The sequence below is a fragment of the Myxine glutinosa genome, chromosome 10 (assembly GCF_964187855.1).
Source record: "Myxine glutinosa chromosome 10, kmMyxGlut1.1, whole genome shotgun sequence".
NCBI classification, from domain to species: domain Eukaryota; kingdom Metazoa; phylum Chordata; class Myxini; order Myxiniformes; family Myxinidae; genus Myxine; species Myxine glutinosa.
In genome coordinates, this window is record NC_136270.1 from 36,752,249 (window position 1) to 37,040,606 (window position 288,358).

Below are 288,358 nucleotides of genomic sequence, written 5' to 3' on the forward strand. Positions count from 1 at the left end.
CTTTATGGACCGCTGTTCTGCGGCCAAGTACCACTTGATGGACCCCAGGTTCTGGGGCAGGGCACCTCTGTTGGAGACCGGCCATAGTGGCCAGGGAATCTTGCTTGCGGACCTCGGTAAGGTGGCACCTATGCCAAACAGGTGGACCACCCTTAGTTGGCCCCTGAGGCCCTAAATAAAAATGAACACAAGTTGTGCTTTTTATTATTTCCAAGTAGGCCGCATGAAGCCAGAAGACGTCGGGAAGAACATCGGCCCAGCAGAAAAAGAGAAGACCACCACCAGTTGTTTTGTTGTGTTTATTATGAACAGTGGTGACTGTGCACCGAGTGGTGCTTTTGGTGCTTTGTGGTGCTTTTGGTGCTTTTGGGTGCTTTGGTGGTATTGGTACTGGTGCATCGATGCAATGCGTGCTGTCTCCTCCCTCCCAACAGGAATTTCTTTTTCTTGTTCCCTAAAAAGGAAAAAAACACAGGTCCTGGGTTGCGTTGTAAATAAGAAATAACGTCACTGTAAATAATGCTCCCCACCGTAAATGTATAGTTTGAGAACAATTCCGTAATTCGGTTAGCTGTGGGCTTGAGTCTGTTAGACAGGGTGCAATGCAATAGGGGGACATACTTATTTGTGTTTTAAAATCGTCACACTCAGGGTCAGGTTAAAAGTAGAGGGAACTACACCTACGTGTCACACTAAATTAAAGTTGTAGGCCCGGGGACGGGCCCGAAGAAAGGAGGGTGCAGTGTAACGAATTTGGAAAGTGTAAAGAATGTGAGAACTGGTTTGCTGTGTTTTAACTGGCCCTCGTAGAGTAAATAAGATCGAAAGACGTCCCCCTAGTTAATTCCATGAACCTACAGACAGGCCACGATATATCTTTTTAAATAGCTTATTTCCTTATTCTATGTAGGCTAAATATGTGTTTCCCACTAGATTGACTCTGCATTGCATCAAACGAAATAAGCGTAGGCCCCTCCGATGATCCATGGCAGCTCAAGTGCCAGGGATTCCCCCACTTGAGCTTTGACAGCAACCGTTTATTGCAGTACTGAACTGCTGTGCAACGTGACGGCGCATTACCTGCAGCTGCTGACCAGTTTTTGACATTTGCGGCCATTACGAACAAGGGGAGTGGCTAGAGAAGACGGGTCGCCCCCCTCGTCATAGGGGGGAGGAGTAAGTCGGCCCCGCTCATCCAACCCAGAACAAGGGGTTTGGCTAAGAGAGGGCGGAGCGGGAACCCCCGAGAAAGTGCGCGAAGGTTCGGTGAGAAACCAATATAAACCGCCGCGGGACGCACTCCGTCCTCTTGCTCTGACCCCGTCCTCTTGCTCTTACCCCGTCCTCTTGCTTGCTGTCGCTCGTTGTTGTTGGGGAGAAGGAAGACGCCCGAACGAGCAGGTGTGACCGAGCCTGCGAGCCATCGTGCGACCAGCTGCGCTGCAGCTAAGGGGACGCAGGCACGAAAAGGGCGCGCCAGGCAGCAATCCACGCTGGACCCTCCATTGCCTCCCAAAACCATCCATCCTCAAGCCATACCTGCCTGCAATTTCCCCCGTGTAAGTGTGAACGTCGTCTGTCTTGAATGTTGTCCTGGGGTTTATAAGTAAGCTGCATAGTATAAGCTAATGATTTCCCTGTGTCACCTGCTTCTTCCATCCATTGCTTGTAAATAACTTGATTGCACCTTTTTGCTTGTGTGTGTATAATAAATCTGTTCTTCCTCTGTATGCTGTCTTCCTCCTCTCTTCGTTCTCTTTCGCTCGCTTTGGAGGTTTCCAAATTGAATACCTGTGGCGCGATTTGGTCAACGTTTGGGGGAGTCGGGCTAATCGGGGATCCTGTAACGGTCACGGTTGACCATCCGCTCGGCCCAAAGTAACATCTTGTCCGCGACCCGTAACAATATATATATTATGACTCCCTATCCCTGGAGTCCTAAAACCATCCACTCTATCTTCAAGTGGATAGACCAGATGAGTAGTTGCCAGAACAAAGAGCAAGGGAGACAAGGGACAACCTTGTCTAACCCCTCTTTCAATATTAACTCTAGCTCCCAACCAATTATTCAATACAACCTTGGACATGGCATGTTCGTAAAGCTTCCCATTAGCTCCAATTGCAGCCAGACCATGTAACAGTGCATGCAACATCTCCCATAAATACTCCTGCGAGATGCTATCGAAAGCCTTCACCAAATACAAGGTCAGGAGTGAAAGATCCACCTTTCTGCTATTTGCCAAAAATAAAGCATCTCCAACGCAAATCAAGACATCCGAGGCACCTCTGCCCTTGATGCCACACCTGTGATGCTCGTGTAAAATGACAATCTTGTAATCTGAATTCAAGATAATTTTCTTTTCTTTTTTATTCCATTTTCCCATTTTCCTGAATTCCATTTTAAAACTCCATTTGAAATCTTTTTTAAAATATCCTTCAAATCCCCTTCCTTTCAATTTAAAAGCATCACTAACAATGATTCAGACCTTAATGGTGGCTCCCTACCAGAGCTCGAGATTGCATTACAAACTTTCAAAAGGGCGCTCTTCATTTCCAGTAAAACACCTTGTAAAATTTGTTTGGAATGCCATCTTTTCCTGGTGCTTCGCCCTTTAACTTTAAGGGCGTTAAAGGGGAACACAAACGCAATTTTTTCTTTTCCAAAAACCATTGAAAATCATTAATCACGGAATATTTGAAGGGAAAAAAAATTGAATTTTTTTGCCAATCACAAGTGTCGAAAAAGCGCTGATGTGTCGATTTTCGATTTCGCCAGTGACGTCACACTCATAACCTCCCTTGATCCGAATGGCAGTTTTACGTCTCTTATTATAATAGAGCAAACGTATATGGTTCGCTATGTATGTTTATATGCGACGAAAACGTCTTCTTCTTCTTCAAATAAAATTACCACCCTCTTAATTAACCCTCTTGCCTGTCATCCTTCCGAGGTCGGCAAATTGAGTACCAGCTTGCTGGGATGAATGATCACGGTGTGTACCCTGGTTTAGAATAGGTACACCGTATCCCTGCGCATCGACAGAGCGTGACCAAGGGTTGGCGTCAGGAAGGGCATCCGGCTATAAAAAAAACATTGCCTCAAAAAGGGAACCATGATTGTCATGGGGCCCGCAAGGCTAACCCCCGCTCTAGCGGGGAAAAATTGACTTAAAACGTTCATTCATTCATTCATTAATTAACCCTCTTAATTGCGTTAAGACTGCTGAAACCCCTCAAACCTTTGACGACCCTTTAATTCCCCCAAGACCCTTCAGACCACCAAGACCCCTGAAGACCCAAATCCCTGAAGACCCCCAAAGATCCAAAACACCCCGAAGACCCAAAACACCCCGAAGACCCAAAACACCCCGAAGACCCAAAACACCCCGAAGACCCAAAACACCCCGAAGACCCAAAACACCCGGAAGACCCAAAACACCCCGAAGACCAAAAACACCCCAAAGACCCAAAACACCCCGAAGACCCAAAACACCCCGAAGACCAAAAACACCCCGAAGACCCAAAACACCCCGAAGACCCAAAACACCCCGAACATCCAAAACAACCAGAAGACCCAAAACACCCCGAAGACCCAAAACACCCCGAAGACCCAAAACACCCCGAAGACCCAAAACACCCCAAAGACCCAAAACACCCCGAAGACCCAAAACACCCCGAAGACCCAAAACACCCCGAAGACCCAAAACACCCCGAAGACCCAAAAGACCCCAAAGACCCAAAACACCCCGAAGACCCAAAACACCCCAAAAACCCAAAACACCCCGAAAACCCAAAACACCCCAAAGACCCAAAAGACCCAAAAGATCCCGAAGACCCAAAAAGCCCCTGAAGACCCCACAGATCCAAAAGACACCGAAGACCCTTAAGACCCAAAAGCCTCTGAAGACACCAAAGACCCAAACGACCCTGAAGACCCAAAAACACCTCAAAGACCCAAAATACCCTTAAAGGCCCAGAGGATCCAAAATACCCTGAAGACCCAAAAGACACCGAAATGGTCAAAGATGCCTACCCCTCTGAAATGACGTGTGGTAAGGCGCGCGGAGTGCGCCACGTCACGCTAGTTTATGTAATTGAGAAACAGTGCATGTTGAGCTCGGATTCCGATACTGATTTCACCGTCATGAGCAACTCTGAAGGCTCTCAGTATGTTGAAACTGATCAGGGGGATTTTGAAGAAACTATTGGAGACAAAATAAGTGATGGAAAAGCATTCTGGGGATTTGTGGAGCCATATTATGGGAGCGTCTGTGCTGTGTCCATCGATGTCCCATCCCAGTGAAGGGGTGGTGGAGGGGGTGGTGTGGTGTGGAGGTGAAATTGATCACTGGCAGGCCAACACAGGTGTTCGATTAATCACTCAAATCGCCCATGTACATGTGCTGGTAGCTCAGTAAAGATGGTGTTACAGTTTCGAGTGACGGCTGTTTCTTCCGATTAATTGTGGGGATGGCATCCTCTCTCAATCATGGCAGATAACCACAAGATGTAGCGATCTCTGTTGTTTCATAACAGTGCTCTGTAAAATGTTCCAAGCACAAAAGCGAACATTTTGTAGGCCTGATCCACACTCGGGTATTTCGGACAAACCTCGTCCAATTTCTGGCAAACCCAGGGTCTTTCGGCCATTGGTGTAGCATGAAACCATCTCGGTTTGTACTACTAGAACCACCAAGGATGCATGGATAAGGTATATTTGTGGAAAGTCAAAAATTATTTGCCGTTTGAGTTAAATCATACTGCCATGTAACCTGTAGACAGTACGGATATGATGGTCGACTGTTAAGAGTGCAGAAGAAGAAGAAGAAGAATGCGAAGAAGAAGAAGATTTCGACCTTTAATCACAAAATTATTCGCATTTAATAGACGTTGACCGTTGAAAATAGACCCATTTGAAAATAGACCGTTGGAAAATATTATACCCATTGGCAAATACACACTTATCAGAGAAACCTTAGATCAAAACAGGTCAACATCAACCATTCATATTGAACTTCGTAATGGCTCAAAGGTGTGTTTAATTATAATCCATGGCACCTTATTGGAAAAGAGAATGCCAGTACTACCAAAAAAAATGGGAAGGTGCCAGTACTACCAGTACTACCTAACCACACTTTAGTAAGAGATGGATAACTTGTCCAAACTGGTAAAACTGCTCCTGTAAAAGGCTACATCAAAACAGGATTCGTTGACTTTCGTGAAAATCGCATCCGTCCTGTCCAGACGAATAATGATCTGGACATCAACTGACAACATCTTCAAGTATGTCATCCGGAGCACTGTTCAAGGGTGAGCGATCCCTGTCTCTGGATTTCTTATTGTCCCATTGTTTTTCGGATCCTTTCACTTTCCTCTTTGTCCTCCGCTTTGCATATGGAAAGGCACCAACCTCTTTGGACCTTCCAGCCAACTCCAAATCCAACCCCATATTCCTTTCGCATGGAGCACCCATGCCCTCTATACTACTCCAGTCCATGACCCCCTCATCAGCCTTTGAAATTTCCCTCTCTTTCATATCTGTAACACTTGCCATCAGTCCTGAAGCGTGAGCTTTACAACTTTCCTCTCCACCGATACTCATGGTGATAGACCCTCACCCCCCTCCTACAAAAGACCCTTAAAGACTCAATAAACTACATATACATATTTTTTGAGAGAGGGGTGGCTTTGACAGGCCCCATCCATTTTGGGGAGGGGGGGGGGGGGGGGAAGGAGGAAAAATTTTCCCATGCAAAGAGTGCTTCATAACCTCAGTGTTTCCCAGGTAAAAAAGGAAATTTCAATACCCTCCGTTACCATCACCAGGTGGCGCTACACGGTACACATTTACATAGAGAATTTACGCCCCTCTCCCTGTCCCCCACACCCTTGAATGAGGCCGTGGCCACATAGCCGATGCTACCCCACAGACAAAGTTGTATTTGTATTTGTATTTGTACCCCGAGTAAAGTATAAAAGTGTATACAGCTGGAGAACCCGGCGTTGCTCAAGCGAAAAAGAAGCATTAACATATTTGAAATGAGGGCAAATATAATGGAAAAGCAATTACATCCAAATCAGAATCCATCACAAATGTCAAATCATCATTTTACCTTTTCGTTGAATATTGGCTGGTGAATGTGCCATTGATCACGTTTCTGAGTTAAGTATGATGACGTTCAGGAGGCAGAAGAAGAAACCTTACCTCAACTTTGACCGCTTCCGGAATTGTTTTATTATTTGTGTTCAAATGGCTGTTGATTGTTTTGTATTTATTTATGCGAATGTGTACTTGTATATAACTGTCATTAATCAAAAAGGCTTCAGCACGAGAGAGCGATTTTTTTTAAATCTCCAAAAACGAACTTTGTTTTTTCAAAAAAATAATTAAATAATTTTTTTGCCAAAAACACTTCCAGACACTCATTGATGAACCTCTGAAAGTTTGACGAAGATCCGTTCAGCCATCTTTGAGAAAAATGACGACACACACACACAGACAGACACACAGACAGACAGACCAACAGCTCTCTTATATAATAGATAGATATAATAATAAAAGATCTTTATTGCCCCATATTCAGGGAAATGATCCTTTGTTGACACCGTAAGTTAACCATCATAAAAACATAAAACACAAAGGGAATATGAAAACAAAATAAAAAGATATAAAACATAAAATAACTAAACAGCAAAATGGCTACGAATGTGAATTTAGCATTTGAATTGCACATGGTATAAATGAATTTTTGAAAATGTTCTTCTTCATTCTCCTTACACGAAGGCGTCTGGCTTTTTTTCAAAATGGCAGATTTTCAAAAGGTACGTTCAAGAAATGACTTTCATCGGTACACACCTGCACCGCCTTCCTTTTCAATGCTCGCAAGTATAGAGACTCCAGACTGGTTGAAGGCCCACCTACAGCTTGAAATGCCAGTGTAATGACCTTTCTCCCATCGTGACTTATTCCGCACATTGAGATATCTGTACCAGGAAATCAAATGAAATGACAAAACACTGATCACTAAGGAATTGGTTAACATCCACATGACAGTGAGCTAACACCAAATGAATCCAACTTCCTGAGAAGATACAATCTTTGCATTGATTTCTTGAACACAGCATCAGTATTTCCACCAAAAGTTAGCTTGTTATCAATAATTGTGCCCAGGTATTTAAATGTGTTAACAATTTCCACCTTATCACCATTTATGGTTTCAGGCTCATGATTGTGACCTTTCCGAAAGTCCAAATTAATCTCTTTAGTTTTGCACCCATTCGACCCTTTAGAATGCTGAGATCCCTTAGGCCTTTGAAGACCCTTTCAGTCCACCAAGACCCTTAAGACCACCAAGACCCTGAAAGACCACAAATATCCAAACGACCCTGAAAATTTCGAAAGACCCAGACTCAAAAGTCCCAGAGGACCCAAAATAACCGGATGAGCCCCAAATATCCAAAACACCTCAAAGCCTCAAAAGACCCCTAGACCTAAAATACCTTCACGACCCTAAAGACAAGGATGACACAAAAGACCACGAAGACTTCAAAGACCCAAAATATCCTGAAGACCCAAAATACGCTGAAGACCCTTAAAGACCCAGAAGTCCCAAAATGAAACCAATACACAAAATATCCTGAAGACTCATAAATACCCAAAATACCATGAAGGCCCAAAAGACCCAAAAGATGCAAAAGATCCAAAAGACCCTGAAGACATGTAAGACCCATTAAACCACAAGATCCTGAAGACCCTCAAGATCCTTAAGAACACTTTTACCTTTAAGACCCTTTCAATACTTTAGACACCTTGAGATCCCTTCGCCCTTCTAAACTTTTATACCCTTTAAGCCTCTACACCCCTCAAGTCCCTTAAGTCCCTCGACCCCTTAGGCTTAGACTGTAACACCATTTATACCCCTTACACCCTTCAGACCGATTAGATAGCTTGGACCGTTGACAATTTAGAGCTTTAAACCACTTGGACCTTTTTAGATTACAAATAAATTACAAATAAATAATATCCCCAATACTCCAAATTAATTTGAACAAAAGAAATGTTTGTATTATGATTGGTGTAAATCATGACACAACAGCAACTCAAGTTCAGTCAGGTCATTATACTCAGTTTAAACAAGCCCATGCCTCTGCGGCGACGTGGGGTGAGGCGAGCGGAGCGAGCCGAGCCACATTAGTATATGTATATATACACCTTGCTGGTATATGTATATATACACCTTGCTGGCAGCTGTATGGGACACCTTGCTGGCGGTTCTCCACTGATGATATGAAGGTCGCATAGTGACTGATATATATATATATATATATTATATATATATATATATATATATATATATATATATATATATATATATATATATATATATATATATATATATATATATATATAATCACAAAATGGGCAGATGTTAATTTTGCTTGGAAGATGCTTCAAACCACCAGGTGACGTCTGATGAGCTTCTAATTGCACCTTCATGGTGGTTCTTGCTCCGGTCTTGATGCCGTCAGTGTCCAGCGTATCCATCACTGGGCCTTGCACCTTCCAAAATCGACTCAAACATTTGAGAATATCTTCATTTTTCACAATCTCACAGTAGTTAAATATTAATCTTTTGATTTCAAATCCAAATTTACTGGGTATATAGCAATAATAACAAATTTGACTTCTCCATAAGTACTGGAACAGTGGTCACTGTATAGATTCACACCAGATCTGCCCTTACATATGAATTTATTCACTCTGCACTTGCCTCTGCCTGCAGATCCACAATGAGGCTGTTTCTCCTGTTTCCTGTAGTTGTGTCACTGTATTCTTGACTTGGTTAGATGATGCTTCAATCATCTTGAGGTACTTCAGCATTGACCTTGCCACAAAATCTCGACAACCCACTTCCACTGGTAGCACATCATACTTGCACCCACGGTCATCACACACCTCTCCAACCTCTTCATCCCAACAAAACTTTCTTTCAAAAGCCCACTCCATATTTCCCTCTCACGGTAGGGTATTGTCAGCTCAACGATGATACCATTTTCACCACATCAGAACAAATAATTAAATCAGGTGTTTGTTGGATGACTGCAATAGAAGAAGGAAATCTCAGTGCTCTGTCCAAATCTGCATCCCATACCTGGTTTCAAAATGCATCCTGCCCCCGTGACATTGCTCGACTTCATTTTCTCACCCTCCTTTATGAAATTGATAAAGATCTTCTCTTTTATGCCCAATCTGTTTGCCTCATCGCATAGCCACTTAGTAACCTCGCCAATCACTCGCAAAATCTGGCTGGGCACCAAGTATAGAGATTTCGGGCAACCAGCCAGCAAGTAGGTGCTCTAATATCTCTCTTCTTCCACACACCTGGCACATTCGGCCGAGTCAACCACTTTCATTTTTCCAGGTTCACCGCATTTGGCATCTGCTCACACATTGATTTAAGTGCAAAGATTAGTCGTTGTGGCTCCATCTTCCACAGAGATGCCCACTAATATTCTTCTGCACAGCCATCTCCCATGTCACCCATGCTCCTTGCAGAGGTTGACTTACAGCTTGAACCATTCTTGTCTCCTCTTCCATGCATTTAATCTCTTCGATAACCATCTCTCATCTCCCACCTGCACTCACTCATGGCTACAGTTTCTATTCTTTCCAACCAAATCCTTCCCTACTTTTCTGCACTCCCATGATGATTTCCTTCATTTGAAATCTACTCTCCACAGTCCACATCTTCAACTATCCTCTGCATGTCCCAATTAGTTTCCATTTTTATATTTGCTTCCAGTTCACTGATCATATATATACAAGGGCTAGTAAATAAGTAACCTCAAAATGGCGATATAAATTCGAGAATGTAATGTGTGTAGTTGTAGACAACATTTATGTTATAATTATGGGTAAGAGTCATGTTTTGCCTGTTTTAGATCTGGCAACATTGAGCGTATGACGTCAGTAGGGCAGTTCCAAGATGGCGGCTCCCTTTGAAGCATGCACCAAGGAGGAGCAACGTTCTGTCATCCGTTTCTTGGGAAGTTCGGTTGTGAATCCCAGTGAAATCCATCACAGAATGAAGATGCAATATGGTGACGCATGTTTATCACTGCAGCAGGGGTACGAAAGGGACAGGAAGTTTAAAAGTGGAGTGTCCAGTGTGGCAGACGCTGCTCGCTTGGGCGTGCCTCACACAGCTGACACACCAGAAATGGCTGCAGGACTTGAGCGCATGCTAAGGGTAAATCGTCACATTACGCTGGATGTATTGGTCTCTGAATTGAACATCAGCCATGGTTCAGCACATCATATCATTCACAAGGTGCTGGGGTTCCGCAAAGTGTCTGCAAGGTGGGTGCGTAGAGAACTCACACCTGAACTGAAAGAACGGTGAGTGCACGCATGTGAAGAACTTCTGCGACTTTACGAAACAGAAGGCAACGCTTTCTTACATCACGTAGTGACTGGAGATGAGAACTGGGTCCACTACTTTCAGCCAGAAACGAAGAGGGCAAGCAAAGAGTGGCGCCATCAACTTCACCGGAGCCCAAAAAATTCCACACACAGTCGTCCGCTGGAAAAGTGATTCAGACGCTCTTCTGGGATAGCCGAGGCGCACTTGTATAGCATTACATACCCAGAGGGACCACAGTCACCAGTGCATCATACTGCGACCTCCTTAAAAATCATCTGAAACCAGCAATCAGATCAAAACTTCGTGGACTACTCACGACCGGTGTTTTGCTGCAGCATGACAATGCTCGGCTCCATACTGCCCGCGCTACACCTGCAACAATCGAGAAACTGCGTTTTGAGTGTCTTCCTCATCCACCCTACTCGCCAGACCTCGCTCCTTCGGATTACCACATCTTTGGGCCACTTAAAGAGGCGCTTGGTGGAACCACTTTCCGATCCGACGAAGAAGTCCAGGAGGTGGTGCACGAATGGCTGCATAAGCAGCCAAAATTTTTTTTTCTCTGGAGAAATCCAGGCCTTAGTAAAGGTCTGGAAACAATGTATTGAACCAATAGAGATTATATTGAAAAATAACAGTTGTTACTGTTACGTGGTCCCCTCGGTGAATACCTGGTCTCAGTGACCCCCGGACCGTGAGAGGAACTTCGCCAGAAAGCTGTATTATATATGCGCTTTCGCCACGCAAGCCATATGAATTTCACCCAAGAGACAACTGCCGTTCAAGGATATATTTCAAGGGTAATGATACCAAACAATTTCAATGACACAACCATCAACAATACCTAATCCTCACCAATTCCCAATTCACAATCAATTCCCTATGATCAAGATGGCCATCTTATACATGTGTGTCCCGGGGAGTACTCACGAAACCCTTTTGGTCTCGGTCCCGCACAATGTCTCTGGGCCCCTCTTGACCAAGAGGATAGTCACCGTCACCGCACTCGGGCGGTTGAACGAACCCCGGGCGGACGTGCTCCAACGTGCCGTCTCGTACCGGGGACAGCTGTTGCAGCGCACCTCCTTGCCAAGCAACGGGGCAAAACCAAAACGCGGTTTGCAACGCGAGCGAGGCTCAACGTGCGACCCGTACGCGTCCTTGTAGACGGGGCGAAACCCAAACGCGATTTGCAACGCCTGCGATGCTCCAAAGTGCGACCCGTACGCGTCCTTGTAGACGGGCAAAACCGAGCGCGGTTTGTAACGCGTGCGAGGCTCCAAAGTGCGACCCGTACGTTCCGTGCACGAACTCACGGGGACTTCACGTGTCCAAAGGTAATTACGCGGCCAGGTAACTCCTCTCGCCAAACGGGTTTCGGAACGCCCCGGTTTTCCGCGCAGCACAAGGTCGATTCCACCTTCTCGTCGTCGCGGGGCGAGGAAGAAGAATCCCCGTCCTTTTTCTCCTCGTGTCTTTTCTTCTTCCGTTTCCGGCCACTTCCGTTTCCGGCCACTGGTTCCGAAGGGCTCCTGACCCTCCCATCACAACAAACCTTAATATAATACACACGGATAAGCAACCTGAATGGTAATTCCCATACATTCACATAAATATGTAACATTACACACGTACATGCAATAAACAAGTTGTGAAAAATATTTTAAGGTTACTTTTTGACTGGCCCTCATATTTCTATACACACACACAAAAATGTGAATATATATACAGTATATATATATATATATATATATATATATATATAATCCATGGTGTTGGGCTAGCGGCTAGGGTGCCGGCTTAGGATCCTAGGATCCTGGGTTCGAATCCCGGTCGATCGCTGAATTAACGCCAGGGGGGTTGACTCAGCCTGTCATCCTTCCGAGGTCGACTAATTGAGTACCAGTTCACTTGTAATTCCCTGTTTGTCGTTAAAGGCGGCAAAAAGGGTTGGCGTCAGGACGGGCATCCGGCCGTAAAACATTGCTTCAAAAAGGGGACCGAAAAACAACAACCACGGTTCCCGAAAAAGGCCAACCCCCGCTTTGCGGGGAAAAATGGCCTCTAAAGGTGGTATATATATATATATATATATATATATATATATATGTATATATATATATATATATATATATATATATATATGTATATATATATATATATATATATATGAAAATATATACACACACACACACACAATATACACTACCGGTCAAAAGTTTTAGAACCCCTCAATTTTTCCAGTTTTTATTGAAATTTACGCAGTTTAATGTCTCAATGTACTCTTAAATTAAGCATAGAACAAATAAACAATTGGAGATAAAAAAATAAATCATAGAATCATTTTGTTTAACAAAATTTAATTTAAATTTTTGACTCGGCAAAGTAGCCACCTTTTGCAGATATAACTGCCGAACACACTTGTGGCATTCTTTCTACAATGGAAATCAAATATTGTTCGGGAAGTTCTTCCCAACATTGTTGCAGAGGTTCCCACAAATGTGTTGCACTTGTAGGTTGCTTTGCTTTCACCCTTCTGTCCAGTTCATCCCAAACCAGCTCGATGGGGTTTAAGTCTAGAGACTGTGCTGGCTGTCGTGAAAATCAAGCTCAGACACGACTTGACCTCTGTGTAGGTTTAATATCATTTAGATCTGTAGTACATCCTGTAAGAATACATGCATGCAACAGGCATTAAAATCAGAGTATTTCATGAGCAATGGTCGATTCAATATAGCAATGGTCCAACAGAGAGGACAGTCAGCGCAGCATTTAGGGGCGTACATACCATTCAAACTACAGGACTATGTCACAGTGAGTTCCGCTGGAGTGTCCGCGCGCCCCGGTTGTCCCGGGTCTTATAGACGCCCCTTCTGTAGCGAGCACACCCTGGGTTCACCTTGGTATAATTTCACTACATTCTCCCCGCCGTTAGAACTATACTGCCACTCGGCAGGTTGCAAGCAAGCATCAGCAATAAACGAATGGGTCACGTCAATCCACGTCAGTCGGTCCACCCGTAGCGGTCGGGGCGGCGAACTTCCCTGCCAGTTCGTGTTCGGAATCTACCGGGCACGGCGTCCCCAAGCCCGTAGTCCCCCGCGTCGGAATAGCCGCCGGAGGTGGGAGTCGGAGGGGGCGCCCCTGCGCCTTCAGGCACGGGAGTGGGGGACGACGGGAGTAACGGTGGTAGTTCCATAGGGGAAGCTTCGATAGAGTCCATAGACTCGTAGACGGGTTCGTCTATATCCCGGTCGTCGTCCCCACATGGGGCGAGATGGCGTACGGAGACAGTAGACTCGTGGCCATCCGCCGTTAACACGCGAGCATGCTCGGGATTAGCCTGGAGGACCTACACCTTGTCAACAAGGGGGTCGTACTTGCTAGCGCGAACCGCTCGTTTGAGATAGGCGGGCCCCGGTTCAGCGAGCCAGCTGGGTAAAGATTGGATACTGCCGGAGCTTCTAGGGTGGTGGAACAGTCGTTCGTGAGGAGTCTGGTTGGTGGCAGTACATAGGAGAGCCCGGATCGAGTTTAGAGCGGCAGGTAGTGACCACGCCCATTTATCGAGGCCTCGGCCGAGGGTCCGAAGGCTTAGCATGACGGCCCTCCATATAATCCCATTAAAGCGTTCGATCTGCCCATTCGCTTGGGGCCGGTACGGGGTGGTGTAGCTCGAAGCGACATTATGCTGGAGCAAGTAGCCCCTCACCTCCTGTGACAGGAACACCGCACCCCAATCGGTATGCACGTAGGCCGGATACCCGAACATAGAAAACAAATTCTGCAGGCACCGAATAACCGTGGCAGCCGACATATCCCCGCACGTGTAAGCAAAGGGGAATCGGGAATCCTCATCGACGATAGTGAGCAGATAGCGAGAGTTGCTCGACATTGGCAGCGGCCCTTTGAAGTCCATCGCCAAGCGCTCCCACGGTCTAGTAGCCCTAACGAGTGTCCCCATAGGAGGGTTATAAAAACGCGGTTTGAGTTCTGCACAGATCGCGCAATCATGGCAGATGCGGCGGATGTCCTCAATCGAGTACGGCAGATTGCCCTCGCGCACAAAATGCGCGAAGCGCGTTACCCCGGGATGACACATAGTGCCGTGCAAAGTGCGCAGCCCCTCCAAAGTTACAACCCCCGCGCAAGTGGCCGGCCTCGATAAGGCGTCAGCGACCAGGTTATCCTTCCCCGGGCGGTATTTGATGGTGTAGCAGAAGTCGGCGAGTTCGATACGCCAACGGGTGATTTTCTCATTCTTAATGCGCTGAGCATGTAAGGTGTCGTACATAAACGCAACACTCTGTTGGTCCGTGACGATTTTGAAACTCCGCCCAAGCAGATACGGCCGCCATCGCCGAATTGATTCGACGATCGCGTACGCTTCCTTTTTGACAGACGAATGCCTCCGCTCGGCGGAGGTGAGAGTCCGCGAGAAGAAAGCCACAGGGCGGCCTCCTTGGGAGAGAGTCGCCGCTATCGCATGATCCGAGGCATCACTCTCCAAAACGAAAGAGGCACTCTCGTCAATCGTCGCGACAGCGGCGCCAGCGATGTCGACTTTAAGGCCCTCGAAGGCCGCCAGGGCGGCCGGGCCCATGGGGAAAGTGTTGCAGGCCACGAGGGGGCGGAGCTTCGCAGAGAAATTTTGCACCCACTTTGAGTAGTGGGCGAACAGCCCTAGAGCGCGTTTCAGCGAAGCCCGATCGCTAGGCGGAGCCATATCGAGCAAAGGGCACAGACGCTCCTTATCCGGAGAGACGGAGCCATGGGTCACGGTGTACCCCAAAAGGTCTACCGTGCGTAGAGAGTATCGACACTTAGCCGCATTCATGGTTAGGCGATATTTCCACGCGACCTCGAGGAAGCGTTTCAGATTAGCGTCGTGATGCTCCTGGTCATACCCACAAACCGTAAGATTGTCCAGATAGACAAAGACATCGGTCAAATTCTCCTTCGCAACGAGGTCATCCATAGCCCTCTGAAAACAAGCGACTCCGTTAGTTACCCCAAAGGGAAGTCTCGTGAACTGGTACAACCGCTGACCCGATTCAAAGGCTGTAAAGACGCGATCAGCCCTAGAGATGGGGACTTGATGATACGCACTACGCAGATCGAGAGTGCTATAAACGGAATACAGGGCCACCTGGCGTACCAGGGCGTCCATCCCCGGTAAGGGGTAGGCATCCAGCTGTGTAAAACGATTAATCGTCTGCGAATAGTCGATTACCATGCGCCGGCGGTGGGCCTCACTCCGCACCACTAAGACTTGGGCCCGCCACGGTGACCTACTGTGTTCTATAATACCGTCCTTTAAGAGCAGGGCCGTTTCTTCCGCAATGAATTGCGCGTCCGCGCGAGAGTAGCGCCGCGATTTGACGGCTACAGGGGTACAATCAGTGGTCAGGTTGGGGAACAGTGAGAGTGGCTCCATGTCCATTTGAGCGAGGGCGCACACAGCGAGCGTGTCCGGCCCTCCGAAGTCTATTTCCAAACGTCCATGCCGCTTAAGGAAATCAAGTCCTAACAGAACGTCAGCGCATAAAGCAGGTAATACCATGAGATACACGTCCAGGAACGTGTGTCCCTTTATCACAAGTTTCAATCGACACGCCCCTTTTGTGCTCAACCGAAGTCCCTGAGAGGCCATGAAGATCCGGCGGGTTGTCCCGAGAACCGGCCACCCATGTTGATGCACGAGTCGCTGATCGATAAAACTATCCGTGGACCCCGTGTCAATCAAAGCTTGCGCAAAAACGCCCGCGACCGTGAGCGGAATGATGGCCTGCGCAAGGCCGGCAGACCCGGCAGGTATTGTACCGGCCGGGCGAGAAGATCGCGCCTCGCGGGTGGATCCCACGCCGGCTGCAATCCTTCGGGCAGCGTCGGCAGGTTGGGCCTCAGCAGGAGCATTGAAGTCAGTTGGCTCATCAGCAGTTTCATTTGCCAGAGTGGGTGTGTGTTGGTCGTAAGAGCAGCCGCCAGATGGCGCTCGAGTCACGTGAGAAAGATCTCTGCCGTCTGCAGATTCATATGCCAAAGTGGGTGCATGTAATTCGTAAGAGCCGCGGCCAGATGGCGCTCGCGTCACGTGAGAAAGATCTCTGCCGTCTGCAGATTCATATGCCAAAGTGGGTGCATGTAATTCGTAAAAGCCGCCGTCAGATGGGGCTCGAGTCACGTGCTGCGTTTGCCGCACTTCGAGAGGAGTTTCCAAAGCAGGAGCATGTCGCTTGTTTGAAGTAGGCGTTCGAACGCCAGTCAAGGTCGGTCGCGCTGTGGCCGGTCGCGTTCGCGCCATTTGTTTCGGCGGCCCGATGTATCTCACCAAGGTCGGGCGTGTAGCCAGAGGCCCGCGAGAAGGAGAGCGGCTCCTCAAAGCCGAGTGAGGCACCCCGTCCGGCGCTCGATCCGTTGGCTCCGCGATGAGCCCATTCAAGGTCGCGCGGGGACGCGTGCCCCGAGCGGCCTTCCTGCAGACCTTTGCAAAATGGCCCTTGGTGGAGCACAGGTGGCATGTAGCCTCCCGGGCCGGGCATTCAGAGCGAGGGTGCTGCCGATTCCCGCAAAAATAACATTTTGCATACCGGTCAGGCCGTGGCCGGGCAGCGGCGGCAGCAGTGAGGCCGGAAGCGGAGTCCGCTTCAGGAGCTCCCAGAGACTCGGCCGTAGTGGTCGGGTCCTCCTCCGTATCCTCGGCGGTAGCCCTCTCCGGTCACGCGAGTTGCGAGGTCCCCGCCACGACTCGTGGGTGATCATATGCGGTGGATTGTTCTCGGGCATCTGTGTATACGCGTGCCAGCCGTAGTGCCTCTGTAAATGTCAGATCCGCGACCTCCAGGAGCCGGAGCCGCAAGACTCCAGAATTAATTCCGGAGATGAATGAATCTCGGAGCAAGTCGTCCTGCACTTGCTCGTGGGTCCGGACGTCCTGCACGCAGTCTGCCAACAGGTAGCGCAACTCCTGCGCGAAGCGATCGATCGATTCAGATGGTTGCTGTCGCCGCTGAGAGAGTTGATGCCGGCCGTGCACAGCGCTCCGTGTCTTTATGTAGAGGCGCTTCAGCTCGGCTAGAGCCGTAGCGTACGTCCCAAATCGAGAAATGTTCCGGAAAACGGTGTGATAGACCTTCGACTGTAACACGGACAGCTTTATCGCTGCGGTGGGCTCTGTTTCGTGAGCAGCAAAGTAATTCTCCAGCGTTTTGAGCCAGTGAGTGAACTCCGATGCTGATCCCTCAGCTTGAGGGTCGGCTCCGAGAATCGGTACCACGATCATCTTGTGGTCAGCCATTCCGGCGATCTAAATGATATTAAATGTCGTGAAAATCAAGCTCAGACACGACTTGACCTCTGGGTAGGTTTAATATCATTTAGATCTGTAGTACATCCTGTAAGAATACATGCATGCAACAGGCATTAAAATCAGAGTATTTCATGAGCAATGGTCGATTCAATATAGCAATGGTCCAACAGAGAGGACAGTCAGCGCAGCATTTAGGGGCGTACATACCATTCAAACTACAGGACTATGTCACAGTGAGTTCCGCTGGAGTGTCCGCGCGCCCCGGTTGTCCCGGGTCTTATAGACGCCCCTTCTGTAGCGAGCACACCCTGGGTTCACCTTGGTATAATTTCACTACACTGGCCATTCCAAGATTTGAAGCCTACCGTCTTGTTATTTTCCTCGAAGGTAGTTTTGACATAGCCTGGAGGTGTTTAGGGTCATTATCTTGCTGTAGGATGAACCCCTGACCAACTAGGCGTATACCAGAGGGTATTGCATGGTGCTGCAAAATTCTGTGGTAGTCATTTTGGTTCAGGGTGCCAGTCACTCTGTGCAAGTCGCCGACTCTGGATCCAGCAAAAGATCCCCAGACCATCACGTTTCCTCCTCCATCTTTGACAGTTGGTGTCACACACTGAGGAACCATCCTTTCGCCTACTCGACGGCATACAAAAACCCTGCGTGATGAACCAAAAATTTCAAATTTTGATAAATTGGTCCATAAGACCTTCTTCCAGTCTTCAGTAGTCCAATGGCGGTGCTTCATGGCCCAGGCAAGCCTCTTTTTCTTATTTTGCCATCTTAGCAATGGCTTTCTTACTGCCACTCGACCTGTCAAATCTGCAGCTCGAGGACTTCTCTTCACAGTTGAAACTGAGACTTACTTACTTCGACCAGTGTTAAGCTGTGCTTGAAGCTGTTGTCCTGTGAGCCGCCTATCACTCAAGCTATTGACTCTCAGAAACTTGTCTTCTGATTCTGTGTGGCTTTCGGTCTGCCAGACCTCTTCCTGTCAGAGTTTCCTCAAGTTTCCAAGTGCCTTTTGATGGTGTAGGAAACTGTACTCACTGACACCTTGGCTTTCTTTGCAATTTCTCTAAAGGAAAGAGCTACACTTTTAAGGGATATAATAGTCTGCCTGTCTTCCTTTGTTAATTGCCTTTTTCTCGCCATTATGATAGCAATATACTACTTCCTGCAGTGCAATATTGTCCAAATAATGCTTCAGAGGGTGTAATAACAGTCTGTTCCAATACTGCTTTGATACAGACAGGGGGTTTGTAATCAAGTAATCAGCAGAGGTTGGGACACCTGTAGGAATTGTTTGCATCAACTTTCAAGGCTTAATTTACTTACATTGCTGCAGAACAGCTGTAAGTTGTTAACCCGATTCCTTGTTCCCTGAAGAAGGCCTTTTTTTACAATATAACTGTGCAATTTACATTATTTTCCTGTTTTTGCTAACCTAAACTTTTTTAAAACCTCGAGCAGTTTACTGCTTACCTTTGTACCATTTCAAGTTATTCACTGGACTTGAATTGCTTAAATTTCAATAAAAAATGGAAAAATTGAGGTGTTATAAAACTTTTGACCGGTCGTGTATACAGGGCGAGTCAAAAGTAGCGCCCGATTTCTGTTAATATATTATATATATATATTTCTGTCAGTTGATTGTTTGTTTGCCATTTGTATTACAGTGTACAAGAAGGTAGAAATAAATGAATGACATGTTTATCTAACCATTTATTCGGGGGAAAATTATTACGGAGCTGTACCAAGCTGTTTTACTTGCAATTTTCAAAGTGCCTTCCGTCGTGATCGATGCACAAATGCAGCCGAGCAGGCACAGAGTGGCACACATGCTTTTAGAGTTCGATATCAATTTCCTCAAACTTTGCAGTGATTTGAGCCTTCAATTCCTGAATGGTACGAGGCTTTTCGCGATAAACAAGGTCTTTCATGAGCCCCCAAAGAAAGAAATCTGGAGGTGTAAGGTCTGTTTCCATTTTTTATGGTGTTTCCATTCTGTTTTTCGTAAGGTTTCCATTTTTTCTGGTGAAGGATACATATAACACTTTATTGGCTCACTTCCAACTCTGCAGATATATGGCGAGTTGACTTTTGCGGACTTTGCTCCAGTCTCCTGATGGCTACTTCAGCCTTAGCTACATTTGTTGCCATTTTCGGACAACCGGACTTCTTTGCAGTGGCTACCGACCTTGTTGCTTCAAATTTCTCGACAATCAATCGTAAGTTTCTTCCCTGGGGTGGGTTAATATCGAATTCCTGTGCCAAACGGTGTGCTGCCATCGTTGGTTGTTCATTACATTTGTAATAATGTTTCACGGCCGCAATGCGTTGATTCATTGAAAGGTAATTCATGGTTCAATTTGGTGCAAATTCAGTAACTTTCCAAACTCTCAGCAATAACCTGCAAAAAAAATAAAATAAATAAACTAAGAAAATTAATAATCTGCAAGACAATTATTAACAACATGACATCCCAGAAAGAATCTGACAGCCGAAAAAACAGAAATCGGGTGCGGGAGCTACTTTTGATTCGCCATATATATATATATATATATATATATATATATATATATATATATATATATATATATATATATATATATATATATATTCATTCAACTGTCACTCTTGGGTGAATATAATATATATAAATAATATAATATATTCATATATATTCATTCAACTGTCACTCTTGGGTTCTCCGCAGCCTAGTAGACACAATTGTGTCTGTTAATTGTGCCGTTAAGCTTAAAACATGCCTCATCTGACCACCAGATGTTGTCTAGCATTGTGTCCTCTTCGTCAAGTTTAGCTAAGAACTCTTCGCAAAATTGAAGACGGCGGTTGTCATCTCCATCATGAAGGGCATGCAGTAAGCGTGGAATGTAAGGTTTCCATTTTTTATGGTGAAGGATACGGATAACACTTGATTGGCTCACTTCCAAATCTGCAGATAAACGGCGAGTTCACTCACTCACCAAGAGTGACAGTTGAGAAGGAGGTAAATTTACCTGGCGTGACAGTTTGGGCAGCCATATCTCCATTAGGGATAATTGGAATTGGAAGCTTTTTCTTTGAGCAATCTGTCACTGCAGAAATTTACCTGGATATGCTGCAAACCTTCTTTTGGCCCAGGGTACAAGATCAGGACTGTTATTTCCAGCAAGATGGAGCTCCACCTCATTATGGACGTCATGTTCATCAGTGGCTTGATGAAAACTTTCCCGGAAAGTGGATCAGCAGCCGCGGTCGGATCGAGTGGCAGGCACGCTCGCCAGACCTTACACCTCCAGATTTCTTTCTTTGGGGGCTCATGAAAGACCTTGTTTACCATGAAAGGCCTCGTACCATTCAGGAATTGAAGGCTCAAATCACTGCAAAGTTTGAGGAAATTGATATCGAACTCTGCAAGTGTGTGTGCCACTCTGTGCCTGCTCGGCTGCAATTGTACATCGATCACGAGGGAGGGCACTTTGAAAATTGCAAGTAAAACAGCTTGGTACACTTCCGTAATAATTTTCCAAAGAATAAATGGTTAGATAAACATGTCATTCATTTATTTCTACCGTCTTGTACACTGTAATACAAATGGCAAACAAACAATCAACTGACAGAAATATATATATAAACTAGCTTGACTCGGCTCGCTGCGCTCGCCACACCAAGCGTCGTTACTGAGGAACGGGCTTATTTTAGCTGAGGCTAATGACTGTACCTGAGTTGCTGTGTTGTCATGATTTATACCAATCATAATACAAACAATTACTTTGCACAAATGCTTGTGATATTACATTTTTATAGGCAATTTAGGTTGAAGACTTAGGTTGAATGTTTTTTTTTTCAAGAAAGAACCCCTCAGCACATACAATGGGAAGGGGTAGGTGCAGACTGGAAGTTTGGGACGATTACACCTCACCACCACGTAATAAAAACACCTCACCACCACGTAATTCAAAACACCTCACCACCAAGTAATTTAAAACACCTCACCATCACGTAATTCAAAACACCTCACCACCACAAAATTAAAAACACCTCACCACCACGAAATTGAAAACACATCACAGCCATCAAACACGTAATAAAAACACCTCACAGCCATAAAACACGTAATAAAAACACCTCACAGCCATAAAACACGTAATAAAAACACCTCACCACGAAATTAAAAACACCCCACAGCCATAAAACACGTAATAAAAACACCTCACAGCCATAAAACACGTAATAAAAACACCTCACAGCCATAAAACACGTAATAAAAACACCTCACAGCCATAAAACACGTAATAAAAACACCTCAGCCATAAAACACGTAATAAAAACACCTCACCACCACAAAATTAAAAACACCTCACAGCCATAAAATCGTAATAAAAACACCTCACAGCCATAAAACATGTAATAAAAACACCTCACCACCACAAAATTAAAAACACCTCACAGCCATAAAACACGTAATAAAAACACCTCACAGCCATAAAACATGTAATAAAAACACCTCACAGCCATAAAACACGTAATAAAAATACCTCACCACCACAAAATTAAAAACACCTCACAGCCATAAAACATGTAATAAAAACACCTCACAGCCATAAAACACGTAATAATAACACCTCACCACCACAAAATTAAAAACACCTCACAGCCATCAAACACGTAATAAAAACACCTCACAGCCATAAAACACGTAATAAAAACACCTCACAGCCACGAAATTAAAAACACCTCACCACCACGTCATTTAAAAACACCTCACCACCAAGTAATTCAAAACACCTCACCACCACGTAATTCAAAACACATCACCAACTAATTCAAAACACCTCACCACCACATAATTAAAAACACCTCACCACCACATAATTATAAATACCTCACCACCACATAATTAAAAACACCTCACCACCACATAATTAAAAACACCTCACCACCACATAATTATAAATACCTCACCACCACGTAATTAAAAACACCTCACCACCATGTGATTTAAAAACACCTCACCACCACATAATTAAAAACACCTCACCACCACATAATTAAAAACACCTCACCACCACATAATTATAAATACCTCACCACCATGTAATTAAAAACACCTCACCACCATGTGATTTAAAAACACCTCACCACCATGTGATTTAAAAACACCTCACCACCACGTCATTTAAAAACACCTCACCACCACATAATTAAAAACACCTCACCACCACATAATTAAAAACACCTCACCACCACATAATTATAAATACCTCACCACCACGTAATTAAAAACACCTCACCACCATGTGATTTAAAAACACCTCACCACCATGTGATTTAAAAACACCTCACCACCACGTCATTTAAAAACACCTCACCACCACATAATTAAAAACACCTCACCACCACATAATTATAAATACCTCACCACCACGTAATTAAAAACACCTCACCACCATGTGATTTAAAAACACCTCACCACCATGTGATTTAAAAACACCTCACCACCATGTCATTTAAAAACACCTCACCACCACGTCATTTAAAAACACCTCACCACCACATAATTAAAAACACCTCACCACCACATAATTATAAATACCTCACCACCACGTAATTAAAAACACCTCACCACCATGTGATTTAAAAACACCTCACCACCACGTCATTTAAAAACACTTCACCACCACATAATTCAAAATACCTCACCACCACGTGATTCAAAACCACCACACCGTTATTAAAAACACTTCACAACCACGGAAACAAAAGTTTGAGGGAGTCGTTAAGTGAGAACACAGACACTGCCCAGATGTGTAGATATATAGATAAATGACTGTACCCGAGTTGCCGTTTTGTCATGGTTTAAACCAATTATAATTCAAACAATTATTTTGCACAAATGTATTTGTAATATACGTGATATCACATTTTATAAACAATTGAAGTTGAAAAAAAAAATCCCCCCCCCAAAAAATAATAATTGGAAAAATGTTCAAAAAAAATACCCTTGTAGTCTACTTGCCAGCAATGTGAACCCGGAAATGTTGAGTACCCCAAAGTTTTAAGTTAGAAATGTACAGTATGGGTCCCCAGCACTTAGAAACTGCCGGATGCTAACTTGCATATGTTGGGCAATTAGCAACATTAGCATTAATAGCATTAACCCCATCAAACATAGGCCTGGGACACTGAAATTTCTGTTTCGCTCTATTGCTCCACTTTTATTCACAGGTATTAGAGGTAACAAAGGCAAGTACCATACCAAACTAGAATAATATGACTATGGGTAAATAATATCCTCAAAATTAAAACACAAGTATACCCAAAATTATCAGAGCTGAAAAATATGTGCACTAGTTACACAACATAAAACTTCCATCAAGAAAGAGCGTCTTGCACTTCTACTACTCTGCACTGTTATAAAGCATATCCTCATCATAAAACTCATCCTCATCGTCTTCATCTTCTTCTCCTGACTCTACATTCTTGTCATATTGCTCTTCTTGCTGTGAGTGTGTTGCAACATGTACTATCAGAGCCTTTGCAGAAGCAGTAGCTGGTACAGGCCAGGCCTGCAGCTACGCAGCTGCACTTTGCTGTTAAACAGGGCTTTCACCCAGCTTTGCAGCTACAGCTGATCATTTCCAACACGGCAGGAGGAGCAACGGGGCTTGCATCCAGGATGGGCATGATGACTTCCTCTCCCTTCTCGCCTTCCTTCTTATTCCATCCAAACTCTGTTATGTCCACAGCTGGTGGGTCAGGGCAGTCTGCTGCTTTCCAAAGCAGCACCTGTAGATGGGCACGCCGTCCATGGAGGAGAGCGTTGCGCTCTGTAGGAGGCAGTGTCTTCAGTGCTGGGGGGGTTTTGCGCTTTCGGTAGAGGTCATATCTGGCGACGTTCAGAGATGCCGACTCCCTCTCGTTGTACAGAGCCAGGAAGAAACCACTCACTGCCTCTGTAATCTGTAAATCAGTAGCTCCCTCCTCTCCGATGAAGTGAAGCAGGTCACCAGGTACTACTCTCATGGCCTTGAGTGCGGACACCTTCCCTTTCCCCGCGGGATAGGAGGTGGTGTCACATCCGGAGAGAGCGACACTGCTCACCGAGATTCTCTACTGTCGAATTGATGTTGAGAATAGTGCCATCCCATCTCTCCATCTGCAGGTTACATGTGATACCCACCATCCAGCACCAATAGACCATGAGTACGAAAACATCAGTGTCGTCGCTGAGAATGCAGACAGTTTCAACTCCGCGACTGGCTGCATCCAACATGTATGAGATGAGGGAGACGTCAGCCTCGTCATGAGTGACAATACTGTCTGCTTTGCTGACCATCTTGATGTGATCTCCTATGCTGTGTGTGCACAGGAGCTCACCCAGTCTCCGTGTGTTTGTCTTGTTCTTCATCACTTTGTCGCGGCTAGGTAGAGGGGTTGTCAGTGAGAGTCGGTACTCTGTTGAGCTCTCCCCAGCTCTTCTCTGCCTCTCGTGGTCTTTGGCAGAGACTTGCTCATACCGGTCAAAGATGACAAATGTTTCGGTGATGTAGCGATTAAGCCGGCGCCCCATGCTGGCTGCGAGGTCAGCCACAGTGCCTGACGATGGCCACACCACGTGGTAGATGAGCTGCGATGCATCAACAAGTACAACATGTGGTGGGTGGGGATTGGGGGCAAGGATTCCAAGACGCTGGACGATCACAGACTTGTTACCCTTCCTGAGGCATCCATACTCATCGATGATGGATGCAGGGACCGGGCCGAGCTCGTAGTCAAAGAGGGCAGAGAGCTCCATTCTTCTCTTGCTCCCCACCACCAGCAGCCGAGCAAACAACGCCTCAAGGTCACATATGATCTTCGCATTGACCTTCACTCTTTTTTTGGTGAATGTCATTGTCACCACCTTATTTGAGATGGGCGCATGAAATCTCTCAGGAAGTGATGAAGAGAACAGTGTGCTCATGTCCTGTCCGATCTTCAATGCATCTTGCACATTCACCTTTTCATCTGCCACCTGGCCATTTATGATATGGTGGAGGGTCGTGGTCTCTATGGTGAGTGGATGGGTGTTTTCCTGTAGCACTCTCAGGATTTTAGCCCGGTCCTCCACGTCCAATTCCCGCCGTCCTTTACCCTCTTCTTTGTGTCTGTTGGGCTTCATTGTCTTATCCGGTGCTTCAGCATCGTCGTAAATCTCATCCAATGACTTGGAGAGATAAGAGCAGATGCCGAAAGAGTAGGGGCACTAACCACGCAAAAAAATGTTGGGTGAAAAAAAATCCACGGCTTTTACATCCCTTTTTTCACATGAAATTTTGATCGCAGGAAATTTTTATAAGAACACTCACGGAAAGCATATCTGTCTAAGTGTATTATGTCCAAATTTCATACAGATCCTTCAAACAGTTTGCTCACACGAAGCATTCAAACGGAGCAATAGAGCGAAACAGAAATTTCAGAAATTTCAGAAGTTTGGTACGATTTCACAAAAGTTTGAGAAAGTAGTTCAGTGACAACACAACACAACACAAGACAGGACAGGACAGGACAGACGCTGCACAGATATATATATATTAAACAGAAATCGGGCGCTACTTTTGACTCACCCTGTATATATAGATATATGTATGTATGTATATATATATATATATATATATATATATATATATATATATATATATATATATATATATATATATATATATATAGATAGATATATATATATATATATATATATATATATATATATATATACAGTATATATATATAGATATATATTGTTACGGACACGGCTAGGATGTTGTTTGCTGTTTGCCGAGCGGATGGCCGCCACGCCCGAACAGTTACCCCGACTAACCCGATTCCTGAACGTTGGCCAAAATCGCACCACAGATATTCAATGGGGAAAAGACTAAAGCGAAGGATGTGAAGAAGAAGAACACCAAAGCAAAAAGGTTGGAAATGCTACTAAATTTATTCCTACTATTTACACAATCAAAGAAACCAAGGAGAAGGAAGGATAATAAAATAAAATACAGAAGAGGAAAGGTGACACAGTGAAAATCGCTAACTTATCTAAACAGGCTTAATTAACCCAGGACAGAACAAACAGAACAAACTCACGTACACGAATGAGGAAATTGCAGGCAGGAATGACAGGAGGTGGGTGTCTGGAGGGGGAGGAAGGCACGGAGCTGGCTGGAGCTTGATCCCGCACGGGACGTCGGGCTGGACCTCGACGGCCGCCGATGCCACCAATCCTGTCGTGTGCGCGGGGTAACGGGTCGGAGCTGCTTGGTGGAGCCAACGCCGCTGGTGGGGGGTCTGGTGTGACGGGTTCTCTCTCCCTCTCTCTCTCTCACAAACTCCAGGACTCTTTCTCTCTTTGCTTCGCTTCGCCCCTTCTCTTCTCTCTCTTTCTTAGTCCAACCCAGTCTAACAACTTCCTCTCTTGCTTGGTCCAACTCTTAGTCCCACTCAGTCCAACTCTTAGTCCAACAACCACTTTTAGTCCAACAACAACTTCCTCTCTTTAATCCAACTCTTCCTCTCTTGCTTAGTCCAACAACAACTTTTAGTCCAACAACAACTTCCTCTCTTTAATCCAACTCTTCCTCTCTTGCTTAGTCCAACAACAACTTCTTAGTCCAACAACAACTTCCTCTCTTGCTTTCACGCGCGCTCTATATAGCGCCTCAGGCGATCAAGCCGCTGGTGTCCAGGACACGCCCATCGGTCAGCTCGCCTCGGCCTGATTGGTCGGCACGGCCCTCTGGCTCCGCCCTTGATGACGATGGGCGGGCACGCCCAGGAGTCGGCAGCTCCTCCCCCTTCTTCTCCAAGCCGACCTCGTGGCGAATGGAGTCGCGGAGGGAACAGTTGGCAATTGTTGGAAGGGGAATGTGAATGAAAGGGGATCTACTCTTATTTCACTTGGTGCAATGGAGTATTTAAATTAATGGAAGACAAATCCTTAGCCTAATACACATAATAAGGATATAACTACTGAACAGGGATATATGGTGTCCTTCGTGTATGCTTTATGGAATTAACTACGGGAACGCCCTTTGACCTTTATACAACAGACTGGAGGCAGGAGGGTCCAGAATAAAGCAATAATAATTAAAAAAAACACAATAAAAAACACAATCCTCATATCCACAACAATATATATATATATATATATATATATATATATATATACATACATATATATATATACATACATATATACATATATTCATATATATGTATATATCTGCACACCCATGTCATGCTACCCCTCACCATGCGGACAAAATTTTGTGAAAGAGTACATTCGTACAGACACAATGATGCACACCCCGAAGTGCAGAGGCAATAGAGCAGCAAAATAGAAATGTCTTGCTAATGATATACACTGAATAGGCAGCCATGGTTCTGCATCCAAACAGAGATAGCTCAATACCAGTATAAATTGTACATATAGGATCAGTGTGACGGCATTGAAAGCAATCGAAAACAAAAAAAATCCACAAACGCATATCACAACTAATCGGTGATTTACGACGAGTACTTACCTGGAAACCTGCGTGTAGCCATACAAGCACACAAACGCCCTTAGACTTTATTATTGTAAACAAATCATGAGGTCTTTAATACAAACAAATTTTCCCCAATCATGTCTTTCATCTGTGGTGGCAGGTGCATTATTTTAAGAGCTCTCACCATATGAATTATCCTTATCCTGCAGTCAAGTATAATGCAACAAAAATAAATCTTACTGGGATGTCCCATTTGAGATGGCTCGATAGCATTGATGTTTCAAGGATGAACTCAATCTGTCATGCCATCTTCAAGGATTTTTTTCATGGCTCGTCTTCGAATGAACAGACATTTATTCATTCATTTTTTCATTTATCGAGTCCATGTAAACCTGAGAAGGTGATAAGAGCTTATTTGCATCAATCATGTGGCACAGGTGCTTCATTGTTCCTTATATTATATTGGAGTGGGCATTCACTCAACAGATTATTGTATTGCGTCGAAATCAAAAAAAAATTTTATATGCTCACTGAATCTTCCTCATTATATTTAATTTGATATTTGCAACTTTTCTGACTTTCATTGACACACAATTTACGAGTTAAATGAGATATCGAACTGACAGCTCAACGAGACAAAAATGGTAATCCAAAAATGACAAAAATGACAATCCAACTTTTCCTCACCTTTCTAAAAAAGGAACATTTATTTAATGAAGCATCCAACATTAAAATGCCAACACGGTGTGTTCATTAACTAATAAAATCCATTATGACATGCAATGTGGAAAAGACATTACGGTATTCGAAAAAGGAAAATTCGAACAAGAAGTTAATTGAAGAGATACTGTGCAATCACATTGAATAAATTGCATTCAGACCAAATTGCAAAATTCGAATCAGAATTGTTGCCTCGGTGGACTTTTGGAAAGATGGTGAGTTCACTGGTTGGAGGACACCATCCTCAAGATGCAACGAATGTCAAATCACTAGATGACTATCAAAAACAGAAGTGTACAATTATTCTGAGATGGATTATTTACCCAACATTCACCCAACATATTGTACGCAATAAATTATTGTGCCATGCGTGACAGATTCTTGAGAAAATGAGACAAAATATTTTTACTTGCAAAATCGAAGATTTTTCAAGTATATTAGTTGGTCTTGTGCTTTATTCTGTCTGTTTGTTACTTGGCAAAAAAAAAAAAAAAAACATTTTGCAAGTATGTTGCTCACTCCGGTTTGTGTGTTTGTTTGTTACTTGCAAAATCGAAGATTTTTCAAGTACATTGGTCGGTTCTGTTTGTGGTTCTGTCTGTTTGTTTGTCTGTTTGTCACCGGCCTACAGGTCACAATTCTAAACCGATCGTCACGAAACTTCACCAAGTTGTATAAGTCGTCCCAATTGAGAAGCCTATTGATTTTGAGGTCAAAGATCAAAGGTCATCTGGAGGTCAAATTTCTAAAATCGCCATTTTGAATCCGATTGATTTGAAAATTGAATACCATTTGTATATCAAGTCACTAAATTGGGAAATGAACTATGTTTGAGGCCAAAAGGTCAAAGGTCAACTTAAGGTCAAAGTTTTAAAAATCATCAATTTTCATCTAGAAAGCCGTCAATTCTCAACCGATTGACTTGAACATTGAACAGCATTTGCATATCAAGTCATTAAATTGGGAAATGAACTATTTTTGAGGTCAAAAGGTCAAAGGTCAACTTAAGGTCAAATTTTAAAAATCATCAGTTTTCATCTAGAAAGCCGTCAATTCTCAACCGATTGACTTGAACATTGAACAGCATTTGCATATCAAGTCACTAAATTGGGAAATGAACTATTTTTGAGGTCAAAACGTCAAAGGTCAACCTAAGGTCAAATTTTAAAAATCATCCATTTTCATCTAAAAAGCCGTCAATTCTCAACCGATTGACTTGAAAATTGAACAGCATTTGCATATCGAGTCACTAAATTGGGAAACATACTATTTTTGAGGTCAAAAGGTCAAAGGTCAACTCAATGTCAAATTTTAAAAATCATCAATTTTCATCTAAAAAGCCGTCAATTCTCAACCGATTGACTTGAAAATTGAACAGCATTTGCACATTGTCACTAAATAGGGAAACCAACTATTTTTAGGTCAAAAGGTCAAAGGTCAACTCAAGGTCAACCTTCCAAAATCATCATTTTCTTCTGAAAAATCATCAATTTTAATCTGATTGACCTGAGCTTTGATTAAGATCGTCAATTTTAATCTTCAGGAAATAGACAATTTGATGTATCTATGGCAACTTTGGGGGGGGGTGGATTTTGCAAGTATCCTGCTCTGCGCGTCATCTTTCTTGTAACATTGGTTGTCAGGATGGCCTAGACTTAGAGGTATGCACACTCGCCTCTAACCTTTCTAGCCTGGTTTTGAATCCCGGCTCTGCTACAAACTGTCAACCTGGTATTTCACACCCAAGGTGATTCATCAATGTGTTTGCCTTCCCTCTGATGGACATTAAACTTGCTATTGCTTTTGGTCTGTTGCATCCTGATCCATTCATTATTCTTCTTGCTTTTACACAAGCCTTAACTTTGTATCAAAAAACCCCCATCAAAAACAACTGGGTGGCCCATTTGCTGGCATTAGTTGGTAGACATTAAAGATCCCACGGTTTTCTTCGTGAAGAGTAGGCGAGCTATCACCGGCACCATGGCCATATTCCAAATTCCTGCACTAACTTGTTGTGCACCAAGCAGGTAGCGTTGGTGTCTGGCATAATACTTCAATCATAAAGGCTGTTTCTGGTCTTATTATTGTTCCTGACCACAAAACCCACATCTGGGTTAGTGCGCAGAAAGGCAGAGACAATGTGTTTGAGTGGCAGGCGACACTTATTGCTGGCAGGTCGTGCAGCAAATGCTGTGGTGGGACTCGATCTGTGCGGTGCTGCCTCAACAAGTTAGGGGGTTCGATCTGTGTTTCTTATGGGCTTAGTATGGTCACGAATAAGAGCAGATGAAAAAACCCTCGAAGCAGCATATTTGCTCGCAACACAGGGGTAGCAATATTGCTGCTTAATTGATTGTTCAATCTAAAAACAAAAATCAACGTTTTTGCCAAAGGACATGCTCGCTGTTGTGCCTAACTCTCAGCTTCCTAGCTCATAGGATGGCTGAGATATGCCCGGAAAAATAAACAAACAAGAAAGCAAGAAGACGTCATGCAGAGCAGGACACTTGCGAAATCGACACCCCCCCCCCCCCCCCCCCCACAAGAAGGTTGCCATGGATACATCAAATTGTCCATTTCATTAACATTAAAATTGACGATCTAAATCAAGGCTCGGGTCAATCGGATATTAAAATTGATATTAGAAGTTTTACCTTGAGTTGACCTTCGACCTTATGACCTCAAAAATAGCTGTTTTCCCAATGTAGTGACTCAATATTCAAATGCTGTTCAATTTTCAAATAAATCGGATCAAAAAATGTCAATTTTAGAAAGTTGACCTCAAGATGACCTTTGACCTCAAAATGAATAGGCTTCTTCCTTTTGACCAACTCTACCATCTGGTGAAGTTTCGTGAAGATGGGTTTAAAATTGTGACCTGTAGGTGACTGACAAAAAGACAAACAGACAGAATAATGCACAAGACCAACCAACAATATACAGTACTTGAAAATTCTTCGATTTTGCAAGTAACAAACACGGAGTGAAAACTGAGTACTCTCTTTCGGTGTGCGTCAAAAGGGAGTACTCAGTACTCAGTACTCTGATTACGTCATGCAGCGCTTGGAGATGGAATAGGAAAGGAGCGGCGTACAATACATGACTTTCCAGTGCAACATAAAAATCAACAAATTGCTTAAACACAAAAAAGCAAAATCAGTGGAGTGACCTTTTCGAAAACCAAACTGGTTATCACAAATACTTACATTGGTACACCTGACCAGAAAGACACACTAAAGTACTTTTGATAACACGGTAGCACGAATCTCGCCACCTAGCCTAAAACCTTCCCGGGGCCCGTCCCGACATTTTTTGTATTAGAGGTTTCCTCCTATCTTTCACCGTTCAAGAGATTAGCGCGTGCAGACAAACAAACAAAAACCTTCTTTTATAATATAGAGAGATGATGCCGACAGACACACAGGGCATACTTGAACTTTCCTCTAGATTTGGTCATCAAATCACCAAGTAGTCCTTACTGGGGTTTACCTCAGAGGAGTTGGATACATCATGCAGATCTTGCACATGCTCTAATGGGGTCACACCCTGGTATTGTATAATCAGATCTTCTTGATTTACAGGTGAAAAAATAACTAGCTTTGACTAAGACAGACACTATATCATCATACAGTTTATCACTGGCTAGAATATGCTCAGGTAAGCAGCAGCTAGCACTACAACCTACAACAGGTATGCATATAGCTTGGTACTATAATATAATCAAGTCCAGACTTGGATTTCATTGCATAAAGGCTAATATCGTTATAACTCAAGGACGACCATTTTACGTTTTTGATGCCATCGCAGCTTTCAGATACATCAGCCATATATTCAGGCAGAACATCGAGGTTAACAGTCCATGGTCAGAACCAACAAAATCAGTTAATACGCTGAGAATGCTAATAGCTCCATGGGCACCGGATGTTGTTGTGACCTGGGCCGGATTTAGGAATGGGCAAGCTGGGCAGTTGCCCAGGGGCCTCCACATATGGACGATCAGAAGAAGCTGCACTCTCACTGTCTGAAAATTTCGAGTTCAGAATTTTCTTCCAGTAATTGATCAGTTTCTGAGTTCATTGGAGCAACGATTGGAAGCCTATGAGAACACCTGTTCTCTTTTCGGTTTCTTGCGTAAACTGGAATCACTGGACTGCGATGAAATCGAAGCAGCTGCAGAAAAATTGGTTGCTGAGTACAAGGATGATCTAGATTCTAGATCAAACACTTGGTGTTGAACTTGTGCAGTTTGCAGCCTTCCTCACTCATTTACTGGAATATGAAGATGATAAGATAGGGAGAGAACATTTCCTTAACAAACTGTTGATGGACAAGAAAGTTGCGGATACATTTCCAAATGTCGAGATAATGCTTCGGATGTACTTGGTGCTCATGGTCACAAACTGTTCTGGAGAACGTTCATTCAGTAAAATGAAGTTCATCAAGAACAGACTCCATACTACAATATGTCATGATAGGCTCAGTCACCTGGCCTTGATGAGTATCGAATGTGACATTCTCAGAGAGATTGACTTCGACAAATTGATCCAAGACGTTGCAAGGGTCAAGTCTCGTAAAGTGCCTAGTCTGTAAATATAGGTATCAGGTACTTTACTAGATTCTTATGATTGATCATGATTGACCTGCTTGCTTATTCACTATTCAGATTCTTTATACTTGAAACAGGAACTTCCTCGATTCTTATAGATTGATCATGATGTTTAAAGATGTGCCTGCTTGCTTATTCAAATTCTTTATGCTTGAAACATAGGAACTAGATTCTTATATAGATTGATCGTGATGTTTATAGATGTACATTTTTATTCAGATTATTTGTACTTGAAAATATATACTTTATGGATGACTAACTATGTCTTGTCACATTTTTAGTATTCTAAGGTAGGGTGGGCCTCCACATGTCTAAATCCGGCCCTGGTTGTGACACAGCAGTTGAGCCAGAGTCCAATGTGATGAACACAGCTGTCACATGTATATGTGTCCACATCAAGTTTTACATAATCAGACACAGCATTATGTCGCAGAAATTAAGCATTTCTTTTCCAAACAAGGATGAACACCTGAGGTTAGCAACAAGTATAAAGACATTCGCTGTATCAATCACATTCCTCAACAATTACCTGCAGTTTTCCTGGGATAGTTTGCAAACAGTTCAATATTCTCTCTGAGTTATCAACGAGCATGTATACATTAATAACAAGACTAGGAAGGGCAGATGTATTCTTCACCTTGTCGGAGAATGTGTTAAGACTCAGGAGACTCCAATATGACCGAAACAGCTTTATAAAGTAAGGATTTATTATAATTACTAAGTCACTTGTTTCAATTCAATAAAGACTACAATAGCTAAACGGATTGTTAATTCAAGTCGTTGGTTCTTCTTCTTCGGCCGGTCCTCTCTCAGCGCTGTTCACAGGGTTCCGTTCTGTTCCGTAGGTCAGAGCTTCTGGTGACAAGTCCCTTGACTCATAGTTTGCTCTGGTTTATATGGGCCTTGTCGCGCTAATCCTTTCTCCGCAAATGCCCCGAGGTCATGCATGCTCGCCCCACTGGCACCAGCTCGCTCCCCTCCTGCTGCGAGTTCCATTTACCAAACAATAGGGGGGTGCTCCAGCCTGGGGCTGTGACCAGGTGGACAAGAGATTACCATGTTCGTGCACATTCTTGGCATTCATTTACGAAATCGTCTATCTGCTTCGTTACCAGTCTTAATCAATGAGTTACCAGTGCCAATCAATAAGTTACACTGAGTTACACTTCCACAATTCCCTCATCTTTTTGTTTTTGTTTATATTAACCATTAATCTAAACATCAATATAAGTAAACAATCAATCACTACAAGTAAACATCAACACAAGTATAAGTAAAGAATCAATCACTGCAAGTAAACATCATTACAAGTATAAGTAAATATATAATCAATAACTTTGGTAATCAAATTCCCTTAGGCATACACCGTCATCCTGCAAGAATCACAAAACATTTCGTTGGTCATTGACTCCTTCCATATTGTTCAATCTATTGCATTTGCATCACAAATATCTTTTCAAAACAACACTTCACCATCACCAAGATACAACAATTTCACTTCATTTTCAAGTTTTGTAAAGCATCTGCACCATCTGGCAAAAACGTTTGCCTCCACACGAATGTTGACTTTGTTTGAAAGGAAGGGCTGATCACTTGTGTTTGAATCCAGGTATGAAACATTTTCTCCTAATGTCTTCATAGCACCTGCACTACTTCGTGTAGGATTTCGCTGTTGTGGTAACATTGCGGTGTCATAGACTGACCCTGCTCTCCTTGTAGCATTCTTGCCACTCTTGCTGTGAACCATAATGATTCCTTGAACAAGGCCTTCGCCCAGTTGTAGTCGACTTGCCTCCTCCCTCATTATGAGTGGGCAGCAAGTGTTGGTGTAATGTTGATTGGCCAGCAAGATGTGGAACAGGGATGCCGGATGCATCCACAATGATGTTGGGACCATGGTGTTCAGGTCATTCATGGTCCTTACCAGGAGCAACCAGCAGAATCGTGCACAGCTGTTGTGACAAGGGCACAGCCGTTTTTTGCAGCTCCATGCTGGTTCCCCGGACGTTGGTGAAGTAATAACATATGTCCCCGCATTTCACAGAGGTTGCAGGTAAAATGTCGTTGTCCTGCAACTTCTGATGTGATGAATGTTCGAAGCCTTCGAACAAGAGTAAGTGATCGCCTTTCTTTCATATGTTGCAGTGTGATCCAGGCAAATGGTCACATAAATTTCCTTGGTGAAGGTAAGCATTCATCTCCAAGTTACACGGGAGAATGTCTTCATCATTCTTTGAGAAAGAGGGTGTATGCCACGATTAACTTCATTTTTTAGCCACAAATTTTCTTTCTCGAACTTCTTCCCAATTCCGTTAGCACTCCCTTCAAAATGTGATCTCGTCTTATCCTTATGCTCAGTCACATCTGAATCTGCTTTCCACACACACTGAATCAGATAGGGTACATCTTACCATGAAATCAGCATAATCATGTGTTACGTGGTCCTCCCGGTAACTACCTGGTCTTGGTGACCCCCGGACCGTGGGAGGGACCCCGCCAGAAAGATATATGGTTTATACGCTTTCGTAACGCAATCAATATGAATTCCGGTCAAGAAGAAACCCCACACCAAGGATCCGGAATAATCAATAATATATTCACTGAGCAATCAACAACCATCAACAATGCACAATCAATATTACAACCATGTGAACTCATCTACACAAACTCTAAGATGGCCATCTTAATCTTATACATTCCTCACGTGAGCCCCACTCCTGACTCCCTCCGTGGTCAATGTCTCTCCTCTCCGCACACGGGCGGTTGAACGAGCCCCGGGCGGACGTGCTCTAAACGTGCCGTCTCGGACTGGGGCCGCGGCTGCAGCGCACCTCCTTGCCAAGCCACGGGGCAAACCCAGCGCGGCGTCCAACGTGCGCGAGGCCCCAAGTGCGATCCTTACGCGTCCTTGTAGATGGGCAAAAACCCAGCGCGGCTTCCGACGCGAGCGAGGCCCAACGTGCGGACCCGTACGCGTCTTTGTAGACGGGGCAAAACCCAGCGCGGCTTCCGACGCGAGCGAGGCCCAACGTGCGGACCCGTACGCGTCTTTGTAGACGGGGCAAACTGTCCCGGACGCTTGGTTTCGTGCACGAACTCACGGTGACTGGACGTGTCAAAAGGTATTTACCGCCCAGGTAACTCCTCTCGCCAGACGTTTCGCAACGGCGCGTTTTCCGCGCAGCGTAAGGTCGATTCCACCTTCTCGTCGTCGCGGGGCGAGGAAGAAGAAGCACCGTCCTTTTCTCTCCTCGTGTCTTTTCTTCTTCCGTTTTCGGCCACTTCCGTTTCCGGCCACTGGTTCCGAAGGGCTCCTGACCCTCCCATCACAACAACCCTTAATATAATACACACGGATAAGCAACCTGAATGGTAATTTACATACATTCACCTAAATATGTAACACTCCCCCCCTTCAAGAAAGAAAGTTTGAACCCAGCGAAAACTTTCTTTGCCGGCCAATTTGGAGAAACAAACCAGATCACTCAACCCCCCCACATTATCAGTTCCCCCCGGGCACAGTTATCACTTAAAAATAAAGCCAGTTAAGCCACTCGATAGCACTTTTCCGGGAGGCCAAGCCGAGTATTCACTACATGGATGCCTTTAGGAACGCGGAGTTCACGGTTAGTCCGTGCAGGAAAGTTCTCTACATGGGCGCCTTGAGGAACGTGGAGTTCACGGTTAGTCCGTGCAGGAAAGTTCTCTACATGGGCGCCTTGAGGAACGTGGAGTTCACGGTTAGTCCGTGCAGGAAAGTTCACTACATGGACGCCTTTAGGAACGGCGTTCACGGTTAATTCGTGTAGGAATCTTGGCTCGGCGGCTCCGCCGCCTTCAGTGCTTCAACTTCTCAGAACGTCCCTAATAATTAGGGTGGGACCACTGGTCCCTGTAGTCCCCTGAATACCGGTCTTCTTCTCGGCCACTACTTTGCCAATTCTTCCTTCGGGAGCGGCCGTAACTCAGGGAGCCTCCATAATAATATTGACTGCGGCCACCACCAAAACTACCGCCCAGTTGTCCTCTCCTGTAGACCTCTCGACGCCTACGAAATGCCTTCCCTACTGTTATGGTCCGACCCTCCAAATCCTTGCCATTCCAATTCTTCTCTGCCTCTCTGGCGTCTTTTGTGCTGGCAAACGTGACAAAGCCGAACCCTCTTGACTGTTGCGTTTCCCAGTCTCTTACCAACCGCACTTCCACCAGCGGCCCATATCTGTTGAAGACAGAGGTCAGAACTTCTTCCTCTGTTTTGAAGTTCAGTCCCCCTACAAATAACTTGGCACTTTTGTCCCCATCCCGAGCTGGTGTGGTGTTATTTTCCCTGCTGGGCTCTTTATCAACCCTCAGGTTACCATAAACTTGACCCCCGGCCAAATCATTCCCGAGAACCACAGATACACCCTCTACAGGAAACGTGGCTTGTAAACCGACGGTGACCGGTCCTGACACCAAATCGGACTCCAACTGGATGACCTGAAGGGGAGCACTAACACCGCCCCCGATCCCCTGTAAACGAACACTATCCCTCGTTGCCGTCTCCTCGGACCATGGCAAAATGCCTTCAAGCATTAAAGATTGATGGGCCCCTGTGTCTCTCAATATCCTAACCGGTCTCCGGTTAGTCGAGGCTCCATCCAGTGACACAAACCCCTCGGAAATAAATGGTTGGTAACCCTCTTGATGGCGATTTCTTACGCTAGCCATCGCATTCGGAGTTGTAATAGTCGGACTCCGCTCTGGGTTGTCCCTTTTCATGAGGTAACAACTGGACATCAAGTGTCCAGGTTTTTTGCAAAACGCGCAAGTAGGCCCGGAGGAAAAACTCGGGGTCTGCCTCGGGCCCCCCGAACTATAAGTTTGTCTTGGGCCCGCATCCCTCTGATTTCGAACCGGTGGGGTATCATAGTTGTCCCCATAATCATCTCGAGGCCGCCGCCATGTATGGTCGTTCTCCGCACCTGCTGTTCCCCACCTCCCCTGCGGAGATCTAGGCGAGGAGTTAGGTTCGTGGACCCCTATTCGGTGGGTTAAGGCATAATCATCTGCCATGGTGGCTGCGTCCCACAACTTTGGTACCTTCTTTTCCTGCAGGTACACTTTGATGTCCTCGTGGACACACTGCTGGAATTCCTCCACCAGGATCAAGTCCCGCAATGTCTCGAAGTCTTTCCCGACTCCTTTTGACTCACACCACCGATCAAACATGTTTTCTTTCACTCTGGCAAACTCCACATGGGTCTCACTCTCCCTCTTCCTGGCATTCCTGAATTTTTGCCTGTAAGCTTCCGGAACCAACTCATAGGCCTTGAGGATGTGCTTCTTCAGTACCTCATAATCTGCACATTGGTCCATTGGTAGCGCCGAATAAATTTCCTGAGCTTTCCCCACCAGCACACTTTGTACGAGTATGGTCCAGGCCTCCTCCGGCCAGTTTAATTGTCGAGCCACTTTCTCAAAGTGTGGGAAGAATTTCGCGACTTCCTTTTCACTGAACGGTGGAACCAGCCTCACATGTCTGCCCACATCCCAGGTTTTCTGGTGAGGTGTCGACCCCGTCAGCAAGGGTGGTGCCTCTCCCCGTTCTCTCATTAACTCCAGCTCCTTGAACTTGATTTCCCGCTGAAGCTCCATGTCACGTTCCTTTAATTCCCTTTCCGCTTTTCTCTCCTCTGCTTCGAGGTCCCTTGCAGCTCTCCTTTCCTCTGCTTGTTCCTTTTCTCTTCTTTCCTGGAGTTCTCTTTCCACTCTCCTTTCCTCTGCTTGTTTCTCTTCTCTCCTCTCCTCTGCTTTCCTTTCTTCTTCTGCTCTTTCCTTTTCTGCTTTCCTTTCTTCTTCTGCTCTTTCCTTTTCTGCTTTCCTTTCTTCTTCTGCTCTTTCCTTTTCTGCTTTCCTTTCTTCTTCTGCTCTTTCCTTTTCTGCTTTCCTTTCTTCTTCTGCTCTTTCCTTTTCTGCTTTCCTTTCTTCTTCTTTGATCCGTTCCTGGCTCCGTAATTGCAACTCCAGTTTCCGGAGCTCCACGTCTTCTGGCTCTTCGGGTAGCCACTCCCAGGCTAACTCGTCCCATGTTCCTAATCCCACCATAGATTGTATCACCGTGGCCTGCAACTCTGCCTTCCTCAAATTAGTTCGGACCTCCAAGTTAAAATGTTTGGCCAATTTCAAGAGATCCGACTTTAGCAATGCTCGGAACTGTGCCTCACTCGGGGTTACCCCAAAGTTCTGTGCCACAAACGCCATGGTGCCTATCGTTAACACCTGTTAACCTTCACCCCAAGACTTTCCCCAATTTCTCAAAAAAAAATATTACCAATTAATAATTAATTAATAAATTTTAATTACCAAAAATATTATTATTTTATTATTTTATACACTTTTAGATCCCGGACGTAGACCCAATTGCGAAACCGCAAATCGTAATTTGGACGAGCCCCCAATTCTGTTACGTGGTCCTCCCGGTAACTACCTGGTCTTGGTGACCCCCGGACCGTGGGAGGGACCCCGCCAGAAAGATATATGGTTTATACGCTTTCGTAACGCAATCAATATGAATTCCGGTCAAGAAGAAACCCCACACCAAGGATCCGGAATAATCAATAATATATTCACTGAGCAATCAACAACCATCAACAATGCACAATCAATATTACAACCATGTGAACTCATCTACACAAACTCTAAGATGGCCATCTTAATCTTATACATTCCTCACGTGAGCCCCACTCCTGACTCCCTCCGTGGTCAATGTCTCTCCTCTCCGCACACGGGCGGTTGAACGAGCCCCGGGCGGACGTGCTCTAAACGTGCCGTCTCGGACTGGGGCCGCGGCTGCAGCGCACCTCCTTGCCAAGCCACGGGGCAAACCCAGCGCGGCGTCCAACGTGCGCGAGGCCCCAAGTGCGATCCTTACGCGTCCTTGTAGATGGGCAAAAACCCAGCGCGGCTTCCGACGCGAGCGAGGCCCAACGTGCGGACCCGTACGCGTCTTTGTAGACGGGGCAAAACCCAGCGCGGCTTCCGACGCGAGCGAGGCCCAACGTGCGGACCCGTACGCGTCTTTGTAGACGGGGCAAACTGTCCCGGACGCTTGGTTTCGTGCACGAACTCACGGTGACTGGACGTGTCAAAAGGTATTTACCGCCCAGGTAACTCCTCTCGCCAGACGTTTCGCAACGGCGCGTTTTCCGCGCAGCGTAAGGTCGATTCCACCTTCTCGTCGTCGCGGGGCGAGGAAGAAGAAGCACCGTCCTTTTCTCTCCTCGTGTCTTTTCTTCTTCCGTTTTCGGCCACTTCCGTTTCCGGCCACTGGTTCCGAAGGGCTCCTGACCCTCCCATCACAACAACCCTTAATATAATACACACGGATAAGCAACCTGAATGGTAATTTACATACATTCACCTAAATATGTAACACATGTATATCTTCCGACAGTTTCACATTCAACAATTTGTTGTTTTCCCTTACAACATTCAAAAAGTTATATTCATTTATATGCGTCACACAAATAATATTCAATTAGGTATGTATTTTGCTACTAAACTAAGAATAGCATCCACAATTGCTTTCAGGTTAATATAGTTCAAAAATTAACTTGTGCAGGTATTTTAGCACTACTCTAAGAAAATAAATTGTATATGATTACAATCACAAACAGGAATATCTAATTCCAAACAAAAATTTTCCCAAACCAACAAATTAAGCATAATGTATTATTACCATAATTCCTCTCCACTTTTTCTTTTCCCCTTTTTTTTTCTAACAGTGTGTCACTCGTGGTGATATGAGTTCACTGATATTGTAATTGACACAACTCATAACATTGTCGTTATGCCATTATCTTAATTCTACTGTATTCATTTGCAACATCACTTGATTTAATCTTTTAATCTCAGTATTTATGTCGCCATAAAAGTCTTCCTTTTCTGGTTCCACATTTCTTTCCCCATTTGTCACTTCATGCGTTATCATCGTGTTGTTGGTTACCTTATTCAAACACACCGTCACTAAGGCTTTCAAGCAAGCCACCACTAAAACAATTGCCAATATAACTACTAAACCACCAAACAAGTCTGCTACTCCTTGTATATATTCATACCTATGACATAATTATATGTCGATGACATTCAACATTATATACCAAACTAACAAGCTTCCTAAAAGGTAAATAAAGAAAATCCCTTAATATGTAACATAAATCAGATTATTTGTCTTACCCTGATCCCCCTATCTCCCGGGGTTGAACTCAATCCCCTGATCATGAGTGTAGTTGTGATACATTTTTCACTCATGTTGTATTAATATCAGCAGGTAATTGTATGTCATGTAGGGAAATAAATGTCACGATCCCAAGTAGGAATATCACATGTTGAAAATGTAATGTTTATCAACGCAAGGGGTGTTAAAATGTAATTCAAATGACTGTAAATCACGACTATCATTTATCTGCCACTGAATGTTCTGCTGGGCTGCTAGGTGCAGCCTCATTTTCTGTGGGATCGTCCACCTTAGCCCCATGTGCTTGCTTGCAATGAGAGGCATGAATCCAACTTTCTGTTTTGGGTCCATATTTTTTTCTATTCTTATCAATCTCCTATGGTTTATCATTTCGTTCCAAGATACCGCAACCAAAGGTTTTAACCAAAGCTCTACCAAACTATTTCCAATTTGAACAAAAAATGCCAGTGAAACAATGATTCGAAGAATTAACTTCAAGGGGTCAATAAATTTATTCTATAGCCAGATCTAATTTTCCCATCCAATAGTTTGCCTTGCCACATGTCATATTATAACACTTTAATAAACCTTCGAAAAATGTTTCCCATCTCAACAAATTTCCTTTTTACAAATAGCCATGTGTAACTTACGTATTTAACTACAATTTCCTCTCAATTTGTTTGGCCTAGCTGGCCGCAAAAGTGGCTGCCAGCATGCAGTACCGTTCTTTATCTACCAAGGAAGTGCTCGTCCACACAAGACCTCTACCAAAATGTTGTTTGTAAAAACAAATCTGGGATTTCTGATTACATGGATGCACACTCTCAGGGCATTTTCAGGCTGCTGTTAACAATCCACTACGATAAATTAATTCCTTTACCCACAATCAAATAATTAGTACAAATTGAGGATATTATCCCTATCACATTCTTTTATAGATTCATTATGTTGGATCTAATTTTTTCCAATAATTTTCCACTGCTGTAAGGAAGAACAATAGCTCTCATAAGTCTTAGTAATATCGTACTTAATTTGCCCAGCATCGAATAATTTATTTACTATCCTTTCTCATCTGTTAACCAGTGACTTTGTTTGAACTCCAGAACTGAAAACCCACAATAGTTCAAACCAGCAAAATTTTCTTTACTATTTTCCCATATCATCTATGCCTAAACCACATCCATACATACAGCACAATTTATATGCTGATAAAATTCAAGTTTATATATATAAAAATCCATGAGCAGAGTACTCTGGGAAGTCAGTGTAAGACCTCTCCAAAATTTGGCTAATTTTGTACTCCCACATTTTTATGAAGCTCATATCCATAAATAGCTTTGATTCTCATATAAATTCGATCACAATGGAATCCCAAGATTACTTCCAATTTTTTTTATTTTTTTTGAATAGCTGCTCATAACTCAGCAAATCAAATCTTTATTCTCCATCTCCCTTGACAAAAGTGATAATTTTCATAATCAAATTATATTTCTATTTTTATTTTTTATTTTTATGAATTCTCTCGATATGCGATCCCATCCCCATGGAACTATCTATTTTTCAGACAAGGCACACTGTCGGTGTCAACAATCTTGTAAGATTGATACACAAAAACAAAAACAACAAACACAAACATTGATACACAAAACACACACACACGCATGCATTATGCATATTTGTTTGCGTTGGAACCATTATTTACAGATCAGGTTGGGTGTCAGTTTTATTTCATTTTCATAAAATTTGTCCTTCAATTTTATAAATGCTAATACGCAAATGGACCAAAAAGTTTATTTTTAGAAAACCCCTATGATGTCACATTGAAATTACCCTTTCAGTTCCCACCATAATTTATCCAAATTTGACTACACACCCATTTGCATGTCAGTCGACCACTGACCTATCAATCATGCGGAACACTAGTCCGAAATTCCCACCTGATCATCATGTGACTCTTGTCACTTGGTTTCAAAAATTTGCAAAGCAATTGTTCCAACTTTGTAAATTTAAAATTTTGTGCCCAACATAAAAGATCCAATTTCGGCATTTGATCAATTAATTACTAATTTGCTTACAAGCAAAAGAAAAAATGAATAATTCTTGCTCCGAAAACCTTTTCAGACACAAGAATCATCGACAGTTATTCATGTTTGTCCAGTAATCTAATCTGTTGAGGCCAATCGTCATTTGGGACCTGCCGCAATGAAGGCCTAATCATTGTCTGAGGTATCGGTCAGCACTGGTACCCTTGATCTTAGTTTACCCTATGAACTTGTCTTCCTTTTGGTATACGGACATCCTCTTTTCCAATGTCCCATCCGTCCACACTTGAAACACCGGTTTCTGTCGTTGCCTGGTCTGTGCACCTATGCACTTGAATTGCTGGGCTGCATCTCTACATCCCTGAGTTGCCACTGCAATCTCTCGTTATCTCCTGAAACACGAAAAAATTCTCTGTACCGTCCTTTTTGGGGAGACAACTGGAAATCAGATGGGACAACTGTCACTTTCATTCCTAATTTCGAGGGCAGTTGTGCATTTGTCTCCTCCACTGTATCCTGTATCCTTTTTATTTTAAGTTCTAGATCCGTTATCCGTTCTTGCTGTTCCCGTTGTCTGGATTCACCATCCCAAAGATGGAATGCAAGCCAGTCTACCGTTAGATTCTGTCTCTTCCTGGCTTTCAATCTTTGTTCCAATCTTTCCAATCGACTTCGCTCAAATGTACCATCTCTTGGAAACTCCTCATCATGTCCCTTTGTCCACAAATACCAATTCTCGACCTGCCTTATAGCTTCGGCACCATAACGGTCGTACATATGATGTGTACAAGTACCTTTTTGTGGAATCTCTGGTTGTCCTTGTGTATTCTTGCAGGCTCCATTTCCCATTCTGCCTTTTATCAAAGTAGCGTTGGATGTGTTGTAGTTTGTTCCTCTAAAGCTTCACTCGTACCTCCAGGAAGGATCTCTCCACCTGTTCAAACGGTGATTTCCAGAGAATCTCCCTCACCTGTGGCTTTTGCACAATCAAATCTCACAGATCAGTATTTGCAGATGAGCCAGAGGGTCAGTATGAAATGGGTGAATCCTCAGGTGTCCGCTCTGTTGAAGGGGAAATCACACAATGGTAACCGCACATATATATCTATATATAAACTCACCACCTTGCTCAATTTTCCAAGGTTGTCTTCACATTGATAATATCTCACAAAGATATCAAAGCTTCTTTCTTGAGACCGCATTTTCATCAATCAAACAATCAATATATTCAATTCAATTTATTCAGTTCAATTTATTCAGTTAAATTTATTCAACTAAATTCAATCAATTAGATTCAATCAATCAACAATTCAATCAATTATTCAATTTCAATTAATTCATCAATATTCATCAATAAATCAAATTAATCATTTTGGATGACTCCTTGCATAAGCCCTTTCCCCAATGATGTCAGGACAGGTCCATCCATTGACTGAGATCGAATCTCATCGGTCGTCACCTCTGGTTCATACCTCATGTCAATTGATGAATCACCGTCCTGTCCTAGGGTCATATCTGACATATTTCCCCATTTTGCCTGGTCTCCACAAATTTTCTTTGCAACCACTAAAGGCAACTCATCCTTCATTCGTGAGACAGCCAAAATGGATGGCAGATATTAAAGTTCATTGGGAAAAATATCTCATCATTTTTTCTTTTAATAGTACCCAAAATCACTTGGCAATATAAATTTCGTAAAACTCCTGAAATAAGACTGTAAAATTTCTTCAATCATGCTAAATTTTGAAACTCCATCGCTTGTAACACCCAATTTATCCCATAGGGCTTGAAAGTTCTTTCCCAAGTTCATGCAATCATTCTGCATTTGAACCCTATGATATCATTCATAATAATCATCATGCTTTTATAGTCATGGTCCTATCATAATCATCTATTTAAAACGAACATTTCCTTTATCACCACAGCTATGTGGTATAATCAACAATAGAATAAAACTGTACATAGCAACAGGCTACCTCATGGCCATTTAGTATACCTATTGACAATAAGTCATAACAATATCGAATAATCATTGAACAATTCAAAAAATCGCTTCCACTGCTCCAGCCGCAGCATTCGTCATTTTGTCTGCTCATCCGCGTGACCAAAACGAAATAAAGGGAGCTCAACCATTACACAGCGCTTTTAATGGCGCATGCCATAGGAACTCAACGCAATTTCGACTCGGCCAGCAAACGAGCAAATTTGCAGGATGTTAACTGGAATTAGTCGTGAAAATATATCCAAAATACACAAAAAATACACACCCACAAAAATAAACAACAAAACCCAAACAAACCCAAGGTCGACCCTCTTACACAGTAAATTACATCATTTCAGCATCGTATTGATTGCTGAAATATTCCAGGGTTTATACACACCTTAAAAGAGGTATGCGTGGTGTTGCCCCCTCCCACGTTTATTCCAGGGTTTATACACACCTTAAAAGAGGTATGCGTGGTGTTGCCCCCTCCCACTTTTAATTCCTCATTAAATTCCTCATTAAATTACTCATTAAATTACTCATTAAATTACTCATTAAATTACTTATTAAATTACTCATTAAATTACTCATTAAATTACTCATTAAAATTACTCATTAAATTACTCATTAAATTACTCATTAAATTACTCATTAAATTACTTATTAAATTACTCATTAAATTACTCATTAAATTACTCATTAAATTACTTATTAAATTACTCATTAAATTACTCATTAAATTACTCATTAAATTACTTATTAAATTACTCATTAAATTACTTATTAAATTACTCATTAAATTACTCATTAAATTACTCATTAACATTACTCATTAAATTACTCATTAAATTACTCATTAAATTACTCATTAAATTACTTATTAAATTACTCATTAAATTACTCATTAAATTACTCATTAAATTACTTATTAAATTACTCATTAAATTACTCATTAAATTACTCATTAAAATACTTATTAAATTACTCATTAAATTACTCATTAAGTTACTCATTAAATTACTCATTAAATTACTCATTAAATTACTCATTAAATTACTTATTAAATTACTCATTAAATTACTCATTAAGTTACTCATTAAATTACTCATTAACTTAACTTACATAGTTTCAGCATTGTATTGATTGCTGAAATATTCCAGGGTTTATACACACCTTAAAAGAGGTATGCGTGGTGTTGCCCCCTCCCACGTTTATTCCAGGGTTTATACACACCTTAAAAGAGGTATGCGTGGTGTTGCCCCCTCCCACTTTTAATTACTCATTACATCGTTTCAATTAAAAACATCGCTTCTACTGCTCCAGCCGCAGCATTCGTCACTTTGTCTGCTCATCCGCATGACCAAAACGAAATAAAGGGAGCTCAACCATTACACAGCGCTTTTAATGGCGCATGCCATAGGAACTCAACGCAATTTCGACTCGGCCAGAAAACGAGCAAATTTTGCAGGATGTTAACTGGAATTAGTCGTGAAAATATATCCAAAATACACAAAAATACACACCCACACAAATAAACAACATTTATTCCGTTCAACAGAACAAACATTTCCTATATCATGCCATGCATGTCTTCAAAATTATATGACCAAGAGAAAAAGTAAAACTAATTAAAACTGCGGGCAGTGATAATCCGGGGACCATACCGCTCCATCCTGATTGGACGGGTGCGTGCTAGAGTCGTTAACAACGACAGTCCAGATCCGATTGTTCAAAATTTCAACTCAATCGATCGAAAAATGAACGCAGGGATGCATTTTAAAGGTGCAGTGGCACTAACTGAGTTGCCACGAATATGGCCACGAAATTGCCAATATGGCCATCACAAAATATTTTCCTTAATCAATTGGGTCATAGCATAACCAATCTGCAAGTATCTCATCCGAAGATGTATCTCTGAGGAATTTTAATTAAATAAGTCATTTATAAATCAACGAGTTAATTTATTAAATGATTAATCAATAAATCAAAATTTTCCTTGACAGCCACATCACTTGGTCAGTGTCATGTCCAAATATCAGCTTCCTTACTCAAAAGGTGCCTGAGTTAATGTAATGTAATTACTGTAATAAGATTACTGCAATTACTGTAATGATTACTGTAATTACTGTAATTACCGGAACTGTAATTACTGTAATTACCTCAGGTAATTACTGTAATGTAATTACTGTAATGTAATAAAAAATGTAATTAATTAAATAAGTACTTCATTAATCGCTAATAATTAAATAACTCGTGAATTCTTATCCGATTTACTTAACATTTGAGTGTCCCCAAAACGTTGGAGCAAAACGTTGCAACAATGAAAGTGAAACGTTGTAGCGACGTTGTGGAAACGTCAGCAAAACCCAACATTTGAATGTTCCCAAAACGTTGGAGCAAAACGTTGCAACAACGAAAGTGAAACGTTGTGGCGACGTTGTGGAAACGTTAGCAAAACCCAACATTTGAATGTTCCCAAAACGTTGGAGCAAAACGTTGCAACAACGAAAGTGAAACGTTGTGGCGACGTTGTGGAAACGTTAGCAAAACCCAACATTTGAATGTTCCCAAAACGTTGGAGCAAAACGTTGCAACAACGAAAGTGAAACGTTGTGGCGACGTTGTGGAAACGTTAGCAAAACCCAACATTTGAATGTTCCCAAAACGTTGGAGCAAAACGTTGCAACAACGAAAGTGAAACGTTGTGGCGATGTTGTGGAAACGTTAGCAAAACCCAACATTTGAATGTTCCCAAAACGTTGGAGCAAAACGTTGCAACAACGAAAGTGAAACGTTGTGGCGACGTTGTGGAAACGTTAGCAAAACCCAACATTTGAATGTTCCCAAAACGTTGGAGCAAAACGTTGCAACAACGAAAGTGAAACGTTGTGGCGACGTTGTGGAAACGTTAGCAAAACCCAACATTTGAATGTTCCCAAAACGTTGTTTTCAAAAATCCTTAATTTTCATTCGATTTACTTGAAATTTGAAAATGGATTTACATATCAGTCGATTGGTTCAATTGAATTCCCAATGATCATGTCCGGCCTTGTACATTCCACGAATCCCGCACCAAATTTTCTCATACTCACTCAAATTACATCCATTTCACATATCTGTTCATGAAATTTCACAAATGATCACAAGTAATTATCACATTGCAATGACCTCTAAACATTCCTAAACCAATAAGCTAGTCTGGCGATGCCAAATACCCCACACCCCTGTCATCCCAGAAGTCACTGTTTGCCACAACCATTATTTGGAAGTCTTTTGCTGTCAAAACACAATTTCTCTGCTGTCAAAGGCCCAAAACCCGGCCTCTGTGACTTCTCAGCCAATTGTCACTTTCTCTTGACAAAAACAAACATCTTCTATATTTATCCCATTAAAATCCCATTAAAATCCCATATCTTGTCGCCCTTTGCATTGTTGAAAGCAATTAATTCCATAACTCAATATTACCTCACATCGTTACATCCTTACATCCTTACATCCTTACATCCTTACACCCACTTGTGTCCACAAATCTTTTTAGAAGTGAAACAAAATTTGTCTGTACTTTGTCTCATAGAATCCACAGTACCAGCATCGCAACCTCCCATCTGTCTATACCTTGTCACAACTCCAATTCATTCTTCAAGGCACAACCCAGAGTGATTTGAGAACTATACCCAGAGTTCTATACAATACCCAGTTTCAGAGAGTAAACAATTATATACTTTTTCATTATTTTTCCATTTAACTTGTTCAAAGAACGTTCATTTCGCAAAATCGAACCAACCACAACCTTCGCCATTAATATCTATTGTAAGCGTGCCGAATCAATAAGTATCACTTTTCCTATGAGCCTCGACCAGAGGGTGGTTGTTACTCACAAACACTCCTCGCTAGCTGTTCCATTGTCTGTTGATTTTCATTCTGCTGCCGATTTCCATTGAGCCATCAGAGTGGAATTTGGAATTATTATTTCTCTGAGCTCATGAAAGTGGTGACATTGGGTGGTTTGCCATTGCTTTTCCACAAAAGCACTTAATTATTGTCTTTCATTCAACCGTGAAGCATGTCTCAAAGGCTTAGTGATGGACCTGGACAAAATTTGATGCAATTTTCATCCAATCGCCATCTTTCATAATAATTCTGGACCGGTATGAGATGGGGTTGTCTGTCATGAATTTATTTGTTGATCGAACGAGTTTTAGGTGTTTTAGAAAATGGCGGGAAACCTTGTACCCACGGCTTTGGTCCGACACAATTTCGTTTAATTTATCTAAAAAACGTTCTGTGGACCTGTCGTCTTAATCGCACACCTTGAGCGGACAGCTCAGGGGTACGTTTTCAAGTGCTAAACAAATGTACCGGCCTTACAAGACTTGGGAGCAAATGGTCGCATGATGCACTCATGCCCCGTTTGCTCCCAGGTCACAGTAAGGCCCTTAATGACCAGCGTCGACCTGGCGCATTTTATTTAGACAGCGCAAAAAATAAGTATTTACAGAAATCATTTAGAAAAACACGAATAATAGCTACAATCGTTTAAAACGTTCCATCCATGACTTTGTCCGCTTATTCACTATTCCTGATTTGCCATCAAGGACCTCGATCATTCCCCGGCGTACTAACTTCCGCTTTTGTAAATGAGATTTCAACAGGATTACGACTCAAAGGAAAAAGAACGAGCAGACATTTTGTAGGACGTTACCTCGGACGATCGTTAAGATCGTTACATCTTAATCATAAAAAAATGGTTCTTTGGGTAGTAGCCACAGCACCCGGGAGTACCAGCTCAGCAATGGTTCTTTGTGATCCACTACCCAGCACCCTAGACCAACTCAAATGGGTCTCTGTGTCGCGAGCACATCACCGGAGCCAAAAGGTCTCATCTATATCTTCCTTCTGAGGGCTCTCCTGCACCAATAGTGCGTGGAGAAGCCCAAACACCACTTTCTCCATATACATACAAAATAACTATACAGAGGTTCGTATATCATAATGGACAATCCACAAGAAGCCATGCAATACCTTGGCGATGTCCACTTGATCCACGTACGGTAGCCACCAAGTTGTCGGAGAATGTGTTAAGACTCAGGAGACTCCAATATGACCGAAACAGCTTTATAAAGTAAGGATTTATTATAATTACTAAGTCACTTGTTTCAATTCAATAAAGACTACAATAGCTAAACGGATTGTTAATTCAAGTCGTTGGTTCTTCTTCTTCGGCCGGTCCTCTCTCAGCGCTGTTCACAGGGTTCCGTTCCGTTCCGTAGGTCAGAGCTTCTGGTGACAAGTCCCTTGACTCATAGTTTGCTCTGGTTTATATGGGCCTTGTCGCGCTAATCCTTTCTCCGCAAATGCCCCGAGGTCATGCATGCTCGCCCCACTGGCACCAGCTCGCTCCCCTCCTGCTGCGAGTTCCATTTACCAAACAATAGGGGGGTGCTCCAGCCTGGGGCTGTGACCAGGTGGACAAGAGATTACCATGTTCGTGCACATTCTTGGCATTCATTTACGAAATCGTCTATCTGCTTCGTTACCAGTCTTAATCAATGAGTTACCAGTGCCAATCAATAAGTTACACTGAGTTACACTTCCACAACCTCCAGACCCATAAGTTGAGGCTCACCATAATCAACAAACTTAACAGCATGGTTTTGGGATTTACTCCACAACACTCCAACACCACCATAAGGTCTGCCTCCAATAATACATTCAGCAGTATTCAATATTCATAGCTGATAGACCTCTTGCATAGTCACAATTAGCATCACTCGAGGATTGAAGATCATCGTTAACAAGCCAGTACTCCTGAATAAAACAAATATCAGATTTGTCACACAGATCTCAGATTTTGCAAACTTGATTTCACTCCTTGCCAGTTAAGTTATATGATGATACTCAAATGAAGTCCATCACAAACTGACTGCCTCACATAATATTTCTGAAGAGGACCTTATTGACACATATATATATATATATATATATATATATATATATATATATATATATATATATATATATATATATATATATATATATATATATAATATATATATATATAATATATATATATATTATAATTATATATATATATATATATATATATATATATATATATATATATATATATATATATATAGTTACGGACACGGCTAGGATGTTGTTTGCCGAGCGGATGGCCGCCGCGCCCGAACAGTTACCCCGACTAACCCGATTCCTGAACGTTGGCCAAAATCGCGCCACAGATATTCAATATGGAAAAGACAAAAGCGACACGGATGTGAAGGAGAAGAAGAAGACAAAAAGGTTTTGCAATACGAATATAATTTATTACTATGTACAGGACCAAAGAAACCAAGGAAGAAGGAAAGATAATAAAATAAAGACAGAAGGAATCAAGGAGACACAGTGCAAATCGCTAGCTTATCTAAACAGGCTTAATTAATACCCAGGGACAAGACACACAGAACAAACTCACGTACGCGAATGGGGAAATTGCAGGCAGGAATGACAGGAGGTGGGTGGCTGGAGGGGGAGGAAGGCACGGAGCTGGCTGGAGCTTGATCCCGCACGGGATGTCGGGCTGGACCTCGACGGCCGCCGATGCCACCGATCCTGTCGTGTGCGCGGGGTAACGGTCAGAGCTGCTTGGTGGAGCCAACGCTGCTGGTGGGGGGTCTGGCGTGACGGGTTCTCTCTCCCTCTCTCACAAACTCCAGGACTCTTTCCCTCTTTATTAGTCCAACCCAGTCCAACAACTTCCTCTCTTGCTTAGTCCAACTCTTAGTCCCACTCAGTCCAACTCTTAGTCCAACAACAACTTCCAGGCTTTCGCGCGCGCTCTATATAGCGCCTCAGGCGATCAAGCCGCTGGTGTCCAGGACACGCCCATCGGTGGGCTCGCCTCGGCCCTGATTGGTCGGCACGGCCCTCTGGCTCCGCCCTTGATGACGATGGGCGGGCACGCCCAGGAGTCGGCAGCTCCTCCCCCTTCTTCTCCAAGCCGACCTCGTGGCGAATGGAGTCGCGGAGGGAACAGTTGGCAATTGTTGGAAGGGGAATGTGAATGAAAGGGGATCTACTCTTATTTCACTTGGTGCAATGGAGTATTTAAATTAATGGAAGACAAATCCTTAGCCTAATACACATAATAAGGATATAACTGTCAACAAGGGGGAAATCTATGATTGGCTGACGTGATTGTTTATGACCTAATTACGGGACGCCCTTTGACCTTTATACATAACTGGAGTAAGGAGGGCGATATTTTTACAACAATTTACACAACAACAACAAAAAAAAACCATTCTCATATCCACAACACTGCACCCTCCTCCTCTTAGACACGTCCCGGGCCTATGAACTTTTACCTTAGTGTGGCACGTAGGTGTAGTTCCCTCTACATTTAACCTGACCCTGAGTGCGACAGTTTTAAAACATAAATAAATATGTCCCGCTGCTCCATTGCACCCTGCCTAACAGATTCACGCCCACAACTAACCGAATTGCGGAATGGTCTTCAAACTAGACATTTACGGTGGGGGCGCATTATTTACAATGACTCTACTTTATTTACAAAACGTAACCCAGGACCTGTGATTGTTCTTTCTGGGGGGGGGGGGGGAGGGAAGAGACAGTCTGCCCTGCATCGATGCACCATGAAAGCACCCACAACGCACAAATACACCCTCAAGCACCAATCGGTGCACAGTCACCACAGTTCTCAATAGAAAATAACCAAACAAACCCTGCTGGTGGTCTCTTGCTCTTCGGCTCCCTCTGCTGGCTATTGCTATCTTCCTGTTGTTGTCATCTTCTTTGCTGGCAGCCTATTTGCAATAAAATTTGCACCCAACGTGTCCATTTCTTTTATTTATGGCCCACAGGGGGGCCAACTATGTATGGTTCACCTGTAGGGCATCGGTGCCCTGTGACCAAGGTCCGCCAGCAAGATCTCTGGCTTTCATGGCCGGTTCCAGCAGAGGGGCCATGCCCCAACCCATGGGGTCCATCAGTGGTGCTCAGCCACAGACATGTGGTCCATAAGGTGGTGCATCGATGCAGACAGCTGGTTCTGGGAGTTCCGGGCGCACATTGGCGGACTCCCGCACGCTCCCCTCGGCGCCCAGTGGCGCACAGTCCTCATGTGGGAGACAAGGGGGGAAAAGACAGATGAGTGAGGGGTAAGGTCACAAGGGTACACATCAAACAAGGCAATGCAAGGTGAAGTGCGTACGGAGAGTGAAGTGAGAAAGCTCGTCCCTACCGTACGTCACCCCCCCTGTCACCTACTCTACCCTTGCCCTTACCCCATATTTACAACAATCTACACCTTTACAAATTCGTCACTACTGTCATGTCTTCCCCATATTTCCCCTATACCAAATTCGTCTCCACAATCCCTCTAACCAAAATTTGCCATCACCCAATTCATCATCAATCCTCATAAGGAGGGAGAGATGGAACAACAAAGCACAATGTCACACCCACGTCATGATGCGTCTCACATTCCAAACATCTGCACAATAAAAATAATAAAACATGGCATGGTGTGGAGTTACGTCACCTCAGGTGAGTGGATGTAGATGGTACAAGGAGATCTTAATCCTAACTACCTTCTAATTGACTTTAACACACTTTACACTACCCGGGGTCTTTCCCTGCCAATCCATTGGCCAACTTACACTATGGGTTCTAAAAACCAATTCCCATTGACCAAACTGTGGTGCTTCTCAATTTTGGGTCTCACTCCCCCGATGCAACTCCCTGTGCCCTTGCACAATTTCCGGGCTGGGTCGTGCAGCTCTCCCAGCAGGTCTACCCACCTGCACACCTCCACCACTGTAGTTGCCACCCGAGCTTACCTAGCTCCTCCCCCTAACCTATCTAATTGGGAAGGCCCCTCCTGGCTCTGTCACCCCTTGGTGCCCTCTGGCACAGGGCTACCCGGGTTAGTCCTCCGGATCCTCGGGCCCCATCCACAACAACTCTACCGGCTCCCAGAGCCCACCTGCGGCCTCACCTGGCCGACATCCTCACAGTGGTGGTGGTGGAGTGCCCAAACCAACTACACACACTAACAGGCTACACGCCCAGCCATTTCCACGTCACTAATGCACCCATCCACAATACCATTCTTCCACCCGCACCACAGATGCCAATATCCAACCACAATTTACCTATACCCTCTACCTAACACTTCCACTACCCGCCCCGGGTATCCGTGATGGGGGTCCACTCTTCCCCCATTCACACCTTCGCACCATGCACACCACTCCGTACCACTTACTCCAACTCTCTCCACACCACTCATTCTCTGCTCCATATATTCCACACACTTGTACTTGCACACCTGTGCTCTCATACTTGGTGCCGCCTGCACCCTTCTCTCCCCCAAGCGCATTCGCGCTGATCCACAACACTCACTACTCATCCACTGCTCCACACACCTGTCCAGTTCTCACACAGCATCATCTCATCTAACTACTCCCCTCTGAAACTTGCGCTTCCCAGTCGTCCCTTTAAACTATTGCGCTCCCTCGTCATTATCATCCACTCTAATCTACCTGCGTCCCCTCTACAGGTATCAGTCACTATCTAAACTTAACGTTACCTAATGTCATCTTCTAGGGCCCTACACACAATATCCTAACCCACCCGGGCTAGTTTTCACTGCCATAAACCCCATAATCTATAGCGCATTTGCCCCACATGGGAAGGGTGGCAGGGATGCCACCCTTACCCACCGGGCCCATCGCTCATCAATCCCCCAGTCCTCTGGCACTAATAATCCCCCCTTATTCAGAGGTACTGGGTCCCGCCTCGGCATCTAAAGCCGAGGCAATCCACGGGGGCGCCTGCTCGCCGGTGTAAGGCCTTATCCGGTCGGCGTGGACGATCCGAGGGAGGGCTCGTGGCCCCATTTTGATTTTTACTACCACATCACAGACTTGCGACAGGACGACCCCCGGGCCTTGCCAGGGAGAGGTGAGTTTCGGGCACCTACCCTTCGTCCTCCGGGGATTGAAGAACCAAATCTTCATCCCCGGAGTGTACTGACTCCCCTGGCTCCGGTGGTCGTACCTGCGCTTCATCTTTTCCCCCGCCAGATGGAGTTGGCGGCGGGCGAAGGCATGGACTAGCTCCATGCCTTCCTCTAGGTGACGTGCGTACCCCTCCCTCGGCGGGTTAACCACTGTGTCTGGCACGGGACCGCATAGCAAGTCGGCGGGAGCCCGTAACTCCCGCCCATACATAAGCAACGCTGGACTGCATGCGGTGGCCCCGTGCTGGCTGGTTCGGTAGGCCATGAGCAAATAAGGGAGATGTTCGTCCCAGTCATCCTGACGGGTGGCGGTGAACAGTGCCAGTTGTTGGATTAAAGTTCGGTTGAATCTTTCCACCATCCCGTCAGATTGAGGTCTTAAAGGCGTTGTTCTTGTTTTCCGAATTGACAGGAGACTGCACACATCTTTTAGCAATTTGCTCTCAAAATTTCGTCCCTGGTCGGTGTGCAACTCCTGTGGAATCCCATGCCGGCACACAAATCCTTCCACGAAGGCCTGCGCTACCACCCCTGCTTCTTGGTTGGGGAGGGCGTAGGCCTCCGGCCACTTGGTGAAGTAGTCCATCACAACGAGGATGTATTTATTACCTAGGCGGGTGCGGGGTAGTGGGCCTAGGATATCCATGGCCACCCGCTCTAGGGGGGCCCCACCTGGTGTAATTGAAGGGGGGCCCTCATCCTCCGTGCTGGTCCCTTTTTCGCAGTACAGGCGTCGCATCTCCGACACCAGTCCTGTATGTCGCGCCCCATATTCACCCAATAAAACCTCCGGCGTACCTGCGATGTCGTCTTTGTCCTGCCCAAATGGCCGCCGGGGCGGGTACCATGCACCTGTTGCAATATATCGGTCTTAAATTTATTTGGGACTACCACCAGCCAGGAAGTTTTATCAGAGGGAACCTCCACCCACTTGCGATACAAGATGTTATCCTTCAATTCCAGGGTTTTCCACTGAGCCCAATATGCCTTGGTCTGTGCCCTGAGGGGGGTGACCTCTTCCCCATTAGGTCTTTGCCCCAATCTCACCCATTCGTGCACCGGCCCCAGTACGGGGTCCTCCCGCTGGGCCGCGCTCCAAGCCAAAGTTCCGAATTCCTCATCTGCGGTTAGTGGCAAAATTGGCCCTCTCACCCGGGTTGCCCGGACGACGAGAATCGGGGCGGAATCGCCCAATTGCTCCCTCTCCTCGTGTCTCGCACAAAATTTACAGTTTTCCCCCAGACAAGGACGCCGAGAGAGTGCGTCCGCATTACCATGGGCCTTCCCGGCCCTATGGGCCACATCAAAATCGTACTGCTGCAACTTTTCCAACCACCTTGCAATTTGGCCCTCCGGTTCCTTGAACCGAAGGAGCCATTGCAAGGAGGAATGGTCAGTTCTAACCAAAAATTTCCGCCCGTACAGGTACGGGTGAAAATGGTTCATGGCAGCCAGCATAGCCAATAACTCTTTGCGAGTGACACAATAATTTCGCTCGGGCCTACTTAAGGCCCGACTATAGTAACCAATCACTCTCTCCACGCCCTCCTGTGTCTGAGACAAAACTGCGCCCAATCCTTCCTGGCTCGCATCAGTGTCCAGGGTAAATGCCCCGTTGCTAGTGGGGTAAGCTAGAAGGGGTGCGGATGTTAGACACCCCTTCAATTTTTGGAAAGCCTCGTGGCACTCCCGTGTCCAATTAAATCGCGTCCCCTTCTCCGTAAGCCGGTGGAGGGGACGGGCCAACTCCGCAAATTTCGCCACAAAGCGCCGGTAGTAGGAGCAGAGTCCCAAAAATCCCCGCACCTCCTTGATGGTACGTGGTGCGGGCCACTCCTCTACCGCTTTAATTTTGTCTGGGTCCGTTTTTACCCCCTCGCGGCCGATCACGTGACCTAGATAGGCCACCTCTCTTGCAAACAAAGTGCACTTACTTTGGTTCAGCTTCAACCCTGCCTGTCTGAGGCACCCGAACACCTGGTCCAAATTAGCTACTGCCTGGGGGAACGTTTTGGCATGTACTAGGACGTCATCCAGGTACACCAGGCATGATTGCCATGGCATGCCGCCTAATACATGCTCCATCAATCTTTCAAAGGTGGCGGGGGCGTTACACAAACCAAACGGCATCACAGTAAACTGATACAGTCCCTTACCTGTGGAAAATGCCGTTTTCTCCTTCACTGCCCTATCCATCTCCACCTGCCAATACCCACTCTTGAGGTCCAAAGTTGAGAACCAATTTGAGCCCGCAACGGCATCGAGGGTGTCATCAATCCTTGGCAGGGGATATGAGTCCTTGAGTGTCACGTTGTTTAGCTGGCGATAGTCCACGCAGAACCGCGTGGTCCCATCCTTCTTTTTGACCAGCACAACAGGTGACATCCAAGGACTTCCCGAGGGCTCGATCACACCTGCGTCGAGCATTTTTTCAACCTGCTCGTCAGCTTCCGCCCTCTTGCTCCAAGGGAGCCGTCGGGCGGCCTGACGAATAGGCCGGGCCTCACCGGTGTGGATCTGATGTTTCACCAGGCCCGTACGTCCAATATCCTCGGTGGACAGGGAGAAGAGGTCCAAATGGGACCCAACCAGTTCGTGTAAGGCCTCCCTCTGGGTACCTCCCAACTCTACACTACTACGATTTACCATCTCGCAAATGGGATCGGGCCAATTCCTACTTCTTATTGAAGGCTCCCCCCGGGGCCGGCTCGGCTGGACGTTCTCGCCCCTCACTGTCGCGACTTCCTCAACTGGGGTGCAGCCAGCTACCCTCGTGCCCCTTACTATAGTGCGTGGTTCTGTACTTATATTTATTACTCGGACGGCCACTACCGGTCCGTCCGTTTTTACAAGGGTGCGGCCCACGATTAAACCCGGTATGGACTGCACTGCCACCGGTTCGACCAGGCCGCAGGACTCCTGCCATGTTGGGCGAGCTGCCCACCGGGCCGGCACTATCGCCTCGGCCCTTGGGGGAATGGTCACGGCCTCGGAAGCCTCCAGCTCCGCTCTCTCGGCCGTGCTCACTCCCCCTAACGGCAGCTCTTCTACTCCCACCTGCAGGATCCCCCGGCACAAGTCGATTTTACAACCGCTGGCAGTCAACAAATCCAACCCTATTAAACATGGGTCGCACACCTCCGCCACCCAAACATCTATCTCCCTCCTTACCGACCCTAACTTGAGGGTCACAGAACCACGCCCTATGATCGGGGCCGTTACCCCGGTAGCAAGTTGCAAACTATAATTTTGCAGGCGCTGGATCTTATCCCAGCCACCTGCGCTCGAATCAAGGACCACAGGGCTGATGATCGTGGCGCTAGCTCCTGTGTCCACTACGGCGTCTACCCCCACGCCGGCAATTTTGCATCTGATTGTCAGGCTACCGGTTCCAATTTGGCCACAATAAATGACCTGTCGCGTCAATGAGGGCTCTCCTCCATCCTCTTCTGCCGAACACCGCCCTACGTGCCCGACACCTTCTAGTTTCCCGGGGTCTGGCGGGGGGGTGTCTGGGGTCGGCTAACCCGCTCCCCCCTGGGCGGAGTTGAGGACCTCAACCGCCGGGGATCATCCCGGCACGTGGCTCGACAGTGCCGCGCCAGGTGACCCAGACGGTTGCAAGTATAGCACCTCACCTGATAAGGTGCTTGTCTCCGGAATTCCAAATTTCCCCCCCTGAAGGTCCGAATTGGATTACCCGCTCGTGGTCCACCGCGGGCCACCTCCGGGGCCGCCTGCCATGGTCCAGGTCCCGCCAGGCGCTGGTCCACCAGCCTCCGGACCATGCCCGCCAGGTCAGGACTCACGTCGGGGGCGGGCCCCCTAAGGGGTCCGCCCTCCATCGGGGGTCCCACCTGGCGGACCGCCATTGCGTGACGCTCGCTCCCCCGGGCCAGGGGCCTCGCTGCTTCCCAACGGGCCGCAGCGTCAGCCGCCTGGCTCAGAGTCTGCGGGCGCCACATGGCGAGCTGTTGCCGGAGCTCAATATCCGGGAGGGCCTGGATAAAATGGTCCAGCGCCAGGCTTTCCCGGGAATCCGCTGCCATGCTAGCATGTGCGATCCCCACTGCGCGGCGAATGTCGTGGGCAAGTTCCCCGATGGCTTCCTGGGGCTTGCGTTTTCGCAGCGCGAGCTGAGCTTTAACAAGCTCGCTCTGCTGTTCAATGCCGAATCGATTAATTAGGGCGTCGCGGAGGGCTGGCAGGGTGAGAGCACCCGGTGGTAATGCCGTCAGCACCTCCGCCGCCGCGCCGCGCAATGCGGCCACCAGGTGTACTCCACCTTCGTCCTCACCCCAACCGTTGCCCTTACACACACAGTCAAACTGCGCCAGGTACGCGCGTAGATCACTCTTGCCGTCATACGGCGCGAGTGGGACCTTGTGGGACCACCTCGTATGCGAGTCGTTGCCCGCCTGCTGGACCCCGTGCGTCGCCCCTTGCGGGGTCAGCGCGGGGCCGAACCGGCCGGGCCCCCACAGTACATTACCCCCAAGGGGCTCTCGTGCCTCCCCTGTCCCTCTAAAAACTACCCCTGTTGGTGTCGATGCATGGGTCACACTTCCGCAACCCGCTACCCATTCCATACCACCACAACCTTGCTCACCCACACCTCGCACCTCTCCCATCACCGGACCCTCTCGCTCGCACCCTCGTTCCATACCCTCCGGACCAGCCATACACCTCACTCTTGGCCTCTCACGAACATCCGGGTCTATCTCGACCCCCAAGCTTATTAAATCACCTGGCGCATCATACGCACGACCATATTGGTCACCACTTACACCGGGTCCTCTTTCTCTTCGCTTCTCCTCCATCACCTGCGAATCCCTCATCCGGTTAATGAGCACATCATCACGATCCGAACACAGACTTTGGACCAATTCTTTTACTTCCTCCTTTATCTCTTTCTTATCCTCTCTCCGTCGCTTCTTAATTTCGCTCACCCCTTCTTCCACTTCTTCTAATTTCTGCTTCACCTCCTTCATCTCCTCGTGCGCCCCTTTAAGTTCTTCCTCTAACTCCACTTTATTTTTTTCTATGTGCTCCCGCACCTCCCGCTCTTTAACCTCCATCACCTCTACCACCTTGTTCATTTTCCTCGTCAGGTCCTCATGTACCGTCTGACACTCTTTTTTAATTACCCCTACGTCCTTTTTCATCTCCTTCTGTGTCGATTTTAAACCCTCTATTACCGCTGTGTTCTTCTTTACCTGTCCCCCAACTCCTTTTGTCCCACTGTCAGTTGTTCTACTCCCAGCGTCAACTCCTCTATACCACCTTGCAATTTTACAGTCCCCTTTCTCACCTCCTTCTCCATGCGCTCCTTACAGTGCCTCACCTCCTCGTGCACGCCTCCGACCTCATCACTCACACCTCTTCTGATCTCCTCTCCCATCACTTGCATCTCCTGCCCAGATGCCACCCTCATCTGCTCCATTTCCTCCCTGTGAGCATCCAATTTAGTTTCTACCCCCATTCTGACCCCCTCTATCTGCTGCCCCATTTGTTTAACTTCCCTTTCCGCTTGGTCCCTCATGTCCCTCAATTTGCCTTCCATACTGTTTTCTAACCCCTCTAACCCCTTTTTCATCCCTTCCATTTGATTCTCCTGAACGGCCATTCTGTTTTCTACCCCCATTAACCCCTCCTGTATTTCCCCTAATCTATTGTCTAATCCCTCTATTCTACTCCCTAACCCTCCGATCTGGGCCCCCATCCTTTGTTCTAACCGTTGGCTATTGGCCCCCATGTCCTCCCTCAATTTCTCGCTATTGGACCCCATGTCCTCCCTCAATTTCTCGCTATTGGACCCCATGTCCTCCCTCAATTTCTCGCTATTGGACCCCATGTCCTCCCTCAATTTCTCGCTATTGGACCCCATTACCCCCATTTGGCCCTCCAATCGCTCACCCTGAGCATCCATCCGGTTCCCCATTACCCCCAATTGCTCACTCTGCAGTTTGAGGGACGCCTGCATTTGCACCATAAATTGCTCCATGAGGGCCTGCATTTGGGCCATCCCTCCCACTTGTGCAGCGGGTGCGGCCGCCGTAGCTATGTGCGAGGCGCCATTTTGCGCGCCCGCAACCTCGTGCGCGAGGACGCCATTTTGCGAACCTGCCGCCCTCACTGCTTCGCTCTCCTCATGTCCCTCAATTTGGTCCTGGATCGACCCTGCCTCACTCTCCTCTACCGGAACCCAGCCGTCTTGATCTGCCATAGCGTGACTTTCAAAATTCGGGTTTTTATTTTTGTAAAACAAAATCAAATTTCGCCGTTAATAATTTCGAGCGCATGAAGCGCGCTTCGGGTCCAATCCCACTTCCCGACACCAATTGTTATGGACACGCGGATTAAGATGTTATGATGGGCCGAGCGGAATGGCCGCCGTGTTCGCACAGTTTACCCGATTCCACCCGACGTTGACCAAATCGCGCTATGCTAAATCAATGAAGGAAAGGACACAACGGCTGGGATAAATGAAACGACACAAGGGGTACAGTTCTCAAGACCTCCGGAGGAGGATATAATTGGTGGTGGAGAAAAGGGGTAGATTACAAGGTAAGAGGTAAAGCACAGAAGAGATAGGCACTTAGACACAATCTTATCTATCCCAGACAGACCACAGACAAACGGAACAAGACTGACTTACACAGGGATTGATGGCAGGGAAGGACAGGCAGTCGATAGCACAAGGTGCACCTTGGCTCAGGGGCAGAATCAAGCACGGTCCAGTCCAGAGATGCGGGGAGGTATTGCAGCGCTCGGAGGTGGCGTCTCTCTTCCTTCAAGTCCAGCGCGCATCTGACGTCACCTCCCTCTTCCTGCGCATGCTCAGCGGGGAGTGACACGCCCTTGGCTCGTTGGCTCCGCCCCAGATGGGATCGGTCCGCCGCTTCTATTGGGTGCGGGGGGTTACCGGGCTCCGCCCTTGACGAGGAGCTGACAGCGAGCCCCTACGTGGTAACCCCATCGAGCACATGTTCGATGGCGGCTAACCAAGCTGGAGTGAGGACGCGCACTCCCCGCGCCGCCGCCGTTGTTGTTGCTGTTGTTGTTGTTGTTGCTGAACCGTGAGGAAGAGCTGCGGGGAGGTATTGGGAGGTCCTAAACTTCCTAACGGTGCCATACAATCACATTCTGGTGCAACGAAGAGTCAGAATTAATGGAAACGAGTCCTTAACTGACATAGACTAAGAATAACTAGCAAGATGTCCTATAGTTGTCTACGTGAGATGCGGTGGACCTGGATGCGACATTTAATGGGGGAAATAGGGGAAGGTCGGGTCTACAGAGTGTTGTTTACAGAAAATGGGACTAGGGAATGGGGGATTGGGGATAGTTGGGAAGTATGGAGGAAATAGGGGAATATTTACAAGCGGATATGGATGGAGGCCAATCTCATATCCGCAACAATATATATATATATATATATATATATTATATATATATATATATATATATATATATATATATATATATATATATATATATATATATATATATTGTCGTGCGGACCCTCTTGGTTAACACCAGGGCTCGCGGATGGACCAGGACGGCTTTAACTGAGGCGACGACCAAATCGGCTTCGGCTAGAAAAAGCGGGAGGAAGAAGGGAAATGGAAGGCTGCAGCAAAAGCGCGTACCTGTGGAAGGCGAACAAACTCAAACGGCAAACAAGATTTTAAGGGAATGGAAAATAATACAAGGGTTTATTGAAATAAGAATTGGGACAGGGAAACGCGACGATAATCAAAGTCCTAAATTGGGATCCCACACACCAGACTCAACAACAGACACAGGAATGGATTTACGAAAATAACACGTTCGTTATGTAATTGTGAAATGTAATGTAGTGTGCAGTCTTATCTGTCTGTAGTCTTGTAGTGTAACACGGCCCCACTCGGCCCCGCTCGCGTGCCACCAGGCCCCGCTCCAAGCCTCTCGCCGCTACCACAAGGTCCGTGCACCAAGCACCACGTGTCCAACGCACCAAAAAGCACCACGCGGCCCAAAACACCGCCAGCGATCTCCACACAAGGTCGATCTCCACTCACGATCGGTCTACCAAGACGAAGAGAGCGTGCTGCGCAAGACGAAGCGCCGGATGTCCAAGAGGAAGGGCTGCACAAACAAGAACCGGATGTGCTCTCTCAAAATGTCGTTCGGTGTGCGCTGATATAACCTTGCCAGTGACGTCAGCCTTGGCGCGCTACCAACCAGCGACTTCCACCGAACCTTCCAGCTACGCCTCTCGCACTCGTTGGCTGGAGGTTCACGCCTAGCGCGCTGACCAATCACAGGACCGTAGCGTGGTGATGGCTCGTATCGTGTTGCGTGGTCATAGCACGTGCTACTCGAGGTGGATAGGGCTGCCGGAGGTGTAGGTGGCGGCGGCCATCATCGGCGGTGCCCCAAACTGGTTTCCTTGCCTGTTCTCTTCCGAAGTCCTTGTCAGGGAAGGGAATTATTTAATGTTGCGCTAAGGGCCTGTCTAAATGTCTATGTTGGTGTGCATTGCCATAAGGGACAAAGGTTTGGCTACCAGGTTTTGACACACAGGGGCTGTTATCGTTAATTCCTAACGACTTAACAAACGAACATCCTGGTATGTTCACAGGTATACTCTTACCCGACAAATCAGACGAACAGAAATTACAAGGTAGATTCCCTATCGCGACAGTCGAATACCTACCTACACAGATCTATCTGGCTCTAGATAGTGCTACCCCACCCGACATAACACAGCCCCCCCCCCACCCCCCCTGGAACCGTAGCTCCTGCAAGGTTCACTGCAGGCGCTACCATTCTAGTCTTAACACTTACTGTCTCACACCTACCTAGGCTATGAAATAAATCAGGAGGGCTGTGGGAAGTGAGTCGGACTCCCTACCTATACTCCTTAACATGCTAATCCCCTGAACAATCATGCAATCATGTACATTTCAAATATTTACAGTGATCCTGGTCGTTTCTGTGGTGAAAGGCAACAAACAACAACGCTCAAAAATCCTATCTTAGCCACAAACTTATCCTTACTTACAAAAATTCACAACTCTAAACATTTGTACAACCACAGTCTACAGACAGCGTCCCCCGGTGGATGCCACAAGACGCAACCTTACCTGCGGGCCATCCCCAATGCGCCCCTAAATTTCCACGGGCCCTGTCCAGATGTTACAGGTGAGTGACATGGCTCGGTGGATTTCGCCCTCATTCATCCAACACAAACCCCTTATCCACTCATACACATTCCATAAGTCATTACACACAAAATCATTACAAGCACATACATAATACACCCCCCTGCAGGACCATGGCATTGATGTCGTATACATGTGTGCATTCCTCAACTAGGCAGCTGGGAGGCACCGCACAACTAAGATGGTGGGGGCGCTTCAGGCTGTGGTGCCGCAGTCCCAAAACAAGTCAACCGACTTACAAGTTCATTGCCCCCCCCCCCTTTACCTCTTGGCCCCGTGACAGCCCAACAGCCCTTTCCACCATTACCCCGCCGGTGAGGGTCTCCACACCCCAGGCTCCGTTGCCTCCTGCTGCCGCGCAGCTCCACGGGTCGCCAGGGGTCTTCTTTACCCCAGGGCGCCCAACCAGACCCTCCACCGACGAGCTCCAATTTCCAGATACCACTGGCTGCCAGGGGGTAATTGCCACAGAGGTGGGGTGGGACAGGGTGTTTAATATTAATAATGGGTAGCTATGTCTGACTTCCAAAATTACCGTTTGTTAGTGTAGTTACAGTGTTTGTGAAATCATAAATACAGTTTACATTCATTATTTAACCACCCTTGTTTTTAGTGTTTTTAGTGTAATTATTTAGCATGTTTACCATCTCCCACCAATATTAGCATAACTACAAATTCTTGAATAAAATTTTAAAAAATCGAGCACTTTTTGAATCATGACTCCAGGTGTTACACAACATTTGGCTTCGACAATCCTTAAGAGATCCTTAATATCCTCAAGACCCCGAGGACCCTTAAAGACCAAGAGGACCCAAAAGACCCCGAATACCCAAGAGACAAAGATGACCCAAAAGTCCCCGATGACCCAAAAGACCCAGAGAACCCAAAAGACCCCCCCCCCCCCCCCCCGAGTCCAGAAGGCAGGTTTGGTGCAATGGACCAACGGGCCCCTATGCTTCAGCAATTTCCATCGATTATTTTGAGAATCGTCTCTCTAACTCTAAAGTTACGACATCCAAAACAGGATGTACAACGGCTGATTACCTCCGCCACCAAAGGTGGATGAAGGTTATGTTTTCTCCCCTGTCTGTCTGTCTGTTTGTGATCAAGATATCTCAAAATGTTGTGGACGGATTCAGACGAAACTTGTCGGACCGGTTGTGTGTGTGACAAGGAAGAATTAATTCAATTTTGGTGAAGATCCGGATCCGGATCCAGCTAGTAGAAGTTTTTAAGTGATTCTTCACCATTGAGTGATATGGCCAAAAAGGAGGGGCAGATCAGGGAATGAAAGACTGGACCTATGGTGATTCCTGTGATTGATTTTGATTAAATGTGATTCTGTCTTGTGATTTTCTGGTCTACTCTGAGATACAAAACGTAAACTGTTCACCAGGTGGAGGTGTGCTGTCGACTGAGTGCCGTTCTAGTTCCACCTGTTTTTTTGAGGTTGGCTTACGGTCGCGGGTGTTTCATGTGTATTTGTTGTCTCGTCTACATGCTCTCTTTGACCCAAAGTTGTTAATCTGATTTTGAAAAAGGATGCAGCCAATCACATCACTCTATGCAAATACTGCGATATCTGCCGTGGTTGGAGGAAGATAAATCCATTCGCTTTGTCACTCACGTTTAAATACGGGATGTTTTTTTATCCTAATTGTAAACTATTGAAAAACAAATAAAGGAGGGCGCATTGCCCCCACCCCTCCATGACCCACCCAAAATCCGCCGGTGGCATGGTGAACCTTTTACTGCGATGACACCTGAATTCAGTGGTAGGATTAATGTGTGCGTGCTGCATTACTCTTCCATATAACTTTGCTGTATGATTATTCTTCGTGTAAGCAAAAGGGTAAAATGCTGAATACCTCACATTCAATTAAATTGCATTTTCAGGAGAAGGCCCAATTGGAAATGTTAGCTGTCTCGAGCGAAATAGAATTTTTTTTCTGTATCACATTTCTGCTGTGCTTATTATAATATTATTGATGCATTTCCGGATTTAAATCTACAATTTCGTTGCCAAAAACGAATGTGGTGGAGACGTAGGCAGAGAGAGATGGTGTGGGTGGGGGTAGAAATGTGTTGGATTGGAGAGACCGAGTAGAATCTCGCATCGGGAATGAGTTATCGATGGTGGGAGAAGATGGGGAAGTGGGATTGGGCAGGAATTGACAGAGGGACCATAAAGGAGTAAGTACAGTGTGCGAGTATGGATCAGAATTCACAAGTTGAACCAGCAGAAAGGTTCGTCTGAATCTGTTGAAAATTATTGATTGTGGGTGAGCTTTGCATTTAAAGCATTGCAAGGGTCTTTGCTATTAATGTGTGTATGTATGTGTATGTGTGTGGTTGTATGTATGTATATATACACTACCGGTCAAAAGTTTTAGAACACCTCAATTTTTACTGAAATTCACGCAGTTTAATGTCTCAATGTACTCTGAAATTAAGCATAGAACAAATAAACAATTGGAGATAAAAAAGAAACCGTAGAATCATTTTAACAAAATTTATTTTAAATTTTTGACTCTGCAAAGTAGCCACCTTTTTGCAGATATAACCGCCGAACACACTCGTGGCATTCTTTCTACAATGGAAACCAAATATTGATCGGGAAGTTCTTCCCAACACTGTTGCGGAAGTTCCCACAAATGTGTTGCACTTGTAGGTTGCTTTGCTTTCACCCTTCTGTCCAGTTCATCCCAAACCAGCTCGATGGGGTTTAAGTCTGGAGACTGTGCTGGCCATTCCATGATTTGAAGCCTACCATCTTGTTCTTTTCCTCGAAGAATGAAAAACCTTTCGGTTATACTCCCGGCCGCATTCAGGCGACTCCATATAATGAGTGGATACCAGAGATAATGTACCATGTGGCAGGCGGTGCTTATCGCTCCCATTAAGGTACAGCATAGCTGGTTGGGATGCCTTAATGGTGGTTCACCACTCATGGTATGAAGTCACATGATGACTGGAATATAACCGACAGGTTTTCAGAGTCATAAGTGTATGCAGGTCTCACTACGTTGCCCTGATGAAGCCCCAACAAGGGCGAAACCAGGTCGGTAACTGTGTGTTTTTGTATGCACTTATGACAGCATCTGAACTAAGACCTAAATGACGCATTGTCGGATGGCTCTTCCGGAGCTTGGCAGGCAAAGCGCACGTACATGACGGTGACGTCACAGTGTGCGCTCATTAGGCTGGAGAACTTCAATTATAATCCGATTATATATATATATATATATATATATATATATATATATATATATATATATATATATATATATATATAAATATAAATATATATATACATACTTTTTTGCGGAACCCGCATTCGTCGACGTACTAAGGTGGTTTATGACCCCGTTAACTCTCAAACTCCGGGTCCACAGGCCGCTGACCACGACGAAACTCGTGATCGATGGGTTGCTAAGCAACTCCAATTGCCAATCTCCCAGATACGCGCCGAAGAGTTTGCTGGTCAAGGAATCCCAAATACCTTCAAGACACACGGCCAAAGAAACTGGGGATCGAACCCTCACTTTCACACACACTTATTGCGTGCCGAGCGGTGTGCGCGGTGTGGAAAGTGGCGTTACCTGACGTAATTTTATGGGCCTGATTCAACCCAAATTCAGTCTCGGCTGGTGCTAGGCCAATGGAGAAAAGACGATGCGACCAAGTTTGAAAGAAACAACCAAATATACAGCCTTTTATTTACAAGGCAATAGAAAGAGACGAAGATGCAGCCTTATCAATTCTTACCTAATTCATCCCCAACAGGCACCTACACAAACACACACAGGGAATGACACACCGGTTATTCTCGTACCGAAGGAAACGTACAGGGACTGACTCAGGTGGCCGTTCCCTAGCGCAGCACGCTGTTCGATCCTTGATCCGGACATGCAGCCTGGATGAGGTAAGGTCCGACGGATGAACCGCCGCCTCGAAGTCAGCACGAATGACGAATTTCAGCGCAGGAACGACGACCCAGCTCGGATGAATTGCTGCGCAGGCAAGATGAACCAGCATGTCAAACAGCCAGCTTCGAGCAGAATCGTGGGGGAGATGAACACTTGCAGATCAGCCGGATCAGAGAGAGCACAGGTCAGAGAGGGGGAAATGCGATGGGCGGGGGTTTTTTATCAGACCCGAAAAGCTTCTTGAATGTGTCACAGCGCCCCATTGGCCGAGGCAATGATGGTAGATTGCCGGGGCAAAGTCCAGACCTGATTGGCTGTTCTGCCCATCTGTCTTGATCTCTCATTGGTTCCTGCGTGCCCCCGACCTGTCATTGGCTGCTTGCTGGTGATGTGAGCGGCTTCTTTAGCCACACCTACCTCAGCCGTGGTTGATCACGTGGACTGTAGTTTTAGCCATGCCTCCCTGCACATTTTTGAATTCCTGTCTACCTCAACACATATTGGTCTGGATAATGACACAATGGGAAGGGGGCTAATCTTTACATTCAATAAGAAATAACTAAGTACTGCAGGCTACATGCTGTCATGCAAATAACTATAAGGGGTTTGCCTTTATGGCAAAACCACAACAATATATATCTATATATATATCTATATATATATCTATCTATATATATCTATATATATATCTATCTATATATATCTATATATATGTGAAGAAGCAGCTCTTCGTTTGCAAAAGAAGTCCACAATAGCCTGAAATGACGCAGCTTTATTAAAAACCAACTTATACAGATCCGGAAGAAGCCAAGACATCTACAGCAAGAGCCAGTCTCATGCCAAGTCAAGCCTTCCTGGAAACGCATTGATTCTCATTCACTTATATATGAATACGATTATCAGAAAATCTCCGAGAGAACAAAGCGACTGGCGAGAGTCCCTCCCACCGTTATCCGCTGTTCGGGGGAGTCAGCCCTTCCTTATCATTCGGACCAAATGTTTCTCTGGGCTCCGAGAAAACAGAAATGTAACTCACAAAGAGAAGAGTGCATGCTTGGCCAAACAAACCCATATATTTTATGGGTTTGTTTACATGAGTAATTCAAAGCATGTTTATACAGAGTCATGCGTCGCTGTGATTAATACAAAATATATATGGTTAACGATAGGTTTATGTCTGCACTCTAAACATTCTACTAGCGTTACGCAAAATCACGCGCATGTGGGCGTGGTTTTACGACCGGCCTTATCTAGCCTCGAAAAAAGCACACGTATACAATTGTCCAGCATGACCTCAGCGAGCCTTTCCTCATCCAAAACTAAAACGAAGCAAAAACCCTTTATTAACTTTATGAAAATAGCATTTTTAAACAACATTTAAATCATAACACATTAGCAACCAACGTCTATAACTGAACTTTAGGCAATAACAAATCTACTACTTGACATTCCTTCCTCTTGTCTCGTCGAGACAAAGTATCTTAAGAGACAACGTGCCACATCGGGCTTTATTGAAAAATAATTGTGTAATGCGGGTATCTCCCAAGGGCATATCGTGCGCCCAAAGCGCCTCGCCCGTGCATTTGGCGAACGTGTCGTGTGGTGCGTGCTCGGAGCCTGAGGGCTCAGAACATGAAAGTCCATTAACGTTTCGGATCCACAACGAAGGTGTCTGGTCCAGATGAGGTTCTGCTCCGCCAGAGGGCCACCACCTCCCCTGCGGAACTTGCTCCCCCCACCCTTTGCAGACCCAGTCCTTGCAGATCTTCGAAGTTAATCAACGATCATGCCCATGAGGTCCCTCACGTGCTGCTGTTCTGGGGAATACATAATATTGTCAGTATCTTGTGTCTCAATTTCCTGGTCAGGGTACAGAGCGTAAAAATCCGATTCACTTGAAGCATTTGAACTTAATACATATGAAGCAAAGAGAGGAACTTCCTTTATGTCAAAGTCTCCCTTGGGCGCCTGGTCGGCTTGCGGGTCTAGGATATCCACGTCGGGTCCCTCGACCGCCAGACCCAGTGTCGCAATCAGATCCATAGTTGGGTCGGAAGGGGGCGTGCAGCTGTCAGCTTGTAATACATAAGCAGCGTTAGCCAGTACACGCAAGGGGTTTATAGCACAAGTATCACAGTCATCACATACACCGTTACAGGCAGCAGCCAGTTCCCACATGGGATCCACACAAGTATCACAGTCATTACAAAATTCAATGCAATTTTCTGGAGCGCCGGTCGCAACTGCCTTGTTGAAGGACCCGTTCAGGTCGACGGCCTCTGTGGTCAGAGCCATAGTCGTTGTCGGCGGCTTCTTCACTTTCCATCCTGTAAAATACTTTCTCATACAGAGGAGGACTAGAGATTTCATTAGTGCCCCCCAAATTACTACCCCGATTATCACAGCCAGTGCGGTCAATAACCACTTCACTATGGTGCCCGTCCATCCCTGGAACCAGTCAGTGAGCCAGCTAAATGTATAAGAATTTTCGCGCGCGATCCGATCGATCGTCAGGGCGTGGCTAGTTTCCCTTAGTCTCACTTCTGCATCACCATTGTACGCATGTGAATTACCGTGTCCAATAGTATGTCATGAGCCGTAGCGGTGTCGTTTGCCACCTTTTCTAGGGTCAAAGCCAATTTGTCTATCCGGAAACTATCCATGACTGTGCCCGCTCCTGGGAAGAAGAAACCAAACACCTTTTCCCATAGACTCCCGTGTAGTTTAGTGGTTCCATCTTCGTTCATGACTGACCTCTTATAACGCCTGTCCAAGGACTTTGGGTCTAGCTCATCCAGTATCTCAACGTCAGGAAGGACTGAACCCAGATAACATGTGCCCCCCCAATTATTTGGTAAATAGGGGTAAGCCTTGTCGCCGCATATAAACATTGTCCCATGGGGTGGGACCAGGTGGGTGGATAGGCACTGGAGTCCCTTTACCACCCCATTAATCCTACTAACCCCCCTAGAGAATGTTATAGCCGTTATGTTGTGGTTGTGTTTATCTTGCAGTACTATTCGTAATGTAATCCCCGAGCTCCCTTGTCCCAGCTTCCCGGGGAGAGTGTAGGCGCATTCTGATTCTCCCATACGCAAGTGGCCGGAACCCTGGAGGCAGACCCTCCCTTTCTGTGGTTTGACCCAGACGGGGGCAGGCCTCTCGGCCACATGGGCAATCATTGGCGGGCGATAATTAAATTGTCGATTGCAACTCTTGCCGTTGTCAACCCCTTCTCTTTCCAGCGTGGTGACTAAACATGGGGAATCGATAGGTTGTGAGCAGAGGTCATTGAGGGACAAGGGTAGCACTATCATGTGTATTCCTGTGGTGCCTGCTTGGGGAAAGCGCATGCACGACCAGCAGTGTGTCCTATTTTGAATTGTTGCCACTTCCCTGGCCACTTTCCAATATGTGTTTTCACCCTTCTTTGGGGCCTTATTCTGGGGTTGTGGCGTGAGTATGTATTCGTTGCATCGTATGTAGTTCTTTTCGCCACCGGCCGCGCCAGGGGTCCAGACGCTGCACCGGACCTGCATAGTCATGCCTTTCTCTAGGCGCGTGCGTGTTTGTAGCTTAAAATCAGGGGTTCCCCATTGGTATCCTGGTTGGGCCAAGGTCTTAATGCTAGCTTGCCCGTCTTCCCGGAACTCTCGTTGCTTTTGTAGTACCATGCCAACGCGTCCAGGCCCTGCCGACAGTGCTAGCCAATTTATGTTCACCCAATTTGTGTGCAGGGCTTTCTGTTCGAAACATGGTAGTGATACTCTTTGTCCCCATGTTACGGTGAGGTGTCGGGTTTCGTTTTCGCATCTATTGGAATCGGAGTTTCCCCTAGCTGCTGTCGCTATCAATAGTATTGTACCTATGATTAGGCCCATCCTTACTGTGGTTGCTGTGGTGTAGTGTCTGGTGCTTGTATGGCCAACTTACAGTGCGTGGCGTGGATCCACGAAGTCTTGCCCTCGCAAAAGACTGCCGTTGGTGTAGTCAGCAACACCTGGACTGGTCCCTTCCACCTTGGTTCCAAGGCGTTCTTGCAGGTGAAGTGCTCCACGAACACCTGGTCTTTTTCCTCTGGTGGAACACCTGGTCCACAAGTCTCCTGGGAGCGCCTGGTCTACAGGTCTCCAATTCATAGATTCAATTCATTCAATTCATAGTTTCATAGAACACCTTTTCTCCAATTTCCTAATCCACTTTTTTTCAAGTGGATCCAATTTTATCCAATATTCAATTTTTAAATTCAATCCCATTTAATCCAGTCCAATTCAAATTAAATTCAATCCTTCTCTCAGCATCCCATTACCTGTTTCCAACATCAATAAAAATAAAATTATAAAATTAATAAAAAATCAATCATCTCAACTCTCAAATCAAATAAAAAAATCAATCAAAATCATAAAAAAATCAATAAAATAATAAAAATAAACGAAAATTACTTCAGCTAGAGTTTCAACTAGAATTAACACAAACAAACCACCGTTAACCTCCATTAACACAAGCAAACCACCATTAACCTCCATTAACACAAACAAACCACCATTAACCTCCCCCTATTATTTATTTATTTTCACGAATAAACAAATAATAGAAATAACCTGGTCTACTTCCAATTTCAATTCTGGTCAGTTCTGGTGTCTGGTCACACACAATGTTTTCCTCACCCACTGTGATTCGCTCAAAATAGATTCTCACTGTTATGTCTGAAATTCGTCTCATGAAAACCCATTCAAGAGTCCGGTGTGACAGACAGCCAAACACATAGACACGCCGAAGACCCCAGGGTACCCATCAAACTAGCTTGTCCCCAGATCCACAACACAGCGAAACATGTAACTTTACTAAAATAATCACTTACTCATAACTAATACTCATAATAACTCATAATTACTTATGTAATTACTCATACCAATACTTACTTAAAATAATGTAATAACCCAATCTTCACCCCCTATGCAAATCGAAGCACCCCGGACGATCCACAACCAATATCAACCACTGTAGCCGTCTTCCCGACTCCAGGCAGCCACACGCAGCCACATACATCTCCATCCACGTCACACAAGACAACAGCCAACGAGTGTGTCCACCACACAGAAACCTTTGGCAATGCAACAACCGAACTCCCAGACAACCAACAACAAAACCCAATCCATCTCCATGGCTCATCAAGCAGTTCCAACTTAATCCAGCTTCACATACCGATTTCCCCAAAAACTCGTGAAACTTCACCCCCATTTTGGAAAAACCCTGGACTAAACCCTGACACCCTAAATAACTTCAGACTCATCTCCAACCTACCCTTTCTGTCAAAAGTTTTGGAACGTGCTGTGGCCACTCAACTCAAACATCACCACTCTGCCAATAACCTGTATGAAACATCCCAATCCGGATTCTGCTCCAGCCACAGTACTGAAACTGTTCTCCTCAAAATCACCAGCGACCTTTTCTCTCCTCTGATGCCGGCAACCTCAACATTTTCATCCTCCTCACCTCAACGCCTCCTTTGACATCATCAATCACACCATCCTCCTCACCCTGTTTAGACCAGCTTGTGCCTATTAAACCCAAATCAGTTCACTCCCAAGCCCACAAGGACCACCTACAGCACTGCAAAGATGTCCTCTACTCCACCTACTACCCTCAAATTATCCACTCTGGCTCCGGAATCCCAAAAGCACTCTTCTCTACAATAAACAAACTAAATAAACAAATAAATAAACAAACTTTACAACGTGAACAAACTCCTCAGCGCCCTGGATACCGCCACCTGTCATTCAGAGTAGACAACAGCATCTCCTTTCTGGCTTTCAGCATCTCCTTTCTCCTTTCTGGCATCCAAATGAAATTCTGGCTTCAAATCAACTTCCTCGAACTTAACTATGATAAATCTAAATTAATCTTCGTTTGCCCACAACCACTCACCAAATTCACCCATAACTTTGCCCCCAACATCGATGGTCATTTGAACACAAATTGAACAAAATTAATCGAACAAAACACTTCCATTAACTCGACATTCTTTTCACAGCACAAAGTTCACTTGAACATCTTTTTCCTGGATACTCCCTCTTTATTTTTATACCATACCATGCTTCTCCACTTGCAACCCAAATATTTTCCATGAAATAAATAAAATGAATTTTATGAATCTTCTCATTATTCGAAAGTTTACAAAATGTCCCAAATCTGTATATTATTTTCTACTGTGGTTATATTAAACCATTATTTTACAAAATCCAACTTTCAATAAACTGGAAAATGCTTCGCCATGGAATAGTCCACCACTCATATAAATAATCATAAGAGTTCTGCGAAACATCTCCATCTTTAAAACTTAGCCAACCAAATTTAAACCACATGTTTTCCCCCCAAAAAACAAGTCACGTTCTTTGTATATTGCCAACATTGTTCATCGTTTAAGTATCATCCAGAACTAAATTTTTATAAACCATCAACTTGTAGATGCATTTATTTATATCCCATTAACCCAAGAACTCTCAATTGCTTGGTTATATTTTAGTAATGTCATATATCCATATTTCTTTTCCAAAATGTTCCTGATATACACATTAATCCCATCTGTCTTTGTTTCCAGATGAACTCAAATCAGGAAATCAACACAAATCCTTATTACCTCCAATCAATCACACTGCACATCATTCCCCGTCCTTGATGGATAATTTTACATCCAGATGGGCACAGCATCCCGTTTTTGGCGACCCAGCCCTGAAACAAGCCCCTGGACTCCTTGCAGGCTGGACCAAAACCCCTGGACGAGGTTGCATCCCAGTACTGACTCTGCTGCCTTCTTGCAAACCACTTCAACTCCATGAATTTTACATGTTTCGTGAACAGAACAAAGCACTCTGTAATCGTCAGATTGAACCTGCCCCAAACCCGTCCATATAAACTCCATTGTTGTCCTGTCCATCTCTCTGTTTGTGGATCCGGTGCAAAGTTACACAAAGTTCCCGTTTACATTTTGTGACTCACAGCTCCTGCCTCCATGGAACAATGACGCCTAAGCACTCAATTAGCCCTCCCAGTACCAAAGACTTACAATCAGACCGACAGACAGACAAATAACAGAGGCATGTCGCCAGCCCCAGCACAGGACATCACCTTTCCGGGCAGGCACAATATAATCCACAGTATCGAAATGCCAATTTCTATCCGGAGCCTCGCGAAGCCAAAATCGGACATGTTCACTGCATTTCAACCTCCATTTCACTGACCCTGACTATCCCCATTGCTCGATCACGCACGTCACTGTGCTCGGCCCGGTTAAATTAAACTCAAGCGTACTGTACCTGACGCTTCCGGTCGGCACCGGAAGTCTGTTTATTTCTTGAGACCCCTGAATCGGGACCTCAACGACAATTACAACGACAAACAGAACTCGATATTCTCTGTTCATTAATTACATACATGATTTCAGTTTTACCCACAATATAATGTCCCGATATTCTCTCCAGATTTAAGTTCTATATCCTGTCGTTAAAGCAACACCCTGTAGACTGACTCCGCCTGTCGTTCTTCCAAGGTTAGTGAATTGCCTCTGACCTCTTTCCCTTACAAATCTCGAACAAAGGTCAACTAAACTTTAAAAGGTCAAACTTCGAATTGGGGTAACCAGCGCTTTATTATTCCGCAACTAATACAATTACAAGTCCGGCGACATTCCCTGCAAGAACTCCACATCCAGACAGACAGATGACCATTATTGTGGCTCCACATTGCAAAATGCTAACTTCTACGAATCCAACAACCGTCACAATCCGCCCAGGAACTTCCAGGCGTGCTCTACAATGCAGCACCTCTCTACCTGGTGCACACCTTTCGCACATCCCTCCTCGTTCGCACAACGCTTCATCAACAAACCTCCTCGCGCCCACACAACTGCAACCCCCGTGTCCACCCAGAGTGCCCAATCTGCGACCCACAATCTTCTCGGGGCACACACTTCCTCTGAGAGTGGGCGAGTTATCGCCGGCACTCTGAGCAAGTCTCATACAGCACACCCGTGACTCGCGGCTCGCTCGGCTCCTGCCCGAACGCACAATATCCCTCTACCCAAACTTCCACGGAGCCGCACGGCGGAAACACAGGTTTGTACCACACTTTAATTAAACGAACATTGCCAGGATTCTCGGATAGACGTTTAATTTCACAACACACATGACAAAAATCCGATTTAAATTCAGAGATCGCCGATCGACCTGGCACAACCATCTCAACGCGACGACGCCACGCCGCCCCCCGTCTTGGCGCGCACCCTCGTGCCTCCACACGAATCCCAACACTCCCTGCACGCCGCTCTATTCGCGTTCACGGCGGGGTTTACCTCACGTTGGGACATGCAGTCGGCTGTCATAACATAGAGCTGTCATAACAAATCTACGACCTGACATGTAGTGAGCTGTCAGAACATTGAGCTGTCAGAACTCATCCCTAGCTCGTAAACATCGCAAAAAAACAGGATCTCCGACGCTTGACCTCTCTGACCCAAAATGCACTATATGACACCAATTCCAAAGGTGAGCTGCCTCAGCGATACATCCCACACATACAATCCACAATATCTGCCATTGAATGAACTCTTCGATTCAAGTAAAACACACATATTGATTCGAATTCTGAACCTCCAGTTCCACAAACTCCAAACCTCCGTCCGGCTGCCGCTCGAAAGACAAAGCAGCCCATCCTGCAACCATCTCCAAGAAACCGCTTCATATCAACAGTAGGTCGACAAGGGCACTCCGAGTGCTTTCCTGACCCGATTTATATCAATTCGCTTCCCAAACAACTCCCAAACAGATGACAGACAAATACATTGGCCAGATACACACGTCAATTAACATCCCAATATACATTCATTCCTCATTCATATACTCATAGAAGTCTCCCAGACTTCGCGCGAAACTCAGATCGACTCAAATCATGCCTTTCTCCAGCCACTCCCAAACAATCTTTGCTCATTCATGTTACGTCTCTCATTCAAGGAAAAGGATTTTTGGGACGGGTTGGGCGGGGGTGGGTTGAGGTGAAAAAAGGGAAGGCAGGGCGGGGTGTTGGGGTGTTGCCTAGAGCCCCGGGACTGAGCTCAGGTCTTGGGGGGGTGGGGGGTGTTGCCTAGAGCCCCGGGACTGAGCTCAGGTCTTGGGGGGTTGGGGGGTCTTGGTCTGGTATCTGGTCCAGCGGCATCACTCGCTGTTTTACTTGTTTAACTGCTTACTTACTTGTCCTCTGGCCAGGGATTATTTAAATCTTTAGTTAACACAGCCCAGTCCTTTAATGGTCTTACCGCGGCAAAATGATGCCTCTTAAACATGAAAGATGCCGGGGTTCCCTTAAGGGGTTCCCCTTCTTTCATTAGCTTGCTTCCCATCTTATTGCTCTGGGCTGATCCTTCCTGGAAAGTTCTCGGCCTGGCTCAACCTTTACGGCTGTCCGACCTCACTTTTCCCCCTTCCCTTGTACCGAACGTTATCTTCACCGATATCCTGCGCAAATCCTTTTACTGGCCATGTTCCTATGGCCTTCTATGTTCCTATGGCCTTCTATCTAAGTTAGCCACAGCCCTTCGTTCCCTGGCATGCAATGGCATACCCCATCTTGTCTCTGGGCTGTTCCTTCCTGGAAAAATCTTGGCCACCTGGTTTCAACCTATATGGCTGTCCGACCTCATTTTCCCCTCCTGGTGCTAACTGTAACTTTAAGCTTACTGTTAAGTCCTTACTGGTATCCTTACTTGTTTATCCTGGCTTTAACAAAGCCACGTCATTCTGAGGCCTAAAATGAGCCTTTACTTACAATTTCTGTTCGAGTGCAGGCAGCGCGGAAGACAAGGAGACTGAACCCGCTCGAGGGAGGAAGGTACGAATTTGGAATAATAGCCCTCTGATATAAAACAACTCCCACCTTTAATCAAATCCGCGTGCCGGCGCCGGCCTCAGGCAGCCTTCCTCCTGTCCCTCGGGCTCCGTTTCCCGTCGTCCGGTGCTGACCCCACTCCTGGTACCATCTGGGGAGAAGCAGCTCTTCGTTTGCAAAAGAAGTCCACAATAGCCTGAAATGACGCAGCTTTATTAAAAACCAACTTATACAGATCCGGAAGAAGCCAAGACATCTACAGCAAGAGCCAGTCTCATGCCAAGTCAAGCCTTCCTGGAAACGCATTGATTCTCATTCACTTATATATGAATACGATTATCAGAAAATCTCCGAGAGAACAAAGCGACTGGCGAGAGTCCCTCCCACCGTTATCCGCTGTTCGGGGGAGTCAGCCCTTCCTTATCATTCGGACCAAATGTTTCTCTGGGCTCCGAGAAAACAGAAATGTAACTCACAAAGAGAAGAGTGCATGCTTGGCCAAACAAACCCATATATTTTATGGGTTTGTTTACATGAGTAATTCAAAGCATGTTTATACAGAGTCATGCGTCGCTGTGATTAATACAAAATATATATGGTTAACGATAGGTTTATGTCTGCACTCTAAACATTCTACTAGCGTTACGCAAAATCACGCGCATGTGGGCGTGGTTTTACGACCGGCCTTATCTAGCCTCGAAAAAAGCACACGTATACAATTGTCCAGCATGACCTCAGCGAGCCTTTCCTCATCCAAAACTAAAACGAAGCAAAAACCCTTTATTAACTTTATGAAAATAGCATACATATATTCCTATATATATATATATATATACAGTAACGTGAAAAAGTAAGTACACCCCATGTAAAGTTTTGACTTTTTCAACATATTTCAACGTACAGCTATTTGATCTTCATTTCAACAATATTGAGAGATAAAGGTGATATAATATAACAAATATCATGAAACATTTACATTTTGTAGTCCATTGTATAATTTAAATAAACATAAATGCTAATTTCGCATGTGGAAAAAGTAAGTACACCCTTGGATCTAACAGGTGGTGTTGCCCCCTTTGGCAGAAACAACCTCAAGTAGGCGTTTCTTATAACTGTCGACCAGTCTCTGACATCGACTGGGATAAATTTTTGCCCACGCCTCCATGCAGAATTCTTTCAGCTGTGCGATGTTTGAGAGGTTTCTTGCATGCACAGCTCGTTTCAAATCCCCCCACAACATCTCGATAGGATTTAGATCCGGGCTTTGACTTGGCCATTCCAGAACCCTCCATTTTTTTTTTTTTTTGTATACTGAATCGAGGCTCGTGAAAGAGCTAACATTAACTTCACAAACAAATCGACCAGACAAACAAAATACACAAAAAGAGGGAGCGGAAGACAAGATGGGGAGAGAAGGGGAAGCACACACACACAACATCCGAGAGCAGGGAGATGTGTGGAAGGGAGAGGGCCCAGGGGGAGGAGGCGTGGGATGGGGGGGGGGTGAGGGAGAAGTATAAAGCACAAGGACACCAAGGACTTCCAGGACAAAAGTTGGTATTTCAAAAAGTGGATCTGGGGTGAATTAGTGGGGGTAGAAAAGATCAAGGTTTTGGATGGGGGAAGATAAGAGATGGTGGTGAACAGCTGTTTTAAAGACTTGGAGGGTGGAGTGGGATTTAAGAGAGTGAGGGAGTTTGTTCCAGAGGCGGGAGAAAAGAGGAATGAAGGAGTGAAGGTGAGCAGAGAGTCTTGATTTTGGCAGTTTAACCAAAAGAGGGTTGCAGGCAGATCTTGTGCGACCTGTAGGAATATTTGCGGGACAGAGCCCAGAGAGAGCTGGGGGGGCAAGGCCAGAGAGGAGTCGGTAGAAGACGGAAAGACCACCAACCTGCCTGCAGTGAGTGAGTGAGAGGCCCTCGGAGTTAGCTTCATCGCGGGAGATTCCAATGATTCTGAATGCTTTGGTTTCAACAGCGTGAAGGTGAGCTAGGTGTGAGGCAGGAGCACCAGCCCATAGGGGAGAACAGTATTCCATTGAGCTGCGGATGAAAGCCTTGTATGTGGTGAGGAGCTCAGGTGTGTCAAGGAAGGACTTCGCACGACGGAGGATGCCCAGTCGGCGACTGGCTTTGACTGGCTTTGGAGGCCAGCTTGGAAATGTCGTTTTCCCAGGAAAGATCATGGCAGAAATTAGATGGGAGGGTTTTCCATACGATCTTTTCGGAGAGCCATATTATACAAATTTAATTATAAAACTTACCAAAACAGCATTCCTACATCTTTTTTTTTCCTTCCTGATTAATTCTTTCGTGCAAAGAAAATTATTTTTAATAAAGGAATTGCTTGCTCAGCCTCCATTGCTTTGTGTCCACCGAGCGGCGAGCGCAAGCGTGCATCTCCGCAGTGAGTTGTCAAGGTAAGCCTTCGACTGGGCCATTACTGTCGGGGTGACCCTTTGCTGGCACGTCGTTGGAAGATATATTGGGCGTGTCCTCCAGCCAAGATTTGTGTCTGGCGAAAGCTCATTTTCCAACGCTCCAGAACCTGGTTTTTCAGATTGCTCGGAAACATCAACCTGAAGCATGAAACGGCCTTCTCTCCAGGTCATCTTACAATCGCCTTCAGCGAAGTGAAGAAAATCGAAACAACCTTAGAGAATACTAATATCCCTTTTTGAGGAAGCTTGTTGGGTTGCGTGAGGATGGCCGCGAGGTTCTCGCCTATAAGCTGCACGATGCAATGCAGCCTTAACCCGAATCATACTAACATCATCTTGGCAACTGGGGTCTTTTTGGACCCCCAAAAAGGATTTGCTGGTAGCTCCGTGCAGCAAGGTGGGATGTTGAAACATCATAGGTGTATATTTATTACCACCACATAGAGGTAAACAGACTGATAAAAGATGAAATACATTGTTAAACTAGTCTAGAAATAACTCATCAAAATGTAGGACTGGGGTCCAAAAAGACCCATAGCTGTTGTTAGGATTGGGGTTAAGCATGTGAAGTTGATTTTTTTTTTTCTGTTTTAATTTACACCTGTACTTAATTACACCTGTACTTAATTACACCTGTACTTACCTCATATTTTTGTTTCGGCTTGAATTGACCTGTTTTCACTTGAAATGCGAGGCCGAAGCATGAGGGCGGAAACCATCACAACCTTTTATCTCATGGGGCTGCTTGTACATGAGGAGACGATGAAATAAATTTTATTCCAACAGGGTTGTGCAGGTGTAGCACACTTACCTTTGAACAGTCTCATTGGGTTCAATTCCCGACCAGACTGTAAACTCCTATCCTGGTGGCTCACAGGCAGGGCCATTGATGTATCAATGAGTGCACAACCCTTCAGAGGAGACCTGAAGCTGGGAACCCACCTGCCAGAATTGAATGCTGATGGACGCAAGATCCCACGGTGTCTTTAGACAAAGAGTAAAGTGGACAAGAGGATACAAAGGTAGAACTTTTGCCTTTGAGCTCTCTAATCTCGGTTTGATTCACAATTTGACTATTGTCTGATTTGTGCTTCACAGCACGGAGTTGCCTCAAAAAGTGCACTGTCCTTTGGATGGATGTTAAGCTGGATGTCCCATCTGCTAGCATTAGTTGGTGGATGTTAAATATCACATTGGGTCTTTTACGAAGAGTAGGTGAGCTATCTCCAGTGCCTGTACAAATTCGAAATTCCTGCCACCTCCAGTGAACCATCAAGCCTGGCCAGCCGGTTTGTGAAAGACTTGGACCAAAAACATTCACGGGGGTAACACAAGAGGGTGGGAGTGATTGTGGTTGTTAAAAAAAGTAGTACTAGTAGTAGTAAGAGTAATAGATCCTGTCCAAATTCTTGCCCGTACCTACAAGGGGCAATGCCACGCTCCAAAATGCTGTGGAGGAGCGGTCACGTGATGCACACCAATGAAGAATTTAATGAGTTTTTAATTATTTTATTTTTTTGTATCCAAGATCGAGGCTCGTGTAGGAACCAACATCGATCACAAAAAGACAAACTGACACATAAAACATATGATAGAGGGAGCAGGAGACAAGATGGAGAGCAGGGACATCGGGAGATTTGTGGGAGGGAGAGGGCTTGGGGGGAGGAGGCGTGGGAAGAGGGGGGGGGGGGGGGGGGAGAGATTAAAAAAAAAACACATGGACACTGTTAGGACTTTCAGGAAAAAAGTTTGTATTTCAGAAAAGTGGATCTGGGGTGAATTAACGGGGGTAGAAAAGATCAAGGTTTTGGATAGGGGAAGATAAGAGATGGTGGTGAACAGCTGTTTTAAAGACCTGGAGGGAGGAGTGGGATTGAAGAGTGCATCTTTGTGTCTTTGATTTCATGTGTCTTTCACTGAGGAGAGGCTTCCGTCTGGCCACTGGGCCATGAAGCCCAGATCGGTGGAGTGTTGCAGTGATGGTTGTCCTTCTGGAAGTTTCTCCCATCTCCACACAGGATCTCTGGAGATCAGCCAGGAGTGACCATCGGGTTCTTGGTCACCTCTCTTACCAAGGCCCTTCTTCCCCGATTGCTCAGTTTGGCCGGGCGGCAGCTCTAGGAAGAGTCCTGGTTGTTCCAAACTTCTTCCATTTAAGAATTATGGAGGCTGCTGTGCTCTTGGGAACCTTCAATGCAGCAGAATTTTTTTTGTAGGCTTCCCCAGATCTGTGCCTCGACACAATCCTGTCTCTGAGCTCTGCAGGCAGTTCCTTCGACCCCATGGCTTGGTTTTTGCTCTGATATGCATTGTCAGCTGTGAGACCTTATATAGACAGGTGTGTGCCTTTCCAAGTCATGTCCAATCAATTGATTCCACTTTAAATTCCACTTTAAAACTGCTGGCAGTGATGACCGGTTTACTCGCACCCACTTTTGATACAACCCCACTTTTGATACAACCCCACTTTCATTGGACATGCTTTGACACAACCCCCTTGGATACAACCCCGACACACACACACACACACACACACACACACACACACACATACATACACACACACACACACACATCCCCCCTACCCCTACCACACCCCTCCCCCCAAATGCACACCCCTCTAAACACACACACACACACACACACACACACACCAACCCCCCCCCCCCCCGCCTACACACACACACACACACACACACACACACACACACACACACACACACACACACACACACACACACACACACACACACACACACACACATTTTCCCCCTACCCCTCACCCACATACACACACAAACATGCACACATCCCCCACCCCCAACACACACACACACATATCCCCCCACCCCTAACACACACACACAAACACCCCCACACCCCTCCCCCCACATGCACACCCCTCCACACATACACACACACACACACACACACACACCCACCCCCAACCTCGACACATACACACACCCCAACCCCCCCCCCCCCCCCACACTCACACATCCACACACACACATATTCCCACTCCCCCCCACACGCACACCCCTCCACACATACACCTCCCCCCCCCACATACACGCATATCCACCCCCCCCCCCCCCACACACACACGCCCACACACACACACATCCACACACACACACACCCTCCCCCCCACCACACCCACACAAACATACCCCCACCCCTAACACACATACACACGCACACACCAACCCCCCCCCCCCCACACACACACACACATCCCTCCCCCCCCCCACACCCACACACACACACACATCCCTCCCTCCCGCCCCCCCACACCCACACACACATGTCAATCCATGCACTGATTGCAGAAAAAGCCATTTAAAAAAGAAAATTAACCTGAAATTGCAGACAGAATTATTTATTTTATCTGAGAAGCTAAACGATTCTTCTTCTTCTTTCGTACCTCAAACTTTATGTGAAATGCGATCGATTTTTCAAAAATCAGAATTTCAGCAAATCTGTTTCATTCCTTTGTTAATATGTCTCCCCTATTGAAAAATCTGCAATTTGAATTTCATTTGAGGTTGAAATGACCGCGGGAGATCGTGTGATAATAATGATCACGTCCTGGAAGGGAATCTTCTTCTTCAGTCCGCATTACTTTGAGTGAAATACGATCGAGTTAAAAATAGTCAGAATTTGAGCAAATCTGTTTCATTCGTTTGTTAATATGCCTCATCTATTGACAAATCTGCAATTATAATTTTTTTTGAGGTTGAAATGACCGCGGGAGATCGCGTTATAGTGATGACGTCCTGGATGGACATCTTCTTCTTCAGTCCCTCATTACTTTGAGTGAAATACGATCGAGTTAAAAATAATCAGAATTTGAGAAAATCTGTTTCATTCGTTTGTTAATATGCCTCATCTATTGACAAATCTGCAATTATAATTTTTTTTGAGGTTCAAATGACCGCGGGAGATCGCGTTATCGTGAGCACGTTCTGGAAAGACAATCGGTGTGTTTCTTCTTCTTTCAACAATAAAGACTTATAGCTTTGAGACCGTACATCCAATCATCTTGAAATTTTGCACACTTGTTCCGCATGATGAGAGCTACATTGCATTAAAAACTCAAGTCGATCCATGCAGTGGTTCAAGAGTTACAAGCTTTTTAAAATTTAACTTCCATTATTTATCGCGGCCAAACCATGTGACTTATCAAAACGTCTCAAGTAACGTTGAAACATCCCCCCATGAGGAACATTTGTGTAAAGTTTCCACTCGATATCTCCACAAATTATGGAGGTGATTCCATTTCTAGTTTGAGCTTTAAAACGTCATAACTCTGAAACCATGTGTCGGATGACGTCGTGCTCGTTGATTTTTTTGTTCGTCATGGGTATGCGAATACGCATGCCAAGTTTGGGCTCGATCCGTTCAGCCGTTGGAGAAAAATGGGTTTTTGTGTTTTTTCACGAAAAACAAGATGGCGGCCGAACCATATAACGTATGACTTCGAAAATTTTTGCATTCTGAGTTTTTTTTAACTAAGCATCTGGGGAAAATTCCCATTTTCGGGGGAGAAAATTTTTTGTTTGACGAATTCTAACCTCTTAACGTTAGCATTTTTAATATACTCCATACACATGTCTTTTGTTCCAATTGGAGAGTTCTTTAGAATGAGCCATTCCTCAAATTTTTCCATTGAGCGGTTTCGGAGATACAGTGTCATGTTGGGCGGTGTATGATACATCGCGCCGCGATTTTTTTTTTATATCTCGGCATTTTCCCGTGTGTGCATTTATTTTTTCAATTATTGCTGAAACCGAGTCTAAAACCATGGATAAAAATGAAATAAGATGGTGAATTCGAGATAAAATCATGAGGGTGACTCAATGAATGGGCTTTATTTTACAGGCCTTCGAAAATGCATTTCGTTCTATAAACGGAAACTTTCATCGGATTTTCTTCCCGTTTTTTTTTCAACCGAGTCTAAAACTATGTTAGCGACTGTGAAAAATGAAACGATATATCGAATTAGAGTTGAAATAAAACTGAGAGAGCAAGACACGGTGGGCCTAACAAAAGGGCCTCAAAGCTATGCGAGTAAATAAAATGGTGGATATTTGATTATGAAGCCTCTCCCAGAATGGGTGGAGCTACTCTCTAAACGGAGCAAGCCACACCCCCGGACAGACAGACAGAATCACCTACGGCTATTATTATTTTTTTATTGACAAATAAAGGCTCTCTTCATATATGTGGACCCACACATACACATTTGTGTAAAATATGCATAAATATTTTGTCTAAACAAAGGCAGGGTGAAGATGAGATGCATATTTTCTTCATGATTTCATACTCACATATCAATTTAACATCACATTTATTCTTTTTAATTTAAAATCAAATGAAGCATCAAATTTATTTTATTTTAACATCAAATTTAACACATCAAATTTTTTTATTTTAACATCAAATTTAACACATCAAATTTTTTTTCTTTTTAATTTTAAGTCAAATCAAACGTCAAATTTATTCTATTCATCAAATGTATTCAAATGTAATATTAAATGTATTCAGGATATGCAACAGAATGATAAAAGAAGTCCTTAGTTAAAGAGCAATCACAGGAAACGTATATTAAAGTTGTAAAAAAATGTTCAAAATAACAAAAAAAAATCCATGTATGCATAGATATACAGATTTTGATCGAGGTCTGGATTTAGATAATGTCTCATTTTACAAAAAAATGTAGGCATAAATAATATTTCACTCTTATTTTGTGACATGTAATTAATATTGCTAACATTCATTTGAAAGAGTGAAACTAGAATGATTGACGACCTCAATTTAGGCTCTACTTCACAAATTTGACCTTCAATATGGTCAAACAAAGTAAGAAGACACAAATAAGCTGAATTCTGATTTATTTATTTATTTATTTATTTCTTCAAATATAAGAACATCGACAGACACAAGTGGGAAAAATAGAAATGATGGAAAGAGGAGGCAAGGAGAGAAACAGAAAGAGACAGATCGAGATAATTTGTTGGGGGAACGATTCAAGGTCTTACGTAACTGTATTCCTGTTTCTGACATGAACGAAGACCTCATTGTCAGCCTTGACATCAAAACAGTTTCACTGGTTTTGTAAACAAGGACACCACTTCATTCTGAGCAAATTCATTTCCCTGTTGATAATGATGTAGTGTGTTTGTTATTCCTAGTTCTTGCTGCTTTTACTGTCCTGGCACATACCTGTGATGCACCAAGAGCTGATTTTCCTGTATTGTTGTAAGTATTTTTCATGTAAATTTTCACTTGCTGAAAACTTATTTGTGCACGAAGTGTTGAAATCATGACTCGATGGATCTAATAAGATGATGTGAACCTATAATATAAGAACATTTCCCTAACAGCCAAAGCTAAGTTCATCTTATTATAATAGAGCAAACGTATATGGTTCGGTATGTATGTATGTATGTATGTATGTATGTATGTATGTATGTATGTATGTATGTATGTATGTATGTATGTATGTATGTATGTATGTATGTATGTATGTATGTTTATATGCGACGAAAACGTCGTCTTCTTCTACAAATACAATTACCACCCTCTTAATTAACCCTCTTAATTGCGTTAAGACTGCTGAGACCCCTCAGACCTTTGATGACCCTTTAATTCCCCCAAGACCCTTCAGCCCACCAAGACCCCTGAAGACCCAAAATACCCTGAAGACCCCAAAGACCCTTCAAGGCCCTGAGGCTCAATAAGACCCTCAATACCCAAAGACCCAAAACACCCCGAAGACCCAAAACACCCCGAAGACCCAAAACACCCCAAAGACCCAAAACACCCCAAATACCCAAAAGACCCCAAAGACCCAAAATACCCAAAAGCCTCTGAAGACCCAAAAGCCTCTGAAGACACCAAAGACCCAAAATACCCTTAAAGGCCCAGAGGATCCAAAAGACCCTGAAGACCCAAAACACCATGAAACCCAAAAGACACCGAAATGGTCAAAGATGCCTACCCCTCTGAAACGACGTGTGGTGAGGCGCGCGGAGTGCACCAAGTCACACTAGTATTATTAATTTGGAAGTTCCCAGAACTTTGCAATGTAGGTTAATAAGTGTATTAATGGGGATTTTGGTGAGATACATGGATAACAACTGTACATACTTGCCCAATTGCTGGATTTTGTTACAACTGCATTATGCAGATAGATCCACATGTACAGTGCCTTCAAAAAGTATTCACACCCCTTGTCTTTTACACATTTTATTATTTTACTGCCTGAATTTAAAATGGATTGAATTTAATTTTTTTGCCATTGATCTACACATAATACCCCATAATGTCAAAGTGGATTTTTTTCCATAAATTAAAAATATATACAGTATTATTAAAAATGAAATACAGAAATATCTCATTTACATAAGTATTCAATCCCCTGAGTCAAAACTTCTTGGAAATGCCTTTGGCAGTGATTACAGCTTTGAGTCTTTTTGGGTATGCCCAAAAAGTCTGGGCTTTGGCTGGGCCACTCAAGGACTTTCACAATCTTGTTTTGAAACCATTCCAGTGTTGCTTTGGCTGTATGTTTGGGGTCATTGTTCTGTTGGAACATAAATCTTCGCTGCAGTCTATGATATTTTGCACTCTGAAGCAGGTTCTCCTCAAGGATTTGCCTGTATTTGGCTCCACTCGTTGTTCCCTCTAATCTTACAAGTCTCCCAGACCCTACCGCTGAAAAGCATCCCCATAGCATGATGCTGCCAGATTGCATGGCTGTGTGCTTGATTATATATACCTGTCAGCAATGGGTGTGGCTGAAATAGCCGAATCCACTAATTATAATAAGTGTCCGCCACTAATTATAAGAAGTGTCCGCATACTTTTGGTCATGTAGTGTATCATTCTGAAAGGAAGTTCAGCCCAAGCAAATGATTTTAAGCATTACACGCTGTATTGATGAGCTCTAATAAGGGTGAAACATGTCCACGATGCCATTTTCTCTGCTTGTGGCATTTTGTACCATTGCCAATTCGGCTTGATTCAAACTATGAAATGCCCCATAGGGATCGTAGACATCCTGAACGCAACATAATGTGATGGTGACATCACGGTGACGTCACGATTGGAGAGAGAGTGTGTGTGTGTGTGTGTGTGTGTGTGTGTGTGTGTGTGTGTGTGTGTGTGTGTGTGTGTGTGTGTGTGTGTGTGTGTGTGTGTGTGTGTGTGTGTGTGTGTGTGTCGAGGCTCATGGGATAGCAGCAAATGGTGATTTCATTGACTAACCTCATGTATTCAACATTTTGTACCAGTTTTATTGACCATTTTAGTTATGTTAGACAGACGAGCGCAAACATCTCACCAAGTTAATGTTACCAACTTACTTTGCAATGCTATAATTTCCTGCTTGACATGAACCTGCAATTTCTTTCATTAAAAACAATCGATTTCTTGCCCAAATTACAACCTTTCCTCACACTTGGCACAGATACCTGGATATTCACAAAATGATACCTGGATAATTAGAGTTTTGCATATTACAGTTTAATTACTCACAAAAAATAGGACCGCCGGTCCTGAAGCTCACCTGGATCAAGAGCAAGTCACTCAACCCTCTCCCCGCCCCCACAGACCCTCTGAGATCCTTGTATTTTAATGCTGTGCACAAACTTTGGTATTTGTATGATTATATTAAACAATGTAGTTATAATTGTAGCTCGGGCATGATTAAAAGGTGAATGATTCAAACGGATCAAGATGTTATTGTAAATAATGGAAAATGAAAGTATAATTATGAACCAAATAATTACATTATTTGTCATTGAAACTTCAAGGTGGTTTGCCAGAGGAGAATGACGTCACAGAATAAATGCAAAATTGTGACCTTTAACCTAGAGGTGGTATCACGTTTACATCTCAAAAAGATGTACAGTGTGGACTAGTTGCCATGATCAGGTTGGTTTTTATTTAATTATTTGCTTATCTAATAAGTCCGCCCCTCATGCAAACGGGGTTTTGCAATCACTTCTCCGTGTCCTTCTGTCTGTCGTGTCTGTCTGTCCAGGTTGTACCTTTTTTTTACCATTTGAGCTTTTGTCATAAAATTTTCGAAAAAGCTCTTATGAGAATATGGAGAAGGAAAATTAATAATGTGGTCAAGATCAAAGGTCAACGTCACTTAAAATCGTCAATTTTTATCCAATTGACCTTTGACCTGAAATTTAAAAAATTTGCATATTGGGTCACTGAATTGGTTCAGTAATCAAAAGCTAAAAGCCGATTGCGTTTTTATTTAGATTAAAAGGCCAAAGGTCAAAGTTGCATAAAATATCAATGTCAGTGACCCAATTCAGTGTAACCTGTTTGTCAATAAGGTCAAAAGGTCAAATGTCAAGGTCCCAAAATCATCAATTTTCATCTGATTGACATGAAACTTGAGCAGGGTTTGCATATTGCATCACTCAAGCTAATTGCTTTTGAGGTCAAAAGGTCAAGATCGCCTAAAATCGTCAATAGTTTTGCATTTTTTGAGCCGTTTTCATCATGTTTAGCATACGGAAAAAGAAGTGTGAATACAAAGCGGATGTGGACGGGCATTACATTTTCAGATGTTTTCTAGTCTAAGCATGTATTTACTAATTGTACACCGCTCCTTTCCTATGCCATCCCCAGGTGCTGCATAACGTCATTGCCGGGCACTGAAGGGGGCTCGGCAATGACGCATGCTGAAAGGGAGTACTCAGTTTTCACTCCGGTTTCTTGTTTGTTTGTTTTCTTGTTTGTTTGTTTGTTTGTTTGTTTTCTTGATTGTTGGTCCGGGCGATATCTCAGCCATCCTTTGAGATAGGAAGCTGAAATTTCGGCACAATAGTGAGCAAGTGCTTTGGCAAAAACTCTTTTTTTCTTTTTCTTTTTTTGATTAATCAATTAATTGATTAGTTCGTTAATTATTATCGATTAATTAAATACTGATTTATTTCCTTTCTCAACTGGGCATTATCTCAGGCACCTTTTGAGCTGGGAAGCTGATATTTGGACATGACAATGGCCAAGTGATTTGGTTGTAAATGATATTTTTGATTTATTGATTAATCAATTAATCGATTAATTATTTATTGATTAATCAACTAATTATTTGATTTTTTTCGATTAAAGACTTATTTAATTAATTTTCTAAAAGTTACAGCTTCGGATGAAGCACTGGTTGTTTAGGTGAAGCACTGGTTCATTTAGGTCTGGGGTTCTTAACCTGGGGTATCCATACCCCTTGGGGGTATGGGGACCAAAATCTGGGGGTATGGGACTCGTAATCAATTATAATAATAAATTGTAATAAACTCCTAATGATTTTCTTTCCTGTTCTGTTCCTAATTATCCATATGTAAAACTATGCTATTGAGATATTTTGAAGTCACACTGGAACCGAATGGGACTGGTAATCAGGCGCGGATCCCCGAACTTGGCCCATTTTCTGGGTAATAAGTTACCAATTTTCATCCAAAAAAATAGGCAATTAAAGTAAAAACATCCCTCAGAATGCACCACAGCGCACCTAGAAATCAAAAAAATTCTAGGGTGACATGTCCCCAGGCCCTTCTAGCTATGCGCACCTTCGGTGCACCTTGGTCAGTCAACAGTCTGGCGAAGGGGGTATGGGGACATCGTGGGCAATCCGTTGGGGGTCTTGACAGGGAAAAAGGTTAAGAACCCCTGATTTAGGTGAAGCACTATTAGCCAATTGATAAAGAAAACATTTTATGATCATTGTTTATTGATTTTAATAATGCAATTAATCAATCAATTATTGTACACCTCTCCCACCCCATACAGTCTATATGAGCTGCCGGCGGTATTGCCCAAAGGCGCCCCGGCAATGCCACGCTGGAGGATATTTTAAGTATTTATTTGGCTGGGGGCGGTGTACTTTGAATGTATCTGTATTTGTTTACTGATATATTTATGTTGTTATTTACTTAATATCTTTTATATTAATTTACTGAGAAATTTGTGTGGCGAGATTGACTTGTTTATTTGTTACTTATTTATTTACTTAGATTTGCCATTGAGAATCCTTGGGTAGAGGGCATTAGAGGAAAATGTTTATCTGGGCAGCAATCTGTGGTCAAGTAAGATGATGTTTTTTAAGACAAACAATCATTGGAGATTCCAAAGGTTTATTTTGCCTCATCTGATCACGTCGAGGTAAAAACAAAACAATATGGATTCGGTGAAAGTGATATTGCAAAGCGAGTGTTAATATTAATGAAGACCACCAACCGCCAATGTTAATATTAATGACCACCAACCTGCCTGCATTTGAAAAAAAAAAAAAAAAAAAGTCGACAAACTTTTCATCAAACCATCGTTGATTACCGATTAGGTAAAAAATATGGTCGAATTTCTGATCCTACACCCCTATGCACACAGCATGCAGGCAATGGTGAAAACAAACCCTCCATACATGCGTAATAAACAAAAAATGGCGTCCAATACATCTGCCCCTTTACCCAATATATTTCTCTTATTGTAATTCTACACGAACATCTCCTTCCTTTCCCTGACTTTCTGCAGCAGTAAACAAACAATACACTGTAAACAGGAAACGACCTTGAAAGCCTTAAGTGAAATGTACCCGTTGCATTAAGCAACAAAGATATAACATTCTTCCATCATTGGTATTTTACCATTACAGCTGCATCACTTCACAGGTGCACGGAATAATGACTGAGTCAGAATATAATAACACCTTGTTTCCATTTGGCAAAATCTCTCCAGGTATGGATGGAAAGGAAAAGCAATTTACAAATAAAAAATGGTGGAAATGTTGACACCATACACCCCCTCCACCTCCCATTGATGTTTCATGCACAACTCCCTACCTTGAAATCTCCTACATATCCCTTTTATTTTCCCCGAATCTTTCTGACTTGGCCATCTTTCTTTTTCTCCTCCAATTACTTATTTTCCCATCAAAGAGAAACGAAATTCCAATATAAGAAAATCTGACAATCGATTGATCCGACGTTGCTGTCGGAATACTCAAGAGGTACTCTGAGATGTCCAGTCTCGGTTCGAATCCCGACACAGCAATCAAGTTGGGTGACACGTCTGCCAGCAATGAGTTGGTGGACCGCCTTAATCACTGCACGGTACCTTAAGTAAAGAGGGGAAAGCTATCAGTAGCTCCCTGAACAATTTCGAAATTCCTGATCGAACACAGATAAGGAATGATAGCTTTACATATGCACATCATTTTCTTTTGAGATCAGATCCAAGATGGCTGACTGGAGGCCATTTTGTTACTTAAAAGTGTCCCCAACCATTTCTCGGACTTGCATTTACTGATCTTGTTCAAACCTGGCACGCAGGTAATTAATTATGGCTTACACATGCACATCATTTTCTTTTGAGATGAGATCAAAGATGGCCGACTGGCGGCCATTTTGTGACTTAAACATGTCCCCAACCATTTATTGGACATGCATGGACCGATTTTGTTCAAATTTGGCACAAAGACAATAGATGAGAGTAAACATTTGCAGAACAATTTGTTTTTTTAATCCAACCAAAGATGGCCAACTAGCAGCCTTTAACTCCGTACAGCAAAATTACTAAAATCCACGGGGGCTATGACATTTTATTTATTTTTCTCCTTGTTTGCTCGTCGTGTATTTGTGAATGCGAGCTTATCTGTTTCTGGCAGTGTAGCGTCGGGTCGATGCTCGAGCGCGTCGTCCGACGTAGCTCCAGTTGGCGCGAACTGCCTGGTCTTTGGCACGGAGCGGCCCTCGGTGCTTAAAAAATGGCTGGATCAATACCGGGGGTTTATTGATGAAGCTTGCTGACTGTCAATTTAATGCAAAGCCAAAATCCTTTCTGATAATAAAGTTTTTATTGATAAACGTGAAATGGCAGAAAGCAATCAGAATTCACTAGCTATCCAGAGTCCAGACCTATAGTAGAGAGCATTTAGACCCTTTACCTATTCATATTAATCACTCTGGGGGTGATAAGGCCCACCTCCAGCATTTGTAGTCGAGACATGCATAATATTCAGCTGGAAGTATTATACTTTCTTAAACGTATAAACATCTTAAAAAGTGATCCCATTAACTCCAGACCCACACCTTACTTCCAATCATCAGCTTGGTCATGGAATCAATCATTGCAGGTGACATCAAATCCTTCCATTTCTCCAACAACCGGATCTCAGATCACCAGTTCAGATTCAGACCAGGTCATTCTGCACTGGAAATGCTAATTCTGGGTTTTCTTTTTCTTGGTTTGTTTAAAAAAAACAAAAAAAGGAACTAAGGTTCGAAGTGAAGCTGCCACACACACATATATCACACACATGGACATGCAGACAAATACATGAGACACAACACAGGAACTGTTAGACAAGACAAACAGAGCCACTGAGCTTGGGGGGAGTGCTGTTGCTTCCTGGAGCACATGGTACCAGAGACGTCACAACAATGGCACCATCTTTCTCACCACAGTCAGAGGAGCATTTTCTAAGGAGGGATTTTCTCCTTCCCATGAATGCCAACATATGGGATTGTTAATACTCTGATCTTTTTAAATGCTGAATGTCAAGCAAGGAAGCAGCACGTACCAGTTTTAAAGTCCTTGGTAAGACTTGCCCGAGGTTTGAACCGCTGACCTTTCAGACTCATAGCGGACGCTTTAACCATTACACCATCGTGTCTGTTCTCCCAATGGTGGATGGAGAGGCCCCGGATTTAATATATGAGATCTCTCTGGACATATCTCAAGCATTCAATACAGACTGGCACCCCACCTTGCTCTCCAAACTCTCTGCCTATGGCATCCCAGGTCACCTCCACACATGGACCACTGACTTCCTCCCCTCTCATAGCCAACGCATGGTTGTCATCAGGATTCTTTCATCTCCTCTTCCTCTCAAGGCTGGAGAGCTCCAAGGCAATAGTGTCCTGGGCTACGTCCTTTTTCTAATCTTCATCAACGAAGTCTCTGACTCTCTGCAAAAACAACAACAATTTATCTCTCCTTGCTGATGACTCCACCGTCTGCCATCCATCATCCTTCAGATAGGTAAGGCTGCAGCCCTTTCCCTCTCTTCAGACCTTGATAGAATCACGGGCTGGTCAAACACTATAGAAATATTGTTACGGCCTGAAGCACACCAAGCCAAGCCTTCAATCACACTGTCTTTATTTATGGATTATCACACGAAAAATCTCTTCCTACACATAAAACAAAGAAGGGAGAAAAAGAGGGAAAAACCAGAGTAGGCCAGTCCAAGCGTAGGCCGGTCCAAGAGAAGGCAGGTCCAAGAGTAGGCAGGTCCAAGAGTAGGCAGGTCCAAGAGTAGGCAGGTCCAAGAGTAGGCAGGTCCAAGAGTAGGCAGGTCCAAGAGTAGGCAGGTCCAAGAGTAGGCAGGTCCAAGAGTAGGCAGGTCCAAGAGTAGGCAGATCCACGAGTAGGCCCCAAGGCAGGCCCAACAGTAGGCCACCAAGGCAGGCCCAGCAGTAGGCCCCAGTGCAGGCCCAGCCCGAGAGGGAAGGAGTAGGCAGGTCCACGAGTAGGCCCCAAGGCAGGCCCAGCAGTAGGCCCCAGGGCAGGCCCAGTGGTAGGCCCCAGTACAGGCCCAGCACGAGAGGGTAGGAGTAGGCAAATCCATGAGTAGGCCCCAGGGCAGGCCCAGTGGTAGGCCCCAGTACAGGCCCAGCACAAGAGGGTAGGAGTAAGCAAGTCCATGAGTAGGCCCCAGGGCAGGCCCCAGTGCAGGCCCAGCACGAGAGGGTAGGAGTGGGCAAGTCCACGAATAGGCCCCAAGGCAGTAGAGGTACGGCAGCAAGAGTTCAATCAAAGTCACCCTTCAGGTAGAGACGGCTGCAGGGGGGTTGATGCGGCATACCCTTCAGGTGGAGAGATTGCAGCTGGAAACTCTACAATACCCGAAAAGGCACTCCGATCATAGGCTTTATACACATGGACCAAACCACTTGGTCTAACTCACAGGGGGGTGGGGGGGGGGGGAAGGAATAAGAAAAAGCTCACAGACCGTAACAATATGTCTTCATGAAATCTAGATAAATCTCAAACTCACTCTGTTTCTCAAAAGAAGTCTGTCAAACCCCCCCCCCCCCCCCCCCCCCATGTACTTTCTTAACAATCCTCTTGAAGAAGATCAGTCACTCAAACTTTTGGGCCTCATCATCAGTCATGATCTGTCTTGCACAAACCATATCCCAAGCTTGGCCTTCAAAGACAGTCACCAACTCAGCATCCTTCATCGTGCAGTCTTCCTTGGCACACCTGAACTTGTGTCTCCATACAAGGCCTTCATCCTCTCATCTGGGCAAAAAACCCTGCCTCACACCTTGATGACATGGAAATCAAGGCCTTCAAATAATTGAGATTTCCACAATTAAGCTGCGTGTCTCAGCCTATCACTTTCACATAGCAGATGGGTCAGTGGTCTCTCTGTCTTCTACGCCTCCTTTCTGGTATTCACCCTCTACCCTTTCTGTGCTCTAACCCTCCAGGTTTCTGCAAGGCACACCTGATCTGTCAGTAACCTTCTTCTCATGAAACTCCCAAAATCCACAGTCACTTCTCACCTGCACTCTTGGTTACTTTTTGTCCCACTTGTGGAATCAACTTAAACATTCTTTTCATTCTCATTCTTCCATCCAAGACTTCAAGACAGATGTTCACCGCGATCTCAGGTGTGACCTTTTCGCCCATCCACAACCATAACCTTTTATACCTCCATTAACCCTCGCCAAACTCACATTTTTCCCCAGTTTCCAGGTTTTCCTTCTACTTCTCTGACAGACCTTGTGAGTCTATGCATTTTGTACACCCCCTGTATGCCCTCAGTATTCTCCACATCCTTTATTTCTCTTCGTCTATCTCGAATTTGTCCCTCAACCCTGAAGTTGGTGTGTTCTCCCCCACCCCACCTCTTTGAACTGTCCTTTTGTTCTGTTACATCCTTATCTCCTCCATGAACCTCGGCACTGAATACAAAAAACATTGTATAAAGTATCATTAAGCATACCTAGCTGCCATTCGTTGTCCTACATTGAGCAATACTCGGCCTACCCTTAATCCTAACACTTTGGACAACCAAAGAGTAGGCAAGGGTCATCTTTATCTGGTTCCCACTCATTCTCCTCCAATTCCTTTTTGTACCATTTCAACGAGTACTTACACCCTCTGGGATTGAGTGTTTGTGCCTATATCCAGGTTGTTTACCCCCTGTGTCTACGCCCCAACCCCTTGCTCTCCTTCTTTCCCATGTCCTTTCTTTTCTCTAGGTGTCCTATTTTGTAATCTGCTGTTGTTGTGTTCTCCCTGTTCTCACACCCTTCCCTCCCCCCTTTCCCCGCCTTTTTCTACTGTTCTTTACCTCCGTCACCAAAGGTGGGCAGAGGTTATATTTTCACCCCTGTCTGTTTGTCTGTTTGTTTGTCTGTTTGTCACTTGCAAAATCTTCTATTGGTCGGTCATGTGCATTATTCTGTCTGTTTATTACTTGCAAAATCGAAGATTTTTCAAGTATATTGGTCAGTTGCGTTTGTGGTTCTGTCTGTCTGTTTGTTTGTCTGTTTGTCACCGGCCTACAGGTCACAATTCTAAACCGATCGTCACGAAACTTCACGAAGTTGTCTAGGTCGTCCCAATTGAGAAGCCTATTGATTTTGAGGTGAAAGGTCAAAGGTCATCGGGATGTCAAATTTCTAAAATCGCCATTTTATATCCTATTAACTTGAAAATTAAACAGCAATTACATAGTGCATCACTGAATTGTGAAAGCAATTTTTGAGGTCAAAAGGTCAAAGGTCAACTCCAGGTCAAACTTCTAAAATCATCTTTTTAATCTGAAAAAATCGTCACTTTTAATCCTATTAACTTGAAAATTAAACAGCAATTACATCATGCATCACTGAATTGTGAAAGCCACTATTTTGAGGTCAAAAGGTCAAAGGTCAACTCAAGGTCAAACTTCTAAAATCACCATTTTTAATCTGAAAAAATAGTCACTTTTAATCCTATTAACTTGAAAATTAAACAGCAATTACATCACGCATCACTGAATTGTGAGCAACTATTTCGAGGTCAAAAGGTCAAAGGTCAACTCAAGGTCAACCTTCTAAAATCATCATTTTTAATCTGAAAAATCGTCACTTTTAATCCTATTAACTTGAAAATTAAACAGCAATTACATTGTGCGTCACTGAATTGTGAAAGAAACTTTTGAGGTCAAAGGTCAAAGGTCAACTCCAGGTCAAACTTCTAAAATCATCTTTTTCATCTGAAAAAATCATCACTTTTAATCCTATTAACTTGAAAATTAAACAGCAATTACATCATGCATCACTGAATTGTGAAAGCCACTATTTTGAGGTCAAAAGGTCAAAGGTCAACTCAAGGTCAACCTTCTAAAATCATCATTTTTAATCTGAAAAAAGAATCAATTTTAATCCCATTGACCCAAACTTTGATTAAGATTGTCACTTTTAAATTTAATGAAATGGAAAATTTGATGTATGGGGGGGGGGGGGGGGGCGGGAGGATGAATTTTGCAAGTATCATAACCTCTGTATTACATCTTTCATGTTTGTGTGTTTGCCTGTCTCAAAAGGTTGTGGACAGATTCGCACTAAACCTGATGGATGAGTTGGTTAGACGACAAGACCAAGCCGGTTAGATTCTGCTTCAGAATCGGATCCGGCCTATCAGTGGATACAAAACGGAAACTGTTCAGCCTGGCGGAGGTGTGCTCTCTACCTAGTGCCATTCTAGTTTTAGTATCTGAAAATACCATAAATGCACAATCTTACAGTGAATTATTATACAATATAGTGGGACTATAAGGATGCAGATAGCAGGTGAGCCTGGCGGAGGTATGCTCTCTACCGAGTACCTTTCTGGTTTTGTTCTGTTAGGCCTATGTCCTGGTCCGTTGTTTGTTCCAGCTTCTCCACAAGCTTCGACTCTGTATACAATAATGGTGGAGACTTCATCGGTGAAGGCATGAGAAAATCCACATGAAGTGTATATAACTACATCTTATTTACAAACATCTCACGTCCCAAATGCTGGGCCGGTCGCCATTATTACCAGCACCCGAGCGCTATTCATGAAATCAGTGGTCTCTTGTGGAACAACGATGAATTACAAACATGATTACATATTTTTATATATTTCATTCATAAAAGTAACAAATAACCTGGAGTTTCACCATTATCAGATTATTTATTTGAATGTATGAACAGATTTTCCATCCACTTCGACAACAACAAAATAAGTCGCCAAGTGTTGCCGGTTCGCTCACAACAGGAAATTCAATTCTGCACCAGGCCACCCATTGGCTAACGATCAATGCTTCAATCTGCTAGCGACATCTATCTTCTCAATTATGAACTAGTACGAGTGTTCCCGCTGGGCCCTATCTCTTGCTGGGCTCGTCTGCGGGAACCTTATGACAGATGAAGGTGTCACTGCCGCCTCCTTCGACCAATAATTATTCCTCAAATTGACACCGGCAAAGGCAAAGGCAAAGGCCATGTGGGAATGGATGAGTTTAACTTGACTTTTTTTGGTGGAAACATTCATTTTGGGACCATTTGGCCTGCCAAGTGAACAATCTCAGATCGCCGAACAATGTCACCGTAGGTTTGATTTGGTGATGAGTTTCCGAACTGCTCGACGAGGTCTGCATTAATTTGCAAATATTCCCACTGTCATTGATCACACGCCAAACCAAATGCCTCTCATCCTGATGTGTAGGGATCACGATGTCTATCCTGATGTGTAGGGATCACGATGTCTATCCTGATGTGTAGGGATCATTATGTCTATCCTGGTGTGTAGGGATCATTATGTCTATCCTGGTGTGTAGGGATCATTATGTCTATCCTGATGTGTAGGGATCACGATGTCTATCCTGATGTGTAGGGATCATTATGTCTATCCTGATGTGTAGGGATCATTATGTCTATCCTGATGTGTAGGGATCATTATGTCTATCCTGATGTGTAGGGATCATTATGTCTATCCTGGTGTGTAGGGATCATTATGTCTATCCTGATGTGTTGGGATCATTATGTTTATCCTGATGTGTAGGGATCATTATGTTTATCCTGATGTGTAGGGATCATTATGTTTATCCTGGTGTGTCGGGATCATTATGTTTATCCTGGTGTGTAGGGATCATAATGTTTATCCTGAGGTGTCGGGATAATTATGTTTATCCTGATGTGTCAGGATCATTATGTTTATCCTAATGTGTAGGGATCATTATGTTTATCCTGGTGTGTAGGGATTATTATGTCTATCCTGATGTGTAGGGATCATGATGTCTATCCTGATGTGTCGGGATCATTATGTCTATCCTGATGTGAAGGGATCATTATGTCTATCCTGATGTGCAGGGATCATTATGTTTATCCTGATGTGTAGGGATCATTATGTCTATCCTGATGTGTAGGGATCATTATGTTTATGCTGATGTGTAGGGATCATTATGTTTATCCTGATGTGTGGGGATCATTATGTTTATCCTGATGTGTTGGGATCTTTATGTTTATCCTGATGTGTCAGGATCATTATGTCTATCCTGATGTGTTGGGATCATTATGTTTATCCTGATGTGTCGGGATCATTATGTTTATCCTGATGTGTAGGGATCATTATGTTTATCCTGAGGTGTCAGGATCATTATGTCTATCCTGATGTGTAGGAATCATTATGTTTGTCCTGATGTGCAGGGATCATTATGTTTATCCTGATGTGTAGGGATCATTATGTCTATCCTGATGTGTAGGGATCATTATGTTTATCCTGAGGTGTCAGGATAATTATGTCTATCCTGATGTGTAGGAATCATTATGTTTGTCCTGATGTGTATGGATCATTATATTTATCCTGATGTGTAGGGATCATTATGTCTATCCTGATGTGTAGGGATCCTGGGACTTCCGTTTGCGACTTCTGTTTCCGGTTCCCCGGGTGAGGTTGTGTGTCGTCTGAGCTCGTCCATGGCGATCAAAGTTAAGTATTTTGTTTTGCTGTGTATGTGTCTACTGTGTTTCTGTTTCGATCGTGTTTTGTATTTCGTGTGCAATTGTATATTAGTCAATCAGTTTGGTCGTACGTGTTTTGGGCCTGGTTAGCCTCGAGGCCTACCCTGTCGCTTCTTATGGTCTTTTGTTATTCAAGTTCAATCCCTCTCTGAATTTTTTTTTTCACCCCCTCCTTTCCCCCTAACCTCTTAACCTTTGTTTGACGTCTTAAATACAAAAAAATAATAATAATAATAATAATAATAATAACCTTCTCCTCTCGCGGTCTTCCATCCCTCGCCCGTCTCCACGTGTTGAACCGACGGTTTTGCTTTAGAATGTTTAAATTCCCCCTGCCATGTTGTATTCATTTGTATACTACAACTCGCTTTTTTACTTCCTATTCAAAAGGCTGCAATCAATTTGCTCATTAAATCTTTCTATCACAAAAAAAAATTAAATCTCAAACAGGTCTTCCTTTCTTCATTCTCTACACACACTGAACACTCATTCCACTCCTCCTCAAACGTTCTCAAATGGATCTCTAATTTGAATATCTCAAGTGACCCAGTCTGTAATAAATGTTCAATTTTCTTTAATCATTCAAAACTTTCAAATCTCCCCCCTCCCCCATACAATGTAACCCCTCTCCTTCAAAACTCCCAACCCACTGCTCCCCTTCAAAACTCCAAATTCACCCCCACCCCCCTCTAATCTCCCCCCTCACCACTCCTCCTCGCCCCTGCCCCTCAAATCTCCCCCCCCCCAACCACTACTCCTCAAATTTCCCCTCTCACCCCTCCCCCTCAAATCTCCCCCATCACCCCTCCCCTTCAAATCACACCTCCTCCTCAAATCTCCCCCCTCACCCCTCCCTCTCAAATATCCCCCCTTCAAAACTCCCCCCTCATCATTTTTCTTCAATTCTCCCCTCTCACCCCTCCTCCACAAAGCTGCCTCCTCCCCACTTCCTCTCCCTTCCAGCTCATACATCCACATCCTCCAACCTTCCACTTCACTCTGCCACCCCACAAACAACTCCTCACTGTGCCTCAACCCATCACCATCAAACCATTTGTCCTCCTCATCCTCCCCCTTCTCATAGCTCTCCTGCAATCTCTGACACAGTGTCTACACCTCTCCCTACCTCCCCCTCTCCTCCCTCATCTTTCCATACCCCTCCCTCCCTTGTCCTGTATCTGATGCTCCCACTCCCTCTTCCTTAATGGCATGGACCTCAAACATCCGGGGCCTTCGCTCAAACCTGACTGATCTCTCCATCCAGGTTGCTTCAGACAAACCAGACTTGATCTGCCGAACAGAAACTTTCCTCCTTCAAGATGTCTCCGATTCCTTAATATATCTCCCTGGTTACTCCCTCCTCCGGGTATGATAGACCTGAGCCTCGTCCCGGTGGTGGGGTTGCTATCTTTATCAAAAACTCTCTTCCTCACGCTCTGTGCACTGCCCTCTCTCCACCTCACCCCCAGGAGTACCTCTGGCTATGGCTTCCCCTTGGCTCCAACCTTTTGTTCATATGTGTTCTGTTCCGTACATCAAACAGTGATGACTCCATTTACATCTCACTGTCTGACAACATGGACCAACTTCTATCAACTCATCCAAACTCTCTCTTCCTCATATGTGGCGACTTCAACTGTCACCATGCCAGCTGGCTGGGTGTGGGTGCCTCTCTCACCAGCCATGGCACCTCAGCAAAGGACTTCTGTGACTCATTGGGACTGACACAATCTGTCAATTTCCCGACCCGGAACTCAGTCAACGTAGCATCATCTTTTCTAGACATAGTTATGACTAACTTTCCTGAAAATGTCTGCTGTTCTTCTTCTGCTCCAATCGGTTCATCTGATAATTTGCTTGTTAAAGTGAACATCTCTCTGGCCATTCTCAGAGAGCCTACTCAGCGTCGACGAGTCTGGCATTTCACGCAGGCCAACTGGCACGGGCTGCAAGCAGCCATCAATCATCTGGACTGGTCTCCCATCTCTACTGCCTCCGACGTCAACTCATCCTGTGAATTCTTCCAAAGAAAATTGCTCTCTCTCTCATGAACAGATTTATCCCATCTCGTCTTCAGTTGTCATCCCCTTCCTCCTGTCCATGGTACACGGAATCTTGTGGTGAGGCAGTTGCCCTGAAACAACTTGCCTTCGCCTCCTGGAAGGCAAATCCAATGGAAGGCAATCTCATTTCCTTTCACAAAGCCTGGAACAAGTGTGTGTCCACATTCAGAAGAGCCAGGAAACAATATCTCTCGACTCTCATAACTGAACTCTCAAACCTGTCTCCTTCCTCCAAATCCTGGTGGCGTCTGGTCAAATCCGTTTCTGATGTTTGTTCCCCCTCTACCCCCTTCCTTACCTCAAATGGCTGCACAGCTGACTCCGCACGTGAAAAAGCTTAATGCCTCAAAATCTTGTGTCCCAAACCCATCTCTCTCTGTTCCCACCTTACCCACTCGAACCCAACTGCTACTGGACTCTGTGTCCTTCTTTCCTGACAAGGTGGAGCAGTTTTTGTCAAATCTCGACTCTGATTCTGCAACTGGACCAGACGGCATCAGCCCACAGGTCCTAAAATCCTGCTGTGCCGCTCTGTCTCACCCTCTCTATGTTCTTTTCACCCTCTCTTTTGCTCAAGGTCATCTGCCAGCATCTTGGAAATCAGAAAACATTACCACTTTACAGAAAAAAGGTGCAAAAACAGCTCCTTGCAACTGCAGACCAATCAGCCTGCTCCCAATTATCAGCAAAGTCATGGATTCCATCATTGCTTCGGATATCAAATGCTTCCTCTTCTCCAATGGCTTGATCTCCGATCATCAATTTGGATTCAGACCAGGTCATTCTAATCTGGACATGCTGCTTCTGCTGTCTCAACAATGGATGGAGGTCCTCAATGCCAAACAGGAAATCAGAGCTGTCTCCCTTGACATATCACGTGCCTTCGATACGGTCTGGCACCCAGCTCTGCTCACCAAACTCTCCTCCTATGGTATCCATGGAAATCTCCATGCTTGGCTTGCGGACTTCCTCTCTGGTCGTAGTCAACGTGTGGCACTGAATGGGTTTCTCTCATCTCCCCTTCCTGTTCAGGCTGGAGATCCCAAAGGCAGTGTTCTGGGCTCTGTGCTTTTTCTGGTCTTCATCAATGATCTCTCCGACTCTCTGAAAAATCCTCTCTATCTCTTTGCTGATGACTCCACTCTCTGCCGCTCCATTCCTCATCCCTCAGATCGGCAGTCTGCAGCCTCCTCGCTCTCTGCAGACATGGACAAAATCAGAGACTGGTCAAACAGGTGGAACATGTCTTTCAATCCTGACAAATCTCACACTCTTACTATGTCTCTCCATGAAGTCTGACTGGAAAACCCTCCCATCTACTTTCTCAACAATCCTCTTCAAGAAGTTGTCGCTCAAGCTTTTGGGTCTCACTATCTGCCATGATCTTTCTTGGGAAAACCACATTTCCAAGCTGGCCTCAAAAGCCAGTCGCCGACTGGGCATCCTCCGTCGTGCGAAGTCCTTCCTTGGCACACCTGAGCTCCTCACCACATATAAGGCTTTCATCCGCAGCTCAATGGAATACTGTTCCCCCCTCTGGGCCAGTGCTCCTGCCTCACACCCAGCTCGGCTTCACGCTGTTGAAACCAAAGCATTCAGAATCATTGGAATCTCCTGTGATGAAGCTAACACCGAGGGCTTTTCACTCACTCACCGGAGGCAGGTTGGTGGTCTTTCTGTCTTCTACCGACTCCTCTCCGGCCTTGCTCCCCCAGCTCTCTCTGTGATCTGTCCCCCAAATATTCCTACAGGTCACACAAGATCTGCCAGCAACCCTCTTCTGGTTAAACTGCCAAAATCTAGGCTCTCTGCTCGCCTTCACTCTTTCATTCCCCTTTCCTCCTGCCTCTGGAACAAACTCCCCCACTCCCTTCAATCCTACTCCTCCCTCCAGGTCTTTAAAACAGCTGTTCAACACCATCTCTTATCTTCCCCATCCAAAACACTGATCTTTTCTACCCCTGCTAATTCACCCCAGATCCACTTTTTTGAAATTCTAACTTCTTTCCTGGAAGTCCTTGCAGTGTCCATATGTTTTATACCTCTCCCACCTCCCCCCAAGCCCTCCCCCTCCCACATTTCTCCCGATGTCCCTTCTCTCAAATGTTGTGTTTATGTCCTTCCTGCTCTCTCCCCATCTTGTCTACCGCTCCCCTTATTTTGTGTTTTCTGTGTCTGTTTGACTTTTTGTGTGATTAATGTTTGGTCTTTCAAGAGCCTCGATCTTGTATACAAAAAAAACCCAAAAAAAAAAAAGTCTTTCAATCCTGACAAATCTCACACTCTTACTATGTCTCTCTGAAAAGACCGTTTGGAAAACCCTCGAATCTACTTTCTCAACAATCCTCTTGAAGAAGTTCTGTCACTCAAACTTTTGGTCCTCACTATCAGCCATGATCTTTCCTGGGAAAACAACATTTCCAAGCTTCCTTGGCTCTTAAAAGGGATAATTAAAAGGGATAATTTAAACCAAAGCTTTCAGAATCATTGGAATCTCCTGCGATGAAGTTAACTCCGAGGGCCTTTCACTCACTCACCGCAAGCAGGTTGGTGGTCTTTCTGTCTTCCACTGACTCCTCACCGGCCTTGCTCCCCCAGCTCTCTCTGTGCTCTGTCCCCCAAATATTCCTACAGGTCGCACAAGATCTGCTAGTAACCCTCTTCTGGTGAAATAAGTATCAATGGATTCTTATATTACTTGAACGTCACTCGGTAGAGCGCATATCTCTGCCAAGCTGAACAGTTTACGGTTTGTATCCTACTGACACTAATAGGCCGGATATGGATCCAGACCTGATCCAAAATATACTGAAACGCAAAAGAAACTTACCACCTTTGAAACCTTTAAATATCAACAATAACACTGCGTGTAGTAAATGTGTGAACCTATTTGTGGACAATGGTGTCCTCACTGACAGACAAAACGGTCATGGATGGTCACTTGAACCTTCAATGGTCACTTCATAGCACAGCTGTTGAACAGCCGTTTTGACTGTCAGTGATTAGCCAAGGGGTACGGGATGATTTTAATGAGCTGCACGTGATGTCTTGATATTGGCTTTAAAAAGGCCAGTGCAAAATGGGCATTTCAATCAACATGCCACAATTGTCAAGGGATCAACGGCAGCGTGCCCTGGGCATGCTGCAAGGCGGACTGAGCTACCGTACAAACCAACAATTGCTAATTGAAACATTGGCATTTTATTGATGACATGTCAAGTTTTTGACCAAGATACACCATCTCATCAGTTTGTTCTACAGTACAGAACAGCACAGGATGCAATGTCAGTCCCCTTTCAATAGCGTGTGTGGCAGGTAGCTCAGTCCGCCTTGCAGCATGCCCAGGGCACGCTGCCATTGATCCCTTGACAATCGTGGCATGTTGATTGAAATGCCCATTTTGCACTGGCCTTTTTAAAGCCAATATCAAGACATCACGTGCAGCTCATTAAAATCATCCCGTACCCCTTGGCTAATCACTGACAGTCAAAACGGCTGTTCAACAGCTGTGCTATGAAGTGACCATTGAAGGTTCAAGTGACCATCCGTGACCGTTTTGTCTGACAGTGAGGACACTATTGTCCACAAATAAGTTCACACATTTACTACACGCAGTGTTATTTGGTGATATTTAAAGGTTTCAAAGGTGGTAAGTTTCTTTTGCGTTTCAGTATATAATCGGCTTGTTCATGTCACCTACCCAACTCATCCAACAAGTTTTTTCAAAATCCATCCACAAACCGTTTAAGATATCATGCTATATATCGTTTTTGGCCCTATCTCTCAATGGTGAAGAATCAGAAAAGATTTTCGTATCCGGATGCGGATCTTAAGAAAAATTGATTCACTTTGTCCTCGTCAGCCAACCCATCTGTCCACAAAATTTAGTCTCAATCCATCCACAACTTTTTGGGATATCCTGCATGCAGACAGACAAACAGGGGTGAAAACATAATATCCGTTCACCTTCGGCAGAGGTAATGATAATAAGTTCCCTAATAAAAACTTTGAAGCCCATTAGGCCCCTCAAAGCCTGCACTATTATTGCTAACTTGTGTTTTTTGGCCGTGCTCTATCCTTTTTAAATGCTGCGCATCATGCACGGCAGCGACAAGTACCATTTTTAAAGTCTTTGGTATGACTCAGCAGGGGGTTTAAACCACCGACCTCCCAAACTCAGAACGGACACTCTAACCGAGGGTAGTGAAAAGACAAAATTGCTGAGAAAAAATAATACTTAAGAAGTACATATACATTCAAAGTACACCGTCCCCACGCCAAATAAATAAATAACTTATCCTCCAGCGAGCGGCATAGCCGGGGCGTCTTGGGGACTGGGCAATGCTGCTGTGCAGCACATAGAGACATTATTGGGATGGTGAGGTGTACAATAAATAATTGTGTAATTCAAATAAGTAATAATCGTGAAATAATTCATTTCTTAATCAATTGGCTAAAACCACCAGTGTTTCATCCGAAGCTGTAATTTTTATGAAAAGTAATTAAATAAATAATTAATTGTTTAATTGATTATTCAATAAATCAAAAAGATCCTTTGAGTCGATTATTAGCCTCCTAGCTCAAAAGGTTCCTGAGATATTACCCAGATGAGAAAGAAAAGAAATGTGATTGATAATGAAAAAAAAAAAAAAAAAATTTGTAAAATAATAAATTTAGTAATCAATTGGAGACCAGAATGCCTAAACCACCACCATTTCATCCGAATGTGTAACTTTTTGAAAGTTAAATAATTAAATAATTAATGGGATAATTAAATAATGAATGGAATAATTAAATAATTAATCGATTAATTGATTGATCAATAAATCAAAACATCAAAAATACCTTTACAGCCAAATCACTTGGTCATTGTCATGTCCAAATATCAGCTTCCTAGCTCAAAAGGTGCCTCAGATATTGCCCAGATGAGAAAGGAAATAAATATGTACTGAATAAATCGATAATAATTAATCAATTAATTGATTCAGGAAAAGATTTTTAAAATACTCTTTTTGCCAAAGCACATGCTCACTATTGTGCCCAAATTTCACCTTCCTTGCTCAAAGGGTGGCTGACATATCAGCCGGACAAACAAACAAGAAAACAGGAAAGAAAAGAAACCACACCCCCTTCGGTGCCCAGCGATGATGTCAAACAGCGCCTGGAGATAGAATAGAAAAGGAGCGGTGTACAATAGATGTTTGGCAGAAATCGAGGTTTTACATCATGGAGTGTAAATATGATTTACCGTATTTGCGCAAAAATTAATATCCTCGTACGACCATAATATCGCAATTGATGGTGTTGAAACGCTTGCCTCTGCATTTCAGGTCCCAGTGGAATACAAAATGAATGTACTCTAAAAACTTTGAAGTTTTATCATGCTGTTGTAGCGGCTACCGCTGGGTTTTCACAATCGCCTTGCACCTATCAAGGACGCGGAGCGATCACCATGCCGGGCTCGTCCAGGACGCCCGGGCAGGCTCGCCCTCAACTTGCCAGGCCGCAGCCAGGACGCTGGGCCACGCCCCCTCTCGCCTTTCCTGGGCAAACACTCCGGGATAATATGTATATATATTGCTGCCCGATAAACGGGCTTTTCAGAGTGCCTGAGTGTTTGGTTTGATTAAAGCAACTCGGATGAATTCCAGCTTTTTGTCGCGTCCATTCTTCCGATCGACGTGGGAGCCCCAGCTCCTTCATTGGTGACCTACCGACATGGACACGGCAGTCGCCCTTAAACTGCCTACCTTCTGGGAGGCTCACGCGGCGGTTTGGTTCGCACAGGCGGATTCCCTGTTCGCCCTGCGAGGCATCACGGCCGACGACACCCGCTTCCCACCATGTGGTAGCAGCGCTCGGTTCGGCCACCGCGGCCCGCGCCCTGAGCCTCCTCGAGAGCCCGCCAGCCGCTGACAAATACGGCGCGATTAAGAAGCTTCTCCTCGACGCTTTCGCCCTCCCATCGGCGGAACGCGCACGGCGCCTGCTCGACCTGCCCGAGCTCGGCGACACGCGCCCTTCCGAGCGAATGGACTACATGCTTTCACTGCTCGGCGAGCACTCTCCGGCATTCCTGTTCCGGGAGCTGTTCCTCCGTCAGCTGCCTAACCCGGTACGCCTCGCCCTGGCAAGCACGACGATCACAGATCCCCGGGACCTTGCCAGAGAAGCCGACAAGATCTCCGCCGCAGGACAGCGCATCGCAGCGGCGACATGGGACCCACCGCCGTCCGACGCAACACCCATGGCGCCCGAGCACCCGGCACGGTCGACGACCGAACTGCCGACGCAATTGGCGGCCGCTACACCGAGCCGACCACCTCCAGCACGACGACCGGGGCCTCCACCTGACCAAGCGTGGTGTTACTATCATGCCAGGTTCGGACAGAAGGCCCGGACATGCCGACCCCCGTGCACCTTCGGCAGGCCGGGAAACGGCCGGGCCGGCGTTCATTACCAGCCATGAGCGCCGGCCACACGGGCAACTTACTGTTCATCACGGATAAAGCGTCCGGACAGCGCTTCCTGTGCGACACCGGCGCCCAACTGAGCGTCATACCCGCCTCTGACCAGGACAGGCAATCCGCGGTTTGCGGCCCCTCCTTGGTTGCGGCCAACGGATCGACCATCAGCACCTTCGGCCCGCGCAACGTCACCCTCTGCTTCGGCGGCCAACGCTTTGCTTGGACGTTTGTAACCGCAAACGTGCCCATGGCTCTGCTAGGCGCCGACTTCCTCTGCGCACACGGACTGCTGGTGGACGTCCAACGGCGTCGTTTAATCAACGCCGAAACCTTCAGCTCCCTGGTATGCACATTGAGCAGCTCCGCGCCGACCGAGCTGGCATGCGCCGTCCCGGCGGCGAACGAGTTTGCTCGCCTGCTCACGGAGTTCCCGGCCCTCACGCGGCCGACGTTTTCGGCCGTCGCAGTACGGCATGGGATCGAGCACCACATACCAACCACGGGCCCGCCGGTCTACGCCAGGGCCCGCCGCCTCGACCCAGCCAAGCTCGCCGTGGCGAAGGCCGAATTCGACGCGTTGGAGCACCTCGGCATCGTGCGGCGCTCCGATAGCGCGTGGGCCTCGCCACTGCACATCGTGCCAAAGCCGGGGGGTGGATGGCGCCGGTGTGGTGACTACCGCCGTCTCAATGACGCTACCACCCCCGACAGGTACCCGATCCCGCATATCCAAGACTTCTCCGCCCGTCTGGCGGGACGGGTCATTTTTTCGAAAATTGATCTCATACGGGGATATCACCAGGTACCTGTCAGGGCGGCCGACGTCCCTAAAACGGCAGTCATCACGCCGTTCGGCTTATTCGAATTCTTGCGGATGCCGTTTGGTCTCAAGAACGCGGCTCAGGCGTTCCAGCACTTGATGGACGGCATGCTGCGTGACCTGCCGTTCCTTTTCGTTTACCTGGACGACATCCTCGTCGCCAGCACGTCCCGGGCCGAGCACCTCCTCCACCTCCGAACACTGTTCGGGCGCCTCAGCGAGCACGGCCTCATCATCAACCCGGCCAAATGCCACTTCGGCACGACGGCCGTTGATTTTTTGGGCCACCACATCACCAAGAACGGGGCCGTACCGCTGCCAACCAAGGTCGAGGCCATCACCACGTTCCCACGTCCCCGCACCATAAAGGCCCTGCAGGAATTCCTGGGAATGGTGAATTTTTATCACCGCTTCGTGCCCCGCGCTGCTCAACTCATGCGGCCCCTCTACGAAGCCCTCCGGGGCAAGCCGGCCAAGCACGACATCGCCTGGTCCGCAGCAATGGATGCGGCCTTCCAAAGCTCAAAGCGGGCCCTCGCCGACGCAACACTGCTCGCTCACCCGGTGCTCAACGCTCCCATCGCCCTCACCACGGATGCCTCCGACTACGCGGTGGGCGCCGTACATGAGCAATGGGTGAACGGGGTTTGGCAGCCACTCGCTTTTTTCAGCCGGCAGCTCCGGCCGAACGAGCTCAAATACAGCACGTTTGACCGGGAGCTCCTCGGTCTACACCTGGCCGTCCGCCATTTCCGCCACCTCCTGGAGGGCCGACCTTTCACGGCGTTCGTCGACCACAAGCCGTTGGTTTACACCATGGCCAAGGTCACGGAGCCGTGGTTGGCCCGCCAACAGCGCCACCTCTCCGCCGTGTCGGAGTTTACCACGGACATCCGGCACGTCGCCGGCAAAAACAACGCCGTGGCCGACTGTCTTTCCCGGGCCAGCGCGAACTCGGTCCACCTGGGCGTGGACTTTCCGCTTATGGCGGCGGACCAAACCACCGACACCACGGTGCAAGCCCTCCGGGCGGCGGACACGGGCCTCCGCCTGGCCGACATCCCCTTCGCGGACACTGTCCTGCTCTGCGACGTCTCCCAAGGCCAGCTTCGCCCCATCGTGCCCGTCACCTGGCAACGCCGCATCTTCGCCTCCCTCCACGGCCTTTCCCACCCGGGCCGGAAAGCTTCCCAGAAGCTGGTGTTGGTGCGATTCATCTGGCACGGCCTTCGTCGGGACGTCCGCGATTGGACCAGCACCTGCACGGCCTGCCAACGGGCCAAGGTCCACCGACACACCCAGGCCCCGCTGGCACCTTTCACCGTGCCCGAACGACGTTTCGACCACGTCAACGTGGATCTGGTGGGCCCCCTCCCCCCGTCACGGGGGTTCACACACCTGCTCACCATGGTGGACAGGACCACCAGGTGGCCGGGGGCCGTTCCCCTCGTCTCCACCACCACCGCCGACGTGGCGCAGGCTTTCATCGCCACCTGGGTCGCCCGCTTCGGCGCACCGGCGGACATCTCGTCAGACCGCGGACCACAGTTCACCTCCGAGCTGTGGGGCGCGGTCGCCCGCAACCTGGGGGTCAAGCTCCACCGTACTACGGCCTACCACCCCCAAGCAAACGGGTTGTGCGAGCGATTCCACCGCTCCATGAAGGCCGCGCTCATGGCCGGCCTTCAAGACGGCGGTTGGGCCGACCGGCTGCCGTGGGTCCTTTTGGGCCTCCGCACGGCCCCCAAGGAGGACCTCCAGGCATCCACCGCCGAGCTTGTCTATGGCCAGGCGCTACGCGTCCCGGGCGAATTCGTGCCCGACGCTACCAGTCCCTGGTCCGCAACTCACCAGCGCTCGGACCTCCAGGAGGCCGCCCGACGGTTTGCCCCCGTGCCAACATCCCACCACGGTGACCCCCAGTCCTACGTCCCCCCCAGCACTTCGCACAGCGGAGTATGTTTTTGTGCGTCACGACGCACATCGGGGGCCACTACGGCCGCCGTACGACGGGCCCTTCCGGGTGCTGCGACGGGACGACAAGTCGTTCGTCATCGACATCGGCGGCAGGTCGGACCGGATTGCGGTGGACCGCCTCAAGCCGGCGCACGTGGACGTCGACCACCCACCACGGGTGGCCCTTCCGCCGCGGCGAGGCCGCCCCCCATCCACGGTGCCCCCCACTCGACCGCCCACCACCACACCGGACCCCCTCCCACGACCCGCCAGGGGTCGCTTCGGCCGGGTCATCAGGACCCCCCTCAAATTGACCCTGCCGGTGCAAGTCGATTCTGGGGGGACGTGTGTAGCGGCTACCGCTGGGTTTTCACAATCGCCTTGCACCTATCAAGGACGCGGAGCGATCACCATGCCGGGCTCGTCCAGGACGCCCGGGCAGGCTCGCCCTCAACTTGCCAGGCCGCACCCAGGACGCTGGGCCACGCTCCCTCTCGCCTTTCCTGGGCAAACGCTCCGGGATAATATGTGTATATATTGCTGCCCGATAAACGGGCTTTTCAGAGTGCCTGAGTGTTTGGTTTGATTAAAGCAACTCGGATGAATTCCAGCTTTTTGTCGCGTCCATTCTTCCGATCGACGTGGGAGCCCCAGCTCCTTCACTGTAAATATTCCCCCAAGAATATTTACATAAACACGTTCATGTGAAAGAAAATTCATTTGAAAGAATGATGAAATGCTCAGTCCGTTCACTGGCATCAAAAGTGCATCATGCAAGAGTTAAAGCACTCCCAGGTGAAAATATTACAAAATCCTAAAAGGGGTCATTGAAAATAACAGGTAAAAGAAAAGTCGTTTGGTACCAAAAAAAAATCTCAAAATTGCTGAGAAAAAGACAGATTTCGTCCAGAAAAGAAAAAAGGAAGGCATCTCTCTGTGCTCAGAATGCTGTTGCTTCTTTGGACATGCCCGGTAGGGGTAGACGATGCGCGTGGGGGTGTGGGAGCTGAATGACAGATCCACACTTACACGCTGTAAAACTACAGTCAGTATGTAATGAGAAACGGTCAATTGAGGCGGCACACTCTGCCAATAAATCCCCAGTATTACCAGAGCCTAAGGCAGCAAATGAAATATTATAAATTCCAAGCAGTAAGGTCTGTGGAGACAGCTTACGCTTGTGGCTTGCCGAATGGCACTGAAAGCCAAGCATGGACCCTACAAAGGCTAGAAATAGTTGCCTGCATAGATATTTTCAGGGAAATCCACGAATTTGTCTTCGTTGAATAATGGTCTGTTTTTAACATAAAGAAGGTGGGCTAGCAGGGACGCTAAGAGGTATGCACATTCACCTCTAAACTGTCTTGGCTGGGTTTGAATCTCGACACAGCTGTAATTTGTCATCCTTGTGTTTTGCAGGCAGGGTGAGGCATCAATGTGTGTGCCATCCTACGGATGGACCATTAACTGGTGTCCTGTCAACTGGCATTAGTCTGTGGACATAAACATCCCACATTGTCCTTTCCAAAGAGTAGGGGAGTTATCGCCATCACCCCGAACAAATTAAAATTCCTGTTCTAACCTCTAGGAAGTACCACATCAGTGGCACAGTCCTGCCCCCAGCAAATGATGCCAACCACTGTCATGTGCTGCATACAAAAAAACAAGACCCAAAATCTAACAGTGGTGGAGAAGCTGGGCTTGTAAAATATGATAAACCACAAACACATATTAATTAGCTTTTTAAACAGTCGTTAATGGTGTTGATGACATTAAACAAAGAAATTTGGAGGAATTCCGACATCCACGAGGTAAGCTTCACTTACAGCACTGAGTGAATGAATGAATGAATGAATGTTTATCTACTGTAATCTACTGAGTGAAGATCTACTGTAATCTATATACCCCAAAAGGGTTGGAGATGTGCTCATATACCAAGCAGCTAGCTAGTGCTTTCCAAGCCAGCCATTCCTTGACGGTTTTGAATGAAGTGCTTGCTCGAATGCTTAAACCACTTGACGATCTCTCCACAAGAAACTTGGTAAATGAACACACACCCAATGTTCTTGAGACCCCGACCATATATCGACTGTAATCGATATACCCCAAAGAGGAATTACCTTTCCTGCCGCTCTCGAAGTGAGCGGGTGTTTACGCCGTAACGACATCATATATGTAATGACGTAGCATGACGGCCGGATACAAAACTGCCGCTACTTTAACATATTGTCGTGCAACCGTCGAAAGTAATATCTGGCGGTCGCGGATGCCGATCACGAAGGCTTTAACTCCGAGGCGGAAACTCAATGGCGGATTCCAAAACCTAAAGCCCCAAAGCGCGCGGAATGGAGGGAAGCGGCGAGTGTCCCCACCGCCATAACTATCAAATCAATCAGGAAACTGCGTTCAGATAATATGTACAAAAAGTAATATAAGGGTTTATTCAATGAAAGCAAGGACAGGAAAAGCACGCGTCGGGAATAAAATATCCTAAATCGGGATCCCGCACACCGACTTCAGAAACACAACGAGGGGAATATGAATTAAAGAAAAGAACACGTCATGTAAAATGTATACGTGGAGCTCGGCTTATCTGTCTTTGTCGTCTTCTTCTGCTGCTGTCCAACACCAGCCCGCTCGGCCTGACCACACACCACGAGGTCTTGCTCCAAGCTCCGATCCTCTCGCCACCCCCGAGGTCCGTGCACCAAGCTCCAAAGCACCCAACGCAGGCCAGCGGCTTCACACGAGGTCGATCCCCACACGAAGCACGAAAAGACAGGAACGGAGAGAACGCAGGTGTGTCTGCACGTCTCGTCCTTCCAACTCGCTTCTCAACTGTTCACTGCCAACTGCGCACTGCAAAACCAACTCTCGACCACGAATCCAACTGCTCACGACTCAGGAATGTTACTCTCTACTGAACTGCCAGGGGCCAGGAGTGAACTCGTCTCAACTCAACTCAACACCAACTCGTGACTCATGGGCTGCGCGACTCTCAACTACGCAACTCCTGTAATGGCGTCCGGCCCCCCTTAATATCCCTGGCCGGTGACGTCAGCTTTGGCACACTGTCCTGCCAATCAGACCCTCCACCGACTCGCCGGCTCGCCCAGGGGCACGCCCACTGCGTCACTCTTACTCCCGCTCCTGCTCGTTGTGTTGTAGCACGTGCTATGCGAGGTGGAAAGGCCTCGCGGAAGGTGCAAATGGTGGCGGACGTGTGGCGGTGTTCTAGTCCGATTTCTTCCTAAGTCATGTCGGGGGGAAAGGGCGTCATTAATGTTGTACTAAGGGATCCTAATCAATGTCTATGTGGTCTGTAGTGCCATAAGGGACAAAGGTTTGACTACCAGGTGAGACATACAAGGGCTCTACTCATTAACCCCTACACTACCTATCACTCAAATCTCCTGGTAGATCCACAGTTATACACCATAACCGACAAAACGCCTACACATGGATGTATTACAGGTAGTGTTCCTTACGGCGACACACGAAGCATGGTACATACTCAGATCTACTCTGCTCTACATATATCACTACCCAAATTCGTAACAATATACAAGATATACAGTCACGTGAAAAAGTAAGTACACCCCATGTAAAGTTTTGACTTTTTCAACATATTTCAACATACAGCTATTTGATCTTCATTTCAACAATGTTGATAAAGGTGATATAATACAACAAATATCATGAAACATTTACATTTTGTAGGCCATTGTATAATTTAAATAAACATAAATGCAAATTTCACATATGGAAAAAGTAAGTACACCCCTACATTTATCACTACTTCAAATATGTAAAATTAGAATCAGGTGCACCAGCTCAGGTGCAAATGATTAGAACATGGTTAGAGAGGATCTTGGAGGAACCTGTCTTATTTAAACCTCAGACATTTAGTTTGGTTTGCTTTGTTGCTGAACTTTGAGGTGGTTGGTTGGAGAGTATTTCCCAAGAAGATCGAGGTAAGTGCTGTGATTGGATCATTTTTGATCCCCCCCCCCCCCCCCTTCCCATGCCTCCTCACCCCAAGCCCTCTCCCTCCCACAGATCTCCCGATGTCCCTGTTCTCAAATGTTGTACTTGTGTGCTTCCCTCTCTCTCCCAATATTGTCTCCCGCTCCCTTTATTATATGTTTTATGTGTGCGTTTTTTTGTGATTAATGTTAGCGCTTACACGAGCCTCGATCTAGTACAAAAAAACAAAAAAAAGGTGTGCGGCGTCACCATGCCTAGATCAAAAGAGCTCTCTGAGACCTTCAGAAAGAAGGTTACAGATGCCTACGAGTCTGGTAAGGGATTTAAAAATATCTCCAAACAATTTGAAATCAATCATTCGACTGTCCGGAAGATCATCTACAAGTGGAGAGGAATTCAAACAACTGCCAACTTGTTCAGGCCAGGCTGCCCCAGCAAGTTCAGCCCGAGAGTAGGCCGCAAGATGCTGAAAGAAGTCTCTAAGAACCCCAGAATGTCATCACGGGACCTATAGGTAGCTCTTGCCACTGTTGATGTCAAAGTGCACGAGTCTACCATTAGAAAGAGGCCGCACAAATTTGATCTACACGGGAGGGGTGCCAGGAGGAAACCTTTGCTGTCCAGAAAGAACTTCAGGGCAAGACTAAAGTTTGCTAATGAACACCTCGGCAAAGACCAGCACTTCTGGAACAATGTGCTCTGGACAGATGAGTCAAAGATAGAGCTATTTGGCCACCATACCAGAAGACATGTTTGGCGAAAACCAAAGACAGCATTTGACCACAAGAACCTGATACCAACTGTAAAGCATGGTGGTGGAAATATTATGGTTTGGGGCAGCTTTTCTGCATCAGGGCCTGGGCAGCTCACGATCATAGAATCCACTATGAATTCTTCATTGCACCAGAGGGTGCTTGAGGATAATGTGAGGCCATTTGTCGGAAAGTTGAAGCTCAACCGAAGGTGGACCTTGCAACATGACAATGACCCTAAACATCCAGTAAATCCACCAAGGAATGGCTGAAAAGAAAGAAATGGGGGGTTCTGGAATGGCCAAGTCAAAGACCGGATCTAAATCCCATCGAGATGTAGTGGGGGGATTTGAAACGAGCTGTGCATGCAAGAAACCCCTCAAACATCACTCAGCTGAAAGAATTCTGCATGGAGGAGTGGGCAAACATTTATCCCAGTCGATGTCAGAGACTGGTAGACAGTTATAAGAAACGCCTACTTGAGGTTGTTTCTGCCAAAGGGGGCAATACCACCTATTAGAGCCAAGGGTGTACTTACTTTTTCCACATGCGAAATTTGCATTTATGTTTATTTAAATTATACAATGGTCTCCAAAATGTAAATGTTTCATGATATTTGTTATATTATGTCACCTTTATCTATCAATATTGTTGAAATGAAGATCAAATAGCTGTATGTTGAAATATGTTGAAAAAGTCAAAACTTTACATGGGGTGTACTTACTTTTTCATGTGACTGTAGGTAGATGATGCTGTGTGTGTGAGCTTGAGGATGCGCTTTAGGCGCAAATGAGGAATTGGGAATGAGAGTCTTGTTGGTGATGGTGAGCAAATGAGGCAATGCTCGTGAATGATGTGTGTGTGTGAAAGTGTATGAGTGGAGTATTGAGGATGTGTGTAATTGTGTTAAGCGCATTGACTTGCATGGGGTGCAAGAGAATAAATGGTGTGGAGTAAATGGTGTGTGGAATGAGTGGTGTGGAGTACATGGTGCGAAGGAGTGGATGGGGGGAGGATGGACCCCTTCACGAATACCCGGGGAGGGTAGTTTAAAGTTAGGTGGAGGGAGTAGGTAAATTTATTGGATATTGACATCTGTGGTGCGTGTAGTAGCAAAGTATTGATTGGATGAGTGCGTAAGTAAGTGGAATGGCTGAGCGTGTGGCTTAATTGGTGCGTATAGTTATTGAGGCACTCCGCCACTCGTAGTCTGTCGGCCAGGTGAGGCCGCAGGTTGGCTCTGGGAGCCAGGTCGAGTTCAGGTAGAGTTCAGCGGGGCCCGAGGATCCGAGGAGAGGACCCGGGTAGCCCAATGCCAGAGGGGGCATTAGTGGGGTGAGAGAGCCAGGAGGGCCTTCCCCAGGTTAGGGTAGTGTGAAGGAGCATGGCAAGCTCGGGTGGCGACGTCAGTGGCGGAGATGCGCAGGTAGGTAGACCTGCTGGTAGAGCCACACGACCCAGCCCCGAAATTGTGCTAGGGCACAGATAGAAAAAATGGGGGAGTGAGACCCCAAATTGGTAATAAGCTTCCCCTTCTCTCCCCATCTTGTCTTCCACTCCCTCTTTTTATATATTTTGTTTGTCTGGTTGATTTGTTTGTGAAATAAATGTTAGCTCTTTCACGAGCCTCGATTCAGTATACAAAAAAAAAAAAAAAAAAAAAATGTTTGGATGGAAAGACGCATCATGATGTGGGTGAGACATTGTGTTTATTCCATCCCTTCCTTCTTGGGAGGGATTGGGAATGAATTTGGCATAGAGGGGAGATATGGGAGACAAGACGGTATCGACGAAATTGTAAATTGTGTAAATACGGGGAAGGGCAAGGGTAGAGTAAGCGACATGGGGGGTTGCATACGAGTAGGGACGAGCTTTCTCCGCTCACTCTCCCGCGCCCCTCATATTTCATTGCCTTGCATAACGTGTACCCTTGCTCCCTTGCCCCCGCTAACCTCTGCTTTGTCTTCCTCCCCACTCATGGACCCATGGTCTTTTGTTGAGGGGAGTGTGCAGGTTAGGGTGGTCCAAAAAACATCTATCTCTCCGATTTTGATGCTCTACTGGATTATTGTTAGAAATGATCTAAAACATTCACCCACCAAATATTTTCGCTCAATTCCATCTCGAAACTCATACACACTTCAATTGAAATATGGCGTTTTTCACCAAATTTGGCTAAACTAGGACGTGTTTCACCTGAACTCTACCTGAACTCGACCTGGCTCCCACGTCCTAGACGTGGGTGCCCGTTCCTTGCCAAAAAAAAAAAAAAAAATGTCTTCGCCCATGCATGCATGGGCGTGCCCATGGGCCCATGGGCGTGCCCATAAGTGCGTGATGTGACCGTACAATGAATGTATCGTCCCGACGTCGCAGCTCGGATGGCGCTGCAGTTAATCGGGCCTGTATCGGCAGAGTTATTATAAATGTGTACTACAATCGATCGTACCTTACAGCGTCTGCTCGCCACGTTCAGCATCAGTACGTCGTCACTATGACTATCCGTAAGTCCGGAAGTGACGTCCTCATTTGACTGTCCGGAAGGTCGCATATCGCAGTTACGATGAATCGCAAATTAGTTTTAATTAGTTTTAAAACATAGTTTAACGCCAACATAGCGCCAACATAGTTTGCCAGCGTGAAATAAATGAATACGCTCTCAAATGTGCCGTCCGAGGCAGAGTCTGTTCGCCACGTTCGGCACACGTGATAGCTCGCTGCTCTCTGATTGGTTGAATCGTTTTTTGGACATAGCTCGGTAACTACTTCTCCGATTAATATGAAACCTTGAAAAGGCACATCCTCAGGTCCCCAGCAATATACCTGGCAAGTTTCAAGTATATCGGACCCGTGGTTGTCGAGAAACAGCGGTCACAGACACACACACATACACACATACACACACACATACACACAGAGATTACTGGAATTATAGATAGATGAGAACAATCCAATAGCAACCTAGATGGAAAAAGTACATGCACTATTGTACTAAGCCATTTTGTGTTTCATGACTTTTTGCATGCGCTTGCGCCTGTGAGTGTGAAATCATCATGGTCGAAACATGTTTGACAATGTTTGACAATGCTTGAAACATGTTTGAAACATGTTCATACATGTCTGACATGTTTCGACCATGAGGACTTCATAGGGATATGTACCATCAATGACATTATTTAGGAAAAAAATATTTGTAAAGTCTTTGTAAGCCTCTCAACATGGACGATTTTCATTAAAATTGACCAAAATGACAAATTTATATGTTGAGTGTGTATAAGTTTATAGATGACTCAGATGCAAAATATTTTTTGGGTGAATGATTTAGACCATTTCTAACAATAATCCAATAGAGCATCAAAATCCAGATAAAAAAAGTGATATTTTTTGCATTTTTGGACCACCCTAGTGCAGGTGCCCTGAGCTGTGCGGCCGCACTCTGCGCTGCACCCTGCTGCCTGCACCAGTACACCATATGGACCACACGTTCTGTGGCCTGGTACCTTTGCTGGAGCAGACCATTGCTGCCAGCAGCATCTTGCTTGCGGACCACTGTTCTTAAGTGGCGCACATGCCATGCAGTCGGACCACCCAAGCTGGCCCTGCTGGCCAAAATAAAAAGCGGACACTGTTTGTGCCTTTTTATTAATTAATCTTTGGTGTGCCCGGACAAGAAGACATCAAGTCTAACGATGGCACACCGAAGAACATGAAGCCAGAAGATCCATCGGCCCAGCAGTGAAGCACAAGGCGTCACCCAGGATTTTGAAATGTGATTGTGCATTTTTGGTGATGGTGCTTTTTGTGCATTTTTTTTATTTTTGGTGCATATGGGTGTATGGTGAATTGGTGCAGTGCATTGCAATTGGTGTTTCCTTTTCTCAAACATTCTTCTTTTTCCCACAAAAGACAGGTCCTGGGTTGTAGTTTTGTAAATAACTAGTTAGTGTCTTGTAAATAACATGTTCCCCACCGGCTTTATGTGTAGTTTGCGAATAATTCCGTAATTCTGTTAATTGTGGGCGTGTCAGTTAGATAGTACACAACGCAGCAGGTGGGACAAATCTAGTGTTTAAAACTGTCGCACTCAGGGTAGTAGGTTAAAAGTAGAGTGAAACTACACCTAAGTGTCACACCAGCAGCGTTTGCTGCTCTTGCTCGCTCATACCAACCCAAAGCCACGAGGTAAGGCCTGAAAAGGGGGCGGAGCGCAAGGGTGGGGGTGTGGCCACGTCAAGCAGCCGTCAAAGGCGGAGCCGGTAAGCCCTCAACAGCCAATCAGGGCTGAGGCGACATCGCCTGACAGGGTGTGGCTGGACATTCGAGAGGGTTCGTTGGGCGTGGCAATATAACCCTTCGCGCGAGGCCCCCACCTCAGTTATGAGGCAAGCGCTCGAGTCCTGAACGAGTCGAGTTATGAGGAGAGAGCTCGAGTTGAGAAGGGAGAGGCAGGCACTTGAGTTATGAGCCGGGGTCCTCTGCTGAACGAGTTGCGTTAAGGAAGAGGCGCTTGGTTCGTGTGCAGAGTTACGAGAGGGAGAGACGCGCGGTGACTTGCCTTAAAAGGATTGATTGCGCTTTACAAAGGGCTGGCGTGCGGCACGCATTGCAGAGGACTGCAGCGTGGAGAAGGGCTTATGCAGAAGGACGTTGGTGAAAGGCGCTTGGTAACACCATTGGGGAAGTGGCGCTTCGTTCATAGCAATACCGGGAGCGCGTATAAAGGCGCCTGTACAAGTATTACATATGCCATATAATCGCCACTTACGATCCCCCGATATATAACTGTCCGCTTCCTGCCTACGCCACGCGGAGAGCTGCCTGCCGTCTTCCACCATTTCCACGGTACGAGTCGGGGACCAGACGAGCTGTGGACCCTTGGACCTTCAACCCGACCATCTACAAACCCCGTGTGAGTGAGTGAGTGTGAACGGGCCCGTGTCCAGGGAATAAGTAAGACTGTATAAGGCTGCCCTGTGTATCTGCTTCTTCCTCTTCATTGTACATTGCTCTTTCTTTTCCTCTTCTTCTTGTGTAAATAACTAATAAACCAATCTGTTCTTCCTGTTTTCCTCTCAATTCGACCGTATCAGTCTTTTCCTCAATTGGGTAAGCGTGGCACGATTAAGAACCGCTCGAATCGGGTTTAGTACCTGTTAACGGCCCGAATCGCGGCTCGCTTCGCTCTGCGTGTCCACTAACGCCGTGGTTTGGGTGGGGTTATTTCCTTGCTTCACGGTCGGTGTTAGTACTTAGGTAATAGGACTAATTCGACCAACAACCCTATTTAGCGACCGGAAGGAACGTGATAGCCCCGGGATCGCGTCGGCTAGTAAAAAGACAAGGGGATTAATCCCCCCTTGATAAGGGGGGAGGCCGACGTTTGGAGATCCGCAACAATATATATATATATATATATATATTGTTGCGGATATGGCATTTGGCCTCAATATCCGCTTGTAAATATTCCCCTATTTCCCCAATACTCCCCAACTATCCCCAATCCCCCATTCCCTAGTCCCATTGCCTGTAAATAACACTCTGTAGAACCGACCTTCCCCTTTTTCCCCCATTAAATGTCGTGCCCAGGTCCACCGCATCTCACGTAGACAACTTTCGGACATCTTGCTAGTTATTCTTAGTCTATGTCAGTTAAGGACTCGTTTCCATTAATTCTGACTCTTCGTTGCACCAGAATGTGATTATATGGCACCAGTAGTGAGTTTAGGACCTTCCCATACCTCCTCCCATCTTCTTCCCCAAACAACAACTACAACAACAACTACAACAACAACTACAACAACGGCGCGGCGCGGGGGAGTGTGCGTCCTCACACCGGCTCGGTTAGCCGCCATTGACCATGCGCTCCGACGGGGTTACCACGAAGGGGCTCCCTGTCAGCCCCTCGTCAAGGGCGGAGCAGGTAACCCCCCCTGCACGCACCCAATGAGAAGCAACGGGCCGATTCCATCTGGGGCGGAGCTAACGAGCCGAGGGCGTGTCACTCCCCGCCGGATATACGCAGCGACTAACCGGATGTGACGAGAGATGCGCCCCCAGCTTGAGAAGACAATCACCACATCCGAGCGCTGCGACCTCCCCGCATCTCTAGACCGGACCGGGTCGATCCTGCCCTGAGCCCAGGTGCACCTGGAGCCATCGATTCTGCCTTTCCTTGCCATCAATCCCCGTGTGAGTCAGTTTTGTCCTGTTTATCTGTCGTCTGTCAGGGAATAAGATAAATGTGTCTAAGTGCCTGTCTTTCTATGCTGTCCCTCTCATTCCTGTAATCTAACCTTCCGCCCTAATATAACCTCCTCCGGAGGTCTTGAGAACTGAACCCTTGGTGTCGTGTCATTTTAGTCCCAGCCGTTGTGTCCTTTTCCTTCATTGATTCAGCGTAGCGCGACTCGGCAACGTTCGAGTATAATCGGGTAAACGTGCAGGCGCGGTCATACCAAACCGCTCGGTGAACCAACATCCACCACCGCGTCTGTAACAATTGGTGTCGAGGAGTGGAATTCGGACCCGGGACTAAATTTATTAGGCCCAAATTTTGGAACACCAATTGTACCACTAGGGTAACAATTGGTGTTGGGGAGGTAGAATTCGACCCGGAGCGCGTTTCCCGCTCGAAATTATAACGGCGAAATTTGAATTTGTTTTACGAAAATAAAAACCCGAATTTTGGAAGTCGCGCTATGGCGGATCAAGACAGCTGGGGTCCGGTAGGGGAGAGTGAGGCAGGGTCGGTCCAGGACCAAATTGAGGGACGCGAGGAGAGTGAAGCAGCGAGGGTAGCAGACGCACAAAATAGCGTCGTTGCGCCCGACGTTGCGGGGGCGCAAAATGGCGCCTCGCTGGTCACCGCGACCGTGGCAGCGCCCCTGGTGGATTCGAACCTTTTCCTCCTGCAAATGGGGGCCCTTATGGAGAGGCTAGAAGCAAAAATGGGGGTAATGGGAAACCAAATGGGGGTAATGGGGAACCGGATGGATGCTCAGGGTGAGCGATTGGAGGGCAAAATAGGGGTAATGGGAAACGAAATGGGGGTAATGAGGGATGAAGCGAGGGGTACCGGTGAGGGGTTAGACAACGGGATAAAAGAGGTGAAAAAGGGGTTAATGGGGGTAGAAAATAGAATGGCTGCCCAGGAGAATCAGATAGAGGGAGTGAAAAATGGGTTAGAGGGGTTAGAAAACAGGATGGAAGGCAAATTGAGGGACATGAGGGACCAAGCGGAAAGGGAAGTTAACCAAATGGGGCAGCAGATAGAGGGGGTCAGAATGGGGGTAGAAACCAAACTGGATGCTCACAGGGAGGAAATGGAGCAGATGAGGGTGGCATCTGGGCAGGAGATGCAAGTGATGGGAGAAGAGATCAGAAGAGGTGTGAGTGAGGAGGTCGGAGGAGTGCGCGAGGAGGTGAGGCACTGTAAGGAGCACATGGAGAAGGAGGTGAGAAATGGGACTGTAAAATTGCAAGGGGGCATAGAGGACCTGACGCAGGAGGTGGAACAGCTGACGGAGGGACAAAAAGAACTAACGGACCAGGTAAAGAAGAACACAGCGGTAATAGGAGGGTTAAAAGCGACACAAAATGACCTAAAAAACGACTTGGTAGCGACGAAGAGGGAATGTCAGATGGTACGTGAGGGACTGACAACGAGGTTGGACGAGGTGATAGAGGTAATGGAGACGAAGGACCGGCAGGTGAGGACGCACCTGGAAACGGTCAAGGTAGCCTTAGAGGACGAGCTTGAGGAGACGTACCGGGGAATAAAAGAGGTGAAGCAGAAACTAGAAGAAGTGGAAGAAGGGATGAGCGAAATTAAGAAGCGACGGAGAGGGGATAAGAAAGAGATAAAAGAGGAGATAAAAGAATTGGTCCAAAGTCTGTGTTTGGATCGTGATGATGTGCTCATTAACCGGATGAGGGATTCGCAGGTGATGGAGGAGAAGCGAAGAGGAAGAGGACCCGGTGTAAGTGGTGACCAATATGGTCGTGCGTATGATGCGCCAGGGGATTTAATGAGCTTGGGGGTCGAGATGGACCCGGGTGTTCGTGAGAGGCCGTTGGTGAAGTGTGCGACAGGTCTGGTGTGCGAAAAAGGAGGTGTGCGAGAAAGTCCGACTCTGGGGTGTGTGAGGAAAAAGTGCGTGCCAAGGAGTGAGGGTGCTGGCGAGAGTGAGTCGGTCGTAGCGCGTGTGCGAGGGAGCACATGGAAGTGCGGTGTGGTAAGTGTTACAGAGGGTGTAACGGGAGAGTGTGCGCGAGAAAGGTGTGTGACGGACAGGTGCATGGGGAAAGAGTGCGCTGTCGGGAGTAAGGGTGAGTGCGTTGTCACGAGTGGTGGTGAGAGTAGTGAGAGTGACAAGGAGCGTGAGTTGGTTGTGACAGGTGAGCGGGGATGCACACCTGGAATGGAAGGATGCACACCTGGAATGGTAGAGCGTGAGTGGGAATGCACGCTGGAATTGGTAGTGAGGCACGTGGTTGGGTGTGCGAATGAGAGCACACCTGTGATTGTCACAGAGGAGGTGACCGAGGAGGGGGCGCGAAGAGGTGTGTTGGTGAGGTGTGCTACCAACGAATGTGTGCCAAAGTGTTCGGTGGTCAGGTGTGTGACCAAGGCTGTGAGTGGAATGAGGGTACCTGGGTGTGTAAGGAAAGGTACGAGGAGCATGGGAACGGCTGGATGTGTGAGCAAGGAACGGGCTGCGGGGTGTAAGCATGCAGGTGAAGCATCGACGTTAGACGGGGTAGAGTGTAGAACGACTTATAGCCGAATCGGGCCCTCGGTGCGTGCCGGGCCTCGCTTTGAACGGCCGCGTCCGTGCTCCACTAGGCGGAGCTGGCAGCCCGATAGAAAGGGTCGTCATGGCGACCACTTTTTGGTGAGACGTGCCGGCAGGTCGAGAGCGGGACATTGGATGGCTCCACGCCGAGATGGTGCGTGGGATCTCGGCCAGGGTAAGCCCCCGTCCCTGCACCGAGTGCCGGACGCATCCAGCCGCTGGCACAGAACAACCCGCATTCATGGCTTGGCTTTACGAAGCCGGGCTTTGGACAGGAATTGGCGCACCGAGAGGCATTAGTGAGTAGACTGGGTGATGAGGTTAGTGTTTTGGACCCAAAATTAGAGAAAAACAAAATTTGATGATTGGCAAGGGATTGGCAGTAGTGATTGGCAGATGATGAGTAGGATTGGCAAATTTTTGATTTGTTGAAATTTGATGTGCAAAATTGGTAGTGAGCGATGGGCCCGGTGGGTAAGGGTGGCATCCCTGCCACCCTTCCCATGGAGGGGGCAAAGGAGCAATAGATTATGGGGTGTATGGCAGTGAAAACTAGCCCGGGTGGGTTAGGTTATATTGTAGGGATCTAGCGAAGATGACATTAGGTGACGTTAAGTTTAGTTAGTGACTGATACCTGCAGTGGGGACGCAGGTAGATTAGTGTGGATGATAATGACGAGGGAGCGCAATAGTTTAAAGGGACGACTGGGAAGCGCAAGTTTCAGAAGGGAGTAGTTAGCTGAGATGATGCCGTGTGTGTGAGAATTGAACAGGTGTGATTGCACAGGTGTGCAACTGGACAGGTGTGTGGAACAGTGTGTGAGTAATGAGTGTTGTGGATCAGCGCGAATGCGCTTGGGGAGAGAAGGGTGCAGGTGGCACCAGGTGTGAGAGCACAGGTGTGCAAGTACAGGTGTGTGGAGAGAGTTGGAGTAGGTGGTACGGAGTGGTGTGCATGGTGCGAAGGTGTGAATGGGGGAAGAGTGGACCCCCATCACGGATACCCGGGGCGGGTAGTGTAAGTGTTAGGTAGAGGGTACAGGTAAATTGTGGTTGGATATTGGCATCTGTGGTGCGGTTGCAGAATGGTGTTGTGGATGGGTGCATTAGTGTTGTGGAAATGGCTGGGCGTGTAGCCTGTTAGTGTGTGTAGTTGGTTGGGCACTCCACCACTGTGAGGATGTCGGCCAGGTGAGGCCGCAGGTGGGCTCTGGGAGCCGGTAGTTGTGAGTGGGTGCCTGAGGATCCCGGGTGTGGATCGGGCAGCCCAGTGCCAGAGAGGGCACCGAGTGGGGAGAGCGCCAGAGGGCCTTCCCCAGGTAGTTAGGTTAGGGTAAGGAGCAGGTAAGCTCGGAGGCAACTGCAGTGGTGGAGGTGTGCAGGTGGGTAGACCCGCTGGGAGAGGTACACGCCACAGCCCAGAAATTGTGCGAGGGCACCGAGAGATGAATCGGGGGAGTGAGACCCCAAATTGAAAAGCACCACAGTTGGCCAATGGGAATTGGTTTTTAGAACCCATAGTGTAAGAGGGCCAATGGTTTGGCCGGAGAAAGACCCCGGGTAGTGTAAAGTTGTTAAAGTCATTTAGGAAATAGTCAGGATTGATGAACCTGTCGCACCATACGCAGCCACTTACCTGTGGTGATGATGATGACTCCACACCTGTGTTTTCTTTGTTCTGTTGCAGGAAGTAAGGACTGCTGTTGGATTTGTGAGACGCATCACGACGTGGATGAGACATTGGGGTGATTCCATCTCTCCCTCCCTAGGAGGGACTGATGATGAATTGGAGATGGCAAATTTTGATGAGAGTTGAAAATGGCAAATTTGATTGGTTAGGAGGGAGAGAAGACGAATTTGGTATATGGGAGGAACGGGGAAGACAGTAGGGATGTTTGTTGATTTGTAAAATAGCTGTTTATGGGTAGTGTTGTGTTTTGTGGATACAGTAAGGGGTAAGGGAGGGGCCATGTAGGTTACCTGGTGGGGGGGGGGGGGGCGTACGGTAGGAACGTACCTGTCTCACCTGGTTCCCATGTGCCCCCAGTGTGCATTACCTTACATTGCGTGCACTTTTGCGCCCTTACCACCTTACTCACTTGTCTGCTTCTTTTGTCTCCCACCTCCGAGGATCTGGCTTTGGGGCAGAGAGAGAGAGAGGAGAGAGAGGTGCTGGCTTCGCAGTTGTGGGCCTGCACTTTCGCTGCTTGCTGCGGGGATCGATACACCATATGGACCGCAATGTTTGTGGCCACCCACAATGGACCGCAGTTCTTTTGCGGCCAAGCACCACCCATGGATGGACCTATGGGTCAACGTGGCACCTATGCCATACAAGGTGAACCACTTATAGTTGGCCCCTGACGGCCACAATACAGAAATGGACGCGGTTGGCGCCTTTCTTTATTTTTTGAAAGAGGCAAGAACACCAAGTGCACCACACGAAGGCAAGACCAGCGGCAGAACATCGGCCGGCTGTGACACCACCGGTGATTCATAAACACTTTATTGGTGCACCGGATGGTGCTGACTGTGTGATGGGGTGGTGCTTTTGGTGCTTGGAAGGGGTGCTCTGCACATTATTAAAGGCCGTGGGCCACAGAGCACTCGTGGGTTGGTGTATCGATGCTGGCATGCGTGCTCTCTCTATGCATAACATCTGCATGTGTTCCTCCAAAAACAGGTCCTGGATCGTAGTGTAAATATCAGCGTAGTCTTGTAAATAATGCTCCCTACCGGCTGTATGTTTAGTTTGCGAATTCTTTCCGCAATTCGGTTATCCTGTGGGTGTGTTTCTGTGAGGAGAAGGGTGCAACGTCGCAGGGGGACATATTTACTCATTTGTGAACATCTGTAAAACTGTCGCACTCAGGGTAGAGTTAATAGTAGAGGGAACTACATCTGAGTGCCACACTAAAATAGGTAAAAATTTATCGGGTCGGGACGCCCCGAGGGTAGAGAAGGGTGCAATGTTGCGGATATGGCATTTGGCCTCAATATCCGCTTGTAAATATTCCCCTATTTCCCCAATACTCCCCAACTATCCCCAATCCCCCATTCCCTAGTCCCATTGCCTGTAAATAACACTCTGTAGAACCGACCTTCCCCTTTTTCCCCCATTAAATGTCGTGCCCAGGTCCACCGCATCTCACGTAGACAACTTTCGGACATCTTGCTAGTTATTCTTAGTCTATGTCAGTTAAGGACTCGTTTCCATTAATTCTGACTCTTCGTTGCACCAGAATGTGATTATATGGCACCAGTAGTGAGTTTAGGACCTTCCCATACCTCCTCCCATCTTCTTCCCCAAACAACAACTACAACAACAACTACAACAACAACTACAACAACGGCGCGGCGCGGGGGAGTGTGCGTCCTCACACCGGCTCGGTTAGCCGCCATTGACCATGCGCTCCGACGGGGTTACCACGAAGGGGCTCCCTGTCAGCCCCTCGTCAAGGGCGGAGCAGGTAACCCCCCCCCCGCACGCACCCAATGAGAAGCAACGGGCCAATTCCATCTGGGGCGGAGCTAACGAGCCGAGGGCGTGTCACTCCCCGCCGGATATACGCAGCGACTAACCGGATGTGACGAGAGATGCGCCCCCAGCTTGAGAAGACAATCACCACATCCGAGCGCTGCGACCTCCCCGCATCTCTAGACCGGACCGGGTCGATCCTGCCCTGAGCCCAGGTGCACCTGGAGCCATCGATTCTGCCTTTCCTTGCCATCAATCCCCGTGTGAGTCAGTTTTGTCCTGTTTATCTGTCGTCTGTCAGGGAATAAGATAAGTGTGTCTAAGTGCCTGTCTTTCTATGCTGTCCCTCTCATTCCTGTAATCTAACCTTCCGCCCTAATATAACCTCCTCCGGAGGTCTTGAGAACTGAACCCTTGGTGTCGTGTCATTTTAGTCCCAGCCGTTGTGTCCTTTTCCTTCATTGATTCAGCGTAGCGCGACTCGGCAACGTTCGAGTATAATCGGGTAAACGTGCAGGCGCGGTCATACCAAACCGCTCGGTGAACCAACATCCACCACCGCGTCTGTAACAATATATATATATATATATATATATATATATATATATATATATATATATATATATATATATGTGTGTGTGTGTGTGTGTGTGTGTGTGTGTGTGTGTGTGTGTGTGTGTGTGTGTGTGTGTGTGTGTGTGTGTGTGTGTGTGTGTGTGTGTGTGTGTGTATACTGGACTTGCCTGCAGGCAGAAGACCAGCATATGAATACCTGTACGTGGTTGTTATTGATGTGATTTATTTATGTGATTTCATTGGACACAGATGAGGTGCAATTCTCTCACAGATAAATGCTGAATAATTAATTTCATGTCCATTTAATTGTGACCACAAGAATGACCATACAGGTGGGGTGTACACTATTTCTTGTGTCTGTGGTGAGGAATATATCAGAGACATGAGGTGTACTTTGGTACAGCATATCAAAGAACACCGTAAGGCCTTTGAATGCAACTACGAGTAAATGTCTGCTCTTGTCAAGCATGGGTTAAGGGTTGGCCATATTCCCCTATGGGATAATGTGAATGCTCTGGCTGCATTCCCGAACCATGCCAGGAGGCAAATACTGGAGGCTTGGCACACTGGACAAACGAGTTCGCTTCTGACAGAGGAGACTGTTGCTTTATCAAAGACATATGGTCTGATTTATACACAAATCCACTCGAGATGCTCCGAGTGGAGGAGGATACAGACAACGTGGGACATGATGGTCTTTATTGGACAATTAAAACACCATAGATAACAAGGTTTACATGATGTAATTTAATGTACCTCCTTAACTAAACAGATGCACCGATGACAACATATATCGCCATTATCTGATGTTAGAATTGGCTAAATGTCACTAGGTCTTGCGACTTAGCTTTGTGATTGGTTGGCTGATTCGGCGCATCACCTCCACCTCAGGTATATCCTCGAGGAGGTTAACATGGATTTTGCTTTTGGCAAATGCGAGTGGAGTCTTAGTTAACCATCTGTTGGTAGCCGAAACATTGAGTCGTGCGATACAAGCCGTTGTTGGAGAACTTATTATGGACAACATTCCCAACATTCCCAAAAAACACACACAGTTTGTATATTCCTCTATCATCTCAGAATACTTTTGGAACCATTCCATAATTAAACTGTATTCTTTATTTTGTGGTTTACACTGTCACGATTACCGTATGTATTGATGCAAACACAACTTTATGCAATAACCTTGAACCCGTTTCGGGTTATATACTCATGCCTCGGGTGACAACAACTGACAGAAGGCCCTTGCAGATTGGAAACATTCGAAAAGCTTACAGAATTAAACGATTCAATTACATGAGTTTGATATTATTCGTGCCTGAGTTTTATGTGTATCTACTATATGTATTTATTACATATTTATATAACACATATGGTCGCTAAAAAAAACCCCACAAGTCTCTAAAAGCTCGGGTTACGAGTTATAATCTTTGCAAATTTTTTCACTTTTCATCCAAATAAGAATTTTACCCACTATTTACTGTAAAAACACACCTTTGGTCAAATATACATTTCACAGCCAGGCTGGGAGTCCAATAAAGAAAGATGGCTGCTGTTGCTTCTATGAATAGTACAAACTAGCCGAAACCCATGGAACATCCACGGAAAGGAGGATGTGGTGTATGGATAGAGTGTACCATAATGGATGGCATAGGGGAGCGCTCATGGGATCTTCTTCTTCCGTTAAGCTCCAATTTTTTCTCTTTAAGTTAAGTCCAATCAGTCCTCTCTGCTCGAAGTGCTCAGGCCATGCCTCCCTGCTCTCGTACTTTTATTTCCGTTCGGTGTAGAAAGAGATTGACATATCGTTCGTCTGTTTCAGCTCGTTATCTTTAAGCTTCCTTACGTCTCGCCACCTGCTACACCTCTCTGAGTTACGAGGATTTATGCAACGCACCCCGAGTATCGCAACGTCACTCCATTTAACTTTATTAAAATGACGATAAAGACGTTTCCTTATATATCCTAATTTAAAATGTTCAAGGGAATAAAAAGACCATTTGGCTCACACCACCCATGTTCACACCACTCGACTGTCCAATCAGCGGACGGCTCGCTTCGCCTTCGCCCAGCAGACGCCAATACGATGGCGTCGTAAGATGGCGTCGTATCAGCAGTTAATCGGATGCTTTTGGGCCCCAACGTCGGCGAATTCAGATTTTTCGAGTATGTCTGTACATGATAAACAAAGAGCGTGGTTCGTAGATCGTAAATCCATTAGTGCCGTGGGCATCGGCTCACTGGGTGCGGCGTAAAAGGGATAACAAAGTCGAGTCCTTACGCTATTATCATATAGATATAACGTCATGGAGAAGGAAAAACTAATCTTGCTGGTGAAGGTTAGTGTCGCTTGGCACAATGTTGCAACTACTACTTTGATTGCCCCAATCTATGGATAATTTGATTGCCCCAATCTATGGATAATTTGATTGCCCCAATCTATGGATAATTTGATTAACCCAATCTATGGATAATTTGATTGCCCCAATCTATGGATAATTTGATTGCCCCAATCTATGGATAATTTGATTGCCCCAATCTATGGATAATTTGATTGCCCCAATCTATGGATAATTTGATTAACCCCCAATCTATGGATAATCTGATTAACCCCCAATCTATGGATAATTTGATTGCCCCAATCTATGGATAATTTGATTGCCCCAATCTTTGGATAATTTGATTGCCCCAATCTATGGATAATTTGATTAACCCCCAATCTATGGATAATTTGATTGCCCCAATCTATGGATAATTTGATTGCCCCAATCTATGGATAATTTGATTGCCCCAATCTATGGATAATTTGATTGCCCCAATCTATGTCTACTTTGATTGCCCCGATCTATGGCTACTTTGATTGCCCCAATCTATGGCTACTTTGATTGCCCCAATCTATGGCTACTTTGATTCCCCCAATACCTGGCTACTTTGATTGCCCCAATCTATGGCTACATTGATTGGCCCAATCTATGACTAATTTGATTGCCCCAATCTATGGATAATTTGATTGCCCCAATCTATGGCTACTTTCCTTGCCCCAATCTATGGCTACTTTGCACCAATCTATGGCTACTTTGATTGCCCCAATCTATGGCTACTTTGATTGCCCCAATCTATGGCTACTTTGATTGCCCCAATCTATGGCTACTTTGATTGCCCCAATCTATGGCTACTTTGATTGCCCCAATCGATGGCAACTTTGATTGCCCCAATCTATGGATAATTTGATAAACCCCCAATCTATGGATAATTTGATTGCCCCAATCTATGGATAATTTGATTGCCCCAATCTATGGATAATTTGATTGCCCCAATCTATGGATAATTTGATTAACCCCCAATCTATGGATAATTTGATTGCCCCAATCTATGGATAATTTGATTACCCCAATCTATGGATAATTTGATAAACCCCCAATCTATGGCTACTTTGATTGCCCCAATCTATGGATAATTTGATTGTCCCAGTCTATGGATAATTTTATTGCCCCAATCTATGGATAATTTGATTGCCCCAATCTATGGATAATTTGATTGCCCCAATCTATGTATAATTTGATTGCCCCAATCTATGTCTACTTTGATTGCCCCAATCTATGGCTACTTTGATTGCCCCAATCTATGACTAATTTGATTGCCCCAATCTATGGCTACTTTGATTGCCCCAATCTATGGCTACTTTGATTGCCCCAATCTATGGCTACTTTGATTCCCCCAATACATGGCTACTTTAATTGCCCCAATCTATGGCTACTTTGATTGCCCCAATCTATGACTAATTTGATTGCCCCAATCTATGGATAATTTGATTGCCCCAATCTATGGATAATTTGATTGCCCCAATCTATGGCTACTTTGATTGCCCCAATCTATGGATAATTTGATTGCCCCAATCTATGGATAATTTGATTGCCCAAATCTATGGATAATTTGATTGCCCCAATCTATGGATAATTTGATTAACCCCCAATCTATGGCTATTTTGATTGCCCCAATCTATGGATAATTTGATTGCCCCCAATCTATGGATAATTTGATTGCCCCAATCTATGGATAATTTGATTGCCCCAATCTATGTATAATTTGATTGCCCCAATCTATGTCTACTTTGATTGCCCCAACCTATGGCTACTTTGATTGCCCCAATCTATGGCTACTTTGATTGCCCCAATCTATGGCTACTTTGATTGCACCAATCTATGTCTGCTCTGATTGCCCCAATCTATGGCTACTTTGATTCCCCCAATTCATGGCTACTTTGATTGCCCCAATCTATGGCTACTTTGATTGCCCCAATCTATGGCTACTTTGATTGCCCCAATCTATGGCAACTTTGATTGCCCCAATCTATGGCTACTTTGATTGCCCCAATCGATGGCAACTTTGATTGCCCCAATCTATGGATAATTTGATAAACCCCCAATCTATGGATAATTTGATTGCCCCAATCTATGGATAATTTGATTGCCCCAATCTATGGATAATTTGATTGCCCCAATCTATGGATAATTTGATTAACCCCCAATCTATGGATAATTTGATTGCCCCAATCTATGGATAATTTGATTACCCCAATCTATGGATAATTTGATAAACCCCCAATCTATGGCTACTTTGATTGCCCCAATCTATGGATAATTTGATTGTCCCAGTCTATGGATAATTTTATTGCCCCAATCTATGGATAATTTGATTGCCCCAATCTATGGATAATTTGATTGCCCCAATCTATGTATAATTTGATTGCCCCAATCTATGTCTACTTTGATTGCCCCAATCTATGGCTACTTTGATTGCCCCAATCTATGACTAATTTGATTGCCCCAATCTATGGCTACTTTGATTGCCCCAATCTATGGCTACTTTGATTGCCCCAATCTATGGCTACTTTGATTCCCCCAATACATGGCTACTTTAATTGCCCCAATCTATGGCTACTTTGATTGCCCCAATCTATGACTAATTTGATTGCCCCAATCTATGGATAATTTGATTGCCCCAATCTATGGATAATTTGATTGCCCCAATCTATGGCTACTTTGATTGCCCCAATCTATGGATAATTTGATTGCCCCAATCTATGGATAATTTGATTGCCCAAATCTATGGATAATTTGATTGCCCCAATCTATGGATAATTTGATTAACCCCCAATCTATGGCTATTTTGATTGCCCCAATCTATGGATAATTTGATTGCCCCCAATCTATGGATAATTTGATTGCCCCAATCTATGGATAATTTGATTGCCCCAATCTATGTATAATTTGATTGCCCCAATCTATGTCTACTTTGATTGCCCCAACCTATGGCTACTTTGATTGCCCCAATCTATGGCTACTTTGATTGCCCCAATCTATGGCTACTTTGATTGCACCAATCTATGTCTACTCTGATTGCCCCAATCTATGGCTACTTTGATTCCCCCAATTCATGGCTACTTTGATTGCCCCAATCTATGGCTACTTTGATTGCCCCAATCTATGGCTACTTTGATTGCCCCAATCTATGGCAACTTTGATTGCCCCAATATATGGCTACTTTGATTGCCCCCAATCTATGGCTACTTTGATTGCCCTAATCTATGGCTACTTTGTTTGCCCCAATCTTTGACTACTTTGATTGCTGCAGTATATGGCTACTTAGATTGGGGCAATCAAAGTAGCCATATAGTGGGGCAATCAATGGCAACTTTGATTGCCCCAATCTATGGCAACTTTGATTGCCCCAATATATGGCTACTTTGATTGCCCCAATGTATGGCTATTTTGATTGCCACAATCTATGGCTATTTTGATTGCCACAATCTATGGCTACTTTGATTGCCCCAATATATGGCTCTTTTGATTGCCCCAATCTATGACTAATTTGATTGCCCCACTATATGGCTACTTTGATTGCCCCAATCTATGGATAATTTGATTGCCCCAATCTATGGATAATTTGATTGCCCCAATCTATGGCTACTTTGCCCAAATAGATGGCTACTTTGATTGCCCCAATCTATGGATAATTTGATTGCCCCACTCTATGGCTACTTTGATTGCGCCAATCTAGGGCAACTTTGATTGCCCCAATATATGGCTACTTTGATTGCCCCAATATATGGCTATTTTGATTGCTCCAATCTACGGCTATTTTGATTGCCCCAATCTATGGCTACTTTGATTGCCCCAGTTATTCCCACCTTCTTGTGGGCCCAACTGGAGAACGTGTTTTGGTCCAAATCTTTCACAAACCGGCTGCACCATCCTGACATCAACTGAGGGTTGAAGTAGGTAAAGCCTTATATCCGAAGCCTGGCTTTATTCAACTGAAGGAAGCAGTGCTGAAACAAAAGCACAAGATGACAAAATGAAGGCTAAGAGCAAGATGAACGTTTACAACCTATAAACAATTGAGATGTGTTATAACAAGCACTCATTAAATTTCTAGTAAGAGTTCCTATAGAAAATGCACCAAATTCTCTGCATTCACCTCATCTAGAAAGTTCAACTAGTCCTTTCACAGGTTTAATTTATTAGAAGGCCGAATGGCACGATTGGCATAATGGGGGTTGCGCCTCAGCAGGCAATGGTTCGTTAGTGCTATCAGTCACGATTGCAGCCTCCGCAGGGATTCCGCATTCCTCTGCAGCAGGTGAAAGGTTAGGAGTGTGTATTAATTCCCTCAACAGAAGTTGGTCCAAGGTTCATGCATTCTGTCGGCGTTGTGTTACTGGCCTCAAGACCTGGGAAGTTGCCTGGAGGTGCCTTATGAACACAGTGGTCTCCCTACAATCAGGGAGTCGTATGTGGGCGTACTCATGGTTCATCTCCAGCAGATAAACTTAATCAATGAAAGGGGCATGCTTTATCTGGCACACTTGTCTCTTCAGAAGGACCTTGCAGGGAAAGGCGATCCAGGATGGAATGGCATGACCATTGGTTGACCAACTCTGAAACCCAAACATCCGCTCGTGAGGGGTCACATTGGTCAGGAGGGATCGCTTCAATTTATTCAACTGTGAACAGTCAACTGGATGACTTCAACTATGGATAAATTCCTCAGACCTGAACAGGTCGATGCCTACCCCAACTCCAGAATAGCAGCTGAGGAATAGCGTCACTGGCACCGCACATTCCAAAACTTTCTAACAGCTACTGATGCCCATATCCCCCAACTAATTGGTACTCACCAATTATGTGGCACTGCCAGTGTATGAGTACATAGCTGAATGTGAAACGTACCAAGCTTCTGTAGAGATACTCAAGATGCTGTATGTGAAACCAAAGAAAGATATTTGCAACACACCTCCTCACCACTTTGAGGCAGGAATCTGGTGAGATGCTCGACCAACCTTCAAGTGCGAAAACAACTCAGAAAAGATTGCAACTTCTATGATGTAACAGCCACACAATGCCATGATTATTCAATCAGAGACTCCATCAACAGACTGCAATCCACTTGTATTCACTGTAGTGACTCTTGGAGAACAAGACTTTAGATCTTCAGTCTGCCTTTGACAAGGCTTGTGCCCTGGAGATGGCCCAGAAGTGAGCAGACTCTTATCATGCACCCTAATTCCGGTTGGCTGCTGCTGCTGTTGCAGATTCCCACAGTGCACCATCCGCTGGTACCCAAGAGACTTGGGATGCCTGTGCTGCAACCTGTTCACCAGCCAAATAACCAACATCTGCCGCTTTGATCACAAAATGTTTTTTTTTTCTGCGGATACAACAAACATCCTTGGAGCAAATGCCCCACCAAGAATGCAACCTGCAATATTTGCCTAAAGAAATGTCAGTTTGCAAAGGTTTGCAAATTATGCATCTCCAAATCCACCTCTGCTACAATCCATGACTTGGAAGTCTCAGCAGCATCACCTGCATGCCTCTCCACGGGCCCTTCTGAAAGTACAAGTAAACGGGATGACTGTCAATGCACTTGTGGACGTGTTTTGTGAAGTCCCTCAATCTCAAACTGTCTCCATCTACGAGCAAAGTCTCCATGGCCTCTACATCCCTCTCCACCAAAGCCTTTGGATAATGCTGTGCAGAACTCGTCTACGGAGGCAGTATTTACTCCAATGTGAAACTTACTGTTCTGTGGGACTTGTCTGCTGATGTGATATTAGGACACAATTTCCCGAGACAACACACTAACGTTGAGATTTCCTTCAATGGTGATAACCCCCTCCAGCCCTCCCCACCTTAAAGTATGCAGCCTGACTACTGCTTTGGTTCCTCCACCTTCACTGTTCTCTATCCTCACCCCTGGCTGCCGACCTATCACCATCAAGTCCAGGTGGTATATGGCTGCGGACACCAAGTTTATACAGGCCAAGATCAAGAGACTGGGGGATGAAGGTGTATTTGAGGACAGTGAATATCCCTAGCGATCACAAGTACTCATGACCACAAGTGAGTGCCAGAAAAAGTGGATTGTCGTGGACGACTCTCAAACAATGAATTGCTTCACCCTCTTGGAGGCTCACCCTCTTTCACGAATTGACAAGATGGTATAGGAAAGGTCACCCAACACCAGGTATTCAGCACGCTAGATCTACGTAAGGCCTACCACCAGATCGCAATAAAAGAAGAAGAAAAATTATCCTGCAGGTACATGCATGCATGCATGCACATCGGATGTGGAATTGTCTCCGGAGCCCTGAGCAGCCATGGGAATCGATCTCACATCGGTGAGGCCATGTAACAAGACTTTACCTAAGCCACCACCAAGCTGCTCATGACTGGGTTGATGCTGGTCGAATCGAGTGAGTGGGAAAGGAGCCTATCCGTGCACCACCATCTGCATCAGGTGACTGGTGACTGGTGAAGAAGTGTGAAGTCGACGTGAGTGATCATCACTTGGGAAATTGAAGCACTGCTTCAATCAGTTGAATAAATTGAAGTCGGTGAAGCCTCAGATCCGAAGAATGGCTTTATTCAACTGATTGAAGCAGTGCGGAACAAAAGAAACAAAAGGGCAAGATTACAAAATGAAGGCTAAGGGCTCAAGATAAGCAGTTATAACCTAGAAACAAGAGATATGTTAAAACAAGCACTCATTTAATATTTAGGAAGAGTCTGTTTAGCAGATGCACCAAATTCTCCAAAAGCTTGTGTGCACCTCGTGCGCATCTTGTCTCATTGACGTTGCCATTTTAGGCTCCTTCGAAACGGATGTATTCAACGTGGCCCTCTTCATCCCAGGCAAGAGGGAGGTGGCAAATCATGCCACCCACCTCTCACTGCCATCTTTCATGTGTGTGTGTGTGTGTGTGTGTGTGTGTGTGTGTGTGTGTGTGTGTGTGTGTGTGTGTGTGTGTGTGTGTGTGTGTGTGTGTGTGTGTGTGTGTGTGTTTCCAGGCCATAACTTATTTTTACCATTTGAGTTTTTATCAGTTTTTCAGCAAACTTTTCATATGACAATATAGAGCAGATGAAATAATAATTGGGTCAAAGGTCAAGGTCACATAACGTCTTCAATTTTCATCCAATTGACTTGAAATTTGAATAGGGTTTGCATATTTGGGTCACTGAAGCCAATATTTGAGGTAAAAAGGTCAAAGTCACAAAATTGTAAATTTTCAGAACTTTGAAAATTGACTTTAAAATTAACATAACTTTGAGTGATTGACTTGAAATTTGAACATAAATTTACATATTGTGTCACTGAATTGGTTCACCAATCAAAAGGTCGAAGCCTATTGTTTTTGAGGTCGAAAGGTCAAGGTCACAGAGACTAATTTTGCAACTACGGTTCTATGATCACTTGTTATGAATGTTTTGATCACATAATCATCAAAATTTTCAATTTTCGTCATATGTCGATCTGTCTCGTTTGTTTTTTTTACTTGCGAAAATCGAAAACTTTTCAAGTCTATCGATTGGTCTTGTGCATTATTCTGTCTGTTTGTCTGTCTGTCTGTTTGTATGTCAATCGCCTACAGGTCACAATTTTAATCCAATCTTTATAAAACTTCAACAAATAGTAGAGTTGGACAGAAGGAAGAAGCCTATTGATTTTCATGTTAAAGGTCAACTCAAGGTCAAACTTCTAAATTCGTCAATTTTCATCCGATTGACTTGGAAATTAAACAGCAATTGCATAGTGCCTCATTGAATTTGGAAACCAACTATTTTAATGTCAAAATGTCAAAGGTCAAGTTTCGTCTTATTGACTTGAAAATTGAAGAGGATTTACATATCAGGTCACTGAATTCAACCACCAATTATTTTTTAGGTCAACATAAGCCAAAGATCAACAACTTAAGGTGGAAATTTTTAAATCCAAAATTTTCACCAATTGACGTGAAATTTGAAGGGGATTTGCATATCAGGTCACTGAATTCAACCACCAATTATTTTTGAGGTCAACATCGGCCAAAGGTCAACAACATATTTTAGGGATTTCGCAAGTATCGTGATATGTGCGACACATTTCTTGTTTATTTGTCTGTGAGCTTGCAAACTCGCGAACGCTTTCAGATATCTTCGTCAATCTTTACCAGAGGATTCCGAAGGACAAAAGTGAAGCTGTCAATGTTTTTTGACTATACAAGTCAAAATTCAAGGTCAAAGGTCAAGGTTCTCTTGTTTCTCTGGGTGTCTTTTGAACTAGGAAGCTGAAATTTGGGCACAATAATGAACAAGTACTTTTGCCAAAACAGTATTTTTTATTTTTTGATTAATTAATTAATTGATTAATTACTTAATTATTATCGATTTATTAAGTACTTATTTATTTCCTTTCTCATATAGGCAATATCTCAGGCACCTTTTGAGCTAGGAAGCTGATATTTGGACATGACAGTGACCAATTGATTTGGCTGTGAATGGTAATTTTGATGTATTGATTAATCAATTAATCGATTAATTATTTAATTATTCGATTAATGATTTAATTTTCAAAAAGTTACAGTTTTGGATGAAACAGTGGTTCATAAGATATGTTCATAAGGTATGTCTTAATCAACCAATTGATTGACTAATTAATTATTTTATGATTATTATTTACTTAACTTAATTGATGGTGGAAGATGGTGGAAGAAGAAATGCGGGCAAGGGGGTTAACAAGGAGAGATGCAGAAAATAGGGCAAAATGGAGAAGATTGTCATGGGGTCCGCAAGGCTAACCCCGGCTCTAGCAGGGAAAATGGCCTTAAAATGCATGTTGTTGTTGTTGTATTTACTTAACTTAATTACACAATTAATCAATCAATTATTGATTCTCTCAATTTGATCATACCAGTCAGGTATGTCCAAGCCATAACTTTTTCAACCATTCGAGCTTTTAATCATAAAATTTTCAACAAACCTTCATTATGAGAATTTGGCGAACATTGATTTATAAATTTTACATTTTTTTTTTCAGCTACAGTTTTTGTCAAGTTTAGTTTGAGTACAAAGCGGACGCGGACAGGCTTTGCATTTTTGGATGCTTTGTAGTTTTCATTGTTTTCAATTGGTAACAATGCACAATAACCTGTTCCGGTAACAATGCATAATAGCAAACTTAAGCTTAATTAAACCATGTCTTACTTGTCACCAGAACTATTTTCTGGATTCTTTTTTTTTAATACATGCACTACAAATTCTCCGCAAACACGATTATAACAGCAAGCATATCAGATATTGAAGCACATCAGCATGAAAACCAAAATTTGTGCTCATGTGAAATAGTGAAATACATAGATACCGAGACAAATGGAAAGACGTAAGTTGGGTGGGTAAAGTGAAACAAATGTGTCGTAAACTGGATAGGATAGATCAGAGGTAGTAAACTCCCAGTTGAGCTGTATAGTCTGGGTTTGATTCCTGGCTTTGGTATAAACCGGTACATTGGTGCTTCACATTCAGAATATCGCAACAATGAGTACTCCACCAACAATGAGGATCATTCAGACAGCTCTAACGTTTATCAACACTCACTTGTGTATGTTAAAGCTCTCACATGCATCTTTCAAATGGAATTTTAAAAACAGTATAGGGTATGTCTTTGGACGGTGGCCTAAATCTATGTTTCCGTCCTTGCATAAGGGTATGGTTCTGTCCCCAATAGAAGTCATCTGTTAAATGATAAATTCTTAGCAATGGAAACTTTCATGACTCCCCAGAGATATGGGAGTAACAAGGAATAGAAACAGGTGTAGCAGCTGATAACATTGAAAGTATTAAGACAATTTTCAGAAACCTCCACGGGATGGGATCGCATTGCTCACTTTATGGATGAAGATGAAGAAATGTCCATGGGTTCCAGGAGACGATGCAAGTCTGCTTTCAGACCTGCCAAATAAAATTGATGTACGTTAGATATTGAATCAGATCAGATATTGATGACTTGCCAAAGTAAAAAGACAATGAAGATACTCAAAGTTCCTCAGAATGCTTCCTATTGCATCCATCAAACAATGTCTGGAATAAAAACTGCACTGTTAGGCTCAACACTCATGCATTCCCGATGTTTGGCTCTGGCACAATCACCCACCATGTCTCAGTACCAATGGTCCATGGCAGATCCTGAAACATGGCCAAATAAGCAAGAACAACAGCATGTTAAATCAACAATTGTACGTACTGGAGTTGCCAAACAAATGCCATCATAATTTACATTTAAGTTTCCAACTGTATCATAAACGAGTATCTTTGTTGGTCATGGAGATGGGGAAAAGCACGATTCTGATGGATTATATATAAAGGCAAAACTACATGGCCACAATTCACCAAATATGTATACAACTAGATTGGCACTGGGTAGAGCACATACCTCCGCCAGACTGAAACGTTTACCTTTTGTATCCCAATAATAGATCAGATCTGGATCCAGACCTGAACCAAAATCTAATATGCTTGTTCTCGCTGCCTAACCAACTCATCCTCCTAGTTTTGTCATAATCCATCCAGAACCTTTTGAAATATCACGCTATATATAATTTTTTACCCCATTTCTCAATGCTGAAGAATCACCTTAAATTTTTTTAAATCCTCATATCTGGATCCGTATTCGGATCTTTACCAAAATGTAATCATTTCGTCCTTGTCACATACCAAACCTCTCCACCAAATTTCGTCCAAATCCGTCCACAACTTTTTGACATATCCTGTTCACAGACGAACAGACAAATGAAAAATCACTCATAGAACGACACTTGGCAAAAGAGAACAAAGTAGAATGGCACTCAGTGAAGCATCCTTTTGACCTCAAATATAATTGGTGGTTGAATTCAGTGACATGATATGCAAATCTTCTTCAAATTTTAAGTCAATCGGATGAAAATTGATGTTAGAAATTTGAAAAGGTTGTTGACCTTTGGCTTATGTTGACCATTTGACCTCAGAAATAAATAGGATTATGTCAGACCACCTACTCTACCACTTGGTGAAGTTTCTTGAAGATCGGTTTAAATTGTAACCTGCAGGCAAGTATAAGTGAGCAGACAACACACACACACACACACACACACACACACACACACACACACACACACACACACACACACACACACACACACACACACACACACACACACACACACACACACACACACACACACACACACACACACACACACACAAAACAAACACACACACAAACAAAAAAACACACACAAACAAAAAAACACACACAAACACACAAAACACACACACATACACACATACACACACACAAACACAAGCGTGAGTTATCACCATACTTGTCAAAAAAAATTGCCAAGTAAAAAACAGACAGACAGAGGTGAAAACATAACCTCTGCCCACCTTCAGTGGCTGAGGTTCAGGACTGGATCCAGGAATTTCAAGATGGCGGGGGGGGGGGGGGGGGCGGTGGATGTGAAGTCATCGTGCCGAAGGGTTACTGTGGGAGTCTGTGGAGTCTCCCCCAGGAAATTTTGAAGAATTGATCATCAGAAATGGCGTTTCCTGCGTTTTTAGAATTTTATGCAGTTCCTTGCGTTCTTCCCTGGCCCAATAGTACAGCAGATTGGCAATGGCTCATGGGCCAAAGTGGCGAACTGGTGATCAGACATGTCCAGGCGGAATCCTTATTCATAAGAAGAATGACCATGCTATGGTCGCAACCTGCGATAAAATCCTGTGATGGGCTGAATTGGAAAAACGCATTTTAAACACTCTTAAAAGATGAACAGCGTGATTGGGAGACACATTTAATGCGCTATTAAAAAATTAACTCGCCACCTCTCACCATGTCAGCCTCCGCCACGGTTATATCAGAATGAGCTGATTCGTCAAACGGTCATGATTGCTTAACCCAATATGGTTCCAAAATTACGTAACACTATTTTTTTTAGTAATGTAAGCACAATAGTTTGTTATAAAATGTAAGCACAATAGTTATTTAGTTATGTGAATGCTAGGATCTTCCTGGAGGAACCTCAGATGTTTGGTTTTGGGCACAAACGAGGGACGGAAGTGTGACCTTGAGGTGCTTGAACTCTTGGTGTGTGCTGCGCTCCCTTGGAGTAATTGTTACGCTGTATGGTCCCTGGTGTTGGGCTAGCGGCTAGGGTGCCAGCTTAGGATCCAAGGATCCTGGGTTTGAATCCCGGTCGATCGCTGAATTAACGCCAGGGGGGTTGACTCAGCCTGTCATCCTTCCGAGGTCGGCAAATTGAGTACCAGTACACACTGGTAATTCCCTGTTTATCGTAAAAAGGCGACAAACAGGGTTGGCGGCAGGAAGGGCATCCGGCCGTAAAACATTGCTTCAAAAAGGGGACCAAAAAACAACAACAACCACGGTCCCCGAAAAGGCCAACCCCCGCTTTGCGGGGAAAAATGGCCTTTAAACGGTGGTTTTTTTTATGGTTCTGGATTGAATATTAGTTCAACCTTGGAAGAAACCAGTCTTCCAGTCCTTTGATTTATCTATTTAGATGTAACACCCATGACCATAAAGCAGGTGTTATAGTAATTTGCATAACGTAACACATGATTACGTAATGTAATGTAACACTTGATTACATAACGCAACATTTCATTATGTAACATAACGCAACACTTGATAACATAACGTAACACTTCATTATGTAACATAATGCAACACTTGATTACATAACACAACATTTCATTATGTAACATAACGCAACACTTGATTACATAACGTAACACTTCATTATGTAACATAATGGAACACTTGATTACATAACGTAACATTTCATTATGTAACATAACGCAACACTTGATAACATAACGTAACACTTCATTATGTAACGTAACATAACACTTGTTTATGTAACGTAATGTAGCACTTAATTATGTAACATAACGCAACACTTGATTACATAACATAACACTTCATTATGTAACGTAATGAAACACTTGATAACATAATAATAATAATAATAATTCATTTATTTTGTATAGCGCTTTTCATGAAGCCCAAAGGCGCTTTGACAGAGTGCAACACATAATGCATAACAAAACATGACAACAACAAGTGCAAAAAGACAAGAATCAATAGGGAAATATTTAAAGCAAAAGGAGGGAAAAGGAGAAGTGATAGTCAGGGGTTAAATGCTGTGGGTTGAATGTTGAATGCAGTGCTGAACAGGTGGGTCTTGAGTGATGTTTTGAATGTGGTGAGTGAGGAGGAGTCTCTGATGGTGTGAGGTAGTGAGTTCCAGAGGGTGGGAGCAGCGATGGAGAAGGCCCTGTCCCCCCAGGATCTGAATTTGGTCCGGATAGGGGGGGGGTCAGGAGGTTTGTACCAGCAGAGCAGAGGTTGCGGGTGGGAGTGTGTCTGGAGAGGAGGTCAGCCAGGTAGGATGGGGCCAGGTTATGGAGGGCTTTGTAGGTCAAGAGGAGGATTTTGTACTGGATTCTCTGGGAGATGGGGAGCCAGTGAAGCTTGTAAAGGACGGGGGTGATGTGGTCACGGGTCCGGGAATGGGTGAGTAGACGGGCAGCGGAGTTCTGAATGTATTGGAGTTTATTGGTGATTGTTGAGGGTGAACCATAGAGGAGGCTATTGCAGTAGTCCAGACGGGAGGTGATGAAGGCGTGGATGAGGGTTTCTGCAGCCGTGGAGGAGAGGGATGAGCGGAGACGGGCGATGTTTTTCAGGTGAAAGAAGGCTGTCTTTGTGATCTGTTTAGTGTATTGGTCGAAGGAGAGGGTTTGGTCAAAGATGACGCCAAGATTCCGGATGAGAGGGGAGGTGGATACTGGGATACCGTCGATGTTGAGGGCAAAGTTATGGGTGGATTTTGTGAGCGTTTTTGGGCCAATGATGATTATTTCAGATTTATCACAGTTAAGTTTGAGGAAGTTGATTTGAAGCCAGGATTTTATTTCAGAGATGCAGTTTGTCAGGATAGAGTGGGTGTCGGTGGAGACGGACTTGGTGGAGATGAAAAGCTGGATGTCATCGGCGAAGCAGTGGAATTGGAGACCATGACGGTGGATTAAGTGACCGAGGGGGGACAGGTAAAGGATGAAGAGGAGGGGGCCAAGAACTGAACCTTGGGGGACACCTTGGGGGAGGGGAGCAGTGGGGGATTTGCAGTTATTGATGGAGATGAACTGGCGTCTGTCAGAGAGGTATGATTTAATCCAAGAGAGGGCAGTGCCGGTAACGTTAAAGGTGGATTCAAGTTGGGTGAGGAGGATGGTGTGATCGATGGTGTCAAAAGCAGCGCTGAGGTCGAGGAGGACGAGAATGTTGAGGTTGCCAGCGTCAGAGGAGAGGTTGTTGTAACATAACATAACAGTTGATTACATAACGTAACACTTCATTATGTAACATAATGCAACATTTGATTACATAACATAACACTTCATTATGTAACGTAATGTTTGATGTAGCATAACACAACACTTGATTACATAATGTAACACTTGATTACATAATGTAATGTAGCACTTGATTACATAATGTAACACTTGATTACATAATGTAATGTAGCACTTGATTACATAACATACCACTTGATTACATAACATAACACTTCATTATGTAACATAACGTTGAAGGAGCAGCGCTCCTGCTTGAGACGGACAAAGTGACGGACAAGACACAAACTCGTCCGAGAAGATGTTTATTGTATAATCATCTCGGGAACTCTGAAAGCCCGTTTATCGGGTTCGCATATATATATCCAAACCAAAAAGCATACATCAGAACCAAAGCCACGCCTCTCAGGCGAGGCACGCTTTGGTGGTCATGTGACCGACAGGTGCAAAGGATTATAACCTCGGCGCCGCGGTTTGGCCGCCGGTTACGTCACCGGCTTGGGCCAGGAGATTCTGTTGCTGGTCTTAAGCTTTGGGGGACCCATGGGTCGCTACACACGCCCCCCCAGAATCGACTTCGTCCAGGAAGGTCAACCTGAGGGGGGTCCGGATGACCCGACCGAAACGACCCCTGGCTGGTCGCGGGGGAGGGGGGGGGCAGGTGTGGTGGCGGGTGGCCGGACGGGGGGTGCAGTGGACGGGGGGCGGCCGCGCCGCGGTGGGAGAGCCAGCCGTGGCGGCTGGCCGACGTCCATGTGGGCCGGCTTGAGGCGGTCCACAGAAATCCGGTCCGCCCGGCCGCCGATGCTGACGATGCTGACAACGAAGGACTTGTTGTCCTGTCGTAGGACCCGGAAGGGTCCGTCGTATGGTGGCCGGAGCGGCCCCCGGTGCGCGTCGTGGCGTGTCGTGGCGCACAAAGACGTACTCCGCCGTGTGGAGTGCTGGGGGGACGTAGGATTGGGGGTCGCCGTGGCGGGACGTGGGCACCGGGGCGAAACGTTGGGCGGCCTCCTGGAAGTCCATGCGCTGGCGCGCGGCGGACCAGGGGCTGGTGGCATCGGGCACGAACTCGGCCGGGATGCGGAGGGCCTGGCCGTACACCAGCTCGGCGGTGGACGCCTGGAGGTCCTCCTTTGGAGCCGTGTGGAGGCCCAAAAGGACCCACGGGAGCCGGTCGGCCCAGCCGTCGTCCTGGAGGCCGGCCATGAGTGCGGCCTTCATGGAGCGGTGGACCCGCTCGCACAACCCGTTGGCCTGGGGGTGGTAGGCCGTGGTGCGGTGCAGGGTAACGCCCAACGTGCGGGCGACCGCGCCCCACAGTTCGGACGTGAACTGTGGGCCGCGGTCCGACGAGATGTCCGCCGGTGCGCCGAAAGGCATGACCCAGGTGGCGATGAACGCCTGAGCCACGTCGGCGGTGGTGGTGGAGGCGAGGGGCACGGCCTCCGGCCACCTGGTGGTCCTGTCCACCATGGTAAGCAGGTGGGTGAACCCCTGCGATGGGGGCAGGGGACCCACCAGGTCCACGTGGACGAAACGTCGCTCGGGCATGGTGAAAGGAGCCAGCGGAGCCTGGGTGTGACGGTGGACCTTGGCCCGCTGGCAGGGTGTGCAGGCGTTGGCCCAGTCACGGACGTCCCATCGCAACCCGTGCCAGACGAAACGTGCCGACACCAGCCTCTGGGACGCCTTCCGGCCCGGGTGTAAAGCCGTGGAGCGAAGCAAAAATGCTCCAGCTCCAGGTGACCGGCACAACGGGGCGAGGTCGGCCTTGGGAGACGTCACAAAGCAGGACCGTGTCCGCTGTTACATATTTATGGGAATGTATGTGAATTACTATTCAGGTCTTTGCTTATCAATGTGTAGTCGATTAAGGGTTGTTGTGGTTGGAGGGTCAGGAGCCCTTCTGGAAAAAGAGACCGGAAACGGAAGAAGAAAGACACGAGGTCGAGAGAAGCGACGAGGATTCTTCTTCCTCGCCCCGCTCCGACGAGAGGTGGGATCGATATTGAGCCGTGTGGAAAAGCGGCGTTCCCAAGCCCGTCTGGCGAGAGGAGTTACCGGGACGGATACCTACCCGGTGGACACGTCAAACTGCCGTGGGGCCGTGCACCGACCCAGCGTCTGGCACCGTTCGCGGAACCGTCTACAAAGACGCGTACGGGTCGCACGTTGGGGCCTAACACGCGTTGCAAGCGGCGTGTGGCTTTTGCCTGCTTTACAGTACCCGCTTCGCGTGGCCAGGAGGGGGCTGCAGCCGTGGTTCCCGGTACGATACCTGCCCGGTGGAAAAACGTCCACCCGAGTGCGGCGAAGCCGACCATCATCTTGGTCAGGAGGGGCCCAGAGACATTGTGAGGGACAGAGACCAAAGGGGGTCGTGACTACAAAAGGGGACACACGTATGTAAGATGGCCATCTTAATCATCTAGGGGATTGATTGTTGAGTGTGAATTGTGGATGGTGGATTGCTCGGGGAATATATCCTTGATTGTATCATTGAAATTGTATGGTATCATTACCATTGAAATATATCATTGAAAATCAGTTTTCTCTTGGGTGGAATTCATAGGGATTGCGTTGCGAAAGCGCATATATAATACCACTTTCTGGCGAAGTTCCTCTCACGGTCCGGGGGTCACCGAGACCAGGTAGTCACCGAGGGGACCACGTAACACCGCGAAGGTGTTATCTCTGAGGCGATGAAGAGGCGCGCCCCACAGGGGTGTTAGCGATGAAGCTATCTCTGAGGGCCTTTCACTCACTCACCGCAGGCAGGTAGGTGGTCTTTCTGTCTTCTACCGACTCCTCTCCGGCCTTGCACCCCCAGCTCTCTCTGTGCTCTGTCCCCCAAATATTCCTACAGGTCGCACAGGATCTGCCAGCAACCCTCTGATGGTTAAACTGCCGAAATCTCGGCTCTCCGCTCACCTTCACTCTTTCATTCCTCTTTTCTCCCGCCTCTGGAACAAACTCCCTCACTCCCTTCAATCCCACTCCTCCCTCCAGGTCTTTAAAACAGCTGTTCACCACCATCTCTTATCTTCCCCCATCCAAAACCTTGATCTTTTCTACCCCCGCTAATTCACCCCAGATCCACCTTGTTTGAAATTCCAACTTCTTTCCTGGAAGTCCTGGCAGTGTCCATATGTTTTATACCTCTCCCACTGCCCCCTTCCCCCCCCCCCCCCCCAAAGCCCTCGCCCTCTCTCAGATCTCTCGATGTCTCCATGTCTCTCGGTCCCTGCTCTCAAATGTTGTGTTTGTGTCCTTCCCCCTCTCTCCCCATCTTGTCTACCGCTCCCTATGTTATATGTTTTATGTGTCGGTTTGTCTTTCTGTGTAATTAATGTTCGCTCTTTCACGAGCCTCGATCTTGTATACAAAAAAAAAAAAAAAGGGGACGTCAGCCAAGCGGAGGCCTGTGTCCACCACCCGGAGCGCCTGCACCGTGCCGTCGGTGGCCTGGTCCGTCGCCATCAGGGCGAAATCGACGCCGAGGTGGACGGCGTTGGCGCCGGCTCGAGAAAGGCAGTCGGCCACGGCGTTGTCCTTTCCGGCGACGTGCCGGATGTCCGTGGTGTATTCCGACACAGCGGAGAGGTGGCGCTGCTGGCGGGCCGACCACGGCTCCGTGACATTGGCCATGGCGAAAATCAATGGCTTGTGGTCAACAAAGGCCGTGAACGGGTGGCCCTCCAGGAGGTGGCGAAAATGGCGGACGGCCAGGTACAGCCCAAGGAGCTTGCGGTCGAAAGTGCTGTACTTCAACTCGTTGGGCAGGAGTTGCCGGCTGAAGAACGCGAGCGGCTGCCAGGCCCCGTTTACCCATTGCTCATGAACCGCGCCCACGGCGTAGCCGAAGGCGTCCGTGGTGAGGGCGATGGGAGCATGGGGTACCGGGTGGGCCAGCAGCGTGGCGTTGGCGAGGGCCCGTTTCGTGCCGGTGAAAGCAGCATCCATGTCCGTGGACCAGACGACGTCGCGCTTCGCCGGCTGGCCGCGGAGGGTGGTGTACAAGGGCCGCATGAAGCGGTGGTAAAAGTTCACCATCCCGAGGAACTCCTGCAGCGCCTTGACGGAGCGGGGGCGCGGGAAAGCGGCAATGGCCTCGACTTTGGCCGGTAACGGTACAGCGCCGTTTCGGGTGATGTGGTGGCCCAAAATGTCGATCGTCGCCGCACCAAAGTGACATTTGGCCGGGTTGACGATCAAGCCGTGCTCGCTGAGGCGGCCGAACAGCGTCCGGAGGTGGAGGAGGTGCTCGGCTCTGGACGTGCTGGCGACGAGGATGTCGTCCAGGTAGGTAAAGAGGAATGGCAAGTCGCGCAGCACGCCGTCCATCAGGCGCTGGGACGCCTGTGCCGCGTTTTTGAGGCCGAAGGGCATCCGGAGGAATTCGAAGAGGCCGAAAGGTGTAATAACGGCCGTCTTCGGGATGTCGGCCGGGCGGACGGGCACCTGGTGGTACCCCCGAATCAGGTCCACTTTTGAAAAATGGTCCGCCCCGCCAACCGGGCGGAAAAATCCTGGATGTGCGGGACGGGGTACCTGTCGGGGGTAGTGGCGTCGTTGAGGCGGCGGTAGTCGCCGCATGGCCGCCATCCGCCCCCCGGCTTCGGGACGATGTGCAGCGGCGAGGCCCAGGCACTGTCGGAGCGCCGCACGATGCCAAGGCGCTCCAGCGCGGCGAACTCGGCCTTGGCGACGGCGAGTTTGGCTGGGTCGAGACGGCGAGCTCGGGCGTACACCGGTGGGCCCGTAGTGGGAATGTGATGCTCGATGCCGTGTCGCACCGCGACGGCCGAAAACGTCGGTCGCGTGAGGGCCGGGAACTCCGCGAGGAGACGCGCGAAGTCGTCTGCCAACGGGAGGACGCAGGAAAGCTCGGTGGGTGCGGAACGGCTCAAGGCGCACGCCAGCGAGCTGAAAGTTTCGGCGTTGACGAGACGCCGACGTTTAACGTCGATCAGCAGCCCATGGGCGCAAAGGAAATCGGCCCCGAGCAAAGCCATGGGGACGTCCGCCGTCACGAACTCCCAGCGAAAGAGCTGGCTGCCGAAGCGGAGGGCGACGGTGCGTGGGCCGAAGGTGCGGATGGCGGAGCCGTTGGCCGCGATTAAGGAGGGGCCGCAAATGGCGGCCCGCCTGTCCTCCGCCGAAGCGGAAATGACGCTCAGCTGAGCGCCGGTGTCGCAGAGAAAACGCCGCCCCGACGCTTGGTCCGCGATGAATAGCAGGTTTCCGGAACGGCCGGCGCTCATGGCTGGTAGTGAGCGCCGGCCTGACCGTTTCCCGGCTTGCCGAACGTGCACGGGGGTCGACATGATCGGGCCTGCCGCCCGAACCTGGCGTGGAAATAACACCAGGCCGGGTCTGGCGGGGGCTCCGGTCGACGCGTCGGGATCGGGCGACGCGGCGTCGGGCGGGTGGGCGGGAAACTGCGCCGCGGGCGCCGACTGGGTGGCGGGCGGGCTCCCGGCAGCCACCCCGGCGAGCTGGCTCGCCGCTCCGATGAGCTGGCTTGCCGAATCGATCTTGTCGGCCTCCCTGGCGAGGTCGCGGGGGTTCGTGATGGTCGTGCTTGCCAGGGCGACCCGGACCTGGGCCGGGAGCTGGCGGAGAAAAAGCTATTGGAAAAGGAAATCCGAGGGATGCTCGCCGAGCAACGCGAGCATGTAGTCCATACGTTCGGACGGCGTGTATCGCCGAGCTCAGGAAGGTCGAGCAGGCGTCGTGCGCGTTCAGCCGGGGAGAGGGCGAAAGCGCCCAGAAGAAGTGCCTTGATGGCGTCGTACTTGCCGTCAGCGGGCAGGCTCTGGAGGAGGCTCAGGCAGCGGACGGCGGTCACGGAGCCGAGCGTGGCGACCACGTAATGGTATTTTGTGGTGTCCTCCGTAATGCCACGCAGGGCGAACTGGGAGTCCGCCTGAGCGAACCAGACGGCGGCATGTGCTTCCCAGAAAGTGGGCAGTTTGAGGGACACTGCCGTGTCCATCGCGTGTCGTAAACTCGGGGTCACCAGTGAAGGAGCAGCGCTCCTGCTTGAGACGGACAAAGTGACGGACAAGACACAAACTCGTCCGAGAAGATGTTTATTGTATAATCATCTCGGGAACTCTGAAAGCCCGTTTATCGGGTTCGCATATATATATCCAAACCAAAAAGCATACATCAGAACCAAAGCCACGCCTCTCAGGCGAGGCACGCTTTGGTGGTCATGTGACCGACAGGTGCAAAGGATTATAACCTCGGCGCCGCGGTTTGGCCACCGGTTACGTCACCAGCTTGGGCCAGGAGATTCTGTTGCTGGTCTCGAGCTTTGGGGGACCCATGGGTCACTACATCGTAACACTTGAATACATAACATAACACTTCATTATGTAACGTAATGCAACACTTGATGTAACATAACGCAACACTTGATTACAAACTTGATTACCGGTACATAATGTAAAGTAGCACTTGATTACATAATGTACCACTTGATTACATATCATTGTAGCGGCTACCGATGGGTATACACAATCGCCTTGCACCTACCGAGGACGCGGCGCGATCACCATGCCGGGCTCGCCCAGCCTCGCCTTTCCAGGGCTCGTCCAGGACGCCCAGGCATGCCCGCTCTCGACTTGCCAGGCCTCGTCCAGGACGCCCGGGCATGTCCAGACTCGCCTTTCCAGGGGTCGCCCAGAACGCCCGGGCACGCCCAGCCTCGCCTTTCCAGGGCTCGTCCAGGACGTCCAGGACTCATGCCCGCTCTCGACTTGCCAGGTCTCGTCCAGGACGCCCGGGCATGTCCAGACTCGCCTTTCCAGGGTTCGCCCGGGCACGCCCGGTCTCGCCTTTCCCGGGCAAACGCTCCGGGATAATGTGTATATATATTGCTGCCCGATAAACGGGCTTTTCAGAGTACCAGAGTTGATTTGACACAATAAAGAAACTCGGACGAATTCCAGCTTTTTGTCGCGTCCATTCTTCCGATTTACGTTGGAGCACAGCTTCTACATCATAACACTTAATTATGTAGCACAAGCAACGGTACCCACCCTATGGGCGGTGCTTCATTTGGGAGGCCCAAATGAAAAGGTAAAATATCAGAAATTGAAGGCTTTTTTTTATTTTAAACGATTCATATAAACATCCGTCAAATCATATCACACGGAAAGCATTAAAATCTAAACAGTACCTTACTATAATTCACGAAATGTCCCACATTCCACACATCCACACAATCACGTGTATGGATGTTGCGTGTGTGTGCCGTGCACGTGCCGTGTGTGTGGGTACTCCGCACGGGTGGGAGGCCAGAAGCAAACAGGCAATACAGATACGGCGAATGCTAAAGCATTAAACCAATAAATTCCACATTCCTGTAGCACCTTCAGTCGCACGTCAGACATGGACAGCAAGTTCGTGAAGGACTTCCATGAAAAACGTACCCGTTCGCAAACAAACGGGTACGTTCACATATAGAAACATCGAGGTGGGACCCTGGCGAATCTGCATATGGCGATCCGCGAAGTTCACGTTCAGAAAGTAGAAGCCATCACGGCATGTCGTCATTCACTTGAACTCGATATCTCTTTTTTCACTAACTCCAATTAATCACAAAATAAACTTTTAACAACATTGTTAATGTTTTCTTCATTGTAAAAACTACCAAATGAACAGTTAAAAGGATTTTGAGCCGATAGCTGTTATGGCCTTGGCAAGATCGATGGAGACAGCGATCTGTTAGCGTATTCACCGCCCAAATAGCTATGTGGAATTCTCTCATGTGGAGATTAAACGTCGTTTGAACTTTTCCCGAGGTCATTATTTACTTTTAATGATGTTTATATACGAATGATGTTTATATTGGTTTTGGGTCATCCTTTCCGCATATCTCGTGGGATTGTAAGTTGGATAGACGGTCGTGATGGCGGCGAGGGGGATGGAATTCTCTCAAGCAGGGATTCAACGCCCGCAACGGTACCCGCCGCCCTGCGGGCGGGGCTTCAATTGGGAGGCCCAAATAAAAAGGTAAAATATCAGAAATTGAAGGCTTTTTTTATTTTAAACGATTCATACAAACATCCGTTAAATCATATCACACGCAAATCATCAAAATCTAAACAGTATCTTACTATAATTCACCAAATGTCCCACAGTGATCGATACACTATGATCGTGATGATCGTGATCGATAATCGTTGTTACGTATTGCATGGGATTAAACCGGAAGGTGGATATAAAGGAGGCGGGGCATACGGCTTGGCAGAGGAAGCTGGGCCTACACTGGGGGCTTGTGGATGTGGTTTTCCCGGCTGCGCGATAAACGGCTGATGGTGCACTCAAACTGTCTTCCCAGCCTGATACATTACATGGTGACGAGGATCGGATTCTGGTGAGCGCATGCAAAGCCAGCTGAGCTATTGCAGTTAGCTGTTGGCCTACCAACTCGTTATTTCACAGCATATGCTACTTGAGCACCATGTCCTACGGCCGGATTGACGAGTTCAACCTGCGCGAAGGAAGCTGGGAGGCGTACATTGAGCGTCTACAGTATTACTACCAAGCTAACGGCATCGAGGATGATGCCAGGAAGAAAGCAATCCTGATGTCGGTATGCGGCAGCGAGACGTTTACTATTCTGAAGAATCTCGCCATGCCCAGGACCACGATGGATTTAACACACGCCGAGCTTGTGGCAGCAATGAAGGAGCACTGCGAACCTACACCCTCAGTCATTGTGAGTCGATTCAATTTTTACATTTGTTGCCAAACCTCAACGCAGTCCATTTCGGCATTCATAGCTCACCTGAAACACCTTGCCCAGCATTGCCAGTTTGGTGCTACATTCGACGACATGCTAAGGGACTTGCTTGTAGTGGGAGTGAAGCAAGATCGGATTCGCCGGCGCCTACTTGCTGAACGGACTCTGACATTTTCCAGTGCAAAGGATATTGCTATTGCAATGGAGTGTGCAGACAAAAATGCTGCAGATATTGCACGCTCCATCACTTACCAGCCTAGAGCTGACCTGTCATCTGTCAACCGGGTGGGACAACATCCGACCAGAAAATCCGACGCCAACACACCTGGAAACGGCTTGGCAGCTGGTGCTGGCAAATGTTTCCGCTGCAATGGGGAGCATTCTGCCACTACGTGCCGTTTCAAGAATGCCGCTTGCAACTACTGCCACAAGGTGGGTCATATCGCCTCTACGTGCTTGTCTCAAAAACGGATGGCAAGGAGAGAGGAATGCAAAACCCACCTCCTTGACTCAGAGCATAACCAAGAAGATGTGACTGATGGAGACAGCCCTAACAGCCACAGTGTTCAGTCGTATGACCTTTTCCACACAAAGTCTGGCAGATAGTCTACTCCAATACTGGTTATAGTAGATATAGATGGACGGAACGTGGAAATGGAGATAGACATGGGGGCTGCCGTCTCACTCATGAGCGAAGCAGCTTTCCGTAACCTGTGGGGGAATCGTGAACATCCCAGCCTCCATTGGTCCCCAATCCAACTCACCACATATACTGGTGGGTCGTGTGATGTCACAGTAACCTATGGAAACAACACTCACCAATTACAACTCTTGGTCGTCCCTGGGGATGGACCCACACTTCTCGGGTGAAACTGGCTCGATGTTGTCAAACTCAATTGGGAACACATCCACCAACTACAGGCTTCCAAGCCAGCAACTGTACTGCAGCACCTCCTCGTGAGATACCCGGACATCTTCAAGGATGAACTTGGGACATTGAAGGGCTTCACTGCCAAGCTCAACATTGAGAAAGATGTGAAGCCAATTTTCTGCAAAGCACGCCCAGTCCCTCTCGCATTGCAATAAAAAGTTGACGCAGAATTAGCCAGACTGGAAAAGTTAGGTATCATTGAGTCAGTTCAATACTCAAATTGGGCTGCTCCAGTTGTTCCTGTCATGAAGGCAGACATCATTACGCCTTTGCGGGGATTACAAAATGTCGATCAACAAATGTTCCACCTTGGACAAATATCCCATACCAAGGATCGATGACTTATACGCAAAACTGAGCGGAGGACAGTCCTTCACCAAGCTCGACATGAGATCGGCCTACCTACAAGTCGTTCTGGATGAGGATTCCAAAGAATATCTCACCATCAACACGCATCGGGGGCTTGACAGATACAACCGCTTGAGTTTTGGTGTCAAATCGGCACCAGGAATCTACCAATGTTGTATGGATAGCCTATTCGCTGATGAACCACACGTTGTTGTTTATCAAGACGACATCCTAGTCACTGGCCGCTCAGAGCTTCATCATCTGGACAACCTCAAACGTGTTCTACATATTATTTCCGACTCTGGACTACGCCTGCGGAGAGACAAGTGCGAGTTCATGGTTCCGTCGGTGACCTATTTGGGCCATCGTATTGACGCCGAAGGCTTACATCCCACAGAAGAGAAGATCAGAGCAATCAAAGACGCCCCTGCTCCGACCAACATCACTGAACTCAAGGCTTACATTGGCATGCTGCAGTACTACTAGTCTAGTAGGAAGACTAGGTCCCCCTGCACCCCCCGGAGATATACTTCTAATCAGTGTTTCTAGATTGGAAAAAATGTGTAGAAAATGACTAGCTATGGCCCCAAGCTGAAAAAATGTCCCACATACCATTTTTATGCAAATTACTGCTGCAAATTTTATGCAAAATTATGCAAATTTTATGCAAATTTTTGATGAGGAGTAGAGTTGAGGGGTCTTTGAGGGCTTCATCGAGGTGCTCTCGGTTGCAAGACTGGGTCATTCTGAGAAGCACAGCAGGGTCAGAGACCATGATGTTCTCCTCCTCAGTGAATCTCTCCATCAACAGCCTCTCCATTGCCTCACACACTGTTTTGAGGCAAAAGAGGGACTTTGCGTAGGCCTTTCCACTGAGAACACCTTTGAGAGATCCACTTGTTACTAGTTGTGCCTCAAAGAGAATCTCTGCATATCCAGAACCACGCATCTTGTGTCCAGTGAGCATCCCGATGTAGTTCATGGATGTGTGGAAGGGTCCAATCGTTACTACATGACTAGCAAATTCATTTGGCCAGTGCCAGATGATGGGAAGGGCTTTCATGCAGACACCCAGATCAAATGTATTCAGGACCCATCTCTGACCCACCTCAGCAGTTGCTGCCTCGGAACGCTTCAGTAGCTCACGAACAACTGCGTTGTCTGTGATCGGTTGGTGGATAGGCGTGCAGTAGTCGACTGTTGATTTGCTGGGTGGGGGAGAACCAGTTGCAGAGGTGAAACCCCCTAGCCCAGGCACAGGCTGCAGGCCACAGCTTCCGATGTATCTGATGAAGAGCCAGATGTAGTACTCTTGCATCGTAGTGGCATAGACTGTGTCATTCTCTGCTGGCGGTGTGAATGATGAGCCTTCAGGGAACTTCGGGCCAACGCGAGTAAAGTGCAAGGGTGGGAGAGTTTTTGGTGTGTCGACCTTCATGCTACGCTGTTGTGACCTATTGATGGTAGGTAGCATTCGGTCCTTGCTGCTCTCGAACCCGGGCTTGACCTCCTGCACCATGATTCCTCCAGCACTGTTTACAATGTTGCTGCCGTGCACACTGGTAGTGGTTTTATTCAAGTTGTCCCACTCACAGTGGAATACAAGGTTGCCCTCTCCTGTCACAATTTGTGGTGTACGATAAGTTGAGACTTCATCCAGGACCTTGGCGAGAGCAGTTTCCAACTCCAAGGCGAAATCGTAGCTCTCAGAGTGTCCAAGCCTGTGTAGTATTGTGGTGAGCTGTTTGCTTCGGAACAGGTGCCTTACAGTCACACACAGGAGAATGTGCTTTGGTAACTTCCATTTTCCATCTGACACTGCACGGCACAGATCTTGTCCAATGGAGAAGACCAGACGCTTCACCTTTTCTGTCTCGATGCCCTCCTTGCCAGTCATTAGCACGCTGAGAAAGCGGACAAGGTCTGGAGGTAGGATGTCTTCAGGATTGAGCTCCATGTCTTCAGCTGTTGGTGGCCATGGTTGGTCTTTACTCTCTGAAAGCCTGTAGAATACCCTGGCGAAGTTGGAGGGCAACATTTTGGTTCTTGTTTGTGCTTCCGAGTGTGAATGCTCGTGCGAGAGCATTGGAAACTGTTATGTTTGAGCTGTGCACAAGCCAGAAAGAAATGACATCACATTTGTCATGATCAACCTTCGTGAAGTGGATATGCTCCTTGATTGGGTCATTCTGTAGGCGTTTCAGTAGTTTCTCTGACCGATAATTTGAGTTCTCATATCCATTCAGTTTCAGTTCCTCGACATAGAGCAAGCGCAAGGAAGAAAGCTGTAGAACTTTATTCTGCTGGATGACCTGGGTTTGAATGTGTTCCAGTACTGAGTTGAATGCCTTTTCATGGGCGGCTGACATGCAAGCCTGCTCCTTTGGTGCTTCGGCTCTGTGAATCGCACGCTCATAGTTGTAGAATGCTGTGCGGAAAGCTTTAAAACATGACGGATGGTGTTTGGCCTCACATGCAAAGAGGTCTTTGTTTTTCACCTTTCGATGGAGTCGATAGAGACCCATTTTCTCAGCCCGTGTTTCGATTTGCTCCCATGCATTTTCTTTGTTTTTAAAGGATGGGAAGGTTGTAGGCCTCTCAGTATTGCGATGAGCATCTTTGGTCTCAACTTTCTCACAAAATATACACTCTGGCGGGAAGATGGGTTCAGCAGAACCTCCTGGTTTACGAGGAGAGTGATGCCATGATGAGGTTGATGGCCCTGGTTCTGTATCATCTCCCAGACGATGAAAGTGGCGGACAAAGTGCTTATAACACTTGCTGTGATATCCTACTCTTTCTAGGTCATCAGGAAGAGTTGCCGGGATCTGATCACATACTGATTGCATACGACATGGGGAGTCATGCGGTTGGTTGAGACGTCTATCCCGGATCTTTTGAAGCAGTTGCAGTTTTTCTGAAGCAGATCCTTTAATTTTACAGAGGGGCGTGAAATCCCCATGATCAGACATGGATGGTACATGAAGGATGCATGTAGGAGGAGAGCTTTGGGCTGCAGGTTCTACACTCCGTTTTCTTTTGGGCATGCTTGCTGTCGATGTCTACCATCACTGTTAAATGACAAATAAGAAATCACGAATGATGTTAAAAGTGCCTGTGAAAGGAGGCTCTGAGTTTTCAGTGAGGTAACAGAGGTTCTGAGTCATGTTCTACACTAGGGTACTTTTTAGCTGACTAAACCATGTTTAGTGGCATCAAAAGTGCTAATAGCTAAAACATCTAAATTCTTCCACACTAACGTTAGCTATCTAGGCCAATGAAACATTGTGCTAAGTTACTGTAGCTAGCTCAGCTGTCGTGCCTCTTTCTGGTTCAATTCATATACAGAAGTCAACAGATATGTCTCATGTTTGGCATTAACAAAAGTTTAAGTTACACCGACATTAGGAACATACTGTACATAGATGAGGCTAGCTTTAACGTTAGCTAACATGGTGCTAGCTGGCTCAGCTGTTATTCTGCCTGTTTATGATTTCATGCAGAAACTGAAGTCAAGAGTGTGAGTAACATTATAGTTAGCATCTTACCTGGCTAGATTGGAGGATGAATACCAAGAACAACACACAGATGGAATGGAAGACTGAACTTTCAACTGAGGTATTCAATAACATCAACGTTACCAATTGATACGAGCGCGCGACATTACCAATTGATACGAGCGCGCGAGCGCGCATGTTACATGGATGGAAATGTAAAATGGCAGCTATAGCAGCACTAATTTGGATCTCTAGTCTGTCATTTCTGCACTGTGATTGGATAACATAAAAAAAATATGTTTGGGAGTTAACAGCAGGAGTTGGTAGATTTTACGTGGGCTGGGTGAGAAACCTTTAAATAAGCAAGTGAAAATCTCTCGCAATACAAAGTCAATGGTGGGAAGAAAAGTTGAGTGGTACCAATGTTACTGCCAATGTCCCGCCCCTATGCAAGACTCAGGAGCATCTTGTTGACATTTAACCTTGAAAATACCTGGGTTTAGACCCCTTATGTACCATGTTAAGTTATCTGCAGTATTAACGTATCCTTATCATTTGTAAAACTGATTATTTTGTAATTACAGCATTAATATGCATACTAGTATACCATAGACACATGTAATCATGTTATGAATAGTTCTATCATGATCTATGCCCTTCAAAACATGGGTCTAGACACCTTCATTTTTCAATTATCTGCAATATTGGCTGAGATATGTCAAAAATCGTTTTTTTGATAATGGCAGCAGTAATTTGCATAAAAATGGTATGTGGGACATTTTTTCAGCTTGGGGCCATAGCTAGTCATTTTCTACACATTTTTTCCAATCTAGAAACACTGATTAGAAGTATATCTCCGGGGGGTGCAGGGGGACCTAGTCTTCCTACTAGACTATACAGCAGGTATATCCCAAACATTGCTACCATGCTTGGCCCACTGTATTGCCTGTTAAAAAAAGGCATCAGCTGGAAATGGGACATTCCGGAGTCAGCAGCCTTCCAGAAGTCAAAAGACATGCTGCGGTCTTCAAATGTGCTAGTTCACTACAACCCAGACAAAGACCTGGTCCTGTCGTGTGATGCGAGTCAGTACGGGGTTGGTGCTGTTCTGTCACACATCATGCCAGATCGCACAGAGAGACCAATAGCATTCGCATCTCGTACACTGTCTCCTGCTGAGAAGAACTACAGTCAGCTGGACAAAGAAGGACTCGGCATTGTATTCGGAGTTAAGAAATTTCACCAGTACGTTTTCGGTCGGCATTTCACGATTTACACGGACCACAAGCCACTGATTAGTTTGTTTGGTCCATCAAAGGCTACCTCAGAGGTCTTACCGCCTCGGATCATACGCTGGTCACTTTCACTCTCGGCTTGTGATTACGATATTACGTACAGACCTGGCTCCACAATTTCAAATGCAGACGCCATGAGTCGCCTACCACTTCCGGACACAGTGTTTGACCCCCCTGTACCTGGCAGCGTGATATCTCTGATGGACTTTTTGAATGACAACCCAATTGATGCCAACCAGATACGGACCTACACCAGGTGTGACCCACTTATTTCCAAGGTCATTCGTGCTACTGGGCATGGGTGGGGCCTTCTACGCGATGCTGACCTTGAATTGAATTCTTACAAGGTCAGGCAAAATGAACTAAGTGTCGAGAACGGCTGCTTGCTGTGGGGATGCCGAGTGGTCATTCCCCCAAACTTGCGCACAAAGATTTTGGACCAGCTTCACGATTGTCATCCAGGCATTGTAAGAATGAAATCGCTGGCAAGGAACTATGTCTGGTGGCCTCACCTCGACTCTGACATCGAACAGTGTGTGAAACATTGTTATCCATGCCAAAGCAGTCGAAACGCCCCTGCTAAGGCACCATTACACCCCTGGGAATGGCCCACTGAACCATGGCAGAGGATTCAGCTTGACTATGCTGGACCCATCGAAGGCCGTATGATCCTTGTTGTTACGGACGCTCGCACTAAATGGATCGACGCCTATGTAACACATACAGCAACCTCGCACGCTACCATAGAGAGGCTGCGCCAGTGCTTTGCCACTCATGATTTGCCATGCTTGATAGTCACAGACAATGGGACCTGTTTCTCAAGTTCTGAATTCACTGAATTCACTCGCCTGAATGGTATAATTCACAAGTTTGTGAGCCCACACCATCAAGCTTCAAATGGACTATCTGAAAGCTCTGTGAGTTTTGTCAAGTCTGGTCTAAGTAAGATACCCGGCGGAAGCCTTCAGACCAGACTATCACGTGTGCTTTTCGCTCACCACATCACTCCCCACACAACGACAGGGGTGACACCAGCTGAGCTGCTGATGAAACGACGTTTGCGTACATGACTGGATTGTCTAAGACCAGACGTGGTGTCGGTTGTGCATCAAAATCAGTGGAAACAGAGACTTCACCATGACAAACATGCTGTACATCGCTCTATAAAGGTCGGGGACCTGGTGTTTGTGAGAAACTTTGGTCGCGGAATGGTTTGGTTACCAGGGCGGGTTCACAAAAATGAGAGACCATTGTCCTACGTTATCAAACTAGAGGACAATCGAGTCGTCCGGAGGCACCTTGATCATGTCCGGTATCGGTCCTGTGATCCTGTCATTTTCACAAAGGATATCTCGCCACTTCCTGAACCTGTGAACAGCGACATTGTTGCCGCAGATAGTACTGCACCACTCCCTGAGGCTGAACCCCATAACGCTGTTGCAGCACCACCAGTGGGGCCGTGTGACGTCTTTGCACCACTCCCTGAGGCTGAACCCCATAACGCTGTTGCAGCACCACCAGTGGAGCCGTGTGGCGGCTTTGCACCCCGACGATCATCCAGAGTTCGACAGGCGCATACTCACCTTGACTTGTAGCTATTATTCTTGTATGCATTTTTTATTCGATTTTCAATTTCAATTCAATTTTCGCATTCAATTTTGCATTTGCAATTTCGCAATTTTGTATGTCTATTTTTGTATGCATTGGTATGCTTTTCACTGTTATTTTCACATTGGTATTTTCACTGTTAATGGGAGGGGGGGAGATGTTATGTATTGCATGGGATTAAACCGGAAGGTGGATATAAAGGAGGCGGGGCATACGGCTTGGCAGAGGAAGCTGGGCCTACACTGGGGGCTTGTGGTTTTTCCGGCTGCGCAATAAACGACCGATGGTGCACTCAAACTGTCTTCCCAGCCTGATACATTACAATCGTGTTCACAATCACTATGTCGTATGTATCCCGATACGTGTTTCCTTCAGGTGAAATGGGTTAGAATTCTCTCAAGCAGGGATTCAACCCGTGTCCTTATAAAAGGTCTTTGTCCGAGGTCACCAAGTCCGATCGAGTCCGTGCAGCGATCGGTGCAGCCGTTTGTGCGGCACTCGGGAAAACAACATCGTCACAATGAGAATAATGAACGTTATGTGAACGCGAATGTTATGCGTGAGTCCAAACCTGAGAATGCTGGAGACTAAAGCTGAAATTGGGAAAACGAAATAGCCCATTTTACTCCTGGAGAACCCAGGATTATACACCCAAAATATATTTGCGATCGGTTCAGCAGTTTTTACGGTACCTTCGTAGACACAGACAGACGGACGGACGGACATTTGGTGAATTATGGTAAGATAATGCAACACTCGATTCCATAACATAACACTTCATTATGTAACTTAACATAATACTTGATTACATAACACTTCATCATGTAACACTTGATTATAATGTAACGCTTGATTATGGTGCGTTCTGACGTGCCGATTGGGAAATGCACATTTAAAGCGGTCTTAAAAGATGAGCAGTACGATTGAGAAACGATTAAATGAAAAGTGATTAAAAACGCAATTAAAAGATTAACTCGCACCTCTCACCACGTGTGTGTGTACCCTGTAAACACACACAGAACTGACTTGCACATGAAGAGAAAGTTGAATGGTGCCACCACTCAATCTGCCACTGGACTGCATCCAATATCACAGCATACAACTCGTCATGCAACATCCCAAGGGGGGGTTCGCATGTCCTGCATCCCCCACCCCATGTAAACGCCTATGAGGTTAACATACAATCACCTTGACATTGTGAGTTGCTGCTGCTGTTGCTGTTGCTGTTGCTGCTGCTGCTGCTGCTGATGCTAATGCTGTTGAACTGTCTCACAACTAGTCCAGGTTCGTGCCAACGAGACCACCAGGCTGATCTCAGGTTTTTGTTTGTTTTTTGTATATTTAGTCGAGGCTTGTGCAAGAGCTAACACTTGGCAGGTGCTCATGAAACCACACGATACAATGAGTGCAGGCTCCAGCAGCTCCAAGGAGTTTACTCGAGTTTACAGTAGACAAGATGGAATTCTGATAGCAGCTTTCTCAAAAAAAAAAGTCATATAGGTAGAAATCATATTTTTAAAAAAAAGAAAAAGTTTTGCCACATTATGATAAAAATTGATTTTTATAAAAAATCTGGTTTAAAAGGTTCCATTTTAAAGAGATAGGTGGGCATATAATGCAGCATTGTGGCATTTATTCATTTTGCCTGCAACAAAAATTCATTTTGCCTACAATTCATTTTGCCTCCTCCGTCGTGCGAAGTCCTTCCTTGGCACACCTGAGCTCCTCACCACATACAAGGCTTTCATCCGCAGCTCAATGGAATACTGCTCTCCCCTCTGGGCTGGTGCTCCTGCCTCACACCTAGCTCGTCTTCAGGCCGTTGAAACCAAAGCATTCAGAATCATTGGAATCTCCTGTGATGAAGCTAACTCCAAGGGCCTCTCACTCACTCACCGCAGGCAGGTTGGTGGTCTTTCCGTCTTCTACCGACTCCTCTCTGGCCTCGCCACCCCAGCTCTCTCTGGGCTCTGTCCCGCAAATATTCCTACAGGTCGCACAAGATCTGCCTGCAACCCTCTTATGGTCAAACTGCCAAAATCAAGACTCTCTGCTCACCTTCACTCCTCTTTTCTCCCGCCTCTGGAACAAACTCCCTCACTCTCTTGAATCCCACTCCACCCTCCAGGTCTTTAAAACAGCTGATCACCACCATCTCTTATCTTCCCCCATGCAAAACCTTGATCTTTTATACCCCCGCTAATTTCACCCAAAATCCTACACTTTTTTTTGAAATACCAACTTCTGTCCTGGAAGTCCTTGATGTCCTTGTGTTTTATACTTCTCCCCCCCCCCCCTCCCTTCCCACGCCTCCGCCCCCAAGCCCTCTCCCTTCCACACATCTCCCTGCTCTCAAATGTTGTGTTTGTGTGCTTCCCCTTCTCTCCCCATATTGTTTTCCGCTCCCTCTTTTTATATATTTTGTTTGTCTGGTTGATTTGTTTGTGAAGTAAATGTTAGCTCTTTCACGAGCCTCGATTCAGTATACAAAAAAAAACAAAAAAAAACAGGCAGGTAGTTTCCATTACAGCAATGCCGCAAAGGATTGCAACCGCTTTATCACACCGTCGTATGAGTAATGGAAATTTAAAGGAAAGGAATAAACAATAACTGGTGAAATTAAAATTGCTGAGACGGTTATGCATCGACGGGCTGTGTACGCGTGTGCCAGGAAAACAAGAAAAAAAAGAGGACAGATGGCAGAATACATATATTCCGCCCGCCATCTTGTACAAAGATGAATGCACTGTGGAATGATTTAGCTGCGGTACAAGCCTAAAGGCTCTGTGCTCATAAATCTTCTCAAGCAAAGCTGCAAATTTCAAAAAAGGTTTAATAACAGATACACCTGTTTCGGAATGACCTTTGAAAATTCCATTATAAAGATCTGACGAGCAACGTTGCGATGCTTCTTGTTGGCTTTTAGGTTTTGTGGTGTGATTCTGCATAAATAAATACATAAGTGGATTCCTGAAAGAAGCTCACAGATAAATAAAACTAATTGTTTTGGCAATGACATGAATGTAAACTCACAGCTTAATTATTTGAGTGCTTAGCCAATCACATGACTGTGAGCTCATCACTAATTAATTGTTCAGACATTCAGATGAACCCATAGCCCAATAGTCCAGCCAATCACGTTATTGTAAATCTGCAATAATGAATGTCTGTGTCCTGTGTGTGTCGTCGATTGTTGTATCCATAATTTGGGTTTTAGAAGGTGGAAGGGAGTCCCATCAGGACTCGATGTATCCACCCCGAAAGATCGCGATTCATGGGCGAAGTTGTGAAGTTGTGTTATTCTCAGAGTTTTGTTCCAGGGGCTCTTTTTCAGGATCGTCACCGAGCCCCGTGCAGACTCCAACTATAGTTCGTTTGTTGTGATGTTCCCAGCGATGGTTTGTAAGATCTGAGGTTTTTCTTCATCATTCCGGTTGCTCCAATAATTATCATTGGTACAATTTTGGCGGTCTTCACCTTCCAGGGTCTCTTCACTTAATTATTGAGGTCTTGGTATTAACCCTTTGAGTACGCGATTTTTTTTGGAAAAAAATACCCCCGGAACGAGATTAATTTGGCATTTTCGTACGGGAATGCAACCACGTACTGACGATCTATTTATAGGTATAGTCGATGACGTGTGGTAACGTCATCCGTAAACAAAACTTTTTCGCGAGGTTGCGGCACTGGACGTCATCCGTACTCAAAGGGTTAAGAAAGCATAAATATGTTTTCTATAAAACACACACACACAGACAGACATCTCTTATATAGTATATATATATATATATAAATAATTTCAAAACACACCTGGTCACAAGTGTGCCGCACTGCCCGGTCCTCAGTCGAGGTCCTCAGCATCATCCCGTTTCGGCCCTTCAACCTCGATACGGTCAGCTAAGGTGGGCCAGCAGGGGCACATACACATCCACATGCAGCAACTGCACCTGGATGCGTACATATCCCCACCCACAGCCAGTGCGAACAACAACAACAACAACAACAACAACAACACCTCTTTATGACCAAAGCCTTTTTTATTACAAAAAAAAGGTTTAAAAAACACTCTCAAAAGCCACTCAATAAAACCATCATTCAAAAACCCAGGAAATCAAAGCCAAGAAATCAAACAATAAATAAGAAATCAAAGAGAGAAGGCAGAGCAAAGATCAAGAAACAAAACAAAACAAAGTTCAAAGACAAAGATGCAAATCAAATCAAACTCAATGAACAATGAATCGTAAAAACCAAAGTCCATCATCCCTATCCCCAAACCCCCAAAAACCCTCTCCCACCCCAGGCAACAGACACCTGACTCTAACTAACCAAAGGGGAGGGAGAAAGGAAAGAAGACCCTATCCCCCCCCCTCTCCCCCCCCTAAAAACAACCAAGGAAGGGACACCTTAAAACAATAAGGATCAAGGGGCCTTTTTTCATTTGCATACCGAAATCAACAACCGGCTGCTAACCGCAGCCGGGAACATGCAGCCTCAAACACGTTGAGGGCTCAACCCACCGCTGGAAATAATAATGAAAGAAAATAAAAATCAAACCAAGGCAAAATCAAGATCAAACAAAAGGAAACCCAACTGCCCCCACCCTCCCCAGGCTGCGCCCGGGAGGGCCCACCCAGAAGATGCACCACAAGGAAGGCACCGGCTCTCTGAGCTGCCCCCGAGGCGTGAGTGTCCCAATGAGAATCACCGCCCGACAGGGCCCGCAAGCACACCTGCCGGAGCACCCCCAACCTTTCCAAGCCCGGGCGGCAAGCTCTGTCAGGGACTACGGCTGCACATGACTGTCGCCCGCACATTTGGAAGTAACCTCCCGCGTGACCCCCCCCCCCCTTCACCATGGAGAAGCCCGGCCATATTCCCCACTCCAGGGAGGGCTTTACGACACACCTGACGCATCGTTACGGCCAGCACCCCACCCCGTCGCCCTCAGGCTGTCGCCAAGCCTGTACATTTGGAGGCAGGATAGGGCCATGCCCCATATCTGCCCAGGATCCAACCATTCCCTGATATAGAAACCTCTGGTTCTCGCTCGCCACAAGACGGTCTTGATTATACAGACCGTTCTGCAGGCCTGCCTCCACTTGCGGCCAAGCACTGGTTGTGGTAGGAGCCCGCTGAACACAAAGACATCCCGTCTGACCATCACCAGCCAAGGCACATAGCATTCGAGGAGGCCAGCCTCAAGCGACCAGACTCCCTCGGCGACAGGGCAGTCCCAAAGGACATGCCTGACGGTTTCGTCCCCTGTGCATCGGGGTCAGGGATCTGGACCGACACGTTCAGGTCCCTCTGGAACCGAAACACCCGGACCGGAAGACACTCATGGGCGGCTTGCCACGCGACATCCTTCTGGTCGTTGGCGAGACAGCGAGCCGAAACGTTCTCCCAAACCTTTCTCGCTGTACGTTCTGTGAGAGGGCTTCCGCGAAGGATACGCACCTCCCGCAGCACCTCCCTTGGGCGCAAGTGGTCCAGGATCTGCGACAACTGCCAACCGATGGGCCGACAGGTCAACAGGCCCTGCTCCCGGGTGAACCCCTCAAACATCTGGAAATGCCCTGGACACGACCCAGAAAAAGGCCGAGACAGCGGGAGGGACCGCCCTTCCAACCGCGCGACGGACAGCCCCAGAAAAAAGAACAAAAAATCCCGTGCCAGCAGGCGACCCGGGTCCTCTGACACAAATAACTCCATGAGAGTACACGCAAACGCAGACATACATACAAACACCGGGCAGGGGACACCCTTCCCACCCAAGGACGGGCTCATCTTCACAACCCTCCGACTCCTGCGCTCTGCTCGGGTACCTCAGAAGAAAGTGAAAATTAATCTCTCCAGAGCCCGTCCCACCACAGGAAGAGGTGGGGAGATTCTAGCCAAATACAACAACTTACCAATCAAAACATTCTTGATCACTAAATTTCGCCCCTCCTTGGTAAGGCGACGAGACCGCCAAGAAGCGACTTCCAATTCCATTCCCCCAATGACCGTTTGCCAGTTCTCAGCGGCCACGCCGCCTGGGTCAAAGCAGACCCCCGAGGATCTTTAATCGATCTCTCCGCTCCATGTACGGGCAAGGGGGGCCGGAGCCCGTCCTGTGCCGACCAAAGTGCATGACCTCACTCTTCTGAGGATTGATTTTAGAAGAGGAGGCCAACCCAAAACGCTCACAGAGACCCACCAGTCTGCACATGGGGACTGCATCTGTGACAAACACCGACACGTCGTCCATGTACAGACTCACCTTTAGGCACTCCCCATGGGTTCCGGGAATCCACAACCCAGGGAAGGATGGGACCGCTCGCAGTGCACAAGCAAACGGTTCAATACAAAGGACAAAAAGGACTGGTGACATTGGGCAGACCTGCCTAACCCCAGAAGCGACTGGGAAGGCTCCCGAGAGGTGTCCGTTGACCAAAACACCTCCACTGCTTCAGTAATTTGGTCCGTCCCTATACATCAGGTCCACCCAATGCATCAAATTTGGCCCAAAGCCAAAACGGTCCAAAACGGCTATCATGTATTCATGTGACACTCTGTCGAAAGCCTTCTCCTGGTCCAAACTGACTATGCTCAGTGGGAGGCCTCTTTCCTCCGCTAGCTGGATCGCCTCTCGAACCAGGCCTAGGCTGTCGGACACTCTGTGTCCCGGAACAGCACAACTCTGATCCGGGTGCACGAGATACATCATGACACCGTGCACCCTCTTAGGCACCTTTGTTAGTATCTTGTAGTCGACATTCAACAAAGTGATCGGGCGCCAGTTGGACAAATCCTCCCGATCACCCTTCTTGTGCACGAGGTTTACCACGCCCCGGCGCATCAAATCTGGAAACCTCGCAGAGGTGGCTAGCTCCCTCACTACCTGCAGATAGTCCTCGCCAAGGACGTGCCAAAGGCGGCGATAAAACTCCATGGGCAGGCCGTCGTCACTGGGGTTTATTCGCGGCCAAATCCCTAACAGCGGAGGTCAATTCCTCCAGACACACCGGCTCCTCCAAGCGCTCCCGCTGTTCCGGGCTCAAATGATTCCTCAGATGGCCGAGAACGTCGGCCATCTGGATTTGGTCAACCGGTCGTTTTTCAAAAAGCCTGGAGTAATAGTCCTCCACTGCTTCAGTAATTTGGTCCGGATCCGAAACACGGCCTCCCCCCACATTAACCTGGGCCAAACTGCCCCTCTGCCTGGCACATCGTTGGAAGAAAAATCTGGTACACTTTTCGTTCCCCTCCAATGCCTGCACCTTGCTCCGGAAGATGACGGCCCTCGCTCTGGCTTCAAGGACGCTAAAAATCCTCCCCTTCACCCGGCGGATTTTTTCCGACACGTCCCTCCCTTCGCAAAGTTTCTTATGCAGGCGCTGGAGGTATGCCTGCATGCGCTTCAAACGCTCTCATTTCCCCACGGCCCTCATTCGCCCGGCCGTATGGAAAAACACTATGGTCCTACGTTTCACCTCCTCCCACCAGGCTGCCGAGGTAGGGAAGAGGCACCTGACCGTTTCCCACTCCCTATACTTCCGAACGTAGGAACGCACTTAACTGTCATCCTGCAAAAGGCGACAGTTAAGCTTCCAGAGTTCAGAGCGCCGGGGACGCACCCCATTTAATTCAATACCCAGAGACAAACGACAGTGATCTGAAAATGCCACTGCGTGAAGTACCAGGTCCGGGTCGCCAAAATTTTGTGTCAAAAGGGTGTAATCAATCCTAGCCCGACTGGTACCAGCCGCATCGGTCCGGGTGACCTCATTCCTTCCCGCACCCGTGTCCCTCAACCTAAAATCCTGAACAAGCCCTTTAAGAGCCCGCGCCGATTGCTCCAGGGGCAACCTGTCAAAACTTATATTAAAATCTCCCCCGACGATCACGGGGCCAGAGGTGGAGAGGAGGGGCCCCAACTGGCGCAGGAGCTCCACTCTTTCGCCCACCATCGTAGGGGCGTACACATTGACCAAGGTCAGTGGGGTCGATAACACCACCACCCTGAGCGCGGCCAATCGCCCCGGAATAATTTCTTCTAAACGAAGGACCTCGAAATTCGGGCTCTTAATAAGGAACCCTAATCCTGCCGCCCTGTTAGTGTTGCTTCCGGACCAATATGACTCTCCGTACCGCCAATTTGCACGGAGGTATCCATACTCACCGTGCGGAATATGGCATTCCTGCAACAGGCAGACATCCCATTCAAAATTGCGCAGTTCTTCAAAAATAGCGATCCTCCAGACCGTGATACGGACTCCCCGTACATTCAAACACGTTAATTTAAAGCTCATAGGTGTTAGTGTATTAATCACCAACCCTAGTGCAAACCACGAAAGGGGAGTCATAGGACTTATGAAGGTCCTCCCTCCTTGCCAAGACACGACGGGCTACCATTCTTCCTCCTCCTGCGGTTCTTCCCGCAGCCAGGAGCGAAGAGGGTGCCCGGGAGCCAGGCTCCGTCTATGCAGACATTCTCCCCGGGTAGCAGGGCGAGGTCCTCCTCCTCGGGAGTCATAAAAATTACCCCCCCTCACCCGCCATCCGGGGAAGAAAGCCACAAGTCCTCCGCGAGCAAACCCTCGCTGAGGCCCATGGCCACAGCTGCCCCCGGAGGAGGGGTAAGGTCAACGGGTGGAGAAGGACTCACGGGGGAACGGGAACGTGAGCGTTCAGGGGAAGACTGGATTTGGGCCCTCCCCCGGAGACCTGCTGTGGCCAACCCCGACTGCACCCCACCCCTACCACGAGTAGGCGATCCCCCAGACCTGGATGGGTCGCTTGATGCACGGTGGGGGGGCTCTGCGCCCCACAGGCGTTTTTGTCTTTGACGTTCTTGTGGTCTTTCCCTGTGGGGCTTTGCCCAGAGGAGCTTTTCCTTTGTCCTGGCCCCTCCTCCGACGCTTCTTTTCCACCCATTGTCCGGGGTCACTTTGTTCATAGCCGGAGGAGGAGCCATCACTTCCTGCCTCCGGCAACGGGGTTTCTGGTACCAAGGATGTTTCTTCTGACCCCGCTACCGGAGCCATCATTCCTTGTATTTTCTCCTCTCCCACCGCAGAGGGCCCGCCACCCGGCGTAGCCACATCCAGGTCCTGGTCTGTTGGAGGTGCAGGAACTGCCTCTCCCTCCTCGTTCTCCTCCCCCTCCAACTCCCTCCCTTTACTTTCTGCAGGGTGGAGGACTGACAAGCACACAGGCACGTTAGTGCTACCCTCCCCAGCCTCCCCTGTCCCAACACCCTCCCCTGTCCCAACACCCTCCCCTGTTCCTCGGGCAACACCCTCCCCTGTCCCTCGGGCAACACCATCCCCTATCCCTCGGGCAACACCATCCCCTGTCCCTCGGGCAACACCATCCCCTGTCCCTCGGGCAACACCCTCCCCTGTCCCTCGGGCAACACCCTCCCCTGTCCCTCGGGCAACACCCTCCCCTGTCCCTCGGGCAACACCCTCCCCTGTCCCTCGGGCAACACGGTCCCCTTTCTTTGTCCCTGGGGCCACACCGTCCCCTTTCTTTGTCCCTGGGGCCACACCATCCCCTGTCCCTGGGGCAACACCCCTACTCCCAGCCGCAGAAGCACGCATCCTGGCGTAACTGGCGTAACTCTGGCGTCCTACTGGCGTAACTCTGCGGGCAGGAGCGGAAAGTGTGCCCCGATGCACCACAGAGGTTGCACCGCACCACTTGGGTGCAGCGCTCCCTCAAATGTCCCAACTTGCCACACTGAGTGCAGATGTTCACTGTACACCCAGTAATCAAGTGACCAAGTTGACCGCATCGGCGGCATAATTTCGGCTGTCCCGCGTAAAAGACTTGCCCTCGGTCCATCCCAACCATAATCCCATGAGGGATGTGGGTGACCGTACCAGGCGTACCATCCTCCCTCGTCCGCAGCTTTACCCGGAACTGCCGAGTCCCGGTCCAAATACCGAGGCTGTCCCGGACGAGCGTACTTGGCCTCGGATGTCGGCGTAGCGACTGAGCCAAACTTTGACATCATAGTCACTTACGCCATCGTTGTTCAGGTGGACGGTCACGACTCTCTCCTGGGTTTCTGAGAGAGCCTCGACCGCCCAATCTGCCAGTTTCCCAGCAGACTGAGCGGTAGCTCACCGGCGCCAGAACTCGACAAATCCCTGCCCTGTTTGAAAGGACACGTCGAAACCACGGGCGAGGGAGATCAGGCAGAAAAAGTCAACAGCCTTGAACCCCAGCACACTCAACAATACATCCCGACCGAATTTTTCCCAAGCCGGAACACTACAATCATTAATCCACCGAAACCGGACACAATTAGGGCGCCTGCTCGCCATAACGGGGTTCTAAGGGGGGCGGAGGACAACACTCGGGGTGGGGGGGGGGGAGGGGGAAGGGAGGGAGTGATGGGAAACGAAGGGGAGCGCAAGGCTCCCCCCCCCCCCCCGTCTGGTGGGCAACGCCCCCCAAACAGGAGGAAGTATGGGGGAAAGCAGGAAGGGAAAAGACGAACGAAAATGCAGGACAAACAAGAAATAATAAGAGAAAACGAAAAGGACAAACCGGGGAAATAAATACGAACAGGACGAACACAGCAAACCACAGGAAACGAAAGCACCGGCAGGGCAAAACAATGCTAGTTCACTCCAGCCACCACTTTCAGAATCCACAGCACCAAACAAAGATGGTGGAACACTCAAACACCCACCTTTATACCCTTCACCACTCACCAACAAAACACACCAGATCATTCATACACACACATACACACCCATACACACACAACACCAACAAACCAACCACCTACCCGTACATCATACACCACTCAACACACAAAAACACACAGTCATGCAAAAATTAATTCATGCAAAAACACACACCCTCACCCACTCACTCATATACACAAAATAAGAAATAATAATGGTAACAAAACAAACAAACAAAAAAAACAACCAACCAACACCGTTCGACGTGCCTCCATAAACTTCCTCCATATCCAAAATGAGCCTTTCAAGGCAACCTGGGCCACTCTGTCACACATTCTCCTTCTTTCTGTCCCACACACTCCCAGCCTAGCAAGAAATGCAGAAAAGGAATTGCCAATATACCCTCTACACCCCACCTCAAATGACTGACACGAAACGCGCCAACCCTTCTCCCGGCACTCTGAAGAAGGTATATATATATATATAAGTTCAAAACACACCTGGTCATAAGTGTGCCGCACTGACCGGGTCCTCAGTCGAGGTCCTCAGCATCATCCCGTTTCGGCCCTTCAACCTCGATAAGGTCAGCTAAGGTGGGCCAGCAGGGGCACATACACCTCCACATGCAGCAACTACACCTGGATGCATACATACCCCCACCCCCAGCCAGTGCAAACAAGTGCTACCAGTGACTCCCAGGAAAGACTGGGTGGCGACCAGGAATAGGCTGGTGACGCTGGAGAGACAGCATCGGGGGCAGGTGGCCTTGTCAGAGCCGGATGGGTTGTGTGCGTAAGGTGGGTGAGGAGGTACAGCAACGCAGTGCCTTTGAAAAGGGGACACGTAAGACGGCCGGGAGAAACAGCCAGGCAGCAAGCCACAGTGTTGTATGTCCTGGGGTTGTACTTCAGCAGGGAAAGGATGTGAGGAGGAGAGTGAAATGGCCAGGTATGGGAGAAAGGGAAGTATAAAGGTGGGTGTTTGAGTGTTCCAGCATGTTAGTTTGGTGCTGTGGATTCTGGATGTGAAGGCGATTTTGTTATTGTAGTCTGCATTCGCACTGGCTGGGGGTGGGGGTATGTACGCATCCAGGTGTAGTTGCTGCATGTGGATGTGTATGTGCCTCTGCTGGCCCACCTTAGCTGACCGTATCGAGGTTGAAGGGCCGAAACGGGATGACGCTGAGGACCTCGACTGAGGACCCGGTCAGTGCGGCACACTTGCGACCAGGTGTGTTTTGAACTTATATATATATATATATACAGTATATATATATATATATATATATATATATATATATATATATATATATATATATATATATATATATATATATATATATATACAGTATATATATATATATATATATATATATATATATATATATGTGGTCTTTCTATCTTCTACCGACTCCTCTCCGGCCTTGCTCCCCCAGCTCTCTCTGTGCTCTGTCCCCCAAATATTCCTACAGGTCGCACAAGATCTGCCAGCAACCTTGTGGTTAAACTGCCGAAATCTCGGCCTCTGCTCACCTTCACTCTTTCATTCCACTTTTCTCCTGCCTCTGGAACAAACACACTCCCTCCAATCCCTCCTCCCTCCAGGTCTTTAAAACAGCTGTTCACCACCATCTCTTATCTTCCCCCATCCAAAACCTTGATCTTTTCTACCTCCACTAATTCACCCCAGATCCACCTTGTTTGAAATTCCAACTTCTTTCCTGGAAGTCCTGGCAGTGTCCATGTGTTATACCTCTCCCACCCCCCCCCCCCCAAAGCCCTCTCCCTCCCACAGATCTCTGTCTCTCGGTACCTGCTCTCAAATGTTGTTTGTGTCCTTCCCCCTCTCCCCCTCTCCCCCTATCTCCCGATGTCTACTGCTCCCGATGTTATATGTTTTATGTGTCGGTTTGTCTTTCTGTGTGATTAATGTTCGCTCTTTCACGAGCCTCGATCTTGTGTACAAAAAAAAAAAAAAAAAAAAAAAAAAGTGTGCGGCGTCACCATGCCTAGATCAAAAGAGCTCTCTGAGGCCTTCAGAAAGAAGGTTATATATGCCTACGAGTCTGGGAAGGGATTTAAAAAGATCTCCAAACAATTTGAAATCAATCATTCGACTGTCCGGAAGATCATCTACAAGTGGAGAAGATTCCAAACAACTGCCAACTTGTTCAGGCCACGCCGCCCCAGCAAGTTCAGCCCAAGAGCAGACCGCAAGATGCTGAAAGAAGTCTCTAAGAACCCCAGAATGTCATCACGGGACCTACAGGTATCTCTTGCCACTGTTGATGTCAAAGTGCACGAGTCTACCATTAGAAAGAGGCTGCACAAATTTAATCCACATGGGAGGTATGCCAGGAGGAAACCTTTGCTGTCCAGAAAGAACATCAGGGCAAGACTAAAGTTTGCCAATGAACACCGAGGCAAAGACCAGCACTTCTGGAACAATGTGCTCTGGACAGATGAGTCAAAGGTAGAGCTATTTGGCCACAGCACCAGAAGACATGTTTGGCGAAAACCAAAGACAGCTTTTGACCACAAGAACCTGATACCAACTGTAAAACATGGTGGTGGAAATATTATGGTTTGGGGCAGCTTTGCTGCATCAGGGCCTGGGCAGCTCACCATCATAGAATCCACTATGAATTCTTCATTGTACCAGAGGGTGCTTGAGGATAATGTGAGACCATCTGTCGGAAAGTTGAAGCTCAACCGAAGGTGGACCTTGCAACATGACAATGACCCTAAACATACCAGTAAATCCACAAAGGAATGGCTGAAAAGAAAGAAATGGAGGGTTCTGGAATGGCCAAGTCAAAGCCCGGATCTAAATTCCATCGAGTTGTTGTGGGGGATTTGAAATGAGCTGTGCATGCAAGAAACCCCTCGAACATCGCACAGCTGAAAGAGTTCTGCATGGAGAAGTGGGCAAAAATTTCTCCCAGTCGATGTCAAAGACTGGTAGACAGTTATAAGAAATGCCGACTTGAGGTTGTTTCTGCCAAAGGGGGCAATACCACCTATTAGAGCCAAGGGTTTACTTACTTTTTCCACATGCGAGATTTGCATTTATGTTTATTTAAATTACTAGGGCATGCCCGTACTATATCTATATCTAAAATTATATCCCCCCCCTCTATTTACATGAAATGGTTTGGTCCAAAGCGAACGGCTTGCGAGTACGGTGACAACCCCCCCCCCCCCCCTCTATTTACATGAAATGGTTTGGTCCAAAGCGAACGGCTTGCGGAGTTTGGTAAAGAAATCGCCATAGCGTGCACAAACGCGCAGGAAAGCGAAAGAATCGCAAATTAGTTTTTATTAGTTTTAAAACATAGTTTAACGCCAACATAGTTTGCCAACGTGAAATAAATGAATACGCTCTCAAATGTGCCGTCCGAGGCAGAGTCTGTTCGCCACGTTCGGCACACGTGATAGCTCGCTGCTCTCTGATTGGTTGAATCGTTTTTTGGACATAGCTCGGTAACTACTTGTCCGATTAATTTCAAACCTTGAAAAGGCACATCCTCGGGTCCCCAGCAATATACCTGGCAAGTTTCAAGTATATCGGACCCGTGGTTGTCGAGAAACAGCGGTCACAGACAAACAAACAAACACACACACAGACACACAGACACACACACACACACACACAGAGATTGCTGGAATTATAGATAGATACAATGGACTACAAAATGTAAATGTTTCATGATATTTGTTATATTATATCACCTTTATCTGTCAATATTGTTGAAATGAAGATCAAATAGCTGTATGTTGAAATATGTTGAAAAAGTCAAAACTTTACATGGAGTGTACCTACTTTTTCACGTGACTGTATATATAAATCAACAGGATTTTTTTCCATCCCCTCAAAACGTTGAATTTAGTTCGTCGAGCATCTTGTGGAGGTATAAATGGGACTTGTCATGGAAAATCATGTCTTCGAAGTTTTTCTCTTCGCAATCATGCATGACTGACTCAGATGTAGAATTCAGTACAACATTGGTGATCATCCAGCAAATGCTGCGAAAATCTAAATTAAACCTGCCACATCATTGTGACACATTGTGTACAAGTGTCATTTACACCTTTATTTGATAGTTATAATGTAGATAAGCATAGTGATAATGACATTTTACTGTAGATTATATGGAACTAATTCAACACTGAAATTTTGCCGAATGATATTGTCACCATCATTTTCATACTACCTACTACTTACCGGCAAAGGTTCCAGGAATAGCTCACCTGCTCTTTGTGAAGGACACCATGGGACCTTTGTCGTCCATCGACGAATGATGGCAGATGGGACACCTTGTATGAAGACCTTGCATAAACCTTACCTTGGACCTTAAACCTATCATGATCCGATCATGGGACCATGTATGAAGTCCATCCGAAGGACCCACACTGATTTATCGCCCGACCTGTTAAACACGAGGATGACAGTTTACAGGTGTGCTGAGATTCAAAGTGAGGTGTGACAGCCGAGAGATGAGATACAAAGATATCGTCCACCGTGAGCAAATTCTAGAGGATGTAACAACTGCTCAAAGCATTTTGGGTACATCCATCCTGACATCTACATGACAGAGGTGTATCGTGTATTTGCCGAACAAAAAACACGCTGCAATTCACTGGAGACCGTCTGCTCAATTTGGTGATGCACATCATTCATATATTTAAGTGTCTAAGTGGTGCAGCCAGTTAAAATTGCCTTAAATTGGTGAGAAATCCTGAGCATTATCACATGGAACCAGCTGCTGTCATTCAAGCAAACTACATGTTGATTTTGGAGAATTGCCACATTACTTTACACTCGAAGTACCCGATCTGTCTGAGAGCAGCCTGTGGGAGGTGGTCGGGGGTTGTTTGCCTGTGCAGGTGGTTTAACCAGAGACACATGCTTGACATACAGGCGGACACGTCTCCTTTCAGTAATAGTAACATCCGTTCCCTCCACGAGAAAAACAAAAACAAAAAAAGTAAAGATGTCAATATCTGCCCCCTCCAGCAGGGAGGTTCTGTCTGTGAACAATACCTGCCCCCTCCAGCAGGGAGGTTCTGTCTGTGAACAATACCTGCCCCCTCCAGCAGGGAGGTTCTGTCTGTGAACAATACCTGCCCCCTCCAGCAGGGAGGTTCTGTCTGTGAACAATACCTGCCCCCTCCAGCAGAAAGGTTCTGTCTGTGAACAATACCTGCCCCCCTCCAGCAGAGAGGTTCTGTCTGTGAACAATACCTGCCCCCTCCAGCAGAGAGGTTCTGTCTGTGAACAATACCTGCCCCCTCCAGCAGGGAGGTTCTGTCTGTGAACAATATCTGCCCCCTCCAGCAGGGAGGTTCTGTCTGTGAACAATACCTGCCCCCTCCAGCAGGGAGGTTCTATCTGTGAACAATACCTGCCCCCTCCAGCAGGGAGGTTCTGTCTGTGAACAATATCTGCCCCCTCCAGCAGGGAGGTTCTGTCTGTGAACAATATCTGCCCCCTCCAGCAGGGAGGTTCTGTCTGTGAACAATACCTGCCCCCTCCAGCAGGGAGGTTCTGTCTGTGAACAATATCTGCCCCCTCCAGCAGGGAGGTTCTGTCTGTGAACAATACCTGCCCCCTCCAGCAGGGAGGTTCTGTCTGTGAACAATACCTGCCCCCTCCAGCAGGGAGGTTCTGTCTGTGAACAATACCTGCCCCCTCCAGCAGAAAGGTTCTGTTGTAGCGGCTACCGCTGGGTTTACACAATCGCCTTGCACCTACCAAGGACGCGGAGCGATCACCATGCCGGGCTCGTCCAGGACGCCCGGGCAGGCCCGCTCTCAACTTGCCAGGCCTCGTCCGGGACGCCCGGGCATGCCCGCCCTCGACTTGCCAGGCCGCGTCCAGGACACCCGACCACGCCCCCTCTCGCCTTTCCCGGGCAAACGCTCCGGGATAATGTGTATATATATTGCTGCCCAATAAACGGGCTTTTGAGAGTACCCGAGTTGTTTTGTTTCAATAAAGAAACGCGGACGAATTCCAGCTTTTTGTCGCGTCCATTCTTCCGATTACGTGGGAGCACAGCTCCTACATTGGTGACCTACCGACATGGACACGGCAGTTGCCCTCAAACTGTCTACCTTCTGGGAGGCTCACGCGGCGGTTTGGTTCGCCCAGGCGGACTCCCTGTTCGCCCTGCGAGGCATCACGGCCGACGACACCCGCTTCCACCATGTGGTAGCAGCGCTCGGCTCAGCCACCGCGGCCCGCGCCCTGAGCCTCCTCGAGAGCCTGCCAGCCGCTGACAAATACGGCGTGATTAAAAAGCTCCTCCTCGATGCTTTCGCCCTCTCATCGGCGGAACGCGCACGGCGCCTGCTCGACCTGCCCGAGCTCAGCAACACGCGCCCGTCCGAGCGAATGGACTGCATGCTTTCGCTGCTCGGCGAGCACTCTCCGGCATTCCTGTTCCAGGAGCTGTTCCTCCGTCAGCTGCCTAGCCCGGTACGCCTCGCCCTGGCGAGCACGACGATTACGGATCCCCGCGCCCTCGCCAGGGAAGCCGACAAGATCTCCGCGGCAGGCCAACGCATTGCAGCAGCGACCTGGGGCCCACCGCCGTCCGACGCAACGCCCATGGCGCCCGAGCACCCGGCACGGTCGACGACCGAACTGCCGATGCAATTGGCGGCCGCTACGCCGAGCCGACCACCTCCAGCACGACGACCGGGGCCTCCACCTGACCAAGCATGGTGTTACTATCATGCTAGGTTCGGACAGAAGGCCCAGACATGCCGACCCCCGTGCACCTTCGGCAGGCCGGGAAACGGCCGGGCCGGCGTTCATTACCAGCCATGAGCGCCGGCCACACGGGCAACTTACTTTTCATCACGGACAAAGGGTCCGGACGGCGCTTCCTGTGCGACACCGGCGCCCAACTGAGCGTCATACCCGCCTCTGATCAGGACAGGCAGTCCGCGGTTTGCGGCCCCTCTTTGGTTGCGGCCAACGGATCGGCCATCCGCACCTTTGGCCCACGCAACGTCACCCTCTGCTTCGGCGGCCAACGCTTTACTTGGACGTTTGTAACCGCAAGCGTGCCCATGGCTCTGCTAGGCGCCGACTTCCTCTGCGCACACGGACTGCTGATGGACGTCCAACGGCGTCGCCTCATCAACGCCGAGACCTTCAGCTCCCTGGTATGCACATTGAGCAGCTCCGCTCTGACCGAGCTGGCATGCGCCCTCCCGGCGGCGAACGAGTTTGCTCGCCTGCTCACGGAGTTCCCGGCCCTCACGCGGCCGACGTTTTCGGCCGTCGCAGTACGACATGGGATCGAGCACCACATACCAACCATGGGCCCGCCGGTCTACGCCAGAGCCCGCCGCCTCGACCCAGCCAAGCTCGCCATGGCCAAAGCCGAGTTCGACGCTTTGGAACACCTCGGCATCGTGCGGTGCTCCAATAGCGCGTGGGCTTCGCCACTACACATCGTCCCAAAACCGGGGGGTGGCTGGCGCCCATGTGGCGACTACCGCTGCCTTAACGATGCTACCACCCCCGGCAGGTATCCGATCCTGCACATCCAAGACTTCTCCGCCCGTCTGGCGGGACGGGTCATTTTTTCAAAAATTGATCTCATACGGGGATATCACCAGGTACCTGTCAGGGCGGCCGACGTCCCTAAAACGGCCATCATCACGCCGTTCGGCTTGTTCGAATTCCTGCGGATGCCGTTTGGACTCAAGAACGCGGCCCAGGCGTTCCAGCGCTTGATGGACGGCGTGCTGCATGACCTGCCGTTCCTCTTCGTTTACCTGCACGACATCTTCGTCGCCAGCACGTCCCGGGCCGAGCACCTCCTCCACCTCCGAACACTGTTCGGCGCCTCAGCGAGCACGGCTTCATCGTCAACCCATCCAAATGCCACTTCGGCACGACGGCCGTTGATTTTTTGGGCCACCACATCACCAAGAACGGGGCCGTGCCGCTGCCAACCAAGGTCGAGGCCATCACCACGTTTCCGCGTCCCCGCTCCATAAAGGCCCTGCAGGAATTCCTGGGAATGGTGAATTTCTATCACCGCTTCGTGCCCCGCGCTGCTCAACTCATGCGGCCCCTCCACGAAGCCCTCCGGGGCAAGCCGGCCAAGCACGACGTCGTCTGGTCCGCAGCAATGGACGCGGCCTTCAAAAGCTCAAAGCGGGCCCTCGCCGATGCAACACTGCTCGCTCACCCGGTGCTCAACGCTCCCATCGCCCTCACCACAGATGCCTCCGACTACACGGTGGGTGCCGTACATGAGCAATGGGTGAACGGGGTTTGGCAGCCAATCGCTTTTTTCAGCCGGCAGCTCCGGCCGAACGAGCTCAAATATAGCACGTTTGACCGTGAGCTCCTCGGTCTACACCTGGCCATTCGCCATTTCCGCCACCTCCTGGAGGGCCGACCCTTCACGGCGTTCGTCGACCACAAGCTGTTGGTTTACGCAATGGCCAAGGTCACGGAGCCGTGGTCGGCCCGCCAACAGCGCCATCTCTCCGCCGTGTCGGAGTTTACCACGGACATCCGGCACGTCGCCGGCAAAGACAACGCCGTGGCCGACTGTCTTTCTCGGGCCAGCGCGAACGCGGTCCACCTCGTCGTGGACTTCGCGCTTATGGCGGCGGACCAAACCACCGACACCACGGTGCAAGCCCTCCGGGCGGCGGACACGGGCCTCCGCCTGGCCGACATCCCCTTCGCGGACACTGTCCTGCTCTGCGACGTCTCCCAAGGCCAGCCTCGCCCCATCGTGCCTGTTACCTGGCAACGCCGCATCTTCGCCTCCCTCCACGGCCTTTCCCACCCGGGCCGGAAAGCTTCCCAGAAGCTGGTGTCGGCGCGATTCGTTTGGCACGGCCTTCGACGGGACGTCCGCGATTGGACCAGCACCTGCACAGCCTGCCAACAGGCCAAGGTCCACCGACACACCCAGGCCCCGCTGGCACCTTTCACCGTGCCCGAACGACGTTTCGACCACGTCAACGTGGACCTGGTGGGCCCCCTCCCCCCATCATGGGGGTTCACACACCTGCTCACCATGGTGGACAGGACCACCAGGTGGCCGGAGGCCGTTCCCCTCGTCTCCACCACCACCGCCGACGTGGCGCAGGCTTTCATCGCCACCTGGGTCGCCCGCTTCGGCGCACCGGCGGACATCTCGTCGGACCGCGGACCGCAGTTCACTTCCGAGCTGTGGGGCGCGGTCGCCCGCAACCTGGGGGTCAAGCTCCACCGTACTACGGCCTACCACCCCCAAGCCAATGGGTTGTGCGAGCGATTCCACCGCTCCATGAAGGCCGCGCTCATGGCCGGCCTTCAGGACGGCGGTTGGGCCGACCGGCTGCCGTGGGTCTTTTTGGGCCTCTGCACGGCCCCCAAGGAGGACCTCCGGGCATCCACCACCAAGCTTGTCTACGGCCAGGCGCTACGCGTCCCGGGCGAATTCGTGCCCGACACTACCAGTCCCTGGTCCGCAGCTCACCAGCGCTCGGACCTCCAGGAGGCTGCCCGACGGTTTGCCCCCATGCCAACGTCCCACCACGGTGACCCCCAGTCCTACGTCCCCCCAGCGCTTTGCACAGCGGAGTACGTTTTTGTGCGTCATGATGCACATCGGGGGCCACTCCGGCCGCCGTACAATGGGCCCTTCCGGGTCCTGCGACGGGACGACAAGTCGTTCGTCATCGACATCGGCGGCAGGTCGGACCAGATTGCGGTGGACCGCCTCAAGCCGGCGCACGTGGACATCGACCAACCGCCACGGTTGGCCCTTCCGCCGCGGCGAGGCCGCCCCCCGTCCACGGTACCCCCCACTCGACCGCCCACCACCACACCACACCCCCCCCCCCCCCACGACCCGCCAGGGGTCGCTTCGGCCGGGTCATCAGGACCCCCCTTAAATTGACCCTGCCGGTGCAAGTCGATTCTGGGGGGACGTATGTAGCGGCTACCGCTGGGTTTACACAATCGCCTTGCACCTACCAAGGACGCGGAGCGATCACCATGCCGGGCTTGTCCAGGATGCCCGGGCAGGCCCGCTCTCGACTTGCCAGGCCGCGTCCGGGACGCCCGGCCACGCCCCCTCTCGCCTTTCCCAGGCAAACGCTCCGGGATAATGTGTATATATTATATTGCTGCCCGATAAACGGGCTTTTGAGAGTACCCGAGTTGTTTTGTTTCAATAAAGAAACTCGGACGAATTCCAGCTTTTTGTCGCGTCCATTCTTCCGATTACGTGGGAGCACAGCTCCTACACTGTCTGTGAACAATACCTGCCCCCTCCAGCAGAAAGGTTCTGTCTGTGAACAATACCTGCCCCCTCCAGCAGGGAGGTTCTGTCTGTGAACAATACCTGCCCACTCCAGCAGGGAGGTTCTGTTTGTGAACAATACCTGCCTCCTCCAGCAGGGAGGTTCTGTCTGTGAACAATACCTGCCCACTCCAGCAGGGAGGTTCTGTCTGTGAACAATACCTGCCTCCTCCAGCAGGGAGGTTCTGTCTGTGAACAATACCTGCCCCCTCCAGCAGGGAGGTTCTGTCTGTGAACAATATCTGCCCCTTCCAGCAGGAAGGTTCTGTCTGTGAACAATACCTGCCCCCTCCAACAGGGAGGTTCTGTCTGTGAACAATATCTGCCCCCTCCAGCAGGGAGGTTCTGTCTGTGAACAATACCTGCCCCCTCCAGCAGAGAGGTTCTGTCTGTCAACAATACCTGCCACCTCCAGCAGGAAGGTTCTGTCTGTGAACAATACCTGCCCCCTCCAGCAGGAAGGTTCTGTCTGTGAACAATACCTGCCCCCTCCAGCAGGAAGGTTCTGTCTGTGAACAATATCTGTCTCCTCCAGCAGAAAGGTTCTGTCTGTGAACAATACCTGCCCCCTCCAGCAGAAAGGTTCTGTCTGTGAACAATATCTGCCCCCTCCAGCAGAAAGGTTCTGTCTGTGAACAATACCTGCCCCCTCCAGCAGAGAGGTTCTGTCTGTAAACAATACCTGCCCCCTCCAGCAGGAAGGTTCTGTCTGTGAACAATACCTGCCCCCTGCAGCAGGAAGGTTCTGTCTGTGAACAATACCTGCCCCCTCCAGCAGGAAGGTTCTGTCTGTGAACAATATCTGCCCCCTCCAGCAGAAAGGTTCTGTCTGTGAAAAATACCTGCCCCCTCCAGCAACCACTTAGAATTAGATGATTCTCCGTGTGCAGGCGGTAATTGGAAGTTGGTCCTCCATTCTTTCCGGGAGGGGGGCTGAGGGGAGTTTTTTATGCCCATGATCTGACACTGAGTAGATGCATCATGTGTGTGAATTTTGGTGTAGATCGACCGACCAAGCCATTTTCCATTCTATAAGGTTCAGACATACCCAAAAAACAGAGAGAATTGCTGAATTTTCGTATTATTGTCATATTCAAAATTCCACGTCAGTGTTGTACAAGTGTGGAAATGATCATTCATTCTCACTTCATATTCAATAAGGTGAGTGCAATGTGGCTATGAAAGACCATTAAACAGCAACTCATGTGGTCATTGCAACACAACTCCTGGAATGCCACCAGGGGCAAATGACTCCTTCGATGAAATTGAGGCCTAGGCGCATTAATTTACACTGTCAGTGTGAACTAGTATGGAGTGAGACATTCTTTGTCCCCACCACCCAAATAAAAAAATTAAAAAATTGAAGGTTCAGCCATCAGCTGGAAACCTGGGCAATCGTGTTTTGGGACCTTATTGGTTTCATCAAGGTGGAATTTCTCCAACTAGTAATACCAGCTCCCACCAGTAGGGAAATATTATGACGATACTCCTTCTTCTTCTTCTTCTTCGTATGACGACGGACGGACACATCTCCTTTAATAATGGTAACAATGTGGTGGCACTTCCTAGTGGTCAGGGGTTAAACTACTTGCACTATTCTACATGTACAGTGGAAAATCACAAGTTGTCTACCCATTCTTGCCAGGGGAAATGGGGCTAGGGGTGAGTGGGGAATTATTTTGTGCTCATGACCTGTCCCTGCATACCCCAAACAGGTTTGCAAAATTTGGTGGAGATTGGAACAGTTGCTTTCGATTCTAGAACGATCAGACGTCCATACATAATACATAAACACAGAGAGAATTGTCTTATTACCTGCGGCACCGAAGGTGGATGTTGGTCATGTTTTCACTCCTGTTTTTCTGTCTGTGAACAATATATCTCAAAAGGTTGTGGACCGATTCAGACGAAATTTGGTGGAGAGGTTCGATATGTAACAAGGAAGAATTGAGTAGATTTTGGTGAAGATCTGGAACCGGATCTGGATCTACAAATTTTTAAAGTGATTGTACACCATTGAGAGATGGGGCAAAAACTATACATAGCACGATATCTCAAAAAGTTATGAGCGGATTCTGACGAAACTTGGAGGAGAGGCTGTGTATGTGAGAAGGACGAATCGATTCGATTTTGGTGAAGATCTGAATTCGGATCTGGATAGGAGAGTTTTATTTTTATTTTAAAGTGATTCTTCACCTTTGAGTTGCATTGCATTGGGCCAAGAACGATATATATTGTTATGGTTTTGCAATAAAGAACACCCCCTCCCGTCCGCACCCCCCCCCCTAGTTAATTACACGACAACATGTAGCCTGCATTAGTCAGTTATTTCTTATTAAATGTAAGGATTAGCTCCCTTCCCATTGTGTAGTAATTAAAGCAGATATGTGTTGAGTTAGGCAGGATTTCAAACCTTTATATAGTTTAACAAAGACGTTGATTCATGTGCAGGTAGGCGTGGCTACAAGCACAGTCCACGTGATCACCCGCCACTGTGGTAGGCGTGGCTAAAATAATGGCCCACGTCACCAGCAGGCAAACAATGAGAGGGCGGCGTGGACACGTCACCAGCAAACAACCAATGAGAGGTCGTGGACATGTAGGCGACCAATCAGGTCATGCACACTTCACCAGCAAGCGACCGATGTTAGGTTGTAAAATTGACCAACCTCGGCCAATGGGAGGCTGTGGAACATGCGAGAAAGCCTTTTGACCCGATATAAACCGGTGCCCATCACACTTCAGGTCCTCTCTCTGTCTCTCTCGCTGCCCTCTCTCATCGTTGTCCTTCAAGCTGGCTGGCCGACGTGCTGGTTCGTCCTTCCTGCGCTCGACCTTCGTTCCTCGTGCTGGTGCTATATCCGAGCTGGGCCATCGCCTGCGCTGAATCGTTCCTCGACCCAGATCGTCGTTTGTGCTGACTTTGACGCGGCGGCTCGTCCTGCGGACCTTCTTCAAGCTGCGCATCCTGAACGGCCCGTGAGCTGCGCGCGGAAGCTGGCGAACCTAAATCCGCATCAGCACGTCTATCGGTACGAGATAACCCAGGTGCGATTCATCTCCCGTGTGTGTGCAAGGTGCCAGTTGGGTTTAGGCTAGGTAAGAATTAATAAGACTGCTTCTCGTCCTTTTTCTGTGAATTTATAAATAAAAGACGTGTACCTTTCGTTTCCTTTCAACCTGTTCATGTACGTCCTTTCCCCCATTGGCCCAGCCTAGATCGAACCGAATTTGACTCTTCAATTATCTCCATAAATCATGCAGCATAACACCGTGATTCACACCGTGCGAACCAATCGGCGCACACTCGATTGGAATAAGGTGTGAAATCACGAGAGGGGGTTCAATTCCCGGTCTTTCTCGCCATGTGGTCTCGAAGGTATTTGGGTAGTGACCAATAACCCTTCACCCGTGGTTGGGGGTTGGCAGTTGAAGTTGCTTAGCAACCCATCGACCGCGAGTTTAGTCGCGGCCGACGAGCCCGTGGAACCGGTGTCTGTGGGGGAAACGGGGTATTCACCTCCTCCTCCCCCCCCCCCCCTAGTACGTCGACAGAACCGGAATCCACAACAATATCATGATTTTTCAAAAACTTGTGGATGACCTATGACAAAACTTGGTGGTTAAGTTGGGTATGTGACAAGAACAAGTTGTTTGGATTTGGGCTCGTGTCGGATCCAGATGTGACCTATCAGTGGGATGCAAAACGTTTACTGTTCAGCCTGGGGGGAGGTGTGCTCTCTACCTAGTGCCATTCTAGTTTAAGTATCTGAAAATACCATAAATGCACAATCTTACAGTGAATTATTATACAATATAGTGAGACTATGAGGATGCAGATAGCAGCCGGGTTTGCCGTCTCAGGGCGTAACTTTACTGCACGATTATGGTTCCCTTACACAGAAAATGTGACTGCAATTACGACTCGAAAAGAGATGGTTCGGGAAGTTCCAAATCATGTCTTATGAAGACCAAACTCGTCACCTTGTCGTTTTCCTTTCCTTAGACCACTCAGGGAACATATAGGTGGTGTTATGTTTACTCTGACAAATGAGGGATTAAAAATGAACTATTTCAATGACCATTCCACTCTTCAATAATGTAAAAAAGACCTCGAGAGAAGTCTGCGGCTTCCTTTCAATATCAAAAGTATCCATCCTTGTGGATTTATATATATATATTACAACAATATACTACTTCGACCTTTTCCATGGCAAGTATTAAAATTTATGTTCCGACCAAGATCTCAGGCCATTCATCATGTTGTAAGAAGACTTGTTCTTATGTATTTATTGAAAAATAAGACTTGTAAATTCTTTGTGTCATCGATTTCAAGAAGTTAAACGTTATGATTTATTTTTTCTCAAGCAAATAAGGATCATTTATTTATGATGTTCTTCTTCCTTTTCTTCTGCTATCGTGTGCACTCAGGCAGGGCATTGCATCGCCCAGTGTGTCTTTCTTCGGATAAATGTTTCAGGCAGTGCATCGATCTCTGAACTTCTCGTAAGTTGGATTACACTGCACCCAAAGCGAAACAAGTCAATTTGAATTTCAATTACTTGGAATACGCAGAACTACAGAAGACCTGGAAAGGCTTTAAAATCAAGAGAGCAGATGAAAGAAAGACTCATTCATAGCAATGTTGGTGCCTACAGATGGACACAAGAAGCAAAGGAATTGACAACAAAGGGGTAGAGAGAGCAGGGGAGTAACCAGCAAATAAGAGGGTTGGGGTAGATAGGATTAATGGGGGTAGAAATGATTGGGGGTATGGATGGGAAATGGTATGAGATGCTGGTGTACGGCTTGCTTGAAATTTGCCACAAGTAAGGGCTGGTAGGATAGCCTGGAGGTATGCACGCTTTCTTCTGAGCTATCCAGCCTGGTTTTGAATCTCAATCCAGCTAGGAACTGGCATCCTGGTGTTGCGTAAGCAGGGCCATTCACCAATTTGCGTGCCCTCCCTTGGATGGATGTTCAACTGGACGTTCCTTCTGTTAGCTTTAGTTAGTGGACAATAAAGATCTCATGTTGTCCTTCGTGAAGAGTACGCGATGTGTCGCTGGCACACTCTGGCAAAATACCAAATTCCTGCCATCAGCCAATAATGCTACCCGCAACCCTATCTTGCATGCGAAAGAAGAAGAAGAAGAACAGAAAGCATTGAAGTGCATTGGTTGAACAGTTAGGAATATGTGTCACAGTTTGGTAGAGAGAACCAGGGGCGGATCCAGGGGGGGTGCAGGGGGTGCGCACCCCCCCCCCTTCGGATCCAGGATGAGGGTGCAGGCGGTGCGAATCTGCTGAACTGTTGGACCAGGGAAGATGACAAGGAACTGCAGAAACTTCCAAGAACACACGAAATGCCGTTTCTGATCAATTTTTAAAAATTTCCTGGGGGAGGACCCCCAGACCCCCCTTTGTCCCCCCCCCCCAGCGCTATAGTTTCATGCACCCCCCCCCCCCCTGTCTTGAAATTCCTGGATCCGCCCCTGAGAACCATAGTGAATTTAAATTGTGGGATAGTGGTATGGTAGTGGTGGTGAATTGTGAGACACCTGTGTATGAGACCATATGTGCCCCTGCACTGTTGCAGGGGCCCAGTGGAACGAATGTGGCAGGATGAACAAACCTGCAAGTAGTATCCCTTAACTTTGTAGTTTATTTATCTCTGTCTTATTCCAAATCATAAAACTAGGTACAATTGCATTGCAACAACTGCTGTTTGGTAATGTTATACCTTGTTTACACCTAAATCAGTCCCAGGCCAAGGTGCTCTCTCTCACCTTTACACCCCACAAAGCACCTACTCCAGTGGCAGGTACTGTATGGGATGGAGCAATCAAAAAGATGACAGTCAAAGCTGATGTAATTATCCCATAAAATGCAATATTACTTACATGTTAAGTGGTAAAGGTGTGAATTAGTAATTTCATTGCAATTGTGACTGTTTGATTATATATAAAAATGGAGTCCAAACTGCATTCTTTCTTTTCAAACAACTGTACTCCCCCTGAAATAACATTTTATCAGGTTTGAGAACTGCCTACTTGTTTAGCCTTAGCTCTGTCTCTCTCTCCAAAGATCCTCTGCAATTATAGCAGAAATTATCATATCTGTATGTCTCCAGATTGGCTCGCGTATTCTTGCCGCCACACACTGGCAGTAATTCATCGACCTCCTCGCCCTTCCACACCACACAAGTCCACAATTTTGTGTTATCAGAAAATAACCAGAAAGTGAATGACTGTGCCTGTTTGTGTACAAAATCCAGGCTTAAGGAAGTCTGAAGGTACAGAGAATGAAATGGCAATCGACTGACTGGTTCCACAAGTTGCACACAACATGCGAGGAAAAGTGAGAGAGAGAGAGAGAGAGAGAGAGAGAGAGAGAGAGAGAGAGAGAGAGAGAGAGAGAGAGAGAGAGAGAGTGAGAGAGTGAGAGAGTGAGAGAGTGAGAGAGTGAGAGAGTGAGAGAGTGCGAGAGTGAGAGAGAGAGAGAGACTTGACTTTTGTGTCCTTTTATTATAAACAATGTAAAGCCATTTCACAAGCAGTTGTAAAAAAAACACATTTCACAAAGCAGTTGTAAAAAAAAACACAGCAACCAGTTTAAAGAAATTGCATAAGGATCATGAAGACACCACAAAAAGAGCAAAGGGTATTTAAAAGAAACCAGCAAATATACAAAAAATATATATTTTACAAACCAAAGGGGAAGACACAAACAAAACCACAACCAATTTTAAAGGAAATGCTCATGCAAGAGCTATAAATACATCAAGAGCAAATTAAGCGAAAAACTAAGAGAGAGAGAGAGAAATGTATTCAAGGACACAGGAAGAAACATATATGCAAGCAATCAGTTCCAAAGAAAAAAAGTCAAATCAATCAGGAATTATAAAGTAATTACCACTTTTGAATCATCGACTGAGCACAGAACATTGCCAATACACCACTTTCTCTCAAAAAGTTGGACGTTTCCATTACTGACAAAGAAATCAAATTCTAGCTTGAGTCGTGTTGAGACAAACCCTTTAAAAATAGAAATAGCATCAGAGCCATAGCCGTTATCTATTTTAATTTTCCGAGATTTATATATCGCATATTTTGCAACAGCAACCAAAAAATTGAGAAGAACACCCACATCTCTACATGTGGGCCTGAAAGACACACCAAATATAAACATATGCATATTGAAAGGGAAGGACAATTGGTGAAAAAGATATTCAAGGAACAAGAAAAGCGATGTCAGTCTACGACACTGTACATAAGCATGAAACAAATCCTCCTTCTGGTCACAGAAAGGACAAGTTTCCGGCAGTGAGCTGTTAATACGGTGGACAAAAATATTGGAGGGAAGCACCCAGTGTGCTAACCTCCATTGTATGTCCGCTAACACACCATGTATTGGTAAGGTGTACATGTGAGGCCAAAGGGGGGTAGAGGGAGACCCCGACCCTAACCGCTCTGACCACAAAGCTACTCGTGTTCTCCCAGAGAGGGGTACATTCTTATTTTGTCGAGAGAGATCACGGATTCCAATCTTAGTTACAAGATGAAAAGGGGGGGTATGTTCAATCTCCGGCTGAAGAGAAGACGAAAGGAGCACTTTGATTTCAGGGAAACCTAACCGAAAAAGTCCTCAATGTTACCAACACCTTCCCAGCCGATGTTTAGCTGTCTAAATTTTCTAATGACTATACGTACAACTTGGTCTACAAGTCGGACAGACCGAGATCCAACTGAGGTTGCCACCAAACCAGCAGGTTTCCACTTAACTCCAGATGAATCTCTCAGATCACATACTTTGTTAATCCCTCCTTGGATAAATTTTTTAATCAGGGCATGGCTATGAGGGATACCAGGAAAAAAGTTATTGAAGAAAAGGGGTTCTTGAAGGAACATTCGACAATTATAGCCCTCAAGGAAGCGGTGGACGTCAAACCTTTTCCAAGTGTCCAATAAACTCTGATAGAATCTCGGAAGAGAGGCAAAATTTATATGCTCGAGGTCTATCAAAAGAAGCTGCCGATCATATCTCAGTCTACCAGCCTGTTGTAACAGAAAAAATGCAAAGGGCCGCCAGGGCAGCTGTTCAGCGAACAGTAGTCTCTGCAGAGACTGCAGCCGAAAGGCCACAACCCGACCAGAGATATCAACAATGCCCTGGCCACCTTCCTTCCGGGGGTAGTACAATATCTCAGGCCTCAGCCAATGGTAGCCACTCCAAAAGAAGTTTACTAGCATTCGCTGAGTAGCCATAATTAGTTGGTTTGATGGTTGTAAAGCAATAATTCTGTGCCATAATTTTGTTGCAACCAGATTGTTTATGACAAGGGTACGGCCTCGATAGGAGATGGACCTCAGCAGTCCTTCCCATGCTTTCAATCTGTGCATAATTTGCTCCAACACTCCTTCCCAATTTTTCATTTCTGTTTCACGATTACCGATATGCACTCCAAGATATTTAACCCCGTCCGTTCTCCAGACCAGGTTGTGTGGGAGTGAGGGTGGTGATACACAAGAGAGATTGCCTTTGCCACACCATAATGCTGTACTTTTATTCCAATTGATCCCACCGGAAGAGGCTGCAGAGAAATCTCGCATACAACGTTGTAAAGCAGAGACATCATTGGAGCTTCTAATCAAAACACAGACATCATCAGCATAAGCCGTCTGCACAAATTCTGCTCCTTCTATACTTCTCATTCCCTGAGGTATTTGCTGTCTAATAGACCGAAGGAGTGGTTCAAGGGCGACTATATATAAAAGCCCAGAGAGGGGGCAACCTTGGCGAATACCCCGTTGGAAAGGAAAGGGAGAGCATAACCTATTGTTGATCTTCATCATACATTGAGTATTAGTATACAGGAGTTTCACATAAGAGGTGAAAGTTTCACCAAACCCCATTCCTTTCAGGACAGAAAAAAGGTACTTGTGGTCAACACGATCGAAGGCCTTAGTTTGATCAAGAAACAGCAACCCAAAATCGTCACGCAGGAACTTATTGCATGAAATAATATCTCTTACCAAAAAAATATTATCATAAATAGATTTTCCAGGCACACAGTAGGTCTGGTCCGGGTGTATAACTGAACTGATCACAGTCTTCATACGATTAGCAAGTACTTTAGAGAAAATCTTGTAATCAACACACAATAAGGAGACAGGTCGCCAGTTATCAACCAGTTGAAGATTCCCAGCTTTTGGTAGCAAACAAACGACTGCTCGTCTACAAGACATTGGAAGTTCTCCGACACGTATGCTTTCATCGAGTACATCGAGTAAGTCAGGTCCCACAAGGGCCCAGAAGGTCTTGTAGAATTCTGTGGGCAGGCCATCTATTCCAGAAGCTTTCCCATCTTTCAGGCTCCGCACAGCTGCTTCAAGTTCATCAGCCGAAATTGGGGAATCGAGCATGCATCGCTCATCCTCCTCGACACTCGGAAGCCCAGCAGTTAACTCTCGTATCACCTCATTGTCCACGTTCTGAGGAGAATACAAGTTAGAATAGAACCCTTTCAGAGTACACCTGATCGCCTGCTGAGAGGTCACCGGCGACCCATTGGGAGTGAGTAAAGTATGAATTTGTTGTGACCTTTTGAGGGAAGACTCTAACTTAAAGAACTCTTTTTTTGGCATGTCCAGAGTTAAATAGCTCATTCGCATTCGGACCAAGGCACCCATCGCCCGTTGCCGTACCGCTTCCTCCAGCACTGCTTTCTTTGCCCATATTAGTTGGTCACGTGCACCTCTCCCAACCTCGTCAACATTCTGTTCTAACGATATAATTTCAGATTTTAACTGATCTATTGATATTGATTGGATTTTGGTGGTGTATGCACTATATTGTTGACAGAAATTCTTAATTTGGGATTTTGCAATGTCCCACCACAGCCGGAGACTATCATACTCAGGTCTGGAGGAGCGAATTTTCTCCCACACGACGTGAAAGGCCTCATTAAATTCCTTGTCATGTAAGAGACGAGTATTCAAAGACCAGTAAGCACTACCACCGGGTGGAAAGGGTAACTTAAAGGACATTGAGATTAAACTGTGGTCTGTGAATCCAGTTGGTAAAATTTTGGAGACAGACACCACATTCAACATTGGCTTGTTCACGTAGAATCTGTCCAGCCTTGCCATTGACATAATACCATCATTGCATCTACACCATGTATAACAGCGTGAGAGTGGGTGTTGTGATCTCCACACATCCTTAAACCGAAAGATGTTGATGGTGTCCTCTAGAGCTTTCGTAGAGGCAACATGAGGCTCATGACCATTCCTATCAATTGACGGACAAATTGTGCAATTAAAATCTCCCGCGATACAGATAAAGGCTGTTGGGTCCAGAGTTTTTACAAAATCCCGCAGAGTGGAAAAGAAAATTTTTCTCTCCATTGGGTCACACGGTGCATAAACATTCACTACGATAATCTTTTGGGTATTATAAAGAAAATCTATGGAGATCAAATGCCCTTTATAGATTCCTTTAAATGAAACCTGTTGAGCACAAATCTTGTGACTTAGGCAAATGGCAACACCGGCCCGAGGTGTAGGGAACCCACTTAGCCACCATTGCCCTTTAAAAAGTTTCCCCCAATCGGCTACTTGAGCACTAGTAGCGTGGGTCTCTTGTAAGAGAATAATGTCAGCCTTTTCTTTTACGACCGCTTGAATGGTTTGCACCCTCCGTAAGGGGGCACGACCCCCATTTATATTTAAGGATACAACATTTAGTTCCATGGTTGATTCTTCTAGGGGGTGAAGTCCTCTTCCTCAATTAATTCCTTGTTTGCCTTCGTGATGGATTTCCTCAGCCGCTGAAATTCAGGTTCGGAGATTTCCACATGCTCACTCCTTTGCAGCAAAGGTTTTGCGGCTGCAAGGAAGGCCTGGATATTAGGAAAATGATCCTTAATTCGTACATGCCTTTGTCTGAAAGTTTCCTTCAAAAATCTGACAATATTTTCTTTTGAGATCTCCAAAGGCTGCTCTTCCTCCTGAGGGGGGGGAGCCCTGTCAACCATTGCCACTGGTTCCTCATGGCCGATCAGTGTCTCTGTAGTTAGAATTCCCTCCGTGACGCTAGTAACGAGTTCCTCCTGAACCTGTACAGAAACACCTGTTCCATCCCCATCTACCTTAGGTTCTTCATCCTCTTCATCCTCATGCATCATTGCAATGGGGGGGGAGGAGTCGTTATTAGTAGTAATGGGTATTTTGCATTCCCCATTAGAATTGATATGGTCATCAGTAGGCTGTTCGGTTTCGCAGGTTGATTTACAACCTTCAGGAAAAAGTTCCCCTTCATCCTGAGCAGGTGGTATCATGTCAGCCATAGTCTCACCACCTTGCTGATCTTCATGTGGAGGACTGTCTGAATCGTTTAAACTGCTTTCTGTCTGCACCACCAACACTTTAACACCTTTGTCCTCATTCCTCGCACTTACAAGTGACCGTTTCAAATTTTTCCGAGACGCCGCATCTACAATCTGCTGCTCCTCACAAAACATTCCCTCTACAGGTAGAGGCTTCTCCCTTACATTTGCTGACTCATCGTTTGCACGATGGCCAGCTGTACTGGATGACTCATCGCTTACACAAAGCACATCCGTATGGGTCTCATCAGCACCACTCTTAGCCGTACCTTGATGGTCCGATGTAGATTCCCGCACTGAAGGCGAAACATCTATAGAATCCTCCGTAGTGGTCACGGGGGGAGGTGGTCCGGCTGCTGTGGCATACGTTTTCTCCCCATCAGGACAATACTGCCGAGTGTGTCCATGTACACCACACCCGTAACAAATCAACCTCTCCGTTGCCGCAAAAATCCTGTGCTCACGTTTTGACGACTTAAAAACGAGAGAGACATTCAATTGCGTCAAACCATCCTTCAAAACAACATAACAAAACCGTCTAAACGTTTCGATATGCTTAAGCTTCCCGTCTGTGGTGCGAATGGAGGCTTGGATAATTCTCGACACCACAGTACCGTACTGACCGAGCTTCTGAAGAATTTCCTCATTAGACAGCGTCGGTAGAACGTTTGATAGTATTACCTTCGAGGCCGGAGTGTTCCATGGCGAAACCGGAACAAACTGGTCATTGCCCAAGGTGAGTCCGTTCTGCACGACGATGCGCGCGAAACGGACACGTGAAACGAAGACAACCACCTTGTGGTGCATTCGGGACGCTGCCCGTATGTTCTCACAACCGATCAATCCTCCGATTGCGAGGAGCGTCTCCTCCAGCGAGACATCTTCCGGTGGGACAAAACACATGCCGTGTTCATCTGTTAACCCCTCATCGGCGTCACGACCGGCATTACTTCGACTATTCTTGCTAGCCATTTTTTTTTTTTTTTTTTTTTTTTTTTTTTTTTTTTTTGTATACAATATCGAGGCTCGTGAAAGAGCGAACATTAATCACACAGAAAGACAAACCGACACATAAAACATATAACATAGGGAGCGGTAGACAAGATGGGGAGAGAGGGGGAAGGACACAAACACAACATTTGAGAGCAGGGACCGAGAGACATGGAGACATCGAGAGATCTGAGAGAGGGCGAGGGCTTTGGGGGGGGCGTGGGAAGGGGGCAGTGGGAGAGGTATAAAACATATGGACACTGCCAGGACTTCCAGGAAAGAAGTTGGAATTTCAAACAAGGTGGATCTGGGGTGAATTAGCGGGGGTAGAAAAGATCAAGGTTTTGGATGGGGGAAGATAAGAGATGGTGGTGAACAGCTGTTTTAAAGACCTGGAGGGAGGAGTGGGATTGAAGGGAGTGAGGGAGTTTGTTCCAGAGGCGGGAGAAAAGAGGAATGAAAGAGTGAAGGTGAGCGGAGAGCCGAGATTTCGGCAGTTTAACCATCAGAGGGTTGCTGGCAGATCTTGTGCGACCTGTAGGAATATTTGGGGGACAGAGCACAGAGAGAGCTGGGGGTGCAAGGCCGGAGAGGAGTCGGTAGAAGACAGAAAGACCACCTACCTGCCTGCGGTGAGTGAGTGAAAGGCCCTCAGAGATAGCTTCATCGCGGGAGATTCCAATAATTCTGAAAGCTTTGGTTTCAACAGCGTGAAGCCGAGCTAGGTGTGAGGCAGGAGCACCGGCCCATAGGGGAGAACAGTATTCCATTGAGCTGCGGATGAAAGCCTTGTATGTGGTGAGGAGCTCAGGTGTGCCGAGGAAGGACTTCGCACGACGGAGGATGCCCAGTCGGCGACTGGCTTTGGAGGCCAGCTTTGAAATGTGGTTTTCCCAAGAAAGATCATGGCAGATAGTGAGACCCAAAATCTTGAGCGACAGAACTTCTTGGAGAGGATTGTTGAGAAAGTAGATGGGAGGGTTGTCCAGTCGATCTTTTCGGAGAGACATAGTAAGAGTGTGAGATTTGTCAGGATTGAAAGACATGTTCCACTTGTTTGACCAGTCTGTGATTTTGTCCAGGTCTTCAGAGAGTGAGGAGGCAGCAGACTGCCGATCTGAGGGAAGAGGAATGGAGCGGCAGAGAGTGGAGTCATCAGCAAAGAGATAGAGAGGATTTTCGAGAGAGTCAGAGAGATCATTGATGAAGACCAGAAAAAGCACGGGGCCCAGAACACTGCCTTGGGGAACTCCAGCCTGAACAGGAAGAGGAGATGAGAGAAACCCATTCAGGGCCACACGTTGACGACGACTAGAGAGGAAGTCCGCCAGCCATGCGTGGAGATTTCCATGGATACCAAAGGAGGAGAGTTTGGTGAGCAGAGCGGGGTGCCAGACCGTGTCGAAGGCACGTGATATGTCGAGGGAGACAGCTCTAATTTCCTGTTTGGCATTGAGGACCTCCATCCATTGTTGAGACAGCAGAAGCAGCATGTCCAGAGTAGAGTGACCTGGTCTGAAACCAAATTGATGATCAGAGATCAAGCCATTGGAGAAGAGGAAAGATTTCATATCAGAAGCAATGATGGATTCCATGACTTTGCTGATAATTGGGAGAAGGCTGATTGGTCTGTAGTTGCGAGGATCTGTTTTTGCACCTTTTTTGTGCAAAGCGGTGATGTTGGCTGATTTCCAAGCAGATGGCAGTTGACCTTGAGCAAAAGAGAGGGTGAAGAGAACAGAGAGAGGGTGAGATAGAGCAGCAGAGCAGGATTTTAGGACCCGTGGGCTGATGCCGTCGGGTCCAGTTGCAGAATCAGAGTCGAGGGTTGACAGAAACTTTTCCACCTTGTCAGGAGGAAAGGACACGGAGTCCAGGAGCAGCAGGGTACGACTGGGTATGGTGGGTACAGAGAGGGATGGGTTTGGGACACAAGATTTAGAGGCAAACACAGAGTTGAGGCATTCAGCTTTTTCACGTGCGGAGTCAGCTGTGTAGCCGTTTGAGGTAAGGGAGGGGATGGAGGGGGAACAAACACCAGAAACGGATTTGACCAGACGCCACCAGGATTTGGAAGAGGGAGACAGATAAGAGAGTTCGGTCTTGAGAACGGAGAGATATTGTTTCCTGGCTCTCCTGAGGGTGGACACACACTTGTTTCGGGCTTTGTGGAAGGAAATGAGATTTCCTTCCGTTGGATTTGCTTTCCAGGAGACGAAGGCAAGTTGTTTCTGGGCAACAGCCTCACCACAAGATTCCGTGTACCATGGACGGGAGGAAGGGTATGACAACTGAAGACGAGATGGGATAAATCTGTGCATGAGAGAGAGCAATTTACTTTGGAAGAATTCCCAGGATGAGTTGATGTCAGAGGTGGTAGAGATGGGAGACCAGTCCAGATGATTGATGGCTGCTTGAAGACCGTGCCAGTTTGCCTGAGTGAAATGCCAGACTCGTCGACGCTGAGCAGGCTCCCTGAGGATGGTCAGAGAGATGTCCACTTTAACAAGGACATGATCAGATGTTCCGATCGGAGCAGAAGAAGAGCAGCAGACATTTTCAGGGAAGTTAGTCATAACCAAGTCCAGAAGAGAAGATGTTCCGTTGACTGAGATCCGGGTCGGGAAATTGACAGATTGTGTCAGTCCCAGTGAGTCGCAGAAGTCCTTTGCTGAGGAGCCATGGCTGGTGAGAGAGGTACCCACACCCAGCCAACTGGCATGATGACAGTTGAAATCACCACATATGAGGAAGAGAGAGTTGGGATGAGTAGATAGAAGTTGGTCCATATCATCAGACAGCGAGATGTAGATGGAGTCATCACTGTTTGGTGGACGGTACAACACACATATGAACAAGAGGTGGGAGCGAAGGGGAAGCCGTAGCCAGAGGTATTCCTGGGGGTGAGGTGGAGAGAGTGCAGTGCAGGGCGAGTGAGGAAGAGAGTTTTTGATAAAGATAGCAACCCCGCCTCCAGGACGAGGCTCAGGTCTATCATACCGGAGGAGGGAGTAGCCCGGGAGAGATACTATGGAATCAGAGACATCATAAAGGAGGAATGTTTCTGTTAAGCAGATCACGTCTGGTTTGACAGAAGCAACCTGTATGGAGAGATCGGTTAAGTTTGAACGAAGGCCCCGGATGTTTGAGGTCCATACCGTTAATGAAGAGGAAGGGGGAGCATCAGATACAGAACAGGGGGGATGAGGGGTAGGGTAAGATGTGGAAGAGGTGGAAGAGGTAGGGAGAGCTGTTGAAGGTGTGTCAGAGATTTCAGAATAGCTCGGAGAAAGGGAAGGATGGGGCGGACAAAAAGTTTGATGGTGATTGGGTGAGCCACAATGAGGTGTTATTTGAGGAGGGGGAAGAGCGAGGCAGAAGGTTGGGGGAGATGGAGGTGAGAGTTTGAAGGGGGAAGAAGCGGGGAGGACGCTTTGAGGAGGGGGAGTGAGCGGGGGGAAATTGAGAAGCAATGAGGGTGGGGAGATTTGAAGGGGAGGGGTGAGGGGGGAGTTTGGGAGGGAAGGGACAAGGGGAGGGATTTGAAAGGGATGGGATATGGGGGAGATTTGGAGGGGAGGGGTGAGGCAGGAGTCTAGGAGGGGAGGGGCGAGGGGGCGTCTTGGCGGGGAGGGGTGAGGGGGTAGTTTAGGAGGGAGGGGGCAAGGGGGGAGATTTGAAAGGGATGGGTGATGGGGAAGATTTGGAGGGGAGGGGTGATGGGGAAGATTTGGAGGGGAGGGGTTATGGGGGAGATTTGAAGGGGAGGGGTGAGATTGGATTTTTGAAAGTGTACGATTTATGGGAAACGAACATTTATTGCAAAATGAGTTTCTTGTGACCTTCGAGTTAAAAATACGTTTAAGGACGCTGGATGGAGGATGGAGTGCAGGAGAGTTTAGGGAATGTAGAACAAAGGCACTATAGGAGATGGATATTTTTTTTGGGATGAATTGATTTGGTGAGCAAGTCGAAAGCAGCCTTTTAAAGAAGAAGAAGAAAAAGGTGTTATAAAATATGACGGAATACATAACTTGAGGGGAAAGTGTAAACATTGAAGGTTAATGAGTGAAAACTATCTGGGGAAATGGGGGAGAAACACGTGGTCGAAGAACGAACGAACGAATAAGAATGAATAAACGAATGAGAACAGAGAAGGAAATGTGTTTTTTTTTTTTGTTTTTTTTTTTTTTTTTGAGTTGAGATTTACACAAGGAAGTAGGCTATGGGTGAAAAGACTGGGAATACAGAGAACGAAAGTTATTGGATCACAAACGACGGACCACTGAGAGAAAAACAAAGCCTCAAGGTTGTACAGTGCACACTGTACAAGGCCTTGCTCGCGACACGGCAAACAGACGATCAATTTATGAAAGATAAACACCGAGAAACAACCAAAGTTGCACACAATAACTTCACACACCGAAAGATAAATACAGTTTCGACAAAATACAATTGTGAACAGACTTAACTTCGAAAAACGTGGAGACCGTGTGGAGCTTCGAAAATCCCTGCCGCCGTCTCCAAGATCTCGCGAGATCCTGATTTGAAGTAACTAAACGAAAAAAAAAGTAACCAATAAATGGTACAAAGGTTTATAAAGCCGAAATAAATGAAAAATAAACAACAACAACAATAACTGGGAAATAAATAAATAAATCCCGTTAACCACCTAAAGTGGATAACTCTAACCGCGCTGTCTCTCCCTCTCTCGCTCAGTAGACAAGACGATAGAAAGGGACACCGACACTCGGACAGCAGAAAGGACCAAAAGGTAGGAAGAAAGGAAAAAGCAACACGAGACACAGCACGTAGCGCCAGTGACTGAGCAACAGACCTGGCAATCGCACGTGCGTGCTAAGCGAGCGGCAGCTGTGCAAAGTGGGAGGAGAGAGAGAGAGAGAGAGAGAGAGAGAGAGAGAGACTTTTGAAGCTCTTTTATTATAAAGGTAAGAAACCCATACAAGTCATGCAAATAATAAAGTCACCACAATTCAAAACATGTGCAGCCAAACAACAACAATAAAAACACCAAACACTAAAATAAAAAACTTAACAAACCATGATCAAGTTTACAAAACCCACCCTTTGCACACCATTTTCCCACAAAGGTTTGTAAATCATCTTTCATTTGGAAAAAAGAAAATTCCATGCGTAACCTTGCCATGACTAGAGCCTTAAACACAATTACCACATCACATAAAATATCAGCATTTGCCAGGAGCTTTGCTTTTCTTGTTTTGTAGATTGCTAATTTTCCAATAGAAATTAAGAAATTAGCAAGAGCAGTCTCAGAGCGTTTTTTATAACTAAGTGGTGTTCCAAAGATAAAAACACGTGTAGAAAAAGAAAAGTTCATACGATTAAAAAAAGTTGATAAAAAACCAAAGAAGGGAAAGAGTCTTGCACAATCTACGTAAGCATGGAAAAGGTCTTCAGAAATCATACAAAAGGGGCATTCCACTGAATTATCCTCATTAAAACGATGTAATAAAACATTGGAGGGCAACACCATATGGGCGAGTCTCCAAGCAATATCACCAGTCCTTTTAACAATCGGTGAAACATACATTGCAGACCATTGCGGATGGGAGGGAGACCCAGAAGGCAGTTTCTCTTTCCATCGAGCCCCAAAAGAAAGAGGCTGTAACGAGGGAAACCGAACTGAGATACACAAACGATACAGTCTCTTTTTATCCTTGCTGGAAAGTGGCGATGAGGATAGCAAGATAGATGTTGTGGTGCTATCAGCTGGCAGGCTAGAGCTAGCACAGATCTGTGGTGGTGTACGGTGGTCACCAATGTTGGCGGTTGAGCTCAGGCCCAGGTGCCTAAAAACACACAGGATTTCCTGTAGGACCTTGGCTACGCTCCTCAAAGATCTGATGCCAGTTCTTACTTGAAGATGTCCTGCGGAGAACCAACTGTTCCTGTTACAGTCACGAAGGTCCCGAGTCGTTTTCACGCCAGCACTCACAAAACGTTGCACAAAGGCACGTGAGCGAGGAATAGCAGGAAAGAGGGCATTGTAGAAAAGGGGTTCCCGGAGGAACCTTTCACTGTTGTATGTCTCCATTTGGCGAGTTATTGAAATGGACCGCCAGACGTTCAAGACATCTTGGTAAAAGTCAGGGAGCAGCGAAGCATCGACATGTTGCAGCTCCATGAAGAAGAGTTCACAATTGTACCCAAGCATGCCGGCTTGTTTTAGTATACAGTTTGCAGTCGATTTCCAGGGCAAGGCCTCCAGAAATATAAAACGACGAGCTGTGGAGACTCGGAAGGCCATCACCCGACAAAGAATGTCCACAAGCCCATGACCACCTTCTGCCAGTGGGAGGCAAATAGTCTCTGGCTTTAGCCAGTGTTTGCCATCCCAAAAGAAGTCAAGTAAACATTTTTGGATTGACGACACCAACGTTGCAGGTGGCTGCAAGGCAATCATTTTATGCCATAAGAGAGGGGCCACCAGGTTGTTAATGACCAGTGCACGACCTCGGAAAGACAAGGTCGACAAAATTCCTCTCCATCTGTTTAATTTGTTGCTGATTTTGTGGAGCAAACCATCCCAATTCCTTTTGACAAAGCCTGGGGTTCCAAGGTAAACACCGAGGTATTTCACACCTTCTTTTTCCCATGTCAAATTCATAGGGAGAATTGGAAGGGCAGAAGGTGGCGTACCGCCGACCCAAACTGCTTTGCATTTCGACCAATTAATTTGCGTTGTACATGCTTGAGAGTAAACCCGTAGGCACTCAAATAGCAGAGCAATGTCATTACTGCTGCGAACAGCAACACATACATCATCAGCATAGGCCGAAATTATAACGGGATTTTCTGAGGGAGTCACTGAAAATCCCATAAGAGAAGATCGTAAACGAATCAAAAGGGGCTCAATGCAAAGAGAGTACAATATTCCAGATAAGGGACAGCCTTGCCGAATTCCCCTCCCAATCCGCAAAGGTGAACAGAGACCATCATTGATTTTGATCAAGCTAAAAATGTGATTATACAATAAGGATACATATGAAATAAAGGATGCCCCAAAACCAAATTGCTTTAAAATGTGAAACAAATACTCATGATTAACAGAGTCAAAAGCCTTTTCTTGGTCAATAAAAAAGAGACCGGTATGTTGTTGTTGAAATGCACACACATCCCACAGGTCTCGTACCAAAAAAATGTTATCGTGCATAGATCTGTGCATAACACAGTACGATTGATCCTGATGTATAACTGTGCTTAGAACAGTCTTTACACGGTTAGCTAGCGTTTTGGCAAAAATCTTGTAATCTGTGCAGAGAAGAGAGATTGGACGCCAGTTCTGTATCAATTGCAGGTCGTTTTTCTTAGGGATAAGGCAAACAACTGCACGCCGACAACTAAGGGGTAACAATCCCTCACGCAGACTGTATAAAAACACTGAGTGCAAAGCAGGACCAAGCATGTCCCAAAAGGTTTTATAAAATTCAGCTGGTAGCCCATCAAAACCAGGAGCCTTATGATCAGCAAGGCCATCGAGCGCAGTTTTAAGTTCACCGAGAGTAATGTTCTCATCCAAGACATGCCGTTGATGCTCATCTATCTGCGGTAAATTGGTCGTAATATTCTGCATTGCAGGCACATCATTGGGCTTAAAGGAAAACACATTCTCAAAATAAGACCGAACAAAGTGAACAATCTCCGTATTATCACTAAGAATATGCCCATCACTAGCCCGAAGACTAAGCATTTGCTGGCTCGCCTTCGTCGTCTTCTCAAACTTAAAGAAATCTTTACAACATGTGTCTGACGACAGTAAACTATTAACTCTCAGCCTGACTAAGGCACCAATACCATTTTCTTGAATTAATTCCTTAAGCAGAGTTTGTTTTTCAAAGAGGAGTTGACACCGTCTTTCATCACTGAGGACCTCAGCACCTTCCTGCAATCGTAGAATTTCTTGTTTCAAGGCATCAATACATAATTGTTTACTTTGAGAGCAATTGGTTTTGTATTGCTGACAGAAAACACGGATCTGCGCTTTAGCATAGTCCCACCACTGACAGAGATTTAGGAAACGATGTTGGAAATCCACAACCTTGTCCCAAAAAACCACAAAGGATGATTTAAAGAAAGGATCGCTCAGAAGTGAGGTGTTAAAAGACCAATACAGGGTGCGGCGTTTGAAGCGAGGAAAGGAAAAGCACAGTTTTACCAAAGAATGATCAGAGAAGCCTGAAGGGACAATAGCCGTATATGTCACAAGGTTGACAGCAGAGTTAGGAATATAAAATTTATCAAGACGAGCAAGTGAAAGATGATTTAGTAAAACCCGACACCAGCTAAATTGCTGCAGGTTTGGGTGTTGTTGCCGCCATACATCGTTGAGGTCATGCCGCGAAGTTATACTGGAAAGAGGCCTACTTGAAGCTGGATGTGGCTCTGCACTGTTCCTATCTAAAGTTGGGTTTAAAGTACAGTTAAAATCACCCCCTAAGCACAACAACGTATCAGAAGAGAGGTGTCTCAGGAAATTAAAGGACTGATTAAAAAAAGTTCCTCTATCTGTGCTATCACTTGGAGCATAGACGTTAACAAACATAAATCGTTGCTGATTGTATTCAAGCTCTACAGAGGCTAGATAGCCTGGTACGATTTCCTTAAAGATGGGGGGGGAGACAGACAAACGTGAACTGACAAAAAAAGCAATACCCGCACTCACAGAATCTGTATTACTAAAAAACCAAGTGCCAATCAGCTGTTGCTGCCAATCAGCCATGCAGTCTGCAGTGGCACGGGTTTCTTGCAATAAAAGTACATCAATCTTTTCCCTCCTGGCTAATTGCACAGTTTGGGACCGACGCAGCTGACTGCGCCCACCATTAATGTTCAAGCTTGCTATGTTCATAGAAACATAGGCAGCAACACAGCCATTACAGGTTTAATTCTTTCCTTGCTGTGACAAGGTACCTCTTCAGTCTTTTCAGTGATTGATCAGAAATATGAAGGGCCGCAGATTGTTGTACAACTTCCTGAGCCCCACTAATGAAGGCGTGAGTATCAACGAAGAAATCGCAGATTTTCACGCGCTTTTTACGGTAAGTTTTTTGTAGGAAATCCACGATTTCAGCAGGAGGGACGGAGCCTCCAGAGACATGCTCCGATGAGAAGTCGGCCTCACCATCACTCAGTGAGGCAACGGAAGAACCCCCATCAGAGTCACAATCATTGCATTGAGAGTCCATTGCTGAGGCAACAGGCTCATCGACGTGAAAATCTGAGACTTCAGCACTATCGCCCTGCTGACCATGAGCTTGACAAGGCTCAGCTGCCTCAATGGAGGATTCCACAGACAGATCACTAGTTCCAACACACTCACCACTCCCCACAGAGGGAGGGGTGGCACAATCAACACAAGCTTCATCAGGGGACACACATGGAGGCTCAACCTCACATGGAGGTTTACCCTCAGAACACTGGAGAGACTCAGGTGCTGTCTGGCCAACACATACATTTTCAGCATTTATCACATTACCCTCAGAGTATTCTGAAGGCGGGGGAGGTTGAGCAATTTCCTCAACTGGAGGAAACTGCTGAGGAGGAGGTCGCGCTCCACCATAACCTTCACTAACCACTTGAGCGAAGGTTGGAGGACAGGCCAAGACCTTATTATCAGGCTCGTTGAGGTCGCTAGAAGGTGGGAGGGTTCTTTTCCTGGTTCTCTGTTTGTCTACAATGGGGTTTGCATCAGCACCACCCATACTGTTTACCTCATCGACAACGATCTCAGTAGAGCCCTGCTGTTCATCACCATTCAGGCTAGTGGCTCTATCTGCGGACTTTTTCGGGCACGAGTCTTTTAAATGACCATATTGACCACACTCAAAACAAACTAGAGACTCTGTGGAGACAAAGACCCGATAAGTGTGACCTTCGACCTTGAAGGGCAATACCGCATTTAAAGAGGTTACACCACGCGGTAAAATCATATAAACAAAACGACGAAAGGACATGACGTGTTTTAAACGGTTATTTTTCCCTCGTACAGGAACCAAAGTAACTGAAGAGACGACAGAACCAAGTTTGTTTAGTTCAGTAACCAGGTCTTTGTTCTTAAGGAACGGAGGAGCGTTAGAGAGAGAAATCCGAACTGCCGGCATGTCGAGTGGACATACCTGAACAAACACGTCGGGAGCAAAGAATAGCCCGTGCTCGACTATTTGAGCAACCATGGGCACTGTGGAAACAAAGATTACCACGCGTTTATTCATGCGAGAAGCCGCTTTTACATTATCCAAACCGATTAACTCTCCGACCGCAAGGATAATGGCCTCCACATCGATTCCCGACGGAGGTGAGCAAACTAACCCATGCTTCCGGGTTAGCGCTTCAAGAGACGTGTAACGAGAGCTATCCGCCATCGTTTGCACGTTTAAACAAAGGGTAAATGTATAAAGGTTAATGAAGCCAAAAAGCTCCAGTAAACAAACGAAAAATAAAAATATTTACGAAAAAAGAAACGGAAAAAGGATTATGATTTGTAACACGAGGCGAAAAAAACCCGAAGAGGGAACCGCCCTAAGGGGGAACCTTTACCGGTCTCACCACGTGTGCTCTCTCACTTTCTCACTCTCAAGAGGGGGGGGGGGGGGTATGATAACGTGGAAGGGTGACACACAAAAGACGGAACAAAGGTGAGAAAAGGTAAGGGGAGGGTAAAGATACAAACCACGAGCACGGAGCTACAATGCCAAGACACGAACAGACGCCATGACACCGCACCCAACACACGAACGGCCAGCAGGGGGCGGGAGAGAGAGAGAGAGAGAGAGAGAGAGACTTGACTTTTGTGTCCTTTTATTATAAACAATGTAAAGCCATTTCACAAGCAGTTGTAAAAAAACACATTTCACAAAGCAGTTGTAAAAAAAAAAAACACAGCAACTAGTTTAAAGAAATTGCATAAGGATCATGAAGGCACCACAAAAAGAGCAAAGGGTATTTAAAAGAAACCAGCAAATATACAAAAAATATATATTGAGCAAATTAAGCGAAAAAACTAAGAGAGAGAGAGAGAAATGTATTCAACGACACAGGAAGAAATATATGCAAGCAATCAGTTCCAAAGAAAAAAGTCAAATCAATCAGGAATTATAAAGTAATTACCACTTTTGAATCATCGACTGAGCACAGAACATTGCCAATACACCACTTTCTCTCAAAAAGTTGGACGTTTCCATTACTGACAAAGAAATCAAATTCTAGCTTGAGTCGTGTTGAGACAAACCCTTTAAAAATAGAAATAGCCTCAGAGCCATAGCCGTTATCTATTTTAATTTTCCGAGATTTATATATCGCATATTTTGCAACAGCAACCAAAAAATTGAGAAGAACACCCACATCCCTACATGTGGGCCTGAAAGACACACCAAATATAAACATATGCATATTGAAAGGGAAGGACAATTGGTGAAAAAGATATTCAAGGAACAAGAAAAGCGATGTCAGTCTACGACACTGTACATAAGCATGAAACAAATCCTCCTTCTGGTCACAGAAAGGACAAGTTTCCGGCAGTGAGCTGTTAATACGGTGGACAAAAATATTGGAGGGAAGCGCCCAGTGTGCTAACCTCCATTGTATGTCCGCTAACACACCATGTATTGGTAAGGTGTACATGTGAGGCCAAAGGGGGGTAGAGGGAGACCCCAACCCTAACCGCTCTGACCACAAAGCTACTCGTGTTCTCCCAGAGAGGGGTACATTCTTATTTTGTCGAGAGAGATCACGGATTCCAATCTTAGTTACAAGATGAAAAGGGGGGGTATGTTCAATCTCCGGCTGAAGAGAAGACGAAAGGAGCACTTTGATTTCAGGGAAACCTAACCGAAAGTCCTCAATGTTACCAACACCTTCCCAGCCGATGTTTAGCTGTCTAAATTTTCTTATGACTATACGTACAACTTGGTCTACAAGTCGGACAGACCGAGATCCAACTGAGGTTGCCACCAAACCAGCAGGTTTCCACTTAACTCCAGATGAATCTCTCAGATCACATACTTTGTTAATCCCTCCTTGGATAAATTTTTTTATCAGGGCATGGCTATGAGGGATGCCAGGAAAAAAGTTATTGAAGAAAAGGGGTTCTTGAAGGAACATTCGACAATTATAGCCCTCAAGGAAGCGGTGGACGTCAAACCTTTTCCAAGTGTCCAATAAACTCTGATAGAATCTCGGAAGAGAGGCAAAGTTTATATGCTCGAGGTCTATCAAAAGAAGCTGCCGATCATATCTCAGTCTACCAGCCTGTTGTAACAGAAAAAATGCAAAGGGCCGCCAGGGCAGCTGTTCAGCGAACAGTAGTCTCTGCAGAGACTGCAGCCGAAAGGCCACAACCCGACCAGAGATATCAACAATGCCCTGGCCACCTTCCTTCCGGGGGTAGTACAATATCTCAGGCCTCAGCCAATGGTAGCCACTCCAAAAGAAGTTTACTAGCATTCGCTGAGTAGCCATAATTAGTTGGTTTGATGGCTGTAAAGCAATAATTCTGTGCCATAATTTTGTTGCAACCAGATTGTTTATGACAAGGGTACGGCCTCGATAGGAGATGGACCTCAGCAGTCCTTCCCATGCTTTCAATCTGTGCATAATTTGCTCCAACACTCCTTCCCAATTTTTCATTTCTGTTTCACGATTACCGATATGCACTCCAAGATATTTAACCCCGTCCGTTCTCCAGACCAGGTTGTGTGGGAGTGAGGGTGGTGATACACAAGAGAGATTGCCTTTGCCACACCATAATGCTGTACTTTTATTCCAATTGATCCCACCGGAAGAGGCTGCAGAGAAATCTCGCATACAACGTTGTAAAGCAGAGACATCATTGGAGCTTCTAATCAAAACACAGACATCATCAGCATAAGCCGTCTGCACAAATTCTGCTCCTTCTATACTTCTCATTCCCTGAGGTATTTGCTGTCTAATAGACCGAAGGAGTGGTTCAAGGGCGACTATATATAGAAGCCCAGAGAGGGGGCAACCTTGGCGAATACCCCGTTGGAAAGGAAAGGGAGAGCATAACCTATTGTTGATCTTCATCATACATTGAGTATTAGTATACAGGAGTTTCACATAAGAGGTGAAAGTTTCACCAAACCCCATTCCTTTCAGGACAGAAAAAAGGTACTTGTGGTCAACACGATCGAAGGCCTTAGTTTGATCAAGAAACAGCAACCCAAAATCGTCACGCAGGAACTTATTGCATGAAATAATATCTCTTACCAAAAAAATATTATCATAAATAGATTTTCCAGGCACACAGTAGGTCTGGTCCGGGTGTATAACTGAACTGATCACAGTCTTCATACGATTAGCAAGTACTTTAGAGAAAATCTTGTAATCAACACACAATAAGGAGACAGGTCGCCAGTTATCAACCAGTTGAAGATTCCCAGCTTTTGGTAGCAAACAAACGACTGCTCGTCTACAAGACATTGGAAGTTCTCCGACACGTATGCTTTCATCGAGTACATCGAGTAAGTCAGGTCCCACAAGGGCCCAGAAGGTCTTGTAGAATTCTGTGGGCAGGCCATCTATTCCAGAAGCTTTCCCATCTTTCAGGCTCCGCACAGCTGCTTCAAGTTCATCAGCCGAGATTGGGGAATCGAGCATGCATCGCTCATCCTCCTCGACACTCGGAAGCCCAGCAGTTAACTCTCGTATCACCTCATTGTCCACGTTCTGAGGAGAATACAAGTTAGAATAGAACCCTTTCAGAGTACACCTGATCGCCTGCTGAGAGGTCACCGGCGACCCATTGGGAGTGAGTAAAGTATGAATTTGTTGTGACCTTTTGAGGGAAGACTCTAACTTAAAGAACTCTTTGTTTGGCATGTCCAGAGTTAAATAGCTCATTCGCATTCGGACCAAGGCACCCATCGCCCGTTGCCGTACCGCTTCCTCCAGCACTGCTTTCTTTGCCCATATTAGTTGGTCACGTGCACCTCTCCCAACCTCGTCAACATTCTGTTCTAACGATATAATTTCAGATTTTAACTGATCTATTGATATTGATTGGATTTTGGTGGTGTATGCACTATATTGTTGACAGAAATTCTTAATTTGGGATTTTGCAATGTCCCACCACAGCCGGAGACTATCATACTCAGGTCTGGAGGAGCGAATTTTCTCCCACACGACGTGAAAGGCCTCATTAAATTCCTTGTCATGTAAGAGACGAGTATTCAAAGACCAGTAAGCACTACCACCGGGTGGAAAGGGTAACTTAAAGGACATTGAGATTAAACTGTGGTCTGTGAATCCAGTTGGTAAAATTTTGGAGACAGACACCACATTCAACATTGGCTTGTTCACGTAGAATCTGTCCAGCCTTGCCATTGACATAATACCATCATTGCATCTACACCATGTATAACAGCGTGAGAGTGGGTGTTGTGATCTCCACACATCCTTAAACCGAAAGATGTTGATGGTGTCCTCTAGAGCTTTCGTAGAGGCAACATGAGGCTCATGACCATTCCTATCAATTGACGGACAAATTGTGCAATTAAAATCTCCCGCGATACAGATAAAGGCTGTTGGGTCCAGAGTTTTTACAAAATCCCGCAGAGTGGAAAAGAAAATTTTCCTCTCCATTGGGTCACACGGTGCATAAACATTCACTACGATAATCTTTTGGGTATTATAAAGAAAATCTACGGAGATCAAATGCCCTTTATAGATTTCTTTAAATGAAACCTGTTGAGCACAAATCTTGTGACTTAGGCAAATGGCAACACCGGCCCGAGGTGTAGGGAACCCACTTAGCCACCATTGCCCTTTAAAAAGTTTCCCCCAATCGGCTACTTGAGCACTAGTAGCGTGGGTCTCTTGTAAGAGAATAATGTCAGCCTTTTCTTTTACAACCGCTTGAATGGTTTGCACCCTCCGTAAGGGGGCACGACCCCCATTTATATTTAAGGATACAACATTTAGTTCCATGGTTGATTCTTCTAGGGGGTGAAGTCCTCTTCCTCAATTAATTCCTTGTTTGCCTTCGTGATGGATTTCCTCAGCCGCTGAAATTCAGGTTCGGAGATTTCCACATGCTCACTCCTTTGCAGCAAAGGTTTTGCGGCTGCAAGGAAGGCCTGGATATTAGGAAAATGATCCTTAATTCGTACATGCCTTTGTCTGAAAGTTTCCTTCAAAAATCTGACAATATTTTCTTTTGAGATCTCCAAAGGCTGCTCTTCCTCCTGAGGGGGGGGGGGGGGAGCCCTGTCAACCATTGCCACTGGTTCCTCATGGCCGATCAGTGTCTCTGTAGTTAGAATTCCCTCCGTGACGCTAGTAACGAGTTCCTCCTGAACCTGTACAGAAACACCTGTTCCATCCCCATCTACCTTAGGTTCTTCATCCTCTTCATCCTCATGCATCATTGCAATGGGGGGGGAGGAGTCGTTATTAGTAGTAATGGGTATTTTGCATTCCCCATTAGAATTGATATGGTCATCAGTAGGCTGTTCGGTTTCGCAGGTTGATTTACAACCTTCAGGAAAAAGTTCCCCTTCATCCTGAGCAGGTGGTATCATGTCAGCCATAGTCTCACCACCTTGCTGATCTTCATGTGGAGGACTGTCTGAATCGTTTAAACTGCTTCCTGTCTGCACCACCAACACTTTAACACCTTTGTCCTCATTCCTCGCACTTACAAGTGACCGTTTCAAATTTTTCCGAGACGCCGCATCTACAATCTGCTGCTCCTCACAAAACATTCCCTCTACAGGTAGAGGCTTCTCCCTTACATTTGCTGACTCATCGTTTGCACGATGGCCAGCTGTACTGGATGACTCATCGCTTACACGAAGCACATCCGTATGGGTCTCATCAGCACCACTCTTAGCCGTACCTTGATGGTCCGATGTAGATTCCCGCACTGAAGGCGAAACATCTATAGAATCATCCGTAGTGGTCACGGGGGGAGGTGGTCCGGCTGCTGTGGCATACGTTTTCTCCCCATCAGGACAATACTGCCGAGTGTGTCCATGTACACCACACCCGTAACAGATCAACCTCTCCGTTGCCGCAAAAATCCTGTGCTCACGTTTTGACGACTTAAAAACGAGAGAGACATTCAATTGCGTCAAACCATCCTTCAAAACAACATAACAAAACCGTCTAAACGTTTCGATATGCTTAAGCTTCCCGTCTGTGGTGCGAATGGAGGCTTGGATAATTCTCGACACCACAGTACCGTACTGACCGAGCTTCTGAAGAATTTCCTCATTAGACAGCGTCGGTAGAACGTTTGATAGTATTACCTTCGAGGCCGGAGTGTTCCATGGCGAAACCGGAACAAACTGGTCATTGCCCAAGGTGAGTCCGTTCTGCACGATGATGCGCGCGAAACGGACACGTGAAACGAAGACAACCACCTTGTGGTGCATTCGGGACGCTGCCCGTATGTTCTCACAACCGATCAATCCTCCGATTGCGAGGAGCGTCTCCTCCAGCGAGACATCTTCCGGTGGGACAAAACACATGCCGTGTTCATCTGTTAACCCCTCATCGGCGTCACGACCGGCATTACTTCGACTATTCTTGCTAGCCATTTGAAGTAACTAAACGAAAAAAAGTAACCAATAAATGGTACAAAGGTTTATAAAGCCGAAATAAATGAAAATAAACAACAACAACAATAACTGGGAAATAAATAAATAAATCCCGTTAACCACCTAAAGTGGATAACTCTAACCGCGCTGTCTCTCCCTCTCTCGCTCAGTAGACAAGACGATAGAAAGGGACACCGACACTCGGACAGCAGAAAGGGCCAAAAGGTAGGAAGAAAGGAAAAAGCAACACGAGACACAGCACGTACCGCCAGTGACTGAGCAACAGACCTGGCAATCGCACGTGCGTGCTAAGCGAGCGGCAGCTGTGCAAAGTGGGAGGAGACAGAGAGAGACAGAGACAGAGACAGAGACAGAGACAGAGACAGAGAGAGAGAGAGAGACAGAGACAGAGACAGAGACAGAGACAGAGACAGAGAGAGAGAGAGAGACAGAGACAGAGACAGAGACAGAGAGAGAGAGAGAGAGAGAAAGAGAAAGAGAGAGAGAGAGAGAGAGAGAGAGACTTTTGTGCCCTTTTATTATAAAAATACAAGCAATTCCACAAAGCGGTTGTAAGCAAAGCAACCAGTTTAAAGAAACATTTCGTAAGGATCATGAATTCACCAAAAGGAGCAAAGGATATTTAAAGGAAACCAGCAAGTATAAAAATTTTACAAACCAAAGGTGAAGACACAAACAAAACCACAAACAATTTCAAAGGAAATGCTCATGCAAGAGCTATGACCACATCAAGAGCAAAATTAAGCGTTTAATTAAATTAAGCGAAACATTGAGAGAGGGAGAGAGAGGGAGAAAGGGAGAGAGAGAGAGGGAGAGAGAGAGAGAGAGAGAGAGACAGAGAGATTTCATTCCTTTTTTTGAAGGAAAAAACCTTTTCCACCAATGCAGACAGGCAAAACAAAAAAATATTTACAGGTCATGAGAGCATCTATCTATAATTCCAGTAATCTCTGTCTGTACGTTTGTACGTTTGTCTGTGACCGCTGTTTCTCGACAACCACGGGTCCGATATACTTTTAACTTGCCAGGTATATTGCTGGGGACCCGAGGATGTGCCTTTTCAAGGTTTCATATTAATCGGACAATTACTTACCGAGCTATGTCCAAAAAACGATTCAACCAATCAGAGAGCAGCGAACGATCGCGTGTGCCGAACGTGGCGGGCACACTCTGCCTCGGATGGCACATTTGAGAGCGTATTCATTTATTTCACGTTTGCAAACTATGTTGGCGTTAAACTATGTTTTACAACTAATAAAAACGAATTTGCGATTCATTCGCTTTCCTGCGCGTTTGTGTACGCGATGGCGATTTCTTTACCAAACTCCGGAAGCCGTTCGCTTTGGACCGAACCATTGCATGTAAATAGAGGGGGGGGATTGTCACCACTCGCAAGCCGTTCGCTTTGGACCAAACCATTTCATGTAAATAGAGGGGGGGGGATATAATTTTAGATATAGATATAGTACGGGCATGCCCTAGTTTCTACAAATACAGAGAGTGAGAAAAAGAAAAACCACGGTTACAAATCAAAACAGACAGCAAATAAAGTTGATATATACAGTCATAAAAAGGTACCATTTCGAAGCATTTCACATTACACCAAATAAGAGAGCAATGCTATATTACAAGTTTAATGTAAGGACTCCGTCAGTTAAACTGCACAAGGAACGCCGAACACACCATCGTTTCTGGAAGTCCCCACAGTTATCAAAAGACAATTCCAGGTTCAGCCGAGACGACACCAATGACCTAAGAAAGACTACAGCGTCATCCACTGGAACAACACTGTTCCGGATTTTCCTTTTCCTGGACACATATATAGCAAGTTTTGCCTCAGAAATTAAAAAGTTGGCTAAAAAACATTCGTGCCTACATCTGGGTTTAATACTAAAACCAAATATAAAAACACAGTGTGTAAAAACCAACCCCAACCCTTGAATGACATGCGATAAAACAGTAAAAAGTGGTGTCAATCTTGGGCATCCAACAAAGGCATGAAAAAGAGTTTCCTGGGCATCACAAAAAGGGCACTTTTCAAGGACATGTGGACACATTCGGTGTATCAAAACGTTTGAGGGTAAAATGTGATGTGCCAATCGCCACTGCAAGTCTCCGGAGCGTTTGGCAATGGGTACCTTGTACATAACAAGCCAGTTTATCGAAGTAGAATGAGTAGTCTGGAGCATTCTCCTCCAGTGCGCTTGTGGCTCTGCAGGTCTATCAGAAACAAGGGCTTTGACACACATGCCATAAACAGAGGATTTTTCCATCAACTTAAAGGAGGTGAAACCTTGAAAAAGAAGCAAAAGCTCTGGAAAGGGGTGTTGGGATGAGAGAGGGCCAGCTTCCACCTGTGGAGCCCATTTTAGCTTGGTTTGCTTGAAAAAGCGCAGAATCACAGAGAATATCCTCCCAATGACCCGAATGGACCTAACTCCAGTGGCAACAGCGACGTCAGCAGCTGGTTTCCACTTGTAAGGAGGAGGGGTTCTAAAATCTTTAACCTTGGTGCATCCAGCATCAATAAACTTTTGCATAAAAGTACGATCACTGCAGACCCCTTCAAAAATGGGGTTTAAAAAAATTGGCTCGTTTAAGAACATTTCAAGAGAATAATTACTGTTATCACGGCGAACGGTAACCGCCTGCCATGCCTCCAGCACACTCCTGTAGAACAGGGGGACTGATGCCATATCGACTTTCTTGCTGCCAATAAGGAACAGCTCCTGATCATAGCCGAGTCTCCCTGCCTGCCGAAGCAGGCAGTGAGCCAATGCCTTCCACGGGACGTCTGTGTACAGCAGTCGACGAAGCGACAGGAGGCGAAAAGCCATAACTTTACTGGTAATGGCAATCAGACCCTGTCCTCCTTCAGCAACGGGTAGGTTTAACACACCAGGTTTGAGCCAGTGCTTCCCCCCCCAAAAGAAGTCAATAAAAATAGATTGCAGTTTTTTAAGAATAAATTCCGGGGGCTGCAGTGCCATAAAAACGTGCCAAAGCATTGATGCTGCAAGGTTATTTTAGGAATTAGGAGAGAGAGAGAGAGAGAGAGAGAGAGAGTGAGAGAGAGAGAGAGAGAGAGAGAGAGAGAGAGAGAGAGAGAGAGAGAGAGAGAGAGAGAGAGAGAAAGGAAGAAAGAAAGAAAGAAAGAAAGAAAGAAAGAGTTGAGGAAGAAAGAGTTGAGGGAACAGTAACCTGGAAACAAGAAGGCTTGGTTAAGTAAGGTTAATGGGGGTATAAATATCATGGGTGGGGATGGGGATGACATAGGATGCACCGTCCTGCTTGAAGCCCTGAAGTTAAAAATGTAATTGAACCTTCTCCGGAAGAGTTCCACAAACAGGAGAAAAATAACAAATTGTACCCACCATTAAGGTCGTTTTTGAGCCACCTGTTTTTTAACCTTCCCAAGGTTGTTTGTCCGTTCTAAATTCTTTAAATGGCAAGCTTCTCAAGCAAGGAAGAGTTTATGGCAGACCCTCTAACCATCATGCAACCGAGTCTGCAAGTTTGTCCCTGCTCTCAAATGTTGTGTTTGTGCTTCCCCCTCTCTCCCCATCTTGTCTACCGGGCCCCTTATTATATGTTTTATGTGTCTGTTTGATATTTTGTGTGACTAATGTTAGCTCTTTCACGAGGCTCGATCTTGTATACATCAAAAAAAAATGGGCAGGACGCTAGGAAATTAGGAAGGGGTGGGATGTTAGGGAATGAGGAAGGTGGTGGGATGCTAGGGAATTAAGGCCCTGTACACTAGGGAATTAGGAAGGGGTGGGATGTTAGGGAATGAGGAAGGTGGTGGGATGCTAGGGAATTAAGGCGCGGTATGCTAGGGAATTATGAAGGGGTGGGATGCTAGGGAATGAGGAAGGTGGTAGGATGCTAGGGAATTAGGATGTAGGTGGGACGCTAAGGAATTAGGAAGGTAGTGGGACGCTGGAGAATTAGGAAGGAGGTGGGATGCATGGGGAATTAGGAAGGAGGTGGTATGCCAGGGAATTAGGAAGTGTGCAGGATGCTAGGGAATTAGGAAGGAGGTGGGATGCATGGGGAATTAGGAAGGTGGCGGTATGCCGGGGAATTAGGAAGTGTGCAGGATGCTAGGGAATTAGGAAGGAGGTGGGATGCTAATAAATTAGGACTGTGATGGGACGCTGGAGAATTAGGAAGGAGGTGGGATGCATGGGGAATTAGGAAGGAGGTGGGATGCATGGGGAATTAGGAAGGAGGTGGGATGCATGGGGAATTAGGAAGGAGGTGGGATGCATGGGGAATTAGGAAGGCGGCGGTATGCCGGGGAATTAGGAAGTGTGCAGGATGCTAGGGAATTATGAAGGGGGCGGGATGTCAGGGAATTATGAAGGGGGTGGGATGCAAGGGGATTAGGAAGGGGGCAGGACGCTAGGAAATTATGAAGGCAGCGGGGCGCCAGGGAATTGGGAAGTGTGCAGGATGCTAGGGAATTAGGATGTAGGCGGAACGCTAAGGTATTAGGAAGGTGGTGGTATGCCGGGGAATTAGGAAGTGTGCAGGATGCTAGGAAATTAGGAAGGAGGTGGGATGCTAATAAATTAGGAAGGAGGTGGGGTGCTAGGGAATTAGGAAGGGGACAGGATGCTAAAGAATTAGGAAGGAGGTGGGATGCTAGGGAGTTAGGAAGGGGGCAGGATGCGAAAGAATTAGGAAGGAGGTGGGATGCTAGGGAATTAGGAAGGGGACAGGATGCTAAAGAATTAGGAAGGAGGTGGGATGCTAGGGAGTTAGGAAGGGGGCAGGATGCGAAAGAATTAGGAAGGAGGTGGGATGCTAGGGAATTAGGAAGGGGACAGGATGCTAAAGAATTAGGAAGGAGGTGGGATGCTAGGGAGTTAGGAAGGGGGCAGGATGCGAAAGAATTAGGAAGGAGGTGGGATGCTAGGGAATTAGGAAGGGGACAGGATGCAAAAGAATTAGAAAGGAGGTGGGATGCTAGGGAATTAGGAAGGGGACAGGATGCTAAATAATTAGGAAGGAGGTGGGATGCTAGGGAATTAGGAAGGGGACAGGATGCTCAAGAATTAGGAAGGAGGTGGGATGCTAGGGAATTAGGAAGGGGACAGGATGCTAGGGAAGTAGGAAGGGGGCGGGACGCTAGTACATTTGGAAGGGGGCAGGATGCTAAAGAATTAGAAAGGAGGTGGGATGCTAGGGAATTAGGAAGGGGACAGGATGCTAAATAATTAGGAAGGAGGTGGGATGCTAGGGAATTAGGAAGGGGACAGGATGCTCAAGAATTAGGAAGGAGGCGGGATGCTAGGGAATTAGGAAGCGGACAGGATGCTAGGGAATTAGGAAGGGGGCGGGACGCTAGTACATTTGGAAGGGGGCAGGAGGCTAAAGAATTAGGAAGGAGATGGGGTGCTAAGGAATTATGAAGGGGGCAGGACACTAGGGAATTAGGAAGGGGGCAGGTTGCTAGGGAATTAGGAAGGGGGCAGGATGCTAATGAATTAGGAAGGAGGTGTGGTGCTAAGGAATTAGGAAGGGGGCAGGACGCTAGGGAATTAGGAAGGGGGCGGGACGCTAGTACATTAGGAAGGGGGCAGGATGCTAGGGAATTAGGAAGGGGCAGGATGCGAGGGAATTAGGAAGGGGGCAGGATGCTAGGGAATTAGGAAGGGGCAGGATGCGATGGAATTAGGAAGGGGGCAGGATGCTGGGGAATTAGGAAGGGGGCAGGATGCTAGGGAATTAGGAAGGGGCAGGATGCTAAAGAATTAGGAAGGGGGCAGAATGCTAGGGAATTAGGAAGGGGCAGGATGCTAGGGAATTAGGAAGGGGCAGGATGCTAGGGAATTAGTAAGGGGGCAGGATGCTAAAGAATTAGGAAGGAGGTGGGGTGCTAAGGAATTAGGAAGGGGGCACGATGCTAGGGAATTAGAAAGGGGGCAGGACGCTAGGGAATTAGGAAGGGGGCAGGACGCTAGGGAATTAGGAAGGGGGCGGGACGCTAGTACATAAGGAAGGGGGTAGGATGCTAGGGAATTAGGAAGGGGGCAGGATGCTAAAGAATTAGGAAGGAGGTGGGGTGCTAAGGAATTAGGAAGGGGGCAGGATGCTAGGGAATTAGGAAGGGGGCGGGACGCTAGTACATTAGGAAGGGGGCACGATGCTAGGGAATTAGAAAGGGGGCAGGACGCTAGTACATTAGGAAGGGGGCAGGATGCGAGGGAATTAGGAAGGGGCAGGATGTGAGGGAATTAGGAAGGGGCAGGATGCTAGGGAATTAGGAAGGGGCAGGATGCTAGGGAATTAGGAAGGGGTAGGATGCGAGGGAATTAGGAAGGGGGCAGGATTCTCGGGAATTAGGAAGGGGCAGGATGCTAGGGAATTAGGAAGGGGGCAGGATGCTAGGGAATTAGGAAGGGGCAGGATGCTAGGGAATTAGGAAGGGGCCGGATGCTAAGGAATTAGGAAGGGGGCAGGAGCCGGTGGAATCAGAAAGAGGGAACCCCAACCCTCGCTTTTCCACAGATGTCCCTGCTCCATATTGTTGTTGTGCTTACCTCTTTCTCCCCCTCGCTTCTCTTGCTCCCTTTATTATATATTATATGTGTTAGCTCTCATACGAGGATAGACTAAGTATCCAAAAAATAAATAAATTGGGTTCTGGAAATTGAGATCTCAAAAATGCAATTTTATTCATTCCTTATTTAAGAAATGAAAGCTACTAAAACAGAATAGTTTAAAATAACTCTAAGAGGGGAAGACAGAATAAAACAGGCAGGATTTTTCTTCTTCTTATGTATCTTACTATAGTTCACCAAATGTCCGTCCGTCTGTCTATCTGTCTGTCCGTCAGTCCGTCCGTTCGAAGGTACCGTAAAAACTGCTGAACCGATCGCAACGATATTTTGGGTGGGTAATCCTGGGATCTCCAGGAGTAAAATAGGCTATTTAGTTTTCCAAATTTCAGCTTTGGTCTCCAGCATTCTCAGGTTTGGACTCCCGCATAACATTCGCGTTCGCATAGCGTTCATTGTGACGATGTTGTTTTCCCGGGTGCTGCAAAAACGGCTGCACCTATCGCTGCACTGATCGGACTCGGTGACCTCGGACAAAGACCTTTTATAAGGACACGGGTTGAATCCCTGCTTGAGAGAATTCCGCCCGCCTCCCTGCCATCACGCTGTCTCTCCAACTTACAATCCCACGAGATATGCGGAAAGGACGACCCAAAACCAATATAAACATCATTAAACATCATTCGTATATAAACATCATTATAATATAATAATAACCACCTTTAGAGGCCATTTTTCCCTGCAAGCGGGGGTTGGCCTTTTTCGGGAACCATGGTTGTTGTTGTTTTTTGGTCCCCTTTTTGAAGCAATGTTTTACGGCCGGATGCCCTTCCTGACGCCAACCCTTTTTGCAGCCTTTAGCGACAAACAGGGAATTACCAGTGAACTGGTACTCAATTAGCCGACCTCGGAAGGATGACAGGCTGAGTCAACCCCCCTGGCGTTAATTCAGCGATCGACCGGGATTTGAACCCAGGATCCTGGGATCCTAAGCCGGCACCCTAGCCGCTAGCCCAACACCAGGGTATATAAACATCATTAAAAGTAAATAATGACCTCGGCCAAAGTTCAAATGACGTGAGTTTAATCTCTACATTAGAGAATGCCACATAGCTATTTGGGCGGTGTATACGCTAACAGATCGCTGTCTCCATCGATCTTTCCAAGGCCGTAACAGCTATCGGCTCAAAATCCTTTTAACTGTTGATTTGGTAGTTTTTACAATGAATGAAACACATATCGGGAGTACATACGGCATCGGGAGTACTAACTGCACGCGTCTTCAGTATCAAGCTTAAATCTCTCATGGCGGATCTGAAGAGCGGAATGCTTGGAGAAGTGGTGGGCTACTTCGGCATGAAGGATGATCAGAAACGTGGACTCCCACACTGCCACATCCTGCTGATACTTGCTCCCGCATGACGTTATTTTCCCGGGTGCCGCACAAACGGCTGCACCGATCGAGATTTAACGGATGTTTATATAAATCGTTTAAAAAAAAAAAGCCTTCAATTTGACCATCACCAGTAACCAGTAACCAGTAAGTTTTGCATACAAGATCGAGCCTCGTGAAAGAGCTAACATTAGTCACACAAAATATCAAACAGACACATAAAACATATAATAAGGGGACCGGTAGACAAGATGGGGAGAGAGGGGGAAGCACAAACACAACATTTGAGAGCAGGGACAAACTTGCAGACTCGGTTGCATGATGGTTAGAGGGTCTGCCATAAACTCTTTCTTGCTTGAGAAGCTTGCCATTTAAAGAATTTAGAACGGACAAACAACCTTGGGAAGGTGACCACATCACCCCCGTCCTTTACAAGCTTCACTGGCTCCCCATCTCCCAGAGAATCCAGTACAAAATCCTCCTCTTGACCTACAAAGCCCTCCATAACCTGGCCCCATCCTACCTGGCTGACCTCCTCTCCAGACACACTCCCACCCGCAACCTCCGCTCTGCTGGTACCAACCTCCTGACCCCCCCCCCCCCCCATCCGGACCAAATTTAGATCCTGGGGGGACAGGGCCTTCTCCATCGCTGCTCCCACCCTCTGGAACTCGCTACCTCACACCATCAGAGACTCCTCCTCACTCACCACATTCAAAACATCACTCATGACCCACCTGTTCAACACTGCATTCAACATTTAACCCACAGCATCTAACCCCTGACTATCTCCTCTCCTTCTCCCTCCTTTGTGCTTTGAATATTTCCCTATTGATTCTTCTTTTTTGCAATTGTCTTTATGTTTTGCTATGCATTATGTTTTGCACTCTGTCAAAGCGTCTTTGGGCTTCCTGAAAAGCGCTATATAAAATAAATGCATTATTATTATTATTATTATTATTATTTCTGATATTTAGCCTTTTCATTTGGGCCTCCCAATTGAAGACCCGCCCATAAAGCGGGTACCGTTGCTAGTGTAGCATAATTTGCTGGGGGCACGACTGTGTTGTTGATGTAGTGCCCCCTTGTAAGTGAGGAAGAATTTGGAATTCGGTCAGTGCCCAGCATTAACTCACGTACTCTTTGCGGAGGACACCGTGGGATATGTAAGGTCCACCAACTATTGCTAGTCGACGGGATGCCCAGTTTAAGATCAACTAGAGAGATGGCACGCACTTTCGCCATGCCTGCGAAACACCAGGATGGCAGTTTATAGTTGGGCCACAATTCAAACCCAGGTCAGACAGCTGAGAGGTGAGTGTGTGTACCTCTAGACTATCCTGCCACCCCAGGAGGATTTTTGCTTTTGAATTACAATCCTCATGCTGGTCTGATATGAAAATAATGTGGCAATTATCAAGTAAATTCCAATTTTGTCTCCACTACCTCTCATAGACAATTTTCAAAAGTAAATATGTTCTCAAAAAACCTCATAATGACTTGTTCTCAAATTCTGTCTCGATTCACATTGTTTTACCCGATTCTATATATTTAGGGCAGTACTGACGGAGCTCCTCAATATAATTTATGATGTTGTTGCTGCGGCTGTGTTGACTTTTCAAGATGGCACCTCTCGGGACAGTTATCACTATCCCAGAAACCAACTCTACTGTTACTCTATTGGAGGAGAGTAAAGAAGAGGAGTGTTGGTAAGGCAGTAAAAGCAGGGGTCTTTCACTTAGAAATAAAATGCATGGATTGGCTTCCCTGGAAAGGTCACAGCAGCAGAAACAGTAGATAGGTTTAAAATGGAATTGGACAGGTACCTAGAAGCACTGGGGATATAGAGGCACATATACATTGGCAGGAAAAAGGAACCACACCCTGGTGATGCCCCTGTGTCTGCCTCAATGTTCTCCCCACTCTAACCGCTACTCGCCTGTCCACCCTCTGCCCGCCAGGGAAATTAAGTAAATAAACTGATTGCATTAATTTTATGCTGATACAGCACAGACATGATGGGCCAAATGGCCCTGTTTCCATGTTCACCTTCTTGGTATACGCTTGTATTTACATGTTTAATATTTTACCATAGTAGTTGTTGTATAGTCCTGCACAGTTCTCTCGAACAAGCACGCAGCATGGAGACAGCCGAACGGTCTCCCAGGAGCGACCCAGAGATCCCCCCCCACATCCAGGATGGTGTATCCCTGCCTTCACGAAGTCAGGGCCTCGACAGAGCTAGAGAGCGAGGGGGGGGGGGGAGAGAGAGGAGGGGGAGAGAGAGAGGAGGGGCAGGGGGGAGAGAGAGAGGGGAGAGGGGGAGAGAGAGAGGAAAGAGGAAAGAGGAGAGAGTGAGGAGAGTGAGGGGAGAGAGAGAGAGAGAAAAAAAAAAGAAGAGGGGGGGGGGCAGAGAGGGGGGCAGAGAGGGGAGACAGAGGGGAGGGGGGAGAGAGAGAGAGAGAGAGAGAGAGAGAGAGACAGAGAGAGACAGACAGACAGAGACAGAGAGAGAGAGAGAGAGAGAGAGAGAGAGATACATGGGACAGATATAAGAGGGAAAGGGCCAGTCCATGGGGACCGATCGGCACTCTGAGCATGACCGTGCTGCCCTAACAAATCCGGGCAGGAAGGAAGAATGGGGAAGATTTGGGTACCGACTTGCATTAATTGGAGGGTACAACCACCGTGAAGAAGCATCCCCGATAGTTGCTACGTACCCTTTGTTTGTAACCAAAGATGGCAGACATTACCCGACAGCTGAATTCTATAATCTTTCTCTCGGCCCCTTCTTCCATCTGTCCTCTCTTCTTCGCTCCTACCTAACCCGTTCTCATTACTGTCATGAAAGCCACTTTGCGCCCAAGCAGCAGATGTCCTCTTGCTAATACATCACCATTCCCACCATGCTGAGCACCATCAAGTCACAGCATGGGCCATGTCGAACTGCTACCATGCACTGACACGTAAAAGCTTGGCCCAAACAACAACAACAAAAACCTATCATGGTGCAGTGTCTTTGGCAGAATGTAGCGTTCATTTTGAACCTTACCTGCTTATTTTGTTGACTAATAAATTGTGGGATAAATTCGCGGAAGAAAGGCCTCTTCTTGGGGAGAACCCACTGTGTGGAAAGGATGATTCGAGGAAATCTTTGCAGATTAAGTGTACAAACTGAGTCACGCTGCATTGGGCCTCACTCCACAACCGCACACCACAGAAAACAGTTGCGGACAGTGCTGGCGATGTATCCAGGACTAAAGAAAACCCAGTTGGACATACAAAATCAATATACCATTTCATTTTGGGCCTTCTCACACATATGAATAAATGGCTCTTACCTGGAAATGAATCGGGGATATTAAAAATATCATTTGCACTTTGGGACGGTAGACCATGGTCGTATTCGGAATTCCGGCCATGAATTGGTGGTGGGGTCGAATGCTTCGTCCTTCAGCACACTTCCTGGTTCATAATCATGGAACTAGCAGGAGCCTTCAATACATCATCTTGGGAGATTTGTTTTGGGGATTTAAGTTGCATTTGAGCCAACGGAGCGTCTGGACCATCCCTACGTAAGGTGTCGAATGACTGCTTGACACAAGCACACTCTTTGGATGCATATTCTTTGTGTACGTGGTCGAGGCTCGTGGAAGAGCTAGAGCAGAATGGAAGGGAACAAAATGGAAAGGAGAAACACCAACAGCAGAGCAGAAGTTGGACTGAGAGTTAGTTGAAGGAGGGAGAAGAACACGTGGGGTGAACAAGCTGTACACAAGCGGCAAGAAGAGGAAGGGGAAGGTGGGGATGAAACAGGAAAGGAACAAACCAACTGACAATTAACAAACGAAAAGAGGTGACGGAGAAGAGGGAAATCACAACAACCTGGAAAATAAAAAGAGTGCTTGTGAATGGGGGTCATTTGGGGGTAGAAGAGATCATGAGCAAGGATGGGGGATGACCTGAGGTAGTGGTGAACAGTTGTCTTGAAGCAATGGAGGGAAGAGTGTGACTGAACAGACTGGGAAAGTTGTTTTCACAGGCGAGAGAAAAGAGGAACAAATGAGAGGAGGTGAGCAGTGAGGTTGGATCTTGGAGGTTTAGCAAGGATATAGTTACTGGCAGACCGTGTACGCCCTACAGACACCTGGGAGGGACGGAGCCAAGAAAGGACAGAGGGTGCAAGACCAAAAAGGAGGTGAAGACACCAACCTGTCTGTGGTGTGAAAGTAACAGACCTAGACACAAAAAATGGGAAGACACATAAGATGAAATGGCGAAAAATATCTCTTAATGAAAGTTTCGTGACTGCAATGTGAGCAAGCATGGCTACTTAGGAGGTGGTTCGTATGCACCGTGTGGCTGCTTGGCTGCATCATTTTCTGGGGGGAGAGGGGGTCATAGCTCTGCTCCTGATGCAATGTCCCCCAATGACCAGAAAGCTGGTACTCATTTTTCCGAACTCGGAAGGATGTCAGGCAGAGTCAACCCAGCTGGTGTTAATTCAACGGCCCGACAGGAGCTCAAATTCAGGACCCGAAGATATCAAGGCAGCCACCTTGACCGTTAAGCCAACAACAGGCTTGCTACTTGGGAAACACTGCTTTAAACAAGGAGTGAAAGTGTTATTGGATCGATCTAAGTTGTCAATGTCATCGTAAGGAGGAGGAAGATGAAAGCACCGACCGGCAATTCATCGAATTGCAACCTGTGGTGCGTGGGGCTTCTCATTGCTCATCCGTGAATCATCTTGAAAGACGCACATGGAATGAACCAGGTAGGTGTTGGAAAAGTGTAGTTCAAGTTCACCATTCCTCCTGAAATGTCAGGGGAGATGGAAAAGCATTACACATTTCAAATGTGACACGACTTGTGAAATTCCATTTCAAGTGTCAGTACACATTTCATCTGAAGCTATTCTATATGCAGTTCATAAACACGAGATATAATATTTCACATCAACTACAAAAGAGGAAATAACAGGAAATTCGTTAAATCAAAACTTACATTTTCCAATAAAGAATTCGACCATAAGATTTCTTAGTCAATCCTCGTGTTGCCCAAAACCAAATTTTACTCATCCACATGAAATACAACAGCAGAACTTACTTACATGGTACATTATAGAGAAATTGAGTAGTACTTACATGGTACATTATAGAGAAATTGAGTAGTACTTGCGTAGTACATCAAAGTGAAATTGAGTAGTACTTACATGGTACATTATAGAGAAATTGAGTAGTACTTGCGTAGTACATCAAAGTGAAATTGAGTAGTACTTGCATAGTACATCAAAGTGAATTTGAGTAGTACTTACATGGTACATTATAGAGAAATTGAGTAGTACTTGCATAGTACATCAAAGTGAAATTGAGTAGTACTTGCGTAGTACATCAAAGTGAAATTGAGTAGTTCTTACATGGTACATTATAGTGAAATTGAGTACTACTTGCGTAGTACATTATAGCGAAAATTGAGTAGTACTTATATGGTACATTATAGTGAAATTGAGTACTACTTGCATAGTACATTATAGCGAGATTGAGTAGTACTTATATGGTACGTTATAGTGAAATTGAGTAGTACTTACATAGTACGTTATAGCGAAATTGAATAGTACTTATATGGTACGTTATAGTGAAATTAAGTAGTACTTACATGGTACATTATAGTGAAATTGAGTAGTACTTGCGTCGTACATTATAGCGAAATTGAGTAGTACTTATATGGTACGTTATAGTGAAATTGAGTAGTACTTACATAGTACGTTATAGCGAAATTGAGTAGTACTTATATGGTACATTATAGCGAAATTGAGTAGTACTTATATGGTACGTTATAGTGAAATTGAGTAGTACTTACATAGTACGTTATAGCGAAATTGAGTAGTACTTACATGGTACATTATAGCGAAATTGAGTAGTACTTATATGGTACGTTATAGTGAAATTGAGCAGTACTTACATAGTATGTTATAGCAAAATTGAGTAGTACTTATATGGTACGTTATAGCGAAATTGAGCAGTACTTACATAGTACGTTACAGCGAAATTGAGTCGTACTTACACAGTACGTTATAGCAAAATTGAGTAGTACTTATATGGTACGTTATAGTGAAATTGAGCAGTACTTACATAGTACGTTATAGCGAAATTGAGTAGTACTTACACAGTACGTTATAGCGAAATTGAGTAGTACTTATATGGTACGTTATAGCGAAATTGAGTAGTACTTACACAGTACGTTATAGCAAAATTGAGTAGTACTTATATGGTACGTTATAGTGAAATTGAGCAGTACTTACATAGTACGTTATAGCGAAATTGAGTAGTACTTACACAGTACGTTATAGTGAAATTGAGCAGTACTTACATAGTACGTTATAGCGAAATTGAGTAGTACTTACACGGTACGTTATAGCAAAATTGAGTAGTACTTATATGGTACGTTATAGTGAAATTGAGCAGTACTTACATAGTACGTTATAGCGAAATTGAGTAGTACTTACACAGTACGTTATAGCGAAATTGAGTAGTAGTAAATTGGTTTTTCCGCCGCCGGTCCGGTCTGGAGAGGACGCTGGCGTCGCTTCTCCGACTGGGTCATTGTACATAGTCTGCTTTTCTGGTGGTGGTGGCGGGTTTTTGGCCGTTGGGTCTGCTCCCTGCTCGGTCCCGGCTCTGCTCCTGGCTTCGCCTGCCCAGCTCTTCCACTGTTGCCTCAGGCCCGCTCCTGGACTGTCCTGCGCCTCGTCTGCCGCTTCGGCCTTTACTGTCTTGCTCGCCGCTTCTGGCAAGCCGCTTCCACTGGCAAGGCCTACTCGTCCTCCTCGACCTTGGCCTTGTCCTCGTCCCCTTCGCTCCTGCCTGACATGGCTCTAAGGTACCCCGCTGCAAGGCTACTTCTGCTCAACACTTACTCCACCCCATCATGCATCTCTGCAATCAAATACCACGGACTCCTGCGACGACCCAGATATATTCATAGAGGCTCTGGTCATAAGTTTGTTTACTTACAAACAGGTCACTTCATTCCCGTACTCTGGTCAGCTCAGCGCACTCCCACTCATCGTCCCAGCGCACCTGGTCACAGCAACGCACACGATCGCACCTCCTGTCTGCAAACCCTGGCTAAATCACCTGAGTTCATCCCCACCGTACAAACAAACATGAAGCTCACTCTGTTCAATACCCGGTCCCTCAACAACAAAAGCCTCAACCTGAACGACTACATTCTGGATAATAAACTGGACTTTCTCTGTCTCACTGAAACCTGGCAACAACCTCTGGACTACTTCTCACTCAACCTCACGACACCCAATGGATATTCATACATCAATAAACCACGCTCGGAGGGCCGAGGTGGTGGAATTGCCGTAATACACCGACAGGACATCAAGGCCAGCCTCATCTCCATCTCATCTGCTCCATCATTTGAACACCTGGCTTTTAAACTCTCTGGTCACACGCAGTCAGTCATGGCTGTCGTCTACCGCCCTCCCAAACCACACCCATCATTCCTGTCTGACTTCTCCTACTTTCTGACCCAGCTCTGTTCCCTCTCCCCCTCAATCCTCCTCCTCGGTGATTTCAATATCCACATGGACTCCACTGACTCCACAATAACCACTGACTTCACTGATTTACTCACCTGCTTTAACCTCACTCAACATGTCAACTTTCCTACCCATAACCATGGGCACATTCTGGACCTTGTCTGCTCTACTGTATTAATTTTGCACCATCTCTCTGGCTCTGACCTCACCCTCTCTGACCACTTAGCCATCACTATGACCATCAACATCCCCACCCCAGCACCAAGGCATTATCGCACTATCAACTTCCGTAAGCTAAACGCTCTTTCACCTACCTCATTGTCATCCACCCTCTCTGAAAAAATGTCCACTTCTCCCTTCGTTGACCTCCACACCCCTTCTGACCTCACTGACGACTGCAACCACACTCTCTCCTCCTGCCTTGACCAGCTTGCACCTATAAATAACAAATCGGTTTCTTTCACCCATTCTGCTCCCTGGTTTACCCCTGAACTCCGCCTGATGAAAACTCGTGCTCGCCAACTTGAAAGACTCCGCAATAAAACAGGTCTCACAATTCACTCCCAAGCCTACAAGGACCACCTACAGCACTACAAAGATGCCCTCTCCCGCGCCCGCTCCGCCTACTACTCTCAAATTATCCACTCTGGCTCTGGAAACCCAAAAGCACTCTTCTCTACAATAAACAAACTCCTCAGCCCCCTGAACACCACCACCCAGTCATTCACAGTAGAAAACTGCATCTCCTTCCTTTCATTCTTCCAAAGCTAAATTGACAACATCTACAACAGCTTAACCACCACCGCACCCGCTCCCCCTCAAACCACCTGCCCCCCCCCTTATCCTGCCAACCCCTGTCTCAGTTCTCCCCAGTCTCCCCTACTGACCTCTCTGAACTCCTCATAGGAATGAAAACTGCCACCTGCACTCTTGACCCCATCCCCTCCAGCTTTGTCAAGGCCTCCCTTCCTGCTCTCTCTCCACTTATCACTGCAACAATAAACTCCTCCCTGTCTACAGGCATCGTCCCACCATCCCTCAAAATTGCTGCTGTTACCCCCATTCTGAAAAAACCTGGACTTAACCCTGACACCCTAAACAACTTCAGACCCATCTCCAACCTACCCTTTCTGTCAAAAGTTTTGGAACGCGCTGTAGCCACTCAACTCAAACATCACCTCTCTGCCAATAACCTGTATGAAACATTCCAATCCGGATTCCGCTCCAACCACAGTACTGAAACTGCTCTCCTCAAAATCACCAACGACCTTCTCCTCTCCTCTGACACCAGCAACCTCAATATTCTCATCCTCCTCGACCTCAGCGCCGCCTTTGACACCATCAATCACACCATCCTGCTCACCCGACTTGAAACCACCTTTAACATTACCGGCACTGCCCTCTCTTGGATTAAATCATACCTCTCTGACAGACGCCAGTTCATCTCCATCAATAACTGCAAATCCCCCACTGCTCCCCTCCCCCAAGGTGTCCCCCAAGGTTCAGTTCTTGGCCCCCTCCTCTACATCCTGTACCTGTCCCCCCTTGGTCACTTCTCCAATTCCACTGCAATTCCACCGTCATTGTCTCCAATTCCACTGCTTCGACGATGACATCCAGCTTTTCATCTCCACCAAGTCCATCTCCACCGCCACCCACTCTATCCTGACAAACTGCATCACTGAAATAAAATCCTGGCTTCAAATCAACTTCCTCAAACTTAACTATGATAAATCTGAAATAATCATCATGGGCCCAAAAACGCTCACCAATTCCACCCATAACTTTGCCCTCAACATCGACGGTTTCCCAGTATCCACCTCCCCTCACATCCAGAATCTTGGCATCATCTTTGACCAAACCCTCTCCTTCGACAAATACACTAAACAGATCACAAAGACAGCCTTCTTTCACCTGAAAAACATCGCCCCTCTCCGTCCATCCCTCTCCTCCACGGCTGCAGAAACCTTCATCCACGCCTTCATCACCTCCCGTCTGGACTACTGCAACAGCCTCCTCTATGGTTCACCCTCAATAATCACCAATAAACTCCAATACATTCAGAACTCCGCTGCCCGTCTACTCACCCATTCCCGGACCCGTGACCACATCACCCCCCCTCCTTTACAAGCTTCACTGGCTCCCCATCCCCCAGAGAATCCAGTACAAAATCCTCCTCTTGACCTACAAAGCCCTCCATAACCAGGCCCCATCCTACCTGACTGACCTCCTCTCCAGACACACTCCCACCCGCAACCTCCGCTCTGCTGGTACCAACCTCCTGACCCCCCCCCCCCCCCCCATCCGGACCAAATTCAGATCCTGAGGGGACAGGGCCTTCTCCATCGCTGCTCCCACCCTCTGGAACTCACTACCTCACACCATCAGAGACTCCTCCTCACCCACCACATTCAAAACATCACTCAAGACCCACCTGTTCAACACTGCATTCAACATTTAACCCACAGCATTTAACCCCTAACTATCTCTTCTCATTCTCCTTCCTTTTGCTTTGATTATTTACCTATTCATTTTGTCTTTTTGCACTTGTTTTTTTGTACTCTGTCAAAGCGCCTTTGGGCTTCTTGAAAAGCGCTATATAAAATAAATGTATTATTATTATTATTATTATTATTATTATTATACTTACATGGTACATTATAGCGAAATTGAGTAGTACTTACATAGTACGTTATAGCGAAATTGAGTAGTACTTATATGGTACGTTATAGTCAAATTGAGCAGTACTTACATGGTATGTTATAGTGAAATTGAGTAGTACTTATATGGTACGTTATAGTGAAATTGAGTAGTACTTATATGGTACATTATAGTCAAATTGAGTAGTACTTACATGGTACGTTATAGTGAAATTGAGTAGTACTTATATGGTACGTTATAGTGAAATTGAGTAGTACTTATATGGTACGTTATAGTGAAATTGAGTAGTACTTACATGGCACGTTATAGTGAAATTGAGTAGTACTTATATGGTACGTTATAGTGAAATTGAGCAGTACTTACATAGTACATTATAGCGAAATTGAGTAGTACTTACATGCTACGTTATAGTGAAATTGAGTAGTACTTACATGGTACGTTATAGTGAAATTGAGTAGTACTTATATGGTACGTTATAGTCAAATTGAGTAGTACTTATATGGTACGTTATAGTCAAATTGAGTAGTACTTACATGGCACGTTATAGTGAAATTGAGTAGTACTTATATGGTACGTTATAGTGAAATTGAGCAGTACTTACATAGTACATTATAGCGAAATTGAGTAGTACTTATATGGTACGTTGTAGCGAAATTGTGTAGTACTTGTGTCGTACGTTATAGCGAAATTGAGTAGTACTTGCGTAGTACGTTATTTGTTTGCATCATAATCCCTACTAAATCCAATGTCAGTGTCAGTCAGCTTTTCGGCTTTATAATTTTTTTTGGCAATACCAGGCCCTTTTGGAGAGAAATTAATCCAGCAAGTCAGAAACGCATCCTTGAATCCATTTTGTTGACGCAAGTCTAAGAATGATCTATGATTGGACAGGGTTGACATCAAAACTGCAATTCCGATGCAGGGCCAGCAGGAAGGGCTGCTTCTCAAAGAACATCGGCCTTATACAAGGAAATACAAGGATATTTCGAGGCAGGATGCCTGCATTTAGCCCATTATTACTATACAACATCCACATTTCCCAACCCCAATCCAATCACCCAATCCAGGTCAATCCAGATCCAACCCAATCCAGATCGCATCCTCCCTCCACAGCCTGAAACCCATCCACGCCACAAACCCAATCCAAGCAGATATCCACTGAATGGACAGGTGGAAGGCAGTCAGGAGAGCTAAGGTAGGACAGAGGGTGAAGAGGTACATCACAGACAGAAACGAGAACGACAGGCACTCGGTAGAGAGCATATACCTCCGCCTGGTGAACAGTTTACGTTTTGTATCCCAATGAGAGGCCAGATCTGGATTCGGACCTGAACTAAAATCGAATCGGCTTGTTCTTGTCACCTAACTAACTCATCCACCAAGTTTAGTCATAACTCATACATAACATTTGGAACTAATGGTGAAGAATCACTCAAAAATTTTTTATTATTTATTTCTTCTCATATCCGGATCCGGAATCGGAACTTCACCACAATTTAATCGATTTGTCCTTGTCACACAACCAACATTTCCTCCAACTTTCAGCCGAATACGTTCAGAACTTTTTGAGATATCTTGCTATTTATCGATTTTGGCCATAAAACTCTCAATGGCAAAGAATGACTTTTTAAAAATCTCAAATCCAGATCCAGATTCGAATCTTCACCAAAATCGAATCCATTTCACCTTATCACACTCCCAACATTTCCGCCAAGTTTCAGCCAAATCAGTGCACAACTTTTTGAGATATCGTGCTATATATCGATTTTGGCCCAATAACTCTCAATGGCGAAGAATGACTTTTAAAAATTCTCAAATCCAGATCCAGATTCGAATCTTCACCAAAATCGAATCCATTTCACCTTATAACACTCCCAACATTTCCGCCAAGTTTCGGTCAAATCAGTGCGCAACTTTTTGAGATATCTTGCTATATATCGATTTTGGCCATATAACTCTCAATGGCAAAGAATGACTTTTAAAAATTCTCAAATCCAGATCCAGATTCGAATCTTCACCAAAATCGAATCCATTTCACCTTATCACACTCCCAACATTTCCGCCAAGTTTCAGCCAAATCAGTGCACAACTTTTTGAGATATCGTGCTATATATCGATTTTGGCCCAATAACTCTCAATGGCGAAGAAGGACTTTTAAAAATTCTCAAATCCAGATCCAGATTCGAATCTTCAACAAAATCGAATCCATTTCACCTTATCGCACTCCCAACCTTTCCACCAAGTTTCGGCCAAATCAGTGCACAACTTTTTGAGATATCGTGCTACATATCGATTTTGGCCATGTCACTCTCAAAGGCAAAGAATGACTTGTAAAAATTCTCAAATCCAGATTCTAATCTTCAACAAAATCGAATCGATTTCACCTTATTGCAATCTCAACCTTTCCGCCACGTTTCGGCCAAATCAGTACACAACTTTTTGAGATATCGTGCTATATATCGATTTTGGCCCAATAACTCTCAATGGCGAAGAATGACTTTTAAAAATTCTCAAATCCGGATCCAGATTCGAATCTTCAACAAAATCGAATTGATTGCACCTTATCGCACTCCCAACCTTTCTGCCAAGTTTCGGCCAAATCAGTGCACAACCTTTTGAGATATTGTGCTATATATCGATTTTGGCCAAATAACTCTCAATGGCGAAGAATAAATTTTAAAAATTCTCAAATCCAGATCCAGATTCTAATCTTCAACAAAATCGAATCGATTTCACCTTATCGCAATCTCAACCTTTCCGCCAAGTTAGCGTCTCTGGGCTTCTTGAAAAGCACTATATAAAATAAATGTATTATTATTATTATTAAGTTTCGGCCAAATCAAAGCACAACTTTTTGAGATATCGTGCTATATATCGATTTTTGGCCCAATAACTCTCAATGGCGAAGAATGACTTTTAAAAATTCTCAAATCCAGATCCAGATTCGAATCTTCACCAAAATCGAAATCCATTTCACCTTATCGCACTCCCAACCTTTCCGCCAAGTTTCGGCCAAATCAGTGCTCAACTTTTTGAGATATCGTGCTATGTATCGTTTTTGGCCCGATAAACTCTCAATGGTGAATAATCACTTAACACATTCTCAGATCCAGTTCCGGATTCAGATCTTCACCAAAATCCATCATTTCGTCCATGTCACAGACCCAACCTTTCCACCAAATTTCCTCCGAATCCGATCGCATCTTTTTGAGATATCCTGTTCACATCGAGACAAAGAGACAGAGAAACAGGGATGAAAATGTAACCTACTCCCACCTTTGGTGTCGGAGGTAAAATTCATTTACATATTTTCTTACGGATTATTTAAGTTTGTAGATAGAAAACAAAATAAACCGTTCCCTGGCTCGTAGACCTTCATGAACTCTCCTCGCATCAAGACGCAATGCGGTGCATCACAAAACTCATGTCATTCCGAAATCCAGCATTGCGCAGCATTCCTCATGTCTATACAAGAACATCGATTCACTTTCGTTTCAATTCGAGGGATGCGCAACTCATAAGTGCAGCACGTGACCTGCATTATCTTCGAAATATTTTGATGTGCATCTTTGGATTCTAAGGAATATTCCTTTTCTCCTGACAAGGTGGAAAAGTTTCTGTCAATCCTCGACTCTGATTCTGCAACTGGACGAGACGGCATGAGCCCACTGCTCCTAAAATCCTGCTCTTCCGCTCTTTCACACCCTCTCTCTGTTCTCTTCACCCTCTCTTTTGCTCAAGGTCATCTGCCAGCATCTTGGAAATCAGACAACATTACTGCTTTACACAAAAAAGTGCAAAAACAGATCCTTGCAACTACAGACCAATCAGCCTTCTCCCAATTATCAGCAAAGTCATGGATTCCATCATTGCTTCGGATATCAAGTCTTTCCTCTTCTCCAATGGCTTGATATCTGATCATCAATTTGGTTTCAGACCAGGTCACTCAACTCTAGACATACTGCTTCTACTGTCTCAACAATGGATGGAGGTCCTCAAAGCCAAACAGGAAATTAGAGCTGTCTCCCTTGACATATCACCTGCCTTCGATACGGTCTGGCACCCAGCTCTGCTCACCAAACTCTCCCCCTATGGTATCCATGGAAATCTCCACGCTTGGCTTGCGAACTTCCTCTCTAGTCGTAGTCAACGTGTGGCCCTGAATGGGTTTCTCTCATCGCCCCTTCCTGTTCAGGCTGGAGTTCCCCAAGGCAGTGTTCTGGGCCCTGTGCTTTTTCTGGTCTTCATCAATGATCTCTCTGACTCTCTTGAAAATCCTCTCTATCTCTTTGCTGATGACTCCACTCTCTGCCGCTCCATTCCTCATCCCTCAGATCGGCATTCTGCAGCCTCCTCACTCTCTGAAGACATGGAAAAAATCACAGACTGGTCAAACAAGTGGAACATGTCTTTCAATCCTGACAAATCTCACACTCTCACTATGTCTCTCTGAAAAGACCGACTGGACAACCCTCCCATCCACTTTCTCAACAATCCTCTCAAAGAAGTTCTGTCACTCAAGCTTTTGGGTCTCACTATCTGCCATGATCTTTCCTGGGAAAACCACATTACCAATCTGTCCTCCAAAGCCAGTCGCCATCTGGGCATCCTCCATCGTGCGAAGTCCTTCCTTGGCACACCTGAGCTCCTCACCACATACAAGGCTCTCATCCGCAGCTCAATGGAATACTGTTCTCCCCTCTGGGCCGGTGCTCCTGCCTCTCACCTAGCTCGGCTTCACGCTGTTGAAATCAAAGCTTTCAGAATCATTGGAATCTCCTGCGATGAAGCTAACTCCGAGGGCCTTTCACTTACTCACCGCAGACAGGTTGGTGGTCGTTCTGTCTTCTACCGACTCCTCTCCGGCCTTGCTCCCCCAGACGTCTCTGGGCTCTGTCCCCCAAATATTCCTACAGGACACACAAGATCTGCCAGCAACGCTCTTATGGTTAAACTGCCAAAATCAAGACTCTGTGCTCACCTTCATTCTTTCATTTCTCTTTTCTCCCGCCTCTGAAACAAACTCCCTCACTCTCTTCAATCCCACTCCTTCCTCTAGGTCTTTAAAACAGCTGTTCACCACCATCTCTTATCTTCCCCCATCCAAAACCTTGATCTTTTCTACCCCCACTAATTCACCCCAGATCCTCTTTTTTGAAATACCAACTTCTTTCCTGGAAGTCCTTGCAGTATCCTTATGTTTTATGCTTCTCCCACCCCTCCCCTTTCCCACGCCTCCTGCCCCCCAAGCCCTATCCCTCCCACAGATCTCCCGAAGTCCCTGCTCTCAAATGTTGTGTTTGTGTGCTTCCCCTTTTCTCCCCATGTTGTCTACCGCTACCCTTATTATATGTTTTATGTGTCTGTTTGATTTTTTTTGTGTGATTAATGTTAGCTCTTTCACGAGCCTCGATCTTGTATTAAAAAAAAAACAAAAAAAAAAACGAAGGTTGTTGAGAAAGATCACCTTTGCACAACAGATGATGTACGATCCAATGCGACTCGACTCCATTCCAAACACTCAATAACACGCACGAAAGGATTAATCAACATCCTGGACACAACCCTGATCTCAGTTCTGATCGAGGCCAAGAGGATGTGAGCACAGCAACTCATGGAAGCCAGTTTGATTCGACAGATTAATTAGAACAGCGTAGAATATCAAGCAAAATTTGAGAATGCAAAGCAAACCCCCTTCCCATGCCTCCTCCTCCTAAGCCCTCTCCGTCCCACAGATCTCCCGATGTCCCTGTTCTCTACTGTTGTACTTGTGTGCTTCCCTCTCTCTCCCCATACTATCTCCCGCTCCCTTGATCATATTTTTTTTGTGTCAGTTTGTTTTTATGTGATTAATGTTAGCTCTTACACGAGCCTCGATCTTGTAGCCTACACAAAAAAAAAAAAAAAAAAAAAAACGGAGTGGAGGATTGAGGAGTGGCTGACATTTCAAGCCTTAGCCCTTCATCAGAAAACAAAAGAGATTTGGGCCACGAGCCACTTGAAACGTCATCTGCAACACTGTGTGTGCTTCCCTTGGCAGTAAACATACCCTCATTGGCTTTCAGTTGATGAAATCCAATGTTTATCTTGTCCACCGACACGAACCAGTCTTCATGAAAACGACTATTGAATTGACAAACAAAGCCCACCTAGCACAGTGCAGATTAGATTTTAGGTACAGTGTAGATTAACTGTCCATACTTTCGTGTTCTCTGGAAATGTCTGAAGATGGATACACAGATGAGTATACCTATAAGCAGTACCAGTTAGTTTGGGAATTATATCAAATGTATGGGTACCATTCTGTCGTGTTAATGAGAGGCTGGAAAACCTCGGACCGAAAACGGTAAACGTGGTTAAATAAAGCTATGGACCTAGATTGGGCACCGGTAGAGTGCATACCTCCTTACGTTTTGTATCCCACTGATAGGACAGATCTGAATTCAGACCTGAACCAAACTCTAATCACCTTGTTCTTGTCACCTAACCAAGTCATCCACCTATTTTCGTCATTATCCATCCACAACCTTTTGAGATATTATGCTACATATACATATACATATACAATACATATACAAATACATATACATATACAGATGCAATACATATACATTAAGGTGGTCCAAAAATTTGAAGATTGGATTTTCATTTCTCCACAAGCCTGCCCCTATTCCTATTGAAGAAAGTAGTTTGTGGTAAACATTTGAGCTTCATTGGACAATATTTAGAGGTTGCTCAAAATGTTGACAAATTTTAATGAATAATAATAATATACAGAATTTTTAGCATCATATAGTCAGGTTCACTATGTCAATAAATTATATTTCGTTCAAAATCATGGTAGATTAGCAAACCTATACATTTTTGGAAAGGTTATAGCATAAGGAAACTAAAAATCAATGTTTACATTTGGAGAGATACCTGTATGGCGGCCATTTTGGATTTTCAAAATGGCCACTGTAAAATACATATTTTGTTCTATTTCTGCCTCTAATTACCCTAAAAACCTTTTAAAATATACTAAACCTATATTTTCAGGGACAAGGAATCCAATGAAAGTATCAAATTAGTGCTATGGGGAATGGTAAGACACGAATCAAAGGTTTTGAATTGCAAAATACTGTCTTTATATTCGCGATAAGTTGCATAATCAAATACATGTTATCATTTTGTACAGGCAGTTAATAACATCAAAATGTGTCACAATAATTCATATCACCAAACATACACAGGCAGTCAGCAAAATCATATATACACATGCAGTCAGTATAACTTCACATCTACACAGGCAGTCAATGACAAAATATACACAGGCAGTCAATGGCATCAAACATACACGATTACAGAATATGCCATTTAGAGTTCGTCATCACTGTCCTGTGTGTCGTATCCGACAATATAGTCCGCATCGTTTTCACAGTCCGTTCCACACAAGCAAAGGTCGGTCAAATTGATTGGCAAATCGAATTGGTCGAATGGTCGATCGAATCGAATTTGATGAATCGAATCGATCGAAATGGTCGATCGAAACGATTGGTCGAATGGTCGAATGGTCGAATTGGTCGAATGGAATTGGTCGATTGGTCAAATTGGCAAATGTAAACATTGATTTTCAGATTTTCCATGTAATAACGTTTCCAAAAATGTATAGGTTTGCTAATCTACCATGATTTTGAACGAAAAAACATAGTGAACCTGACTAATACATCAATTCATAGATAATTATCTATTTTCAATTACTCAAATTATTTATTATTGTTGGCTTGCACTTGTCTTCAATGGTATGACCAAGAGATTGTGCAAAAGCACTGGCCACGCACATAGCACGCCGATCTGAGAGATTTACTCTGTCCAGAGTTGCCACTATTGCTGGAGTGATCACCTTGATGGGAGCCTTTTTCGCCTGTTTGGCAGAAGATGGACTTTGGAGTTTGAATTCATTGTCCCCTGAATCGGAGCTTTCAATCTCAGACTCATCAATCATCATCAACCACAGCCGATGTTGATGGAACAGATTGCATTGCTGTTAGAGTCTCAGCAGCATGTTTCTTCTTTCTTTTATCTTCATTCTTAAGCCTGATACGCTTTCTGTTCTCCTTCACTGCCAGAGCGTTGTCCACAGATCCCATACGTGAACTTGAGGGATCCTCACGCTGCATGATAAGGAATGCTTTGTCTTCTTCATTCGTCATTTTCTCAAGCGCATCATTTGGTGAGATATCGAAGAGGGATTGAAGATCATCTTTGAACATCTGCTCCTTCACTCTATAGTTTTCGAATGTCTTGGTTCTATTTTTCTTTACCAGTTTGTCGGCATCATACAGCTTCAAAAGTTGGCGCTCACAGGAATCTACTCTCTGAACTGGAATTCGTGCTTTCGCCCAGTATGCACACACAGCTTGTACACTAAGTTTGGCACTTTCACGAACTGTATGGTGTTCTTGTATGTGATGGTACACCATTTTCTGCAATGTGTGTCCTTTGGTTGATAGTCCCCCACATATTATTTCCTTTTCAGACTTGCCCAGCAACCAAACTGTGGAAGAGCTGCGAGTTTCTGCCATCTGAAAAAAACAGGATAAATTAAAAATGTTATTTTTTGAGCAACCTCTAAATAAGTTCCAATTGACCTCATATTTGGTTCCTATGATCTTTATAAACATAGGAACAAGGTCAGCCTTGTGGAGCATGGATTCATAATAGTATTAAATATTACATATATTTGTGGACAACCCTGATATACATATATATACATATATATATATACATATATATATATATATATATATATATATATATATATATATATATATATATATATACATACATATATTATACACATATATACATGTACATAATACGTACATGTATATATGTGATGTGTATATTATATACATGTGTGTATGTGTATATTATATTATATACATAGGCATATATACATGTACATAATATGTACATGTATATATGTGTATATTGTTGCGGTTCTGAGAATGTACATATATGATCAATAAAGGTTAAAGGTTTTGCCCCCATAGTTAGTCCACATGCAACACGTAGGCCACCTTAGAACATTAGTTATGTCATAGTATATGTGAGAATAAGGCCATTCCCATTAGTGATACCTGCGTTGTGTAAAATAAATAATAAGCTTAGGTCCCATTCATTTTGCGGCCCACCCTCCAATCGACCTCATTGGGCAACATCCATCCCGCGCCCTGATTCGTCTAATCCACCTCGTTTGTTACGTGTTGGGCCGGCAGCGTTAGCTGCCAGTTGCTCGCTCAAACTAGTCGGGTGGTCACGAGGTAGGCCTGGAAAAGGGGGAGGAGCGCGAGGTCGGGGTGTGGGCACGTCAAGCAGCACTTCAAAGGCGGAGCCGGTAAGAGCCAACAACCAACCAGGGCTCGGGTGGAATGGTGTGAGGGGCGTGGTAGAGCGCAGCTGGCAAATTCCAGAGGGTTCGCTGGGCGGCGATATATAAACGCGCTCACAAAACCTTTCGAGAGGACTTGAGGGAATTGCGCTTTACCAAGAGGACTGTCCAAGGACTGACACGATTCGCGCAGTACAGAGGACTTGAGGGAATTGTGCTTTACCAAGAGGACTGTCCAAGGACTGGCACGATTCGCGCATTACAGAAGACTGATCGCATTAAGAGGACTGCACGGAGATGTCTGAGTGTGCAAAGAGGCCTCGTGAGGAAAACGCATTAAGCAGCGCGTTCGAGCTGCCGATTATTACATACGCGGTTGAGCCGTTAGTGTAACCGCCAAGCCAGCCTACATTCCGCCCGCATTCCGCCCTGTAATTGTCCGCTCTGCGCAAACGACACGAGGAGAGTTCCTGGCCACTGCCGCCTGACCATCTACACCACGGTACGAGTCGAGGACCGGAGTGAGCTGCCCGGACGCCATCATCCCTGAACCATCAACTCTGACCATCTACATCCCCATGTGAGTGTGTCTGTGTGTGCGGGCCCGTTTGTCTTGGGATAAGTATAAGACTGTTTAAGGCTGCACTGTGTATTCTTCTTCTTCTTATTGTACAAAGTGTAAATAAATCTGTTATTCCTTTCCTTCCAAATCCGACCGTATCAGTCTTTTCCTCCATTGGGTAAGCGTGGCACGATTCGGAACCGCTCGGATCGGGTTTAGTACCTGTTAATGGCCCGGATCACGGCTCGCTATCGCTCGGCATTTCCACTAAAACCGTGGTTCGGGCGGGGTTATTTCCTTGCTTCCTGGGAGGCGTTGGTAATTAGGTATTAGGAATTCGGCCTACGACCCTACCCAGCGCTGACCGGAAGGAACGTCATAGCCACGGATCGCGTCGGCTAGATAAAAGACAAGGGGATTAATCCCCCCTTGATAAGGGGGAAGGCCGACGTTGAGATCCGCAACAATATCATACACAGTGGCATAGTGATGGATCGGGGCGAAGGTCAAAAATATCGCCCCCTGCAGGTACTGACATCGTCAGAAATTCCTATTGAGGGGCCATATGAAGGAGCTTAAGCTTCCCCAGCGGGTTCAGCAGGAGACCCCTGGAACCTGTTCAAATTGAGAATAGATTTAGATATGATCTCCTGAGATGATTCGGCCTATTAAATACAAAGAATCCGAAAGAATTCCTCTGTTTCTAAACACGCGCCATGGTAAGGTGTACAGAGCAGTTTGATAGGTCCTTCCATGGCATGGTATTCCTATTTCAAAATAACTCCTAAAAACAATGATAACATTGTAACAAAGCATTTATTAATACGAGTAATATTAAGAACAACAATAATATTAGTACCATTTGTCAATAATAAAACAAATATGTAATATCCGCCCTGATCCAAGCAGACCTGGGCTTAGTAAAAGGTAAACTAATGCTGAAGCAGTACAGCAGGCAGGTATGCTATAAGGCCGTTAACAAAAACAACATCAAACATGCATGCAGCAAGGTGGGGGTATTTACGAGTTGAAGAGGAAAGTATGACCTGAGTGGGGATTTCAGTTACCAATTAGCAAATAATGTAAGTATTAAAATTTTGACTTCAGGCATGGACAGCCGGTTCGTGAATGACTTAGGTAAAAAAAACGGAGAATGCTGAACGAAGAACCAATAAATTCCACATTCCTGTGCCACCTTCAGTCGAACGTCAGGCATTGGCAGCAGGTTCGTGAAGGACTTACACAAAAAACGTGCACAGTGTGAATGTTGCTATGTCCAGACAATGGCGAAGCTGCAAATGGGGAATCCGTGAATGTCACGGATGGAAACCCTTACGTCATTTCCTCATCGTGCTTTGAACTCAATATCTCTACATTTTCATTCCAAACAGCATCATTCATCAATCCAATCACAAATTAACACTATAGTATTAGTATATCAAAATATGTTAAATCACAATTGTGTCAAGATATTCTCAAACCAACGGACCATGAACCGTCGTCATCTGTTCACTTCCGGATTTGAGAGCAAGATCCGTGCCGATTGCATGACAAAATCATAATTGTATTTTGGAATTTCTGAAACCTCATACGTTACGACACCCGCAGCGACCCCAAAACATTCCACAGAAGGTTATTATATTTTTAGATTTCCTTTTAGTAAAATATGCAACTGTAATTGTTTCTTAGCAAGTCCTCCCATCATGTGACCAGATCCTCAGCTCTGATTGGTGGACGTTTGTGAGGGACATAGGCAATGCCGTAAAAATGTCGGCGATTGGACAAATCATCAATTCACTTTCCAATGTATAGCAAAATACTTCTGATGGAAGTTAGTATTCGAGGAGTGATCAGTAGGTTGTAGGCCTGACTAGGCAAGCAAACTGTAGTCTCTGTAATGAGGCCATAGGCTGGGGACAGCTCCCATAATCTTTCCGAAGAACACCGTGGGATCTTTAACATCCACCAACTAATGCCGACAGATGGGATGGCCAGCTTCATGTCCAACAACTATTGCCTACAGAAGGGACGGCCAGCTAACATGACACGTGATACTGGACGTCGCTAATCGGGCTCATACGGCGCCGCGAGACATCTGGATCTGATCAACGCGTGAGAAATAAACGCCCAACAGTTACACCCCTCCATCCCTTTGGCCAATGGGCGATCTCCATGATACCGAGTGCAAATATTAAACCTCCTTCTACAAGATAAGAGATCTACGCAGCAACACCGGAACACGGATTTATTTACTGTGAGAGGTGATAGAAATAGGAATTAGGAAAAATGTTAATCGGATGAAAAGAGTTTGTAAACATCAACCTGACACATTGACACGTAGCACAAAGTTTAAACTATAAAACGTGGTTCTGAAAGTTGCTTTTCGTGATCTCATGAGTTTGTTGTATTATCATATTTATCTACTACATAAGAGAGATGTCTGTCTGTCTGTCTGTTTTGTTTTTTTTGTTTTTTTTTGTATACTGAATCGAGGCTCGTGAAAGAGCTAACATTTATTTCACAAACAAATCAACCAGACAAACAAAATATACAAAAAGAGGGAGCGGAAGACAAGATGGGGAGAGAAGGGGAAGCACACAACCACAACATTTCAGAGCAGGGAGAAGTGTGGGAGGGAGAGGGCTTGGGGGCAGGAAGCGTGGGAAGGGGAGGGGGGGGGGGGGGGAGAGGTATAAAACACAAGGGGACCGAAATTAGTGGGGGTAGAAAAGATCAAGGTTTTGAATGGGGGAGGATAAGAGATGGTGGTGAACAGCTGTTTTAAAGACCTGGAGGGTGGAGTGGGATTGAAGAGAGTGAGGGAGTTTGTTCCAGAGGCGGGAGAAAAGAGGAATGAAGGAGTGAAGGTGAGCAGAAAGTCTTGATTTTGGCAGTTTAACCATAAGAGGGTTGCAGGCAGATCTTGTGCGACCTGTAGGAATATTTGGGGGACAGAGCCCAGAGAGAGCTGGGGGGGGCAAGGCCAGAGAGGAGTCGGTAGAAGACGGAAAGACCACCAACCTGCTTGCGGTGAGTGAGTGAAAGGCCCTTGGAGTTAGCTTCATCGCGGGAGATTCCAATGATTCTGAACGCTTTGGTTTCAACAGCGTGAAGACGAGCTAGGTGTGAGGCAGGAGCACCAGACCAGAGGGGAGAGCAGTATTCCATAGAGCTGCGGATGAAAGCCTTGTATGTGGTGAGGAGCTCAGGTGTGCCAAGGAAGGACTTCGCACGACGGAGGATGCCCAGTCGGCGACTGGCTTTGGAGGCCAGATTTGAAATGTGGTTTTCCCAGGAAAGATCATGGCAAATAGTGAGACCCAAAAGCTTGAGTGACAGAACTTCTTGGAGAGGATTATTCAGAAAGTGGATGGGAGGGTTTTCCAGTCGGTCTTTTCGGAGAGACATCGTAAGAGTGTGAGATTTATCAGGATTGAAAGACACTAGGGCATGCCCGTACTATATATATATCTAAAAGTATATCCCCCCCCCCCCCCTCTATTTACATGCAATGGTTTGGTCCAAAGCTAACGGCTTGCGAGTACGGTGACAATCCCCCCCCTCTATTTACATGAAATGGTTTGGTCCAAAGCTAACGGCTAGCGGAGTTTGGTAAAGAAATCGCCATAGCGTGCACAAATGCGCAGGAAAGCGAAAGAATCGCAAATTAGTTTTAATTAGTTTTAAAACATAGTTTAACGGCAACATAGCGGCAACATAGTTTGCCAACGTGAAATAAATGAATACGCTCTCAAATGTGCGAAAAAAAAAAAAAAACGCTACCCGTACGCTCTACCCCGCCCGTACGCCCGTAAACAAAAAAAACAACGCTCTTCGCTTCCGCCCTTCGCTCTGACTGAATTGGGAGAAATAATGCGCATAAGAAATCGAGAAATTATTATTTTCTCCGGAAGAAATCGAATTACGTACCGTAATGGCGCACGCGCTGGGCTCGGCTCGCTGCTCGCTCTCACATCGGCCACGCCTACGCAATAACGCGTTCTGTGATTGGATGCCGGAAGTGCAGTCCTCACTGTCCGGAAGTTCGCAAATCGCAGTTACGATGAATCGCAAATTAGTTTTAATTAGTTTTATAATTAGTTTTAAAACATAGTTTAACGGCAACATAGTTTGCCGACGGGAAATAAATGAATACGCTCTCAAATGTGCCATCCGAGGCAGAGTGTGTTCGCCACGTTCGGCACACGTGATAGCTCGCTGCTCTCTGATTGGTTGAATCGTTTTTTTGGACATAGCTCGGTAAGTACTTCTGCGATTAATTTAAAACCTTGAAAAGGCACATCCTCGGGTCCCCAGCAATATACCTGGCAAGTTTCAAGTATATCGGACCGGTAGTTGTCGAGAAACAGCGGTCACAGACATACAAACAAACAAACGTACAAACAAACATACACACAGAGATTAGTGGAATTATAGATAGATGTTCCATTTGTTTGCCCACTGTCTGTGGTGTCGCCATTTTTCTCAGAGATGGCTGAACGGATTTTCGTCAAACTTTCAGAGGTTAATCAGTGAGTGCATGGGGGTGTTTTAGGCAAAAAAAAAAAAAAAAAAGATCGTTTTTTTGTTGTTAAAAAAAAATTAATCGCTCGAAAGTGCCGAAGCTTTAAAAAAAATTAATGACAGTTCTCTACAAGTACACATTCGCATAAATAAATACAAAACAATCATCAGACATTTGAACACAAATAAATCAAACAACTCCGGAAGTGTACGAAGTTGGTAGTAGGGCTTCCTCTTCTTCCTGTTCGGCATCACACTTAACGCAGAAACGGGATGAACGCCACATTCACCAGCATATATTTAACGAAAAGGTGATGAACCCCCTTCCTCCCCTTCCTCCCCTGCCTCCTGCCCCCCTCCCCCTACCCCCTCTCCCCCCCTTCCACCCTTGCCCCCTCCCCTCCCTTTCCCCCCTCCCTCCCCCTTCCCCCTCCCCCCTACCCCCTCTCTTCCCTCCCCTCCTCTTACCCCTCCCTCCCCCCTTCCCCCCCTTCCAAGGATGTGAAGATCGGGGTGAGCTTCGCTCACTGTGCTGCACGCATTTGTCTTTGCATTAGTTCAGTTCATTGTGAATTAGACGCCCTAATACGTTTGTCTTGGGCCTGGACTTTGTGACTGAGAACGTGCCTGCATGATAATTATCTTGCTCTTTCTGCCAGCCTCATGCCTGCCTTACTCTTCGCCTTGGACTTTTCTCGATTTGCACGTATTCATTGATCTCTGTTGGCTGCTGGACTCCCTATCGGTGAACGTGTGCATGACTTGGACTCTTTCTGCATGTGCCTGCCTCACCTACCCAAGTCCGTGCTGACAATCGACATCGCCTGCCCTTGTTCGTGCTGGGACTCCTTGCCCTTGTTTGTGCTGGGATCGACTTTGCCTGCTCATGTTCATGCTGGGACTACCTGCTCATGTTCATGCTGGGATCGACATTACCTGCTCGTACTGCTCGGTGGCGACACCGGGACGAGGGCGTTGCGAGGAGAGGCATCTGGAGCATCATAGCCCTTTGTGCTAGCAGGTTTCCAACGTTCGTTTGTTCCCCTCCCCCTCCCTCATGAATGTGTGCTGGGCCCATGTGGTGTTTATTTGTAGTGGTCGTAATAAGGCATAGAATAAGCTAAGTTTCTGCTTCTCATCCTTTTTCCTTTCCTATTGAAAAATTACACTGTAAATATTTGTAAATAAATCAAATCGGTAAACGTTTCCTTTCTCTCCGTGAAACTCTTTTCCTCCATTGATCCGCCATTGCTCACATCCAGATTAAATATCAGCCGTAACAGAATTAGCATTACCCAGGCGGTTACCAACGGTTTTGCTCGGCCATCTAAATTTGGTTCACTGGAAGGTACGAATGGTATGTTCCCCGATTGAGACTGTCGCGTGGTGCAGGTAAAATATCGCGCGAGGGACCAATTGGCGTTTGTAGTTGCTGGTTCGCAACCTGCAAAGGGCGAAGTTATCCATGCGCGGCAACCGCAGGTCCGGTAAGTTCGGGAGGAAACGGAGGCCAACACCCTCGTAGTAAACCCGAAACCCATGCCGTAAAAAAAAATATTTTTTTTTTTTTTTTTTTTTTTTTTTTTACAGAAAATTGGAACAACCGAAAATATTGTTATGTTTATGGAGATTATATATATTAGCGCAGTGGGCTGTTGACGCGTTATCAACAGAGGTCCGTGGTTCGAGCCCCGCATTGAGTCAGAAGTTTTTCACACTTAGCCCCTCGCAGGAATTTCATTCCTGTTTCTAAAATTGTATTTGAATTAATCTTCAATGCATTTCTACTTATTCACACATACATACGCATGCATATACTTACGCTAGCATTCGGGGTCTGCTTAGCAGGCACGTAAGACATCGGCCATGATAAAGCTCGCAGTGTTAAGTGTGGAAAAGTTCTGAGGAGATTGTGGCTGGCTCAACAGTGCAGTGGGCTGTTGACGCGTTATCAACGGAGATCCGTGGTTCGAGCCCCGCATTGAGTCAGAATTTTTTCACACTTAGCCCTTGCAGGAATTTCATTCCTATTTCTAAAATATATATATATATATATATTGTTGCAGATCTCTGCACGGCCTTCTCCCCTTACCAAGGGGGGATTAGTCCCCTTGTCTTTGACTGACCAGGCGTGACCCGAGGCCTATGACGTCCTTTCCGGACAGCGCTAAATAGGGTTGTAGGACCAGATTCGCTATTACCTAAGTACGAGCGCTGCCCTGAAACGAGGAGATAAGCCTCGCCCGGATCACGGGTGTTGGTGGATACGCCGAGCGGTAGCGAACCCGTGATCCGAGCCGTTAGCAATTACTAGACCCCGATCCAAGCGGTTCTTATTCGTGTCACGCTTACCCAATGGAGAAATCACAGAAGCAGTCGAATTGGGAAGAAAGGAAGAACAAGATTTATTCACACTATGTACAATGGTTCAGCAGAAGAGGACACAGTGCAGCCTTAATAACAATCGTAACTTACTTCCCAGACAAACGGGCCCGTCTCACACACAGACACTCACACGGGGATTGCAGATGAACAGGTTGATGGTTACCAGCGCGTCCAGGGATGGCCTGCGTGCAGCTCTCTCTCTCCGGTCCCCAGCTCGTACCGTGAAGATGGATTCCAATAGCAGGGAGGAGCTCGTATGGTGCCGTTGGGACGCACTGGGCTACTTGCGGGGCGGACGTTAGGGGAGGGCTCTGGTGGTTTATCACTTGCAGGCTATTACTGTGTTTATCCACGTGGCTGGAATATTCGCTATCGGCTGGCTTGGCGGTAGCCGCGTACGTAATAAACGAATACCGTTCCAAGCCTCGAAACGCCAATACAATCAAGTGCTCTCGATCAGCCCTCTTCTCTCGTGAAAGTCCTTCTCAACACTCCTCGTAAGTCCTGACCGAGTCCTCCTCAAGGGCTTTGGGTGAAGGCTTTTATAGGCCCGCCCCACGAACCTTCTAGCATTTTCCAGAAGCGCCCTTACCATGCCCTATCATGCCATGCCCTTAGAGCCCTGGTTGGCTGGTGGCCCTTACCGTCATTGCCTCTGACGCGCTCCTTAATGCCGCCCCACCTTAATGCCGCCCCACCCCACGCTCCTCCCTCTTCTCAGGCCTACCTCATGCTACTCGACTAGCGAGCGAACAAAGGGCAGCGAACGCTGCTGGCAGCCAAAGCGTAACAACCTGCTGTGGGTAGCCCAAAGCGTAACAGAATTGAGGGATCAGCCAAATGGGGCATGGGATCAATTATGCCCATAGATGGAATTGGAGGGTGGCGCAAAAATGAAAGGACCTAAGCTCATGTCTTTACACAACGCAGATGTTACTAGGGAAATGGCCTACACTCACACATACTATGACATAACTAATACTCTAAGTGGGCCTACGTGTTGCTCGTGGACTAACTATGGGGGGCAAACCTTTAGCCTTTAATGATGTCATATGTACAAATCTCAAAACCGTAGCAATATATGAACAGGATTATAAATAACCAATCAATATATGTGGGAAAATTACGCGCCCGGACTTTGAATCTTGGAATCTAATCACACACCTTTTTGAAGCAAAATATTTGATGGTTGAGTGTTTTACCACCGTTCGTGCCAGTTCCAGCTTCGAATTGGATGCAAAACGTATCCAGCAGCCAGGATCGCAATTGGGAGAAGTGACAGGCGAGCGGTAAGAAAGCCTGTAAATATGAGGAATAACCTTCACATCCTTGCAATTCAAAAAACATGTGTAACAGAGTTGGACAAATAACAGCACAAGTCATTTCACATAAACAAAGCTCACAAATGTCAGCTCTATAGATTGAAAATGGATGAAGCATAATGAAGAAGGCATCTAGCTGCAGGCAAGTGAAGAATGAGTCATTTTGAGGAACAAACACAAACAGCTGTTGGTCCAAAAATTACATAAATGAACACGTGATTCATCCAATCGTAATAATGCTTCAATGATAACTGTCGTCTGATTGGTCCAACCAACCCACCATAACATCATGGATACGTATTACGTATATGTGGGAGTAAATATAATCCCATAGTTATATCATGTATTTGGTGATCCGGGCTCTGATGTGGTTGTGTGTGCTTTGGCTTCGGGAGATATTTCCCTTGTTGTGGATCGTTTGTGTGGTCGGGGATGTTGGCTTAAATTAACTCTCATTAATTAAATTTAATAAATCAGCTTAAACTTATCTCCGCTTTATTATCGAATCCCTTATTTTGAAAATTGTAATTGATTTCCCATTCATTATTATTTCCCATTCATTCATTCAATTTATAACAGTACTCGTGGGTTATGCTGACAGTCTTACACATTGTGTAAGCAAGAACAAATTGTGCTTCGTATGTCGGTACATAATAAATAGAAGCTTTATGATTGGAGGAAAGCATCACCGACCTGCTGCTAGATGTCAATTTCAGTTCATTTATTTATTTATTTTACTGACGCGTTTACTGTTTTTACATAAATTTTCATTGAGATTTTTATTTCATACTTTACAGTTATAGAAATTACAATTTGAAAATGCTAGGTGTTGATTGAACTTTTTTCCTCTTTTTTATGGATGCGTTGATTGATTTTTTTTTTTTTACGTAAATTTTCGTTTACGGACGCTTTCCGACAGTTTTGGGATTTTTTCCCGTGTATCGGCTTTGATGTCCATTGGCACGCCAAATTTCAGCTTTTTATGACATAAAGTACGAAACATTAATATGAGTCAGTCAGTGGTTAGAAAGAGTATATGTATATGTATATATCCTATATATATATATCCTATTATAATAGAGCAAACGTATATGGTTATGTCGCTATGTTTGTCGTTATGTTTATATGCGACGATAACGTCTTCTTCTTCCTCAAATAATATTACCACCCCCTTAATTAACCCTCTTAATTGCATTAAGACTGCTGAGACCCCTCAGACCTTTGACGACCCTTTAATTCCCCCAAGACCCTTTAGACCACCAAGACCCCTGAAGACCCAAAATACCCTGAAGACCCCAAAGACCGAAAACACCCCAAAGACCCAAAATACCCTTCAAGGCCCTGAGGCTCAAAAAGACCCTGAATACCCAAAAACCCAAAAGACCCCAAAGACCCAAAACACCCCAAAGACCCAAAACACCCTGAAGACCCAAAACACCCCAAAGACCCCGAAGACCCAAAAGACCCAAAAGACCCAAAAGACCCCAAAGACCCAAAAGACCCCCAAAGACCCAAAAGACCCCAAAGACCCAAAACACCCCCAAAGACCCAAAATACCCTTAAAGGTTCAGAGGATCCAAAAGCCCCTGAAGACCCAAAACACCCCGAAGATCCAAAACACCCCGAAGACCCAAAACACCCCGAAGACCCAAAACACCCCAAAGACCCAAAACACCCCGAAGACCCAAAACACCCCGAAGACCCAAAATACCCTGAAGACCAAAAATACCGTGAAGACCCAAAAGACACTGAAGACCCAAAAGCCTCTGAAGACACCAAAGACCCAAAATACCCTGAAGACCCAAAACACCTCAAAGACCCAAAATACCCTTAAAGGCCCAGAGGATCCCAAAGACCCTGAAGACCCAAATGGCCCTGAAGACCCAAAAGACACCAAAATGGTCAAAGATGCCGACCCCTTTGAAAGGACGTGTGGTTCGGCGCGCCGAGCACGCTGAGTCACGCTAGTATATATAATGATCAAAGAGTAAGAGGCCCTCTCCTGAACTGGATTAACGTATTCTTGTTGGTTGGAGTGCAGCGTGTAGTGCATAAAAAGTCAAATTCAGACTGGACACAAAATGAGAAAGTACGAAGTAGAATGCCGTGAGGTGGCGTGCTTAGGGCTACCCTTTTCCTGGTGTTTCTCAATGATCTACCGAAAGTGATTACTAACAAAGTACAGATCTACACTGATGATACTAAAATCTATGGCCTAGCAAACGACCGGCGTGACTCATCCATTCAGGATGACCTGGACAAGGCATAGTGCAGTACGGTCTCAGTGATGTCAACTTCCTTTGAACCCAGATAAATGGAACACCCTTCTTCTTGGGAAATATGTTGTCAGCGAGTGTTACATGATGAATGTAATTGGGCTTGAAAATGTCTTTAAAGAAAAAGGTCTATAGGCATCACAATCAGCAAGGACCTAACATTCCATCATCACATCTCCACGACAATCAACAAGCGAACCAGACACTTGAGCTATTGAAACATAATTTCACAATCTTGGATGAAGTTTGTCTTGTGTGATTAATGTTAGCTCTTTCACGAGCCTCGATCTTGTATCCAAAAAAAAAAGAAAAAAAAAAAAGTTACATTGCTCCTGCTGTTCAGGACTCTTATCTGGTCCAACCCATCTTGGAGTACGACAGCTTCTAATTTCAAAAAATTTGGCTTCAATGTTCCTATATTTATGGAGGGCACTATATACAGACTTGGCATTTAATATGGAATATTTTTTTTGTGGGGGTGAACTTACTTTTCAAGATGTCTTAGAACCAAAAGTTCATTGGAATTATGTTGAAATTATTCTAGATTTTGTTAATGTGACCTTTAAAAGAAACAAAAACCACATTTGACATTTCGAAACAAATAAATTGATCCATGAAAGTGATGTAAACTGATGTCGAACTCAATTCACGGACAGTACTGTGTTAAACTTCTGTTCCTTTTTCCAGAAATATTTCTTTATTTTGCACATTAGCCAAAAAATTTTTTTTTTTAAACAAAAGTTAAATTACGACTGAGATTGCGGATAGTAAAATTACAGTTCAGTACTTCGTGTAACCCCCACGAGCATTCAGGAGAGCACGTACACGTTGAGGCATGCTGTTCATGAGATTTGCCAAGGTTTGGACAGGAATCGCTTGCCATGCAGTGACAATAGCCTGCTGCAATTCAGGCACAGAGGTCGGCTGCTGGTCCAAGTGGTCGATTTGACGCGTTAATTCTGCCTACAAGTTCTCTATCGGATTCATATGCTCTACACCACGGTCAGCAAGAAAGTGTTGGATCATGCGAACATGATGAGGCCGTGCATTGTCATCTTGGAAGGCAATGTTTCCTCGAAAGGCTGCACAAGCAAATGGAAGCAATGTTTCTTCCAGAATGGTCCTGTACTTGAACTGGTTCAGGTTTCCATTCAGAACAACCAGGTCAGTTTTGCCCCCTGCATGAAAAGCAGCCCAAACGGTCACCCCACCACCCCCAGCTTGGACTCTTGGCACTATACAATCTTTGTTGTCGGCTTCATGCACTTGTCTGCACACTCGGACGCGGCCATCTTGACGATAGACCAGAAATCTCGACTCGTCACTGAAGATCACGTGATTCCAGTGTCCTGGCTGCCATTGACGGTGCTCTCTGGCCCACTGCAATCGGCGCTGGTGGTGTTGTCTGGTCAGGCGTGGCTTTCTCAGGGGACGCCTGGCACGATAGCCTGCTTGAACCAGTCGTTGGTTGACGAGCCTTCTGGATACAGGCACATTTGTCAGTTGCTGCCGCTCAGACCTAAGCCGATTAGCTGACTTGGTACGGCCATTGCGGACTATCCGGTGCAGCTGACGATCATCCCTCCTTGTGGTTCTGCGGGGACGTCCTGGCCTCGGTATTGGAGTAGGGACACCCCTCTGAGCATTTCGTTTCAGGATCTTTGACACCTGACCTTGAGTGATGCCTTACTGCCGAGCAATAGCACGCTGTTTCATGCCGTAATTTCGTAAAGCCACCACTCCATGACAAACAGCATTGTCGAGTTGACGGACCATCTCCAGAGAAAGCGGCAATAACTTTTGGAGACGTACAGCAGTTGTTTTCCACTAATACAGAACGCAACAACCCTTGTTTACCCGACTGTGAAGCCAATCATCAAATGCACCTGTCCGTACATTTTGCCACGCCACCTGTGATATAATCCTGTTGTTGACTTCTTGTTGCGACAATCAGTGACATAGTTCTTTTAACAAATAAATCACCAAAGTGTAAAAGAAACTCACCAGATTGATATACTGAGTTAAGAAAGTAAACCCAAGTCAAGAAAAAATATATAATCCATATTAAATGCCAAGTCTGTATATATATGTCTACCATATAAAACACTGTGTGTGTGTGTGTGTGTGTGTGTGTGTGTGTGTGTGTGTGTGTGTGTGTGTGTGTATGTGTGTGTGTGTGTGTGTGTGTGTGTGTGTGTGTGTGTTCATAAGGCTGGGTTTTATAGGCTTTGAGTAGTGCTTTAGGAGGCATTTGAGTGGAGGGGGTGGGGGGGGGGGGGGTTTAAGGGGCAATCTTTGAACACGACTGTGTGTCCACCGGTTAAAAGACCTCAAAGACTCTGAGCACCCAAAAGACCCCAAGGACCCAGAAGACCCCAAAGACCCAATGGACCCCAAACACTCAAAATACCCAAAATACCCTGTAGACCTGGGGTGGGGAACCTCCGGCCTCCGGGCCGTATACGGCCTGCGAGACCGTTTGATCCGGCCCGCGAGACCGTTTGATCCGGCCCGCGAGGCAATTCATCTATCTATTTAAAAAAAAAAATTTTTTTTTTTTTTTTTTTTGTATACAAGATCGAGGCTCATGAAAAAGCGAACATTAATCACACAGAAAGACAAACCGACACATAAAACATATAACATCGGGAGCAGTAGACAAGATGGGGAGAGAGGGGGAAGGACACAAACACAACATTTGAGAGCAGGGACCGAGAGACATGGAGACATCGAGAGATCTGTGAGAGGGAAAGGGCGTTGGGGGGGGGGGGAATGGGAAGGGGGGGCATGGGAAGGGGGGTGGGAGAGGTATAAAACATATGGACACTGCCAGGACTTCCAGGAAAGAAGTTGGAATTTCAAACAAGGTGGATCTGGGGTGAATTCGCGGGGGTAGAAAAGATCAAGGTTTTGGATGGGGGAAGATAAGAGATGGTGGTGAACAGCTGTTTTAAAGACCTGGAGGGAGGAGTGGGATTGAAGGGAGTGAGGGAGTTTGTTCCAGAGGCGGGAGAAAAGAGGAATGAAAGAGTGAAGGTGAGCAGACAGCCGAGATTTCGGCAGTTTAACCATCAGAGGGTTGCTGGCAGATCTTGTGCGACCTGTAGGAATATTTGGGGGACAGAGCACAGAGAGAGCTGGGGGTGCAAGGCCGGAGAGGAGTCGGAAGAAGACAGAAAGACCACCTACCTGCCTGCGGTGAGTGAGTGAAAGGCCCTCAGAGATAGCTTCATCGCGGGAGATTCCAATAATTCTGAAAGCTTTGGTTTCAACAGCGTGAAGCGAGCTCGGTGTGAGGCAGGAGCACCGGCCCATAGGGGAGAACAGTATTCCATTGAGCTGCGGATGAAAGCCTTGTATGTGGTGAGGAGCTCAGGTGTGCCGAGGAAGGACTTCGCACGACGGAGGATGCCCAGTCGGCGACTGGCTTTGGAGGCCAGCTTGGAAATGTGGTTTTCCCAAGAAAGATCATGGCAGATAGTGAGACCCAAAATCTTGAGCGACAGAACTTCTTGGAGAGGATTGTTGAGAAAGTAGATGGGAGGGTTGTCCAGTCGATCTTTTCGGAGAGACAGAGTAAGAGTGTGAGATTTGTCCTCCCTTTGCTCGAGTTCTACAAACTGTATGTACGTGCTGAGGATTTTCCCATTCTGAGGAGACATGCACTGAAGTTTGCATCACTGTTTGGGACGACCTACAGCTGTGAGCAGTTCTTTTCAAAACTGACTCTTGCAAAGACTCGGTTCCGCTCAAGACTGACTGACCCAAACCTGCAAAACCAGCTGCGAGTAGCATCATCATCACTACCACCTGACACCAAACGCCTCGCCAAAGAGAAACAGTTCCAGCCATCGCATTAGGTGAGTCCGATATATGTATTCAATAATTTAGCATGGCCCTCGAAGGATGTTCTAAAAATCGAAATGGCCCTCGACAGGAAAAAGGTTCCCCACCCCTGCTGTAGACTGTTAAAGACACAAAAGATAATGAAGACCTAGAAGACTCCAAGGACCCAGAAGACCCCAAGGACTCTCAAGACTCAAAATACCCCGAAGACCCAAAATACCCCAAAGACCCAAAGGAGCCCAAAAACCCTAAAGACTGAAAAGATCCTGAAGACCCAATGGACCCCAAATACCCAAAAGACCCTGAAGACCCAAAATACCCCAAGGATCCAAAAGACCCAAACAACCCCAAGGACCCAAATGATAAAGACGACCCAAAAGACCCAAGGACTCAGAAAACACCCAAGGACTCTGAAGATCCAAAATACCCTGAAGACACAAAAGACCAAAAAGACCCAATGAACCCCACACACCCAAAGACCCAAAATACGCTGAAGACCCAAAAGACCCAAAATACTGAAAAGACCCAATGGACCCCAAAGACCCAAAATTTTGGTAAGACCCAAAGACACAAAATACCCTAAGACCCAAAAGACCTCAAGGACCCAAAATACTGAGAGAAGCCTAAAGACCCAATGGACCCCAAAGACCGAAAAGACCCTAAGATCTCAAGGACCCAGAATACCCTGAAGACCAAATAGACCCTAAACACCCAAAATACCCAAAGACCAAAAATACCCTGTAGACTGTTAAAGACACAAAAGACCATGAAGACCCAGAAGTCCCCAAAGGCCCAAAAGACAGAAAAGTCATTGAAAACCCAATTGACCCCAAACACCCAAAATACCCCGAAGACCCAAAAGACCCCGAAGACTCTTAAATACCCAAAAGACTACAAAAAACCCAAAAGACACTGAAGACCCCAAATTCCCCAAAGACCCATAAAGACTCCTAAGACCCAAACGACTGAAAAGACCCCAAGACCCTTAAAGACCCTAAATACACCAAATACCGTTAAAGACCCAAAAGACCACAAAGACGCAAAAGACCCCCAAAGACCCTTAAATACCAAAAAGACCACGAACACCCAAAAGACCCTTAAATATCCAGAAGACCCAAAATACCCCAAAGATCCAAAAGACCCCAAAGACCCTGAAGACTAAAAATACCCCAAAGATCCAAAAGACCCAGAAGACCCTTAAATACCTCAAGGACCCATCATATCTCAAAGACCCTTAAAGACCCAGAATACCCTTAAATACCTCAAGGACCCAAAATATCTTAAAGACCCTTAAAGATCCAGAATACCGACAAGACCCAAAAGACCCCATAGACCCAAAATACCCCAAAGACTCAAAATACATCAATGACCCAAAACACCAAAAAGACCACGAAAACCCCAGAGACCCAAATTACCCCAAAGACCCAAAATACCCCAAAGACGCAGATGACTGAAAAGACCCAAGGACCCCAAAGATCCAGAGGACCCAAAAGACTCCAATGGCCCAAAAGACCCTGAGGACCCAAATGATCCAGAGGACACAAAAGACCCAAAATATCCCAAGGATGCAAAAGAGCTTGAACACCCAAAAGTTCCAAATGAACCAGAGGACTCCGAAGACCAAAAGGAAGAGTAATTATGTCTCTTACATTGGAATTGTAGATGGTGGCTTGCAAAACGAGCCTCAAGGTTGGTGTATGGAAGCGTTTTGTCTCCCCCGACTCCTTTTCCGCCCACGGGGCTGGACATTCTTCATGCCATCCAGCGTCATTGCGGGTTTGGACCTAGAAAACCCTGTTTGTCTATCTGGCGACCCGTGTCTTTCACTGTGTGTCTGAGGCCTTAAGGCTTAGGTTATTTAAGGAATCGCTCATTCACATTGGCTGAACTACCCTGGTCCAGTTCATGCGAGGGGTAGTGGCTAATTAGTATTGGGTTTAAGAACTTTTGTTGCGATCGGTTCTTTTTCTATATACCTGCTCTTGTTTACACCACATCACGAATACACTTGTTGAATCCGACTTGGTTGGCCCTTGGCTCATCCTGCTTGCTTGCGAAGTTTTTTCTGGTGGCCAGGGAGGGTGAGATGGGTGAGGGGGGGGGGGTGGCGGCAGAGGGGGATAAGTCTCTTTGATATAGAGTTCAGCCGCTGTCTGCTAAGGTTTCGACATCACGTGAACATATGGTTACTCGGCCAAAGGGTAAGATCTGTCACTTGTTTGCCTTGGCACATCATTCGCCTTGCACAGAGGTGTCAATCAGCATGGTAACACGACCTTGGGCACGGGAATTGACCAGAGATTTCTGTGGTGGGTGGCTGACATGATCGCTTCGTGACTCAACAGATTTGAGCCAGGTAACCGGACCGACCAGTGATTGTTAAATTGGTGATTAGGAGTGTGGAATTTGGATCACCCGCACACTGTTACATTGGTGTGCAGAGTGTGGGATTGGACCTGGGGCATGGGAAACCGTTGCCTCGAAGCAAAATTTCAGAACGTGCGGCAAGCGCTTAATTTGGTTTGAAGCTGACCTGTATGTCAGGTCAGGTCAGCAGGACCAAGAGGGCATCAGCTGACTAGACACTACCACAACACAAATCGACATGGTTGAGTAGGGCACGGTGCAGTTATCCATACCGCCTGGTAACCTTCTGATTCCCCACCAGCTCACTGCATTGGGAAGCAGCAGGCCCTCAATGCCAATGGGTATGGCCCTTTTGATGTCCATGATGAGGGATATGATGCAGGACATAAAGAACAGCATGAGCAATAAAATGGAGGCTGGGCAGGCTGAACTGTCAGACAGGTTAGGGGGGAAATTGATGCTGTTCACGGGGAGCAGCAGCAAATGACAGAGAAAATCCTTGGCCTTGGTGGGAGTTGTGGCAGGTGTGTGGCATGAGGTGGCGGCTGGTGAGGCTAGAGGCTTGATGGAGGGGCTTAGGGGAACAGTAGGGGTAACCAGGGGATTAAGAAAAGAAGGGCAACTAGGAGAGTAAGGGAGACAGCACCATTACGATGGAACAAACAATATGACCATGGGGGATAAATAAAAACAAAAGCGAGTTAGTTAGAGCCAGAACAGGAGACAAGGGTAATGAAAATAACTAGCAGGAGTGGCAAGGTGCAGGATGTAATAGCCAGGGCCAGAAGGTTAAGAGGGGGGTTAGAATAGGCCCTGGTGGAGGAGGTTGAGGAACGTGCGGGGCAGAAAATGTGCAGGGTGTGCATGCTCTCAATAACCTAACTTACCAGGGTTTCTTAGTGGGTATGAGTCCGGTTCAGGGGTCAGCCACCTCAGGGTGAGAATGCAATGCCGCATGTGGGAGCATGCATGTGTGTAGGCCCTTGCTTTGTTGAGATTACTTAGCTTTGATTACTTAGCTTTGTTGCGCTCCCTTTGAGAGGTGGGGACACCAAGACGTGCAGGGAGGAGTGTCACATGGTGGACCCGTGGAGTGGGCAAGCCGGACCGCTGGGCATGCACGAACGGCAGGAGCCTGGGTCAGTGAGGGAAACCACGTGGCCCAGTGGGGAGGGTTAAATTAAAGAGCGAGAAGATTGGAGCAGGCAGGCGGACAAAGACGTTGGTAGTATTCGGGAAGTATATCACTTTATTTGAAATTGATAATTGGGATTTTTATTTTGTGTTTTAGCTGGTGGTTAGATTAGATGCCTTCCTCTTTCTTTCCTCGTCGGCCCGATGGTTAAGGAATGAAAGGAGGGAATGAACAGTGAATGTGATGAGGTGTGAATGAGACACGTGACCAAATTTGCTCCGACGTTGGTGAGGATGGGAGTGAAAGTTTAATTGCAATAGGTGCAAAGTTCATTGGAGGGATGGGAGTGTGGCTCGTTGTGAGTAGGTTTTATTAAGGAAGGGCACCCTGGGAGGCTGGGGGTCCACTGGCCTGGAGTAGGTCATGGGACCCTGAGGTCTGATGAGTAAGCCAGATTTGTGAGCTGGGTACCCAGGGAGAGTAGGACGGCAGGAAGTCTGCGGATGGAGCCACACTGCCCAGCCAGAAATTTCAGGGTCAGGCCCAAACTGTTACAGCACCAACACGTGGGATGGCGGGTAAATTGGGTGCGTAGAACAACAGCAGATGGGGTGAGTAGGTGAGTGGAGGTGGAGTTAATGGTAGATGCGAAGATGAGTTCTTCTTGATGCTGGGATAGAGTCTTGATGCTCCCCCTTTGTACCATTCTGGATGTCTATGGCTGCGGAGTAGGTTAATTGGATGATTTTAAGAGGACCCATTGTGTCCAAAATTATTAGTATAGGGGTAGGCACGCTTCCCCCTCCCCCCCCCCTCACCCATTGAGCTACTCCACCAACAAGCCGTTAAAGGCCACACAACTATGCAGTAAATAAAAGTACCCACTTGCTCCCACGGTTTCAGTGCTGCACTTATCTACCCATGTCCTTAGCTCATTCATACACTTATATTGGACATGCATCCCACTATCTATTCCATATATATATATATGTAAAAGCAAGTTGCACGAGTGTCTGAGCGGGGTAAATGTCATAACCACAGTACGTATAATGCTGAATAATAACTCATTCAAGAGCTGTTGGGTCCGGGCAGTTCATGCAGAGGCATATAAATATCAATATTTACGCAATTTTGAGTTATGTGCATTTTTGTTGCACAAACTGCTGATGTATGGGCTTGGAGTCGCTGGTATGCACACCTACCAGAAGTAACACAAATATAACCACAAGTTATTCAGTCAATTCCATCCAACGAATAATTTCGTTTTCGTCTATTTACTTCACCGAGAAACCGGAGCAGTCTTCACAGTTAGTGACTATTATGTAGATTTGGGGTTGGGGGGGGGGGGATTTGGGGTTGAGGGGGGGGGGGGAATTGGGGGTGAGGACTTGGGGTTGGGGGGGGGGAGGGGAATTGGGGTTGAGGACTTGCGATTTGGAGGGAGTGCTGAGGACTTGAAGAAGAAAGTGGGAGTGGAGGACAGACAGTTGGAGTGGGTGGGTGTGGGGCACAGAAGGGCTTTGGGGTGTGAGGACTTGGGGTTGGAAGGAGGTTTGAAAACTTGGGGTTCAAGACTTGGGTCTTGTTGGGTGGAGGGGTTGAAGACTTGAAGTCACACTCTACATTACGTGGCATTTACACTGATCCCTGTTATTATGCTGTCAAAGGACATTCCCAGCAAACTTCCTAAATATTCCACTGCACTTTATCTTTTTTGAGCAAAGAGTGGAACACATTACAAAACGTTCTGTAAAAGGAGAGTCCGAAACATGAGGTCCCAATAAGGGGGCTCTTGGAACAACTTACAAGTGGAAATGTCCCATAAGTTTTCCTTTTACAGCCACCCACTTAACCACCAATGTATACATTGGCATCTGTGAAACCTGCGCTGTGAAATGCATATGCAAAGATTGCGAAATGTGGAAAAAGCTTCAAACACCGAATGAATGTTTCCGGTGGGTGAGGTCATGACCATGTCACTGGGAGACTGGGAGAGTGAAAGGTAATGGAAATGGATTAGGTTGGGAGGGATGTTCACACTTCATCATTCACATCAAGATAAGAAGGGTTAAGTTCCTGTTAGGAGGAGGATATTGGTAATGAGGCCGAACTGAGCTATTGCAATCACATGCTCTCTTTTCAAAAACTGTGCCTCCAATCATTTGCAGAAGTCACTCTTGTTTGTGTTAGAAGGTGGTGCTTGCCATTCAGGACTTGTCTTGTGCAGCCAGGATAGCTCAGAGGTAACCTAGTCGCCTTTTGTCATCTAATCTGGGTTAGATTCCAGACTCGACCTTAAATAAATTGTCGTCCTAGTGGTTTGCCAGTGGACATGGTGGGCAGGAATGTCAATCTAGGGGTTCAGTTTGCTGGCATTCGCGTGTAGTATTTTAACTGTCCCACAACACCTCTCAAAAAGGGTAGCCCATGTGTGCTGGTAACCGAGCCGAACTCCAAATTACTGGCCATCTTCTGGTGAAACTGCCAAAATCAAGACTCTCTATTCACCTTCAGTTTTTCATTCCTCTTTACTCCCGCGTCTGGAACAACCCCCACCCCCCCCCCCCCACTCTCTTCAATCCCTCTCCTCCCTCCAGGTCTTTAAAACAGCTGTTCACCACCATCTCTTATCTTCCCCCATCCAAAACCTTGATCTTTTCTACCCCCGCTAATTCACGCCAGAGCCACTTTTTTTTTGAAATACCAACTTCTTTCTTTCCTGGAAGTCCTTGCAGTGTCCATGTGTTTTTTACCCCCCCCCCCCCCCCGCTTTCCAATGCCTCTTCCCCCCAAGCCCTCTCCTTCCCACAGATCTCCCGATGTCCCCGTTCTCTGCTGTTGTACTTGTGTGCTTCCCTCTCGCTCCCCATCTTGTCTCCCGCTCCCTTTAATGTATGTTTTGCGTGTCCGGTTTTGTTTTTTTGTTTTTTTTGTGATTGATGTTAGCATTTACACGAGCCTCGATCTTGTATTAAAAAAACAAAAAAACTTTACACGGACACTGAATCATTGGTACCCATCACCCTCATCCTCAACTTCAGTGGTCCAAGAGGTGTTGTCTTGCAATGTATAGGGTGTCCAATAATTATAGTTCCAAACTCAATTCACAATAAAAAGAATAATGAAATTAGATACAAAGATGCGGTTTGCTGCATGTGAAAGAACATTTCTCGTAGTTTCATCAAGATTTGTCAAAATCATTATCCGTATCCGAATGGACAAATGATGGCTCCGTTTGCATGACTCACGAACACCCATAGGTCGTCCTGAAGCTTCATGGAACCTGGGAAGCTGGTTTGCAGTAAATGTGACGTCACGTGTCACAGGAGACACCTGGAAATGAAAACAAAATGTCAAAAAAAAAAACTTTCAGAAATGCTCTTTCACATGCAGTAAACCACCTCATGTCGACTTTCATTTTATTTATTTATTACGGTTTGAATTTTGAACGGTAATTTATGAACAATTTCGAAAACAAAACTTTCAAAAATGTATGACAAACCCACCTACCCTATAAAAATCGGTTCTTACAAGGAACTTCAACACAGAAGGTTATTCAGTGTATGCAAGGGTTGCCAGCCTATGGTTGTTTGTCTCTACTCTATCCTTTAAATGCTGAGCATCAAGCAAGGAAGCAGCACGTACCTTTTTAAAAGTCTTTGGTATGACATCAAGTGGGTCAATGCTCAGCCCTCTGACCTTCCCCAGCTCCTCCAGGATGCACGTTCTTCCAGTAACCTCATCCTGATTAAAATTTTCAAACACAGGCATCTTCCCACCACCACTCTTTTGTTCCTCTTTTTGTCCCCCGTCGCACCGCGGAGCGAAAGGGGGGACTATGGTTTTCCCCTCCGTCCGTGTGTGCGTCCGTCCGTCCGTCCGTGCATGTGTGCGGACGTGCGTGCGTGCGTGTGTGCGTGCGTGCGTAAGCGAAGGACCGAATTCTTATTTGGTGTGTGGGTGAAACCCACGTCAAAATCCAAGATGGCCGCCGCCATGTATGTCTGACGCCATGTATGTCTGAACTTTGTGAGCTGAATATCTTCAAAAATAAGTGAAGTACCAACTTCTAATCTGGTGTGTGGGTGTACCTAGGCATAAGGAAGAACCACAGAACTCAAATAGACATAGAAGAACTATGCAGGCCGCTGTGTGGCCCCTCCGCCGCAACGCGGCAGCCATTTTAGTTAGCGCAAGACACCTCCGCTTTCTGCGTACAGATAGGCCTATTGTTAACATGAGCAGTGTGAATGTTCAACAAATATCAGCAATATGCCTTCTTGTGCTGCAATAAACTGTACAAATCGACTTGTGAAAGGTTCTGGGAAAACATTCCACAGGTAAGTAATTTATTTTTCTTAATTATGAAGAGTTTACTCGCCAAACTCTAGTTAAACTTTCACGTTATGCACAGATGTAGTTTTTCGTTTATGTAGTCCCACCTGTTAGTTTGTGTGTGTTTTCCACACACAAAACGTTATTTCACGTTATTTATTTATTTTTGATTTTATTTCACGTTATTTCACACACAAAACGTTATTCGTTATTTATTCCACACAGATATTCCACACAGATATTTATTATTTTCCACACAGATATTCCACAGATATTCCACAGATTTTCCACAGATATTCCACAGATATTTTTGTGAATGTGAAAATTTTTGGAATTTTGTGAAAATTTTGTGATTTTTTTGTGAATTTTGGAATTTGTGAATATCTGTGAATATCTGTGATATTCTGTGATATCACATCAGATATCATATCAGATATGTATCTGATACATATCTGATATACATATACATATCTGATACCTATATGTATCATATCAGATATCACATCAGATATCATATCTGATATCATATCATATCAGATATCACAAATATCTGTGATATCACAGAAACAGAATATCTGTGAACAGATCACAACATTTTGTGAAAAACAGATATCCACAGAGATTTTCCACAGATATTCCACAGATATTCCACAGAATTCCACAGATTCCACAGAATTCCACAGATTCCACACAGATATTCCACACAGATATTTATTCCACACACGTTATTCCACACACAAAACGTTATTTCACGTTATTTATTTATTTTTGATTTTATTTCACGTTATTTCCACACACAAAACGTTATTTCACGTTATTATTTGATACACAAAATTTATTTATTTTCCACACACAAAACGTTATTTCACGTTATTTCACACAAATACAAAATTTCAAAACGTTATTTCACGTTATTTGGATACCGTCCAATATAAAAATTCACGTCCACTCATCCACTTCCACTAGGCCTAGCTAGCGCACACGTTCGCCTATTCAGTTCTTGCGCTAACTAAAATGGCGGCATGAGCGCGCGAGCGGGGCCACCGCTGTGTGTGTGTCGTGAACGGGCATAGGTCTTCTACGTCTATTTGAGTTCTGTGGGAAGAACCCTATTGAAAATTGGGTCGCCACGTCAAAATCCAAGATGGCCGCCGCCATGTATGTCTGAACCTTGCGAGCGGAATATCTTGAAAAATAAAGAACTACTAACTTCTAATCTGGTGTGTGGGTGTATCTACGCATAAGGGAGACGCTATTGAAAATTGGGTCGCCACGTCAAAATCCAAGATGGCCGCCTTGCGTCCTCCACTTTGTCAACTCGCATCACTTCACCGACGGGGGACCGAGGCGTAACGCTTGTCTCCCATTTGTCGAACTGTCTTCTGGAGATTGTTCAATTATTTTTTCCCTGCAGGGCTTCAATGAGTTAGTGCACCACCATCTCATGTTATCCCCCATCCCATTCTTTTCTGCCGACATTAACCCTACACCAGCATCCAACTACTTATTATTCCACAAGCTCCGAAAAAAAGGACAAGTTTATTATCAAATCGTTAAAAGTTACATTTTCATTAAGTGACCTTTCCGAAGAAACAGCCCTGGTTGATTTTTCCAGGTAATTAGCTGAACCATCACACCTTGTTTCATAGAAATGTCACCCTCCAACCCCAAACATTAATTTAGGGTCAAATTCTTCCAAATTGCATCTTTTCATTTTATAAATAGTAAATGTAACTTGGGCTTCTTTTGGATTTCATATCTCTTGAGGGCTGAACTCGTTTCCTTGTACGAATGGGGTTCAAAAATTTGTACGAACGAGATTCTCACAATCATCCTCAACAACACGAACGTTTGTTATCTTGCTATTAGTATACTGTATATAGTTTCTATATTTAGCCCGGCCCGTGCACAGCAGGATGCGGGGTTTTGCAATCACGTCTGCGTGTGTGTGTGTGTGTGTGTGTGTGTGTGTGTGTGTGTGTGTGTGTGTGTGTGTGTGTGTGTGTGTATGTCTTTGTGTGTGTCTGTGTGTATGTGTGTGTGCGTCTGTGTATGTGTGTGTGTGTATGTGTGTGTGTGTGTGTGTGTGTGTGCGCGTCTGTGTATGTGTGTGTGTGTGTGTGTGTGTGTGTGTGTGTGTGTGTGGTGTGTGTCTGTGTGTGTCTGTGTATGTGTGTGTATGTGTCTGTGTATGTGTGTGTCTGTCTGGACCATAACCTTTTTACCATTTGAGTTGTGTCATCAAATTTTCACCAAAACATGAAATATTCAAAAATAAACAGGTGAAGGCAAATTAATGATTTTGTCAAAAGGTTAAAAGATCAAAGATCAGCGTCACCTAAAATCATCAATTTTCACTCAATTGACCTGAAATTTCAATTTAACATTGGAGTTTTGTCATCTAATTTTCAACAAATCTTTATTATGAGAATATGGAGAAGACAAATTAATAATTTGGTCAAAAGGTCAAAGGTCAGCATCGCATAAAATCGTCACTTTTCATCTGATTCACCTGAAATTTTAAGAATTTGCATATTGGGTCACTGAATTGGTTCACCAACCAAAAGCTAGAAGCTGATTATTTTTTGATCTAAAGGTCAAAGGTCAAATCTGCATAAAATCATCAATTTTCATTTTGCATTTTTTTAGACTGTTTTCGTTATTTTGAGCACATGGAAGAAGAAGAAGACCTCTGAAAACAAACGGACTCGGGCATCCGTTTGTTTTCAGAGGTCTTCTTTTTCAGATGCTTTCTAGTTCATCTTTAAAAATATTTTCTTGCTAATTACATATTGGAAATTTAAAATGGAATGTCTTGGACCTGGTTGCCCCCGCCCTTTTGTGGCTTCAGAGCATCTCGATGGCACAAGACACCGAACAGCATGACCTCGTGGTTGGTTAGGGATGAACTATGAATTGACGATAACTCATCGACTCGTCATCAAATAACACCGTGGGGTTTTCTTAACATCCACACCAGCAATCAATGGCACACACAGGTTCACAGCTTCAAATCCGCTCATTCGAGCATCTGCTCTGAGTCTGTGACGTCGGTGGTTCGAACCCCAGCCGAGTCAAACGACCAAAGACTTTTAATAAATGGTATGTGCTGCTAAGGGATAGAGCACGGGCAAATAACCATAGGTTGGGAACCAGTGTGCAGGCTTCATGGGCCTAATGGTCTCAGGCATGCTGAGGTTCCCATGTCATAGCACAATCCTCAAATGTATTGATACTCAATAATTCCGTCGCCAACACCTATAAATTAAGTTTGAAGAGAATATTTAAATTTTTATTAATCCCAACAAACAATTGCATGTCAGCAGAGAAAACCTGTGCGGTCTTCTGTGGTTTGAGAGAATGACAAAGGAAGCTTCCCAGACATTGTGTGACATTGTATAGCTGCAAAATGTGTGGTCAGAGAGAGCCATCTTATGGCAAAAGCAGATGTAGTATAAAATACAATTGCACAATGAAGCTGGAGATTGACATTTCTAATCGACAAAAACTCCTTACAGCAAAAGATACCTGTGTTCAAAAAAAAAAAGATGAACAGGTAATGCAATCATGTCAACGAGTGCCATTTGAACACACACAAACTCCACTTCTTCCCTCACACATATTCCACACCTCATGACTTGAATGGCCCAACCTACTTGCAACAGGTGCTCACGTGGGAGTTTACTACTTTTTGTTGGCCAGACACACTGACTAAAATGTCGTGTTGAAAGCAATCATCTGTGTTAAATCTACCATTTATGATATATATATATATATATATATATATATATATATATATATATATATATATATATATATATATATGTATGTATATATATATATAGGACTATATATGTATATATACGAGTATATATATATATAGGACTATATATGTATATATACGAGTATATATAAAAGACTATATATGTATATATACGAGTATATATATAGGACTATATATGTATATATACGAGTATATATATATATAGGACTATATATGTATATATACGAGTATATATATAGGACTATATATGTATATATACGAGTATATATATAGGACTATATATGTATATATACGAGTATATATATAGGACTAGATATGTATATATACGAGTATATACAGACTTGGCATTTAATATGGAATATTTTTTTGGGGGAGTGAATTTACTTTTCAAGATGTCTTAGAACCAAAAGTTCATTGGAATTATGTTGAAATTATTCTAGATTTTGTTAATGTGACCTTTAAAAGAAACAAAAACCACATTTGACATTTCGAAGCAAATAAATTGATCCTTGAAAGTGATGTAAACTGATATCAAACTCAATTCACGGACAGTACTGTGTTAAACTTCTGTACGTTTTCCAGAAGTATCTCTTTATTTTGCACATTAGCCAAATTTATTTTTAACAAAAACAAAAGTTAAATTACGACTGGGATTACGGACAGTAAAATTACAGTTCAGTACTTCTTGTAACCCCCACGAGCATTCAGGAGAGCACGTACACGTCGAGGCATGCTGTACACGAGATTTGCCAAGGCTTGGACAGGAATCGCTTGCCATGCAGTGACAATAGCCTGCTGCAATTCACGCACAGAGGTAAGCTGCTGGTCCAAGTTATTGATTTGACGCGTTAATTCTGCCCACAAGTTCTCTATCGGATTCATATCCGTGGACATGGCAGGCCACTCCATATGCTCCACACCACGGTCAGCAAGAAAGTGTTGGATCATGCGAGCACGATGAGGCCGTGCATTGTCATCTTGGAAGACAAAGTTTCCTCGAAAGGCTGCACGAACAAATCGAAGCAATGTTTCTTCCAGAATGGCCCTGTACTTGAACTGGTTCAGGTTTCCATTCAGTACAGCCAGGTCAGTTTTTCCCCCTGCATGAAAAGCAGCCCAAACGGTCACCCCACCACCTCCAGCTTGGACTCTTGGCACTATATAATCTTCGTTGTAGGCTTCCTGCACTTGTCTGCACACTCGGACGCGGCCATCTTGACGATAGACCAGAAATCTCGACTCGTCACTGAAGATCACGTGATTCCAGTGTCCTGGCTGCCATTGACGGTGCTCTCTGGCCCACTGCAATCGGCGCTGGCGGTGTTGTCTGGTCAGGCGTGGCTTTCTCAGGGGACGCTTGGCACGATAGCCTGCTTGAACCAGTCGTTGGTTGACTAGCCTTCTGGATACAGGCACATTTGTCAGTTGCTGCCACTCAGCCCTAAGCCGATTAGCTGACTTGGTACGGCCATTGCGGACTAACCGGTGCAGCTGGCGATCATCCCTCCTTGTGGTTCTGCGGGGACGTCCTGGCCTCGGTATTGGAGTAGGGACACCCCTCTGAGCATTTCGTTTCCGGATCGTTGACACCTGACCTTGAGTGATGCCATACTGCCGAGCAATAGCACGCTGTTTCATGCCGGAATTTCGTAAAGCCACCACTCCATGACAAACAGCATTGTCGAGTTGAGGGACCATCTCCAGAGGAAGCGGCAATAACTTTTGTAGACGTGCAGCAGTTGTTTTCCACTAATACAGAACGCAACAACCCTTATATACCCGATTGTGAAGCCAATCGTCAAATGTACCTGTTCGTACATTTTGTCCCGCCACCTGTGATATAATCCTGGTATTGACTTCTTGCTGCGACAGACAATCAGTGACATGGTTCTTTTAACAAAGAAATCACCGAAGCGTAAAAGAAACTCACCAGATTGATAGACTGAGTTCAGAAACTAATCCCAAGTCAAGAAAAAATATATATTCCATATTAAATGCCAAGTCTGTATATATAGGACTATATATTGTTGCGGTTTTGAGAATAAAGGACGACCGCCCCCCCCCCCCCCCCTCGTAGGTAGACGCGCCACAACATGTAGCCTCGTTGTAGTATATTTATTTCTTAGTAAATGTAAGGTAGTCTCCTTTCCAGTGTTAGTTTTGCGTTGAGTAGGCCAGTGAGTAGGCCTTGATTAGGCTGGAATGCCATGTGCTCGGCCTGAACAACTCTGACAAGGCCGAAGGGAGGAGCTGCAGGATGGAGTGGCCGGTAAGCAACAAGCCGCCAATCAGAGCTCGAGGGGAGTGGCTCACAACGGCGGCAAGAGGCGGGGCTTGTAACATTCGGGTAAGATGGGGAGGTGCCATATAAGGCCCTGCCCCGAGCCCATTAAGAGAGTTTGTCCCACAGGAGAGATTCAGAGAACGTACCAGAGAGTTCGTGGGAGAACGCGCAGAGAGTTCATGAGAGAACGCTCAGAGAGTTCGAGAGAGAGAACGGGAGAACGTACAAGAGGTGGGAGCGAGTCGGAGCGCAGAGCTGAACGCGTCAGAATGAGAGACGAGGAGTGAAAGTCACCCAGCCCCTGAACATGTCAAAGCGCTTGCGTTGAACTATTGTAATAGCCTCGTTGTACATGAACTCTCCCCGTGCCCTGTACCCTGCGCTCTGCCGCTGTATAATCGCGCTTTTGGAAGTGACCCATTCCGGGCCACAGACGCGCGATCTCCTCCTGCCTGCATGTTCCCTGCATACGTGCCGTGACCGCCAGCGGGCCACGCAGAGCGAGCTGTCCGGGAGCGACCGGCAGCAAGGCGCGTTTGGCGCGCGAACCTGTTCTTCTACCATTTCCCATGTGAGTGATTGGGCCCATTGTCTGGTTTTGGTTCACGTTGTTTAAGTGCCTGCTCTGTGTCTCTGTGAATCATTGTAAATAAATTGTGTTATTCCTTTTATTTGATCGTTCCGTCCTTTCTATCTGTTGGCCTAGCACCGTACGAATAGAACCGCTCAATCGGGTTCAATAAAAGGTAACGGCACGAGTCACATGATACGCACACCGCTCGGGCGTAATCGATTAGCGTGGCTTGTGCGAGGCCCGATCCCCGTTTTTGTGGCAGCGTGGGTCAAAGGTACGTGCGGCGTCGACCCGATACCCTTTCTCAAGCTTGCTGCGAAAGTGGCGATTCGGCCTCGTGGACAAGAAGACCCAAGGGGAAAAAGGGGTTTAATTCCCCCTTTACAACGTGAACGGGCTTCGGGAGATCTGCAACAATATGTATATATATGAGTATATGTATATAGGACTATATATGTATATATACAAGTATGTATATAGGACTATATATGTATATATACAAGTATATATATAGGACTATATATGTATATATACAAGTATATATATAGGACTATATATGTATATATATATATATATATATACGAGTATATATAGGACTATATATGTATATATACGAGTATATATATATCGGACTATATATGTATATATACGAGTATATATATACGACTATATATGTATATATACGAGTATATATATATAGGACTATTTATGTATATATACAAGGATATATATATAGGACTATAAATGTATATATACGAGTATATATACAGTATAGGACTACATGTGTATATATACGAGTATATATACAGTATAGGACTATATATGTATATATACGAGTATATATAGGACTATATATATACTCGTATATATATAGGACTTTTTTTTTTTTTTTTTTCGTATACTAGATCGAGGCTCGTGAAAGAGCGAACATTAATCACACAGAAAGATAAACCGACACATAAAACATATAACATCGGGAGCGGTAGACAAGATGGGGAGAGAGGGGGAAGGACACAAACACAACATTTGAGAGCAGGGACCGAGAGACATGGAGACATCGAGAGATTTGAGAGAGGGCGAGGGCTTTGGGGGGGGGGGGGGCATGGGAAGGGGTGGGTGGGAGAGGTATAAAACATATGGACACTGCCAGGACTTCCAGGCAAGAAGTTGGAATTTCAAATAAGGTGGATCTGGGGTGAAATAGCGGGGGTAGAAAAGATCAAGGTTTTGGATGGGGGAAGATAAGAGATGGTGGTGAACAGCTGTTTTAAAGACCTGGAGGGAGGAGTGGGATTGAAGGGAGTGAGGGAGTTTGTTCCAGAGGCGGGAGAAAAGAGGAATGAAAGAGTGAAGGTGAGCAGAGAGCCGAGATTTCGGCAGTTTAACCATCAGAGGGTTGCTGGCAGATCTTGTGCGACCTGTAGGAATATTTGGGGGACAGAGCACAGAGAGAGCTGGGGGTGCAACGCCGGAGAGGAGTCGGTAGAAGACAGAAAGACCACCTACCTGCCTGCGGTGAGTGAGTGAAAGGCCCTCAGAGATAGCTTCATTGCCGGAGATTCCAATAATTCTGAAAGCTTTGGTTTCAACAGCGTTCAGCCGAGCTAGGTGTGAGGCAGGAGCACCGGCCCATAGGGGAGAACAGTATTCCATTGAGCTGCGGATGAAAGCCTTGTATGTGGTGAGGAGCTCAGGTGTGCCGAGGAAGGACTTCGCACGACGGAGGATGCCCAGTCGGCGACTGGGTTTGGGGGCCAGCTTGGAAATGTGGTTTTCCCAAGAAAGATCATGGCAGATAGTGAGACCCAAAAGCTTGAGCGACAGAACTTCTTGGAGAGGATTGTTGAGAAAGTAGATGGGAGGGTTGTCCAGTCGATCTTTTCGGAGTGACATAGTAAGATTGTGAGATTTGTCAGGATTGAAAGACATGTTCCACTTGTTTGACCAGTCTGTGATTTTGTCCAAGTCTTCAGAGAGTGAGGAGGCTGCAGACTGCCGATCTGAGGGAAGAGGAATGGAGCGGCAGAGAGTGGAGTCATCAGCAAAGAGATAGAGAGGATTTTCAAGAGAGTCAGAGAGATCATTGATGAAGACCAGAAAAAGCACGGGGCCCAGAACACTGCCTTGGGGAACTCCGGCCTGAACAGGAAGAGGAGATGAGAGAAACCCATTCAGGGCCACACGTTGACGACGACTAGAGAGGAAGTCCGCCAGCCATGTGTGGAGATTTGCATGGATACCAAAGGAGGAGAGTTTGGTGAGCAGAGCGGGGTGCCAGACCGTATCGAAGGCATGTGATATGTCGAGGGAGACAGCTCTAATTTCCTGTTTGGCATTGAGGACCTCCATCCATTGTTGAGACAGCAGAAGCAGTATGTCCAGAGTCGAGTGACCTGGTCTGAAACCAAATTGATGATCAGAGATCAAGCCATTGGAGAAGAGGAAAGATTTCATATCCGAAGCAATGATGGATTCCATGACTTTGCTGATAATTCGGAGAAGGCTGATTGGTCTGTAGTTGCTAGGATCTGTTTTTGCACCTTTTTTGTGCAAAGCGGTGATGTTGGCTGATTTCCAAGCAGATGGCAGTTGACCTTGAGCAAAAGAGAGGGTGAAGAGAACAGAGAGAGGGTGAGATAGAGCGGCAGAGCAGGATTTTAGGACCCGTGGGCTGATGCCGTCGGGTCCAGTTGCAGAATCAGTCGAGGGTTGACAGAAACTTTTCCACCTTGTCAGGAGGAAAGGACACGGAGTCCAGGAGCAGCTGGGTACGACTGGGTATGGTGGGTACAGAGAGGGATGGGTTTGGGACCCAAGATTTAGAGGCAAACACAGAGTTGAGGCATTCAGCTTTTTCACGTGCGGAGTCAGCTGTGTAGCTGTTTGAGGTAAGGGAGGGGATGGAGGGGGAACAAACACCAGAAACGGATTTGACCAGACGCCACCAGGATTTGGAAGAGGGAGACAGATAAGAGATTTCGGTCTTGAGAACGGAGAGATATTGTTTCCTGGCTCTCCTGAGGGTGGACACACACTTGTTTCAGGCTTTGTGAAAGGAAATGAGATTTCCTTCCATTGGATTTGCTTTCCAGGAGACGAAGGCAAGTTGTTCCTGGGCAACAGCCTCACCACAAGAATCCGTGTACCATGGATGGGAGGAAGGGTATGACAACTGAAGACGAGATGGGATAAATCTGTGCATGAGAGAGAGCAATTTACTTTGGAATAATTCCCAGGATGAGTTGATGTCAGAGGTGGTAGAGATGGGAGACCAGTCCAGATGATTGATGGCTGCTTGAAGACCGTGCCAGTTGGCCTGAGTGAAATGCCAGACTCCTCGATGCTGAGCGAGTATATACAGACTTGGCATTTAATATGGAATATTTTTTTGTGGGGGTGAACTTACTTTTCAAGATGACTTAGAACCAAAAGTTCATTGGAATTATGTTGAAATTATTCTAGATTTTGTTAATGTGACCTTTAAAAGAAACAAAAACCACATTTGACATTTCGAAGCAAATAAATTGATCCTTGAAAGTGATGTAAACTGAAATCGAACTCAATTCACGGACAGTACTGTGTTAAACTTCTGTACGTTTTCCAGAACTATCTCTTTATTTTGCACAAAAGCCAAAAAAAAATTCAACAAAAACATAAGCTAAATTATGACTGGGATTACGGACAGTAAAATTACAGTTCAGTACTTCGTGTAACCCCCACGAGCATTCAGGAGAGCACGTACACGTCGAGGCATGCTGTTCACGAGATTTGCCAAGGTTTGGACAGGAATCGCTTGCCATGCAGTGACAATAGTCTGCTGCAATTCATGCACAGAGGTCGGCTGCTGGTCCAAGTTGTTGATTTGACGCGTTAATTCTGCCCACAAGTTCTCTATCGGATTCATATCTGGGGACATGGCAGGCCACTCCATATGCTCTGCACCATGGTCAGCAAGAAAGTGTTGGATCATGCGAGCACGATGAGGCCATGCATTGTCATCTTGGAAGACAAAGTTTCCTCGAAAGGCTGCACGAGCAAATGGAAGCAATGTTTCTTCCAGAATGACCCTGTACTTGAACTGGTTCAGGTTTCCATTCAGAACAACCAGGTCAGTTTTGCCCCCTGCATGAAAAGCAGCCCAAACGGTCACCCCACCACCTCCAGCTTGGACTCCTGGCACTATACAATCTTCGTTGTGGGCTTCATGCACTTGTCTGCACACTCGGAGGCGGCCATCTTGACGATAGACCAGAAATCTAGACTCGTCACTGAAGGTCACGTGATTCCAGTGTCCTGGCTGCCATTGACGGTGCTCTCTGGCCCACTGCAATCGGCGCTGGCTGTGTTGTCTGGTCAGGCATGGCTTTCTCAGGGGATGATTGGCACTGAAGCCTGCTTGAACCAGTCGTTGGTTGACTAGCCTTCTGGGTACAGGCACATTTGTCAGTTGCTGCCACTCAGCCCTAAACCGATTCGCTGACTTGGTACGGCCATTGCAGACTAACCGGTGCAGCTGGCGATCATCTCTCCTTGTGGTTCTGCGTGGACGTCCTGGCCTCGGTATTGGAGTAGGTACACCCCTCTGAGCATTTCGTTTCAGGATCTTTGACACCTGACCTTGAGTGATGCCATACTGCCGAGCAATAGCATGCTGTTTCATACCAGAATTTCGTAAAGCCACCACTCCATGACAAACAGCATTGTCAAGTTGACGGACCATCTTCAGAGGAAGCGGCAATAACTTTTGTAGACGTGCAGCAGTTGTTTTCCACTAATACAGAACGCAACAACCCTTATATACCCGATTGTGAAGCCAATCGTCAAATGTACCTGTCCTGACATTTTGTCACGCCACCTGTGATATAATCCTGTTATTGACTTCTTGCTGGGAAAGACAATCAGTGACATGGTTCTTTCAACAAAGACATCACCGAAGGCGAAAAGAAACTCACCAGATTGATATACTGAGTTCAGAAAGTAAACCCAAGTCAAGAAAAAAAAAATATTCCATATTAAATGCCAAGTCTGTATATAAGACTATATATGTATATATATATATAGGACTATATATGTATATATTGTCGCGATCCCGGCTGTGAAATGGTTCCCAGCACGGAATACGGACGTTAATGTCCGGGCTTCAAGTAGTCCACGGAGTGGACAGAGAGAACTCAATAAACACAATTGTGTTTTAATCGGCCTTCTCGGGGTAAGGCACGATGCTTTATTGGCTCGATCACAAAAACCATAAATGGTAACAGAATGGAATACACTGCACAAAGCCTGCAGGAACTGTCGGCCCCAGAAGCTCCAAACAGGACGCAGGCAAGATCACTCGCGGTTCCAATCGACGATCGCCGGGACTCGGAGAGTAACAGAGTGGAATACACCGCACCAAGCCTGCAGGAACTGTCGGCCCCAGAAGCTCCAAACAGGACGCAGGCAAGATCACTCGCGGTTCCAATCGACGATCTCCGGGACTCGGAGGGTAACAGAGTGGAATACACCGCACAAGGCCTGCAGGACGGTCGGCCAGCAGCTCCAACACGACGCAGGCAATATCTGACTCACGGTTCCAATCCACGAGATCCGGGAATCACTCGTTCTCTTCCGGAGTTACTCACTCGTAAAATACAGAACGGTAAACGATCAGCCCAACGCGGCTGTCGTGAAGATTAAGGGAAATCCCTTTATCTATTTCCCACCCGGAGCCTTCGAGCCGCGTCCGTTGCATAAGATGGCGACCGCGCTCTCTCGACTCTCCACCAATCACGTGCCGAATCGCCTCCCGATCGCGTGAGGCTCCAAGGAGGTCACGTCACGCGGTGGGCGGGGCACCAACTCTGGGTGAGAACAGGTGGTTTCACCGGTGGTTTCTCACAGTCCTCCCCCCCTAAGTAAAAACCCCGTCGAATAGACGGCGTTTTTAAAACCAGTAATTGTAGTAGGTGCAAATCACATGGCAAGATGATGGCGGTAATCGCTAACAGGCAATTAACGCAATTAACAATTATTAACACTTATTAACAACAATAACGCAACAACGCAACAATACAACGCAACGCAATAGCGCAACAATAACGCAATTATTAACGCACAGGCAATTAACAGGCATTAACAGGTTAACAATGAACCAGTTTGGTTTTTTTTTTTTTTTTTTCACACACAAATTTTAACACCATACACCACATTAATATCTACCCTACAAGAGTTACACTTCACACGAAGCACAATAGAGAGGCAAGGGGGCCAAACTCAAGTTGGGGGAAGCGTTGACAGGAAGGAAACGGGCCGAGACCTAGAGCGGCGGGTACTCCTCCGGTGTCGAGAACAACAGTCATATGCGTAATGACCCCTTTCACCGCACTGGTAACATCGATCGTTCGGGTCGAAAGGCCTGCTGACCAAAGGGCGTCTGAAACGAGGCCGCCGCGACATGCCATTCGACATCTCGACGCACACACGCGATCCGCAAATTAACCTTCCATCAAGGGCTCTGACCGAATCTTCAGCATCTCGTGGCTCTTCAAACTCAACAACTGCAAATCCAGGTGGGTTTCGAGCAACCCATACGTTGCGGAGTGGTCCGTAATGTTCGAAGACCCTCCCTAGCTCGGCTTTCGCTGCTCCATTGCCCAGGTTTCCCACATATACCTTAGCATTAGCGTTCCTGCTGAATCGCGACATGGCGGGAGCGGTCCCTGAGGAGCACGGCACCTGAGGGTGGCTTGACGGGAGGCTCGGGTGGACTTCAGCTGACGCAACGTCACCGTCGGGAACTGGAGTCGAGGCGCTAGGCTCCTCGGGCCAGAGTGAAGATATGTCTGACTCCGCCACTCTCTCCGCCTGTTTACTCTGGGATCTAGTGACCCCCCCACAGGTCAGAGTCAATGACTCCTCCCTGGCCATGGCATCATTGCCAATCAGCAAGGAGACCCCGGGTATCGGGTAGTAGGGTACCACCACACAGGTCACTGGACCCTTAAAAATGTCACTCCGGACCTCGAGGAGGGCAAGGGGGTACCGGCCAAGAACCCGGTCAATGCCCCGAAGGAGGGTATACTCGCCGGTATAACGCATCTGAGAGGCCGGAACTACCCCCGCCCGGAGAACACACCGTGTCGCCCCAGTATCCCGAAGGTATTGGGCCTCAAACTTCAGCATCGAATCAGGGCCACCCACTAAGGCTGTCCCTGAATAATCCTGGTACAGTGGATGAATGGAATTAGCCTCGGTGGCAGTGACCTCGGTCACCGATGCCACCGTCGTGTGCGAGGGCCCGGCGGATGAGCTCCACTGATCTCCCTCCGACTTAACAGGAGGGTTGCCTCGGTAGGCCGGACTAGCGGGATTAGAGAAGCAGCGGTTTTCACCGTGCCCCACGCGTTTGCAGAAATCGCACCAGGGCCCTGCCCTGGTCTGCGGCTCGCGACCGCCACCAGTGGAGGGCATCGGAGAACCCCTCCCCTCGATCCAGCCGCCGGGCAGACGGGGGGCGGTCTTGATCGCAGACTCCTCCGTCTTACGACGCGACTGCGTGACTTGCAGCATTTTGCACGCCAAAACATGTTTATCAATAAGGTTGACGCAGTCTGCCAAGGAAACAGTGTCTTTGTCGACAAGAAACAATGCTAAGTCAAGCGGAAGCTGTTGATCGATACGGTAACGCACCAGGAGTTCCGCAACCGCTTGAGGTAACTCAACCTTGCTCCCCTTGAACCATCTCTGCAGCTGTTCCAACAAGGCCCGCGAATGTTCCTCATAGGTTTGACTGGACTCACGAGTCCAGCTGAAAAAATTTCTCCTATAAATACATGCGGACACCGCATAGGCGTTCAAAATCTCGGCCTTCAATGCCCTGTATTTGTTTGCGTCCTCGGTTGCCATCCTCGCATATACCTCCCTCGCCTTCTCAGATAGATGGCTCACAAGATGGCCGACCCACAAGCTCTCATCAATGCCACCGGCAGCCAACAACTTCTCCGCCATCTCCAGATACGCTTCTGGCTTCGTGTCTCCCGTCCAGTCCGGCAAACGAACATGAACAGTTTCCGGGACTCTTGCAGCAGACCCCTCTGCCCGCGGTCGTTCAGTCAACATTCGCAACTCATGCTCTCTGACGTGTTCAGCTTCTGCTGCTGCCGCACGCTCTCTCTCTCTCTCACGCTCTCTCTCTGCTGCCGCATGCTCTCTCTCTGCTGCCGCAGCACGCTCTCTCTCTCTCTCACGCTCTCTCTCTGCTGCTGTCTCTGCTGCCGCATGCGCTCTCTCTGCTGCTGCACGCTCTCCCTCTGCTGCCGCAGCACGCTCTGCCTCTGCTGCTGCCGCACGCTCTCTCTCTCTCTCACGCTCTCTCTCTGCTGCCGCACGCTCTGCCTCTGCCCTGTCATTCTCCCTGTTATACATGTCAAGTTGTTGAACCGGAGTCAGCCCGGTCCAGAAGGGCGAACGCATGCATTTAGTCATGATGGAATCGCTTCCTAACATCTCGGGTTGAGTGACCGGGTCAAGGCTGCTTGCGTCGCTCACATCGCCACCCACGTGACTGTCAACATGATCAGGTTGAACTCTCACTTCTCTGGTCGACATAGCTTGGCTACGAGTTATCATAAGACAAGGCACAAAACACAACGCTCAAACACAACGCTCTGTTGGGGAAATACGACACGAACTACACAATATCACCCGCACATCAAATTGCCAATGAGAAAAATACCACGTACAAATACTCACGTTTTTTTTGTTTTTTTTTGTCGGTTGTTTGGAGGGATCCGAGGCTCACTTATTCTGCAGTGAAGCACCACCCAAGACAGCGTCCTACGGCGAGAAAGTTCCTCCAAGACGGCGTCCGCTGGTGAGAAGATGCAGAGAAGATGCAGATGCCGAATTCCCGTCTCAATTCGAATGTCTCTCACTTGAAAGATCCCGGACGAGCCCCCATTTGTCGCGATCCCGGCTGTGAAATGGTTCCCAGCACGGAATACGGACGTTAATGTCCGGGCTTCAAGTAGTCCACGGAGTGGACAGAGAGAACTCAATAAACACAATTGTGTTTTAATCGGCCTTCTAGGGGTAAGGCACGATGCTTTATTGGCTCGATCACAAAAACCATAAATGGTAACAGAATGGAATACACTGCACAAAGCCTGCAGGAACTGTCGGCCCCAGAAGCTCCAAACAGGACGCAGGCAAGATCACTCGCGGTTCCAATCGACGATCTCCGGGACTCGGAGAGTAACAGAGTGGAATACACCGCACCAAGCCTGCAGGAACTGTCGGCCCCAGAAGCTCCAAACAGGACGCAGGCAAGATCACTCGCGGTTCCAATCGACGATCTCCGGGACTCGGAGGGTAACAGAGTGGAATACACCGCACAAGGCCTGCAGGACGGTCGGCCAGCAGCTCCAACACGACGCAGGCAATATCTGACTCACGGTTCCAATCCACGAGATCCGGGAATCACTCGTTCTCTTCCGGAGTTACTCACTCGTAAAATACAGAACGGTAAACGATCAGCCCAACGCGGCTGTCGTGAAGATTAAGGGAAATCCCTTTATCTATTTCCCACTCGGAGCCTTCGAGCCGCGTCCGTTGCATAAGATGGCGACCGCGCTCTCTCGACTCTCCACCAATCACGTGCCGAATCGCCTCCCGATCGCGTGAGGCTCCAAGGAGGTCACGTCACGCGGTGGGCGGGGCACCAACTCTGGGTGAGAACAGGTGGTTTCACCGGTGGTTTCTCACAATATACGAGTATAAATATAGGACTATATATGTATATATATGAGTATATATATATATATATATATATATATATATATATATATATAGACATATATATATATATATACAGTCACGTGAAAAAGTAAGTACACCCCATGTAAAGTTTTGACTTTTTCAACATATTTCAACACAGCTATTTGATCTTCATTTCAACAATATTGAAAGATAAAGGTGATATAATATAACAAATATCATGAAACATTTCCATTTTGTAGTCCATTGTATAATTTAAATAAACATAAATGCAAATTTCACATGTGGAAAAAGTAAGTACACCCTTCGCTCTAATAGGTGGTATTGCCCCCTTTGGCAGAAACAACTTCAAGTAGGCGTTTCTTATAACTGTCTACCAGTCTCTGACATCGACTGGGAGAATTTTTTGCCCACTCCTCCATGCAGAATTCTTTCAGCTGTGCGATGTTTGAGGGATTTCTTGCATTCACAGCTTGTTTCAAATCCCCCCACAACAGCTCGATGGGAATTAGATCCGGGCTTTGACTTGACCATTCCAGAACCCTCCACTTCTTTCCTTTCAGCCATTCCTTGGTGGATTTACTGGTATGTTTAGGGGTCATTGTCATGTTGCAAGGTCCACCTTCGCTTGAGCTTCAACTTTCCGACAGATGGCCTCACATTATCCTCAAGCACCCTCTAGTACAATGAAGAATTCATAGTGGATTCTATGATGGTGAGCTGCCCAGGCCCTGATGCAGCAAAGCTGCCCCAAAACATAATATTTCCACCACCATGCTTTACAGTTGGTATCAGGTTCTTGTGGTCAAATACTGTCTTTGGTTTTCGCCAAACATGTCTTCTGCTTCTGTGGCCAAATAGCCCTACCTTTGACTCATCTGTCCAGAGCACATTGTTCCAGAAGTGCTGGTCTTTGCCTGGGTGTTCATTGGCAAACTTTAGTTTTGCCCTGATGTTCTTTCTGGACAGCAAAAGTTTCCTCCTGGCACACCTTCCATGGAGATCAAATTTGTGCAGCCTCTTTCTAATGGTAGACTCGTGCACTTTGACATCAACAGTGGCAAGAGCAACCTGTAGGTCCTGTGATGACATTCTGGGGTCCTTAGAGACTTCTTTCAGCATCTTGCGGTCTGCTCTCTGGCTGAACTTGCTGTGACGGACTGGCCTGAACAAGTTGGCAGTTGTTTGGAATCTTCTCCACTTGTAGATGATCTTCCGGACAGTCGAATGATTGATGATCTTTTTAAATCCCTTCCCAGACTAGTAGGCATCGATAACCTTCTTTCTGAAGGCCTCAGAGAGCTCTTTTGATCTAGGCATGGTGACGCCGCACACTTCAACAACAAAGAGCAAACCAAACTAAATGTCTGAGATTTAAATAAGACAGATTCCTCCAAGATCCTCTCTAACGATGTTCTAATCATTTGCACCTGAGCTGGTGCACCTGATTCTAATTTTAGGTATTTGAAGTAGTGATAAATGTAGGGGTGTACTTACTTTTTCCACATGCGAAATTTGCATTTATGTTTATTTAAATTATACAATGGACTACAAAATGTAAATGTTTCATGATATTTGTTATATTATATCACCTTTATCTATCAATATTGTTGAAATGAAGATCAAATAGCTGTATGTTGAAATATCTTGATAAAGTCAAAACTTTACATGGGGTGTACTTACTTTTTCACATGACTGTTTGTATATATATAGATATATATGTATATATATATATACAGGATGTTTCAAAAAGAGTGACACAACTTTATACGTTTATTTACAAAGAAACAGGAACCTCAGGAACGTGAACCAAACATTTCTTGAAAGTTTATGACATGGTATTTACTATCACTGATTGCTATTGTAGTAAATCACCGATAGAGTTAGTGAGAGCCCAAGGTCTGAAATTGGCATTTATGCAAAATACTTGTAATTGACGTTCTCAATTTTGACGTTCTCTGTTGACGTTCTCTATTACCAAGGCCCTTCTCCCCCGATTGCTCAGTTTGGCCGGGCGGCCATCTCCAGGAAGAGCCCTGGTTGTTCCAAACTTCTTCCATTTAAGAATTATGGAGGCCACTGTGCTCTTGGGAACCTTCAATGCCGCAAAGATTTTTTGAAGGGTTCCCCAGATCTGTGCCTCGACACAATCCTGTCTCTGAGCTCTGCAGGCAGTTTCTTCGACCTCATGGCTTGGTTTTTGCTCTGATATGCATTGTCAGCTGTGAGATCTTATATAGACAGGTGTGTGCCTTTCCAAATCATGTCCAATCAATTGAATTTACCACAGGTGGACTCCAATCAAGGTGTTCAGACAGGCATTGATCCTGACCTGTTGTGCCAAGAACCAGTTGTCGATGTAGAAGCCTGACACACAAAAGACTGGTTCTTGACAGCGATTACAGCTGTGAGTCTGTTGAGGTAGGTATCTACCAACGTTGCACAGCTTGCTTGGGCAATATTTGCCCATTATTCTGTGCAAAACTGTTCAAGCTCAGTTAAGTTGAATGGGGAGGGTTGATGGACAGAAATCTTCAAGTCATGCCACAGATTTTCGATTGGGTTTTGGTCAGGGCTCTCGGCCACTCAACGACATTTCTCTTTTTGTTCCTTAGCCACTCCAGTGTAGCTTTGGCTTTGTGCTTTGGGGTGTTGTCATCCTGAAAGTTGAACTACCATCCCAATTTCAGCTTTCTTGGGCAGCAGGTTCTCCTCTTGGATATTTCTGTATTTTGCTCCATCCATTTCTCCTTCTATCCTGACAAATGCCCCATTCCCTGCTGATGAGAAACATCCCCATAACATGATGCTGTCATCAACATGCTTCACAGTAGGGATGGTGTTCTTTGGGTTATTTTCTGTGTTGGGTTTGCGCCAAATGTAACGTTTTGTATTTAGGCCAAAAAGTTCCATCTTGGTTTCGTCAGACCACAAAACTTTTTGCCACATGGCTTGAGAATCTCCGTAGTGCTTTTATGCATACCTCAAATGGGACTCAAAGTAGGCGTTTTTCGGTTACGGCGTCCTTCTTGCCACCTTACCGTACAGGCCAGACTTGTGGAGTGCTTGGGATATTGTTGTCACATGTACACAGTGACCATTCTTTACCATAAAGGCCTGTAGCTCTTTCAAAGTTGCCATTGGCCACTTGGTGGTCTCTCTGATCAGTCTCCTCCTTGCTTGGTCATCCAGTTTTGAGTGATGGCCTGATCTAGGCAGGGTCTTGGTGGTACCATACACCTGCCACTTCTTAATGATTGTCTTGATTGTGCTCCAAGGGATAATCAAGGCCTTTGAAATATTTGTATACCCATCCCCTGCGCTGTGTCTTTCCACAGCTTTATCCCAGAGGTCTTTTGAAAGCTCATTTGTGCTCATGGTCGTGTCTTTACTGTGAAATGCACTACCCAGCAGAGGAAACCTACTGTAACAGCTGATTTTATTCTGAAATAATGAATCACTATAATTTAACACAGGTGGAGGCCAATTAACGTGGTGTGTGATTTTTTTATGTGATTGTGATTGGTTACACGTGAGCTAATTTACAATCGCTATTATAAAGGAGGGTGGGAGTGGACACTTATCCAACAAAGATATACTAGTTTTGTATTTTTATTTATTTTCTGAAATTTGCAGAATTTGTTTTTTACTTGGAAGTTGTGGGTTACATATGTAAATAAAGGTGGAAAAAGTCTGATTCAATGCAATTTAATTCCAGGTTATAAGGCAACAAAAGGTGACATTTTTGAAAAGGGGGTGAAGACTTTCTATAGTCACTGTGTATCTGGTCCTCCATTGACTGTTTGGAGACATGGCTATTCTGGATGAAGGTCTTGAAGACGATGAATATGTGAAATTGAAAGTGTTCACCGTTGCTCAGGTCATTGCATATACTATGTTTAACAGCCGTAAAACAACTCCAAAGCTTTAAGGAGTGGGTCTGCCTCTTCACTGGGAGAGATGTTTTGTGCAGCAACACATTGTACGGGTATTGATATCTTTGGAAGAATTGACCAGCACAAAACATCGATAAGTTTGAAAAAGCATGACCACATGTATATCCCAGCCAATTCTGAGAATGGGCATATGATTCACCGTTCATTTGACAATATTGACCGTAAAGTTCGAAAAGGAGAATGTCACCCACCCACATCTTAATCCTTATCCTTTTGATATTTAGCATGGGTTTTGATATCTAGTTGATCTAGCATGGATGACCGATTTTAACAAGAAAAGCCATTGAAACCTTTTCTTCGTGATCTGGATTATGCATTATTCCACTTATTGATATTCTTGTGGTTAATGTTTCCCACCCGCTATCTTAGAGCTCGCTGTGTGAAGTCTAGCTCTGTCGAGCTGAAATCACCCGGAAGGTGTCTCTGTGTGGGGAAATTCAATAGGAAGTATGGTGTTTTTACATTGATAACAGATAATGTCAGAGTCATAACAAGATCAAAAAATCTACAAAGAAACGCGAGCAGGACAAGGCCTTTGGGTCCACCATGCCTGTATCACCAAAAACACTTGATCTAGACCCAAAAATCATTCTATATATTTAGTAAAATACTTTAACAACATGTCGTGCAAAGATACTTGGTGGCCAATCCACTCTTCATGCTAACCGGCAAAATCAGGACATAAAACACGCATGCATCGGGTAGGCAAGATGGGTATAGAAGGAAACTCCAAGGAGGGTAAACTGGAAAATTGGAAGGAGGAGGGATTTGGGTTGGGTTAATGGAGGTAGAAAAGATCATGGTTTAGGATTGGGGACGATCTTACATGGTGGTGAACAGCTGTCTTGAAGATTGAAAGAATGAGATTGATGAGAATGTGGAAGTTCATTTTACAGGCTGGAAAAAGAGGAATGACTGAGTGGAGGTCAGCAGTGATCCTGGATTTAGGAAGCCTCACCAGAAGGGGGTTAATGGTGGACCGTGTGTGTCCTGCATAAACCTGGGGGAAAGGGGGGTGGGGGGGGAGGCTCAACCTTTTGAATCTCAACCTTGGGTTTGAATCTCAACCCAGATAAAATCTAACACTCTGGTGTTTAATCGGCAGAGAAGGGCATCAATGTGTACATGACAAGTTAATGGATGTTCAGTCGTTAAAAAAATATTGGCACCCTTTTTTTTTTGTGCGTGTGTGTGTGTACAAGATCGAGGCTCGTGTAAGAGCGAACATTAATCACATAAAAAACAAACTGACACATAAAACATAAGATAGAGGGAGCGGGAGACAAGATGGGGAGAGAGAGGGAAGCACGCACAAAAGTACAACAGCAGAGAACAGGGACATCGAGAGATCTGTGGGAGGGAGAGGGCTTGGGGAGAGGAGGGTGCATTGGAAGGGAGATGGGTGGGAGAGGTAAAAAACACATGGACACAGCTAGGACTTCCAGGAAAGAAGTCGGTATTTCAAAAAAGTGGATCTGGGGTTAATTAACGGGGGTAGAAAAGATCAAGGTTTTTGATGGGGGAAGATAAGAGATGGTGGTGAACAGCTGTTTTAAAGACCTGGAGGAAGGAGTGGGATTGAAGAGAGTGAGGGAATTTGTTCCAGAGGCGCGAGAAAAGAGGAATAAAAGAGTGAAGGTGAATAGAGAGTCTTGATTTTGGCAGTTTCACCATAAGAGGGTTGCAGGCAGATCTTGTGCGATCTGTAGGAATATTTGGCGGACAGAGCACAGACAGAGCTGGGGGATCTAGGCCGGAGAGGAGTCGCTAGAAGACAGAAAGACCACCAACCTGCCTGCGGTGAGTGTGTGAAAGGCCTTCATAGTTAGCTTCATCGCAGGAGATTCCAATGATTCTGAAAGCTTTGATTTCAACAGCGTGAAGCCGAGCTAGGTGTGAGGCAGGAGCACCGGCCCAGAGGGGAGAACAGTATTCCATAGAGCTGCGGATGAAAGCCTTGTATGTGGTGAGGAGCTCAGGTGTGCCAAGGAAGGACTTCGCATGACAGAGGTTGGAGGCCAGCTTGGAAATGTGGTTTTCCCAGGAAAGATCATGGCAGATAGTGAGACCCAAAAGCTTGAGTGACAGAACCTCTTGGAGAGGATTGTTGAGAAAGTAGATGGGAGGGTTGTCCAGTCGGTCTTTTCAGAGAGACAGAGTGAGAGTGTGAGATTTGTCAGGATTGAAAGACATGTTCCACTTGTTTGACCTATCTGTGATTTGTCCCGGTCTGCAGAGAGTGAGGAGGCTGCAGACTGCCGATCTGAGGGATGAGGTATGGAGCGGCAGAGAGTACAGTCATCAGAAAAGAGATAGAGAGGATTTTCCAGAGAGACAGAGAGATCATTGATGAAGACCAGAAAAAGCACAGGGCCCAGAACACTGCCTTGGGGATCTCCAGCCTGAACAAGAAGGGGAGATGAGAGAAACCCATTCAGGGCCACACGTTGACTAGGACTAGAGAGGAAGTCCCCCAGCCATGCGTGGAGATTTCCAGGGATACCATTGGAGGAGAGTTTGGTGAGCAGAGCTCAGTGCCAGGCTGTATCAAAGGCATGTGACATATCAAGGGAGACCTCCATCCATTGTTGAGACAGCAGAAGCAGCATGTCCAGAGTAGAGTGACCAGGTCTGAAACCAAATTGATGATCGGAGATCAAGCCATTGGAGAAGAGGAAGGATTTGATATCCGAAGCAATGATGGATTCCATGACTTTGCTGATAATTGGGAGCAGGCTGATTGGTCTGTAGTTGCAAGGATCTGTTTTTGCACCTTTTTTGTGTAAAGCGGTAATGTTGGCTGATTTCCAAGCTGATGATAGACGACCTTGAGCAAAAGAGATGGTGAAGAGAACAGAGAGAGGGTGTGAAAGAGTGGCAGAGCAGGATTTTAGGACCCGTGGGCTGATGCCGTCTGGTCCAGTTGCAGAATCAAAGTCGAGGATTGACAGAAACGTCTCCACCTTGTCAGGACAGAAGGACACAGAGTCCAGGAGCAGCTGGGTATGACTGGGTATGGGGGGTACAGAGAGAGAGAGAGAGAGAGAGAGAGAGAGAGAGAGAGAGAGAGAGAGAGAGAGAGAGAGACGGGTTTGGGACACAATAATTTGAGGCAAACACAGAGTGGAGGCATTCAGCTTTTTCACGTGCGGAGTCAGCTGTGTAGCCGTTTGAGGTAAGGGAGGGGATGGAGGGGGAACAACACCAGAAACAGATTTTACCAGACACCACCAGGATTTGTAAGAGGGAGGCAGGTTTGAGAGTTCAGTCTTGAGAGTCGAGAGATATTGTTTCCTGGCTCTCCTGAGGGTGGACACACACTTGTTCCGGGCTTTGTGAAAGGAACTGAGATTTCCTTCCGTTGGATTTGCTTTCCAGGAGACGAAAGCAAGTTGTTTCTGGGCAACAGCCTCACCACAAGATTCCGTGTACCATGGACAGGAGCAAGGGTATGACAACTGAAGATGAGATGGGATAAATCTGTGCATGAGAGAGAGCAATTTACTTTGGAAGAATTCCCAGGATGAGTTGATGTCAGAGGCAGTAGAGATGGGAGACCAGTCCAGATGATTGATGGCTGCTTGAAGACCGTGCCCGTTGGCCTGAGTGAAATGCCAGACTCGTCGAGACGCTGAGGAGGCTCTCTGAGAATGGCCAGAGAGATGTCCACTTTAACAAGCATATGGTCAGATGAACCGATTGGAGCAGAAGGAGAGCAGCAGACATTTGCAGGAAAGTTTGTCATAACCAAGTCCAGAAGAGAAGATGCTCCGTTGACTGAGATCTGGGTCGGGAAATTGACAGATTGTGTCAGTCCCAGTGAGTCACAGAAGAAGCAGATCAGGTCCGGTTTGACAGAAACAACTTTTATGGAGAGATCAGTCAGGTTTGATCGAAGGCCCCAGATGTTTGAGGTCCATACCGTTAAGGAAGAGGGAGGGGGAGCATCGGACACAGGACAGGGGAGGGGAGGGGTTGGGTGAGATAAGGAAGAGGAGGTAGGGAGAGCTGTTGATAGTGTGTCAGAGATTTCAGAATAGCTAGGAGAAAGGGAAGGATGAGGAGGACAAACGGTTTGATGGTGATTGGGTGAGGCACAGTGAGGTGTTGTTTGAGGGGGGCAGAGTGAGGAAGAAGGTTGGAGGAGATGGAGGTGAGAGTTGGAAGGGAGAGGAAGCGGGGAGGATGCTTTGATGGGGAGTGTTG

The 288,358-nt window shown here is 46.2% G+C and overlaps 1 protein-coding gene across 1 annotated transcript; it reads right to left on the minus strand.

Moving 5' to 3' along the window:
* Window positions 1–17,019: 17,019 nt before the first annotated feature.
* On the minus strand, window positions 17,020–164,690 carry LOC144894136 (uncharacterized). Its single transcript, XM_078786223.1, has 4 exons — window positions 164,671–164,690; window positions 142,512–142,575; window positions 28,506–28,657; window positions 17,020–17,818 (listed from the first exon to the last, which is right to left on the minus strand). Exon 4 carries the CDS (start codon window positions 17,719–17,721, stop codon window positions 17,143–17,145), a length of 579 nt encoding a protein of 192 aa, XP_078642349.1. The 5' UTR covers window positions 17,722–17,818; window positions 28,506–28,657; window positions 142,512–142,575; window positions 164,671–164,690; the 3' UTR covers window positions 17,020–17,142.
* Between the last annotated feature and the right edge of the window lie 123,668 nt (window positions 164,691–288,358).

Bases quoted from the DNA above. Each gene is read 5' to 3' on its own strand.
- LOC144894136 (XM_078786223.1), bottom strand. From the start codon at position 17,721: ATGGCTGACCACAAGATGATCGTGGTACCGATTCTCGGAGCCGACCCT.